The 233501-nt window shown below is 42.2% G+C and overlaps 5 protein-coding genes across 14 annotated transcripts; 2 read left to right on the top strand and 3 right to left on the bottom strand.

The window, feature by feature from the left end:
• Positions 1–17136: 17136 nt before the first annotated feature.
• On the bottom strand, positions 17137–22610 carry CCNG2 (cyclin G2). Its single transcript, XM_042812190.1, has 7 exons — positions 22465–22610; positions 21914–22051; positions 20700–20950; positions 20458–20536; positions 20278–20376; positions 19221–19426; positions 17137–19138 (listed from the first exon to the last, which is right to left on the bottom strand). Exons 1-7 carry the CDS (start codon positions 22573–22575, stop codon positions 19000–19002), a joined length of 1023 nt encoding a protein of 340 aa, XP_042668124.1. The 5' UTR covers positions 22576–22610; the 3' UTR covers positions 17137–18999.
• Positions 22611–22909: 299 nt separating this feature from the next.
• Positions 22910–47902, top strand: LOC122157092 (probable E3 ubiquitin-protein ligase HERC4). Its single transcript, XM_042812475.1, has 25 exons — positions 22910–23014; positions 27353–27437; positions 29586–29765; positions 29999–30131; positions 30778–30854; positions 31390–31611; positions 32667–32758; positions 33284–33414; positions 34142–34287; positions 34634–34710; positions 35024–35121; positions 36035–36094; positions 36515–36617; positions 37135–37315; positions 37647–37804; positions 38924–39019; positions 40113–40211; positions 40289–40414; positions 42954–43091; positions 43184–43350; positions 44171–44237; positions 44454–44527; positions 45466–45649; positions 46005–46104; positions 46815–47902. The coding sequence occupies exons 1-25, from the start codon at positions 22910–22912 to the stop codon at positions 47027–47029; spliced, it is 3114 nt and encodes a 1037-aa protein (XP_042668409.1). The 3' UTR covers positions 47030–47902.
• On the bottom strand, positions 39833–42420 carry PIGY (phosphatidylinositol glycan anchor biosynthesis class Y). Its single transcript, XM_042812195.1, has one exon. It carries the CDS (start codon positions 42368–42370, stop codon positions 42140–42142), a length of 231 nt encoding a protein of 76 aa, XP_042668129.1. The 5' UTR covers positions 42371–42420; the 3' UTR covers positions 39833–42139.
• Positions 47903–50860: 2958 nt separating the features above from the next.
• Positions 50861–93609, top strand: LOC122156912 (probable E3 ubiquitin-protein ligase HERC3). 4 transcript variants are annotated; one of them, XM_042812179.1, is made up of 25 exons: positions 50861–50937; positions 53533–53789; positions 65454–65613; positions 67054–67130; positions 68256–68477; positions 70431–70522; positions 71507–71637; positions 72233–72393; positions 73097–73173; positions 73947–74071; positions 74611–74670; positions 76286–76397; positions 77964–78153; positions 79830–79993; positions 80421–80534; positions 81304–81327; positions 81420–81509; positions 82769–82939; positions 83565–83708; positions 85078–85244; positions 86276–86342; positions 87806–87888; positions 90595–90778; positions 91271–91373; positions 91994–93609. In XM_042812179.1, exons 2-25 carry the CDS (start codon positions 53564–53566, stop codon positions 92200–92202), a joined length of 3153 nt encoding a protein of 1050 aa, XP_042668113.1. In that variant the 5' UTR covers positions 50861–50937; positions 53533–53563; the 3' UTR covers positions 92203–93609. The 4 variants fall into 4 exon arrangements, 3 of the variants coding, with proteins under 3 accessions (XP_042668113.1, XP_042668115.1, XP_042668114.1); XM_042812180.1 differs by lacking the exon at positions 50861–50937 and adding an exon at positions 51579–51685; XM_042812181.1 differs by lacking the exons at positions 83565–83708; positions 85078–85244; positions 86276–86342; ... (2 more) ...; positions 91271–91373; positions 91994–93609 and adding an exon at positions 81636–81809 and having other exon boundaries at positions 82769–82849.
• A 225-nt stretch (positions 93610–93834) lies between these two features.
• Positions 93835–209239, bottom strand: FAM13A (family with sequence similarity 13 member A). 7 transcript variants are annotated; one of them, XM_042812182.1, is made up of 23 exons: positions 209213–209239; positions 207138–207327; positions 203591–203800; positions 196666–196846; positions 191409–191565; positions 165450–165622; positions 140478–140519; positions 131542–131586; positions 129807–129986; positions 126791–126977; positions 123373–123449; positions 122641–122683; positions 117245–117395; positions 110040–110253; positions 109548–109686; positions 108657–108738; positions 108298–108518; positions 106883–106966; positions 103469–103564; positions 101910–101993; positions 97936–98132; positions 97243–97344; positions 93835–96301 (listed from the first exon to the last, which is right to left on the bottom strand). In XM_042812182.1, the coding sequence occupies exons 1-23, from the start codon at positions 209237–209239 to the stop codon at positions 96175–96177; spliced, it is 3009 nt and encodes a 1002-aa protein (XP_042668116.1). In that variant the 3' UTR covers positions 93835–96174. The 7 variants fall into 7 exon arrangements, with proteins under 7 accessions (XP_042668116.1, XP_042668122.1, XP_042668117.1 ...); XM_042812188.1 differs by lacking the exons at positions 191409–191565; positions 196666–196846; positions 203591–203800; positions 207138–207327; positions 209213–209239 and having other exon boundaries at positions 165545–165589; XM_042812183.1 differs by lacking the exons at positions 191409–191565; positions 196666–196846; positions 203591–203800; positions 207138–207327; positions 209213–209239 and having other exon boundaries at positions 117245–117392; positions 165450–165538.
• Between the last annotated feature and the right edge of the window lie 24262 nt (positions 209240–233501).

The following is a 233501-nucleotide window of genomic DNA, read 5'->3' as shown; positions in this document are numbered from 1 at the left end:
CCAGGTCAGAAAAATCCCCTCTCCACACTCCCACTGCCATAGGGCTCAGCACCCTGGGATCAACACTTAAGGCATCAGGAGACAGCATGGCTACTCATAACTGCCCTCAGCTGAAAGGGAGAAACTTGAGGCCAACTTCTGCTTTGGAACCTAATCTCACCAGCTGAGAGAAACGAAACTGCAAGGGTTATCTTGCAACTAAAATAAACCAATGTTCCAATGTTGCTCCAGGTTTGGGGGGTGTAGTTTGGTGGAGTGGAGCCTGCAAGCCTGAAGCAGGAAGACTGCAACATTCTCACCCATGGCCTGGCAGCAGGCAGGGCAGAGATGGGATGCAGAGAAGAGGGCAGCACTCTGGCAGAAGATGCTGAAAAGTGAGAAATAAGATGCAAAAAGCCATGGAAATCATGAAATCTGCTTTGATCTTTCCTCAGCTTTTACCTCAGTTGTTGCTGAGAACTGATAAAACCCAAAACATCTTGCCTGTCACACAGCACAGCCTTCAGTTGGATCCTAATGTTCCTGATGCTGTTTGCATGCATCTTCTTACTCTCATACCCCACCCTTCTGGGGCTGCCTCTGACAAGCAAGAAACCAAGCATCTCCCAGCTGGAAACTTTGGTGCACAAGAAAGGCTGTCCATCCAGAGCCTACAGCCTTCTGCCCCACTAGGTAAACACAAGCGGAAAATAAAAAACAAAACAAAAATCAGGTTTTAACCAACCAAATTGATTTTTGTCACATGTATGCAGTGAGAAGGCTGATCTAAGGAGGAAAACTCCCTGTTTGACCTCAGCCTCCAAAAGAGAGGTATTTTGGCCAACTTTTACTGGTTTTGGACGCAGTAACTGAAAGCAAGCCACAAGTGAATTCCCTACTGGATCTCCAAGATCAGCCTATAAGCCCCACACTGACAGGTGCTTAAAGCTGCCAGATTCTTGCTCCTAACACAGTCTAGCCTGGTCCCACAGGCTGAATGAATATTCAGAAACAGGCTGGCCCATACTCAGTGCACTTCTTTGTCTGGTTTAGTTTCACGGGGAGAAAACAGAGTTCACATTCTCCATGACACTAATCCCACAGGTGCATGCAAATGTATTTATAGACCAGAAAGGAAGATACATTGCTGTTACAGAATGTGAGAAGGCTACTGCATATAAAGGAGTGAATCAGCTTCCTTGAGGAGGCAAATCAACCAGTTGTGAAATCCTTGGCACCAAAACAAAGCATGCTCCTGCTACATGAGGGAAAATTACGCAGCTTGAGGTAATGGACCACTAACTTGGTCAGCGCAGCTAAGCAGCTTTACAGGCTGCTCAAGAAGGAGAGATATATAAGCACCTTCTGGGCTTCTTTGGGTTCATTCCCACCTTAGAAATATTTGCAAATAAAAAAGAATCCAGTCTCTTTTTATGTGGATTTGCCTTGAACTTCTGCAAAACATATTCCATAGGAAATAGAGATGCTTACTCGGAGTCAGTACAGGTGTGCACATAAACATACGTGATACTGCAAAACAAAGATACCAGTAGAGTTGGTACAAAGCTATAAGTTTATTCAGAGACTGTGATAGAAAGCATCAAGTACTGGAAGTGAGACACTTGGCTTTCCTTACATCCTTCACTGCACTACAGACCTGCTGTCCGACTGAAGAAGACCTAAGAGGGCAGTAAGATCCATCACATTTCTCAGATCTGAAAAATGCTCAAAGATGCACTTGTAAAGGTCCAGAGACAAAGGAAAGTGCTGAACATGAGATAGTTTGAAATAACCCTTCAAAATACACCGGGACCTATTCCAGAGATTTTCCAGGGCTCCAAAAAACTTTATTAAGCAAATGGCACTGCTGTTCAGCTACTTAAACCTTTTAATCACTTCTTGTCCAAACATAAAATAAAACCAATTGCTTCAGAAGCTGAGATGGGTGCAGGGATGGAGCAGCAGGGCCAGAGGGAGGTGAGATGCAGGCAGAAAGCGAGTGCACACCCTGACACCTCCTGGTGCCTTCAGGCATAACAGGGCTGCTCACGGTGTGCTGTATGCAGAGGCTGCCAGCTGGGAAGCACACCTTCTTGAAGTAGAAATAGTAACTATAATTACCATGACAAATTAACAATAATTGAATATTAAATCTCACCAGTTTCCTGGGTGAACACTGATGTCTCTAAAAGTCTGATACAACTGGGACCTGAGGAAAACTTACTTTAATCTGTTACAGTAAGTCTTTTACCTTTTTCTACTGCTGAGCGTGCAGCATAATGCACAAGAAACTCCCAACATTGCCTGCATCTGGATTTGTACGAAAGAAGCCTCTTCCTTTTCTTTGTGTGCTAAGGAAGGATGGAGATGAACAGACAGCAGAGAAGAAAAACAGAAACAATGTTCTATAAAAAACCTGGGTTCTTTGACACATAAACTACTTGAACACATCTTTCTCTTTTTGGGGTCTGTTCTCCCCATCCAAACAACAGCATAAAAAGCTAAAATTGGCCTGCGGTAATTTGAAGGACAAGTTTTAAAGGTTCACAGATGAGGCGTACAGTGACCTGATCCAAGCTAAGCCTCCCCAGATTTATTTGATTATGGTCCCGTACTTAAGTACAGTTTCCAACAAAATGAGTTGCTCATAAAACGCACTTCTGGCTTCAAACAATTGAGATTGCTGCTCAAATTGAATTTGGAGTTGTATTTAGGATTCATATTTTGGTTCTACACAGCAAAACAGAACAGGCTGCTGAACAGGGCAATCCCTTCTTGTGCTCACCTGAGGTAAGTAGCCTTCCCCTCTGCCAACACAGACTACAGCACAACAGAGCTATGGCCTTGCTGCAGAAACCAGAAGTAGACAGCCAAGGCAGTAGGACATTAGGGATAGAAAGTGGTTTTCCTTTTCTAGACAGGAGATTTACTTTCCACTGTGTTTGCTGAGGACATTTGACCAGATACTGATAGCACTGGAGGCAGCCTGCTGTGGCCATTTGTCACAGCAGTTTTGGCTGCATGAGAGGTGGAAGTGGTACATGCAGGAGGTGCTTAGAAAGGCATTTCTCCCACATGAAATAATTTGTCCGCACAACACATGCACATAACAAGGGACTTTACTTCTCCCTCTGATCATGGGACAGAGGAAGATGTACAGCTTCAACACCCGCATCACGTACACACAGGACTTAGATTTGCAAGGGCAGAACTAAGCTCTATTAAAAAAAAAGCTCCAGCAAGGTTCTCACTCAGCAGTGACACCACTGGATTAACAAGCAGATCAGTGTTTCCAGTAAATACATGTTTCAAAGTCCTAGTTACTGGTTTATTCCATTGCACCAGTCTTGGGCAGGGATGTAAAGACAGCACACATTGATGTTTCTACTTCACCCTTTCCAATGGCATGTCCAAATTCAGCAGCCCTGAGAAGAGCTGCAGCCAAGCAGGGCTCCCTGCAAGCCTCAGCACCACTAGAGAGCGACAGGCACTCGCGCTGCAGGCAGCAATATAACAGCAGAGTTACAAAAAGAAAAAGACCGAGAAGTGCAACTTTACATGGCCTGGGAGGGACAGAATTGACCCTAACGGAGGCAAAAGGTCATGGTCGTAGCAGGTGGACTGTATGGGTGATGTTTTAATATTATCTTAAGTGCTACAGAAAAGGAAAATAAAAGAGGAAGGAGGGAGGGGAGGTGAGGGGGAGAAGCCCTCTATTTACTTTTTACACTCAGCTCAGAGCTCTTTGCTCAATTCCCAGGCAGGAGCACAGGCAACCCGTGGAACTGGCTTGTCTTGATGTTCTGCTGCAGAGAAGGTTTTTTTGGTTGGGGAGAGGCACAGAGGCATGCTGGAAATCTAGAAATGCCTGTCAGACCCCCACAGAACCTGCAGCAACATATAAGGAACTTCCTCTGAGGGAAGATTGAAGACAACAGCTGCAGTTGTCCCAGCAGATGAAAAGGACCTGTAGACAGAAAAGCTCCCTCTCCTCTATGCTGCCGTAGGGCTGGCTGAAGGTCACAGGATAATAAAACAATCAAGGAGAACAGCCTGCTGTCAACACATAGCCCTAGTAACAGACATAGAGGGGCTGCAGGCAGCACTGCTTTGAGCGCTGAAATCCAGGTTTCCTTTCAAAGCACCCTCCCTCACAGGTATGCCTGGAAACCTTTGCAGGTGTGACTGCTGCAGCACACATCAGTTTGGAAGCAGCCTAAAATATCAGAGTTGTTTCTGAGTTCACCAGAACAAACATTTATGGTATGCACGGCCTGAAACAATATCAGTATAGTTGTGTGCCCTAACTGTAATCGGCAAGATTAAGTAATATATACTGTAAGGACTGCTTCTGCTGACCTATGCTGTGATACTGGATGCAGCAGAAACTTCAGCACTAGAAGTCAGATAGGAAAGCAGAACTGCTGTTTTACCCCAGTCCAGGGAGATTTCTTACCAATATACCTAGAATACTGTTAAAAGCATGAAAAAGCTAGTTCACATCTAACTCCTGTTCTCCTTCTCTCTCTCTCTCCCTTAAATAATCATGAGATGAAATGCGTGACCATGCAGCTGCACACCTGGAAATCAGTTGGAACTTGTTAGTGCCATTGGCAGCCAGTGTGCAGAATATAACAGAAATTCCGCAGTGCCTGAGGCTTCCCACAGGGAACAGCTGGAGAGCCAGGGCAGAGCTTTCATTGCATTTGTGTCTAAACACCAGGAGAGCATACATTTGGGATCTCCAACAGACATGCTTCCCCCAGTACGTTAGATACTGATTTACTAAACAGTACCACAGGCATAAGCCTGCAGTGCAAGACTTCCAGAGACGAAAGATGAAGGAGGCAAAGGCACAGTACCATTACCCTAATGGCTACGTCTGTGAGCCTTATAAGAAACTTCTAAGTTAGCCCAAAGTCCTCTGTTCCCCAACAGTTACCAAGATTTGTCCCTGCATAGTGCAAACAGCAGGCAGTGAGCATGGGTGGAGGAAATGCATTTTCATACACAATGTCTTCAAAAGCCAGAATTTTTTGTACCTTGGAAAAACAAACAAACAAAACCAAGCTACTAGTTAAGCAATGCTTCAGTCTAATGCACAGGAAGCCTTATATGCTTCAGTACTTGTCAAGCCTTTGTACACAACTGAAATGGACTCTCCCAGCTGTTTCGCCTCGTCATTCTAAGGCAGACAATGTTTACCTGCCCTGAGCTCAGCGACTGGGACACGAAGGTCACACCATGCAGTAGGCAACATCACAACGGCATGATTCATTGTAGATCTATGCTGGGCCTCGCCTCACCCCAGGTGTTTTCTGTGCCTGACTTGAATAACACTGGGGAAGAGTGTAAAGGTCATAATGCTCAATACCTTTTAAAGAACTCCTTCCTATATCAGCACCAGGAGTGCATTCAAGTGCACATGTACAACTGAAAGCCAGGTGTAAGCAAGTGGCTCGCTGTTTGCTCTTTCCCTTGGTGTGGTATCAGCTCAAATCATCATCATAAACCACATCAGTAACACTACAGAAGGCAAGTACTATATGCTGTGGAAAAAAAATGCACCCTGTACATACCTCTACCCTAGAAGATATGAGCAGGGACAAACTGAGGCAAAGGCAAAGTCTGGTCACACCCCTGTGTCACACTCCTGAGATCTCAGACAAACAGAAACTGAGGCAGTCATCATTTCCATGCCGTAACAGACAAGGCCACAGCTATCCATCCTACTCGGAGATTTCCATGTCTATTTCCTCACTTTCTGAGGGTTGGAGGTATTTTCCGATTTGCTTGAGCTGGAGGGGTACTCACAGAAACAGCAGCAAACTCATGCCTTCCTGCTCACCTTTTCCTGGCTTAGTCACCAACCTGCCTCACCTCAGCCTAACCTGAGAGCAGAGCCTGCTTCACTATCACAGCTAAGGAAAAACTCTTCTTTGGAGTTGTAACTTCACTCCCCAAAGCAGCAACACAATCATGAAGACCTACATAGTAATAGGCCTCCAGCTAGCACTGGTTTAAGCAAACTGTGTGCTAGCTCGTGCTCTCACACCTACAGCTATGGTGTCAAAAGCCTCTTCCCCATCTTGCAGTGCAGAAACACCATGGAGATTTTCACCTCACAGCATTTCACAGAGCACAACAAACTTCCAACCATCGTTACATGAGCCTGAGTGAGTTTGTTTGTTATTTACAAAATCCCAGCTCCTCATCATTATTTTTGCTACTGAGATATGGTAGCTTTTTCTGAAAGGCTAGCTACCTTGCTGTACTGTAAAGGCAATGGGATTCTCACTGTTCATTGCTGCTTTGAAATGCATGGAAGAAGCTGCAGTTTCTCATAAAACAAAGCCAAGTTAAACATGACTCCCCTTCTTACTCCAGATAGATCTTAGAACCTGCCAAGCTCTCCATGAGAACAGCAATATGTATTCATTACCTGCATTAGCATGTTTGTGAAGTTACTTCAAGCTACAAGTACTTAACATGAAGTAAAAACATTCATCATCTTCAACCAAAACCTCTGCTTTGCACATATCGTTTTTCACCAAGACAGACAAACAGGTTTGAAGACACCATCAAATGCTTCACAAAGGAAAAGCAGGAATCTGGAACAAGAATAATAGAACATGGATTTTGAAGATACAGAACTTCTTTCCTCCTCCAGAACCCAAACATCCTGGGCTCTGGCCTATCTCCCCAAAGCCCAAAAACTGTCCAAGGCAATAAGTCTTTTTCCCCAGCTGTTTAAATAGGTACAGGCCTCTGAAGGTAACACTGAGTGCCCTTCCTGTGCTTTGAGATGATTCACAAGGAAGAGCACTGCTTTCCCCCCCCCCTTCCTGTCCCCAGCTCCCAAGATTTGGTTGGAAGAGTCACAGGTTCTCTGTAATTCCTCCACAGCAAAAATGAAGTTGCAACATGTTTGTCAATCAGTGCTTTCAGCCAATAGCACTCTACCTGAAGCACGAAGGGAGTCTTATTGTAAAGGATGCTGTTTCAAGTCCTGTTCTTAAAATCTTCTAAAATGAAGGTGAAGATGTTTGTGCAATTCCTAGGGGCTTTAAAGCCATAAATCCAGCACTCTTTTGGGGTCAGATATAGATAAACCTAAAGGCTACGCTATCTACATGAGACTATCCAGTTCCTGGCCACTCGCTTCCTGAGGTGTACCACTTTTGCTCCTTCCTACATCCATTCCCTTCTTACTCCTCTACTTTCATTTTTGATCTAAGCTCTGACAAATAAAACACATTATAGCATGCAACTGTCCAGGAAGAACAAGCCAGAAGCAACCCATAACGCTTTTACTATGGATTCAGAACAGATACATTGCCCTCATTGATGCATATTTTTCTTGCCTCAATGTAAATATAGAAAACATATTCTCCTTTTACCAGAAGTGTCTTTTCCATCATTTAGAAAACTGCTAAATTGAGCACTGTTACAGAGGCAGACAATGTCAGCTGCTCTCTCTTCTCTCTGTAGCAAAGCTTTGAGGATGCATCAATCCCTCAAGAAAGGAGTTTAGCACTAAGTTTGCGCTCAAGGACAAAAAAAAATCCTAGGATTAATGGGTTCTCCCCTGCTTTTATTCTGCTTGCACAATTGCAGTGACCCATTTTACAAAGCTTGAGGGTGAATGGACTCTGCAGACTATTTTGCTACTTGTTAGCATTTCAGCACATAGGCAGCCCTGAGCTTGCCTTTTCCTGACCGTGATTAAGAGGATTCAGACTGCAAGGGTTCGCTGTTTATGTTGCTTCATGGCAGGCTATGCAGAACATCCTTACAATAAAATAGAAAGGAATAGACATTAAGTAAGAAAAAATGCCTTTTGTACTGTCTTATTAGTTGTTGAAGCCAATTCACTGAAAAAGTAAATGAAACCACAATATAAAACATAGGACTTTCATGAAATAATTTTCCTTCCTAGCCTCAGGAGACTTCATTTTTCTTAGTACAGATAACATTCGTCCTTACAAAAAGCCTTCAAAAGTCCTTGCTAGGAAAGCCCTACTGTAGGCATGACTGTGTCTGTAGACACTGAATTTATCAGTGGACTTGGATCAGGTAAAATTCATCTGCAGTTCAATACCCCGCAAATGCAGTAACTCCCTTTGAAACAATCCTCTCAAGGGCTACAAGCAAAGGCTTGTTGAGCTGCAGGTGCCCTGCAGGCTGTAATTTGAACACCTCTGTCCTAGATGATTTATCTGGCTGGCAGGCAGGCTCTCCCCCCCCAGCTCTCCCTATTTGCAGGTTATTTTCATTAGAGGAAGCTTCACTTCTGACGATGCTAATGAAGCTGAGCACAAGAAAGCTCTGATTTCCATCAAGTCCTCTGCTCCCTAGAGATTTGGTGAGAAGCTGGCTAAGAAATCATTTCCCTCAACATCTATTATCCTCCTACAATCTCTTCTCTGATGGGCTTCTCTACAGGAAAGCACTTCCCTGCTATTTCCTATCAACTGTAGATAGTAGAACAGAAAAAAAACCCTGCCGTTTCCCTAGTCTTTGTCTTGACTCCATGCACTTCCACCCAGTCTTTCCCAAATTAGTTGCTGTTATTTATGAATTAGAAAGCCCTCCCTCTTCTAAATTTAAACAATGGAATATCTTAATGGTTTCTCCTTGCCCCTTCCTCCTTCCTCCTCCTCGCGCCGCGGCGCCCCCCCCCCCGCCAGCAGGCTATTTTGTAGGCTTGTGACAGATGTTCAGCCTTCCTCCTTTCCCGTGCAAGCACAGGCTCTGCCGCACTCCCAGAGGCTTTGCCTTTCCATCTCTTTGTAGGAGCACTGAAGAAAGTCAGGGAGATGGAAAAATAACTGGAAAAAGACAGCAGATCCTTCACAGGGCTGGATGCAGACACCATGGGCCGTGTGAGACACCATACGTCTCGCTCACTTCCTTTATGGCTAAGAGAACACCAGTATCCCGTAGGGCTACAGCTGTTGCAGCAAAAGTATCTGTTGGCAAAAGCTCATTGCTCTGCAACTACCCCTTGTGTTGGTGAACAAAAAAATTACAAATCCAACCTCTGAGCTTTGGTTTCTGATGAATAAAAACAGGCCAAAATGTGGAAACAGATAAGCATGATGGCAAACCTGACAAGTGCAGGTGTATTGTCATTATCTAACTATCACATAAATAACAAATGTTTTATTTATCTTTCTTTTCTTTTTTTTTTTTTTTTTTTTTTTTTTTTCCCCTGCTTTGTAGGAATCTGTTTTCTGAGAACACCACTTCTAGCTCCACCTATTGCAGGATATTTCCTCTTCTGAAATGAAAATGGGAAGACCAGCTCTGACTCAAAGTACAGATTTGAATTTGAGACTTCCTGAACTTCAGGAATATTCTGCCTTCGTTTTAATTCAGCCCACAGTAAGGTAGGACAGTTTTGCTTGCTTGTTTTCTAAACCTATAGCTAAGATAAGGTCTTATGTCAGCATTTGCAGAAGTCAGGTGTTTGTTAGGTATTCTGTATCTCAGTTATCCCTCCTGGCCACCTTTCAGATGTAAATGGCCTGAACTGGGAGCTTATGAATCTCTCCAGCTCCTTTGGGAAGCATGGGCAGCTGGAGCTGTTCAGCTACTGTGCTCTTGGCGGAGGTGGAAAGATGCTCCTCCTGTTTCACATCCAAATATGCTCTGTAAGTCTCCTCTGCTAGGTACTTTGAGTCGTACTGAAGCACTACTTTTCAGGGAGTTATAACATGCATATGTTGAATTGAAGGGGCAGTCTGCTTCACACAGCCAGTCATGCGATTTCAGCCCTGTCTGTATCAGTGCTGGAGGAGGCCAGTGATGTGCCACCCCTCCAATGGTCACAGGATCCAAAGAAGATGGACTGATAGGGGCAACACTAGCCATGCTCCAGGCTAAAATTATTGTGAATTTGTTACACAAACTGTAACACTTCTCACTACTTAGTAACCACAGTTTTTGGCTCAACTTCTCCAGAAACAATGAATCTTGGTTATCCTTGAATGGTACAGTAACACAAAGATTAGTTGCATCCTTGCACCATTTTGTAGGCACTATGGTGCTACCAGGCTGAGCCTGACACATGCAATACTGAGAGCCCAGGGATGTGCAGCTGCTCTCATACAGAACTCCTTGCCTTGCAAACTACGAAGTTTTGTGTGCAATGCAAGGGGTTTTCCAACCAGACAGGCAAGTGGCTTCACTCGGCTGGGTAAATTTCCATGGTATAAACACGCTTCTCAACAAATAGCCTCTTGAGGTCATGTTTGAAGCACAGGCAAGAAGTACAGAAAAATGTGTACTGCTGTTAGCTACTTGAAAAAGGGCTTTGATCTCCTGTGCTGACAACCGAATGCCTCCAAGAGGCAATACATTTCACAAAGCATTCTATTTGCCTTTCGTATAATGTAAGACACACAGGCCATTACATACAAGTACCAGATACAGAGCATTGTTGCCTGCTAAAGAAAAAATAAAATCCTGTTAACAGCTGAAGAAATAATGTCAGAAGATGTAGTCTCAACACATAGCAGCAACATCAAGCCACAGCCAACACAGACCTAAATGTGCCACACTCCACAGAGTCTGAAGAATTGACTGGAAAGATCTGAAGGAAGCAACAGCATAAAAGCTAGAACCTCAGTAAAAGAGAAAATGATTTATGACCAGAATTAGTGTGGACTTATCTTTGAGGGCTGGAAGTTGTACACAAAATAAGAGTTCAGCACTCTCCTTCCAACATCAAGAAGAAAAAAAGAAAAGGAAAATAATTGAGAGATTTTACAGGTTTTACAAGATAACTCAATGCCATGTAATCAGGAGCTGCTGTTCCTACCTGGACAGCAACCTGCTACTCAGCTGGCGGCAAGAAATGGCACAAAGGACATCCTCAGTTCCCCTCAGGGTATGCCTGCAAAGCTCAGGCCTCTCCAGGGCTGCAGCATGTGTTTGCTGGCTTCCTTCTCACCCCAAGGGCACTTTGAAATACGACATACTAAGATCTTCATCCAGACTGCTGAAGTGTGCACAGAAAGGCCTCACACTCACGTCCTTGATACACTCACACCAGTGGCCTTGCCTCACCTGGTGCTCCCAACATGGCGCCCTGAGCTGCAGCCACAGCCTGCTGTACCTTTAGACCCAGCAACTAAGTGGAGATTGCTTTTAATAGCTGGGTCGAGCAATCAAACGACATGCATCCAGCAGCCTCCTTTGCTACCTATGCCAAAAGGACATAAATGTCCCCTAAAGGAGCTAATGGGATGTAGATGAGTCATCTGCAAGTTTCTGTCTTAGGAAGACACCATCTTTGTTTGGAGAGGCTGATGAGAAGGAAGCAAGTTCATTAGAAAGAGAGAGGTGATATCCCAAGGAACTGTACTCTAAAACAGACATTAAACAGCAATGCTCTGGATGGAAATGGCTGGCCCCACTTCCCTCTTAATGGCACCCAATTCCCAAAACATTTGTGCTTACCTTCTTCTGCATGAGCAGCTGCCACAGCCTAGCTGATCAAATCAGGAACAGGCCTCCTCTACAGCACCATTTTCTCACCACCTCACAGGTCAATTGCCTGCTTTTTCTTTAACTACACATCTAAGAACCTGTGTAACGCCTTGTAACTCTGGCCTGGCAAGTTAAAAATGTATTACGAACTATCCAGAGCTAAATCCCAAAAAGCTATTTGCTGCTATCTGAGGGCAGAAGACAACTGTAGCAGCAGGTTCAAACCCTGTTCAGGCAGCCAAGTGTCAGGTTTAATCTCTCTGAGGTCTTTACGTCCTGGGAATGTTGAACTACCCCTGCAGAACAAAGGAAGCTGGGGACAAGAAAAAAGCACTGGCCCCAGCTCCTGATGTCTTCGGTGGATGAAAGGAGAAGGCCAGCAGTGGAGGGCGCACAAGGACACACTTCCAGGAGCTGTTGGCTAAAACTTTTGGTGTTAAATCAATCCAGAAAAGAAAAGATGAAGGATTATGCTTAACCGTCAGCATTCAGGAGTTAAGTGGTACTGCTAGGAGAAAGCAGAGGAACAGAGGCACTGTCTCAAAGATCAGACACCAGTGGAAATTAAAGTCACTGTTATTTCCCCAGAAGGAATTGATCTGTATTCATGCCAGAAACCTGAGAAGAGTGCTAAGCACTACCACAGAAATTGTTTATTAAACCAGCTAGTAGATGAGAGGATAAGAAACCTCAGAGTATTATAGTCAGCAAAATAAACATTAATTATAGTGAGCTTTTGTGTGTTAGCAGTATTTGAAGGTACCAGGTGAGATCTTTACTATTGATAAGTGCAAATGGTAATTGGATACACTACAGCAACATGCCAACAGTGACAACAAAAAAAGATAATGGGGGAGTATTCTCATTTTGCAGGTGGGGCACCAATAAGCTAAATTCCCTGCTGGGTGGGATTTGCCTTACCAGCTCTTGAGACAAATAATGCTGAACTAATGTGGAAGTGCAGGAGTGAGTCCCTAATTTGGGCTCTAAGGAATACTATATCAGCTATCCAGTGGTAATGGTAGGTTGTGGAGGCAACAGAGGTACACATCCTGACAGAGCAACTACAAATTCCTGCTACTGAGTCATGTTTGATGGCATAACTCAGGTAAGTATCTGTCTTATTTTGCAATGACAGCACAGAGAGTGTGTGGTTTTCCCCAGCTGGTCAGACAGGCAAAAGACAGCAGCGTTATATCTCTTAAAACAATCCAAGCTCAGAAAAGCAAAGGACAGAAGGCAGATGACCTCTGGATGCACTAGACAGTGATTCTCACATGAAAGCACAGCTAAATTGGGAAAATGGCATTCCTAGGAGAGGAGTGTGCTACTTCGCTCTTTTTCACAAACCAAGTTTCCTGCTGATCTGACAACGTGCAAATATCTTGGGCAAGGGGTTGGCAAGTCATCGGCACCTGGCTTCTTATCATCTGCACCACAAACAAAGTGAGGCTACTGGCCATTGCTTTTGTAATCTCGGAATGACAGGATGCCAAGAACAGAGTTCACCTCAAGTCCTTTTGCCCCTTAACGGTTAATATTCGGGCTCTGGGTGAAGAACAGTCCACAGATCCCTGGCTCAAACACTGAATATGAGAAGACAGATGCAGACCACAGCAATGTTTTCCAAAGCTCTTTGGAGACTTGGGTTAACCTTTGAAAATTTGTACCCCCAGCCACATGAAATTCTCAGAGGACAAGCATACAGGCCCTTGTAAAGTAAACAGAGATGTTGCATGTCAGCTGTTGCTTAACTTGAACAGCCCCTCATTAGCTTGGTGCATGTGTAATGCACGCTGGGTGAAGCTCTAGGCGTACACGCAAGGCTGTTGAAGAAACAGTACCCTTGAAACTACAGCACAGGACCTTTCCTGCTACCGTGGGGTATCTGTCCTAACAAAACACTAAAGGATGATGAGGTTGTTACCAATGAACTTCACACCAGTCCTGCTAGGCAAGGCAAAGACAGGATTACACCTAAGCACCCCACTAGGAAGAAGCTGGTGGCCTAATTCCATTTGCACTACGTTTATAAGCTCTGCTTTCTCTTGGATCCTTACACATACTGCTTTTCCACAACAGTTTTGCAGTTCTGTTTTCAGCTTATTTATCCTTAACAACAGATATACAGTAGGGAGCTATTCCTATCTTTGTTCTGCAGAGGAACAAAGGAAGTGAGAGATTCAGTAATGTACAGAAGGTCAAGGAGAAAGCGTGAGACAGAGCGAGGAACTGAGTTTGCCTTTCTAAGTCCAGGATAAGGTTTCTCACCATTCATTTCACTAGGTGGGACTGAAGCCAGCACCAAGCGCTCCGGAAATCCCATCGTGACTGCTTCCTTCATTTGAATATTTTAATAGTGTTTACATCTCCAATGAAGACGTACACACTACAGCAAAAAATAAACCAAAAACAAGACAACCCACCAGCGCCCTTTGAAGCATTTTAATGAAATGCTTCATTAATTCAAAAATTGTTGAGATTGCAAATTGGGAACAGAACATACAGGTCTAGAGGCATGATCACTAATAATTCATGAGCAAAATGTTATGTTTATGCAACATTAAGGATGAGATTTTAATTGCTTATTACTGTAATTGATTTCATTCAGTTGTTATGGCAACTTTCTTCCTTTAGTACATGCACTACACCAGATTGCTAAAGGCATAAGCCATAAAATGAGGCTATGTGACACAACACAGCTGCAATGTGTACTGTAAGACAAACACTGATTATTTACTCATATGATACAGAGTAGATGAAGAATGTAGCTAAGACTGTCTAGCAACTTCTATTCTAATATTATCATCACACACTGATAAATCCATCAGCATTCCATCCATCAGTCCCAGCCAGCATCTTATGTTCTGACCTGCAGCACTAACTATTCTTAGTTTTCACTACTTGGTGTTCTACTTGAGCAATAACAATTCTGCCATTTTATTAAGCTAGTTAGTAACAGCAGCTTTGTCAGTACACGTTAGGCATGTAGTTGTATTTTGATGCTTATCCAGAATAGCTTTTATAAATCAGGAGTTCAGAGCAAAAGCTGGAAACTCGACAGTTGAGACTAAAAGTCAAATCATGCCTTTTGCCATCTAGGAGAAAGCATTAAGTGCAGTTGAACAACACCAACTGGCACAGGCTTTGCTCAGCTCCCGCTGTCACCCAGCGATGGTGAAATTGCTAAACATGCCCCTACTCTCATGCATTGCAAAACAGAGCTTGCTCTGTGGGCCACAAATTGCTGGCTCCTGCAGTACTGGAAGTTAAAATCCTTTCAGTATCTTAAACTCTTCAAATCTTTGCGACTTGTCAGTCTCAGGCACGTCAAACTTCAGGGGAACTGAATACAGCAAGTCAGCTGCAAGTCAGACATTGCTTGAAAATGGAAACAGAAATGTTTTCTTTCTTGAAGGCCCTGTGTAATGTGCACTGAATGGAGAACTGCAGAGGCTGGCTTCTGCTCTTGCCCCTAGCATATTTCACATTTCATCGAACTTCAAAGGCTAACATGTGTCACAGAAATCTAACAGCCATTCATCTAACAGTCCTGCCCCTGTTCAGGACCTGAACATACTGATTGATGCTGCAAATTTTTACTCTTCCAGGTAGCTTGCTGTTCAATTGTGTGGTAAAGAATTTGAGTTTCCTGTTCAAAAGCCCATTATTAATTATTGTGTGACAATTCACTAGAATAGAAGCCGTTCCGCTGCTAATTCCTTGTAGCCCACTTAAAGCCACAGGAGAGCAGGTTTGAAAGGTGAGCGGTGTAATACCATGAGATCCCATCACAAACCAGGGCTGGTCCACAATGATGAGAACTGCCAGCTCTACACTTGATGTAGGTTAGGCAGTAACTATTTCACAAAGGCTCAAAGCTTTGTGAACAGAGGAATGTCCTGGAGCTCATACAGAAACTGCACAGCCAGAAGCAGTCCCATAGCAATGCTTTTCACACAAATATTTCCCTTCAGCCTTCTGCTCACACCCAGACCTGCCCCAGTGATAATGCAGTTAGGAAAACGAGACTGCATTTAAGCCCTTGAGATGGCAAGCGCTCAAAGCTTCACCTAATGCAAGAAAGCCTAAAACAGCATTTGAAAAGTATACATGGCTCTGCTGTTAAAAATAGAGCAACCACCCATTCTTTGAACAAAGCCAGGCAAGCCTCCTTTGAGGGATACACCTCTATCTGACCCAGCAAAATCAAAGCGATGCCCAAATTATCAAGCCACAGAAGTAAGCCTAGCAACATTCTCAAGCAAATCTCTTCTCATGCTGGGGACCAATTCAAAAGCAGTTGTACGGCACACCCCAAGCTGTATTGAACAAACCAATCTCATTAGCTGTTGTTAACCCAAGGCCTGTGGCCTCCCACACTCACAACAGTTCACCTACATGCTGTGTGAATAATCTGCCAGCGCCCAAGCAAGGCGCTTGCTGTACTGAAGCAACCTGAGTGGGATCTCTGAAGTAGGAGCTGAAAATCTTGGCTGCAGCAGCTTTCATGTTCAAAGTTGTCACAGCTGACAGCAAGGAAGCTTCAAGTGATAGAATGAACATTGCCAAGATCCATTACGTAATTGGCTTTTAGTCATACATGTGAGCTAAAGAACATAGAAGGAAATTTCAAAGAGCTCTTTCAGACATCAGGTGTCCATTCCTCTTCTAGCATATGTGGGAAGTGAGAAGCCTCAGTGTGCTCCTATATTTTAAGTAACTATGAAGGCCATGAAGAACCTGAGAACTGCCATTGCTGCTCTCAGTGGATTATGTTAACAATAGCACAAGCCCCGTGCTTCCCACACACATTGCCAATAAGCATCCTATTCTCCTCCAGACCCAACCCCAGAATCCGAAAACTGAACACTCCAGGGTCCTGTGTCTCCCCCCACAAATTTAGAGCTGGAAAACAAGCTGCCCCAGCTCAAGGAACACCTTTGCACAAGAAAGAAAAGGACAAAGAAAAGGGAAGATCTGGATCAAGCTCCAAGGCACACCCTACGGTGATGTTTTGAGAAATCTCAGCCATCTAGATCTTGGGTCACCCGTTCAGTTCTTCCAGCAAGAGCCACTTAGGGCCTCTTATCCATTATTTTGCAGAGGACACCAGAACTACTTACTAAGACAGGCAGAATGAGAGCAAAATTGTTTCAGCTGTTTTTTTTTTTTTTCCTCTCTCTCTCTCTCTCTCTTCCTCCTCTCCAAGTGAAAGACAAGTACTTTTAACTGTAGAAATGCAGACATCAAGACACCAAGCTTCATCCAGAAGACTGGAATAGCTGCAAGCATAAATCCAGCAAAACCCAGAACGCTCATCCTGTAATGAGCCCTAACTCCACCTCTAATGGGAGATCCCCTTTGCCAGGTGCAGAAGTGGACCATTTGCAGAACTTATCCCAGCACCACAGCAGAGCTGAGTGGATAAGCAGAGACACCTCACAGCGGCCTTCAAAACAGACAGCAGCAAAGCTGAGAAAAGGTTCACATCCAGTAGGGAGCTGCACACAAAAGACTCCTTTTTCTTTGCAAAGAACTTATCAAAACTTTTGGAGGATCCAAAAGTTCTGGAGCAGCTTGGATGCCACATAAGTTAAACAGCAAAGAAGAAAGGAAGCAAAATATACTACCAGTACAATCAACTGTAAGTCATGGCACTTAACAAATACAACAATTTATTTTTGTTCTGAAGTGAAACAAGACCCAGTAGGTTTATCACACACAGTCAAGGTACTCTATTTCAGAACGGAGCTCCCAGGTGCAGAAGTAAGAAGTTTGAGTGAACAGTATTTGTATCATACAGAGTACACAATAAATTAATATCTACATGCAACATACCTACAAAAAGTTACATACAAGGTAAAAAAATACAGTATTTTCTGCTCATTTTTTGTTTTAAATTTTTTTTTCCTGTACATTTTTTAAATTTACATTTTTATTTACATTTTTTTTGTAAACTTTTTGTATTTTTATAAAACTGAAATCATGTAACAGTTACAGACTTACGGCACCGCTCATACCCTAAAACAATTCTTACATCTACAAAACAGCCTTTAGATTGCTCCTTCATTTCTACTTTGGCACCACCACACTTCACACCATTATTCTGAGTTAACTCATCCGCTTACTACCTAGCCATATTCTCAGTACAGAGAAATGCAATCACACTTCAGTTTGTGTGCTTCCATAAGTTCAAAAAAGCCCATTACATTAACTACTTCATCAACATCACATTTACTGGATATTACTGCATAATATCAACTTTTCCTGCACTAACTGCTTCACGTAAGCATGCAAACAAGTCTGATTATGACTCAATCAATAACATGAATATACTGAAATAAACTACAAGGGTTAAATATTAAAAGGAACGTAGACATATCAAGAGTAACCGTGTCAATAAATCTAAGCTGATAGTATGGGCTGACTTTTTAACACTAAATACAAACACACGGTGGGTTTCAGCATAAGCTAATTTGTATTAAAGAAAATATGAAAAGCCCTGTCACATACTACCATTTTCAGTAAAAGTTTGTATTGACTAGAATCCTCCACTCCTACCACGCACACTCAGTTCAAAACAGGGATTCCTAAAGTTTATGAAAAACTAAGCCTTAAATAAGAAACATTTGAAGTACACAAGAACCTGCTGAAAAGGAGCACAGCACATGAAGTGTTAAAGCAGTTTCAGTATTCAAAAAGCCCATTTCACTGTGAATCAGCACTTCAGCATGGTACTGTATATGCAATAATTCCACTCAGCCAATGTGATTTAACCACAAAACACTGAAGAGTGGAGGGACCCTCACAGGAGGGCTCTGCACTAATCTCCTGCCCACAGGAGCACCAATACCGATTTTTGATCTTGCCGCTCAAGGTTTTGTCACATCAGACCCTGAAAACCTCCCAAGACAAAGACTACACAGCTCTTCTTAGTCCATCCCATGCTTGACTGCATCTCAATCAAAAATTGCAATGATCTTCTCAGCAACCCTCTCTTACATAGTAGAAGACTGCTGCTCAATCCTACCCACACACCCTCTTGGCCGAGCTGCATGAAGCCCACACTTCCCTCAACTTCTCCTCACAGATCCTGTGCCCCAAATTCCTTGTGCATCCTGGCAGCTCCATGGCAAATGGAAACAGGTGACCAATATCTTGGACTAAAAACTGGACAGGGAAGAAAAAGCCCTACTTCCCTCAATCTTGATCACCTGTTTAAGCAGCCATCAGCTTCCACTGCTGCCATGACACTCTGCTGCTTATGTTAGCTGCTATGCATCAAGGAACATAAGGTACAGGACTGCATTTATCCTCAAAGACAACAAAACTAGACATCAACTTTCTTTTTTTTGCTGAAATGAGACCTGAATTAGAACATAAACCACAAGGCAGGCATTCAAAGCATTGCAGTATCACAGCAACTCTTGCCTTAATACAGTTTACAGAATACCACAACCCCATTTATTATTGCCAAAAGATTAGGGTGCATTAAAAATCTTAACCCACTACAATCAAGACTTAATGCAAAGACTGAGAATTAAGAGTTTGCCACTTTGTTTTAGGCTTGAGTTCAAAGAAGAAGGTGCCTTCCAGATCACTAGGAGGAGAACTGCTAAGGCTTTCTTCTCCACTGCTCATATCTTCACAGGAGTCTTCACTAAAAGAAATAGTAGGAAAGATTAGCATTTCCAGATAATGGGAACACCCCACAATTTAAAAGCCTGGAAAGTACAACCAACCTTTCGCTTTCATTGAAACAGCCACCCTCTGGTATTGTTGGCAACTCAGGAACACTGTAGTAACTGTTCTGTAGATTCTGGGCTGTGCGCCTTGAAACAATCCAAACTAGCTTTTTATGATCAGGCTTGCAACATTCAGGAGAAGAATAGTCTGCCAGGCATTTTGAGACCAGTTCCCTCCAGTAAAGCAGGTCACAATCACTTATCTGAAAAGTGAAGAAACAACCTATTTATATCAAAATACAGCCACTCCACCTTAAGGAAATGATTTCACGAAAGAGATACCCAAATTTCAAAGCTTTGCTGCTTTTAAAGGTGAACTCCTATACACCTCCTAGGAACGCCTCTGAATTAACAGTTGGGCTGTCAGTGGTTGTCAACATTTAAATCATCCCCAAATGAAACATAACTGCTGTTTAACGGAGACCAAAAACATTTTGAGACATCATACAGCAAAACTAACAGAAGACCATGTAAGAGGGTCCTACCTAGAGATGTTTTACTGCCATGTAATAATGTCATCTTTATAAAACACTTTAAGGAACTACTATCCCCCAAGGCACTGGGTTAGTTCAATTTGATTACAACTGTTTTAGACTACGGCCGGTTACAACATGCAGCTAGAAGCATCAAATTCTGTTATTGGGGCAAAAAGAACCAGCCCAGCAGACATTCTGGTCATACAAATGGAATGGAAGCCTCTCTAGAACATGTTAAATCAGCTGCCTGTTAGAACATGTGTAAAACGAGAAGAATTGCTAATCTAATACATTTAACCTAGTTTTCAAACTGTAATCCTTTTACATGTCAGGTAGTTGCCAATGACTACTTGACCTCATTCACTATGAAGCAGCAGTTACTTGTATTTGGCATTCTACCAATGAAACAGTATTAGAAGAGTTTCAGACTTGCTCAGAAGCCTGTTTCATTGCTTGCTTTAGCTGATGCCAAACACTACCTGTTGAAGGCTGCACACTGACAGAGGTGCCTTAAATTTAACACCAAATATTAGCCATACCAGTCCCAACAACTGCAAAATTAACCTCAAAACGTTTACCTTTGAGTGCTTTTGAACACGCAGAAGTATCTCAAACAGCTCAACAGATTTCAAAGATTGAACTTCAAGAGTGAGAAGGCACAAGGCCAAGACAGAAGGCTATAACAACAAAAAAAATGCTGCTCAGCATGCTTTAATTGAAGCCTAAATGGAAGCCAAAGAAAAGCTACTTCTACTTACTTTTGCTTTAGAAAAGACAAGACGACAGTTGCAAGCTTTTAGCTGTGCTTCCAATTTGTCAAGATTCAATACTTCTTTCCTATAAAACACACAAGAGAAGGAGCATTCATATCAACAAGCATTAACATGACAGGAAGTCACAGACAAGGAGCAGCCTCCTCTTCAGTCAACATCATTTTAAGACACAGCTGAAGAGGAAAAAGGCCTTTGCAAACTGAACATCAACATGCAATTCAACTCACCTTTCTGAGGTATGACAGAGTACAATAGTATGGTACAAGTGCAAGAAGGTTAAGGCAGTAGTAGCTTTAAATTCAAAGTGCAACTTTTCTGAAATTATCTTTTCCATCCGTTTCAGGTCGGACACAGTGCATTTACATTGGCTGATTCGGATAATCTCATGAGCAGATGGAATATTGCATTCTTCTTCAACCACTCGGGCAGCCAGTTGAAAACAACAAACTCCAATGCAAGATAAATGCTTTGGTTTCACCTAAAAATAAGAGGAAACACTGAGTACCTCCCACCTACTGTGCTATGCTTATCAAACAGGGAAATAAACAGCTCACCCAGCCTAGGTGAGCAATTTTGAAATATTTGCATTTCAACAGAGATTTAGTTCCTCATCTACACTTGATGGGGTGTTTGAGTCAACTGCGGTCATTACAAGTGTTTCACCACTTCAGTTTCAACAAAACACAGCTGGCACAGCCAATAAAGCAGTATCAATCTGTTACAGGAGAACTGAAGGTAGGTACAACAGCCAAGCACCCTTACCGAAGTTGTTCTTCCTCATTACACTACAAAGAAACTACAGTGAGAACTGTAGTACCTCACTTCTCCAACCGGCAGTGCTCACCTACCTTCTGCTAAAGCCTACACAAATCCGGTCTGAGCTTGTTCTAGGCAGTCCTAGCCCCCTGCAGCTCACTCCTACCCCTGCTATTCTCTGCCGTATAAGAGGATAATGTTTCACACAACCCGGAAGATTGTCAGACCAGAGAACTCCAGGCATTAATTTCACCAGCTTGGTAATTGGCAACTGATTTCTGTTGGAACTGTCTGCCACAAAGCAGCACAAACAAAAAGAACAACCAGAATATGATCTTTTGGCATTAGATCCAGCTCTAAGCTTAAGCTTTGGCACAGTACCTACAAGATTTTAAACCCAAATTGCTTATTTTGTTCTTCATTATCTCCTATTCTCTAGGTCTTCTACATCTACTTATCTTTAAAGATGAGGTGAAGCCACAACAAAGAAATTAATATATCACCACATTTCATGCAACAACTACTGACTTCAAACCTTACACAGAAGCATTTGGTATAACACAATTAAACAAGCACAGTTCTCTCCTAACTCACAACTTTCCCCCCTTTGGCTAATAAGGGAAGTTCAGACAGAACCTCTGTGTTTCCACAAACACTGCAGCAGGTCCTCTAACCCCCAAAATACCTTCATAAGAGCCAGGAATCTGTCCAGGATGTTAACAGCCAAAACAAACGTTTCAGTTGCAAAACCGAAGAAGTTGGTCAGACTCCAGAGATCTTCCACCTTAGCATTCCTTTGTCTCGGGCACAGAGTGTTTTCATTCTACAGCAAGAAAAGTCAAAACGTAATAGCAGTGACAGCGAGGACTACCAAGCCTCCCAGTTAGGTCAAAGGTAAGTTTCTCTTAAAGCCTGCCTGGAAATGCTTCCTATTACTTTCTGTTTTCTTTATTCTGTTAGCAATAAAACCCCACTTAACGCACCCGAGGCTCGGAACAGCCCCGAGGCGCGCGGACACTGCCATGCCCATGGGCACCGATGCAACACGCAGCACACCCACACTGCTGGGCACACACTCCTTCCCAGATGACAGTTCTCACGGCCGTGCCCACACCGACTTAGGAAAGATGCGACCAAACCCAGCTCATACTCCCTCCCCGCCAGTCGAGGAGCGAGATGCTCTGCCTCCAAACCCAGCCCGCGGGCCCGGCACACCGCCGCCCCCCGGCCCCTCACCTCGGCCGCGCACTCGATGAGGCTGAGCCCCCTCTCGCGGGGCTGGAAGCGGTCCTCCAGCTCCAGGTGGAGGTTCAGCTGCCGGAACAGCCGCAGCGCCTCGCTGCCCATCTCCGAGCCGGCCGGGCTGCGAGGGCCTCGGGAGACGCGGACAAAGGGAACCGGGCGCCCGCCCCTCGCCGAGGCGCGATCCCACAGCGCCGGGAAGGCGAACCGCGGGCCCCGGGGGCTCCTCGGCGGCAGGGAGAGGGAGCCCGGTTCCCGTCACCGCACGGACGCGGGTGGGCTCCGCCGCGGGCACCGCATCCAGGCAGGGCGGCCCGCGCCTCCGCCGGCGGCCGGCCCCGCTCGCCGCCCCGCAGCGAGTCACGGCACTGCCCGCGGCACCGACACCATCCCCGGCCCCGCGGAGCTGCCGCCGCCGCCGCCCCGGCCCCGCATCAAAATGGAGGCGGCGCGGCCCCGCCCCCGTGTTTTGTTCTGCCGGCCCGCAGATGGCTACGCGCGGAGCGCTCCCGGCGAGGCCCGGTCGGCGAAGCGCCGCGCGGAGGTAAAATAGTCCTCGCGCGCAGCCGCGCGCCCTAGCGGAACCCCGAAAGGCTTCGGAGACCAGAATCTGCCGTGATCACCCAGCGGCTCGTTCTGTCACCGGAGCCCGGACAGAACAGAGCTCCTTCGGAAAGAGCGCCAGGTCCTAGCGGAGGGATACACCGCAGGGTCGCACCACTCCTTTAAAGGGCCCCGGGACCTCTTGCAGTCTTCTCCGGTTTTAAAAAGTCCGCCCAAACGTTTCCCCATCCTGATTGGCCCGCGCTCCCCGGCAGCTGATTGGCTGGCGGCTCTGCTTCCTCCTCCCCTTCCTAATCCATGGCGTTCTGTTGTTTACCGTCGGCGATTGGTCGCCGAGCGAGGGTGGATCTCTTCTGATTGGTCGGCAGAGCGCTACCTCTGCCCCGCCTACAGCTGCCGGCCTTAGCAACCGTCACGGGGCCGGGCGTGTGCTATGGCCAGCGGCCCTGCAGGGCACGGCGGGCGGCTTGTGGTTGGCGGTTGTGCTGGTGCCTGTCTGCCCCTTAGCTGACGGCTGAGTAGCTCCAGTACCAATTTGGCTGTCTACTAAAACACACGGACTTTCGTAATTGGAGGGGGGAGAGGTCATGCAAAAAATAACAAATAATAATAAAACCACCCCGAAGATCCTTAATTGAAACAATGTACTCACCAACATCGTGTTAGGGATGAATCATAGAATCGTAGAATGGCCTGGATTGAAAAGGACCGCAATGATCATCTAGTTCCAACCCCTGCTATGTGCAGGGTCGCCAATCACCAGACCAGGCAGCCCAGAGCCACATCCACCTGGCTTTGAATGCCTCCAGGGAGGGGGCATCCACAACATCCTTGGGCAACCTGTTCAGTGCATCATATGTAGAACATATTTTATTTATTCTCCAGCATGTCGTGCTTTACAGAATAGCAGCTCCTTCCTGACATTGTTGGGAACTTACAAAGCAGTGAATGAAGAATTACGCGTTCCTTAGCTGCAGGTGCGGTGACATTCATCTAGTTAGGAGCAGTAGTGCTGTCCTTTCAGGAGGAATTCTTGGTTTGTGCTGCCCAGGAAGACTGGTGCAACAGCAACAACAACAGCAACAAAAGAATTAAAACTCGAGGGAAAACCATGCAAAATCTTTAGAGTTCCTAATGTAAGCAAAAACTTCTGGCAAAGGTTTAACTTAAAAGCTGGACATTTTGCAAGACAAATTGTAAACTAAAAGAAAGAATTCTTCCTTATTTGTTGTGATGTAAGCCTACTAAATCCATCAAACGGCATTAGTTCTACCTTAAAATGGTAATATTTTACCTAGCTTTGATAAACTATCTCCCAGTCTGACTTGACAAAGCGTGCCCAGCAATTCATCAAGAATAGCTGTGTTTGGACTCACCAGCTGTATCAGAGATGTCATCTGGGCCTCCTGGTATGAAGGTTTTCAAAATGAAATGAGACTACAAGCCTTCGCAATTAAGGGACATGTGGTAACTGGCACTCCAGACAACACATGGAACTTCCTTACTCAGAGCCCAGGTCATCCAGGTAAGAAGAAAGGGGTCATTTGGAACGATGGTTTTGTCTGAACCACTTAAACAAAGAGCAGCTGGTAATTAACCTAAGTGCCCTACTGCAATCCGTTATACTGGTAAGGAGGGCAGTGACACAAGGAAAGCAGCAGAACTGCTAAATCCAGTCTGCAAAAAATGCTGGAGTTGTGACTGTCTCTCTGAGACCAAGCTGCTGCACTAGGATGAATAGGAACTTAGCCTAATTCCAGGGGAAAAACATGTCCAGTTTAGCCAACATGCATTTTTCTGCAATGACGTGGGAGGCAACTGCTCATGCATGACTTAGTATATTCACCAAGCATAATTCAAGCTCATTTGAGAATATGAGTAAGGCATGGAACACCAAGAGAGCCTGTGTCAAATGAAATTAGCCCTAGCATCCTTCCCTGCCTTGAGAACTGCTTGTTCTTTCTTTTTTAGTTCCTTAAGAGGCATCTTAGGGGAAAAAAAACAAAACAAAACAAAACAAAACAAAAAACCCCTCTGTTTTAATTACATGGAAATATTTGACAGTTTTGTGGTTGCTTTTTTAGCAAAGTGGAGAGAAGTAGGTCCTGTAAGGAAATAAAACACCCTTTAACGAAATAAAATACCCTCAGTGTGTACTTTCTTATACATATATTAGAAAATGTACCTAAAGGCTTTGTCTATGTGTCTCAGAAATATTTTGCAGATTCTGTTGCTTTGAGAAGCAGTGAAATCAGATCCTGGTGATAAAAGCTTTCAAACCTGAAGCCTTTGTATGGGTTCCACTCACCAGGCCCTTTAAAAAGGAACTGCTCCAGAGATAAAATGTCTCACAAGTCTTCTAGAATTTAAAATTTCTTCATCTGACAGCCCCTACAGGACAATGACACTTGATTCTCTAGTAGGAGTAAATGTCCCCATGGTACAGCTCCTGCCCTCAGTACAGAAGGATGCAATTTCACTTTTCACCTTGTGCTAATGGCAGTTGGTCAAGCTCAGAATTCACAAATAAATGAATTTATTCAAATTTATTACATGCTTTCTCAATTAAAGAGTGCAAGCTTGCCAATCAAGACAATATGATGCTGGTGCTAAGGAAAAAAATTGTCTGGCAATATGAGCACATACAGAGACAAGTAAAGACAGTGCATAGATGTCTCAGTGACCCTATTCCAAGTTCAAAACAGCTGTTGAAAGTAGGAAGGGAGGGTGCAGAAAAAAAGAGACCCAACTTATTTGCTCAGGAGAAGGGAGCTATACTTAGCAGAAAATATTTTGAGCAGACAAGATTCAAATACAAACCAATGGAGACAGGATAAATTTAGAACAGACTAAATGCTTTTAGCGATGGTGATTTTGTTTTGCTGCAGCGACATGTGGCAGAACATCTGACAATGCTAATGGCTGGATGAGAGGAACTTTCATAACAAAAGGAAGCTTACCAGAAAGGGAAATGCAAGTTGGTCTACCAAAGAGCACTTATAACAGCATAGCTCTGTTGTTTAGGTGCAATTGCTTTGTTTAACAAAGACAAAGCTCGCATGTTTTTGGATGGGCAGCCTGACACGCTTTTCAGACCCATCCCCACAGTGATCCTGGAATCCTGGAAGCTCGGTTTCTTTATGTGGACGTTTATCTAAACTGCAAGGCCTGGCACACGCAGCTGACTGCAGGGCACCCTCAGCAAATGAGCTTGCATTTATGGGACAGGACAAACGCAAAGAACCCTGTCTGTATCCAGAGCTGGTCATATACAGAACTGCAGTATGTATGTAAAGAAAGCCTTTATCATTTGTGTATATTTTAGGCAGTCCTCTGCACTTAACATTATGAATGCATTCAAGGTATAAAGTTACTATGTATTGATACCACATACTTTGTTTCCTGAAAAAGGGCAACTAACACAATGTACAAGTGCTCCTCTACCAGCACAGCTGTGTTGAAATTCTAGGACAAGAAGAGGGGAATCGGCATACCTTAAATCACAAATCTTCCTAGTATAAACTAGGCCTAAATAATACATAGTACTACAGCTCACAATCAAGGGAAGTGCCTCAGACCTTTGGAGATGGTGAAATGATGACTTGCAGTGCTGAAGACGACTACTTTGCACCCGTTTTCACTGCCTTCATTAACATTTGGCTTCAGAGTAGCTCTGTTTTCGACCTACTAATGCTGCTTTAAGGTTCTCTTCCTTGCCTATATGATCTGCTTTCATTGAAGATAAACTGTCTCGAGAGGGTTTTGTGAGTCCCCTCTGACAACAGAAACTTCAATTCTGACTTCCAAGAGGTTACTAGAAGAGAGGCATCAAAAAGTCTGCGAGGAAAGACATCAATTTTAGAAAAAGTTTGTGTTCCCTCTACAATGGCTGGTATAACTCTTGCAAGACACAAGTGAAAATTGAATTGCTTGTAGCAAGTGCCTAGTGCTAAAATCTTGTTTCAGGAAGAAAATTCAAGTCTTCGGTTGATAATTTGCACTGATAGGAAAGGATTTTGTTCCAGGAATAACTCAGCAGAAAGGCCCATATCAGTTATCTCATGGCTCTGAGCACAGCAGTATATGTTATGCTGGTATGGTATGACAGAAATCGGTCATCCTTCATACTGCAGCACTAGAAAATGGCCAAACAAGGGGAAAGCGACTCAGTGAACCTAATTCTTTCCTATGTTTTTATGAAGATACCTCTATGTGGAGTTGTAAATTTTATGCTGGTATTAAGGGGACAACTGCCAACCTTACAAGCACAGCTGCCAGTGCAACTTACTTCTGTAGTGTTATCTAAACTCATTTCCAGGGCATTGAAAACGGCTCTGGCAAAGAAGAGGAAGGTGGAACCTCAGGCACACATCAGGGCAAACCCTCAGGTAAAGATGAGAAGGGTAAGGCACATGCCAGTGACTTCACCAGTGGCTGCGTAGAGAGTATTTGCAGTTCTGCTGCTCATAGTTGCTCACTGCTGCCCCACCTTGTTCAAATTTCCCTCCTTGTAACAAGGAAAATGGAAGGAACCCAGGAAGACTCCCAGTCTGTGACACATTTGATTGCTTACCCAGTTAGTAAAATTATTATTCATGATCTCTGTGTTGAGTGAGTTTAGGTGCACTTTGTATTAGCCCCACTGCAGCTCCTTTGTGAGCCAGCTCACTCTCACTGATTTCTGTTACAGCTACTGGCAGGAATCTATATTCCATCTGAAAGTCAATTAAAATATTGCTTCCTGTTTTTTTGCTTTTTTTTTTTTTTTTTTTTTTTTTAATAATAATATCAAATGCATACATCAATTTCCTGCAGGCAAACAGCACAGGGAGTATTTGTAACGACAGCTGAAGATGCAGACCTGGTTCTGCTCCTGCTGACATTGCTGTGCAGCAAGGGTAATCTTTTAGGAGCCAATAATTACACCAAATGTCTAAGCAACGTGCTTCAGTGCTTTTATGGCAATAGTTTGCCTTCAGTGCAAGTTAAATTGTCTGAAAGGAAGTATGTTTCAATAACCTTGTGCTTGTCTAAGCATGACCACGTAACTAGCAGTTTGCTTAAAGGTCTCCTAATAACAGTTTGTAACTGGAAGGTGTGTTTTATTCACTATATATCCGTGTCACTTATTTCAAGTGTGTTCTTTTATTTAATTGACAAGATAATTCTAGGCAACGTTGTACTTAAGGCTTCTTAAGGCTTTTAAAAGTGTGGTGTTTTTTTCTTTTTCTTTTTCTTTTTTTTTTTTTTTTAGAAAGGTGGTTGTGTATAATTTCCAAAAGCAGTTTCAAAATCACATGGATTCTGCTTAAATGGAATTTAAATCAGTCATTAAAAGTTAAGCCAAGAAAAAAGAGCAGTCACCTTTCTGACTGCACCACCAGTGAGCTGTTGAATTAAATGACTTTACAGTAGGCACGCTGCTGTAGTCTTTCCAGAGGGTTTCTTAAGCATACCTCCTCATATGCCTTTGGCTAGAATTGAATTGTATGGGACAATGTCTTCTATACTTTGCATAGAGATAGCCATTAGCTGTAAATCACAGAATCGCTGAATGGCCCAAGTTGGAAGGGACCTCAAGAATCATGAATCTCCAATGCCCCTGCCACATGCAGGGCCACCAACCTTCCCATTTAATACCAGAGCAGGCTGCCCAGGGCCCCATCCAAGCTGGCCTTGAACACCTCCAGGGACGGGGCATCCACAACCTGTCTGGGCAGCCTGTTCCAGCACCTCACCACTCTCTCTGTAAAGAATTTCCCCCTGACATCCAACCTAAATCTTCCCTCCTTCAACTTAAAACCATTTCCATTTGTCCTGCTGTTATCTACCGTTTCGAAGAGTTGACTCCCAAATAACAAATCATCTTAATCTGTATTTTTTTCCCTTTATGAGACTACTGCTGCACCTTTATTCACTTCAAGTTCGTTGGTGCATAATATCCTTCTCGTACTTCCCACCAATAATTTGTTTTGAGATTGATTGCTCTGCACTAGCATGAACAGAGATGTACATATTTCCATGCATGGAACCATAAATGTTTTCCAAAACAGCTGCAGGAGCATTTGCAGCATAGCTCTATCCTAAGCTTCTGAATCCAGGCACATTTCACTAACATTCTCTCAATGCTCGCCAGAAGAAGTAATGCAGATGTACAGTCAGTACGTGGCTGTGCTGGACACGTCTAGCTCAAGAGTTCAGTCTGCATGAGCTTGTATTTAGGTTCACGTATCACATGGTTCCATCCAGAGCCTGCTTTGATTGGCATCTGCTCTCCTCCTGCTGTCACTGCAAACCAGAGCAAAGCTCCCATCGCGTTCTGTGTCAGAAAAGTCGGGGTGTAGCAGCCGGGGCTCCAGAGCTGTGACTCTGCAGCCACGTTCATGAGCTCAGTTTAAGAAATCAGAGGCGCGGGAGAAACCAAACGAGGGCCTTTCCCACTCGGCACCCCCGCGGCAGGCGACGGCGGGCAGGGCTACCCGAGCACGGCCAGCTTTCGGTTTCCATTTCCGCAGCGGGGCACGGCCCGCTTTCGGTTTGCGTTTCTCCAGCGTGGCGGGGCGGGACGCAGCGCGGAAGCTGTCTGCAGGGAAGCGAGAGCAGGGCTCCGGCCGATCGGCGTCGCAGGATGCCGGGAGCGCGGCAGCGGCAGCGGCAGGCCAGGCGGCAGCAGAGCGGGCGGCGGAGCGGGGCCCCGCGGAGGCCGCCTGATGCCGGAGATGCGCGGCGGGGTGAGTGAAGGGGCCGGGACGGGGCACGGTGTGCGTGAGGGGTGGTCGCTTTTAGAGCCGGTGGCACGGCAGACAGAGATGGCGAAGTGTCTTCTAGCGGTCGACCGAGGGGTCGGCTGGTGTGCAGCAAAGTGGGATGCTGAAGCCCCAGGGGACGTGAGAAAATACTGCTTAGGAGGGAGCAGAAATGACTAAGGAGCCCCACGATGTGCTCATCTCTGTTTGGTCTGCAGAACCCGAGCAGGTAAAGGGAGAAGAGATGGTGCGGTGTTCAAACTGTGATGAGACGCATGTTCTCATTTACTCCTGTAATGGGAAGCTTAATGAACAGTGGACCACGACTCCAGACAAAACCTCTAAATCAAGGTAAGAAGCTTTCACAGGGCAGTGGTCAGAGAAAACGGCCCACTCTTCCTAAAAGTAATGTTCAAGAAACTTAGGCATAATCCTGATGTAAAGAGGAAACTCTCAGGCTCCTAGAACCCAAAACTTTATATTCATTTTTATTCAGCAAGAATTGCTCTGACTCTGAGATTAATACCAAGATCTGAGCTGACTGAGATGCAGTTGTTACAGGTTCCTCCCAAAACTTAGTAACAATTGGTAGATGTACCAGTCCCACAAATGCCATGCAAATGACACATGGCTTGGGAAAGCGGTGTGTAAAAGACCCAAACCCACCTGAACCTTGCCACTAGTCTATGAGGTTAACCAGCTTGTAAAATTGGCACAGCTGCTGGCTTGTTGGTTGTTCTGCTAACTTGTCCAGGGATAAGCCTGATGCTGTTCAAGCTTCTTCTGGTGCCAACTGTGATCAGATCAGTTTGTGCAGCTGAAGGAGGATGGAGTAGGATGGAGTAGCAGAGTGAATTGACTGAGAGATGACCAATATTTTTCCTACGTAAATACTTCTAAACATGCTAGGACATGGTGAGCAGAATATTTTCTTCTTTTACTTTGTCTGATAGCACAACATCTGTTTTGATTTGGTATGTTTTCCTTATCTTTGTAGGCTGGTGAAAGAACTGGGAAACCACAATATTGTTCAAATAGCCTGTGGAGATCATCATTCCATGGCACTGTCCACAGGTAGCCTCTTTTATGCACTCTTCCTCCAAATGAAAGTTGCATTTGCTTGGCTTGCTCAGAAGGGAATGTTTGAACTACAGCCAGTAGTTAGTGACACCATCCGTGAGCAATTAGCAATAAGCAGGGGACAAATTGTGTTAGCTGTCAGATAGCTTTCCTTCCTAATGCTTAAGGACTTGCAGTTCTCTCTAATTCCTTAGCACTGCCTCTCCTCAAAGGTTTGCTGTGGAGAGGAAATGTGTCCACCTCTCTCTACACTCACCAGATCCGCTCATTTATAAGCCTGAACTCTTCTCTGTTTGGAAACTTATTGAAAGTGTGGGTTCAGAAGTGGTAACAGCCTTTGGTGAATTATACAGGCTGCATGGATCTGTCTTGAATGGTACGGAAGGACACAGAGAGATGTAAATACTGATTGTGGTCTCACCTAGGAGCTAGATCTCTGAAACCAGCACTGATTCTCACTCTCAAAGTACTAAGACTCAAAGAAGGCAATGATATGGTGCTTTTTTTTGTTGTTATTGCATGCATGAAGGAGGTCATCTCTTTACCTGGGGCTTGAATACCCATGGACAGCTTGGAGTGGGGAGCCAAGACCCACTCATCACCAAGCCACAGCTGGTGAAAGGCCTACAGGGCATCCCAATTGCTCAAATTGCTGCTGGAGGAGCTCACAGTGTTATTGTGTCACTCTCTGGAGCTGTGTACTCCTGGGGAAAGAACGATTTTGGACAGCTGGGACTCGGACACACAGAAGGTATGAAGAGAAAGCAGTTTGAGAGCAAAGCAGTGTGAAGATTGATGATTTTTTTCACAGGCACAGAAATGGTTCAGGAATGCTAAGCCTGCTTGGAACAGCAGTGGGCAGCAGAGACTTGGGAAGAAAGTATAGCTGGATAAGTTTTTTCTTTTGAAGCTGCTGCATACAGACCAGGAAATGCATGCAGGGACAAGGCATTTATGCGTTATCTCTGCAGAAAATTTGGCAGCTTCCTGGCAGCACTGATCTCTGCTTTCTGGTGACAGCAACAAGACCCAAGGGAACAGCATGGAGCTGTGTCAGGGAAAGATTAGGTTGGGGATTATGAAAAGGTTCTTCACCAGAGGGTGGTTAGGCTCTGGAACAGACTGCTTGGGGCTGTGGTTGTGTCTCCACGCTGCCAGAGTTCAGGAAGTGATTATGCTTCCAGATATGGGATTTGATTTTTTAGTAGTCCTGCATGGAGCCAGGAGTTGGACACAATGTTCCTTATGGGTCCCTTCCAACTTAGGAGATTCTGTGATTCTATGATCATTTTATATGAACAAGTGAATAGGCTGGGACCATAAAACTATGTGTTTCAGAGATCTCTTTTTAGGCCTATTATATCTCCAGGCAGTCTTGCATGAAAGAAATTTCTATAATTTTCTGTGAATATAAGGTGGGAGAATAATTTGTCTTCAAACATAGAAGGTTACTGCAGAATTGCCTTAGCCAGATAGGACCTGAAATTACTGGAATGTCAGTATGTCCAGCTCCTGGAAAATCAGATATTTTGAAGCCAAGTACCTTTTGATAAACAAATATGAAAGTGCTGCATTTTATTTCAAACTTAGTTAAACTGAATAGAAAAAGTACTATGAACAAGACAGAACATGATGAGAAAGGGTTTGTTGTAGTGTAGGGTAGAAAACAACTCAAAATGAAGTCATAAATACGTGAATTGCTGTAAGATAGCAGTGTAAAATGCTAAAAATGTATTTACTAAATCTTTATTTGTGTGAGACACTTCAGTACACTTTCACTTTAGCTATGCTGTGTTTTCTTTCCAGACAGGGATTGCCCATCATATGTTGAAGCATTAGAGCACTGGAAGGCTGTATTTATCTCATGTGGGGCAGACCACAATGCAGTTCTTTCCAAGGTGAGTCTGAAACTGAAACTCACAGAGAAATTGAAACTCCTGCTTACAGTCAACAAAGTGTGCTAACTATGGTAGTGGGAAAATTGAAAATTGGCCTTTGCTCAGATTCCTGTCACCTGGATGCAAGCTCTCACTGAGATATAATAAATGAGAATCCTGCATTAAAGGGGTACAGTTCAACTCTCTGTACTTTCTGAACATACTTTCTTTTTCCATAACATGCCAGAGACTTAAGAAAATGTGAATAATATCTAATTCGCGAGGGTTTGCTAATAGACGTACGATTCTTAAGCAACAGGGAGTTACTTTGAGGAGTTAAATGTTTTTTTCTTAGAAGTTAAAGGATTTGGACATACATACAATGTAAGATTATGTTTGATGCAAAGTGAACTCCTTTTCTGTTTGAATCATGGATGTTTCTGAGGACAGGCCCGTATAATGTATAATGTATTGCTGGGTCTCACTCTTAATGGTGATCATTTGAATGCCATTAATAATGCAGTTATTTGTTTCTTCACCTACAAGGATGGTTTGGTGTACACCTTTGGAGCAGGAGGGGCTGGCCAGCTGGGTCACAACTCCACCCGGAATGAATTAACACCTCGTGTGGTGGCTGAACTGTGGGGAGCAAGAGTTTCACAGGTTGCCTGTGGAAGGTGGGAAAGTACCTTAATAAAATGCCTTCTAGGTCAGAGCCTCAGATGAGTCATTGAAGAACAGTAGGGAGGGAAATCACCAACATGTTTAAATCCCTGTATTCTAGTAGGTCAGTTCTGTCATTGTCCATTCTTCACTCATGGCCTGCCCTCCTGTCACAACTCAGCCAAAACCAAGAACGGGGAAAAAGTTGGAAAAAAAAACTAGGAGCCCTTGGCTTTTGGTATTTCTAGAAACAAAGGGTGTACTGGTTTCCAAAGGACAGAAGGCTGAGTGAGAAAAGTCACCGTTCACTTCAACAGACATGGGTCCTTAGAAAGAATCAAGGAATAGTGAAAACTATTGTTTCATTCTACCTTTCTGGAACTGAGACATAAAAAGTCTCCAGTTGACTTTCCTGGGTTTTAAGGCTCAGCAACATAGAAGTTTCACTTGGAAAAAAGTGGAAGGAAACTAGCAAGGCCTAGTGGTTTAATTTTGTGTGCAGAGTCAGGGTAAATCACAAACACTAGAGGACAGTATAGGAAATTCGAGTCTGTATTTTTTTACTGCAGAATGTTTATGCAAGGAAGGGTTCTATGACTTCAGTTAAAGAGACTATAGTTGGATGACCCCCCACTTTTAAAGACTAGCTTCAGCTATCCCCTCTGACAATGTGTCTGTAAATTTTATTCTGACTATTTTAGTGATATTAACTTATTGTGACAATATTCTTTTTCTGACCAGGCAGCACACCTTGGTCTACGTCCCATCTTTGGACCAAGTCTATTCGTTTGGTTCTTATCAAGGACAGCTGGAAAGGGAGAGGAAAGCTAATCAGTTGGTACCACTGCCCATCAATTCACCAGAGGATAATGGGAAATTCTGTCAGGGTAATGATGGCTGTAGATGCATATGATCTATATTACTTTCTTCCACATCAGGCAATGGGAAGGTGTTTGCTTTCTTGATTTCTTGTTCACGTTGAAAAACCGATGGCCTCCAGTGGCTTACACTATATCTTATGCTGGCTTAATTGTCCCAGCACAGTCTAGCAGTGTGTAAATTTATTTGCTATTTGATTTATCAGCATGAGTAATGGCCACATAGAATCAATTTTAGACCATCATCTACTGAGTTGTTGTTTTTTTTTTAAATGTGCCACTTCTGTGCACTGACCTCTATGTAGTAATGACTGTCTTCAGATGTTCATATTAAAATTTTTTTACACTTTCACAGAAAACACATCGCAAAACATGACTGAAACTACTACAGAAAGAAAGGAAAATATCATTGATCTTCTCTTTAAGAAAAAGGTATGTGTATATTTGTTTACAGCTTCAGTTTTTGACCACTGTTCACATTCCTGATGGAAGCTTTTGATTTTTCCATACTGCCTTTAGTTCTCCAACTTAAAATATGTCTCTTTGCACTTCTTTGCATGCTTGAGACCAGAAACTGACTTGTATTGCAACTGTAAATTTGTTCAATATTTTTTGCATCTGGATCATGCTGGGTGACCACTAATTTTTTTCATATTTAGGTTGAAATGTTATCATGGTAATTAGCTTTAAAAAAGTTGATCTGCTAGATCTTTAATCTCATTGTATGTTCATGCATTTCATGCAGAATTCCTATCCTTTGAACGGAATTGCCACTCTGAATAGGAAAGAAGTGAATGCATGGATTTCTAATTCCAGTTCACAACATTGGAAGACTATAAAGAAGTAAGTTAGAACCCTTGTGACTTTTTTTTTCCCCAACACATGATTTTTGATAAAAGAAAAAAAATTACTGTTCGTTGAAGACTCCTGGAAACTCATGTTCAATCATTTAGTTGAGACCAGATCTTGTGGCAGAGCGCGTTACTTAGTTTTTGCACTGAGAAAACACATAAGCAACAGCTATTCAACATTTAAAGAATGATTTAAAGAGCATTTAAAAATCTTGACCAGTTCAGGTCTCTCTGTTTCTCTGACCACTTTCAGTATGGTTTGGCCAAGTTGTTCTGCACCGAGAAGAACGAGGGAGACAGAGACTGCTTTCCAGATGTCAACAGCAAGGCCCAACTGCAAATGCTTGATTAAGAAGCTGTTTTAGTCAGATAGAATAGAACTAGGAGTATTGGTAATGAGTAAATGTTACTCCCTACTGAGAATCCAGTTTTCACACAGCAGCTGAATTTCCCATTGGTGCATTGCAGATCCCATCCATGGAGAGATTCCTCCTCTCTTCCACTGCATTGCCTTTCACACTGTGTAACAAATAAAATCATGTCCTCTCCTGACTTGTTTTGATGTTATCACTATCATAACCACCACCTGTGCACAGCATTGGCTGGTACAGAGCACTCAAGGAGGTTCCCTATGACAACTATACATGCTAACATAATAACTGTTCCTGCTTTAAGTATGAAGTCAAGCATGGGAAACACGGTTTTCTGAAGATCACTGACTCCACAAATAAAATGCCTTCTGCAATGCTCTCAATACAGTGCTATTAAGAGAAATTTTACATGGTCAGGTGCAGATAGACTTGCACATATGGTTTTTTGTTCTTTCGGAATTCATGCACTGAAGGTACTGCTTGTGTTGAAAGGACTTGCTTTGTTTTGTTTTTTCTTTTTCTTTTTAATCTCAGGGTTATCGGACTGGTCTTTTCATCTGAGGCTTGCATCAATGGAAGTTTCTTGGATAAAAGGTAGTGTGTGCTGACTAAAATTAAGTTTTTACCCCCTAGTCTTACTAAAACTTGGTACAGAAGCTCTTACTCTAGTAGATTATCCCACAGTGACATTTGACAGATTGTGATAATGCTATTAGGCAATATTTCAGTTCCCAAAGGGTTCATAATAGCTCTTCCCAGCACTGAAGTGTGAGTCACTTGAGGGTGAAATGCAGGAAGTCTCTTATTAACTGAGCATCACTACACAACACAGGAAGGACAAAATATTAATCAGTGAAAATATCTTTGTAGAACAGATGAAGCTGTACTCACTGCAGTTGTGGGGTTAACTTTTCTAAACGTTTTCAAATGTTGGGATGTTTCACTATTCGCTCAGGTATTAAAACAGCTTGTTTGTTTGATTTAATTTTTAATTTATTTTTCCTTTTGCAACAGAGGCAAACATTTCAGAACTTCCAAAGAAATCTCAGGTGTAGACATGACTAAAGTGCTACAGTTTTATAAGAAAATCAGCAAGAATGCAGAAGTATACCAGGAGGTAAGGATTTGATACAAGAATTCTAACTGAGAAACTATGGGTCTGACTGTCCTTTCCCTCAGAAGTTCAGATTTTCCCAGTCTTTTACAAACAAAGCGAAACCAAACAAAACAAAGAAACTTTCAGGAAACTTCATGAAGAGAAGGCACAGTTTGTTTATTGTTCCCGATGAAGCTATATACCAAGGAGATGGGATTGTATGCAGGTCACAGTGCAGGGGACAAGCCCTTTCCCCAAAAAGCTGACAAGCTTCTCTACAAGGGGAATTTATGGGAGAATTATCACAGTCTTTCTTCTCATAGAGCAAATAAAGAATGAATGTGAGCCTCAGAATCAATCCGAAAACTCTGATTTTGAATTTGAATTGAATTTGAAGGTAGTATCCTAGACTTAGCGTGTGATGGAAGACAAGGGAACAAAATCTAGGAATTCCATACCAACCTAAATAATAGATTATTTTGGCATAACTCAACTGCATTTGTAATCTCTTTCTCTCTCTTTTCTTTTTCTTCTGAAGGTTCAAAAGGAGATTAATAATTTACTGCCATCATTGTCTTCTCCTGTTTCACCTGAAAATTTCAGAGTCTACTTGATCTTGCCTTTCCTTCTGCAGCAACAGAATTCCAGCTCTTACAGTACTCTCAAGCTGCTAGCAGAAGCTATCCTGAGGCTCCAGCAGAAGGACCTGCAAACTCTTGGTGGGGTTTGAAGTTGATGGAATTGAATGATTTACATGTTTGGCCACTTGGGGCTGCTGAGCAGGATATAATACTGCAGAAGCAATTTATTCCAGAGTTCAGCCTGGAAGACATGTTTTTGGTAGAAATATAAATATGGGGTCTACTACAGAAAAAGCAGGCACAAAAAACCCCTGTTTCTTGGCTTGAGGCTTACTAACTCTTAGTAGTAGTGTGAAATTAAGCATTTTATTAATTTGATAAGAAGGGAAAATGCAACTTCATCCAGAAATAGTAATTATTTGCATGTTACCTGTGGTGGATATCTTACTAGCTGTTGTTTTATTTACAGAATGCCTGTGGTCAAATCTAGAAATAGACCATTTCAAGAATCTGGTTGTTATATTTAGGAGGGTTTCCCTGAACTCTCTGACTCAACTTTTCTGCAATCATTCTGTGGAATACCCACAAAAAATAGAGACCCTACAAATACTGCAGATTCTTTACCAGGTGAGAAGGTGCTTGGATCCTGAGATATGATGTATCAGTATGATTGGGAATATTTTAATCCTTTTTATTTGTTAAATTTTCTGGGTTTCCTTCTTACAAGGAAACATGGTTCCTTGATATTGCTTCAGGATTCTTTTTAGCTCTGCATCGCATGGCTTTGAAATAACTGAGTTGTCATGCTACCTACATACCCCAAATTTTGCTCTTGAACTGTGCCTGGCTGATTGTCTACAGAAGAGAAGAACTGAAGCCCCAGATGGGGAGGGGACACTTGCAGGAAGGAGTGCATACCTTGATGTGTGCAGGGCTATGGTTGTGCTATTCATCACACAGCACGCCTACTCACTTGTGAGAATCCCTTGTCAGATCTCTCATCTTAGCAACTGCTCACAGCATCAAAATGACAGCCCAGCAGTTTTGCACAGCACCGCAATAGCGTATGATGCTTTTGGAGTCTGCTAGCTGAGAAATTATGTGAGCCAGTAGAATTTGAGCATGTTTAGCTTGTATGAAGAAAGGGAAGACAGAGGACAATAGATGTACTCTTCTCATAAAACATCCTTTTCCCTGCTGAGATTTTCAAAGTTTAGGAAGGAACTCGCAGATAGTAAGAGTTGCTAAATTTTGTTCACTATTCAACTCCCTTTTGGCTGAGAATGCAGATTTGGGCCTCAACGTTTAGACTCTTGCATGTATTTATCCACTGGATAAAATTCAAAAGTGCAGGAGAGTACTGCTTAGTAAGCAGCAACATCATTTACAACCTTTTATGGTCACTCATTTCCAAAATCAGATCTTTGCCAGGCAACAAATATGAAAGCAAATGAGAAATTTCAGACTCTTTTGCAACACGATGGACAAAAAATATCCTTCAGGATGGAGTTCTGTTAAGGGGCCTTTGTTGTAAATGAAAATTGCTTTCCTGTAAGTTTTTACTCTTTGTGTGTGTGACTTGTCATTGTTGAGTGCTGTGCTACTTGTAGTGTTTCTATGCTTCCATTTTTGTGCTGGGTCTCAGAGTTATTTCTGCTGAGATCCCTGTTACTCCTTAATCCTATTCTGGTGCACAGCTCACTAGCTCTGCTGCCAGTCCCATTCATACTGTATCTGTCAATACAGGTGAACTCCAGAGCTGGTTTCAAGCTACAAGACAACCTCTTCTATATACCTGAAATGAAAGAGATTATCCATGATTTTCATGTCATGGGCATATCAGTAAGTATAAAATCTTAGCCGCAGTACAAAATGCTTATTTCACTGTTTTGTTTAATAAATCAGTATAAGCAGAAAGACTCTAGACTTCACCCCAGTAACAGTGCATTTCCCCACTTCTCCAGCTGTTCTAAATAAATCAAGCCATTTATGATCTCAATATTTTAACAGCTACAATAGTGCTTTTCCATTGATGAACCCCTAGTTTTGCGTGCCAGAGTTGTTCCCAGCATGTTCCTGCCTATAGCAGGGGGTTGGAACTAGAAAATCGTAAAGATCCCTTCCAACCTAAACCATTCTATGATTTTATGATTTTATCATCTTAAGAAGATCTATTTGCTTCAAACTGGCAATGAGTACAAAATAGAACCACCAAGCATTATTACTATGCTTCTTGTATACGTCTACATGTTATGCCATTTATTTAACAGAATAATTGTGAGGGCTCTTTAAACTTTCATGGACAAACCCTATAGAACACTTCTATTTACTTGTATCTAAAACAAACCAGTGGTAATAATAAACAAAAAAATCTGTGAAATGGTTCACTTCTCGGTGACAGGAAGGCACGAAAATTAGCTACCAAATGCAACCAGTGTCACAGGAAATACTGTAAGTTAAATGGGACAGTAGAAGTGTTTACTAAAAGTAGACACTAGAAGTCTATCACCTTGCACTAGATTACTCTGTATGCTGATACCTTACTGATATTATTGTGAATAATAAAACCAACAGCTTTTAACAACAACATGTAACTTGAACATCCTGGACATTTTTTCTATGTGTTTCGATTTAACTCAAGTATGGAAGAGGCCATTAAAATAACTTTCTATTTTATTCCCGAGGTACTGTAACACAAATGTCTGCACAGACAGTTCTGCAAAATTTCAGATGTTTCTCTGACAGGGTTTCCCACGCATTGAAATGTTTAGAACCTGCTTTTATAAAGCGTGCCTCTATTGGTATAGCATACAAATACACATCAAAGGCATGTTTCAGAAATGCAGGATGGCAGTTCAGTCTCTCTACATACCCTTAAATCTGATTTTGCAAGAGAAAATCAACAGACCTTTTATTTTCATCTTTGTAATTTCAGCTGACGGTGCTGATTAAATATCCCTGCATTTTTAACATGAAGCACAAGCTGGCGATTCATCTTTTAGAATGCAACAGACTGTCTTCATATTTCAACATTGTAAGTATGGCCTTTTTCTCCTTCTCAATTTAGAACAGAGAAGCACACTTCTAACAAATAGTTATTTTATTCTTCAGCATCCAGTCTTAAACAGCGTATTTCACAAACAGTGGATTTTTCCTGTCAGAAGAGAATGCCTCCTGCATGACATCTGGAATCATTTAAGAAATGCGAACAACAGCCAATTCACACATCTCTTAAACGTAAGACATCAAACGATGTATTTTTTCTTCAGCTCTAAATCTATTACTGCAGCGTTCTGAAGTACTGTAAGAAAGTTCTGCTGGGGATGTAAGTAAATCAGGAGAGCAGTATCATACATTCATATTCCAGGTAGTTAATAAGTATTGTGGGTATAATTTAAATGCAATTGGCAGTTCTATTTACTGTGAAGTTGCTTTGGAATAATGTAATAGGATTGCTCAGGAAACCAGTCAATTGGCAAATTCCAGTACTGTTACTGCTAGATTCACTTTACTAGGCTAATTTGCTGTGCATGAAAAACCTGGTGGACAGATCTTTCTTGCCAGCACTAGAGGCCAGCAAGTGACATGGCCAAAAAAAGCTGGTTCTCTCATGGTGATGCTGCCTGGAGGAAAAGGAAGAATAATGCCCCCAGGAGGGAGGAAAAGCTGATTATAACGCTGCTGTTTCTCTGTGATTTTATTTGTGGTTTCCCCTGTGCAAAGGTTTTGGTAGCCAGCAGGTATTGCAGTGCCAGCCCTTTCCTGCAAAAGTAATTTGTTGGCTGACATGGAATCCGGTCACCTGGTTCCCTGCCCAGAGCTGAGCTGAGCTCAGCCCAGGGACCAGGTGCCTGTGTTCTCAGTCACTGACACGAGGGCTGTTTGGTATTGCGCCTGTGGAGCGAGACATTACCCAATTCTGGTTCTTCCCAAGTGAGCCTTCTTGCCAGCAAGTTGTCAGAGCTTTTCCTTCATATACATCTAGAAGAAGATTCACAAATGGCTTCTAGAGCTACCTTTGCTTTTTTCTTTCTCACTGTGTCAGCTGAAAAAGGTGTCGTTTTTTTTAAAACATAGGCAATAAGGTCTGTGCTCTGTACTATGCACTACATGAACCCCTCTCCATTGATAGCACAAAGAGCCCTGACAGATAACTGTGCTTACCTCGAGTAAGCCCTCCAGTATGTCTTTCATGAATCCCAGCATTATTTGTGCAGCAGCAGCCTGATCAGTGTAATTGCTTTGTTAATTTCTTGCCAGTAGACACTGGCTGAGACCTGCAACGTTTCCAACACAGTACTGCAGTTCTGATTCTTTTCAGCAGTTACAGGACACTGCGTCACTCCATTCTCTAGCGTTGCTGTAAACGGGAACAGGGAAAGCTGAAGTATTCAGCAGAACCTTCTGTTCCTTCTCTACTAAGAAGGAGATAATGTTAAGGAGAAAGATACTTGACACATATCTAGAGTATCCAAACAACATTCTTCCTTCAACTCAAGGCCTGTTATCAAAGATTAAGCTAATTTATTTTACATTCCTCTGACACTAAGACAAATGCATTTCAATACATCAGGCCAAGGCAAACAGTATCAAAGCTTATGAACCAAAGAGAGATTCGTATCACCCCATGTTGCCACTGCTTATTATTTGATGTTATTTCAGTCAGGGTGCAGTTGTCTAGCACAGATGGTTACCCCCTAGTACATTTTCAGTAGCCACTAGAGACGCAGAACTTGAAGAGATACACTAGAAAGAAATAATGTTTGTTATTCCTCCTCCTTCTCTTCCTTTGCATTAATTAAGTAACAGGTTTATTGCAGAGGACTGCATAGAGTTCAGACACCACCAGGCAAATGCTGACAGTCACCAGTGCCACAACAGACGTTTCAGATCAATTGTGAGACCTGGCTAAATTAAACAAACTGCGTTGCTCTAGAGAAGGGGGTTAGCAGAGGCACTGTGCTAATTGTGCCTAAAAAGCTTAATTCCCATCCAAGTCCACAAGTGGAAGAACACATAAACCGGTATCGTGACAGGAAGCAGGAGGCTGTAGAAACACAAGCTGTTGGTGCTGGTGCAGCCCTGAGGGAAGGTTTCATCCACGCTGGCCGAGTAGAACAAGCCCGCTAGGGACAGGAGAGGAACGAGCACGGTCAGCGTGGGCAGGGAGGGGAGCAGGCCGCCTCCTGCCATCGGCGTGTCGCCTCACGGCTGCTCCGAGCCCTCTGCCGGGGGCCGCTTCCGCGTCGTCCGGGCGGCCTCCGGGATCATGTTCGGGATGCCATCGATGACGGGGTACGCGATGCCCAGCTCCTCGTTAATGAGCTCGTTAGTCGATTCTTCGTACCTGGGCAGCCGAGCAAAAAAAAGAAAAACGGAAAAAAAAAAAAAAAAAAAAAAAAAAGACAAGGGAGGCGTCAGTGAGCTGGCTTTACCTTCAGGCCCACCGCTCGCTCGCAGGCCCCGGGCCCTCACCTCAGCGGCCGCTTGGAGAGCGGGCACACCAAGAAGCGCAGCAGCGACGGCTCCAGCGGCTGCCCCGGCCCGGGGCCCTGTTCCTGCTCCTGCCCGCTCGCCCGGCGGCTCCCCGCCGCGCCCCGCAGCGCGGCCACTACGCCGCGCGCGCAGCCGCGTAACATGGCGCCCCCCCGAGCCACCGCTCCGCCTCCGGTGCACGGCGGAGCCGTGCCGGGCTGCGCGCCGCCGCCGCCGCGCTGTGGTTCCGGGGCGGATCGCTACTCGGCCGCTCTCACCATGGCTGTCGCCGTGCTCGCAGGTGCGCTTCAACGGCGAGGAAGGACAAGGAGAAGGGCTGCGCCTGGAGCTCTTCACAGTCGCCGCCAAGGCCCTCTGCGATCCCCAGAGCGGTATCTTCCGCCACTTCCCCTCCAGGCTGGTCTGGTTCCCCAGGCAGGTAAGCTTGCTCGCCTGCGCCTGAGCCGACGTGCTCGAAGAGAGAGAGAGGCGTAACTTCATCTGTTTTTTTTACGTTCCTCTTTTGACAAGGCGTCAAGCCACGATGACACCTTTCTGCTGGCGGGCACTCTGTTGGGAATGGCCATGTATAACCATTGCCAGACTCCCTTACCATTCCCCAGGGTTCTCTTCAAGAAGATGCGCGATGTCGAGCCGACCCTGGAGGACCTGGAGGAGCTGATACCAGCAGTTGGCAGGTATGGAATGTCAGTGTCCTAAGGTGTGAGATTCCTAAGGCAGTTGTTAATTTTATGTGAAGCGGGTCTTCTAGCTAGGTGATTCACACAGCAATCTTGGAAGCAGTACTTTAATATATTAACTAACAGTTTTCACTATGTTGTCAAGGTAGACCTTATGCATAAGCACAGTTTTAACCCATACTGCAGGCATATCAAATCTGCAGGCATGTGCCCACATGCTGGGTTTCCACTGCTGAGAAGTATTTCGGGCAGATATTGCAGAACAAGTTGCTGCTGCTACAACACTGAACTTGTAAGCCCCTGAAGCACAACATTCCACACTAGTGCTATAAACAGCCTGTCACAACCTCTTCCCTGGAGCCCATGACTGTGTCAAAGGGCAAGAGCCCTCAGTAGACTAAAATGTCAGGTTTCCTGCAATGCTTTGAGAGACACTGCACTACAAAACAATTATTCTAGATCATCCCACTGATGGACAATGCAATTCCTTATTAAATGATCTTTGAAAAGAAAAAGCTGTGGTCTCAGCCCATTTGCCACTGGAATTGATCTCTGCATGAAATTCCTGAAGGGCATGGGGATAGTCTTGTTTTGCATCCTTCACTGTCAAGGCATTTCCCTCAGCATAAGAATACAAGTTCAGTTTAGAGCTCTTTATGAAGGCTTGGTGTGAGTACAGATATTCTATCCGCATGTGCATTTAAATACTGCTTGCCAAAGAATGCTTTCCAGCCAGTTTGACTGTAATAAATTATCTTTATGTCCCTTCTCTATTCCCCCCCCCACCACCTTTTTTTTTTTTTTTTTTTCTTGAAAGGAATCTTAAGAATATTTTGAAGGAAGAATCTGAGCATAAGCTTGAAAGCCTACAGATGACCTTCGTGGTAAGACTCCATTGTGTCATTCAGATGCGCCATGCATGTAAAACAGGCAAAAAAGTATCCCATCACAAGTGATATAAAAACTTACCTATAAACTCCAACTAGCAAGGGTATAGAAAGAAAAAGTGCTAGATATAGCTCATATATGCTATCACATACACAGATATATAAATATTTAAATACAGATTTAGTGTCTGATGTTTTTCTTTATTTGTATAGCAAATGGAAGAAGGAGGTTCTGTGGTTGAGCTTAAAAAAAATGGTGCCAACATTCTTGTCACTAAGCATAACAGGTCAGTTTTATTTTTCTCATCCTGTGTCTGTTATGTGTTTATGAAATACCATTTATAGAAAATAGCTATTAGAAAACACTGAGCTTGAACAGTGTTGTTGGTCTCAGTGCAGCAGCAAAAGCCGTGTGCTTTCAGATTGTGCTGTATGTATGCCAGACATTAGCAGTTTGTGCAAGCAGTGGATAAGACAGGGACATCTAGCAATGACTAAGTCATACCAGGCCTAGTAGGGAAATTCATAAACATATAAAGTATCAGTGAACAACATATTCAGGGATATTATAAACAACTTGATGTATCTTTTTAAAGTTCTTTTAACAGCAAAATATTTCTTCTTTAGTTACATATATGAAACATACCTTGTACATAACAGAAGAGGAATTTATCAATGAGGTGTTGCATCACCATTAACCTCAGCACAGAGTACAAAGAACAAGGCTATGGCTTAAGTTCATGTGACTGTTCTCCGTAAAGATTTTGTATTAGCAGTTGTATAATCAATGAATATACAGATATTATAATTAAGAAATATCCAGGAAATACTAGGCTAAGTAAGATTATTGTAACAGGAAGATAATAAATGGAAAATGCTTACTGATGTTGTAGGCTCACAATATTCTCCACAAAGAGTGATCTCCTGGAAAAGATCCTTCCTGGATCTCTTTAAGTGTAGAAAGTCTGCACTTAAATGGGTCTAGGAGAGGTGTAGCCAGGCTCCACCCCTTCTGGTAGCACAGGTGAATTACCTTCACCTGTGTTCCCATGGCTGACTCATTGCTTGCCTCAGGTGGTCAATCAAAGGTTCAGGCCGTGATTCAGCAGTTCCCATACAGCAGTAGAGCAGGTGGTATGGAATAAAGAATAAGAAAGTTCTTTATATTTCTCTTTTTCAAAAATCACCTCTTGTGTTGCTTGTTTGAATCAAAATATCTTTGCAGGAAGGAATTTGTTGACTTGTATGTGAATTACATGTTGAATGAATCAGTACGGAAGCCATTTGAAGACTTTATGCGAGGTTTTTCAAGAGGCTGCCCAGCTGAAAGCTGGAAGATGTTTCTCCCTGATGAGCTCATGATTTTTCTCCTGGGACACACAAATTATGACTGGCATCTGCTAAAGAAGGTATTAGTTACAAGCAGAGTGGCCTTTTGCTGTTATGCACAAGCTGTTTGCTAAGCATAAACTCTTTCTGTCCTGTACTATTATTGGATGCATAAGTCCCAAATACAAAAATAGTAGCTTAGGGGAGTGTTTTTATCATTTGTATCATTGTTCTGATCAACTTCTAAACTACACTAGGTACAAGAGTATAGGGTAATAAAGATCAGTCTTAAAAAAAAGAATGAACGGGCAGATTCCAGGCATGAGGAGGATCTGAACACCTGTGAAGGGATTATGAAATGTATCAGCAACACTGTTGCTGCTTTCAATAAAAACAGAAATAGCAAGGCCAATTTTAATTTTTTGTTTTCAACAGAATGTGAAATACGTGCACTACAAAGAGTCACATCAAACCATCAAGAATTTTTGGTCTGTGTTTCACAAGCTCCCAGAAGAAAAAAAGAAAAAATTTCTTGGTAATATTTTGACATTCTGAACTTTCTTATAGCTCTCCCTCACAAGACAGATTGAGATGCTTGTGTATGAAAATACTGTACTTCCAAACCTCTTTTCAGTGTGCTTCCAGCCCCCTTCCCACATTTTCTAGTGTAAGCCACAGTGAATTGGCACAAAGAATAGCACAGTCACAGTTCTGACCTTTCTCACAGAATCACAGAATCACAAGGTTGCAAATGACCTGCAAGATCATTTAGTCCAACCACCCTCCCATTCCTATTCATTCTCGTCTCCCTTGAGGCTTGCTTAAACACGTCCCACGCTCCTGGACCTTGCAATTAGTTTATTCCTTGCTTTTGTAGAGATCAGTTGTTGGTCAGAGGACTCAACTTTAATGCTGACATGAGCCGTTGAGCTTTCTCAGAGGATCACAGAAGCTAATTCATCCTTTTTAATTGGGGAAGGTCAAACCTTGCTTGGCTTTTCTCATTCACAAAGTCTGTATAAGTAAAAGTAAAAGGTTTATACTTAATATAAATCAGCGAAAGACTATTATATTCAGGTACAAATTCAGTAGTGCCAAATAATTAGCTAATGTAAATAGCTGTATGTTTATACTGACTTTCCTTCATGTTTTTCATCTTTCAATAGCATTTTCATTCTTTCTTTCTTCCTTTTTTGTTTGCTTTAAATTTACTAATTTGCTTCCCTTTCCTCCTCTTTTGTTTAGCTTTTATAACAGGATCTGATCGAATCGTTCCTTTTGGACTAGAGTATTTTGTATTTTCTATTGAAGACCCTCTGTTTGAAGATCCAGATAATTTATATCCTTCTGCCCAGACCTGCAACTGCACTCTCTTTCTCCCCAAGTACAGCAGTAAAGAAATACTTGAGGAAAAATTACTCTCTGCCATAGAGTATAATGAAGGTTTTGGCTTGAGGTAGCTCTTGGTCAGAAGCATGTTAAAGCACAAACAAGAAAAGAAGTGGTTGTCTCACTTGTAGCATTTTTCCTGATTTATTCTGGTGTAGTGATTTCTATTCTGCCTTATTTTTACTGCACTTTATAAAAACAATTGAGTGTGTGTATTCAACTGAGAATGTTTATTGATTATTAAATCCTTGCAAGAAGCAACTTGGTAACCAATTGTATTTACATAGGTGCTTATCCTGCACTTTAGTGGTCTTAGTTGATGAGCTTTCAACAGTAAGGTTTCTGTTATTTGTACATTATCAAACACACAATTAGCATATGCTAAGCAGTAATCAGAGTAACATTTTCATCTGTATTAGTTAAGGATTCTTTTGGAAAACAATCCAACTGTAAGGAACCATATTCCTTCAAACTTTAAATTGAGGAGCAGCCTGTACTTGCCTGAATATGGCCTTTGAGTTATCTGAGAGAAGTTCTAAGATGAGGACTTGATCATTCCTAGAGTTTGCCAGGACAAATCTGTATTTGTAATGGATGTTTTATTAGTCAGTGTGATAATATTTGTTGTGTTGATTTGCATCTTCTAGGGAGTTGGCTGGTAATTAATAAACCAGAATTTTAGCCTGCAGAACGTTCTGACTACAGAATCTTGTGAACATGAGGCTTGTGAGGCTGCTGGAAGCTCACTGCCAAAACTGACACTTAGCAACAGCAGGCAGGATGTAAAGGCGGGAGGTTTATTTTTTTCTGTATGTTTTACTTTATGTAAAATATATGTTGTGATTTTTCAGCAGTCCTCTTGCATTTCTTATAGTCAGTGGACATACATGTGTAACAAAGGCTTTTACTGTGCTAAATTGATTGATTAAATTTCTACACTCGTGGCTGTGTGTTCCTCCATTATGTGACTGCCTATGTGTGACAGCATATCCATTTTCTATCCTTTATATGGGTGAGTCCCTCACAAGGGGAACCAAAGGTTGGTGTAAAAGTGTTTCAGACAGGTGCACTGTATACACTGAACAAGTCAAGGTCTTTTACATTTCTTACGGAAGGATCTTTATATGAATGTAGAAATGTGGAGCGAGAAGATGACAGTTTTCACATCCTCCTCTGCCTAGACTTTGTGTTGTACGTTACACACAATGCCCTGCTCCAGAGCCACTGCACCTTAGTGATGAATAAAGTGTTCTACTCCCATGCTGCAAAAGGTTAGGGTCTGTCACTGTAAGCTTCTCCAGGAACACTCAGGGAACTAGCCTGTTGCCATCTGCCAGACACACTGGTGTGTTTGTAGGTATGGGTATCACAGCAGTGCCCCTAGTTGAAGCTAAGGTTGATAAAACTCACAGTACAAGATCAGGTTGCACCCGAAAATATGTCATTTGAAGACAGGTGAGAAATGTACAGGGAATGCAGAGAAAATAACTTTTTTTTTTTTTTTTAATACTACTTCTCAGGGGACAGTTCAAGGACACTGCTCAGAGCTTTCATGTGACAGCCCCAGCAGCCTTTCCCTCCATACTGTCACAGTCTGTCTCAGAGAAAAACGTGCCTCCAGGCCTCTTTCTGCTTCTCTCAAAGGCCCAGAGGATTGAGCCTAGGTTCAGAAAAAGAAACCAGGAGCTAGGCTTTCTAAAGGGCTTGGCAGCCTCAATCACTTGTCTCACCTCTGTAGCAGAGCTTTTAAAAACGTGAGTGCTGATAGACTGAAAGCCGTGTTTCAAGTGCATCCACAGGGGAGCCTTTGCAGTGAAACAAAGTACAAAGCCTGCTTAATGAAAATAGACTAAACAGCATAGCAGTGATACCCTTTGTCACATATAAGGATATTTGAATTACAGGGATTCCTCCAGGAATATTTTCCCAAGCGTACATGTAAGTAAGGCAAAATACTCTATACCTCAGCAGGCAAAAAATACTACTGCGACATAGTGTGCATCAGTGAGACCAGTAAGGAAGATAAAGGGAGGCTACTTCTTCAAAATGCCTATTGTATATAAAAACAGTAAACCCTTTTTGGCAGCGATTGTTGGGCTCAGTGCTTTATTTCTTTAGGAAAGGAACAGTTTCCTAGGAAAGACTTAGGTGTTTTTCATGAAATTCCAGCTCAGTATAAAGGACTTTGTTGCATATTAAGAAAGTTGCCATATAGCAAGCAGTGTAGAAAAACTGCAGGCTCTCACCTCAGGTGCTAGAGTGCATAGCTGAGTGGGGAAACCGGGTACACAGCAGTGGTGAGAGGAAGAGGGGCACAAGTGGCTCAGAGGATGCCAGCTGTCATCCCAGTGGCACAGAAGGGACGTGTGCTCGTGCCCTGGGCAGCCTCTTCAAAAAGAAGTTTGTGTGGTCTGCTCAAGGTGTCCTTCTTTCCATATTATGTGAAAAGAGTCACCATTCCACCCTAGCTGATGCTACCACACCATGACAGCTGACAGTTGTCACAGCTTAGCCTGCTGCTGCTCTTTAGCAGCCTGCTTCTGCCTGCTTCATTCTGTCTTTCATTTATTCAATTATTTTTAATGCTTTTCTAAGCCTCTGTTATGGCGTGGAAATCCAGAGTGATCTTCTGTCCTCTGCAAGTCCGTAAATGATGTATCCTGTTCAGATTTCGAAACAACCCATCAGAGATTAAATGATAATAGGTTTATTTAGAGCCTGAAGGAATTTCCTTATGATGCAACAGCACATGGGAGATTAAATCCCAGAGTACTTTTCAAGGCTATTTTTAATTTGTCCTCAAATAAGCCCTGCTTTTATTAAAGACTTTCCAAAGGAGTAGAATAGAGCACTCTGTCGTTTTCTGAAATGACTTTGAGCACTGAGCTGCATCTACATTTTCTCAAGCAGTGCTTATTATAAAATATGTGAAGAAATACAAGAAATACAAAGAAATACAGTGGGACTTTTTTAGACTGCTCTTCTGATCCAAACGTCACCTGTAGAGATGTGCAGGAACTCTGCAAAGCAGCAGATGCAGAGCGGATGTGGGGCGACCAGGCTGCACCACACAGAAAAGCCACTTCCATGGCTGGCAGCCAGACCCCACCTTGACTGCTGGCACCGGCATAGGCAGCTATCCCTGGCTGATCCCTTTCAGCAGAAGGCTGCCAGTGACACCTAAAAAAGGGCTCTGGTGGAAAATACCTACCAGAAGAGGGTTGACAGGGCAGCTGAAAGCTGCCAAGTCGTATGCCACCACTGACACCCATGCAGCTCTTGACACTGGGCAGCCGCTTACTTGCTTGGGACAGGAGATAGACAATTGATAAATTAACATGAGGTGTAGATCTGGGCATCTCTGGATATTTTCTGACCTGCTGTCCGGATAAATTCAGCTTCACGTTGAAGGAGCTTCTTTTTCTCAGCAGGATGATCTCAGCCGTTAAGGAAAGGGCGAGCTTCCTTTGACCTCTTGGGGCAGCCATTACCAGCAGTGGAGCATAGGCCTGAGCGCTAGCTGCCCGATTCTGCCTGGAAAACCAGGGACGGTGAAGTCCGTGGCGCTGCCAAACGGAGCCGTCACGAAGGGGCTGCCCGCGGGAGCAGAGGAGCCTCCAGAGGGAGCCGCGCGCAACGAGGCGCGCGGAAGCCCCCAGTTCACTTGGGCGGGTCTGCCGTTTTACACCGTTACCGAGGACGGGCCTTGAGAGCTCTGCACGGACTCCAAACGTGCGCAGTTAGCGGTGGGTTTCAGCAACAGATTCCTCAGCCGACGCGTCCGCACGGCCCGCTCACCAGCCTGCCGTCACGTCGGCACACCGCGCCGCTGCGGCCCTCGCGGTGAGGGAAGGGCCCGGCAACCGCAGGGAGCCGCCCGCCGCCCCGCCCGGCGCCGGCCATTGGCCGCGAGCAGCCATTACTCCCGCGGGCGGCGGTGGGGGGCCGGACTTGATCGTCGCCGCGGCGGCAGCGGCAGGTGAATTGGGGGGCCGGGGGTGATCGGGTGGTATGGATGTTGCGGAGGAGCTCCTTGCGGAGGGCGCGAGCGCGGACTGCCCCAGCGGGCGCCCTGCGTCCCCGCGGGCGCGCCGCGAGGGCTGGGAGGCGGGCGGAGGGGCTGACGGCTGGGGCCGGCTTCCTGCGTGGGGCAGCGAGAAGTGCGCAGCTCCCGGGTGCGATCGTTCCCCGTCGCTCCTCGCGTTCCTCTGCGCTGCTGCGGGCGGCGGGCCGGCCGAAGCAGGAAGGGAAAGGGGCTCGATGGCAGCGAGCGGCGATAAATCCCGGCGCTGTGCGGCCGCGATGGTACAGGAGCGCTGCCGGCTGAGTTGTCTGCCTTGGCCAGAATGGGAAACGTAGCGTGAAGCTTCATTTGAAGCTTTGTGTTCCAGGACGCTGCCCTTCCGCGAGCGTATGGTTTATTGACTTGTGTTTGCGTTTGGAAGGGGAAAAACATCCACACAAGCGTTAAAGCAGTCGTGGTTTTAGAAATGTGCTGTGTCTTTGGAATAACTAAATTAAATACATGGCACATCAGGCCTTTGGAAAACATCTGGGTGTGCCGGTGCGCTCAGATGGAAAGTGGCTGTGTTGGCTTCTGCTCCAGAGTGAAGAGGTGCTCCTTCAAGCCGTGTCTTAGCACGAGGAAAGACCTGCCCCTGGCTCCCCCTGCTCAGTGCAGCAGCTTCTCATGTGGAAAATGAACACAAGCAATTAATTTAATTAAGGTATTTTTAGCATTTTAAATGAAATTAGCAGCTGGAAAGACGACTGGGACCTGTGGGGAGCAGACTGTTCAGAAACTCTTCTAGCGAGGTATCCTAAATTACAATTTAGCCCGTGATGTACGGAGTCACTGTAGTGGTAGAGTGGTACAATCAGCAGCATCCCCTTACAGGGAGTGTGAGCTTCAGGGTGGCTGCTCTTAATTGTGAAGCTGCTTTTATCTTTTGTAAGGTGATAACTCCTCAGGCTCAGAGAGGTGGCAACCTTTTTTGAGGCAGGTTATGAAGTTCTCTATAAATATAGCTATTGTGTCATTTAAAACACAAGCATGTGCATGACTTCAGTGTTACTGCGTCCCTATTCTTGGTGTCAGGAGTAGCCAGTGGTGACTTCCGTTGGGCTGATGTGCCGAGGGCATGTGAGCCCAGCCATTGGCTTACGTTGAGCCCTGCAACCTCCTGCTTTATAAACTGGGGGTGCTTTAGAGCTGCTCAGTGACCGTCCCGAAATGTGGATGACTTGAGGTGTACTTGAAAGGAACAGAGGCTGTTAGAAGTAAATAGGTTACAATGCATGCTTTGGAGCACCTAGTAAGAGACCTTAGCAAGCAGTTTGTGAGAGAAGATGGCATTTTCCAGCTGTAGAGGTTCCATCTTCTGTCTCTCTTGGCTCGGCCCTGCCTTGGTGGAGGTGAGTGCACCTGATGACAGGACGCAGCCACGGGTGAGGGCAGCTGGTAGGAGACGAGCACCCCTTGCTTAGGGCTCAGATTATGGAAGGCTTTATGGCTAATGCAGCTTGAATTAGCACCAGGCTTTGGGAGCTGCATGCGTGTGTTTCCTGTCTGAGTGGGGAAATCTCCTTTTGCTGTGGAATCTGTGGTGATGCCTCAGAGGTTACCTGTGGTGTTAGATCCTGTGCTGACGTAGTGAGTGCTGCAGCAGTAAATTGCCTTAGTTTAAAACTTGCCATGGTGAGTCATGAGGCTTGATGTCTAGGATATTTCTTTTTCTCTGCTCTTTTTTCTTTCTGCTTACAAAATAGGGAAGGGTTATAATCAGTTCCTATTTCAAGCAGAGGAATTCTCCATGTCTTCTTAATGCAACGTGTTTAAAAATGGCCCAAGCATAATGAGGATGGGAGTACAAGGAAGTGTCAATAAACTCTTTCAGATGCTCATTCTGGAATGAGGAAACGAGGGCTGATTGCCTAGCTCTTACATGTTGGAAAGCTGTTGTCATTACTAAGCTTAGACTGTGCAGTGAGATGGTCCTCTTGCCTACTGCTGTTTCTTTTTCCCTTCCTATATTGCTGCATTCTTTGAAATCTGAGTTTCATTGAACACGGCCCAAAAGGCAGCGACATGAGAGCTTTATCTGTTGCTGTCAGAAGCTGTGCTACCACTGTGCTGCTCTGTGTGAACTGCTTTTTATTGGAAAATCTTGCTGTAGCATAGGTGTGTGTGCGTGTGAATATACACATTTAGGTTGGAGGAATGTGTTAAGTTGTTCAAACTGCTTCTTAATCTGAGTTTATCAGAAATGATACAGTCCTGCTGTACTAAGAACAGAACTGCTTGGGTCTGCAGGATGTCAGGGCACTCCCACTGCCCTAGAGATGGAGGTGACCAGTGCTTGAAGGTGCTGACTCAGTAACTAACTGAGCTGTCCTGGCTCCACTTTGTGCAATGGCAGAAATGCCTTCTTGTTGTCAGTCCCCAGGCAAGATAGTTGTACTGGCTAAGCTTTTTTTAATTGTTTGCCCCTCCTGCTCAGATCAGCTCATCTGTGTAGGATTACTTGTTGGGTATTTGCTTCATCCATGCCCTTTTCCCTGTTTCTCTTCCCAGGAGAATACATGACTTGCTGAAAAGAGAGAAAATGTTATGCTGGGGTTATTCATCTTTTGGACAACCTGGGATAGGCAGCAGCCTCCAGGTCATCATTCCCGAACCACAGGTGTATGGATTCATTCACGACAGAAATGTCAAGGAGGTGGCATGCGGAGGAAACCACTCGGTGTTCCTGCTGGAAGATGGGGAAGTGTACACCTGTGGTTTGAACACCAAAGGCCAGCTGGGGCACGAGAGTGAAGGAAGCAAGCCAGGTAAGTGTGTCACTTGTGTGTGCTTTCTAAGTGGCTGAGGCTGGCAGACTGAGAAAGTGATGGAAGCTGCTTTGTGCTGAGTGCCATGCAGTTGGAGCAGCTAACTGAGCTGAAGGTTGTGTCTCACCTGGTGATGCTGGATTGCGTCTGCTGCCTCTGCAAAGCGACAGCTGAGCAGCATGGGTGGGGAGACAAGTCTGCTCACTTTGTGTGGAAAACGTATCAAGAGGCAGAGTGGCCATGGCGTGGACGGTTAGGGTGCCCTATTGTAACGGGGAAGAGAGGGCTATGAGCCCCGAGTGTCTTCTGCTTTCTTTGCAGTTGGGCTGTGTCCTTACACCAAGAGCAAACAGTAGTTTGACGGTGTATTTTTTTTTTTGTAAATCCTGAAGCTGTTCTTATGGACTACTTTTTTTTTTAATGTTGGCCTTGTTATTTGCTTTTTGTTAACTTGTTTTGGCATGTAGCAAAAACAGAGGTATCTCTGTTTCATAATAAAAATCCTCCCGTGAGTAATTAGACTTGAGTAATCTTTACTCCTACTGTTGGCTACCCTCTGTAGGCTTGGTGCTTCTGTAGCCCACCTTGTTATTTTGTGACTAATACAGGAGATGTACTAAATGAAGAGCAATAGTTATTTTATGTACTTGCAGATCTGACGTGACTGATTCCAGTGTCCTTTTTTGGGGTGTCTTTTGTCCTTTTCTTTCAATCCTGAGGAAGTAGATGTTGAATTAGAGGAGACTGCAGGATTAGAGGAGCTGACCTAGACCTTTTGTCTTCTTGCTTTTCCTGCAGTGCAGACAACTAAAGAGATTGGGATGTGACACCAACTCCTAGTTTATCCTACGTGTTCCATTCATTCTGAGAGTTCCTGCAGTGCTGGTTTTTGAGGAGCCTGTGACCATGCATGTGAAAATGTGTGCTTCTCCCTCAGCACAGCGCTGCAGGCTGCATCTGTGCCTAGATGCATCTGCTGCCTAGGGCAGGTGGGGGGGATGTGCTATAAAGGAATAGCTTCCCTTTTTAGCTCCTGGTGAACCGCCACAGCAGCTTCATTAGTAACAACGAACTGGAGGAGGGTCCCATCCCACACATGACTTGTGGGGGTCCGCTTTGGCTTGTGGCATCGGGAACTGATTTTTTTCAGTTCTATGCAAATAGGAACAAGAAGAATGCATATCTCACCTTTCAGTTTTCCCTTCCCTATAAAGAATAAAGTCAGTCTCTGCTTCTGTATAGGAAGATATGCCAAAGATCATGTTTCTTACTCTATTAGTTGCACGGAGAGGTACGTGTGGGACAGAGGGCCCTGAGCTGTTGAAGGTGATGGAAAGTTTCTAGTGTGCCTCTAAGGAAGGGAAATGGGGAGATGTATGGAATGGGAATCTTGCTGCTGCTTTGTTCTGACCTTTGCAGTATGAACCTGAGGCTCTGCCTAGTCAAGGGAGGCAGCTGGAAGTGGGCTTTTGTCTGCTCCCTGTGACACAAGACCAACTGTCCCCTATGGGCAGCCTCTGCAGGGCCCTTTCAGTTGTTTCAGGAGCTCCTCTTAGAGCAGTCTTTTAGCACCTTTTGAGATGGAAGACTTCTTAATTAAAAAGCTGTGTTTATTATCACATTTGCTGAGCTTGAGGATGTAGTGCTGAGATAGAATAGCAACTGGTTAGGTGACTTTTTTTTTTCCTTCTTTTTTTGGTTCCTCTCTACTGCAAGAAACAAATTACTGAAATGAGTGCACTCCACTGAATGAGTCAGTATAGTCTTCTCTTCTGCAAGTGCCCTTTCATCTGCTTTTACTTTTTAAGGGAAGCAGTTTAGAGATTTTCCTGGTTAGGAGTTGACTGTTGTGAGAAACCAGTCTGAGTTAGTATTAATTTCCTGAGCATCATCAAGTGTTAAAGTGCATTAAATTGATTGTGTGGATTCAGATATTGCGGGGTGGCATTGCCTCAGTTGATGTGAAACCTATCTGCTCACAGATGAAGCAGCAACAAATGTTAAGTCAAATTTCAGTAGATCCAGGTCACCTGGATTGCTCTGAACACAGTGACTTTCCAAATGTAAATGCACATGAACTTCAGCATGGGGCTAAAGTGATCAGAAGCATTGATGCTCACTGTGATATGTTTAATAGTAAACTGCGTAGTAACTAATAATTCAGATGTGTGACCTGTTTGTAAAGACTGCCTGTATGGATCTTCCTTTTTTCACCTCTTGCTGGCTGGGAGGAGGCCATGTGAGAGGCCTGGGTTGCTCCAGAGCAGGAGCAGAAGTGGCAGAGTTTGTGTTTGTTGGAACAAACAATGGAAGGGAGTAAGTCCAGCCTCTCCAGATCCCTCTGGATTGGCAGCATTGGTATATTAACCACTCATTCCAATTTTGTATTGTTTTCCTTTCTCTGCGCAAAGTTTGAAACAAGAGCCAGAAAATACCACAAAACAGACTTTTCACAAAAGATATGAGACAGTTCTGTTCCCATCTGGGCACAGAGCTGAGGCTCAGCGTGTATCTAACTTCCAGAAATCAAATACTTTAGACACTTCTGGCTGCTAGCTGAAAACAGATGTTCCTGCAGCAGAGCTCTGAAGAAATGCTTACTCTTAACACCTGACCTGCCTTTTAAGCAGCTGATTGCCTATGTAAGCTCCTGAAGAAGGAATGGAGATATGAGCATCTGTACTTTTCCCAGAATGCCCTTCAAATCTTCCATATAATCATTCTGCATTTCTCCAGCATAACATCACTGCACATTCCTGATCTTTTTTCTGCTCTGTGAACTGCGCACTTCTTTGGGCTTTGACAGTGCCTGACGTGCATGGTACCCTCTGTTAAGTGACTAAACAGCATGTCCTTGATGGAGAAGCACAAAATATTCCATGTTTCCCAAGGTTTGTGGTAATGTGTTGTACTTGAGCATTCCAGTGGGTCACTTGTACAGGCCCCACGTGAGCATCATACTCCTATTCCTTTGAACATCCAAAAGGCCAGTTTATCTTCTGAAGAAAACAAAAAAAGTGAAGTATAGACAGGAATCACAATCTACTTTTGCTCTACACCCAGCAGCAAGCTGAGAGAACAGTTTTTCAGCTAACGCCTTCCATTTTTATTTCTGAAGTACTGTTGCTAAAGCATATGTTTTCAGGGAAAGCTTTCTTCAAAAGCTGTCTGATAAATTTACAAATTGGGGTTAGACTTCATCATGTACTCTCTAAACGTATTTTTTATTATCCCAAAAGATGATGTGTTCAAATGACATTAAGCTGCTGTACTTCTGAAAATTACTAAGCCTAATAATAAATAAAAATGCTTTTGTAAATGTTAAATAGGACTGTTAATTTCCTCCTTTTACCTATCAGCAGACTTCTACTCCACAAGCACTGCCTGAGAAGATTGTAATGTCATTGAAAGCAAGGACAAATGTGGTGTATGGAGTCTGCACTGTGCTGGTGTGACTTTATTCTGTCCCTGTGCAAATCACTGCAGGATGGAATTAAGGCAGGAACTAAGCAAGGAACACACCACGTGCTTTTGAAAATTCCACCCTCCTCAATCAGCCTGGGGCTTCCAAGTGCACTTGGAAGAACTAGCCTCCCTACTAGAAGAAAATACGAAATGCTCCTGTGAAGGCAAAATATGTCCTGCTGTGCAAGACTGCTCCAACAGCATGAAAAGACAGGGGAAATAGCACCTATCCAGTTGCAAAAAGAGGCCTGCAGGATTGAGCACAGCAGGTGGATAAGAGTCAGGTCCTATCTTACCTCCTTTCTACCTCCTAGGGCAGTGGCTGAGCCCCAAGAATAGGCTGTACTGGGTTGTTGAGCCCTCAGTGTGTGTACTGCATGTCTGCATTAGGGCTGCAGGAAGGAGGTGGTGCTGCGTTTCGGGGAAAACTGCAGGGAAGAAATAAACAGGTCTCTCTTCATAGCAGCATTGGGAGATTGGAGTGCTGCTTCCTAAGTGGAGATGCCCATTTTATGTTGGTTCCCTTTTCTTTTGCCTTAATAAGGTTTGCTCAGGAATTGTCACGATTGCAGTAACCTCTGTGTGGGCATTATGAGTTACAGTGAAGGGCTTGTTCTCCCTTCTCCCTGACCTGCTGTCCTTGCTTACTGCCATTGACACTTGCCACTGTTCCTACTTATGTGGAACTCGTTCCTTTGAAATTAATCTGCCCTAGTTTGTCCTTTGCTGTCTTTTCCCCCCATTTTTATTCAGTTAGTCAGCTGTGTATTTACATTCCTTCTCTCTAACCAAATGATCAGCCTTACAAACACCAGTGCTGCTGTTGTCAGTCCCTCTGATGGGACTGCTGCTCCAATTCCTGATATGAATGTAGTAGTAACAGACCCATGCATAGGAACTGAGAAAGGCCAGATGTCCTACGAGTTTCTCATTAGGAATTTTGGTTCTGATTAAAAAAAAGTCCAGATCTGCTCCTTTCCCTCAGTTCATAAGAGGATGACCTCAATATTTGCAGTTGGACTTTTAAAGCCCAGTGTCCATAATGGATTTGGTAAACTGCTGTTGACAGAAGTGATGAGAAGTTGCATGCTGATGTAAATATTAGCTTGCTCCCTATTTCAGAGCTTTTGATCCATAGCAAGACAAAATGGGTTACCATGCACAGGTGAGAACAGCAGGCAAAAGAAGAGGGCAGTTCTACTCTACAGCCTAGACACAGAGCCAGGAGCTCTATATGCAGAAGCATCTCTGCGATGTGCTGCTAGGGACAGGGCAATCAGAGGGATCTGCTCTTGTTCTGTGCAGGTGCAGAGCTGGATTCCTCCCACACCCTTACACGCTGAGACTTGTGCTGTCAGCATGGTAATTCCAGCTGTCCATGTGTTGCATGTGTCATGCACCTAACCCTAGCGAAGGCTCTCTGTCATCACCCATGTGTATTCCTGAAGCTTTTCTCCAGGCCTTCCTCCGAGCCATTTTTTTATTACTGCTGACAAACAGCACCAGAGATGCGTGAATGGAGCCACAGAAGCTGTCTTGATTCCTGCTCTTCCTTACAAGCTGACAGGATTAGATTAACCTCCCTTAAGGTAGTTGGGGAGAGCAGTAAGTTCTCCAGTGAGCCTCCTCGAGAAGAAACAATCTCAGCTCCCTCAGCCACTTCTCACAAGACTTCTGCTTCAGACTGCTCACCAGCTTAATTGCTGTACTCTGGACACATTCCAAAGTCTCAATGTCTTTCTTGTAGTGGCAGCTGAAAACTAAACTCAGCACTAGAGATGTAGCCACACCAGGCAGAGTAAAGAGGGGCGAGCACTTCCCTATTCCTGCTGGCAATACTTTCTGATGCCATTGGCCTCTTGGCCGCCTGGGCACACTGCTGGCTCATGTTCAGCTGGCTGTTGACTAACAACTCCAAGTCTGTTTCCTCTACACTGTCTTCCAGCTACTTTGCCCTGAGCTTATAGCTTTGCATGGGGTTGTTGATAATTGAGGTGCAGGATCTGCCACTTGGTCTTACTGAACTTCATCCCATTGGCCTCAGCCCAGCAAGCCAGCCTGACTAGATCCCTCTGTAGGGTTTTTCTACTCCCAAGCAGATAAGTATTTCTTCCCAAGTCAGTGTCATCTGCAAACTTACTGAGGATGCGCTCAATCAAGTAATCAGTGAGGATATTGGAGAGGACAAGCTCCATTACTGACCCCTGGGAAGCACCACTCATGAGCAGTTGGCCACGTACATCTAACTCTATTCACAATCACTGTCTGGGCTTGCCCTCCAGCCAGATCTTTACTTAGCAAAGAATATATATGTGTAAGCCATGGGCTTCCAGCTTCTCCAGGAGGATACTATGGGAGACAGTTCAAAGGCTTTGCTAGAGTCTAGGCTGTGTCAACAGCCTTTCCCTAACCCACCAGGCACATCACTAGATATTAGAAGAAAATCAGGTTCATCAAGCAGGACCTGTCTTTCATGAAACTGTGCTGGCTAGGCCTGATCTCCGGGTTGTCCTGCACAGAGAGAAGCACTCAGGATGACCATATGCCTACTGTCAAGCTGGGAAGGACACAAGGAATTGGGGGTAGTGTACACTTAACAAATATACAATTAACAGAGTGGTGAGATTAGGCTGGTATTTTACAGGATGTAGAACTAGAAAGAGATAATGAAAAAGAAATGAAACACTCACCTGCGTCCCAGGCTTACAGAAAAACACCAAAAGCAGCAATCTCAAGGAAGAGAACTTTTCCCAGCTGCATTCAGCCCTTAAATGGGATCTAGGAGAGGTTAAGCCAGGCTCCACCTTTTCCGGTCACACAGCTGAATTGCCTTTGCCTGTGCTCTCGTGGCTGACTCAGTCCTTGCCTCAGGTGATCAATCAGTGGTTCAGGCTGTGATTCAGCAGTTCCCATACAGATACAGATCCAAGAGAGCTGAAATCAGTTGGAACTCTTCCAAGCATCAGCTTCTTTCCATTAGGGAAGAAATCCAGATTTTGCCACTGAAGGTATCACCTCAGGGCTCTCCATTGATTTCAGACACTGATTTCACATCTGGTGCTGTCCATGTACATCACAGTACACATATGGCTGAAGGATTCTGCCATGTCCTCTAGCAAAAGCTTGTCTTGCAAGGAGCTGGAACCTATGTGTTGGAAAGGTACCAGCAGTCTGATAAACTTAATAGGGGATTATGATCAGTAATTCACTGCCTGTACCTCCAAACCAGTGCCATGTAATTGAGCGCATTGTGCTTCCAGTTGTGTTAGACACTGAAGATCGTGTAGCATAGCTTTTCAACATCATGGGGACAAAGTATAAGCCCTCTTTTCTAAATTGAGAAGCTACAGTCTGAAGATGGGTTTTTCAAGGGTTTTGCAGTCATTGCCTTGCTTTACTGCAGTTTCCAGTGCTGTCAAGAGCTGTCTTACAAAAATGTGTACCACCTGTTTCCAGCTTTTGCTGGATGGAGCGTGCCTGCAGTCCACAGACAGGCAGGAAAATAGCTCTGGGAACCATGTTTGTCATGATCCAGAAGAGTGCTGTCCTGAAGGAGTTTTGTGTAGATCTGAATTTTTTATCCATTTTTGATAAGATCTGACAGGGCGGAGATCAATGGAAGTCAAAACTTGGTATGTCTGTTTATGCTGACAGAAAATGAACAGAAAAAAGAAGTGAAAATGGGAACTCCTAAATATGAAGAACTGATGAATGATTTCTGGGTGTTGGTGCTATATTATAACAGGTGATGGTTTCAGAAATAAAAGATTGGGTCAGCGCGTACTTCTTGGAACTTGTTTTTCTGAGTTTTATGACATGTTGGAACACCATTGCACATCTCTTGCAATCCTTTCTAGTTGCTCCCAGGGTTTTGTTCTGCTCAGTTTTATACTGAAGTCACAACACCAAGAACGAACTTGACTTGTTGCACCCTTCATCTGAATGCGGTGATGCATCATTTATAAGGAGAGAATAATAATGCTGTGACACTCTGGAAAATAACAAAAATTTATACCAACTACCAAAGCACTTCATGTTTTGAAGAAAGAAAGGGATGGAAGGTCATCAAAAGAGTCTTTTGCCATCTCCCTAAGGTGCTCCAGTTTTTTCAGGTGCAGTAGTGGATATGATGTTTCTGTCTTTCTGACAGAATCATAGCCTGCAGGGATGGGACATCCACAACCTCCTTGGGCAACCTGTTCCAGTGTGTAACCACCTTCTGTGTTAAAAACTTCCTTCTAATATCTAATCTAAACCTCCCCTGTCTCAGTTTAAAACCATTCCTCTTTGTCCTATCACTATCCACCTTCGTAAACAGGCTTTCGCCCTCCTGTTTATATGCTCTTTTCAAGTGCTGGAAGGCCACAATGAGGTCTCCCCAGAGCCTTCTCTTCTCCAAGCTAAACAAGCCCAGTTCTCTCAACCTTTCTTCATAGAAGAGGTGCTCCAGCCCTCTGATCATCTTAGTGGCCCTCCTCTGGACCCATTCCAAGAGCTCCATGCCGTTATTTTGCTGGGTTCCCCAGACCTGGACGCAGTGCTCCAAATGGGGTCGCACAAGAGCTGAGCAGAGGCTCACCTCTATCACCTCCATCTCCCTGCTGACTACCCCTTTATTAATGCAGCCCAGAACACGGTTGGCCTTCTGGGCTGCAAGCACACACTGCTGGCTCACATCCAGCTTCTCATTCACCAGGATCCCCAAGTCCTTTCCTGCAGGACTGCTCTCAAGGATATTGCCCCAACCCAGGTTCAACACCCTGCACTTGGCCTTGTTGAACCTCATTAGGTTTTCATGGGCCTACTTCTCCAGCCTGTCCAGGTCCCTCTGGATGGCTTCCCTTCCTTCCAGTGTATCGACTGCACTGCTCAGGTTGGTGTCATTTGCAAACTCGCTGAGGGTGCACTCGATGCCATCATCTGTGTCATTGATGAAGATGTTGAAGAACACCAGTCCCACCACTGACCCCTGAGGGACACCGCTTGTGACCGGCCTCCACCCTGACACAGAACCACTGATCACAATCCTTTGGCTGCGACCAGCCAGCCGATTCCTAATCCATCGAACAATCTATCCTTCAAATCCATACTTCTCCAATTTGAGGGTGAGGGACCATGTCAGAGGCTTTGCAGAAGTCCAGAAAGATGACATCTGTTGCCCTTCTCCTGTCCATGGGTGCCGTCAGTCCATCATCAGAAAATTAGCTTATTGGTCAGGCATGATCTGCCCATGGTGAAGCTGTGCTGGCTATCTTGGATTACCTCTTTGTATTTTATGTGCCTTAACATAGCTTCTGGAAATAAAAGATATGTATGAAATATATGGTAGAAATAGAAATAGCTTCTATGTATACTTCTAGAAGAACATGCTCCATGATCTTCCCATGAGCAAAGGTGGTGCTCAGCAGCCTGTAGTCCCCCGAGTCTTCCTTTCTCCCTTTCTTGAAAATGGGAGTAATGTTTCCCTTTTTCCAGTCACCAGGGACTTCACCTGACAGCCATGGTGTTTCAAATATGATGGAGAGTGGCTCAGCAGCCGCATCAGCCATCTCTCTCAGAACCCTAGGATGAATATCATCCTGCCCTATGGATCTGTATACATTCAATTGCGTGAGGACGTCTTGGACTTGTTCCACTGTTACAGTGGGACAGAATCCACTCGCCACACCCTCACCTAGAGGTACAGGATGCTGGCAGACATAGGAGGCATGACCACTCCTGAAGACTGAGGCAAAGCACTCTGAGTACCTCAGCTTTTTCCATGTTTGAGGGAGCCAGCTCTCTCACTGAGAGGAGGAGACTGTAGCCACATTTGCTCTTGAGATGTCTTTTGTTTGTGATTGACCTTGACTGGTCCTTGAAGGTGCTGGTTGTTTAGAGCTCATGTTTAAAAATAGGATCCCTAAATTATATATGCAGATGAATACAAAACAGGCCACCACGTGATGCTTATGTGTGAATTGTGGGTGAAAGTTAAGAGATCAAGGCAACAAAGGGAGCCTTGTAGTTGATGTCTACTATAGGCTACCTGATCAAGTGGAGCCTGTTGATGCTGCTATTTTCCAGCTACAGGATGTATCCTGACTGGAGATTCAGATATTGCTGGGGGCCTTCAACCACCCTGACATCTGCTGGGAAAGTAGCACAGTGAGCTGTAGGCAATCCAGGAGACTCCTGGAATGCATCGAGGACAACTTCTTGAGTGAAGTAGTGGACAGCCTGACCAGGAAGGTTGCAATACTGGACCTGCTGCTCACCAGCACAAGTATACTGATTTGTGATATCAGGATTGGAGGCTGCATGGGCTGCAGGGATAACACAGTGAAGTTCACAATCCTGAGGGATATGGGACAAAGAGTAAATTGTAGGAAATCCAACTTCCAGCCTCTTCAGGGAGTTAGTCAACAAAACCTCCTGGTAAACTGTCCTCAAGGACAAGGGAGTGAAGCAGAGCTGGCAGGTCTTTAGGGAGGCTTTGCTTAATTCAGAAGGGCTCTTCATCCGTAGGTGTAGGAAGTCAGGAAAAGAAGGTAATAGACTGGCATATCTGAGCTGGGGCCTACTGGTCAAACTGGAGAGCAAGAAGAAAATACACAGGAATGGAAGCAGGGACAGGTACCCTGGGAAGTGTATAAGGATACTGCTGATCTGTGCAGGGAAAAGGTCAAGAAGGTCAAAGCCCAACTGAAGCTAGACTTCACAAGTGGGGGCAAAGAAGAGCTTCTGCAGGTACATCAACTGGAAGAGGAATGTCCAAGAAGGTGTATTCCCCGTACAGTGAGCAGTACAGGCAGGCTCATAACAACAGACAAGGAGAAGGCTGTCTCAGCAACATTTTTGTCTCAGTCTTTGCTAGCAAATGCTCTTCATACAGCCCTCAAGCAGATGATTGGGATGGTGGGGAGGGAATAGACTCAGGGCCTTCTGAGTGTTGTGGGATCACCGCCTATCAACTGCGCCTCTGGGGCTTTTAATTGAGAGCAAGGAAGTGCATGTTGATGTAGCATTTTGTTTGTGTAGAAAATATATGTTTAAAGAATTGTCCCTTTCTCTCCCATAACATGTTTTAAGGCTTAATTTACTTCCCATTTTCACACTTTCAGACTTAGAAGGCAAATCTTCCTAGGAGTTTCCTAGCCTAGGAATTGTCCCCTTTAAATTGATTTAAGACATATAAGTTGATCTGTGCGCTGAATTGGTGCCAGGTATGTTAATGATACATATCTAGGTGCCCTTGATGTGGGGTGTCATTTCACAGAAAGATAAGTGGAACATCAGTGTAGGACTTTTAATAAAACTAATCATTGCCTTGTAGCGCAGAGTGAATGTTTCTTTGTCTACCCTGAAACATTTTTTCAGGGAAGAAAAATTCCATCTTTCTTCTGTTTGGCTTGTGAAGACTTTTTCCATCAGACGTGTGCTATTTCCAGAGCTTTGCTGAAAGACAAGGCTTTTTCATGCCTGTTTGTAAAAAGTCTGCATAATGAATAAAATTTGATTGTTGATGTAGTAAGATTAGTTGTCAAACCTATTTCAGTTGCTTAAGATGACATAATAATGAAAAGTAAATTGTGGGCAATCTTCCAGAGGAAGATTTTATTTTTCGCTTTTACTCTTCTCTAAGGTCCTCTTGCTTTTTACATTACTTTTTTTTTGTGAGCTTCTTACTGTGATGGAAATAGTAGTAAGTTGATAGGGTTGGGCCTCTTCCAAACTTAGTGCCGGGAGTGTTGTAATATGTTCATCCATAAAGAAGTAAAGCAAGAGAAGACTGGATTGATTAACTTTTTTGGATGACTTGTCTTCATTAGGCGTATGAGGTGTGGAAGGCCAAATGTATTTTACAGGGTTTTTGAACTTCAGAGTCCATCCTGATCCTTACGTCAAGACTGAGTTAGGAAACATCAAATTTGGAAAGTCTGTTTGATTCCAGGTAACTGAGGCTGTGTGCAGACTGTTGTGCTTGAGGACGTGTACCTGCCTTTATCCTACAGTTTACAGGTCAGGGTTTTAGAAGAACTCAGCAGCCACTCATTTTCAGTAAAGTCTTGTGCTTTCCTTGGGTAGGAAGTATTTTATAACTAAATTGGGCATCACTGGGCCTATCTGAATGGCTTTGCTTATGAATTACAGACCTGCCGTCTGCGCGTAGATATGAGACGAGTCCTGTGATGGAAGTGTTTTTGTGTTTTTTCTCAGAACCAATTGGAGCCCTGGCAGGGCAGCACATAGTGCACGTGGCCTGTGGAGAGTCCCACAGTGTGGCACTCAGCGACCAGGGCCAGGTCTTCTCCTGGGGCGCAGGCAGCGATGGACAGCTGGGCCTCACCACTATTGAAGATGCAGTGACAGTACCAAGGTAAACCTTCAAGTGGTTTGGGTTTCCTTACGGCACCCACTTGGAAGTATTGTATCAGGGGTTTTTGACTTTGCAGCCTGCAGTTGGTGGAAGTGTTGCTCTTGCTTAAAGGGCTGGTAATTGGGCGCTTGCCACTTACCAGTACAAGCCTGACGCTCCTTTTCTCTCTCAGCGCTCCTTGAGTACTAGACAAGTTCTGAAGAGGTACAGTTAGGACAGCCCTTCTGATCTTCGGTGCTTGAGGCACAGAGAAGAAAGTTAGAGCAAGTGCGACTTCCTCAATGAAAAATATGACAGTGTTTTCTGCAGGACAGGAGGTACATGAGGGAGAACCCCAAAATCAAAATGCTATGTGGTATGTTTGTATTGCATTGTATCTCTGATATAAGAGACATATTTCAAGGATGGGCAAAAAATATGGGCAGGTGAGCTGGTCCCTCGGCTCTGGAATTCTTGCATTGTTTGTATTGTATCTTTTGCTTATCAGCAATGCTGCTAAAGCAGCCCATTGCAATTCTGAACAGTGAATGTTGTTCAGAAATGTTAGGGAAGTACTCAGTTTTCTTCACTGACTTGCTGAATGCATTTTACCAGTCTCAGAGCAGTAACAGTGTTAAGAATAAGTGCATGTAGATGGTGTTGGGGCCAGTGGCAGAGACTAAGACTCCTCTGTCCAAAGCAGTTCACAGATTATAGACCTCAGCTCACTACCATAATAAAGATAACTGGCCTGTTTGTAGTTAATGCTGTTGTACCATGCTGCGTTAATAACAGATGTGTTCTGTCTCTTATTCTGGCTGCATCTATATATCCAGTGCAGAGCTAGAAGAGGAGGTCTGGGACATGGGTCTAGGGTGGCTGTCATTCGTGGGACAGTATTTAAAGAAAAAGAGTTCCAATTGCTAAAGCATAATTGTTTGATCTGAAGGGCTCTCTGAGAAGAAAACTTGTTACTTGCTGGCAGATCTGATATAAAAGAGAGACTGGCTCAGACGCCAGTGTGATAGTGCCATTTTAAAAATAACATTTTTGTGGAATAACTTGAATCTTGATGTGCTATTCTCTGTGCAAAGCAATGAAGAGGTTGTGGTGCTATAGCTCTTACAAACTTCTGTGCTCCTGACAAATGACATGAAAAATGTCAATCCTGAAAAAGAATATTAAGAGAGATGCTGAGAGACCAGATTTTTTTCACCATTTTCAGATGCCTAGAGTCTTCTTTTTAGCAATAAAAATAGTTGGAGTTGGTAGTCCGATGTCTAAAGCTCTTCAGATGGCAGATTGGCATCTGTGATCAGTGTTACCTCCAAGATTCTGTTCCTCTTCTCAAAATGACAGGTTATATGTCTGTCTAGAACAAATACCCAAATGGAAATGATAATTTCACCTAACACGATACTGTATTTGTTGATGATTATTCTAAAATGTCATCTTCTTTAGGCTGATAAAGAAACTGAACCAACAGACCATACTGCAGATTTCCTGTGGAAACTGGCACTGTCTGGCTTTGGCAGCAGGTACTGTAATGTTCATTATTTATTACTAAGATTTCTGCTCTTGTTTTGCTCCATGTCCAAGATGGCCTATTTCCAGGGACATCCCTATCTCAACTGTTTTCAGGACAAATGGAAGACAGTGAAGTAGATCAGGTACCACATATATTGTAGAAGAGTGTTGCCAATACTGTCAAAAAGGGAAACATTACACACAGGCCACCCACTGCCTCACTGTTGAATGATGGCAAGAACACTTAACAGCTTTCCATCTTGATGGAAAATAATAATGCCTCCTAATTATTTTCATGGAAACTCCAACAGATACAAGGAGCACAATAATACTTTTGATACAGCAAATTTTCAGTCACAAAATGCTATTTTTCAGCATAGTCACCACCATTAGCTATGCATTTTCACAGCAATAAACAAGAGCCTGCATGCCATGCTTGTAAAAGTCTGCACCAGTGGGGTTGACTCACTGTTGCTGTGGATACTGCTGAAATGCACCACTCACCAGCTCACATCACTGTGCTCACATTCACTGTTTGGTGTCCATAAACGTTCAGCAAGTGTTGATGAATGTCAGTGGGTGCCATTTTTTTTGCATGGAAGAATTCAGTTCCTCACATTTGCTTCATCTGCACTTCCATGTCAGGCCCCATTTTGTCAGAGTGCCCCTCTGTTGCCATTTGTTGTGCAGCAACAAAATGTAAGGGAATATGGGCAGGAAGGTTCAGCCTCTCCTTCCCTACCCCCAACATCTACCTCTGACATCGTGGGCCAACGTAATAAAAAAAAGGAGGCATTACTTTTGGAGCAGCCGTTGTAGACAAATGTGAGGAGTTGGTTCTTTTGTGTCAGAATTATCCTTGGCTGTTCCCTTTCTGAATGCAACACGTGGACCACTCTGCACAGCTTAAGTTACAGCACTCTCATATGGTATTTTGCACTTGGTTATGCAGCTGTGTATTTACCTTGTGGCTCCAGACTGGGCTTATATTTTAGCACAAAATGTCTTGCTTGCTTTTTGCATCATGAGATTTGGGTGGGAGAGAAGCCCCCAGCACTACTACTTGTTCAGTTTGACAAACTTGCTTTTCTGTTGACTAGCTTTTATTCACTATCCTCTTTCTTTCTTTGTTTCAGATGGCCAGTTCTTTACGTGGGGGCAGAACAGCTATGGTCAGTTGGGCTTGGGGAAAGAGTGTCCCTCCCAAGCAAGTCCACAGCGTGTCAAGTCTCTTGACGGGATCCCTTTGGCCCAGGTTGCTGCAGGTGGAGCCCACAGTTTTGCCCTGTCTCTCTCAGGAGCTGTGTTTGGCTGGGGAAAGAACAGCTCAGGACAGCTGGGACTAAGTGATGAACGAGGTATTAAAATTGTACTCCTAGGTGGAAGAAGGTTGGGTTTCTTTGGCTGAGTGCCACTTTTCTTTCCACATTGGCAGTCTGTTTTTACTGAGCAGATGTGTAGACCTCGGTAGCTCCTTTGGAGGGAGCGAGCAGAGAAACAGTCTTTGGTGGACTTTACAGGATTTTCATTCTTAGGAAACACATTTTTCCCCTGTGTTTGCTAGTGAGAATGAATGAAAATCCAAGAAAAAAAAAAAGAGAAAAAAAGTATTTCAGATCTGAATGTCGAGATGCAGGCACCCAAGGAAATGCTTTGATTCTTTTCTTCTTCCCTCAAAAACACTTTGTCCATACTTTGTTTGAAGTTGGTGTGAAAAAGGGTCTCCAAGTGGAGCGGGAGACTGAACCCATCCCCTGGTTTGCTTGCATAGTTTTGACTGGTGAGCATCTGTATGCTACAGAATGATGGCGACATAAATTGTCTCATTCTTGTAAAATATGTATTGTTTATTGATGGCACATTCTTTCAGACACACAGGGCCAGTGGTATGTTGGGTTTTTTTGCATGGTGAAGTTCAGTGAAACCCATTCATCAACAGACTTGGAGACTGGTTCATAAAAGCTAAAAAAAGGGAGTGGATATGACACTACAACCAGTCTGAAAAGCCCAAATTCCCCCAGCTTGTTGTTAATATATTTGTTACTACTTGCAAAAGTAAATGAAAGATTTTCTTTGAGTTTCGTGTCATTCTCTTCATCTTTTTTTGCGTAGTTTCTGAGTAGCTTCAGATATATAAGCAAGTTATTGTCTATAGATAGACATGATGTACAGCATGCATGGACAATTTATTTATTTTTATATATATTTATTTATTTAATTTATTTATATAGGGGTGTATATGCTTATAAATGTTTAGATTGTGTAGGAGCTTATAAACACTGTGTTGCAAGAGAAAAGCATTACTTCATGTTTTGTCTATGTATAATGGAATGATGCAATTTGACAACTCACTCTACCTACTGAAACATATATTTAAAGCAATTACTCAATAACAGCCTGTAGTTTAGCACAGGATGCTCAGACGTATTAAACATCATTTCACCTTGCTTTGCACTTTTATGAGTATAAAACATAGTTGTAAGACTTGTAACATATTTTGCTCCCTCTCAAAAATGCTCCAGGTCTGTTCTCTTGTGCTGTGTTTCAGCTAGAGTGTTGACCTAGCGTAAGACCATTTGTGTTCTCTCCTTGCAGATTGGCAGATAGATGCTTCTGATCTCAACACAGCACTGTTAGAAATGCTGCATTCTATATATGAGAAGGTTTATTTTGACATGGGGCTATCTTAAATAAAAACAAAAGGGGCATCTGCTTGTGGAACAGTGTTGGCCAGAGATGATACTCTGCTAACACTCAGTAAGTGATGCTGTCATAAATACTTGGCATTTGTGGTGAGTGAGTCATGATAAGACAGAATTCCACTCAGTGAACATGAACAGCAAAAATTAAGAGCGTGAAAAATAGGCATTTAAATACACGTTGGGATTTAGCTGTCATGTGTGCTGCTCCCACGTCAGGATTGTTTTGTATGGGAAAAAGGTTTAAAAATGGTGTTGGAAACAAATGTTAGCAGTCATCATCAGCAAAGGGTTGAAATGGAACATGAGGCTGAGGATGGGTGTAGCTCGGCTACACTAGTCGTTAGTGCCACGCTGCAAGTGCAGGTGGAGTTTGTATGAGAGTTTGTGTCCTCGCTTTATCCCACTTTTCTTGAACCAGAGCAAATCTGTTAAAAACGGAAGGGAAAGCAACAGCGGAGTAATTAAGGATCTGCTTTTTTTTCCAGCGTTTGTTAAAACTTTCATGGTGACCCAAGTTGTGGAATATGTCTAAAAATCAGACTGCCAGTGGTTTTCTCAGGCACTTAGGACTGTATTTATGAAACAGTTCCTTTGTTTTGTTCCACGCAGACCGAGAATCCCCTTGCCATGTGAAGCTATTGCGGTCTCAGAAGGTTGTTTATATCAGCTGTGGAGAGGAACACACAGCAGTTCTAACAAAGGTAAAGAAGTTCCAAAAGCTGGGAACCTTTGCTGCTGTCTTGCCTGAAGGTTTCACATTATTTTCCTAGGAAATGATGGAAAAGAATAAACTGAAGTTCCTTATTTTATCTGACTCCTGGAAAAGAGACAAAGTGGAAAATAGTCTAATAATCTATTCTGAGATTCACTGCCAACATGAACCAGTGCTGTTTTTAAAATGAAGATGTTAGTAATCCGTGACAGCCTGAGTAAAACTCAGGTGAATCTCTTAAAGAAATGAGCTTTGTATCACCCAAAGGGGTGATAACATAATGGTGTGTTGGAAGACAGAGTTACCGTGCCTCGGAATAAAAGGCAAGTCAGAAAAGGCTATCAAACAGAGAGTTGCCAGTCACTCACAGCATTTACAAGAGGCTTTCGATTCCAAATCTACTGCTGTTTCCAAGGAGTGTGTAGTTTAGTAGACAGAGAATAGGACTAGCATTGGGAAGATCAGTGTTTAGTTCTTGCCTCATCCCAGCCACTTGTAGGTGTGCTGCTTCCTGGGTTGGTGCCTTAATTTTCTCTGTTGTACTGAAACTGAGTCTGAAAGAGCTGATCTTGAGGTTCCTGTGGGAAAGCTACTGTACAACACCAGAGTGTGATTCTCATTCAAGGAAAAAGGTCACAGTCTATTTGAACAGCAGCTGATGGAGGTGGATGTATAGTATAGTGGAAATGGGTGCTGTTGAGCCACATTTAAACCTACCGAGATTCAGGCTCATCTAGTAATGGTGGGGAGAAGCTTGTCTTCTGTAGGTATACCTGGAGATAATTTTGACACTGATGAATGGCAAGGTAGATGTTTGGTGGCTGCATTAGCAGAACACAAGTTTATTTTCTGAATCCTTTGGAATCCCCAGCAATCTCTGCTTAAGCTTGAGCTCGTAGTGAAGCTGGAGTCAAAGAGATGCTGCTGGGATATGGGTCCTAAATGGAGAATATGCTGTTTGGTTTGCTAACAGAGTGGAGGGGTGTTCACGTTCGGTGCAGGTTCCTGTGGGCAGCTGGGACATGATTCCATGAATGATGAAGTGAACCCCCGAAGAGTTCTTGAGCTGATGGGCAGTGAAGTATCCCAGATTGCTTGTGGCAGGTGAGTACTGTGTGCAGTCAAAAATTTTCCTTCAGTGGAGGTTAATGCTGACACTGAGTCTTGTAAATAGAAGGAATAGTCTTGCTTTTGCATCGTGTGTGTCAAAATTAAGTTAATGTTAATTTTATTTCCTTGGAAAATTTTAAGTCCTTCTATTGGAGATTGGTTTTTAATTGAGGCTGTTTCTTGCGCCCCAGGCATGCAACATCTTTCTGTTTTAATGGTCAAGACAGACTCTGGGGCTGCAGCCCCTTTTGGTCACAAGATTCTAGCCTATTTCAGGAGGAGAGAAGTTAGTAACATAAGTGTTATGTTCTTGCCTTTTACACATGCAGGCTTAGCAAATGACTAAGCTAATTCAGTCTGTTATCCTGACATGAGCCCGCTAGTGCAGGCTGCTCTTAGTCACTTCCACCTGAAAAAACTTCCATCCTATAAAGTGGTGCCATCAAGTGGCGAAAGCTGAGCACTGGTGCTTTGCGCCAGCTTCTGGCCTGGGGGAAGTGAGAATTAATTTTAGGTCTTTTTTTTTTCTTTTTTTTTTTTCTTTTAATTATTAAACATGGCCCAAACTTTGTACCCATCTCTGTTACAGACATCACACTTTAGCCTTTGTGCCTTCTTCAGGAATGATCTATGCATTTGGCTGTGGAACAAGAGGCCAGCTCGGAACTGGGCACACTTGCAATGTTAAGTGTCCCTCTCCGGTGAAGGGTCACTGGGCAGCTCACAATGGGCAACTCTCAGGGAAACCTGGTATGTATTATGAGTGATTTGAAGTGGCAGATGGGCATAAGTCACTTCATCTCACCCATGTTGATCTAAAACCACCTTGACATTACACTGTAAGTGTACTGAGTGACCTCTGCTCTCTGTTAATCTGTGTGCCCTGTCTTATCATGGCAGAGCTCAACACTTGGTGATCTTGAGCACTGTTTTAATACTGATTTATGAGGGCTTTGGTTTCTCACCTATATAGCAACCTCACTGCTATTTAGAAATTACAGATTTCCCCTACTGCCAGCTCCTGTGTCCTCAAACAAAGAATCACAGAATCACAGAATTGTAGGGGTTGGAAGGGACCTCCAGAGATCATTGTGTCCAACCCCCCTGCCAAAGCAGGTTCCCTACAGCAGGTTGCACAGGTAGGCATCCAGGCGAGACTTGAACATCTCCAGAGAGAGAGACTCCACAACCTCCCTGGGCAGCCTGTTCCAACACTCCGTCACATCACCATAAAGAAGTTCTTGTGCACATTTGTGCAGAACTTCCTATGCTGCAGTGTCTGGCTGTTTCAAGTGCTCAAGTGTTTCAGTACCTTCTCATTTCAGCCTTGCCCTCAAGGAGCCAGGTGTTCCTTGTAGTGTAAAGCACGAGACAGTGGAGGTGCAAATGTGGGGGGGAAAGGCAAAGAAGGATTAATCAGCCTCTAATGCAACTGCATTTCTTTCCTCAACAGATGCCTGTAAATATCACATTGTTAAACATATCTTCTCTGGAGGAGACCAAACATTTGTGCTTTGTTCCAAATATGAGGTAAACCAAATCAAGTATCTTCTCGTATTTTCTCAAATCTGTTTTCGTGCCCCAGCCCTCAGATCACACCTTTGCATTTTGTTTTGTTTTGTTTTTACTAATCTCCTGAGAATGAGGTGGTGTTTTGGAGTCCATTCTACCTGACGAACCTTATCAAGGACAACACTTATTTACAACAGTACGGGGATTTACAACTTTTTTAGGTGTCTTCCTTTTGAGTCATGTCAAAGAGTGATTGGGAAGACACTGATATCAGTTTTTTCATCAGGGAAGGGAGGTACTTCCTTGGCACATGGGAAGTAATGGACTGCTTTACTCCTGAGAGAGAGAGATTCACATGATGAGAGTGTAAGGAAGTGGAATACACATTGGGATGGGATATTATCAGATCAGCTGGATAGTAAGCAGTTTTTCTGCTTCTATCATCTTATTTTTTTTCAGTAAGCATTTGACATACACATTTGAGGAATAGATGTAGCTGTAGAATAAATCTACTAAGCCTTTGTTTATATGCAACGGAATTTGAAATTATACTTTCTTTTGCTTTTGACTTTTCCTCTTTTCTAAAATGTATTTGGTGATGGTCTTGGCTTTTTCCATTCCTTTCCATGCCTTTCCTTTTGGACTTATTAGTAATGGAGCAGATTCCTAATCAAACCTGTTCAGAGACCATACCCAGAAAGCTTTCAGTTGTGTATAAAAAACAGAAATTTTTAATAAGAAGGAGTTGTTGTACAAGCCTTGTCTTTGCTGAAATCTGTATCTTCTCACAGAATTCCTTGCCTGCTGATGATTTCCGGACCATAAATGAAACACGTTACACCTGTTTAATAAATGATGAAACTATAGATGTCTGGAGGCAAAAGCTTTTAGAAAAGAAAAGTTCTAATTCTGTCAAGTAGGTATTGTGGCACTGGACAAGCCTTTTGTTGGAAGTTTTATTTAAATAACTTTGTTGGCTTCCGTGCCATGTTTTCACTTGAAATTCAGCAGCCCTTTCAAGTGTGTGTTTCTTGACAATATCCAAGGGGAGAACAAGTGCCAGTCACAAGGATACCAGGTTAGAGCTTCCTAGCAAAACCAGAGGAATTTAAGGCTGCCTCACAATATTGCAAATAGTGGGTGGGAAATTGATTATGAAGTTGTTCTTCATTATGTTCTTAGAGTTCATGAAAAACAGCAAGAAGACTGTTTAAATTCTTCCCCGCCTGCTGTGAGAAGTGAAGACTAGGTGGAGAGGAGACATTGCTAACATCCCTCTTTTCAAAGAGGAGTGTGACATGATACTGAGCGAGCCCCTTAACCTCTGCCTTTGAGTAGTGGGGTGTTCTTGGCATTGTTTCCCATAGAATGAAGGAAAGATGTCTGAAGAAATTTGCTTGGACATTTGTTTATACCTTCTCTCCCTGTTTTCTTTTGTCTTCTTGCTGCAAACAGTAACGTTGTTCAGATACTGTCCTCGGCTGCCTGCTGGAATGGAAGCTTCTTGGAGAAGAAGTAAGTGAAAAACAGAGTCAAGAACTGTAGCTTTCCCTTGAGGCAGACTGGAATCTCTTTTTGTCACTCGCCTGTTGCAATGGGCTTTAATTGTTCTGATCAAACAGGAGATTGGGCAAAGAGTGCCTACTAAAGAGGTAGGTGGTCAGAGTTGGGTCTAAGAAAGTGCATGGTGAGTAAGTGGCATGCTTGTTATTTTTCCTTATGAAATGAATATGAACTTTAAAAGAGGAATAGTAATATGGTATTAAAGGAGATTATTAATGCCAGATATTGGAGTAGTCTTACACCCAGCTGAGCTAGCTGGGGAAAGCTACTGATTGTGGAATTGTACATCAGCACAGGCTGCTCTTGAAAAATACGTGCAGGCCAGCATGGAAGCACTTTCCTTTTAGGGGACATCAGCTGTGGGAAATTTTGTGCTTTTGCTTGCGAAGGCAGGAGTTTCAAATGGGTGTAACTAACAATAGGTGGTGACAAGGATGTAATATGCATAGCTGAGTCAAAGGCTGCGGGTTGGGGAGGACTGTGTTGTCTGTGTCTGTAAATGCTGGGGAGGTAACAGCATGAGATGAGGTGGAGGAGGAATTTTTATGGTGATGTGATGAGTAAATGACCTGTAACTAGGTGAAGATGACTTAGGTACTCTGAATAATCTTCTGAGTAATCTTTTCCAAGAGCAGCTCAAAAAAGAAAACAAGCTACTCATTATTCTTGCATTTTTTCAGCTGGTACAATGGCTTCTTCTGTAGTGTTGCAAGAAGGCAACATGTGACTGTAGAAGAAGAGTTGTGTCATTTTGGATTAAATTGTAAGGTCTCCAATTTGAGTATTTGAGTCACTGCAAATAGTGTCGGGGCTCCTTGGAAAGGAGTAGAGTGTGTGATTTGTTCACCTCAGTGCAGTTCTCTTTCCACCTTAATGATGCCTTGACTAGTGCAGACATTACCTGTACAGATCTGTGGCCAAATGAATGATCAATTTGATGCCTTCAGTGCCCAAATGCCATTTAGTTTGCAGTACAGCTCTGTGGCACACAGGGCTGAGTAGAGAAGCAGCATTTCTGTGTCTGTATGACTGGGCGTGCTGCAGTACTACTACTGAAGCTGCTTGTACAGCAGTGTGACTCTGAGGAGCTATTTCCAGCCTGGTGCTCATGTTGTTATGGAGATAACTACTCTGGCAGTCTATGATTAACTTCTCATTGCAGCTGCACCAGCAACCTGACAAATGCATCCCATGTTTGATAGGTACTGTTTCCTTCACAGCGTGTCTGATGAAAACACATTCCTAGGGATAAATAGTGTCGTACACAAGGTCAGTGGAATTGTAGCAGTTATCTTTTTATTTTTACTGGCATCTGTGAAGTTATATCGAAGTGTTTGATAAGCTTTGTCTGTAAGAATCCTAAATCTGAACAAGGCCCAGAGGAGTTCTGAAGGGGGAATTGTGCATCTTGTCCTTAGCAAGAAGATGTGAAAATCTGCTTTGCTTCTAGTCTGATTAATTCCTTGGGGGTCAATCCTCCATCACTTGCTGTCAGATAAAGCCAATACGCAGGTAATGTTTTCTCTTCCTTGAATTTACTTCTGCCATCTCTTTTTTTTTTTTGTAGAATTGACGAACATTTTAAGACCAGTCCAAAGATCCCAGGGATTGATTTGAACTCCACTAGAGTTCTGTTTGAGAAGCTGATGAACTCACAACATTCAATTCTCCTAGACCAGGTATTATACTTCATGGGTTTTTGGATGTTCCTAGGGGGAATTAAAAGCTTTGTCCCTCTGTAACATGCAGGAAACAGCACAGTTTTGGGGGAACATTTGTGTGTCAAATCTACAGGCTGCATTCATCATGGTATCAGTGAATCCATCTCCACCAACCCGGATGGATTTTGTTCTCAAAATCTGCCTCAAGAACTTGTTTTTAAAAAGTTTTGTTTCGTGGCATCTAATTAATGGTTGAAATGACTCCTGAAATCAAGTCTGTGTGTGTTATGCTTGTATGTAATGACTATGTTCTCACTTCTGGTGAGTCAGCAGCTGAGTACTTTCAGGTTGTTCATTCTAACTCGGAACATTTTTCTTGTGAATGCAGAGATGTGTGAGAAAATAGTGTGTGTTCTCCATATTTTAAGCCCTAATTTTTACAGTTTTTTTCTTGTTTGTTTTTGCTCTGGGTATGATCTTCGGCTTTTCTCAAGTCTGCTGACAGCCAAGTTAGGACTTAGCAATAATAGGTTCAGTGGCTCCTGAACTATGTCACTGTCTTCAGTGAACTTAGTGGGACCTTCAAGATCAGAGAGTAACAGTGGTTCTTACCTAATGGAGTCTTTTCTGATGAAATAATGAAGTTACACTTGCTAGCTGAGCTAGTAAGTCGCAGCAAGTATTATGCTATGAATTTGCTGCTAAAATCCATCCCAATTGCTCTTTTAATGCTGCTATTTCCTCAGGAGGAAATTGGGAAAGGCCTCATTATAAGGGTTCTGGCCTGAAACAGATATTTTACTGTGTGCCAAAAATTAGTAGGGGTGAAAAGCTTAAAGTAGCTTAAGAAACTTAAAGTAACATTTTAGAACTGAGTATGTAAGATGTCTCTTCAGTTCATCCAATCTGCTGTACTCCATAGCTTTTCAGAATTTCTTAATTTCACTTTTGCTGTTTGTTCACTGGTCATATCTAATCATTGTTTTCAACCTCCCTGACTCCCCCTCAGCAGAAATAACTCAATGTGTTGAGTAGCCCTGTGGACTCTGGACTCTGCAGTCCTTGTTTTAGGCACAGTGGGATCTTTGTACACCGACCTGTGGTACATTGAATTCTGTGTATTATAGGCATCAGAAAGGAACACTGATAGGAAGGTGCTGTGTGACATTTTGTCAGACTTGAACTGCAGCAGGTGAAATTTTACATCTTACCTGTCTGCTTCAGACAGAATTATTTCTGGAGAGCTTTATCTGTAAGGTTTGGTGACCGTTTTGCTGTGCTTTTATGCACATAAACAACTATTTCAGCAGTGCTGAATGATAAATTAATTGACTGGGCTTCCAAAGAAGGGATGTGACCTTCAGCAAGAGGGGTTAACAAACCTAGACGCCCCTGGAAAAACCTACCCAAACATCTGTGCATCTGGAATAAATGAGTTTAGCTGTGTCCTGTGGAGTGCTTCAAGGGATCGGAAGCAAAAGCTAAGTCTGCTTATGCTCTTTGTGCTCTGTTTACACATCATTTGCGTTGTAGGAGCTCCATCATCCAAGGCAAGTTGCCTCATTTTGTCTTTTTTCCTTATAGATACTGAAGAGCTTTGAAAGCTTTTTGATTCCTCAGTTGTCCAGCTCACCACCAGATGTTGAGGCAATGAGGATCTATCTGATTCTCCCTGAATTCCCACCCTTCCAAGATTCAAAGTATTATATCACATTAACACTTCCTCTGGCAATGGCTATTCTGCGCTTGGACACCAATCCTAGCAAAGTTCTTGGTAAGAGGCCACCATTTCAGATGTGTTTTGCTCTCACCATCCAGTGAGGATACAAATTACTGTCTTTTGATTTTTCAGTCACACTTCTATGTTGATTTAATTTTGGAGGTTTTGTTAACCGTGGCTGCAGTGATAACAACAATTGAGTATGAACTTGTGGTATGGTGTCAGGAAGCAGCTTCCTCTAAAAAGCAGCTAGAAGCCAAAAGCACACAAGGAATCCTCCTCCCAGAAACCTGTGCTTTCATGTAAAATAATTTTAAACATAACGTTTGAATTCTAAACATCAGATACATTGGAATGAATACTCTGCCATAAAGGTAAAAATATGGGAAGCTGGATAGTTACAGTAATATAAAACCTATAATTTTACAGTGCTGTGGATAATAAATGAGGAAGCAGATTCAAGTTAAGCATTGTTTTAAGATAGGGGTAAAATATTTCGAAGAACACTTACTAAGAAAGTTATTCTAATTTACCTTATCTAATTTACCTGCATTCAGAGACTCAATTCCAGAGAAATTTTCAAGCCTCTGTGTGAACACAGAGTTTTCATGTCATGAAGATTAAGTGAAATTGCTCTCTTAAATTTAATCAGATGTGTCCCCATCCAAATATATTTTCTGTGTAAGGTAAATGAATGAAAACACTGCTAGCATAAAGTTAATTTAGCCCATGTGAAGTGCAGAAAAACCTGTTGTTTGGTCTGTGGTCAACCGAAACACAACAGCTCACGTCCTGCATCTGAATTATATGTCTGCTAACGTTATTTCATAATCAACACAATGCTGAGAAGATAAGCTGCTCAAAATTGCTGCTCATGTTTGCAAAGATACTAGCTCTTTGCTATTCTGTTCTGTTTCTTAAGATTATCTTATACTAATGGTCAGGTGTATAAAATGCTGTGTAATATATTCAGGCCTCCAGAAGCATTGCTCTGGTGAATTTTTTTTGAGGTTTAGTGGTTTATTATTGTATTTATTTATTTTATTCAAAGAGGATGTGAAAGCAGATTTCCTCCTCCGCTTAGAGTTCCTTGTCCACTGCGATTGCTAGCGTAAAGAAGTGAAAAAGATTCTCTTTCTGTGGCACACATTTGTTGTGCTGACACTTCAGAGGGTAAGCCAGTGCTTGTTTCTAACAGTAGATGTGATGTACTTTGCAGGTGGATTGGTTCCCTGATAGGCAGGGTCTGTTTGGAGGAAAGTTAGCGAGAAGTAATTCAGCTTATTAAAATAGAGGGTTGTTTAGTGCAGCTGTGCCAAGAGGCACCCTCTACCTCTTGCTATAAAAGTAGGTGGTACTGATGGAAAACTGACCAGAGAACTACTTTCTTATCACGGTAAAGGGACAGTGACTTGTCTGCAAGATCCCACCATCTTGAACATAAGATACTTCAAGTAACTGGAAAATCTTGAGGTCAAGCTTGTGCATTGATCATGGCTTGGGGCTGGATGGTGAGTGATATGGTTGATAATGGAAGGGTCAAAATTAGAAAGCTGTTCAGCTTCTGGTGTCTGCCCATTCCTCTGCTTGCTTTTCTAATCCAACAGTCAGGAAGGAACTATGGAAGTTCTTGATGTGTTCCTCTATTTTCAGCTTTAGCTCCCCTCTTTTCACTGTCATGTAAGGAGCATCCAGATCCAGATTTATTTTGATGTTCCTCTTCTTTTCAGATAACTGGTGGTCTCAAGTGTGTCCAAGATATTTCCTCAGGCTAGTGGATCTCTATAAAGGTGCAGTGGTTTACCTCCTCAGTGGAAGAAAGACATTGTTGATCCCAGTCTTGTTCAGTAGCTACATTACAGCTGCGCTCAGGCTTTTGGAGAAACTCCACAAGGTAAGCCTGGGTGTGTGTGTTGGCTCAAGATGATTCGGTCTTGTCTGCTCTTTGCCAGTTGTGGAGCAGCGCTGGTGTGTTCGCTGTCTCTTTGTTCATTGAAACTCCACAACAGTGAGGATATGACTGGTTATTCTGAATTCAGTGTACTGGAAGGTTGCTCAGTTGTGACTCAAACGCTGGGAAAAATTGACCGTAAATGTTGGTGCTGTGATACAAATGCCCTGCTACACTTCTGCTCCCACTGTATTTGTGCTCTTTCATCTGCGTGATGAGAAAGAAGAGCTAAAATAAAAAGAAGCTTCTCAATTTTCTAGAGCCTGTTTGTTGCAACCTGCTGTATTTGATTTTGTGAAAGCACAACTGCCTGTTGTAAGAAAAATGCTGAGTGCATCCGTATTTAAAAAACACTCTGCTTTTTCCCTAGGTAAATCAGAAAGTTAAACATATAGAATATGATAAGTTTTATATCCCTGAGATTTCCAGCTTGGTGGATATTCAAGAGGACTACCTCATGTGGTTCTTACATCAGGCTGGAATGGTAAGAGCTTTCACATGTACTCTGTCAATATCTGTGTCTCTCATGAAAAAGATCTATGTTTTCAATATCCTCTTATTAGAGGGCGTAATGTATTCACTGGAGGAGCAGTGAGATTATTTAATTATAACAAGGAAAGAAATCCCTGATGTGAGAAAACAAACAAATAAATCCATCCAGAGATGCTGCAAGAGTAGAAAGGGACTGCAGCAAATATTAGTGTAGGTGTTTGTATGTACCTTCTAAATGTTGTGAGCGCTGTGTTCCCTCTCTCTCACCTTCCATCCTATACATAGTGCAGCTGTGTGCTTGCTTTTATTGAGCAGAACAATAAAATAGTGACCTAGTTTGATGCAACAGTAACAGTTTAAAATGTATCTAAGGCTAATTAGAAGAGTAATTTGCGTTGCAAGACTGGTCTTACATTGTTGTGTTGTGGCCTTACATTCTCTTCTGTTTCATGTATTCTCTGCCTTGAGGGTTGCTTTTTTTGGTTTGTTTTTCTTCATAAGATAAGTTTCACATCTCTCAGGCTAATGGACTTCTGTGCCAGTTAGTCCTCTCAGTAATGTTTGGTATGAGAGTTTTGAATTAGAAGTGTTTGTTTCCTTGAGAAGGAAATTCCCATGCTTTTCTTCAGGAGGAAGAGATTGGCTTGTGAGAGAAAAATTCCCTTTGGGTCACCTTTGAACTAGTCCATCCTAAGAAAAGCATGACACAATCTACAGAGAAAAAAATTTTCATTTCTTCTTTTTTTTTTTCTCCTTCACAGAAAGTAAGACCATCTATCATGCAGGTAAGAAAATTGTTTTTATGACTCTTTATTTGAAAAAAGTGCTTGTAGAAGCTGTAAGTGGGTACAGATTTGTTTGTCTGTTTGACTTACAGGATGCTGTGACTCTCTGTTCTTATCCTTTCATCTTTGATGCTCAGGCTAAGACCAAGATGTTACAGACAGATGCAGAACTGCAGATGCAGGTAATCATTCTCTCTTCCCCTTTTCCTGCCCTATTGCTTTTTTCCTGTCTTTTGCATTGGTGCCTGCGAGGAAAGGAGTTCATTGGGAGTTACTTTGTACCTCATTTTATTGTTTTCATGGTACAGGAGAGCAGAACAGTTGGAGAAGCTGTTTGCCCAGGGCAGACAAAGTGCTTAGTTTTTTTGAACTCCGGGAAGTTTGGTAACATCAGAATTGCCAGTTGTGCAAATAGTGGAAGTCTAAACTATATAGAGAAGGAAGCCTAACGTATTTATGAGAGTCCAAGCATATGAATTAAGGTGAGTTCTCTCTTACAGGAGCCGGAAGGCTGGAAGAATAGAATGGCTTTCAGGTTCAGTGGGCACCTTTTTGCATCTTCTGCCTAGCAGAGGAATGGTGGTTGTCGGAACTTGAGAGTTAAAATCTGACTTCTGGTTCTATATGTAAGCTTGGCCTGCACTCACTGAGCAGCAGGAGTCAGCTTCTGATGCTCTCATTTTGCTGCTTTCTTCTGTGTATTTTCAACTCCCCAAACTGTCAGCAGCACACTGCTGTGAGGAGGGGATCTGCTTTGTCTTGGCAGAACAGCAGGCTGGCAACAGTTGTATTGTCCTGAGAGACAGAATCTTTATGAAGACAACCACTTAGAAACCAAAAAACAGTACTTCTGTGAGTGCTGGAATGGAAGTTTGCTTTCCAATGGATTTCTGTCTCAAGGTCATTTGAGTTTTTAAGTGAATTTACTGCATGAATTTGTTGCTTACGACAGACGAAGAGCAAGAATGAATACTCTGTGGGTAGTCAAACCTTTGACTGGACTTTGTGTCTTAACTGACACCAGAAAATCTGTATAAATGAGAGCTTTCAATTGTATGCAGTGAATTCCTTGGTATATTTTTATCTTGTGTGTTAGTAACACAGTTTTGCTTTGCAGACTGTATGATACCTTATCAAAATTGTGTTCACACTATTTCATGACTCAGTAGAAGCTTAATGAAAGTCTTTTTCTTCCACCTGCCTGTCACTAATGTCAGAAGGTGTTCAGGAATTTAATATCTCTTCTTAATGTCTCTTTCTTAAATTTGTGAATTGTTGATCTCAAAAGGTGTGGGTGTGGAAAATGAGGGTATGAGCAGGCACACATGCACACAGACTTGTACAGTGGTCACACAATCCTCATACCCTGGAAGGAAGAAAGGAACATCAGGCATATATCTGTTTTCCTTCCAGCTGTTTCTCACGCCTTTCTTGTTTACAGGTGGCAATAAATGGTGCAAATTTGCAAAATGTCTTTATGCTTCTCACCCTGGAGCCTCTGCTGGCCAGAAGCCCTTTCCTGGTTCTTCATGTTCGCAGGAGTAATTTAGTGGGTGATGCTCTAAGAGAGCTGAGTATCCATTCAGACATTGATTTGAAAAAGCCTCTTAAGGTGAGTTTTCCTTAAACCTTCTCATGCAGCTGACATTTCCGTAGCCTTTCTGCCCTTTGCATTACCACTTCAGCAATGTCCTGCCATAGCAGTAAAAGGCAGGGATACATGTCTTCAGTGGGGGAGCTGGATCTTTCTCCTCTCTGACTCTGGGAGTCTTTTGGCAGTAATCAGTTCACAGGAAGCCAGTTAGAGGGTTTGCTCTCTTTTCCTGGTGACTCATCTAGGTGAGGGGCAGGAGGGAAGTAATGTCTGTGATATGATGTGTTGTCTGTTTTGCCATTCTGTGGGAGCAGGGCACTTACAATAAAGTGTCTTTTATCTCTGAGCGGTTGCTGCAAGGTTCAGTAACTGCTGTCACGCTGCTTCTGTTGCTGAGGAGGCAGGTGATTATGATTAGATTGCTAACAGGAGAAACATAAGAAGTTAAAGTTTATATGATTATCAGATTTGCCACTCTGTGCTCCGTGTCCTTCCCTGCAAGCCGAGTGCTTGAAATTGGCTCCAGGACTGTAGTGAGGTGGGGCATGTCAGGCAAGTTGCTCTGCATGGCTTTCAGTCGGAAGGGTGTCTGATTCATTCTGTCTCAGCTCTGCACCCTTGTTACTGACCTTCTTTTTTGCAGGTCATCTTTGATGGTGAGGAAGCTGTTGATGCTGGAGGGGTGACAAAGGAATTTTTCCTCCTGTTGCTGAAAGAACTCCTCAACCCCATCTATGGCATGTTCACTTACTACCCAGAGTCAAACCTGCTGTGGTTTTCAGACACGGTGAGCCCTTGTCCTCTGTGCACACAGGTTGAAATAATGTACTGCTTCAAATGATAATGAAGCTAGTGGCAAACGATGGGAAAGAAATGATTTTCCTCCTTTTTTCCATCCACATAATGTGAGCTTTATTTTCAGCCCATGTAAATTAGTATAGGCCCATTGCCTTTGATTATGCCTGTTAAGGAATTGGCTCTTTATTCATATCCTACAATAAAGCTTGTATTAAGTATCAGATGACAGTTAATAGAATTCTCAAATAGCATGAATGTGATAATCATGTGCTGTTTTATACAACCAGAGGTTTAGGTCATACCGGCATTAAAATTCAGTACTTCCGTTGCTGTTCACGTAATTGCAATCAATCCACTTGTTCATGCATCACTGTCACCTTCAGGTTTGAAGCTTTGTAATGGTCTGCGTGAGGAAACTCTTAAAAAGTAACAGTGCTGTAGTGAGCACTGGTTGGTTTGGGAAAGATAGGAAGTTCTCAACCTCTCAGATAGCTGGAGGTGATTGTTTGTATTCTTTTTCTTCACCTTCCTAGTTATGTCATGAGTTGGAAAGTGATGTTATCAGTGTTATCAGTGAGGTACACTTGCCGTGGTGGGGGGTTCTTTTAATGGATTAATTACGTTGTTGAAGGAAGGAAATGACATGGTGCCTTTTGTAACTTGTGACAGTATTACAGAGCAATTACTCTTCGCGTTAAAGCTGTAAAAATAACAAATCTTTTGACACTTAAGAGTAATGACAACGTGATCACTGAAAATATCTGAATCACGTATTTACAACGTTTAGCAAATCCAGGCAATGAGCCTGGACTGACCTAGCAGCGTGACAGTAAATACATGAAGGAATGAAACCCTGTGCACCAACAGCTGCCTGTGTTTGCCTGGGTGGCACTGTGGTTATGCATAAGCCTTTTAATAGAAGCTAGAGTGAGCGACAGGGAGAGAAGTGCTAACAGACTTTCTTGGAGTACATAGGTGGCAAACAGTGAAGCTTTGTTAATGGCTGGACGTGGCTCTGGGCAGCTTGGCCTGGTGGCTGGCAACCCTGCATATAGCAGGGGGGTTGAAACTGGATGATCGTCGTGGTCCTTTTCAACCCAGGCCATTCTATGATTCTCTGATAACGTCTAAACGTAGAGGTTTACAGAAGTAATAGGACTCTGTTTCTGAAGCTTCATTCTGTGCCACACTCCGGCAAGGCTCGGATCGAGGAATTCACAACCAGACTGGGACCAGACACTCTGTTTTTGTCCCAGTTGAGATAGCAGGGGCTGTCTTCTTCATGCATGGGGTAAGAGTGCAATGCATCGTGCCAGAAACATTGCATCTCATCAGGATTTCTCTGTGTGGTTTTGAAGTGTTTTGTAGAACACAACTGGTTTCACTTGATTGGCATCATATGCGGTCTTGCAATATACAACTTCACAGTGGTAGACCTTCACTTTCCCTTGGCTCTGTACAAAAAGCTCTTGAATGTGAAGCCATGCCTAGAGGATTTGAAGGAGCTGTCCCCTACAGAAGGAAGGTACGAAAAACTAAATTTGCAGCCTGTCTGGGAAGGGAAACCATCCATCTGAGATTGAGAAATGGTACAAACTGCTCAGCACATCATCTCCTGGTCCTTCTGAGTGACTAATTATTTTTGGGGCGCTGTGAGACCAGCAGACTGCTGTGGTGAATGTCATATAAGCCTTCTCTCCCCTGGGCTGTCAGATCTGCTTGGGTAATAACCTCTGTAGCCACCTTGCTAGCCCCTGAAACTCAATATCAGCACAGCCAAAGCAGTGCTGCTCTGTAGCCCAGTTACATGCGTGATCCCAGATCCTAGCCTCAGCTTTTTTCCTCAAGCCAGGCTTGGGCTTGGCCCTGAACCAACATAACTCTGACCTGCTCCCATGAGCAGATCCCCAAGAAAGGGGGCTGAACTGGGTGAAGAAATGGCTTTTTCTAAAATCTTCGTTTAATCTTTTCTACCTAATTGCATGAGGATATTGGTTTTCTTTGACAGGTTAATGTCCCACTGCTGTGCGACTGCTGTCTCCTGTCTCTGGAGTCACTGTCTGGTTTACCAGCACAGAGCTGCAGTTGTATTTTACTAGAATTAAGTAAAATGTCAGAAGACAGCAAAAGGACTTGAATGATAGGAGAAGAATATCTACTGTATAATGGAGATAAAGATTCAATTTTCCACTACCCTGTTTTCTTCCTATCCCTCAGACCTTCTTTATGTCTAGGCATAAATATCTTACAGCCCTTGAAAACTAGAAATGTAGCTCTGTGTGAGGCCAGGATGACTACAGAGTATCCATGTACTGGGTAGGCATGGACCACGTGGATACTTTGTGTGGACTAGAGCCTGTCTTGTTTCTAGCGAAGCATCTTCTCCCTTGAAGCGTATTTCTTACTTTTTCAGGTGACACAGAGGTCCTCTTTCTTGCAATCATATTGCCCAGCTGTATGATGCTTTTTATTTTTGCCAATTTTCTTTTTCTTTTTAAATGCATGGCTTTTTTAATATGTTTTTCTTTCTTACTTCTTTCCCCCACTCACATATAGGAGTCTTCAGCAGCTTTTAGATTATCCTGGGGAAGATATAGAGGAGACGTTCTGCTTGAACTTTACAGTAAGATGTATTTAACATACAAATGCTGTGATTGTTTCAGTATGGTTGAAGCCCATTCATGTGTACTGTGTGTTTGTTCTAAAATATGCCTGTAGCAAATACCCTGTGTTAATGTTAAGACGTTAAAATGCTTTGTTGTCAACTCTTGTTGTGTGTATGGCAATGAAAACTAAGCTAGTAAGCAGGTTAAATAGAGTGGTTTCCAGAGTAGCTGTGTTGTCACTGTGGCATGTGACATAATGCCAGTGGCTGACTTCTCACACAGCAGAGTAAGAATTAGATTCCTAAATCCTCCTTGAAAATGGAGGCTTTGGGATCATTGGGCCAGTGCTTGAAATGCTAACACAGTTTGCAGTTTTCCTTGCTGTCATAATCATATTTTTATATGTAAAATTTATATTGATTGCGTTTGGTTAGGCTGCTTAGAAACAAATATTTTCTAGGGCAATGAGGTAGTCAGCTTTCCTGTGCTTCTAGAGTAATATTTTTTTCTTTTCTAGCTAGTAACCTAGAGACAATAATTCCTATTACACAGTGGAGGTTCCCTAGAATTAAGAGTTAGATCTTCATGTACATTAAGATATCAGGTAGGACTTTCCTCATATGCAAACATATCAATACTCGTGAAGAAATACAGCATCACTGTTCTCCAGTGGTGTTTTCCCGTGCTGCCCTCAGGCAGGTTAAGGGCTTCCAAGTTTCAGTGCCTTTGAAGTCCTGTTGCTCTAACAGACTGAGTGGTAGATTGATCTTGAGCATGATACAGACTCTTGGCTGTCTGTTCAGGTCCAGCCTGGGGCAATAACAAGGTAGCAGGAAGCCCTGCTACACACTGTCAAGCTGGGAGAGTGCTGTCTATTTCTTGTTCCCTAAATGAGAACACAAAGTTTCTTAAATCAAGCTTGTCTCTTGCCTGAGTCAGACCTGAGTCTGCCTTTAACTCAAGCAGGTCAGAGCTGCAACTCAGGATGAAGTAATGCAGCCCTAATTGTGATAATTTTGCATGTCCCAGGTATGTTTGTACTGGTGCCACTGTAGGCCAAACAAGAGAAGCAGTTTGTCCGTGGCCATGTTGTCTTGCAGTGAGAGCAAATGAATTAATCAACTGTTCTTCCATTGTTATGATAATAATAGTAATAGTAATAAAAAGCAATTCTGTTCATTGCCAAAGCATGTGGCCTTATTTAAGTATCCTTTTTATAGTTCGTAGTCTCTTGTTGACCTAAAGAAAAACCTTTTTCCATTCTGAACTTGCTTTTAGGCTTAACATCAGTTCTGCAGCAAATGTAAATGGTAGAAAGTGGTGACATTAACAGGATGGAAAAAGTGCTCAGCATATACGCACTTCTCTGTCCCACCCTTCAAATGCCACTCGTCAGCTGTGAAAGAGAACCCTGTATCTTTCTGCAGGCACATGGCCTGAGAAGTACTTGTAGTGAAATTAATTTTGGTATTTTATATAGATCTGCAGGGAGAGCTATGGTGTGACAGAGCACAAGAACCTGATTGAAGACGGTGACAAAATTCAGGTGCAGAAGGACAATAGGTAAGTGGGGTAATATGTGGGGAGGGGCTCACACTTGTGATGAAGTCAGATGCACTGCCACAGAAAATTTGGCTGAGATGAAAGGTAGGGGAGAATTAGAAGTCACTGAGAAGTCATTTGTGAACAGATTGTAAGACCAGCTGTTGAGAAAGTTACTGGGTGCTTGTGACATTTACATACAGAGTGAGGTTTGCATCTACCAGTGTCTGAGAAATGTCCCACAGCTTTTTGGATGGGTATCTTCTCTATGAAAGACATTAATGAAGAGCCCTGTCACAGCTTTCTCATGCAAATAGCAATCACAACACGATTTTGGCCCTTGAAGGTTAATCCCCATGAGTGGTACGGACAGGAGCTGTACCTGAAAGAAGTAAAAGGGAGACTGGCAAACTTGTTTGTATTGTTAATTCTGGAGCAGGAAACATTCCCTCATGTATGCCTGACAGAGGACCACCATCCCTGATCAGAGCTATAAGGCCCAGCTGTATGTAAACAAATTGCTTTGCATTTGGCTGAAACCTTGAGAGTTACTGCAAGTACTGTTACCATTTACCCCTCCTCGATTTTTTTTCCAGCTGCTAAAGTATTTTCTTCTTTCCAATCCTGTAATTGGATTTCTACAGATGCCTTGATTACTTGAAACAGCATTCAAATTCTTTCTCTGCTGGCAAAACAGTGTGATCCAGTCTTCAGTCAGCAGGATGGTTGGGGGTTTGTGCAAGGACTGCTGAAGACCTTACTGGCAATTCTGGAGATGAAGTCATCTCCTATTAATCTGATTATTTAAAATGGTTCTGATTGTGTCTAGAACCATGGCTGTAAAAGCTTTGTCTGTATTAACTTTTTAGCTACTTTACTGCAGTTTTACTGCTAGGTAGCTGTCTCCATATGAAACTCAGGTAGAGATGGAGCAGTGTAGATGCGTCTCCCTGTAAAGGGAAGATGGGCAGCAAGATGAGTATGGGTGAGTTTCAGACAATGAAGATGGAAATGCCAGTGCTGGTCTTTAGTTTATGTAGGCATGTACATTCAGAAGCATAATAGCATTTTTATTGCTGTGTGCTGCACTGGCCTGGGGGAAGGATCAGTGGTTTTAGCTCAGAGCAAATGTTTGGGAAGAACATTCAGGTTAACTCCTTCAGCTGTGTAGTGAGGAAGGACAAGAAGAGGAGCAAATCCTTAGAAAGAAAGGCAGGTCTGTGGCTGCACCACCTTAATGCATTCCACAATGCAGCTGCTTTGTCATGGCCAGAGTTTTGAACTCAAGCTAACCTCTAAATCCAAGTCTAGACATGGCTGTCAATTCATCCACCTTACTGCTTAATGACTTCCTCTGTTGCTATGTTTAGAGGTCAGGGACCAAATTGCTGCCCTGCTGGCCTCAGAAGCGTGCTGTGTTGATGCCTTTGGATGTTGCCCTTCTCTTTGAGCAAGGTTCACCGGTAACTGAAGGGTCCTTAGGATTGCTTTGACTGAACAGTACTGAGTAGGAAATGCTTGCTTTTTCCACTTCTCTTTTGAAGTTCATATTGGATATCACAGCATAAAATGTTTTGGTAAATGGCTTGTGACTGTAACTGCCGGAGTGGTATTAAGCAACAGTGAAGTGTTTAATCAGCCTGGGTTTCCCTAATGCTCAGGTGACCATCGGCAAGATGACAGCAAAACAAATGCACTGGAAAATAAATCCCCCTTTGCTGTATAATTTATTTTTCCAAGTCTTCATATTTGACAGTCTGCTTCCTTGTTTTCTTTTTTGAATTTCTTACCCATCTTGTGCTGCTTTTACATAGCGTATGCACTGAGAATTCCTCCATCAGAAGGTCACAGTGCTTCTTCCAGCTGTGGTCTTCTTTGCAACAGTTGAGACACTGGGCTCTGCTTGGTTCCTTGGTCTGCATCTGAGTGGGAGCAGTTCTTAAAAGCCAGGCAGAAACAGCTGCTCCACCCATAGAGACTAGTTTCATGTTCCAGTTTGTCGTCAGATTATATCATCAGGAAATATTTCAGGTCATTGCAACAGTAGAATTCTAGGGTTGCACTCAGATCCTGGTGCTTCAGAATGAGAAAAGAGAAGATGAAGGCTCCTAAGTTCCTAACAAAATCCGAAGACAGTTTGGCCATGGCCTGCCACAAGCTTTTTGCCAGTAACTGCAGAATATTGTTTTTATTTCAGTGCTGTTACTGGGAACCTTTGAAGCAAAACAGTGCTGTCATTCTGAGGGAAGTCATTCTCTTTACTGCCTATTCCAGAGGCACAAATTCTACTTTTATTTAACCAGAGTGTGAAGGCTGAATAAGAAATTCCTAGGTTTATTTTCTTGTTCTGTAGTAAGAGAAGTAATTTGAGGAGGAAGTTAATGGGCCATGTAGTTTCAGATTGAGACTTTTCAGAACAGGATTTCCTCAGTCTGGACTCAGTGGGGACTGGGTTTGGAGCAGCTGCCTCTGCAGAATCACAGCATGCCTGGCCAGGCTCCCAGTTCTGGAAGTGGCAGCCTCTCTCAGAGGTTAGGCAGACACTTGGTGCTACCTGCTGCCTTAATTCTTTGTCCATGTTGCAATGATTGAGCTTGGTGGTGGTGGGACAAACTTACTGAACACAAATTTTTATAAGACACATTACAGGCAAAAACAGGAAAACACACAGTGCTGCTGCTCAGACATTTATGTGAAAATGCTTTTCTCTGTCTCTCAACGTCCTAGGGAAAAATTTGTTGAAGCCTATGTAAATTACATCTTCAATTGCTCCATCCACGAGTGGTACACAGCTTTCTCCACTGGCTTCCTGAAAGTGTGTGGTGGGAAAGTCCTGGAGCTCTTCCAGCCCACAGAGCTCAGGGCCATGATAGTTGGAAACAGCAACTACAACTGGGAGGAACTGGAGGAGGTAAAGCTTCCCTTCTCATTGCTTTTGTCTTTTTAACAAGCACCAGGAAGGTGAGCACAGAGGGACATGGGGTGTGGTGAGCCACAGTGTCCTTTTTTGTGTACCTTGTTCGTCTTGCCGTCATTCACATGAGATGTCTTATTGCCCTGTTACTAAATACAGCTCAGGGAGGAAATTAGGGACGAGAAAGAAAAGAGGAGAAGGACTTCAGTCTGGTTTTTATCAGTGTGACGGCTAAGACTGTAGGAAAGAGACAAAACTTAGAGTAAAACTCGCTCCAGTACACAAGGGCAAGAAAACCCACCAAAAACACTGACAGAGGGTCCAGAAATTGTTGCTCTCCTTCTTCCTCGTGGTACTTCCACTGCTCCATTTCTTAACTGCAAAATAGCAATCCCATGTCAGACAAGAGAAGAGATCAGGGCTGGTTTCTGCTTAGATATTGCTTTCTATTGCTGGATGCAGCGATCTAACTTTTTGCTTTCCTATTAGAGTGCTGTCTATAAGGGAGACTACACTGCGACGCACCCAACCGTGAGAATGTTTTGGGAAACCTTTCATGCATTTCCCTTGGAAAAGAAGAAGAAATTTCTCCGTGAGTATTTTGCAGTGGTGCAGGCTGTCTGCTGAAAGAAAATAATTGGGTGGGAGCGTGCAGAGCTCCAGGGTTGTGGCGCACTGCATTAACAGAGAGTGACCCGGCATGCATGGTTAGCTCCTCAGTTACGTGTTCATCAGATAATCTGCTTTGTCCCCGTTTCCCCCTCCAACCTGAAAACCACTGTGTGGTTGAAGTGTTCACAGGGCCATGTGTGCAGTGGAAGTACACCATCCATCTATTATGTTGCTAGGTGGCAGATCATGGCAGCCCCCAGTGCCTATTTGTAACCTGATTGCTTCTTCTGTAGCATTGCAACACTCATATTAGGGACAAATGGGGCAATTTGGGGGTGATAACCCAAAGAAGCTGACATGTAATGAGTAGGAAAATGAGACCACCGTTGATGTGAGAAGGTGTTGTTTATCACCTCTCCTGATGGCTGTCTCCATGTGGGAGGGGAGTTGTGTGCTGAGAGGAAATGCCCTCGAGAAATGCCTTGAGAAGTGCACCTGTATGTTTTGCTTCAAGCAAAGGACTAAACGACCTCCAGAGGTCTTCTCCAGCCTCAAAGTGAGGTGCTTGCTCTGACCAGCTTGCCTTCTCTCTGCTTGCAGTGTTTCTGACGGGCAGTGACCGCATCCCCATCTATGGCATGTCGAGCCTCCGCATTGTCATCCAGTCCACCGCCAACGGGGAGCAGTACCTGCCTGTGGCACACACCTGCTACAACCTCCTGGACCTGCCCAAGTACAGCAGCAAGGAGATCCTCAGTGCCCGGCTGGTGCAAGCCATTGATCACTACGAGGGCTTCAGCTTAGCTTGACTGGTGTGGGAGAGGCACAGACACTTGGGTACATGGTGGGCTTGGGTTTATTTTTGTATGTGAAAGGATCGCAGCATTTTTGGGGGAAAAATAATAAGAATAGATTTGGAGAATGCAGTCTCAACCTAATGCTGCCAGTATTTTGTGAGGCTTTAGCAGGCAGGGACTATTGCTTTGAATTTTCTGATCTGCTGAACACAATCAGTTCAGTGAGCTTTTCTGTTGTTTCCCCTCCAGATTCACAGCAGTGCCCTACCAGCAACTCCCTCTAGTTTGCTTTTATCGCCCTTCACATACGCGTTGATTCCTTGTTTTAGATCAGTTTATGTACTTGGTGTTCCTTGCACGTAGGCTACGGTGGTAATTCAGGATGAAATAATCATCACCTTTTAAAAAAGCTGTGATTCCCCACACCCTTTTTTTCCTTCCTTTTTTAAATGCAAGCTGGTTCTTGCTTACGTGGAGTGAATGTATCCCCTCTGCTCTTTGGTCCTTGGCAGATGGTACTGGGCTGAGGTGTCACTTGTTATCCCCAGGTCAGTTATGGTACGTGCTCTGTCTTTTTGCACCAGTTATCTCATGGAGGATGTGTTGGTTGCAGGGTTGGCTTGTTATTCCTCTTCTGTGTCAAACTTTGTTCCCAAACAATGTCTTCTTAAAGGATCATCGAATTCCTTTATGTTAAGGCTTGTGGATGGACAAACCGTACTGTTAACAACAGGTTTCTTGGACTGTGCCTCTCTTGTGTTGTTCTTCTGTCCCCATGTTAGGCAGGGGGGCAGAGCCAAGTCCAGTGTTTCCATTCTATCAGATGTGTTCTTCATTACAAGGAGAGTTGGCAGTGATTATCACTGCTGCTTTTCTCCAGAGGAGTTCTGCGTGCCTGAGGATGTGTGCAGGCTCCCCAGTGTCATCAGGCCAGAGGAAAAGAAAGAAGCATCAGATTCCTGTTGGTGTAGTATCTCTCTGATTAGAGGCTGGTGTTATTACTGCAGCTTATGGTTGGAGTGGAGCCTGTGGCATCTGTTTTGTTTGGCGTGTGCTGGGGGGAAGGCTAAAGGACAATCTGTTATGAATTGCAGTGGTAATGTGCAGTAACTGTACAATAAAAGATGAGCGGGCAAAAGCGTGAACTGTATCCTGTATGGTTGGAGAGCCCCCATCCCATTAATGCTGAGTAAATGACTACCCCACTTTTAAGGTATTGGTGTAAATCTCATTTGAAGCCTGAGGTTTTGCAATTGAGTTGTTCTTAGGACATATTCTTTATGCACCACGTTCGATATCTAGTATTGAACTTTGCACCTTGTAACAAAAGGTTATAGGTTTTTTCTTGGCAAAGGGAGGAGTGGAGCGCTGGTAATGTAATGCAGCATTGAAGAAAAATAAAGCAGCATATGAAATGTTGATAATGGGTGTTTTTTTCAGAGGGAGGGAGGGAAGGAAGGAAAGGAGTGAGGAAGGAAGGAACTCCTGCAGATGTACATCTGGAAGTCCAAAGCTAGCCTAGGATTTTGTCATCTCCTTCTTCTCCATGTCAGTCTTACTTACTTTCTTAACAACAGTGCAGGTGGTGGTTCTGGTTTTTGCCACAGGGAAAACAGCATTTTAGAAATAGAGAGGAGGCAGCCAAGTGTGTCTTTTTTTCTTTTTTAATTTACAGTTTTACTTAACGGATTCTGTTACGTTTAGCTTTCAAAGTTCAAAAATATAAACTCTCTAAAGTGCATAACTGTACTTACATTTCATATAAACTATCTGAAATTCTAGCAGTATGCCATGTAAACAGCAGTAACTAAGCATCAGAAAATGCTACAATCTCATCAGTTCATACAATGCAATGGACTGTTCCCTACGTATCATTTATCAAGATTTGTCAGGGGCAAAACTCAGCAAACATCATTTATTGGTACACAGTGCAAACAGGCTTTTAAAAATAATCAGAGAAATCATACTCCTGGGAAGTGTTGGCCCACTACAACATGAATGAGGAGGAAAAGGGGCAGGAACTACACCAAGCTTCCCTTCCTGCCAGTCATCTTCAAATGCAGTTTCTAAGCCCAGCTGTAACACTCAGCGCATCAGATCTGCAGAGGCAGAGCCCCACACCTCATGATGGACACTCAGTGCCTCTTAGAAGTCACACCCCAGTTCATCATACAAACCCTTGCAAACAGGGAATTCAGCCTTCACTACTTTTCTATAGGAGCGGGCAGTTCTGCTGTCAGTAGAAAACAGCCCCAGGCTCTCCCTAACAGAAGCACATCAGCCTCTTATGAGGCACACTGCCAATGCAGAGCCCTGGGGAAGGGGGAGGAACGCCGCCTCCCGAGTAGCTGCGGGGTGCCAAAGAGACCTGCCCTCAGCACCAGCTTTGGCAAGAATGAGCACAGACGGCACAGCACGTGGAAGGGGGCGAGTTTACCAACTGCTCCTCTTTATGGGCCCTCCTGCCTGCAGGGAGAAGGGAAGAGAGGAGCTCTTCTGTGGGCCCTGCTCCTGTGTGAAGCCTGGCTGCGATGAGGTGCACGGCACCCATCGTCAGCTCGTCGGCTCCTGCACGCAGCTCCCCAGGGAACTGAGATAAAAGACAGCATCACCTTGTGATACCAGAGCCAAGCCCCATTAACAAGAGCGTCTTGCCCCAGGTCCAGGGGAAGGGCTGTGGGGCAGTGACTGCCTGCATGCACCCCTGAGTGCACAGGGCTGCAGAACTGTCAGCTGCTCGCTGTGATTCTGAACTTGCTGCCTTCACTCCTTCAGGCAGTGATTGTCCGATGCAAGAACTGGAATCCAGTGGCCCAGGACTCTTATTTCAGATCTGATAATGTTTAACTACTCAACCCTGCACCTGAGACACGTGCAGCACGTGGCTCCAGGCTTTCACATCCCTTCAGTATCCTCTGCCCCAGCGTACAAACTACACCCAACAAAGCCACAGGGAAGAAAAGAACATCCTCTGTTGCCACAAAGCATCACTGCTTCAGCACACGTTGTCTGGTGGCACACATAAATAAAACTGAGGCTAATGGGTGTGCATGACATCCATGTGGACATTCACCCTAGGCTCTTATACCCATTATCAGAAATGTAAGGGCTGATGTGGTGGGTCCTCCAGATGCTTGACAGCTGACACTTAGCTGAGCAGCTACCAAACTCCCAAGGCATTCTAACTTAAAGCTGATAAAACCTCTTCCCAATTGCCCAAGCATCATAATCTCACAGCATTCACCTTCCAAGGGGAACAAGTAGGCACGAGCCTTGCTGCACATCTCCTCTGCTTCGCTATTCCAAACAGATGTAGGTATTTTCTTAATTGAATTGGCAGTCAAAAAAGAAAAGCAGTAAGAAAACCCAACTGAATCCTGTGCAAAACTGTAACTCAAACCAGTTCTGGGCTATGACCAGGATACACTTCCAACATTTTATAAAGCAATGGAAGTCTCTGAACTCCAAACAGTCTGGTCAAAAGTCTGAGCAAATCTTTACTGTAACTACAAGAGAACAATCTCGGTGATGCCTGACCTGTGCCGTCACATGAGATCGGGTCAGGTCTGGTAAAATAAAGTGGAAGCTATTTGATGATTTAATCACTATTCATGCTACTTTGCCTCTTGCTATGATATCCTGAAGAAAAGAAAAAGCATAGTTGGCTTTTATATTCTAAATATTACATGATCTGTAAGCAAATCAAAACAGAAGGAACCCTTCAGTGCAGTCACTGAGGACAGCATCATGTCTCCTACACTGGCAAACCATTTTGGGCATCAGGCCTGGAGAAAGAATGGACAACAGCAAGTGGAGAGAGTGATGGAAAGCCACCCTTTCTCCCTGTCCTGCCTCTGGTAATGGCCCTTCAGTTCCCAGGGAGCTGCTCAGCCCTCCCAGCCAGGCTCTCGATGCATCCACTTCATGCACTTGTCCGCTTGGCGCTCTCTCTTCTTAGTGTATTGGCAAAACCACTCTCCTCCTTTACATCATCTTTGAGCTAATATCTCTTTTACTGATCAGGACCTCCAGCAGCCTCAGCTTGGCCTTAATCTGCTTGTATTCATTGTATTCTTCAGCCATAGGAGTGCGGTCTTCTTTCTGCACATTCCTAGTAAGAGTAAAAGGAGCCATGAAGATTTCTCTACCAGCAGATCTTCCTTCAGTAGCCTTCCTCTATCCTCAGGCTACAGATAACAAAACACCTCCCTTCTTCTATTACCCAGCAGGGATAAAGCCAAATAACTTTTATACTTAGCGAGAAAAAGGGCAAGCAAATGATCTAATGAAGCAGACAGTACATATTGAGGCTTAACAGAATCCCATGCTTCCAAATGCAGAAACTTATTTGAAGCTCCTGCTTTGCTGAAATTGTCATCCTCTGCATGACAGTTGGAAAAAAAAAAAAACCAACACCCAGCCAACCAAAAGAAACCCCAACAAACCCATCAAAACAAGAAGAACCATTTCCTTCAAAAGAAATAAGATACTCAATTTCAGCTTAAGTGAGATTCAAGTCTTCTATGATTTTACGAAAACATTTAAAGTTTATGGTAGTGGCAAGAAGCTAATTTCAGGAGAATAAAAATATTTAAAGCACTCTATCAGCTCAAACATGAGGAGCTTTTTCTGATTCTTACATACCCAGCTATACTCCAGCAAAAGTACTTGTTAAGCTCATGTCTGAATACTTCACGGACATGCAAGATCAGGACAGAGAAGCAGACAATGTCACTGGGGAGAAAGACCAATTCTTCTATCCCTAAGGAAATATTCCACCATTCTTACTAATTTTGCTAGATGCAACTGGATTTTCTGTACTTACACTGCTTTTCAAAGTTATCTAAGGGGTTGTAGGCCCTAAAGATGTTTGGGAAAAAGAAAAAAGGCCATTCATTTTAATGGGCAACTGTATCTAACGTGAGTAAATATATCATGATGACAACAAAATAAACAGTAGTGAATTCAGGTAACTTTCCATAATTGGAGGCCTTTGTAGATGCCAAATTGATTAAGAACAGCTGAAAGACAGAGGAATAGCTGAGAAATTACCTCCCATTTTGTCGGAAAAAATTATCTTCAAAGTCTCTCAGTTTTTTTCTGATCCGCTTTTTCTCTTCCCTGACTTCTTGCAGCTGCTCTAACAGTTCAGGCCTGTTGTGTTTAAATACAGACACGATTATATTTATGAACACAATTATAAATGGAAACATACAGTAAATGTGCAAATTTGGTGTCGTGTGGATGCCAAGTAACTGAGCTGCTCCATAAGCGGCCCTGGGAATCTGGTGTTAATTGCAGTAAAAAGGTCTCTGAATTTACTTCAAGAAAAAGACAGCACGTAGGCTTAAGTCAAGTGTGCATGTCTCAATTCATCACTAACTTCAGTGAAAATTACTTGCTGAAGGTAGATCTGGTTTTGGTGACTTCTATGGGATTGAGGTTTGACAGCCATGCATTAGGGCTACCATCTAAGCGTGTATGCATCTAGGTGCTTAAAACTAGAAAAAGGAGTTCAGCTTGATGTCTCCAAAAATAGGAATGCCTTGTGGAGCACAGGGGTTGTTTAAACGATAAAAGCTCAGCAACGATAGTAGCTGAAGTAGAGGTACTATTTAGCCCAAGATTCCAACGATTATAGAAGTCAGACATCACTATGAGGAAAGGGTGGTTTTCTCCCAAACCCTTCCATGTAGGGATCTATTTCATTTCAAAATGAAGTGCAAAACAATTTGGACAACATACATGGATGCTTCATGGAGATTTGAAAGCCCCATATCCTGGTTGCTCCTTGGTGGTATCTTATCATCCACTGGGGAAACAAAGCCGTCGGCATCATCTTCTAGTTGATCCAAGAAGCTACGCACGTTGAAATCTGTTTTCATAGTGATTGTGAAGTCTGGTTTCACATTGCTGTCCTCCTCAGAGCCCTCCTCTTCCTCCTACAGAGAGAGAAAAAACACCCCCATCACACAGTAAGTTGCTTCCCTTCTCAGAAGCAAGCATCTCCTTTCACTGCATGCACTGGGAACAGATATGAAAATAAGTGAATAAGCAGAGCAAGCAGGCACTTGAGTTGCTAAGCAGTACAGTACACCAGGATATCACCAGGAAGACACGCTATGCCCAGAGCATATCAGAGAAATTAACTCAGATTGGTTAAGGAGACCCAAGGCAGCAAAGAAGAGTAGGAAAAAAATCTAGCTTTCTCAGCAACCTGTTGCTTTAATTCTTATATTCTGATACAGATAAAACCAATTTCACTTGTAATGCATGCTGTCTAGAGCACACCTGCCATCCTTTGCTTGTCTATACAAATACACCAGGCAGCACACACACCATCTCTCATAAGATACACCTCAATAGCTCTCTCTAAAGGCAGAGTTCAAGACCTCAGATGCTCTTTCAGTGCTACCAATGAGCTCAGAGGGATCTTTTTAAAGCCAAGTACTAGATATCATTGACTGTAAAGGCCTGCTGTTGCCAACAGGGTCCCAAACCTCAGCTCCATACCATATAGCTGTAGCACACTGAAAATTGGAGTGGAAACACTTGGTCCAGTACCATTTCCCCGAAGTATGCAGATATATCAGTCGTGTTCAATTTTTTTTCCTATAACTTACAGGCACAACTTTCGGAAGTCTCTGCTGCACTTTGTGTTTGCTAATTCATAGAATTCTCAAATGTAGGCTTTGCCACGTGATACCATCCAGAAATCACTTATATTTTCAGGAAACAGGACCCAGTTTTCTCTCACTTGCAGAGACCTTTCTAGAAGGCAGTTTTCAACCTTAATATAAGGCATGAGGTTGGAATAAGGTAATAAATCATAGAATCGTAGAATGGTTTGGGTTGGAAAGGACCTGTAAGACCAGCTAGTTCCAAACCCCTGCTATAGGCAGGGGCACCTCCCACAGACCAGATTGCTCGCAGCCCCATCCAGCCTGGCCTTGAACGCTTCCAGAGAGGAGGCATCCACAACCTCACTGGACAACCTGTTCCACTGTCTCACCATCCTCACAGTGAACAATTTCTTCCTCAATCTAGTCTAAATCTACCAGTTTAAACCCATTTCCTCGTCCTGTTGCTACTTGCCCTGTAGATTTCCTTCTTGTTCCTCTGTGTGTCCCTGCCTAGATTTAACTCTGTCTGGGTTTTAGCTTTCCCAACCTAGATCCCTACTTGGACAACTTCTCTGTAGCCATCCCTGGTAACCTGTTCCTGATTCCACTCCCTACAGACTTTCTTTTTGAGCTTAAGTAAGTCCAGGAGCTCCCTGTTGATTCACAGAAGCCGTGAGGAGTTCCATGAGAACTGCAGCAGTAAGAGCAGTCAAATGCTGTCCAAAAAAAAACACAACAGGCAAAAGAGTGAAAGGAGACCATTGCTCACTGCCATTTTCAGGACCCCAGGCATGCTGTTCTGTCCAGCTAGGTAGTAGCAGCTGGGCCTGAAGCAGGAGAATGTCATTCCTGCTGGCGTGTGGTGAAAGATTTGCTAACAATCAAATCAATAGAAACTGTATTATTTTATTCTATGGGAATCCCTTTGGCACTGAAGGAGAAGACCCTTTGCCCTTTTCTAAGAGATTAAGTTGCTTCTTGGCTCCAGTTCTGGAGGAAAAGGAAAAGGACAGTTTCATAAACAGTGCAAGAAATTATTCCCAAAGAGAGAAGCAAAGTATCCATGTAACTTGGATCTGCATATCTGGTAGCAGTCACTTCCCCAAGGACACCCATAAGCCCGTGCCAGCCAACAAGGGCCAGCACAGCAGGCTGGCTCGCTTGCCTTGCTCCAGGGCACACAGCCCACAGCTCAGCAGTGAGCCTCCTGCCAAAGAAAGCCCACGGGAGGAAAAGACAGAGCAGAAATTCATGCCACAAACCTACATCTGGCCACTACAAGACCTCTTAAAGCATTTTGCTGTTTAAAATGAAGGAGCAATAAAAAAAAATAAAATCTGAGCAAGAACCATTGCTTAGAAAGCGTCTCGTATAGAAATCTTATTCTAAATCCACACTGCCCTTTACATTCTAACCAAAATTATCTTCATTGACTAGATCCATTTGGCTTGCGTCTGTGAGGTTCTTTAGGCAATTGTGAGACATTTAGTTTCCAGAGCTACAAACATAAAATCTCCAGAGTAACCCAATGTCAGTACTCCCAGCATGCAAGGATTCCAGTGGTTCTCTAAACACAGAAACATTCAAGATATTCTGTCCAAACATACACAGAGTTGCACCTCATGCCATTGCTTAACCTCTTATCCAGCTCTCCCAAATGCTTTAAGAAACACACCAGGAAAACAACAGAATCAGGTGCTCATCAAGAGCAGCAGTGCTCTGTCTATAATGGATCCATACAGGGGGAAAATTCTTGATTTTCTTTTTTTTTTTTGGCAATTTCCTCTGTTTAATTCTGAGTGTACTTCAGTGAAAAGCTGCTGCATGCAGCATCACAGATCCCCCATAAGTGTTAATTGGCATTTCACCATTAATAGGCTTAATGAGAGCAACACCACAGCTCTCCACATTTGTGCTCTCTGTGGGAAACCAGTGAGATGCTGCCCTGATGCAGTACTTGCCTCACTAGTCACCAGAGATCACCACACTTGACAGCTGTAAGCTTTGAATCCAGCTGCACACACAGTTGAAAGACAGAGGACACAGAAATGCCCCAATCAATCAAATAAACCAATCCAGATTGCTGCTGCAGATTTGAGTGAGCTCCACGTTTGTTAATCAGCCTCTAATCAGCAGTTCCACATGCTTCAGTTTGCAGTCTGGTTTTAATGAATACATGCCTTAAACAGTTGACTGATACAGAAGCTACTGTCGCTGCTTTATCACAGAATCATCTTGGATGTCCACGTTTGCAGTATCGATATCAAACACTACCTATGTTTGGATAACCCAAGTCTGCTGAAGCACTTTTATTTCCTGCTACACTGCAACAGTAACAAATGCAAGCCAGGGCCCAGCTCCACGCTGCCTGTCCCGGCTGACAGCTGGACATCCCTTGTCAGAGGAAGAAGGACCAATATTGTAGCAGACTTCACCACCACGAACTATCACACCACAGTGAAATAAGAAAGCATCACAACAATCCCATCATCCAAATCTGACAGCATTAACAAACGTGACTGAGTCGTTCCTACTTCAATCCTCGTGTGACTTGGTTAGAAACGCTGCCTACAAGGTGGTGAAAGAGAGCCCTGGATAAAATAAGTCTGTCAATAGGAGAAGATATAGATGCTGTACGTGCCTGGTTGGCTCCGTGTGTGTGTTAGTTTTGTGAGATCTCATTCCAGCCATGGTGTTGTGTGCAAGTCACAGAGCGTTGGAGTGAGAGAAACTATTGCAAAATAAGTTAGTGTTATTAAAGAGGAAGGAGAAAGCAAGGGGAAAAAAAAAATCACCAAGCCAAAGTGCAAAGAACAATTGTGAGGTTTTTAGCAAAATAAAATATATTATGTGCAAGGGAGGGAGAAGGAGAAGGGAAAGAACACAAAGCCAATGAAACATTGTAGTCTTATCTACAACAAGGGAAGAATTTGATCAGAACTGGACAGGCTTAAAGCAGCTACTGATTTTTCAGGAAGACACACTGCAAAAAAATCAACACTGATGGAAAAAAAATAAATCAATCATTCTCTTTCATTGGTATAAGGGGAAAATTGATGCAAACTGAGCAATTAGTTAGCAGCTGGAGGTCTTCACCTTTATCTCCTTGAAGAAGGAAGCAGTTTCGCCCTCGATAATTGGTTGCAGCAAAGGGCTTCTCCGCTTGCTGGAGGGGGAACCCTGTGACAGGTGTTAACAAGTACGTTACATTATGAAACCCTTTCTCTTCCGCCACCTGCTCTCAGCTCATTCTCACTCACTCATTCGCTCAGCTCACTGCCAGACCATCAGGAGAAATCCATTTCTTAAAGAACAAAATCCACCTGGCAAACCCTTTGCATCTTGGACTGTTTTCCCTCAAGATGTTGCTTAGTAAGGGACATCACTGCTAAACACTCAAGAAAAAAGCTTGGATGCTGGAATACTAGCTGGGCAGGAACTACAAAGAAAATAACCCCCCAACCTGAGGCCCTTACACACACAAAAACACAACACACACTTGGTTTGCTCTCCAGAGCTACGATGTAAGCCTCGCTAGACTCTCCAGCCCTGCTTTCCAGGAGGCTGACTTTCCAATCAAGTCCTTCAGAATGGGCTTCCAAATGTATTCTGCCTCTGTGTGCATCTCTCACTGCTCATTTTAAGGGACTGGGCAAAGCCAGTCTCATCTCCCTTGTGCTAGCCAGTGTGCAATTTCAGTTTCGTGTCTAAACACGACCTGAGCTTTTTTTCCTGAGCTTCATCTTAAACTGCCAACACAAAGATGAAGGCTTTGTTCCATCTGAGAGCCAGCACTATCTTTACTGCTTGCATTTTGGGGAGTACTTTGCATATTCGAAGAGGAACAGCTTTGGTTTTAAATGCAGGACCACCTGCCACCACAGGTGCAGAAAAAAATCACGTCAGTGTGATTGACTGCACAGAAGTAACACTCTGCCAGTCCGTTCAGTTCAGCCAGCAGTCTACAAAAAAGCAGCCAGGACATCAGCAAAAACAGTAAGAGATCGTACATGACAGGGTAAAAAAGGAACCAAGATGAAACAATTCTCTTTCTTTAGACAGGCTATGTAGATTCTTGGTATACACTTAGGTTGAAAAATTCTTTAAAAATGGCCTACAGTGTACAAGCTGTCCAGAATTTGAGATACCATGTTTGCTCCCTAAAGGAGTGCATTGGATTCCATGCTGGTGTCAATATTTCCTTGCCAAAGCACCACCTGGATTGAGAGAGCATCCACTACTTGCAGGATCTCTTCAAAATCAGCATAGTGTCCCTTTCTCTCAGCCAAAGACACTAGTGACACACAAGTCTGTGTGACAACATACAGCCCTGCATAACCAAACAACATGAAGACCTACAGTTCTGAATAGACCAGTAAGGAAAGGGAAGTGATGCTGTAGCCAAACATAAGATGATGAAATAACAGCAGCAGCCCAATGGAAAGGTGAGAAACAACAAAAGGTGAGATGTGTCTCATGGCTCATGAGTGGGCACTGGAGACCCCTGACCAGCATTATCTGACTGCAGTACAATGTCACCTACCCGCTCATTCGCTTGGTCTTTGAGATGTAAGGGAGGAATTGGCCTCATCGATTGTGCTGTATACCTCAGCTCTAACCCTAAGCAAGACCTCCTAGTAGAAAGTTCTACTCACAATGATAGGGATGGTGTTGGCTCTGGAGAGGATCTGCTTGACCAAGCGATACCTGTCATACAATGGCTTCATCACCTGCCGTTCATTTTTGGTAACCTGTAAAGGAAAAAGAAATGAGAACCATGAGGCGTGCAGCAGATGCTCCATTCTACAAGGTCCGTGCTTGTGATTGCTGTTAGCAAGAGGATTTAAGGGAGTTTCATAGTGATGGCATGCTAACAGCACTAGCACAGAAACCGGAAATGGAGAAGTACTCATGCTCCCTCCTCAGTTTGAGTGCTGCATACCGCTAGTGCTTCTTTCTGGTTTTCATTCAAATCCACTCTCAGCAGAAAACCTCAGCAGTACTGACAGTGCAGAACAGAAGGCTTTACAGACAACAGCTAGCGTGGGAAAGCAAAGGTCCAGCTAAGCAGTAGCTGTAAAGAAATTGAGGTTTTACTTCTTGAATATACATCAATTCTTTAACAAAAAAAATAACTGTAGGGTTAGAAAAAAAACAACCAAAATATTCACTGCAACTCACCTGATCATCATCTTCCTTTTTATTCAGCACTATCTGACCACATCCTATGACTGTCCTTCCATCACACTTTTTGTTTAACTTTTGATTGTAAAGCTCTTACAAGAGGAAAGGTTTAACTGACCCAGATGCCATTAGTACACACCAAAGCTTTTCACTGCTGTTAATCACCAGTTGATGTAAAAATCAACAGTAGTATGAATCCTGATGAGCTTTGTACAGTCTCCCTTTCTACAGCAAATAGCAGAGTAAAGGGAATGCAGCTTGGAATGAGGAGAAGACTTCAAAATGAACCGTCTTTCATTTTGTCTGCAGCTAACTTTCAATGGAGTAAGCTTTTTAAAGCTTTCACATCATCCCTCCAGAGCAGGAGAGATGCTGTCTGGCAGAATTGGAGCTGTAGGTATTGCCAGGAGTGCACTGGCTAGCTAACTGCCTCCAGCTTTTGACATTTCTCTGCAATCCATCAAGCATAAAAATGGAAAATTGGAGAAATTCTACAGGACTTGTATTACTCCTAGTTTTACCAGATTAGCTGTTAGTAGAACAGGAGGCACAGCACTACTGTTGCCTCAGCCAGTACCTGTTACTTAAAAAACAGCCCAGAACAACAACAACAAAAATATGCTGGTGGCTGAGAAACAAACCTTCACTTCATGTCATTTCAAAGTAGGTAAATATATCTGTTCTGTACAGGAAAATAAACATAAGCCTTGGAATGGACAGAAATTCCTAAGGCACGTTTATGAATAAGAAAATATAAATGACATGCTTCTGAGTCTGAACATCACTACGGAGGAAGAACACAAAGAATTAATTTAAGCAAGGAAGTTCAGCGCAAGGGGCCTGAGCCAGCCCTGCAGAAGCGCACCAGAACATTTAACCAGAAAGCAAACTGAACGAAAACGTTCTGCAAATGGGCAAACTGTCTCCCTAGTTAAATGTAACACCAGCAAAACCTGAGTATATTTTTGGAAAACATCAAAATGCAAAAAAAGCTGTCAGAACAACAGATCCTTTGACATAACTCTGGAGCACACTCTGTGTGGCAAGCAGCAGCAGCAGCCAAGGAAGAGATCATTGCCTTCATTGTTTGAGCAGCTCAAGAATTTCTGCAGAAATGAATTTTTTGGCTTAACTAAAGCAGTTCAGTTCTACCTCTGCAGGTTTGCCTGTCACTGGTGCAGAAAGACCCAGCTGCACTAAATCTGAACTCCATTGTTTTTCTTGTTTAGTTAAATATCTTAAACAAAAAAAAAAAAAGCAATACAAAAAACAACCACCCAACTTGGCTGAACTACACCCCATTCTCCTTAAGCTCTCAGTACTTTTCCACTGCTGCAGTGCCAAAAGCTGGAAGAGCAAAAGCTGATCAACTGCCGTCCTCCTTGTTACGTGGCTCCATGTTGCTTAGTACAGACTGCTTATTTAAAAGCAAATTAAAAAGTAGCTCTATAAATAAAGCATCAAAAAGTGCTGGGAGGAAGATATGCTGACATGACAGCCTTTTAAAACAGATTTAAAGTGAGTTTTTAAACATATTTAAGTGAGCTTACTTTAACAAGATGACACCTGATGACATCATTGATACATCATTGTGATACCAATGTGATACATCATTGTGATACCAAAAGCAGACTCCAACTTTGACTCTGCTGGAGAAGGTTAAGTGGATGTGCTGGCCTTTTGCTATTTTATAATATTGTAAAATTTCATGTCCTCTCGTACAACCAAGCTGTTTTCACCTACTGGTATATGTGCCTATACAATATTAGTACTTCATAGCATCATAGAGGTATCCCAGATTAGAAGATTAGATCCTAAAGGATCATGGAATGAAGGGAAGTATTTAAATTAGCAACACTTCAAAATAAAACAAGCAAACTAAGAAAACTAACAGGGAAAAGAGAAAGTAATTCAGAAGCAAATAGTAGGTAGGAATCAGGACACAGCACAGCAGAAAAAAGACACATTTATCATCTGCACTCATCAAGCACTCTTTGTATACAGTAATTAACTTGCTTCTCTGAAGCCACTGGTCAAGGGATTAGCACCACGCTGAAACTGAACTACATTACCTCCACAGCTGGTAGCAAAAATTAGAATAAAGTGAAAGAGGAGGAAGGGTTTGTACAAAGCCAAAGTACTTGGTGGCCTGGAACCCGCCATATTTCTGTCATGGCAGGAATCAACAGGACACTATTTAATTCTCTGTCTTCACAAATATTTTTCCTTTGCTATATTCAAACGTACAAGAAATCTCATGCCCGTCTCTTCCTCGAGGAAACAAACGTCTGCTTAGGGGAATGAAAAGCAACTTGTCATGGCATTCAGGAGACAAACTGTTTTGTGAATCCTCTGGCGCAAAGGGATTGTGTAGTTATGAAGACAAAGGTGCCTCCTCGCAAATAGTGTGGTACTCAAAGAAAGATGCAGCTCCTCTGAGAAGGTGCACTGCAGCACTGCTTGCACACCTGTCTTCCAATTAGTCATTACTAATAGCAAACTGAAAATTTTTGTCAGGATGAGGGTCTGTGCACAGCTATTCCAGTGCATACAGTATCCCTGGTAAAGCTGGTGAATCAGCTGGGCCACAAAATGAATGCCTGTGGATCCTGGCAAGTGTGATGCCAACATAATGCACACTGAACTTCATTCAGGCTGTAAGCTCAGTCCTACAGGTATCTGCCATGTCCAGCAGTGTGTGCAGGCACCACCTTACCAAGAGTAATGTGGCAGTGGTAACGAAGGATCAGGGTGGTAATTAAAGGACACGTGTGGTTAGAACAGCAAGAAGTCCTATAGACTGCGGCGCTGAAGGAGCACTAGGGCAGTCATTTACAACAGACAAAGACACATGAAGTTGTATTTTGAAGAAACGCTGTACATACCGGTCTGCCATGAATGCTTTCATAATACAGCAAGGCTTTCTGAAGAGCCACTTTCTCAGCTGCTATCTGATCTCTGGTCATGTCCTATAAAAAGTAGCACAGAGAGAAGAGAAAGAAAAAACATCAGAATTCAAGACACAGACAATACTAAGTTACGGCCTAATTGAAGTCATTATCATTTTGTCATTAATGTTTTGAAGACTCATCTCTGCCTTCTAGTTCTCCTTTCCCAGCTATATTGCTGGAAAGACTTACCACAGGAGCCCTATATACAACACAGGCAAATTCAAACTAAGTAACATTTGTATGTGAAAATGTTGTAGGTACATAAGGGGGATTTATATTTTCTGTGTGCTTTGAACAAACAATGTCAATTTATATTTTGTGTGCTTTGAACAATGTCAGATAACTTCTAGTGATGGTGGCTGTTCTTCACTTAGAAAGATTTGAGTCATAAGTCCAGCAACAAAATGCACGCTCTTCCTTGTCTTCCAAACCTGAGACAACCTACAGTACCTGTTGCAAAGCTTGCCATTTTTGCCTTGACTGCTACAGACACACTTAACAGAAATGAAGTGCAGTCAGACTGTTTCTTTCTGCCAAATTCTGCTATAAAGTGAAAAGCTCTGGCTGACAAGCTGAGGGGACTAAGCCAAAAAAAAAAAAAAAAAAAAAAAAAGGCAGACAATTGGAAGACACTTGCCTCAGTTTTCCAAAGCTCCTCCACAAACATGACACCGAGACTTCTCTCTCTATTGTTGCACCAAATACTATCAGAGACCTTTAAAAGGTCAGGCTGTTTATTCTTGCTACTTTCAGAAAACAGCCAAACACTTCTGCAAATCTAATAAACAAAGATACTGCTGTCTGCTCCTCTTTCACAGAGTACTGCACAATTCACACGTCAGCAGACTCAAGGACTTCATTTACAAGGCTACCCAAAACTCAGGAACTAGAACATCAGACACAAAGACCTCTCCGCTGATAACCCTCAGAGATTACAGGAACTAGCTGAGCTCAGTGTGACACTCAGAAGAGCAGTGATAAAATGCCCTGAGACAAGAGCATTCAGCTGTGGAATGATCTAGAAGAAAATCAATGACCTAATCTTAAGAATCACTGGAAGACTCAGAATGTGCCAAAAGCTGTTGGGCATAACAGTTCAGAACTGCTACATGAAATCTATGAGAATCAGAAAAAGAACACAGTGCTATTCAGTAGAAACAGAGTGTGGGGAAAAAAAAATACAGATACTGAAAGCAGAGGGAAAGAAGCTAAAGCAAGTAAGCCTGCAGTAGAGGCTGAAGACGTTTTGACAAAATGCAAAAGATCAGAAGGCTTTCACAACTGACAGTGCAGCTATAAGTTACATGCTTGTACTTAAAAGGCCTAAATCTGATCTGCATATATTGTACCTTTATATCCTCTGGTCGGTTTGTCTCCGTTCGTTTTTCCTGAAGCTTCTTCTGGATAGAATCAAGGGTCACTTCCACAGCAGGCTTGGCAGATTTATCTGATAGGTCTTGTTTCTTGTCATCCTCCTTTTCAAGCTGAGAACCAAAGCTCTTTGGGAGCGTGTTGCTTCGCTGACGCACCACAGGGCCCAGGTCTTCTTCCGATATCTTCAGTTTAGACTCTAAGCAGCGACATTTAGGGAAGAGGAATAATTTCTCTTTTTTAAAATGTGACGGTGACAGGACCACTGTCTAGCATCACATTTGAAAAAGGTTAAGTCTAGGTGCCCCCAGAAAGTACATCAACACTGACTGCTCACCTTTAAGCTGCTTTCGGAATTTGGCCAAATCATTTGTCCATTTGAGCACCTCAGGGTTAGCTGCTTTGTCACTGTGGGAAGGCTGGGAGGAAAGAACAGTCATGCTGAATCTGTGTTAAATCAACAGGAGAGACCCACCGAAACAAGCCCGTATAACAAAATGGGGGCTAAACAGGATTGGGACACAGCACAGAGCGCAGGTACAGGCTAGTGACTGGTGCCTGCATACCTGTGACCTATCCAGCTCAGAACTTGCTTTGATTGTCCTACCTATCACAACATTGTCTCTTAGCACACTGCAAGACTCACGCAAGACTCTTTCAGTACCATCTTTCATGGTTTAGATCACCAACTGAGATGCACACATATGAAGCTTTAGTTCCTTAAAAAGCTTTCTGTCCCTCGGAAGAGCATCTCAAGAATAAACAGAATACAGAACACTGAGACTGCTCAGCAGCACTTGACTATGGCTCCTTGCTGAGGAGCAAAGAAGGCTGCTCTTCTCTACTATGCAGTGATCTGGTGTCCTGCAATTACCATCATGCAAATGAGATGCACAAGTGTTCCTCCTACAAAGTAAACTTTAATAAATAAACAAATGCAAAACATAACATAGCTATTCCTGCACCCTTGCTGTATAAAGCAGTGATCAAAATTCCATGAGTTTGTGAGACTCTCTTGTACTGTACTGGTGGTACAAAAAATTCCAGGAAAGGTAATTTGTTTGATATGGATGCACTGTCATTTTTGGAGCAGCATTACGTTTTCCTTTACTTTACATTGTTTAAATACTTCCAAGCTCTCCGTGTATGTTTGATAGATTCCCCCAATGCCCCCTCCCTTTCTAGCTACCTTACACCTCTCCCTACAAATGCCTGAGTAGAGACTCACCCTGTATTTCCTCTCCTCCTCGAATTTGTCCTCAAATTTCCTGATTTTTTTCTTCAGTCCCTGAATTCTCCGGGTAAGCTGTGCAGGGGTAAGGTCTTCTCTGTCATCTTCGTAAGATCCCAAAGAAGAACTCCGCCTCCTACCAAGAGCAGAGATTGCACAAAGAGTTTATCCAAACAGCTGCAGTACATCTTCTCGCTCAAAAGGATGCTTAAACTTGGCGTAAATAAAGGCAAATCCCACGGAAGTGAGAAAGTTATGTTGGTTACTCTCTAATGACAGACAGAACAAGAGGTTGCTGTTAGATATTAATAGAAAAACCTTGAAATGATCAGTTACCTAGAACTTTTCTTACAGCACCCGCTTTCTGACAGAAAAAATAGAAGCTCAACACAATATAGCTATATGGCTTGTGTGATCCAAAGAGATGCTGCTTGATGCGACTGTGCAATGCAGCCAGATCAGAGTCACCACAGAGAAATCACAACTCACCTCATAAATGAATGAGAATTGGGAGGGGAAGGAGGCACTTCTGTATCATCCAGGTACTGCTGGCTCTGTCCATAGGCATAGAAGCGAGGAGACAGCATAGGATCGCTGTCCTCATCCAGGAGCTGGCGAATTAAACGGCCAGCCTGTGGGGAAAGGCGGGCCTCTTCTGAGTCTAAGCCATCTCTCTGCCATGAAGAAAGTGCAGGGATGGGCTCTAGGAACAGCAAGACAAAGATTGATTTTATCACTTTTGTTTTACAAGTACCAGTGACTCCAGACAACATTTCTTGTGTCATATCATGACCCCATTGTCCTAAAGGATTGCTTGTTGTCAGTATCAGATATTCTCTGGGTCATTATTTACACCTGCCAGTGTGCAAAGTAGTGCAAAACATTGCCTGGTCACAGTGGATGCTCTATACAAGCATAAATAATCTGCTGGGTACAACACAAAGCTGTATCCATAATCTGGCTGGAATTACCATGGACTGACACCAAGAGAAGGTATCACCAGCCACTACCTTTGAGGAAATAACTCCAGGATAGGACAAAATTATTGGCACCTGACAGGATAAAGGAGGCAAGCTGACTACAGGAAGAAGCTCCTCAGTTTTAGGTCATACAAATGCTGCAAATGAGCAGCACCGTGATTGTCCTCCTGTTCCCCAACACAACTCGGCCACACACGGATCAAAATTCAAAGACTAGAAGGAAGCATATGTTTTTCTAGCCTGCAAGGAAAGACTGTCTCACTGCACTACTACCAGTTCTATAGGCATCCAGCCATCATATGGGCTGATTTTTCCTCTTTTCTCTCATATGTAAACCTGCTGCATGGCAGAAGAGTGAGGAAATATTTAATGCATAGCTGGAAGTGAAAGCAATGCCATACAGGGAGATGGTGGGGTGGGAGAGAAATGGAAGCCCAATTTAGTGTTGCTGCTCCGCATACTGGAGCCCACAGAAAACAATCGCCTCAATCTTGTGACAGCTCCCTCCAGATGCCATAAGGAGTCGAATATTTTCTGTTCAGATAGTTTACTAAGCTGATTTGCATGCTCCTACTTAGCACCATGGGATTAAACAGTTTAAGAGCCAGGCCTTGAACTTATAAACCTAACAAATAGTTCTAGAGTCAAGTAACAAAACAAAAACCCTATAGAAAGCTCCCAGACCAGTCTCAGAGCTAGGGACTCAGTATTCCCTGTGCCTAGCATGTCTGCTCTTGTTTCACAAAGGGAAGAGGCTTTTGAAACTAGTAATTTTTTGAACTAAAAGCAGTATTTCCTTCTGCTGAACAAGGTTAAGACTTTCATAGCTTACAATGGATTTTGTGAGGATTCCCTTACAGAATCCTGTGCTGCTCTCCCCCAAGTACAGCTCAGGCAGCACAAGATCATGCACAGCTCAGGAATGACCAGCCCGGAGGAATTCTGCTGCAACAGAGGTGTCCCTCCTCCTTTCCCCTTCTTCTTTATACAAGAATTTAAATCGTATGCCTCTGCTTAGAGATTGGTGCTGCATGCAAACTGAGAAGTTATCCTGAAAGGGATGGCTGGAGGTGTTTGCACCTCTCAAGTGTTGTGATAAGTGAAGCACATTCTTGGCACATTCAAGTGCTCACAGGGGCTGCATTAATGAGGTGTGCAAAACTCAGATGGACATAGGTTGCATTGCCATGGATTGGAGAGCTCCTGCAGCCTGTATCTCCCCTAAGTAATTTTTGGAACGTGAGCTTTTTCTAAGCTGCATTCACCTTGATGGTACCTAATAACTGAAAGAATTTTCTCAAGGTACCTGATATGAACAAAGAGGAAACTAAGGCAAATCATTCAGCCAAGCAGAGATACTTTGGCCTTTGACCCTTTCCTGAGTCTCATAATTTCAGGTCCTCACATGATCACTTGCAGCAAATTAATGTCTGGTAACTAGAAAGGAAAAAATCTGATACATCTGACTAGCAGAAATGAGGTAAGTGATGCATGCAATTCTTCCAGACATTTTTCATTTCCAGTTTTTGGAATACATTCACAGAAAAACAGAATTTGCTCTTGGAAATCATTAAATCACATCCTCATGGGATTTACACAGATGGAATAAACTTAGGAGAAGTCGAAAGTATATTTAACAGTTAGCAAATAAAGCTTCTACTACACCAGCTAAAAAAACCCCATTACAAAGCATGCATGATGCATGTGATTTTGTCCTAAGGTGAGTATATGTTGTGCCCAAAAGTTGAATCCAAAAGGAAAAAACATATAAAAGGAAAAAAATATCCTAAAAGGAAAGGTCAAATTTGAGACTTGACACAAGAAATGCTTGCTATAGAAAATCAGCTGGTTTTAATTCTCACTCCTAAGATGGAAAGAGTCCATGGGCAAGTTGTTTCCCTTGCTGATTACATGTGTTTAGAAGAAAAGCCTCATCTGGACACAGAATGAGTAACGGTGCTTTCCTCCTCCCCCCGCCCCCCCCCTCCCCCCCCCCCCCCCAACATACAATAAAAGAACATATAAATACTAAAACGAAGGGACATAAACAAAAGGAACAAAGCAAATAATAAAGGAACATATTTAGTTATTTAGAATTACGGATCTTATCTACATCAGACCATGAACTGGATCAGAGTTACAGACTGGCTGTCCTGTTCTCTACATGGATCGGGTGCCAGAAACTTGGAGTGCACAAACAAATAGTAACCCACTCAGGGTAAGAAGCTTCCTTTTCTGATAGTGAACAATCAACCCATGCTCAACAGAAGCTATAGCCTCTTTTGTTATTTATTTACAAAAGATACATATATGAAAGTTTTAAGCCCTTTCCAAAGACTGCTAAATTCCTGGACTTAACAGTTCAGGTTTGAAATATTTATTAGTTTTAATACTGTGGCTATTTCTGCTAAGTGAATAAAAGTCTCAGTAAAAAATGTTAATTTTTTGCCTTTTCTTTGTCACTGACTTGACTGAGCAGCTACCTGTACTCTTTTGTCTTGAACAGATGTCTCACTCTGAGAAAGCCTCTGTATTCCTTCTGTGTAATTCTTTTGTTCATAACAAAAGCCTTTTGTGGAAAAAAAATAAATAGCTTTGGGAATATTTAACCAGAATGGCTGTGCCAGTGTAGAAAAAAGGTGAGCAAATTTTCTATTTCCTGGTCAGACTCTCATGTTTCTTCCAGGTTTTTTTTCTTGCCTTTTCCAAGTTGTCACTTCACAGAAGTGAAATACACTGATATGGAGCCTGCAGACCCTCAGCAGTGATGCACTCCTCTCCAATCTCACCACCAGCTAATCTTTTAACAAAGCTGTCAGCCATCTGCCAGGTGTTGCTCTGCAAAACCCTGTAGGCATTCATACGCCTGTTGCCGCATCAATCTGCCACACAAAGGACTGGTCTTATTAATAAACCTGTATCAAGCAAGAAGAAAAATGAATTTTATAAAATTCAGTAGGGGTTATTATCAGCTCGATGCTATCCTGCTGTCTGACTTTTTATTTCTTCTTTAATTGCACTGCTTTTCATTTGTGACAGGATCACTGGGGGCTGCAGGGCCAGCAGAGGGGTACTGCCATGTGCATCTGCCCAGAGGTACAGCCAGCAAAAGGCCATCGAGGGCTTGTGTTCTCTCTGTAGCCATACAGCTGACGTATACTGCTTCAGCACACACGTGACAGCCCCAGGAGGCTAAAATCTTCACTGCTGTGAACTGAAGTAGGTCTCGAGGGATTAAAAAGCCTAAACTAATTACAACACCTGAGGTCCTAGCACTAAATTCTCCCTTAGAAGACCCCAGAAAGACATCTCATAATGGAATGAATAAAGCAATTCAAAACCTCAAAACATTCACTTGGTCAGTATTTTACATCCTTAAACACCACTGGCATATTCCTCCTAAATAAATCAAAAAGAATGGCCCAAGCAAAGAGCTACCTTAATTTGTCTGTGAGATGAAACATTTACCAGCTATCCAGTCAATTTTGCAATTTGCAAATAGTGTTGCACCATAATAAATGCTGTTTTGTTTTTTTTTTAATACTGCTGCTATAAAATCAAATCTGTAAACAATGCAATTATTCATTTCTACATATGGTGATAAAAACACAGAATGTTTCACCACCGTTTGATTTATGTCTGTTGCACACAAATACACTGATTTAAGGCTAGTGTCAAAAACAATTCTAGAATGTTGTTTCTTTGCTGTATGCTTTTTTCCTTCTCATTACCCTGCTTTTTTTCATGGGAAAGTATCAATTAAATCCTCCTGAAAACTATTTGGAGATCAGCTTCACCCTCAGGGTCTTAGTGCTACAATACTTGGGTTCTCAAAATTGAGGAGAATGCTTATTCATTTTAAACTTCCTCTTTTACCCCTGTTTTTTTTTTAAGCTTAAAAGAAAAATGACTGCTGATTGTTTCCTAAGAGCTTGTTACTGCAAACTTTGCTTCAAATTTCATTTACAGAACTCTTTTTTAAAACCTCAGTAATGAGGTGACATAGGCAGCAATCACACGTGTCAGATCAACTTACTGAACTATCTGCTCAGCTCCAAGCTGATGACAGGGCCAGCCACTATTAGGAGAGCAACTTACTTCCAGATTTTTCCTTGAGGGCAGGATAACAAATCCTGTGCTTGAATTAGCAACATTTGGTAAGAATTCTGCACAATAGCACTGGATTCTGAGAGAACACTGTGTCCTTCCCACTCATGGCATTCAATTCCAACACAATCCACAGCAAGAGGAACATATCCCATAGAAGTATATCTAATCTCTCCTCTTGTGTACAAGTCTGAATGCACAGCAAATCTTCAAAATAATCAGGTAAAAATTATTTCTAGAATAACTCTGCCAGTTCACACTGCAGCTATTGCAGTGCAGTGCCCCTGAATTAGTGTTGTTTATGACAGCGTTGGTCTTAACATGATAGGAAATCTGCCTGAGTGAAGAATAAGAGCTAGTCAGCAGACAGGGATGCCTTATGTAATTTTGTGCCCGTTCTGCAAGGCTCTTCTTCAGCCTGTGTGCAGAGGCAGTGACAGCTGCAGCTGATGGTGCCTCCCCCTCAGCACGCAGATGCTCTGCCAGCAGCCTGCTTACACCATACCCTGCACCTCCTGTAGTAGCTCTTGCAAAGGAACTCACTCCAAAGGTACAGCAAATAACTGGTCATTACCATAGCTGAAGACAAGGGCCTTTCCCTTTCCACTGGGGAAGGGCCAGAGGTGCAGTAAGGACACAGATGAGATGTATAAAGCCCTGAGTGATGCATGCTGGCAGGGAAGAGACAGTACTTGGCCTGTTGGAGCTGTGCATGAGTGGCACAACCCTGCCTTGCATACCCTCACTAACAGTCTCTGCCATCAGAAGTAGAAATCCCAAAGTAGATGTTAGCATCGAGCCCTTTCTGGCTTTAGAAAGCTTGATTTCACATCCACAGATACAGAATCTTCCCTGTCTCCTTGCTCAGATGCAGAGGCCACCATTTTGCTGCATTCGAACCCAAACTAACCAAATGGTGATTCTGGTAAGCAAGTGTTCTAAGAGATCACATCTCTCTCACTCTAGAGCCCATTTGTTTGCAGCTACCTACCTCTTCCTCTTGTGAAAAACGTCTGAACAAAATGGAGGAAGAATCTGAAAGAAGCACTCTCAAATGCAGTCACAGGCGCTCATAAATCCTGTTTTGTATTTGCAGTGCAAGAAAGCTGGGATCCAAACACAAGCACACACCTACAGTGAGGGATTTGTACCAAGGTGCAACGTAATTCACACCATGGGAAAACCTCTGTCAGACAGAAGTGAGCTGTGTTCTGCCCTTCACACGCTCATATGACTCCCATTCGTAACACTGCTTGCCACAGGCGTGCACTGAGAAGAAAAAAAGAGTCTTTATTTCCGAAGGTTCACATGATGGCTGCAGCCACACATCACCTCTGGGAACACAGATGTGATCACCCGGCCCGAGGCCCTGAGGGACTGTGCTGATTGGCACCTCACCAACACCAGGGCAGCCAAGGCCCCGCGGGAGCCCTTCTGCACCACTTTGATCAGCCGCGCCGCACGCCTGGTGATATCACCCAGGGAATCCCCGCTAATAAGCCAGCGGAGAAACTCTCTTCTGTCCATGGTGACCGGCTGCGTGGTTGCATCAAAGGCAGCCAGGGCTTGTGGCTTTTCTTTACTTATGCTCAAGGTGTCTTAACTAGACAGAAAGGCAAAGTACATCAACTCACGTACACTGTGGAGATAGGACCAGAGAACTTAACTAACTTTTCAGTGCTCCTTTCTAGATTAATAAACTACAGTTACACATCTTTCCCCTCTTGCTTTGACTGTTACAATACAACGCTTGCATCTTCCCATTTCTTCCCTGTCAAAACCTCTCTCTCACTTCTGAAGCATAAACGAGCAGGACAATTCCTGCTTGTAGAAAGGAGAGAGACACAGTAAGTGAGAAGGCCCCAGAAATGCTGGACTACTTCAGTTTCCCTCTATTTCAAATGAAATGGAAGTTCACAATGCTCAAACTCTGCACGACAGATTTCATTCTCTAACCTAAGTCAGTGAAAAAGACAAGTAAGCATACATTCTGGAGAAGAGTGTTAATAAACTATATTAAAGTAATTTAAACCACCAGCAATTTTACATTGCCCTTTGAGCCTGTGATCATAACTTTTTCACAGCATACATTCAAAAGATATTGTTTATAAGAATAACCAAGGTACAAGGTACTAGATAGACAGCCATTTTTCCCCCCCAGCTGTCCTTTCCAGATCTGAATCTTTACTTCCAAATAACAACAGAAGTAAAAGAATAGAAAGAAAGAAGACTTTTCCTCCCTGACTGTGAAATATTCAGTTTCTTTGAAGAAAGCACTATTACTTAGAGCTCCAGCTTAGCAGTCAAGCAACCAGCCATCAAGAAATAAGTTATCCTAAAGCACACAGGGACTTACAGTACCAAATAGTGCATGAACATAACCTCAAGAATAAAACAACGTATTTTCTTTCTCAAAGGGACAAGTGGAACTAATAACCATTTAGAATTACACTTCCAATTTCTCCAAACTTTCAGTTCCATATTCAGGACAAAATTGCTTTCCTGTTGTTTTTGGCAAGGGAACTTCAGCACAAAAAGACATACCCAGCCCACTGAGGTTTCCTTCTCTCTTTTAACTCGTTTGGACAGCCATGAAACAAATCCTACCTTCCCAGTTGTTGTCATCACACAGCGCTGTCAAATCCAGCCGAGGCACTTCTGACACAAAGCTGTTTTCCTGATCATCAGCATCTTGATTTCTTTGCAGCTTGTTTTCAGGAATGCTTGGGTGTTCTTGAATCTTCATACTTGAAGGCTGCTATATTCCCACAGAAATGAGGGGAAAAAAAAAAAATTCGAGATGAAGAGGCAGGAATAAAACCCTGCAGTCACAGCAGCAGTAAGCTCACGCTTTTAAATTAAAAAGTCAAAATAAAAAGAACCTGACATTTCCAGTTCCAAATTCAAAGCCTTTTGCAGTGGCCCCTACGTACCAATCACTGACACTGATAAAAACATCTATTTGCCTCCCTTGAATCTTCCCTTCTTCAGGAAGCCACAGCAAGTTCCTGACGCTGCCTGCCCTGACAACCCAATGCAGCTGAAAAAGCTTCTGCTTGACTGATTGGGGTGAAAAGGGAGGGAGGACCGCAGGGAGGAAGGGAGAGGAAGAGGAAGCTGCAAAGAGTTCCTACAGGAGTGTTGCTCCTTGGAACGGCAACAAAAATGCTGTTGCAAGGCTGAGGCAATACGTGGTCTCCTAAAAATCAGGCACTGGTAGCAGCTGCAGACAGCAAGCAGTGCAGGCTACGTACACAAGTGCTCTCATGCAGGCTGTGCTGGCTCAAATCAATTAGTGCCAGCTAAGCTGTGCAGGCTGCACATTCCCCGATTTCCTGTGGTTGTTTTCTAGCTGGGCGTGGGGAGAGCAGAACTATTTATGGAGGAGCTCTGGGTATTAAAGCAGTGTTGCGCAAATCCAAACGGCAGTGGGGTTTGGCATCTCAGCTGGAAAGCAGTGCGGACTCTGGGAACGAGCCAAAACATTCGCACAAACATCCAATGACTTAAGAAAATAACAACAACAAAAAATAATGGCAGAATGCTGTCAAGTAAATGGTTCATAATTTAATGCTACCTAGAGGTAACTGCTGTTTGCCTCACCACTACTCATCCTGACACACCACACACAGCGTGTGCTTTTGTGGAGAAATCTCAGCCAGGTACACTGTGCGTGTGCTGCAACAGGGCTTCGTGACACAGGCAGTTTGACCACAATAAAATAAACAAGCTGTAATGGCTCACAGAGGGCCGTGGGGAACAGGAAGAGTAAAGCATGTGCACAAACACGTAGTGGGACACGTCCAAACTCGGGAGACACAGAGCCATGCGAATGCACAGTGTTACACTCGAAGTGTTTGGTCTTGGTAAGAACAGCTGAGCATTGCTCTCTCAAATACTGTCTAGCAGGTAAGCAACATACAGACCTTTTCCCCACAGGTATTTTGATAATCTATTTACAATCTGCTTCAGCTAATGTGTGAAGACAATGTGTCTGAAAAAACTAACTTCTACATTTGGACTTCTTTTTCTTGTAAATTCTGAAGCATGGCCAAACTGTACCAAATCAATATTTTTAGTGGACATCAGTAAGGCACATTTCAGGTATTTTTCACGGCCATAAAACTTGCATGTCGTTTTTTACTTTTCCTCTTAGCTGAGAAAAACATGTAATCTTTACATAGAGAAGGAAAAATACCTGCCCAATTCACACATTGCACAAAGAATGTTTTTATTTGGATCCAGTCCCATCTACCTGGATGATGAACATCCTAGTATTAGTAAACACTGTTCTGTGCTGTATTTGTATAAGGTTTGTATTTCCTTTTCATTTCAATAAATCACCTTTTAAAAACATTATAACAAAAGGAAACACCAAATGACAGTTTGCCAAGGCACTAATAACTCGTACAGATTGACGCTAAATCTGATTACAAATGTGGTTATTGTGAAAGCTGCACATGGAAAAATGCTAATTCACCACTCAACAACTTTTAAGCTGCTTCTAGGTTGGGAGGACTTAAATAGTTCTTTAAGGTCCAGTAAAATGTTATTTCCTTTTCCTGCCAGAATTGAGATAGTCAGTGTACATTATAAACAGAAAGACTGGCAAGTGGCCAGAAACAGGCAGTATTTTGCACTTGCTAGAGAACAAACTGTACCAGTTTATAAACTGCATTTCAATTGCCAGCACAGATCTTTAAGGCCAAAAGAAATCAAGTGATAAGCTTCAAATTGATGCCATTAAGAACAGCATGTAACAAGTGTGAAGAGCTTACCTACATTTTAACTATTTCAAAAGGGAGCAGCCTGAAAACATTGTGTCATTACCATCACTGATACTGATTACAGAACTAAACATCTTTCTACAAAGAGTGTATAATCTCCTGACTTATCACGACCCTGAAAAGATGTTTGTAGCAGACAAAAGGACACTCTCCCAGATGTGTAAACATCTCCACTACAGATATTAGGAAGGTTATATGCACGTTTTCCTTCTAAAGTCAATTCACTTGTCAGAAACGTTTTCAATCAGGCCTGTGCTGTGCCTGCAGCCAGTCACTGGCCTTTCTGTGCTCACTTGCTCAGTGATGTAGCCTCTAATACAATGAATAAATCATTAGGTGTTACGAAAAACAATGTTGGTATAAACCCAGGAGACACAAGAAGGCAGATGTTTAACCTTCTTTGAATTAAAACTCACAAATTGGTAGGTAATTCAGTATCCTCATCGCTTACTTTCTTATTTGATTTCCTGATACCTCCAGTTCCCAACCTTCGGGACAAAAACCAAGGCAGAACTGCCTTGCTTTAGGAAAAGATATGCCACTGTTTCTCATAAATCAAAGGGGAAGCAACTTCATGATCTCAGAAGCAGTTGGCAGCCACGCTGCATTGCACATATTACATAAATGACTAAAAAAATTTTTAAACTAGGCACTTGACTATGCTTTTTAGAATCTGCTTTGCAGTCACTAATAACTACAGATGTAAATAACCTGGGGATAAGTCTGCAGCTTTCTCTGCTCCAAAGGAGATTCAGCATAAAGAGTGGCTCCAGCAGCAAGAAATAAATGGAAACAGATCTCTGAATTCAGATCAGGAGGAAGCTGTGTTCTGTTCAGTCGCATGTGGATTCAAATGAATTTTATACAAAAGATATACTTCCCCTACATCTGATCATCCATTGCAACCACCAGCGTGAAGCATTCTTAAGCATCTCCTGATAATATAACTGAATGCAAAAATTCAATCACGCTGCCAGCTCAATCCTGAGTCATGTCATTTCTCCCCTATACTGGTTGCAGAGCTGGGTCAATCTTGAAAGTTAAGAACTTTGCTACATCAACAAAGAAAAGAATGACCTACCCTCAAGTATTTTCTGAAAATAAGTGCAATTTAACTCTCCACATTGTGGACTCTTGTCTACAGAAGAGCCTGGTAATGAAAGTGGATTATGTGGCCGAAGTTATCAGATGGAAAACTTCTGCAGTTCTCTTCTTGCTTTGCCACCAGACAAAGTACAAGTTTTTCTGGTTTCCAGACTTAGTACACTACCTGAATGTCATCCACAAGTTGACAAATATTTTTGTGTTACTGCATTCGAAGTATAGGCAACATTGTGGCAAACAGTGTTTCTTAGAGTGAGGGTCTCAGGCTGCATGCAGACTTTTACTGAGTAAGTGATACTCAGTTCTGTTCAGAACAACTTCCCTCAACAAAATTTGGGTATTAGAAACTACTTATTTTCATCCTGGAACCTAGCCACTCCAAGGGCAGATAACGAATGCTACAAAACCACTGAAAACTCATTCAAGACCTATGTTTCAAGGTATTTTTACTGCCTTAGGTCTGCATAAACAATAGCTAGAAGCAATTCCAAATACCTCTCGTAACATTTTCAGATCAAGTGGGAAGAAATTAACAACGTCCCTTCCTCATTCTGAATATTTCCTACAAAAGGTATGTTTTTAAGCTACCCTAAAGCAACAGGCTTTTACAGGAAAAGGAATGTAAAACTACTCTGCAGGAATGTAACATTTTCTTGACCTTGTAATTCCTATATAATGCCATCTCCTATGAGATTTATGAGTTATGAGGGTTATGGCTACATCTCCTCCCACAGTTAGCACTGAATTTTAAAACTCTTCTTAATGAGTTAATTTTAAGATCACAATTTCACATTCAAACAGATCTCCTCTCCAAACTAATTTAAAAGTTGAATGGAAGCACTCTGTGGCATGGCAGCAACAGCACCTTTTCCACATGCAATAAGAATTTGGAGGTGTTGCAGAGTTTGTATTCCGGGAAACACAACAGCTCACGAGTCAGAGCTGCCAGGAATTAGTGCTGCCATGTGCAGGAAACCTGGGGATTAATGCCTCTCTGGGAGCAAAGCAGAAGATCTGGCTAAGCCTAATAAAAGCAACGATCAAAGCAAGTGCTGAGCACCCTCTTGTAGAGGAGCAGCTACTCCATTGCTGGTCAGAGCCCAACAATAGTCTCTTGTGTCTTCTCTGCTAGAGAGAAAGAATGGAGGAAGGGAGGAAAGAAGAAAAAAGATTACCCCCTGCAGCAACAAACAAACAAAAAAAACAACAGTCAAAACAAACAAACATAACAAAATACCAACAACTCAAAACAAAACCTGAGAATGCTGGTTTAAAAATACTCACAGCCCTCCACTAAATCCATCTGGCCAGAGATGCCAGATGCTGTCTACAGCTGTTAGAGTTCTCCTCTAAAATGGGTGCACAATTGAGGCAGAGATGCCTCAGGTAACTTCCCCCACTGTTTTAGATGTCTAGAGGTATATCAGGCAAAGATAAACTGGTGGCTTCAAAGGTGCTCACCTAAGACAACTTAAGTCTTCTCTTTAATGAGAAGTTAGGATGGAAAACCACCAAGCAGATACAGGAGTGTTGAACAGAAATGGAAAATTTGGCAAAAAGTTGTTGACATAAATGCCGAATTCCCTTTTACTCCCCTCCTGACATTCATTTCAACCACCAGCCCTCAAAGAGAAGCAGGAGTCAAACCAGGTTTGTCGGAAAAATGAACAGGGACACCTGCGTTCCCAGGTAACCAGCCACACTGGAGAAATCACAAATAAAAGACCAAAATTATTTTAGATAAATCAAGAGACACAAATTAATCTTGCTACCCTGGGAGATAAGCAGTTATACACTCTATTTGCAATGACTGCAAAGGAACTCGGTATCACTCAAACCACAGTGCTCGACTTCATGCTTCTTGTTTTGGCAAGGAAGGATTGAAGGGACTGAAGCAGATGCTTTTGGGATCATCAATAGTTGAGAGAGAGTCCTTAATTACGTAAGTAAAAAAGGACAGGGGTGGGAAAGAAAAAGCAAATGCTAACTCCATTTCTCTGGGAGAAAAACATTTCACTGGGAATACAGAACATGCCTAACTACTTGTTTCTACTCAATAAAAAGCCCATTTAGAGCACACAAAACTGAAACGAGGAAAGAAAAATTACCAACCTGAGAATGCCTGAAAAAACCCTCACCGCTTTCACTTTCTTTGCTACAAAACAAAACAAAAACAATCAACATATTACAAACACAAAACCGCACTTACAATAAAAACAACCATGACTCCTGGATACTCAAGTTTTCAGATACTTCAGATACTCCATGTTTGCTGATGCATTTCAGTAAATGAAGGGATGCAGGCTTACAGCACTTCAAAATGCTAAGCTATCTGTTTTGCTTCTTCTCAGGAGCTATTTGTACCTTTACAAACAAATACACCTCTCCCAACAAGCTTACTTGTAGAAGGAAATATTGTACTAGGAGAGCAAAGTGCAGCTATTATACAGCTTTCATAGGAGAGTGGAGCACAAAGAAAGGGGCTGATTCCCAAACCAAAGGCCAGGTAAGAAGGCATCTGTTGCTGTGCAGTCCCCTGTGAAGAGCATGCAGGCTCAGATGCCTACAGCTCAACTTCTTTTCAAGTCTGCACCATCAGCATTTTCTGTGCTGCTTCTTCTAGACTGGGAGACTTGCTGACATCCAGAGTAGGACAGAGCCCACATGCTGTGAGCAGTGCCTCCATACAATTCCACTCTGAAGCTAACATGGTAACAGGTAACACTGCTCTGCAGCATAACTAAATGTAACCCTCATATTCTGCCTCTGAGTACTACAATCACAAGGAAAATAAAGCGTACATATATTTAATCAGTTAAAAATGAAAGAAAGAAAGAAAATCACCTTTCTTCAGATAAAACTTCCATGTCATCAGGTCCTGTTCTGTCTATAGGCCTGGATGAGCTAAAGCTTTCCATACTCTGCAATACAGTAAACGTTAAAGCAATGAAATACATGAGGGAAATAGATTCAAACCCCAGGCCATTAATGAAATGCAGAATTATCCAACAGGACTGCTAGAAACAAGACAGCAATCAGAATACCTGTTGTACACGTGTAATAAAACAACCTACAGTAGAAACAACTACTCGCTGCTTCTTTTTTCTCTTTCATTAATTGACCTCAAAATGCCTGACAGAATAACACTGAATGATATCCTACAGTTCCTATTTTACAAACTGATACACAAAGCAAGAGAGCAATTCTGGGATATGTAAAAGTCCTGCCAGAGCAGGTACCAAAATCCAGAGCATCTTCCCAGCAGCATTCATTATGCTCATCTTAGAAAAGATTCCTTCTTACACAAACCCTTCCATAGTCTCTTCTCAAGTCATTAGGTAAGTAAGTACACAGACACTTCTGTCTGCACAGAGGTAACGTTAAGCTGTGCTAATATGAATGCAAGGCAAGAAATCCAACTGATTACAACAACATGTGCTGAAACTGTCTTGGTAACAATTAGCAATATTAGTGCTGATGTTTTCTGAGGGCCTGAGAAAGTACTGTGATGACAAGCTGGACTCTGATATACAAAGGACTTATGCTGTTGGTTTCACTCTTCCACAAATCTTAACAGTGAAACATGCTGTCGGCTTGGAAAAGGTTTTCTGTTCTATTTTGATATTTCAAAGTTGCTGAAGAATGGGGACACAGAACTGTCAATCTGGAAATATGAATTGAATTAAATACTGCACATCGAGGCAGCAGTAACTCTGTGGCTCACTGATGGTGAAATTCACAGGAAAAATCAAACCCTTAACCTGAATTGATCATAATAATTTTTTTTTTTTTTTAAATAAAGCCGTGTCAGACACACTAAGTTTGTATGTAATAATTCTGTTTTACTTTCTGTTGACTGTGACTCAGTCATAGAGCACCTACCAAAAAAAAGTAAGCAGAAGTGAAGGTACTGAGTTCTTCCATATTGGAAATATGCTTCAAAACTGCCTCAACCCTAAAGCTAGAGAGCATTCTTGCAAAAAGCCTAAAGAAATAAAACAGTACACACAACACCAGAGGTACATACTGAAAACACAGTGTTGCCACTTTGGGCATGTGACCAGGTTTTGTACTCTGGTATTCGGACAAATCTGCCTTAAAGAAGAGGAAGGAAATGAGTGGAGTGTGGTTGTTGGGGCACCCACAGCCTCCTCTCACCCGCTGCACCTCCAGCCCTGTAGAGTTAAATGGCTCAGTCATTCTAGCCTTGCTTAATAAGATTCTCCAACTCCTACTGGAACCTGGCTACTGTGACTCAAGTGTAGTTACAAGCTTTTAATACTCCTTTGCTTGGAACCAATGGAACCAACCATTTTTCCACTGCTGACTTGTACTTTTGAGTCAGATTCACTTAGACAGCTAAGAGTTGAGAGCTTCCACACACTGTCCTACATATTCTTTCAGGCTTTGTTGCTACAGAAGGACGATTAAAAAAGGTGGGGAAGAAACAACAACATCACAATCTTGTTTTCATGGGAAGGCCCTATTAGCAAAAGCAGGTTATGTCCTGTTATACCTATATAGAAGCTAATTCAACCTACTGAAAACCTATTTTAAGGGTAAAGATATAGCCAAAAAAAAGCAAAGGTACCACACGTTGCATCCTGCTGGCAGTCTCAAATATGTGAGTATTAAATAAGCGCATTCATGAAAGCTTAAAGAGCAGCCTGTGCTTTTATTTCATAAAGAGTAACATCATATTCTCTGCAGGCTGTTTCATAACAACGCTCTTCTTTCACAGTTCCACTGTGGCAATTCTGGCAGAGCAAACAAGGACCATACTGACAGAATAATCACCTTAACCAAAGTGCTCTTTGTGCATGGTCAGTTTGTTGTAAATTGCTTTCAGCCTTTGTCCCTTCAAAATTCAAAAACAGGGCAGGGCAAAGTCCAGTAGAGACAGGTAAGTTTGAGGACATTTCCTTCAAGAACTTCTAAAGACTTCAGGAATGTTCTTCAGGTCCTCAGTTTACACTCTTAACCGAAACTTTTGATGGACTTTCTTTCCCCAAATACTGAATCAAATTGTTATTTACACTGAAGCTGCTGTGCACTGTGTAGGTACATAGTAGAAGCACAGAAAGAAGTACAAGCACTTGATGTTCGCCTGCCTTCAAGCCCATAGCTACAATCAAATACCCAAAGCGAGAAGCACATGCTCTTTCACCAAACATCACATTACAGGTTACTGATACTGACTGTTAATCTAAGTACAGTCTACAGTTCTTGGCATCTCACCTTCTTTTCACCAAAAAGAGAAGCCAAATCTGCCTCTCCTTAGGATCTCTGCACAGAGGGTAGAGCATAAGACCACGGCAATTTCACAACTTAAACGAGTCACAACACAATATCACATTAAGAAGGAACTCAGAGCAGACTAAAACTTAAAATGAAATGCTCTGTAGTTCAGAATTCTAATCTCTTCACACAGCTTTCGCTGTTATTAGCAGCTGCATGATCCAGGCACCAGGATGCAGAGTGCATGTACTGTAAGCAGAACCCATACTCAAAAGCAAAATACAGTTTCTCAATTGCTGACACCATAATCAATGTCTGGTTGGCTGAGAGAGAAGGAGACATCAGTTTTCTTCTACAGCATGTATAATTTGACAAACTCTCTCCTGTGAGGTCACACAAAAATATGCTGCATAAATATCACAGTATTCCGGATTTTTAGAGCACTATATATGTGCCCACTATACCTTCCCAGTGAAGTCTGGCTAGAAAAATAATCTTTGGGACCAACACACTTCAAAAGCGTTTTGCAAACTGCAAATGTAACATGATATACAGACTGTAGGGAAAAGGAATAACATGCATTTTATCATCTTATCGAAAAGACATTTGAGATCTGTGGTTTCATAACTTATAACAGGAACATAAAAATAAACTCAACCTTAAAACATGATCCTGTATCTGAAGTTCCATTCACCTCGTAAGAGTTTTGAAAGACTGGGAAAAAGAAATTATATCCTTTTTCTGTAATACTTTGCTAAATGCAGAAGACATAAGAAAAAAGTCCTGGAAAGAGAAAATGACTACAGAGAAGTAAGAGGATCATAAAGGAAAAATAGCTTCTTGATTCCTCTTTACAAAGATTACAAGTGCAGAGATAAGTATTCCCCATAATCAAGAAGAGACACTTATGCATGTATTAAGTAAGTGGCTACCAGAGGGAACCAGATGTGCACTGAAATTAAAAAAAAAAAATCTTTTTCCCACCCTAATACTAGGTGTCAAATAGTGCAGCATGCCAGCTTACCACAGGACTATCCTGGTTGTCATTAAGCTCTGAAAGTTTGGTGCTGGATTTCTGCCGTTTTGGTTTATTCCTTTCATTAAGATATCCAGAGCTGTTGTCTTGTAACTTTTCTACTTCTTGGGTAGTTAGAATACAGTCTTCAAGATTGCTGAAACCAGATGGAATGTTCTCCTTGTTGATGACTTCCCTAAAACAAAAAATGACATTAAAACAATGTTAAAAATGCTCTCCCGCTACATTTATGATAGCAATACAGAAATGTATTATGCTGACTGGTGCAGTTCCGGCAACATCTTCTACGCCCTATGAAACCAGTATCTCTGGTTTTTCCTACTGCAGCAAACAACATACACTGTGAAATGCTAAATCCTACTGAGGAGTGAAAGCCAGGTGTATACAGTCCTGGTGAGAAAGCTGTCAGGGCCAACACTTGATTCACTTCCGACTAAAGCCAACGCAGAGAATCCCACTGACTTCAGATGGAAGCTAGTCTAACTCCTAGTTGTCTGTTGTACTTTTATAGAGAATATGCAGCATATTTTCCTGTAAGACGCATGCTTTTAATATAGAAAACTGATTCACAGTTGTGGCACAGGGAGCTCCTTTGGTCCATGACACCATATAATCGTCCCTCTTACTCATCTTCTCAAATGCAAGAACTAGGCAGTGGTGCTTCAGTCAAATGATTGATTCCTATTTGGAAATTACACAAAATAAAAAAGGGAAAGCATCTCTGCAATAGCAACACAACTAGGACATAGGACTGTTCTGCTGCGCTGGAAAGCGATAGGGCAACTACGTAGAAACCATCATGTGACAAGATAGCTGGGGCTCTCTGTGCTTGCCTGGTTTGTGTATGTTTTTCATGGGCTTGGCATACAGCTTAACTTTCCCTGCACAACTGTCGCGCTGGGTCCTACAGCATGCAGACTTTTCTTCACAATCTGTTAGTGGTCTTCTACTTCATGCAATACTGAGCAGGCACACACATAACAGATAAACTGCAGTATGGAAACAGAAGAAAAACAACGCATCCCATTCTTCACTAAGACTATCCTGCTCAGGCTAAAGAATAGCTGCTTACACTTGACATAAAAGCTTACATGTTTGCTAACTACTTTATGTGCAGCTGCTTTATACAGTGCTGTGCAACTCCAAAGCTTGCTTTCACAGACAACAGCAGAATTTCTCTTGACTTGCAGTAGAGTAATAAGAAAATGGTTACTCTGCGGTATTTGGACAGTGCCAGCATGACAAAGTACTCAGAATAAAAACCAAACAACAAAGTTCCAGTGATTTTCTAGATCTCAAATCTCTAGGGTTGGTTACTGGAAGAGAGATGCAAAGAGATTATAGGATTAAAGCTTCTCAGATAGTCCATTTGCCTCTCTGAAAGTTTTTACAATGTCCTGAGTAGATTTATTACGTATACACAGCCTGCAGAAATCACAGTCTGCAAAGCCTGGGTCTGCATGTATGTATTTTTGTGATGAATGCTCTTCCTAGCTGTATTAATTCTGCAGTTCCATCTTGTGACATTACAAATCCTCTTGTGACCTATCACAAGGCAAGAAGATGAAGTCACTGACAACCAAAGGGGTGGGGGTGGGGGGTTAGAAGTAGTTTTGAAAGGATTTCTGAATTTTGATAATCCACCCCCAGAAGTGTCAGCACTCAGACCTACAGGAACCAGGGAAAATGATTTGAAACCAAGCCAACATTCAAAACTTCCAATGTGTTAAATTCTTGGCTTGGGCTTTAAGGACTGAACGTGAACAACTGCGTCAAGATAGGCTTGAGTGCCCTAGGCAGCTCTGTAATGCTCTGTAACACAATGCTGAAAAAAACCCTGCAGTACTATATGCTTCCATACACGTACACTAGCCAGTCTCTGACCTACTTACCTGTGAAGCCTGACAGCAGGGCTACTAAACAAGAAAAACTACTGCAGAGCTGCTGCCAGCTACTTAGGTGACTTGCAAGTGCTCATTTCCCAGTCCATCTTCACAGCATATTTTCATTCACTATGGAAATGCCTTTTTTATTTTGTGACTACGGACTTTTGAAAAACAAAAAACAAAACACTGACACATACTGGGAAATAACACAGCTGCAGTATTCACCTGAGGTACTAAAGGTTATGGTTCTATGCAAAAGTTGCTTGGTAAAGAAAGGTGCAGATCCAACAGGATTTGGAGAATTCAGCATCCTAGAAAAACAACAGCCTAGATCTGTATTTCAGAATCTAACTTGAAATCCTAGCAATCCAATACTACAGCCAAAAATACACAGCCCTTAAAAAATTAGCACAATGTTTAAAGTTAGATGTATCTGTAAGCACTAATTAGATTATGTGCTTGCAAAATCTCCAGTTACAATTCCTCAAAGATACCTATGCCTTGGACATGTGCTTTTTAAGGCTGTGGTAGTTTATATCACATTTGTACCACCCACTATGTGCCACAACTACAGCAGGATAAAATGAAAAAACTGTATTATTTTTACTCTTTGGTAGACATTTTATGAAAATTTTCACTAAATAACATTTAACGTAATGGTGGATAAAAATTCTTAGGTTCTGATCATTCAAAAGGATCATTTCTACTTTCAGATGAACTCCTAGGGCTCTTTAATAGACCTGAACATAAGCTGTGCCTACACATACAGAAGGAGAATGGTTTTTACTGGCTCTAGGGCCAACTGCTCGGGTATTTCCACTAAAACAGTAAATACAGCAATGAAACATTTCAAAATACTTCAATTAAGAACTCAACTACACTGCTATAGCTGTCTTCTTATCATGCTCTGGCCATTCAATTATCTCTCATAAACTCCACATTTCTCAGCTCTCACTGATGTAACAAAGCTCTGCACAGGCACTGCAGGCTGTACTTTCAACAGAGGGCAAAGACCAATGCATTTCTTAACAGAACCACCAAGCAGCGCCTGTTTGAGGACGTAACTAAGGTACACTTAATCACATATACTTTCCAAAACGAAGAAATCAGGATCGTACATGTCTCTGTTTCTCCGGGCTTCCTCCTGCTCTTTGTGCTGTCGCCTCCTCTGCCTGGCAGACACATTAGAAGAGGCTGAAGATGTTCCCGATTCAGAGTCCTCTGAACTCTGGCCGCCTGAGCCATGAACATCAAAGAGATGCTGCTCCACGGCTGAGCGGATTGTCTTCTCTAAATACCTGTCAAGCCGAAAAATAAGGTCAATTGAGCTCAAATAGTTTCTGGAGCTCCTTCTCTGCAACAGTACATAAAGGATGAGTATCACAGGGTTATGTTTTATTACGATGGCAAGGCAGTATAAAATGCACTAAGGCCCATGACGTCTGCAAAAAGCTAAGCCAAAATCTTCAGATACCTTGATGCTCAGGTCCTTCAGTGAAGCTGAGCTTCTCCAGTTCATTTTGCCCTTGAAAATTTCTAGGGTTCCCTGAGCCTTCTGTAAAATAGCTGCTTTACTGCAACCATCAACAACTTTTGCCCTCCACTTTAACATTTCTTGCTCTGACAAGATCTTTTTTGCCACCCAAACACGATGACACTGGTCAAGTCCGTGGTGCAATCAGAGCTCGGTAAGTCAACAAGTCTGCAAGGTGATTCAATGTTATCTCACAGGGGGGATGAAAACATGCTAACAGTACCTCACCGTACACTCCACTCAGTGACTGAATACCGACCTGGCTCTGAGCTCTTGCTGTTTTTGCATTGTTCTCATACCATGAATGCACACATCCGCAGCTGCTCTCAAAGTATTCTGGTGTGAGATTGCTATCATGCCCCCTGGCACTCTCTTAGTGAGCTAAGCTCTAAGAGAGCTTCCACACAAGCCACAGCAGGGGAGCCTCTGCAGTTCCATCAATTACAATTGTCAGGCCGCCCAAACTTTCAACACAACCAAATCTACTTCATTTTGGCACTCACATTTCCTTATAATATTTCCTTCCTTCCTTAATCAGAGGAAGTTTTTATGGGCAAAATCTAAATAAGACGCTTTTTACTTTTTAAACATTATTAGGAAACACATTTCAGTGTCTCCTTGCTCCACCCATGTTTCTTGCAATGCTTTAAGAAGTCTGCTAAAGAAAAAGTTTTTCAAACATGCCTGACCTAATTCCCTACCTAACTTCAAGTGCTTTTTCCGTAACTAAAAATATTATTTACAAGATATGCTGGTTAATTTTCAACCTGGTAGCTGTAAGCATGTGAACCTGCACCTGGGCTGACTTCTACAGAGAATTTACAAAAGCTGTTGCTAAGCTGCTATAGATTTAAATCTACTGAGACTGCATTTCCTGAAAAAGTCAAAAGATCTTAGCAATTGCTAAAAAATCTTATGGTTCAACTGGATGAGCACATCTGTATTTCATGTATTGACAAGAATCAGCCCTGCAATCCCACCAACCTCTGGCAGGGGTGCCAACTCATCAGCTCTGCTGCTCTCACTGGCACTGGAGTTAGTTCAGAGATCAAGTCCTGCCCTTTGCTGAGACAGGACAGGGTGCAAACAAGAGCACGAGGACAACATGAATAGCTTCTCTATACGTGCAGAATCTGCTTAAACAAACTTATCATTGCAGATTCTAAAGTTTGGGAAACAATGTCCTTTTTGTTTGTGCAAGAGCAACCCTTAGAGAGAAATCAAAGAATAGCCAGCAATACTTAAAAAACTTCAAATATACAAAAAAAAAAAAAAAAAAAAAAAAAAAAAAGCTACAAAATAGTAAAAGAGACACTTACTCTCCTGTAGCAGGAATGTTACTACTGACTTGTGATACGTGGGTGCTGTGTAAAATAAAAAGAGGAGAAAGTTACATCTACTAAGTGCAACAATGTCTTAAAACATTTGTTCTCCGCAGCACTAAGAAAAGATTTAGAGATAGCATGCACATGCCACAGGTCTTCCCCTTTGGGACTTTTTGCTCCCACAGAGACGTGGCACACTGTGACAATGCCAATATCCTCAAGAACTCATGTGCCCATCATTCCAAGATCTAATGGAAAGTATTTCAGCTTCAACACATTGCAGAACCTTTGCTTTCTCACGAACTTTCTGTGGCAGCAGGTTGTTTTAACCTCATCACAAAAGTTCTTGCTTTTTGAGGCTGACTTGAAAATGTATGACAGCAAACCGAATATTGAAGGACTTATAACTATTAATTGAGGAGAAAAGAAAAATAGCCTTTTCACTTCAAAATACTTCTGCAGCTCTTCTATGTTCATGTATTTAAAAATACAATGCACACTTCCTTCTTTTCCTTTTCCCTTCCAGGCCATGCCCAGGCTCAGAAGAGCTGACACAATTCCAGGTGTCACTGCTTGCTGCTGAACAAGCTGACGTGCCACCTCGCACAGCTGCCACTGCTATCCTCCCTCTGCACAGGGCCAGACTCAGCTTAGCCACGTCCTATCCCGCCTGCTGCTCCAGTGCTGACTCAGCTCTACAGATAAGGCGGCACGTGACCCCCGTGACCATTCATCACCTCTGTGATCTACGTTAAGTCAGACACGTTACAGGCCCAGAGGGTTCATTAGAGTTTCTCCCTGTATCAGCAGTATTAGCAGTGTGACTGGCTGATAAATTCCAGAAAAGAGTGGACAGGTTATAAGACAAAGTGCTTTCTGCCAAAGCAGCCGTTCACTGCTTTCAGCCTCCAAGAGTTTCTCACAGACTGTTTCAGTGCAGAAGAACCAGTAACAGCCAACTTCCCTTCGCTAACCAAAGGCTTCCTTTCTGCTTCCCTTGAGTACAAACCCACAACCCCCAGCTGCAAACCAGACACACGTGCTTCTGCTCTCCTCCGCTGAGCCACTGCCTTCACCTCGGTTTGGTGAACCAGCATACCCTGACCACACACATTCCCTCCAGGCCCTGCTCACTCTGTGCAGACACAGCTCCCTGGAGCTGTGGCACAGCATGAAAGCAGTCACGTATTTCCCAGTGGATTCCACACTGCCTACACAACACCCGAGTAGCTGTGTTATTTGAATGAGTTCATGAATGGGACACTCACAAACAGGTATTAAATTGCTGCACTTATTTTTCAGACACGCAACTTACATATAGAAAAGACTTGCAAGATCCTTCTTATATGCAACATCTTGACTACTATTACATGGCTTTGCAATTTGAAGTTCACATCTCAAGCATCCGCCTTGCTTTCCTAGTTACACAAACCACTTGGCCTCTTCCGAGCCTGAAACTGTGTCTTAAGATAGGGCTTTCCAGAGATCTTAAGATCCATCAGAGAGATCGATTAATAAGTAAGCTGCCAGCCTGGTAGGCTAAACCACATTATAATATGAAATTCATCTTATGGCTACAGCTCCTACCTGTGGGTAAGTTAATACTGTATCAACTTTCTATAATGTTTACAAGCAATCCATACTGAGTGCAGTATCCTTCATATCACACTTTCTTTCTCTGTTTTCCTGTCAGGAAGATGGTAAAGAGAAGGGGAGATAGGATTGTTTGGATTCTAGTCTTTTGAAAACATTCCTAAGACGTGGGTATAGCAATTCATCAGACAAGGCATAAAACATCCAGAAACAGCTTTTCCTTCTACTTCTAACAGGTTTGAAAATGCAAGGCCCCGTTTCACGTAAACCTAATAAACTGCTAGGCACTGTATGTGAGTGAGAGTTCATGCTGTTATCCCCATGTGCAATGTTCAAGGCCAACCAACAGTCACTATCAGCAAACCACTCACATCAGCACTGAAAACACGCGGGACCTTCTTAACACAAAAAGCAGTAATAAGAATCAAGCGATAAAGCTGCAAAAAAATACCTGAACAAAATGTCACAAATGTTTGTAATTCCTAAATACCTTCTCAGTTTACTGTGTGCTTTACCAACACCAATTCAGTTTCGAGTACAGTAAGCTTACTAATTCATAATGACACATATCTGCATAACAATTACTTTGTGGTATTTAGAAGAACCCTATTCAAACTATATTCTGTCAGAGAGCCAATAATACAGCAATTTTCAAACTATCAATAAATACAGAGGAAGTACATACAGAGTTGCAGACCAGCTTAGTGAATGACAGCAAGTGAAGCTATCACACTCTCCTTTTATTCAACTTCTCTTAAAGGTGCTTCCTTATTTACTGAATGTGACTTTGTTCTTAGACCCATGATATTTTAAGCTCTCTTATTATCTATCTCTCTCTCTCCAATATGTAGATCTTAAATCAGAGTTTTTCCAGATGGTTGAAATTCCACAATTCATAGCTCTCCTTGTTTCATTTTGAAGTTTAATTAAAATACACTGCTAAATTGGTTTACTTACTCTGCACCAAACATTTTTTATAGCAAGGACTTCCACTTAGAATACATAAATATATAGAGAGGAAAGAGTTATCCAAAGGCTTTCAGATTCTTGTCTGCCTGCTGATGGAGGTGGATGTGCTTGAGTGTGTTGGCATGCACAGGGATAGGCATGGCTCTCCATAGGTTTCACAGCTCAGAGGAGCCACCAGGCATGTGGGATGCATCCTGAAGCATTTTCCAAACTTCCTGGGTGGCTAAAGTTAGCCCATCATTAGGTTTATGCTTCACAGAGCAGGCTAAGCAAGCCACATCCAGAAGAGCCCTTTTGGCACGCCCTATTGTGCTGGGAGCTGCCTCAGATGGGCTGCTTTGTTCATCAAATCATCTGTACAGTGGGAAATCATGTTGTGCTTTGGTTAATTATTTTCTCCTCTTGTCAGCTCCACTTCACTGATAGATACGGCCAATTATCTCCACAGCAAGATTGTATTTATTATGTTATGCACCTGTTGTACAACATACTGTGACTTACATATAAAAAGTAGTGACTTTTGATATAAATGATATTCTGCCTGTAGAAGAAAGCAGCAGAAAGTTTTCCAGTGCTGGGGATTTTTATTTTCAGAGGGCCAGCCAAAAAACCTGCATCAGTGCAGATGTTTTAAATGCTATAAACTCCTGAAGTGTATTCTTGCTACCCTCATGCTTTTCCTTTCAGGAAGTCTGACCTTTGGCACTTCTCAGTGTTATCTAGCCTGTTTACTGAAGTCTTTTGCTACTCTCACACACTCAGGTGCTCCCTCTGGATCACGTCTTGCTTCACACGCAAGGTAAATCCTTACTTTATGGCCTCTCCTTCCATTCCATTTCAACCTCAAGTATGTGAAAGGTTGTATTTTCTGCCAGCTTTAGGCTGATATTAAATCTCTGCCACTCCAGCTAGTAACTGTAGACTTAGAGATATGCACTGGAGAATGATGTTATGCAATAACCACACTCTGCTTGGTCTGTATTGGGCATCTTGTTACAGCAAACAAATAATTGAATTGGATACCAAAACTCCTCTCCTGTTTTTCCACTCGAGGCCCTACTGAGCAAAACCTATCAGCATTCATATATTAAGAGAGCGCAGTATGAATCAACCAGAACAAACTGACTTACTGGCACAGTACTTTCCCAGATGGGGTTTTCACTTATGGAGTGAATAAATTAATTGCTGGACATACTGAACTGCCTAAATCATAAGCCGTACTTGCAATCTGAAACAAAGGCCACTCGCTGCTGACATTTATTTATGATCCATGTGCTTTTTTCGGAAAGTGAAAATATTTCTGGTTTTGCTTTCAAAAAGCCAAGCATAACAACAAGAAATCCTTATAACAGCCATGAAAAAGATAACATTCTGCCTTTCCAGCAAAGCAGACAATATTTATTTAAGTTCCTTTAAATATTTTATATTTAAATAACTAAAAATTTCTTCAGAAACTTCTGGAGACCTCTGTAATATAGAATTCTAGCACATGACCCTTTTTTTTCCCACTGTTACTGCTGTTACTGTTGTCTAAGAATGTTTCACTTTCCACGAGTGCTGCATACTGTGAGATGTAATATTTCTGATCCACATGGGATCTATCTTAAGGCAACCATTTCATCTGACACACATTCCCCAAAGAGAAGGATTGTGTTGGCATTTAAGTGTGAAAATAATGAGATGAAAAATAAAGACATGTGCTCTTAATTATTGAGAAGACCCATCAAACAGAAAACATGCTTTCAGTGTTTCTATCTTCACACTTTTCCAAGCTCAGATCCAATAATCTTCCCTTTAAATGTGGTACATTATATTTTTATTACTTACTTCCTTACTAAGCAGGAAAATAACTGCCTTGTTTTCTTCAGCATTCAGCTGCTTTCGTGCACACTAGTACTGTATTTCAGGTTGGGTGCACACTGACACCTACTGTTTGAAACAGAGACAGCACTGAAAGGTATTCACGCATGCTCCCCAACCCACCTCTACAAATCTAGACAGCTGTGTCTGTGCACGATCCTCTCCACACAATATAATGTTCCTCTGGGGGCCATCCACAGCCTCCATACTAGGTTTCTGATTCGAAGTGGAACAGATCACCTTCTTCCACTGAACGTATAGGGTGCTTAGTGAGATAGTCCTCCTGACTCATGGTATCAAATCAGGACTCCCAGCTTCCTACAGCTCCACCAACTGACAGGGCATGGTCTGAGATCCACACAGTAGCTGGACAATGAGAACAAGAGCACCTAGCAGCCTACTATCTATTTTCAGCCAACAGCTGTATGATGAAGGACAATAGCACGCATCCCATAACATAACAATTTGTAAAAGAGCCCAACACTGCTGTTGACTTTAGGAACTCTTACTGCATGTCTCACCAACAAGGAAGTGTTCAATAAGAAGCCAAGCACTCTTCTGATGTAGATAACAGCAAATCCAATAGAACACCATACCCAATATATTAGGAATGCTTGACATGTATTATGTAAAATAAGTTGCCTTATATAACAACTGTTAAAAGGGTAAACAGCTGCATGAAATACTTCCAACAGGATATTAGTACTTACAGACAAAAGAAGTGCTATAACAGGTGAAACTGCCCAGCATCTTGCCCTGAACTCAAGGGTATCTAATGCAATTTTGACCTTGCTTGTGATGACAGCTCTCATCCCAATTTTGGTTTAACACTCTGCATATCAACAAGGAAGCTCCCACACTTGAAAGCTTTTAACTTTTTCCCCTTAATATGACTCTGCCTTACTTCAGGATGTACTCACTAGGAAACTGCTCTGAAAGCATCTATATGACTCATGTCAAATACAAAGCAGATATTCCAACACAAAGCATGTCTGTAGATTGCCTGTCTTTTAAAAACTCATTACACATGTTGAGCACAAGTGTGCTTACAGCCTTTGCCAGATGCTGTTTAATTACATGAAACTGCATATGGTTTCTCAGTACAATTACTCACATTCCCATTCATACAATGGAATTAAAAAATCCATAGCACTCCATATAACTATCTCAACTCCCTTTTCCACAAGGTTTAATTACAAAAGCTTTTGGAACATAAAATGCCCTTCAGGCATGACTCCCTAGAACAATCAGCCATCCAGCAAGGTTTTCCTCTTCTTTCAACAGTGCAGAAATCTCCTTGCCTAGTACTAAATATAGTTGAGTAAACAGTCTTACCAGGGAATACTGAAAAGGAAAGGACAGCCCTGCTCACCAGCAACTGAATGGATTCAAATCACAGAACTCCATCTCAAAACTGATCCAACTGATCTTACCCTCCAAACGTATAACAAGAGACAGATTCAACTACAACATTTCTAATAATGGACCTCAATTTATTCACCGAGTTATTTTTTTTTATCACAGCCAGTTTTGCTATTTAACAAATCTACCTTTCCCTTTGCCTAAAATCCAGATTAAATATATGCACTCTAGTTCATTTCTTATGGTACATAAGTCTTCCCTGCTCTTTGCTCCATTTTGTAACAGGCTTGCTTACTTCCTTAAATATCTTCACAAACCTCAAGTCTTTAGAATACATATTAGTGAAATTTTATGAAGCCTCATCTCGGCCTTGTACAAGGACATCCCTACTTCTCCATGCACGACTCCATTCTTTTACACCAGTGGCTAAAGAAGAAAAAAAGATATCCACACTACGATTTCCACGAGCGATCTCCTCCTCACAAAATACATACCGGTCTCTTTCTTTCCTTATTGATCTTTAAGGTCTTATATAAAGGCCCATTTCTCTGTAAGGCATAATACAAAAAAACTTGCTGAAATTAGAGAGATTATGTATAATCTTTTTCTTCCTCCCTCTGAAGTCTTCAGAAAAATAATTTCACAGTACTTATATCACCTCTCTCGTTAAACTTGCATCAGGTTTTGCCTCATTTATCACCTTTGTACCTTTCATGATTGCTTATTTCCCTATAGAGCAACAGTGATAATTAGTTCAATTCTTGGTCATGACTATGTCTGAAGAGAAAACTCACAACACCAGAAGACCAATTCAGAATCTTAAGTCAGGGAAATTTTTAAAACTCATGTACTGGTGGCATTCTGACCATTCTGACTTGGAGATAAGTGAAGTACTGGTGTTACACATAAAAACAACATCAAGGGAATCTCCATTGCTAGCTGACATGACACAATACTACACTGTACAGGATCAAGTCTCCAGTTTAGTCCTGGCAAAACCCATCGATCAGGAGACAGAATCGTCCTTGAGTCTGGCAAAAGCCAAGCACTCTGCGCTGTTTGCAATATAAAGAGCTCTTGTTCCCATTTGATTAACTTGTTGCAAAATTACCTCTACAAAAACTACTGTATGAACAGGCTAGGGGCCTAACTCTCTCTACACACTCATGATTCACTTGAAGGATTACTTAACAGTATTTCAGACTTTGTAAGTATGACTGGCAGCAATAAAAACATTTGATCATCAGACAGATAAAGCAGACATTCAGAGAGGTCATTTAGCAACTAACATTCAAAACTGCAAAGAAAAAATGCATCACGCATTCAAATTCTCCATTGTTGAAGTACCATAAATGGCCCAGACAGCGCTAGCTCTCCTGCCAAATTAACTACGCTTGGCAACTGACCTCAACAGCACACATTTCTAAAGTGTTTACAACCAAGACCTACAAGCTGTTAGCTTTATTTACAAGCAATTGTGTCTCAGCAGTGCTACAAAAGATGCAAGCTTGCCCTAAAGCCTCATGTTGCAAGGTGACATGCTGCTCCTTCCCTGATCTTGCTTCACGTTCCAGCTGTACATTCTAGACTTTTCCCTTCCTATTTGCATGACACGTTTTCACAGAAAGCCATCCCCCTACTCCAACAGACACAACTACATTTAATTCCCCATCCTAACATGTCTACACTTCAATTTAGAATTTCCGAACCTGCTCCCTCTCTCTCAGAAATTTCCTGATTTGATATCAGCTTCTTCAACTCCAATCTTTGCTCCTCATATCCCGAGCAAACTCAACAAGGCCAGCTAAAGAGATTTTTTCCTGAATCATTTTTCCATGATCTAGGAAAAAGCTTGGAAGGACAGTTGTATGAAGTAAGCCAGACAGAAATGTAATGAAAGCCTACAGTTACCTGAATAGCATATCAAGCAAGGAAAAAATTACTATTATTAACAGAAAGACAGAATGAAGATTTGAAGATTTAACTTGGGCAAAACTGCTGTCAAGATGATCTGCACTGAATTATCTCCTGGAGATAAAGGCAGAATCTTTTTCGACATTTTGGAGCTTTTGAAACACAGATTAGACAATATCTGCACAAATACACTGCAGTGAATGTTGGTACATCACCAGGAAGGCAGACAAGACCATGAAACTGGGCTAATCTATAAACAGCTCACTGATGCACAGTTCTGTAGTTTTAAAGTAAATCTGCATGTTACAACTACACATGAAATGCACATTTTCTATGGTTTATACTAGAAAAAATCTCTCAGAATCCAGTCTCCAATGATAAAGAAGAATATATGCAAGACAACTAACAAGAGATCACTGTAAGAATTCCAAATCTCACTGCTCTCAGAAAAAGCACCACAGGGATTTCTTTTTATTTGTCTCAGCTCCACAGAGATCAAAGAAACCAATTACAATATCTGGCCCTTCTTCCTCTGCATCCCTTCACTGTTAATTGCCCTGGCTCCTGGACTTTCACTAAGTATAAATGAAAGCACTGGAATTGAGTCTGCTACTGAAGTAAGCAGTGCAAACTTTCACTGATGTCAACAGAATTAGGCCACTTTTACAGGCAGTGACTCTGCCCTGCAGTTGGCAAAACAAGAAACTCTATTTGTTCAAATGCAGCCAGACTGCATTTCCTCCAGGCAGGCAGAACTGTGGACTGAGGCAGTCCCATCTTTTCCATGCTGGCTGGGCTGCATCAGAGGAACAGTTGCTGTATGGGCTGCTGACTCACCATCTGGTTCCTGGCTTCTTTCTGAACAGCACATGATGTCAGTTCTCAAAGCTCGTGGCATGAATCTCTCCTGTGCCCACAGACTGAAAGCTTGTTGTAAATACAACTATATTATAAAATGAAGAAAACAGGATGCCAAAGCCCATCTTCTAATTAAGCATTTACAAGACTGGTGCTGAAACTTGAATCTCGTCTTTAAATATAAAGTCTACACAAATTTTTTGACGCTCTGAAGACTCATTCATCCCTCTAGCTGAGCAATGATTATCAACTTAATAATCGATCTTCAGTTTGATTACAGCCTGCTCAGACTGTCTGGCATCACTCCCCACGGTTAATCGTAATAACAAGTCAATCCCACCCAGAGAAATAAATTAAAACAATTGAGTAAATACCTCACATAGAAGGGTGACATAGGCCGCTCATCCTCCTGGGAGCTAAAAACAAACAAATAAAATGTTTATGTAAGAACGCAGCTCTCGTATTTGCAGCTCACTTACAGCAAGACATTCACTCTGAAAAAGTGATAATAAAAGTGAAACAGCACATCAGTTGCAGAGGTAACATTTACGTCTACTTGGTCCTGTAGCTGTACCCACGGAAGACTGCTTTAAGTTAAATTCTTTAAATCCTTTAAATTTCTCAGCATTCACAAATGTATAACAGACCCACTGCTAGACGGTCAGGAGTCACTCCAGCTCTGTAGGCATGCAGGGACTATTCCCATAGCAACAATAAACCATTTCTGCCAGCAGAACCACCCGAACCTTTTGCTATCTGCTGTTCCAGAATTAAACAACCTGCCTGCTGAAGTAAAATTAAGGAAAAAAAGCACAAAAAAAACAAATGACATATTGAGAGATCAAAGAAAAAGCTATGTCTGTATGCATACAGCTAAGAACTTCCTGGTTTCCTTTTCCCTGTTGAAAACTGATTTGATGATGCTGAAACGTGGCTTAGCTGAAGATGTGTGAAACAACTGAAAGGCTGGTCTGACTGTAGCAAGGCAAGTCTGCATCAAATTCAACACAACTCAAGAGAAATGTGTGTTCCTTGTGGACCTGAGGAAGCACCTCTTGGCTTGAGATCAAGAGCTGCTACTGGCTGATTTGGAGCTCCTCCGACAAAAAAAAGTGTTTCAGTGGCCAACTGATCCATCCGAAGGGACTACTTTATGCATGGCCCATCCAGCCTGCAGATAAGTAACTCTCTAACCCAGCTCACTAGGCAGCTGCATATGCTTGTGCTAGCACAAGGATAAGGACGAGGTGCTGGTGTGATAAAGCTTCAAGGTGGAGTGGACTGATGATCATTTGCGGCAACGTTAGACTTTCCACTTTAAGAAAGGGTTCAAATATAAACTTTCCCAAACAAATGGTCAGACTTGCAGGCATTTAGCTCTTGTATCTCATTCAATTAGAAATCTTGCTTTCCTCCAAGCACACAGGAAATGCCACTGAGGTCGATTCGTCCCCAAAGGCCTTTTAATTGGGTCTGCTGAAGAGCAGAGTAAGCTTGGGAGAAAGCAAAAAAATGGGAAGCTATACAAATTAAACAAAAGCAGAAAGGATAACATTTCACAGGCACTGGGAATCATGCATTCCCCTACTGGTTTCCCACTGTTTCAGAAGCCTGAGACTACACCAGTGCCCAGCAATTTACCACGGGTAGTCAGCCATTTATATTGACTGAAGTCTAGGGATTTTCACTGCTTCTCAGTTTATTCAGAGGATGAAAGAATATTCAAGAATGCTCTGGGTGAGATGAACTCAGCTTTGCACTCAAGTCACTTGGGTGCACTGACTGTCCCGAAACTCTGACCAACTTCAAGAGATCTGAAGAAAATCAAACCTGAATATTTGTTGAGAACATGGCCTGAGTCCATTAGTCTCTCAACTTTCAAAGCATTTTATTTATCAGTCTAGAAAAGCTTCTGTAAGCACAGAATAAAAGCCAAAGGAACATCACCACGGGTTTTGTAGCTAGGAGATGAAATGCTCACACACACATTTTGTAGCTTCCACTGAGTCAGGAGGAAGCTGTCTAAGCAAGATGAGCTGAAACTGGCCTAGAGCCAGGTAAGCACTGTGCTCTCACAGTCAATATAGCCAGAGGCAGATTTCACCGTGGCTCATTTCAAATCCAGCCAATGTTATAACAGATTCACAAATATGAATGCTAAATCTCTCCCAGGAGAAGGGAGGTGGCGGGATCAGAAAGGCAGACAGACAGAAAAGTGCGAGCAAGCCAGTACAACAGAGAACTCACAGGGGTTTCTACTGTGTTGCTTGACTCCCCACTATAGCATGGATTTGTACATACACAGCTAGAGACATCTACAGAAAAGACACTCCCATTCACTGTGATAGAATGTCACACTGGCAGACCGCTGGAGGCCTCCAGAAAAGCCTCGCAGGTAACACAGAATGCCACAAAGTGGAAGGAAGAGAAGCAGCTTCCAAGGTCAGCTCAGTCTCTCTAAGCTTGCAAGGCCTCTCTAACACAACACGGACTGAGAGGTTTTCAGCAGCTCTCTGAGACCACCAAAAGCATGGCCGCTGCTGAAGGCCATGCTACAGCTTCCACAAGTCTGTCTTAAGCTACCTGAGCAAGCTACAGCTGGCTGCTACTGAGAAACGATGATGGTCAGACAGGCTGAAAGCTGCTGCAACCAGGGAGGTAGCACAGTGGCCTGCCTAAAATAAAAGCTAAGGAATGCCCGGAGCATCTTTGTGAGAAATTGTTATGAGTTCGAGACTGCTGTGGAGAAGGGAAGAGAACATGTAAATACACCACAGGGCTGCCTTCCAGAAGATGACATGGACACAGATAGGAGCCTCTTCCAGAGCCAGGCTCTCTCCCTTGATGGCTTGCACTCTCTCAACTTGTATGCATAAGCTGATCTCTTAATTTAGCAAAAAAAGAACATAAAAAGCATTTTTTTTGAAAGCTACTTTCAACTCACAAAGTTGCTGGGAAGTGTTTTGCTAAACTTATGGCGATGGCTGTCCTTGTGATCTGAATGCATGCAAGTCCCACTGGTGCCCGTACAACATGAAAAATAAGGCATATCTGGAGAAAAGTCTACAGAGCCATCAGGATTTTTACCTATCCATACAACTCCCAACGACCACAGAAATCGCTGTTTCATGTCAAAACCGCCTTTACCAACAGAAACACAACCTTTACCAACAAAAACCCTTCCACATCTCCTGGTTTGTAATTAACGTGCAGGTCACAGAAGCACAATGATGCTGAAAAAGCCCAAACAACTTCCTTATAGTCATACTCTGAACTAGTTGCGTAACAGATCAGATGTGGCAGTAGCATTCAGCAGGGACTCAGAAACCTCTTGCCCTTCCTTCCTCTTCCACAACTGGAAGAATGATCACTGTTCCACAAGTTTAGTTATTTTGGAGCCAAACAAAAATCATTATCCATGCATACAAAGCAACTGAGGAACAATAAATATCTTATGAACATTAGCCGAGGGTTGGGAGAGAAACTGACAGGGGGAGAGAAACTGTAGTGCTTTACAGTTTTATACACGCAGCAGATATGTAGCTGCATCCAGGATGAAATCAGCAACATACAGATTTTTGAGAAAAACAAAGAAAATATTGACTTGAAAAGACCTTTCACATCCGAGCAAAGCAGGTTATCCATTTCCTCCACCTCAATCACCCTAAGCAAAGCATCCTTCCCTAACTTCATATTCCTTAGGCAACTCCTCTATGCAAGCTGGAAGATTAGAGCTGTGAAAATTATGAACAGATTTTAACCAGCTATTCCACAATCAGAATCCCTCCAATTAGATGTTAGATCAGTAGGCCCTACTCAATCACAGCCTGCACAAGGATTCTATTTCGATTAATGTACTTTATGAAGTAATTAAGTGTTAATGTTGTAAGATAATACATAGATGTACTTATGTTATACACACAAGCACAGCTAAGTTCAGAGAAAAAAATGAATAAATGTGTGTGAAAGGTTTTAAATCTGTGTATATCTAATCACATGGTTTGTGATATAAGAGACAAGCAAGCAAACAAGAATGTACAAGATATGAATCATAAATGATCATCTGTTGATATTATGCAATAAACAGGCCTAGAAATTGGTTTAAAATCTTCCTCGCAGGATTCTTACTCATCATCACTCACGCAGTGCTGATTAAAATAAACCAACAATGAAACAACTGCTCGCTCATTTTTAATGCACCTTTTACTAAAGGGGATTTATTAGCATACTACTACGTAGGCCTTTCCAACATTTACTGTGTCCTTTCAAGAAAAAATGCCAAGTCATTAAATTATACTCTGCATTCACCTGCACGTTACTTAGGCTGTGTAATTCACCTTTGGTTACCTTTGCAGAAAGAAATACTTAATATCTGACCTGGTAAAACCAAGTCAGTTGTCCACAGTAAGGAGGATGCAAGTCATTTCAGAAGTGCACCTCCTATACGATCTGAATATCTACCTTGTCTGGTGAAGAACTGATACATTTGACAAGCAGGTTTATAGAAGTTACTTGTTTTAAAAACATGTGTTTTATGGTCAGAAGTCACTGAGTACATTTGAGAAAGGATAAAATAATTTGAAAAGAAATATGTCAGCTACTTTATCAACTACTAGCACTAAGTTGGCCAGGCAGGTGAATGCCAAATATAGCTGTCGCCTTCTTCTCAGACATAAATACAGCTCCTCTAAGTGAAGGGATTAAACCAAAATGCATTGCTCTTTCATGCAGTATGTGGGAGATCAATTTCTCACACTCCCATGGATACCTAAAAGCCCTCCTTTCTTGCTAAAAAAAAAAAAAAAAAAAAAAAAAAAAAATATTAAAAAAAAAAAATCAATCCTACTACATTGAAGAAGAAAATAGAATTTACTTTCTTTCAGAGTTTATTTTACTGCTAATGGAGTAATACTGTTATGTTTGTGATCCCCAGTGAGCTAACAGAAAAGTTTGTCAGACTGGAAAGAATGCCAGTATCATCCTTCAGTTTGCTTAGCTCATCTTAGGCTTTTAAGGCCTGTGTATTTGACAGCATTTATGCAAGGCATCTTTTCTGTCTCTAAAGTAGGAAATGGGAAAGCTTTGGTGAAGCCTAACAGCTAAACGAGTGGACTTCCTCCCCTCCCCTCTCCACCCCCATCACCCCATCACTCATGCAGCTTCACAAATACAGATTTTAGAGAGGGCTTTATTGACTTTTTATAAACAACTAGATTGTTGAATGTTCCCCCCCACTCCTTCAAGGTTTTAATAGCTCTATTTTACTTGCTACTAATTCTCAGCAGTTCTTTCATCCTCGTTTCCTGGCACTACACTACTCTTACTGTAAAGCAAACACCGCTTTCCTACCCTGCATTTCTTTTCAAAAGTTACATGGGACATATAGTTAAATTAAAAAGACATAAACTTTTACAGTCCTGAAAATGTACTTTGACTCAAATGTCAACATTTTGCACCAAAGATGAAGGACCAAGACACTGGCAGGGTCATGCTGCTCAGCCAAGGTCATGTTTTCCTACAGCCCCACCATAGGCTCTATTTGTTCTGTCCTCAAAAGTTAGATAAAGGAATGGTTCTTTCTACTGCACTACAACAATTCTGGACTTCAAAAGAAGTTAATTACTTTGTAGTGAGAGTACTTTTCTCAGGCAATTTGATTGCTGCTTCTAATTTTAAGGTAATCAACCAAAAGGCCATTGAAAATTCAGTGATGTTAAATTACTAACCATCTCAGAAGACAGCGCAGCTTCTGAAAGGAGGAGAAGGAAGGCTTAACTTGGGTCACTTACTACAACTCAAAACTTTTTGCCCTCTTCTTACCACTCAAAACCACCATGCCACCTGGCATCAAAATGCCATTTTTGCAATTGTGAGGGATTTTAACAGTATTATGTATTTACTGATTTTGATATTTACCATTAACAACACTAAAAACAACTTCAAGGACCTCCCAATTTTGAGGTCACAGAAGTATATTCTGCTGAACACCTCCGCTTATTCATGCAGTCTTGAACATTTCTCTTTCTCCCCCAAGTTACTTTTCCATAAAAGTTATTTCAAGCTAGTGACAAATCCAGGATTGAATGTGTCATGAACATTTACTGCGTACATTTTTCATTAGAGTGACTTATGCATAGTTTGTGCTTTACAACAGTGGGTAAAAGGTAATGTTTCTGCACACAGGAAATAGAAGGGAATATAAGCTACTTGCTGCATATGCCTCAGCACTTGCTTTATGTCACGCAAACGAAGAATAAGATCATTTCTAATGAGCGAACAACCATAAATTTAATCAAATATGATAACACTGCAGTGACACGACAGTCATCATTAAAAGCAGCACTCACCATCAATTGTTGAGCAATGCCACCCTATCACAGAAGGTGAGGGAGGAGAAATGCAGTATACAGTAACCATGGGATAGCACTAAGAAATGTGTATAGCCATTTCCCTGTGACAGCCATTGCCATGCAAACATTTTCATTTTCTCTGAAGACTAACTGTTACGGTCAAAAATATAACGTATCATTTTTGGTATTTATCTCCAGTCTTCCAGCAGTTACATTTATATCCAACCATGCTTAAGTTAAGGTCATGCTGAAGTACCATCTTAAACTTAAGTTACTCAAATGCCAAATGTCAAAATATAGGCTTATAGTTTTGGCTTATTTATTCTTAATTCACACGCTCTGCAAAATACCTTAAAATATTGCCTAAATATTGATCTTCAAAGGATCGTTCTACCTTCCCCTCAGCAGTTTATTCATCAGGCTTCTCAACCAAGTTGAGAGGCCACAGCAAGATCACAGTACAGCAACGTGACTGCAGAGCAGTGGAAAACGACCTCTTAGCCTTGCAAAAAGCATGAGCTTCCATGTCGTGTTTTATCTGGCATTCGACATGCCAGTATTATGAAGACAAGCTGAGGTGAACATGAAAGAGCACTCACAGATCTGAGGAGTATGTTCTACTTATTCTGTTTGCCACAGCTAACACGCGGTACAGCCATACGCGTTGGCAATACACTATACTATCCACAGGTATAACTGAGCAGTCTGTATGTGAGGGGAGAACGAAGTTGAGGCACACAGCCTGAACCTAAAAAGAATGGACTGAAGACATGTGACACACTATCTCACTCTGAAGCAACACCAGGGAAGTACAGGCCATCCCAGAGCAAGATGAAATGGGCAGAACTTGTTGCTCATAAATGCCACTGCAAGCAAGAGGCTGATTTTAAATTTATATTAACATATCTGAATCCAAGGCAATGCCTGACAGTGTAATTTTGTATAATTATTTTCTACTCACTATCCTCCTGGATTGCAAATATGTTTATCTTTTATAAAATGACGTCAATGTTAAACAGCTTGCTTTTATTGTTTTACTTCTTAAACTAGTTGGGGCTTATTATGAAAGACAGGGCAGCGTCTTTTCTTCTTCTTGTGGTTTGGCAACAGTCCTCAATAGGATAAAACTAGAAAATGGGTCAGAAAGAGGCAGAAGGTGCGCATCAGCCAAAGCCTCACCTTTTCTCAGAATTTAAGTGTAAAAATGCATAATGCATGCATACCTGCTGCATTATAATGCTTAAGAACTGTTACTGGGTAACCAGTGATTTCTGTTTCAACAATATTTGCAAAAAGCTCTCAGGCCTCAAATAAAGTTATCCAGCAGCCCATTTTTTTCAGCAAATGTTTGCATTTTCTTGCTTAATTGAGTGGGCACCATAGAAGCAAACACCAAAAAAATTTCCACGTCCGTTTTCCTTTTTCAGCCAGATGCCCCTCCACCACCCATCTGGCAGTGCCAGGAAAACCCACAGGCTTCTACACACAGCGAAGTCAGTGCTGAGAAAAGACAGAACCCAACTGATTAAAGGTCAGCCTGGAAAGCCAAAAATTTATGCAGCATTTTGTCAAAGGCTATGGCTACTATCTTCATTCAGGAAGAAGAGAACAATCGGACTGAATTTCTCTTAATTATACCACCAGAAAACCAAGCAAACACACCTGACAAGTTCCCTCCACTCTCAGCAGGGGATATCCCAGAACATACTTCAACGGTGTTTGTAAAACGCTCCAAGTATGTTGGAAAGAAAGTGATAACAAAGTCCAAAGGCTCAGACTTATTTACAATACAGCTTTATATGCAGACTTATTCCCTAACCTGTTTGAAAGAATACAGCCTCCACTACAAAATGAAAGAAAGTGCAGCAGAACAGAGATGTGTTCTCAGGCTAAAATATTCTGTATTTGTGAAAGAGCCCAAGGAAACAAAGCACTTTGGTGAATTCCACAACCCCAACACTGGCTGCAAACGAGGCAGCCCATGCAGACAACTGCTGTTGTACAAACGAGAAGCAGACCAGGCACATTCCCTACTTCTATCAGATGCAAAATACAAAAACGTTTGCAATGGCTTCATTTTTCCTAGCCATCAATTTGAGCAAAGTGCAAAGCAAGAGAACCACTGGACACAAGCAAGGCCTGAGCATGTACCTGGATTCTTATCTCATACAGAAACTGACAGATGCAACTTTTAAAGGCAGCCACAGGTTTCAGCTTCACACGGCTTTTGTTAAACCTGCAACACACTGAGCTAGAGTAAACGAACTCAAATACACATTAACAGTGTTACTAATGCTCTAACTAGGAATCCAGGTTATTAAACAGAGCTAGCTGCCATTCAGAAAACACAATAATCTATTAGTAAAAAAAGAGACAATTGCTTGTGGAGAGGTTATTGGAAAATCAGGAACTCAGAGTGCAATTTAAGGTGCCTTTTACAGTGCTTAGGCAACACAGTACCTATTTAAGGAAAGCGTTCAATACATTTGGCCTTCTGCCTTTTCCTGTGCAATACAACACAAGCCTGAAGCCCTATTGTCACTCCCTCGCAGCTGGCTACACTGTCCCTTCATGTGCCATTCCACAGACATCTATATAAAGAATAAAATGACACAGTATAGTGCATATGTCTCTATACAAGCACACGATGTGACATTCAGGTAGACGGACTCACAGCTTACAGACAACGTGGTAGATCTGCTTAGGAGCCAAGCAGTGGGCACTGTGCACAGCCAGCTGTCAGTGCAGCAGCAGCTCTACCTGTCTCAAAGAACCATACAGACTGCCAAGGATCTGCCTTCCTGAAGCAGAGAAAAAGCCCCAGAGCAAGAGCCTCCTCAACAGCAAAAAAATGCACTCAACAAGGAGGAGACAATGTTCTAAGAGAAAGAATGGGGAAATGTGCAACCTGCAGAATACTGCTGGAAAGGGATTCCAGCAGCCTGTGCTTCACCTCAAAAAAAATAAAATAAAATAAATAAATGAATAAAAATTAGCTGTCGGAAGTACAGTGTACATACACTAATATACTATATTAGTATACTACACTGCACATACACTATTTCTTTTTAGCTGCAAAATCATGATAACTCTGAACCATTATTAGGTTTTAATGGGAGTCAACACAAATATTCAGTTTTGAAGCAGCATGCACTTCTAATTGATCAAGGGTTAACTCTGGCAACAACAAACCCCAAAGTGTTTAATTAAGGCTGTCTTGGGAAACTTATCTCCCCCTGGACTGAATACACGCATTTGGGAGCACGGTAACAAACACTTGTTCTGCCTCTGTGTACAGTAGCCAAAATAGTTAAAAGTATGACGTGAGCTGGCCCTGCAAATAGGCACGATGGGCTATGACTGCTTCTTTAAGACATTTAAACTGTACTTCTGTTTCCCTGTAGTCATCAACAGGGAACGAACTCTGCAACAGCATTCCCGCACAACAGACTTTCCCCACATCCATCTTCAGAGGACACCAAGATAACAACAGATTGGGCAGCAATTCCAGCTGTTATTTTACGAGTAAACAGCAACTTCACGGCTCTGCCGAAGCGGTACGGCCGTGGTGCTGAAAAGGCGTGCCGAAGCACTTACGGACCGCTTTGCAAGCTGCGGAAAGATCGGCGTTCGCCCGGCAACAGGGAGGCGTGCGTGACGCTGAGAATGAAAAGATGCATCGCAATCCACGCAGGGTCTCGCTGAAGCCCGGCAAACGCTGCCCCGGCCCTGGGGCGGCTCCGGGCGCTGCCGTGCCAGCACCTCTCCGCAGCCATCCGTTCCCGCCCGGCACACGCACAGCGCAGCTCCGCGCTCACAGCTGGTGCTGAAGGAAGGCGTGTCCCAGCGCCGGGGAAACAAAACAGCCTTCTTCCAAAAACCGAACCTCTCTGCCGTGTTTTCGAGGCGTGGACAGACCGCGCGCTACGTGTGCGACAACCCCAAGGGTTCGCGCCCCGGAGCTCCGCCGGGCCAGACCGCCCAACCCCGCGCAGCCCCACGGGGAGAGCCGCAAGCACGGGGCGAGCCGCGGGCACGCCGAGCCTCCCACACCCGCAGCCCCTCGTCGTTACGCACTCCCCCCGGCGCCTCCCTCACACAGCCACTCATTCGGCACGGCCGGCTCCCCCCGCAGCCGGCCGGACACGTACCTCTGCAGGGGCATGACTTCGCAGGCCATGCTGGCCATGGGGCTGCTCCACTGCCGCTCTGCCGGCCGCGCCCGCCCGCAGCGCCTGGCCGCGGGGAGCCGGCGGCTCGGCCCGGCCCCGGGGAGGGGCGAGGGGCCGCCGGCCGCGGGTTGGCGCTCCCGAGGCCCGCCCCGCTGCGGAGGGGCCCGGCCCGGCCCCCGCTCGCCGCCTGGCCTGCCCATAGGTGGCACAGCGCCGGAGGAGGCGAGGCGAGGCCCGCGTGAAGGACCGGGGCCTGGAAACGCCGCTGCATTGCGGCGTGGGTGGGAGAGCTGCCGGCGGGACGGGCCTCACCCCAGCCCTACATGCTCGTAGGAACGCGTGCCGGGGGGTCAAGCTCCGGGTGGCTGCGTACCCCAGTGCGGGATAAGTTGCTTGATCTCACGATACGAACGTTACAACAGTTTGGGTTATTCCTACTCTCCCACTGCCCAAAGCAGCAATTGTCTCTTTGAGCTGCTCCGCCGGCACACGCTCCTTCGCTGTATGAGAATGCTTCCTTTACCATTTGAAATTAAATGGTAGCATTGTAGAAGCAGAACTTACATTATTGATGTTCCCTGCGGGAGTGCCTCAAGAACTACTGTCTCTTAAGGATCAGTGGCTGCTGACCAAATACTGCTCTGAGTCAATGAATCAAACCATTTTGCGTGGTAGAAATTAGTGGAACACTCCGCAATGGTGTGCCACATTCCAGCTCCTCGGTGATGTAGCAGCCTTGGAAAACACACAGCAAAAAATCTGCAAGGTCTTGCACTTCAATGTTTGATGGATTCTAAAGGGGCACACCCAATGTTTTATGTTTTACCTTTGAACCTCCTCTACCCAAAAAAATCCAAGGAATCACCTTCAACTTGCTCTAGCATCAAACAAACACTTCTGCTGCTGAACAATGTTACTTTTTAGTATCAGTATTGGGGAGAATCCCAAACTGATGAGGAGGGACAAGAGAATGGAGCCTTTCACCATTTTAGGTGGTAAAAATCCAGTGGTTAATCCCCATACCAACCAGACACACCAATTTTCTAAAATTCAAGTCCATATTAAAAACCACACCCACCTCCAATGCCAGACCATGGAGGACTGGCACTGGTTTGGGGGAAAGCTGTGACAAGAGCTTAGTACCTGGACATTTATGATTTCCATACAGATGTAGGTCATGAGAACGATGCGAGAGCCACAGCAGCTTTCCAGAGAAACTGCAGGCATTCTCAGATTAACAGAAGGACATTTTGCAGGGATGTCTAACAGATCTTGTCCTTTCTCAGCAGGAGGCAGGAGCGTTCTGTATCTTCAATGGAAAAGCAGCAGGTAGCTGCAGCCTCAGAAAGCAGGGCACGGAGTAGAAACATGGAGGTCAATTGAGAAGTGGCTCTGCTTCAGTATGCTGAACTGTTTAATATTTGCTTCTGTCAGCAGGTTCACTGGGAGAAGTGCATTAGTAATGCTTCTGCCCACTGCCTCAGCACAAGCCTGTTCTGCTGCAGCACAGTCATGCCAAGCACAGCAAAGGGCCCCTTTTTTTTCTGGAAAGTCAGCAATGCTGATAAAGCACTCTGCCATCAGAGATCTGGCCTGCTCTTATCTGTGTCAATTAAATGAATATCTTCATGACTTCCTGTTAAATTAAATGTGCTGTAAGCGTGCTTAAACAACTAAAATCACGCAAGAAAGATTCTGCTCCGATAGACAAAAGTGCTTCAGTATAAAACAAAAGCACCTTGTACTGTTTCACAGTTTGATGATAAATCAAATCACTCCCTTCCTGGCCAGCCTTTTTTTATACACTCACAGTTTACAGAAGTTTATTACACTTCTGTAAACTGAATGTTACCATGAGAATGCTAATTTAAAAAAAAAACAAAAACATTTAATGAAGGACCCAGGGAGTAGAGAAGGAAGCAGGTTCTCTGGAGCAGCTTGCTGAGCAAATTCAAGTGGGATAACTCTAATAGCTGCTGTGCTCTCAGTTTATTTCCTAGCTATTTTTTTCACCTTCCATGTAACTTGCTTGTATAAATGAACTTAAAAATGACATCCACAACAAAAAATTCACTAGCAAAAAGAGGCATTATAATAACCAGAAATATTAATTTATGAATTAGCATCAGTGACAGTCAGTTGCTGGCACTGTGCTACGACAAACCAGATGCCTTGGGAAAACACTGACATTGTTCAGTGCACCCTATGCCATCAACACTGTCAAATCAACTTCCCATTCCTGTTCTCTTCTTTTGAGGTCCCCTTGATGGGCTTCCTGTTTTATCCTCTTTTTCCTTAATTGCACCTTCAGTATGGATGAAAACATCATGACAAAGTAGTATCGTAGCACAACGTTCCCTGCACACCCTCAGGCATGCAATTTCAATACCCACTAAAAACAAGGAGACCAAAAAATGAAAAATGCATCTGACAGACTTTTGGTAGCACTGCTGGTTTCCCAGGAGTGGAGAGCTCCTCTTTCTGGAGGAGCTACAAGTATAAAAGGTTCTCAGTATCAAAGGGATGAAACGTTAAGAAGTATTTTGGGGCACAAAGGCCAACCACTCGTGACATCAGTGCTACCTGCACCTCAAACAGCAGGAAGAAGCCTACAAGTGCTCATCACCTTGCATCAGTTCCCTCTGAATCTGTCACCGTGCTGAAACAGCACAGAATTCCTTACTACTTCACCTGTGCCATTCATGTGTACAGACCACAAGCAATGTATTTGTGGCACACAGTAAGCAGATAAAAGCTGTCAGAACACTGCGATCTTATCTCCAAACAATTCCATTTCCTTCTGCAGATGTTTTTATGCCAAAGCTAACTTGCCACTGGACATAGGTAAAGATTAATACCCTTCCCCCTGCCCTCTTGCGTAATTCAAACAGGATTCTCACATATGAAACCTGGGATTATGCAACATTTTGTTTGGGATTTGATTGTACTCATTAAATTTACTTTCCCATGTCAAAGACGGAAAACAAAACTTCTTCTGCAAGTTGTATGCAATTCTTATATCCCTACTGCTTGCTCAGAAAGCAAAAATTGTTGGCAGCTACAATTCACTGCAGTGGCTGTTTATGGTACCACCAAATAAACATATGGAGAATACAGCCACATACCCTTCTCCATCCCCACTGGAGGCTTTTAAACCTGGACTCATCCCAACTGTGTATCATCAGATGCTTAGAATGGAAAGAAGCCACCATTCCCATGCAGTTCTCACCCTACAGAAAATCATGCTCCAGAAAATAAAGTAAGCATAGTAGGTGACAAAATGGTCGCAGGACAGGCACAGCATCCTCTCAATGGACTCCACATTCCCTAATGTGCTTTGACTATTTCAGGAAAACAGATAACAAATGGTAATAAACATGATTAGACCTTCCCAAAATGCCAACACATGTCACTACACTTCAGCACCTGGGCAAGGCACCATCTGGATTCACACTAGTTGATTTGAAGATTTATTACCGAGATTCAAGAAAGAAAAAAAGTATATACTGGCTGGAACTAAAGATGAATAATCACCTTTCTCTTCTGTCATCAGTGAATGAACACACTTTTGGAAGGGAAGTGTCCAATCAATCATCATTATAGAAATGCTTTCTCTTCTTTCTTTCTTTTCCATACACTGCTGCACAACGAGTAACTTTCTCAGCATATAAAGCAGAGAATTTGTGACCAACAAAGTAGCAGCAGACTGGAAATATACCTGATTTAGTTAATGGATTTTATGGAGCTGTGGCTGTGTCTGCCTTCTGAAAAGCAGTTATCCCTTGGCTCACTTCACTGTCATGCACAAATTAAATATTATGAAAAAAAAAAAAAAATCTTGCCTGGTCTGATAAAATCATCAATTATTTAAGGTGCAGGAGATCTGCTCAATGCCAATGTATTCCTCCAGTACTTACTAAGGTACATTAATAATTTCCCCCTTGCAGAAACATAAAATGCAAAGCAAAAAAGCGAAGATATAAGCACATCTTAAACAGGCTAAAAATTAAAGAACATACTTTTCAAAATACCACTAATGCCACCATTTACACACCCAAGGTTGTGTCGATACAAGCATTTTTCTCTTAAAAATATCTGTGCGTACAAACAACAGGCATTACAAATGCAAAATCCTCTGGAAAACTTCCTGTAGACCAAAAGATTTGTGTGCAGATATGGAATAAGCAAGACACAAGTAAATAAAAACCATATTTGGAAACCGTAGCTTTTCATGTCCAAACAAAGCAGACAGATGATTAAATAGACCCTATCCAAAAAAGCACAGATGGGAAAAAGAGCAGGAATGGGAAGAAAGAACAACTAATCTGTCAAAAATAAAATTCAGTGAATAGGCAACCGGCAACCCTCTGAAAGTGAGTGAGTACTAACTGAATTTTCAAGGCTAGTATCCAGCCCTATCTTGCCTACTAATTGTATCAATGAACAGAAATAAAACACAAAATGATACTGGTGGTTCTGTCTGCGTGCTGTGTGCAAACTTCAATACAATGATATAGGCGTGAAATTTGGGATTAGGAATGCTCAGCATTATCAGGGGGATACAACGTCATGCTAGAGCAGCATTTCCACACAAGCTCTCAGTGAATATTTTGCTGAAGAAATTAATATCATTCATGTGTACATCAACATGGATGGCCACATGGAAAGGCTGCTTTCTTTATCTGTTTGTTATTCGTGTGGCTGCTAATGAAGGCTCCGTTCAGTTCAGGAATTCCCATTCGCAAGCAAGTTGTGAAAACCAGAAGAGTGCTCAGAGACAACCCAGAAAGGGAATGCAAAAACAAACGCCCACACATTTAGTGCTTTTCAATTAAACAGACTATGTATGCAGGCAGGAAATGTTAATATTTGAACTACCACTCAAAAGTTGAATGAGATCCATTGGCTGGAAATCAAGGATAGACAAATTATGACTAGAAACGAGACATTTTTAAACAGTGAGGACGACTAACTACTGACACAAATTATCAAACACAATGGCAAGTTCTCTACCAAGAGGAATTTTAGAACGAAGAATGGACAAAAAAGGGCTAAAACAAATGTTATATTGCAACCACAGCAACTAAATTGAGGTGGCAATCAAATTAGAATGAGCTGTGGTTCTCTCACCTGCAGAAATTATGTTGGAATTCTATTTTGTTTTCTTTTGACCCTAAAACTGTATAAATGAGCAGATTCTGCCGCCATTCATTCTCTTCAAATGAGACACGTGCTGTTAATTATGAGAACATTCTGGCACATTTTAATGTATAATCAGTCGATTTTGTGGTTTATCTGGATTCTTCCTTGGGCTTTTTAGTCAGTTAAGACAGAGTAAAAGAGCTCAATATCAGCAACAGACTGCAGACAGTTATTTAGACATCACTTATAGGGGATGAGAAAATAATGGGGTTATAGCAGACTCTATTGTCTGCTGTCAAACTAGTGGGAATCACTTTAGTTTTTCATCTCACTAAATTTTTACACATAATATGGGATTCTATGGGTATAATTAATGAGGAAGGGTGATCGTTTGGTCCTTTGTTACAGAAGTATTCCTTTAAATAGTCCAAATTATCCATTTCAAAAATCTCTTAAAAAATCCATAATTTCTACTGAAAGTATTAAATAATGAGCATAGAACACATCTCTGCTCAGCATTCTGCGCTGAACTACTGTAGTAAGGAAATGAACAGGAAAAAAAAGCAGAGTCAATGTACATACTTTTCACAGTCTCAAATGCATTCTATCATAACATTATCTAATTGAGCAAGTCGTTATGAAAACTGCTTTCAACTCCAAGGAGGAAAGGACCAGTCTCTCAAGGATGGCATCTCCATGCCTATACTAAGACTGCTCAAACTTGCTGGAAAAGGAGGAAAGTAAAAGAAGCTTCTCAGAGTTCCTCACCTGAGCCAAGAGATAAGCACATCAGCACATTTCCCACAGAACGGGACATCCCGAGCTCCCAGGAGCCCTGGGTTAGCTGCTGTGGCAGCTCTCTACTAAGCAGCAATGTCCTTTGTAAGCACTGCCACACCCACTGCCAGCCGCTTGGACTTGTTCTAAAGACTCTCTCCCCATGGGATAGCCCAGAAATTATTTTTTGGCTTCCGTCCTGGAGAAGGGGGAGGACGGGGAGCAGGTTCCTAAAGGGTTTTCAGTGAAAGCATCACGTAATGACTGGCTGTGCCAGCTAATGTGCTGTGGGAACAGGGTAAAGTGTGCTGTACAGCAGGTCAGTAGAGCCTTCCCTTGCACCTGTTAGTTTAAGTGCCAAAGCATGGAAAAGCAAGTAAACAAGCAGAAGTCTGATCTTCTATTGCATTATTTTAATGTAGGCTTTTTCCAAATCTCAGCTAATCTAATGTGTTGGGTCTTCCGAGGTATATTCAGGGTCCAGATAGCTTGCAATCGTATCTTTATTGGGGAACAAACCCCCTTTGCTATTCAAATGGGATGCTGGTTTCTTGTCAGATCATTAACACGAATTCAAGACCAAGAAGCAGCTGAGATGATGTTGGAAAGAAGGGGAGAGGCTGATGGGTTTGCAGAATGGTATGGTACTTCAAACTGCTGAGGCTGAATAAAGCACAGGAGCAGTGCTCACAATTCATGTTTGGTCAACGTGGCTTTTCACTTGACTGAAAGATAAACAACCTTCCCTGTTGGCAAGGAAGGCAGTCTGGCAGAGTTACCCTCCAAAAAACCTTCTGGAAATAACTCCTCTTCTTGGACCCGTGACATAACAGAAAGGTATCCCAGCTTTGCAAGAGTGTCCCAAGAGCCCTTCTGACACACAAGACAGGTGATAGGAAGTGATGTCTGGGCTGAGACTTGGCAAAAGAGACTGACTGGTATGGAGTGAGCTAGGTGAGAATAACATGATCTCTGTCTAGAGCTAGAAGACACATCTGCCATGAAAGCAAGAGAGATCCTGGCTAGAGGACAATTCTGACCAGGTCTATCACAGCCTGACTCCATTTTGCCTGGACAGCAGCTCTCTCAGGCCTGTCCTGTGTTTCTTTTCTGTATTCAGGTACATGTATATCAAGAGGCATGAAATATTGTTTGTGTGCAGCCTGATACAACGATGCTGGGCTCAAGCGACCTTACCAGCAGCAAAGTACATGAGATGTACCCCTCATATGCATCACCAGCTTTGCAACTAACCACTCCATATGTGCCCAAGCTGTGCAAACATGCTCCTATTCTGCTGCAGGCCAGTCTGCATAATGTTAGGAGTGGATAATGAACAGAATAAAAACGTTCAGTGTAAGTCCTTATTTAGGTATCAGAAACATCCAGAACAACATGAGAAAGGCTATAAGCTTGCAAATGTTGAACCCACCTGCACAGAGCTGGAGAAGAAGAAATCTACATTGTTCAACTCAAACACATAAATCAAGTGGAATGCTAGCAGGAGCTTAGAGGATGCTTCCCTTACTTCGTATGATGCTCACTAGCCCTGTCAGAATGATGAGCACTTGATTCAAATTTTTATTTTATCTTTATTTTTTTCCAATTTAATGCTTTCTGGATTTTTTTTTTTTTTTTTAAGGAAGCATCTATAATTGATATAGCAACATAGGAGCATTGCTCCCAACAGAGTAATTGTTTCATTGCAGTTAGGTGAGTCCTAACCCTAATGCACGACAATAAAAATGTTACCTTTATGAGCTACTAATCCCTCCCCGTGTGACTCAAAACTTCTCCATTCTGCGAGCTTGGAGACTGTGAAAGGAAGTGAGGAATCACTGGTTGAGTCTCTTGCCTCCAGCAGTCTTGACAAAGTAGAAATTGTCAGTACGTGACAGCCCTTGTAATTTCTTTGTAATCACCTAGTGGCTTCTCTTTGGAGTTATCCCTAGTGGAACTGAATTGCTTCCTGCACACACAGAATGCCAGAGAATACTTTAGTGCAAAAACAGAACTACCTTCACACTCCATCTGCAGCACTTTCAAACCAGGAGAAAGGCAAGGAGCCAATGAGAGAAAGTGCAATCTGCAGATAAGCAGTTATTCAGAAATCCCATTCCTCATAGCAGAAAAAAAAAAAAAAGGAAATCTGACCACGAAAGAGAAGAATTTTACAACACCAAACCTGCAAGCAAGATGACAAGGGCACTGAATGACATCACTACCTTGCCACCTCCAGTTTTTTCTTACTAGACAGACAGCAGACCAATTTGATTAAAAATGCGTGTGTAATGGCAAGTCACTGCTGAACTCCACCAGCCTACAGGGCAACGTGCTGAACAAAGTGTCCACATGCATGATTATTTGAGCTGAATTGGGAAATTGCAACAGCAAGCAAGCCAGGTTGAGAACTTGCTGACCTCTGTATGCTGATCTTCCTGCAGCCTGCCTGCAGGAAGTAGGCCAAGGTCCCCAGTGGGAAGCAGAACAGGAAGGAGCACCTCAAAGCTTCAGGTGACTGAAAACTGCTTGCTTTGCAAAGCTACCGGAAACGAGGCACGCTGTGATGACCTTCCTTAGCCAAACAATGCACCGGGCACACTAGGAGACAGGCTGAAGAAGCTATAGCAAAGGGAACTGCTCACTCACTGCACTACAAGTATGTAAAGCCACAGTGCAGAGGTTCCACCTTTTCCCTAGGTACTAGTAAAAGAGATAGTGACAGGTGTTTTGGTTTTGAAACACAAATACAGAAGACAAAACAATTTCCAAAGCAGGCTTACATTCCTTGTTATCCATGGTGTGTTTTTCCATAAGAGGTCACTGATCTTCTTGTTTGAAGAGGACCTCCAAATTGCCAACCCCTTCTGTACTGCAAGAACCATTAACAGGTACCAGCCTCATGAACTGAAGGGACTTCCTTATCACCACAAAAGCAGATAAGAAAGAACTGAACAAGATGACAAAATAAATAATCCTTCTGGCTGCTAGGGCAACACCTGAGATATGTGAAGGGAGGCATTTTTTTTTTTTTACTCAGGGAGAATTCAGGTTATTCCTCAATAACTGAACTTACAGTAGTCCCTTTCTGGTTTCTAAGGCTGCTGAATGCTGTCCCAGGAAATGGGAAAAGCTAATACACTTTGCTTATCAACTGAAAGAAGTTTTTTTCCCTATATGTTTTATGGCATTTAAGAGCTGCTTTTTATACGTATCAGTGGTCAGGACCTTTGGCTTATGATTCTTGCTGCTTCCAAAATGAACTTCTACTTCTGTAGCAAGGTCAGGGGATCAGATGCAAGATGTTCTCCATCCCACAAACCATTATTTGTCACCAGATAAATCTCGTATACAGAGGCAGAAATAAAATGACATAAATAGGAAGATACCTAATGGGTAAAGCCTAATCTAAATCAGTAACCTGTGCAGGGTGCAAATACTTGAAAAAGTAAACTGAAATCCACCCAGGTGACTTGCATGGGAAAAAAATCGACATAATTACATGTTCCTGTGTCTGTCATTACATGGACAGCAGAGAAGAACTGAGGAAGAGCTGACACCACACCCTGACTCACCACTCACAGTCACCTACCTTGGAGAGAAACATAAATCACACGTCTTTGTGGCTGTGTTTTTAGAAAACTGAAAGCTTTTCTTAACAACTCATTATGTAATACAGTTCCTAGTGCCAGCATCTCACAATGCAAGAAAGAATGGAATTGATTGCACAGGAGGGTGGAGACAAACGTACTTTTAAAGTTAAATGAGTCACCTTGGAAAAACTAACTCAACACAACCTAAGGAGAGAAAGGGACAAACAGCACTAAGACCTTACAGTGAAAAAGTCCCCAGTGAGGGGCCAGAGCAGGGTGCACCAGAGACTGCTGCTAAGCCATCTAGAAGGTAACCGCTCTCACCACTTCCCCACCAAACTCACTCTAGACTTTCGTTGCTTTCCTGAGCAGTTTTCTCGAAGAATCTGGGTCTTTCAGAAGGCAGTCCTGTGTGTCTGTTGGCTGCAATCCTGTATGTATGTAAACCTGGCAGCAAGGCTCCCGAGTGATAAGGCAAATTATTACTTTGGATAGGGACTGAATGTACTGCCATGACAGGCTGCAAAAACCCCAAGCCTAAACAAAAATAGTCGGCTAAACAAACACCAGCCCCCCTGCTTGATTTTTTCTGGCAACAACAGGAACCCAAGTTCTTATCACATGCCAGAGAATAATGGTACGTTTTGGCTTGCCTTGGTTTTAAACCGCAGCTGCTAAAAGGAAAGCCAGCAAACAGGGAAAGTGTTTATAGTAAGCACAAACTTCTCAGTGTACAAATACATGTGTTTTCATACCTCAGCTAATTAACAGCTAGAACATGCAGTCTCATAAAGAAGAGGGCACAGCAAGTGTACACAAACCCACCCTTAATTTTAAGGAGGACAACACAGCATGGGATCAATGCATTTGCAGAACACAGGCCAGATATAAGCATCTTTGTGAACAAAAGGTTGATGTAAACATATGTCTCAAAGAATCCACACATGCTAGTAAGCCAACAAAGGTTATCTGTGCTGGCAAATCTCGTTGCAGCTGTGTCTGCAGTTGCAAACAGGAATTTATGATCTTTGGCACATAAAGAGAAGGCTAGAAGGTACTGGAGAAGGCAGATTGTTTACTGAATGGTTGCAGTGGTTGTTCTAGTGCTTCAGCTCCCACAATCTGCACAGTGTTTTTCACAAAGTTTGTCCGCCATACACACACTGATTTCACAGCACCCGGTGATTACCAGCAAGGTAAGGTATGTGGTAGCACTCCTTAGATCAATTATTACACCTAGGGAGCATGCACAGGGCCCAACAACGTGACAAACAGCAGGGTACCCTCCCACAGATAAATCCTCCTTGAAAACAGTACCAGGCCTGCTCCATTCCGTGCAAGAACGCCAGTATGTAGCAAAGCCCATTTTAGCACCCCTTCTGTGGCAAAAATATTAGGGCAATGAAGACAAAAGTCTGTAGACAGCAAGCGCCTGTCACTTCTGAGCCAGCACTGGGAAAGCCATTTCATCTTGCCATCAGCAATCTCTTGCCTTGCACTTGGTCTGCAGGAAGCCTCCTGCCTAAAAGCTTTCACTATTCTTTGCTGTTAAATGAATTGTAGCATGAAAGGCTAAGAGCGCTGTTTGTAAGAGGCCCTCCTACCTTTGTATTCACTTAAATCTTAATGTATCCTGAAATAAAATACATTTGAACTTCTTACTCAAAGTACTGAAGTTTTAGCACCTCTAGGCACACAGAATCATAAAATCATCATAGAATGACTTGGGTTGGAAGGGACTTCAAGGATCATCAAGCTCCAACCCTCCTGCCACACGCAGGGCCACCAACCTCCCCATTTAATACTAGACCAGGCTGCCCAGGACCCCATACAACCTGGCTTTTAACACCTCCAGGGATGGAGCACCCACAACCTCTCTGGGCAGCCTGTTCCAGTACGTTACCACTGTCTTGGTGAAGAACTACCCCCTCATTATCGAACTTAAATCTTCCCTCCTTTAACTTAAAACCATTTCTCTTTGTCCTGCCATTATCTACCCTTGTAAAAAGTTGACTCCCCTCCTGTTCATAGGCTCCCTTTAGGTACTGAAAGGCTGCAATGAGGTCAGCCCACAGCCTTCTCTCCTCCAGGCTGAACAAGACCAGCTCCCTCAGCCTGTCTTCATAGGAGAGCTGATCCAGCCCTTCAATCATCTTAGCAGCTCTCCTCTGGACCCTCTCTAACAGCACCTTGTCTTTGTGGTACTGGGGGCCCCAGATCTGGACACAGTACTCCAGCTGGGGCCTCATGAGGATAGAGTAGAGAGAGACAATCACCTCCCTGTCCCTGCTGGCCACCCCTCTTCTGATGGAGCCCATGATATCATTTGCTTTCCTAGCTGGAAGAGCACACTGCTGGCTCATGTTAAGCTTCTCGTCCCCCAGGACTCCTAGGTCCTTCTCTGCAGGGCTGCTCTCAAGGATTGCTCCTCCCAGTCTGTCTCTCCTATCCCTTCTTTTTTTTCTTCACTTAATCTTCTGGGATTTCCTCTAAGACTGTCTCCAAGTTTTTGCTACTACATAATTAGCCGTTTCCGTTTCGCACACAGCTATAATAATGTAATTCTCAAGAGATCACATGCATCATGTTTTAGTGGGGGTTATGGGTACATACAATTACTCTACCTATTCTGCTCAAAAAGCAAACAAACTCAAAACAAAAAAACAACATACCAATTTTATAATATTATTTTCTTAAGATCAAGTAATAAGCAGGAGACAGATCTTACGATTTAGAACACATCTTGACTGCAACTGATATTTCTCATATTTCAAATGACAACAGCATTATCAAAAATTTCTGCAGTGAGGAATATCATGCCTGTAAAGAGGCATAATGCATCTCTTTCAACATTAATACAAAGATAAGCCATTCTAGAAGATATAGTTGCAACTGTAGCTGCTACTTACTATACAGAACACCTTTCTAAGGTCAGCTGTATAAAACACATGCAGAGAGACATTATAAATAGTATTAATCATTACTAAACAACTCGAACTCTCATTTTCTCCCGGTATACCTATTCCCTAACATCAAATGAAAGTGACTGAAAATGACAGACCTGTTACAGTTATTGCTGGGGAGGGCCTTATAGGCCTGTGTGTGGTTGGTTCCTTACTTTTAGCAGGCTCACGGGTGTAAAGGTAGAGTTCTGCATCTACTGTTCTGTTGTAACCCTTCATCCCCTTCTAACCCACCCATATCATGGTATCTGAGCTCAGAACAGGAACAAACCACAAGCATTTTCACGAAACAGCAAAAGATTATCATTGCCAAGAACAACCTTTATTCTTTTCTAACAAAGATCGTACGATAATTGAGCAGATACAGTCATTTCACTAAAACGTATCTGATAATTACATATAATTACACAATGATAACATTTATTTAAGAACTGCTAGTACCTTGTGACAGAACCCCCCCAAGACTAGCAGTATGTTTGCAAAGCACTGTATAGTTTAGATCAGATGTCAGAGTCCTTCTGCTGAAAAGGTGAAAACTAATGTAGCTTTGCACTGAAACATAACTAGATAATATCATACAGTAGCTTAGATTTCACAGGAGAGGCACAAGACTGCCAAAAGCACATTTAAAACCACTCCTCGTGTATTATTGCATTACATTCGCTCCAGGGAATCAAGGTTTTGGATGCACAAACATCTTGCCCCCCCCAGTTCTGTTAGAGACCTCTCTCCACTCTTCCTCATAGGAGTGGAGTGATTAAGGGCCTCCTCCTCTGCAGCTTGTCCTATTCCATAACTTACTGTCCTAGACTTAGATAACAGTCTAGATAACAATAGATAACAGCAAGCACTACCTATTTCAGCAGTAGCAGCAGATCACTGAGAGAAAAGTACTAGAAGCTAACAGCAGTGCAGATGCAAACTCAACCCAGTTAGATAAACACACAACCGTGATACGGGATGGGGATGCCACACTGTCCTTGAACAACATGGGATTACAAGACAATTACTTTTTACAGCTTATTGATCTCCCAGGTAGAATTAGAGATCCAGATATCTTTCATTCTGAGGACCGAGCACAGAAACCGTCAGCTTTTGCCTACTTAAAAGACATTCCATTTGGTAGTTGATGTCCCGTGCCAGTATCAGTCCAACTATCCCCAACTTCAGCAGTACACTTATAAGGAGGAATATCTGACAGGAAAGTATGAATTCTTACAATGAACCACCTCCTTTGGCAAACATTCAACTGAAAGAATCTCACTTTTTTGAGACACTTCAAGAAGTCATCAATACTTTCCTAAACATGAGACTCAGCAGTCTTTTGTTTCACCTCTCCAGTGCTTCATTTCCCTTTACACCTCACAATACACAGTGGAGTGCTGAGAATTGCACACCATCTCCTGCTTACTTAGTGAAGCCACTCAGTTACGTGTCTGGCAGCACTGTCACTGCTTTGTGTTCTGCTCTGGTATGGAGAGACACCGCAGTGTCATGTTTCATGACACATACATAACTCTACTTCCCACATTAGGCCAACCTCATATTTCAGCAGCATACAGCAATTTCCCACAGTAACATGAATCCTTGATGTTCTACACTAGACACAAGAGGAAAGGGAACTAAATACTCAATTCATTACCCCGAGAACAATGAAAAGATACTGGTTAATCTGATGTTCAGAAAAGAATTCTACAAGAAATCTAATTGTCAGTCACTGTTCACCTCATTGCCAAAATGTCATCAATCAAAACTGATCACGATGTGTTACACGGACTTTGAAAGACATTTTTAGACAGAATAGATGCTCTATAGACACACTTCTATTTTCTGTCCTGTCTGAACAACTCCAGTACATCTAGAACACCATTCTTGTTAGCAAGATAAGCCCCTCTAAAACCCCTTCCCTTCTTGGATTGAGAACGGGAACAAATTTAGCTTTCTGCTAAGACTTAAACCAGGCAGATCAAACACATTTAAGTGTTGATAGAAGACATCTATGTTTTGGTTGGATCTTGTGCCATTCTAGTATCTGACTGGATCTTCAGTGCCATTTCTAGTATCTGACTTTAGCATGTCCTACCCTCCTTCACTAATCAGGTCACCTGCATACGAATGTAAATTTATATTGGAAAGGCAAAAAAGCATACACCCAGCTTTGTTAGACACCTGGTGGAATGCGTACTTCCACAGAGACACACGTATTATTTTGCCTTACACCACACCATGCTGACTTTGTGTGCATCAATGGAAAAAAGCGTGTTCAAAACTCTCAGACTGGAGGTGCAGCTACAGAATAAGGAAACAAATACAAAGCCAAAAAAAAAAAAAAAAAAAAATAGCACTAACCTGAAGAAAAACGCACCACTGTTAACAAAGGAGATTTCATCTGTTAAATCCATCTCCCTCAAACATGAACTACCGTCTGTTAATCGGAGGCTGACCTGAGGTGTTCCAACTGACAAGCCTGGTTGCGGCACTAGGTGTGTTCGACTGGATCCTTCCCTTGTGGACTTTTTCACCTACAGAAGCAAAGAAAGAGAAAATTGAAACAGAGCAGCCTCTGTAGATAAGCTCTAACAGGAAGATAATCCCTACTGGTGTGCAAACAGCAAATAAGACAAGTTACAAACCAATGATATTAAATGCACATAAATCAAAAGTTCTGCTTGTTTAAAGACTATCTAAAGAAAAATAAATACATGCCTTTGAAAGAATAAGAGTAAAGGTGAAATAAAGTAAAGAAAGGCAAGTAAAGTTGTTTCCTGTATCACAGAATATGAACTAGAAATACTCTCATTGTATCTTCATCACTTGACACCAACTAGATAAACAGAAGGTAAAAGAATCTTAAGACGTCTTCCCATTTTAAAAAGGAAGTTGATACTAATACTTTAGAGGAGAATTTCTGAAGATGTGGACTTCATATGTTGATGATCTTCGTGGATGCTGCCAGAACATGGCAGTTATAGCTGGGCTTCCTACATTTCAGATGAAGTTCCCAAGCATTGGGCCAGAGCTCTTCCCTCCAGTGGAAGTGTGCAAAACCAGAGAGCAGATGGTGCTGCATTTTCCAGTATCAGCAGCAGAAAGAGGGCATGTAGGGGAGGAGAACAAATTCAGCAATCTGCCCCTAATACACTGTTCCAGCTTTTGGCACTCTGTGGTTTTGGGCTTTCTTTATTGGAAGTTGAGCCTGGTTTACTGTGTTTAACAGTCAACATTGGACAGATCCTTTGTGATTATGTCCAAATTTCCCCAGGTCCACTTACATCTTCAGCCTATGCAGGATCCTCATCTGGGAGTTTCACATCTTAATACATTGATTAATAATGAAAAAAACAAACAAAAAACCACAAACTACTTTATTTCAAATAGAATTGAAGTGCTGCGGAAAGATTATCTGTTTCTATGAGAATTTGAAAACACTACTCCAAACCCACATTCTTCATATGATTTTTGACTTAAAAAAAACCAACCCTATCACTACTCCAGTAGTAGTCTAATCATTTTATATACTTTTTCACTTCACAGAAGTCATACTGATGCCTTTGATCCATTATGCTGCTTTTCTCTACACATTTTCATTTTGGCTAAATCCTTTTTGAAAAGAGGTTTCCAGAACTGAATTTTATATATAGATAAATCACAGATTTATTTATTTTATTGCAATGCATCTTTTTTTCCTTTCATTACTATTGACTGAGCTTTGTGAAGTTTCCATAGCATCAAGTGCTCTTTTCTGAAAAAAATAATCAAACTGGGGCTCATCAGTATGTACATCGATATAATTTTTGGGTTTTAAGACAGCAGTTAGCATCTAGTGATGGAAATTCACTCATTTTTTCATCTAACATGGGGCTCCTTAAAAGCCCTCCATAAGTTCCTGTAGCCAGCTCTAAATTTCCCCTGCTTTGAATAATTTTCTGTTATCAGCATATTCAGCCACTTCTTTGCTCACTGTTAGAAAGGTTGAAAAGTAGAAATTCCATCAAATATCCTCGAGAAACTTCACAGACAATCCCTCTCTGCTGAGAGACCGTTTATTTTTATTGCTTTCTAATTATTAATCTGTAAGACTTTCCCTCCAACAGCATGAGAACTCTGCTTCTTTAAATGCTTTTGACAATCTTATCAAAACCTTTGGAAAGATAGCATTATACAGGCTGCACTTAAACACATGCTTACTGCTTTCTATGCGACAATTCTTTTTTCCCCTCTGAACAAGTAAGGCTGGTGCCTTCTGATACCTATAATTACCCATTTGTGTACTAATTTTTTTGCAATTTCTACAAATCTGGATAGTAATCAAGTCTTTTTGGAACATTCTTGAACCCTTTGCGTTACAACCTTACCATAAGATCTTTTTTTTAGAAATCTGTTTTCTGTCAATAATCTACCACCCTGTTGCCTGTATTGGTCACTGGCTGATGACACCACAAGAAGTGGATGCACAGCTTGCAGATACCAGGCTGTGACTCTCAACTGCAAGCAAAAGGGATGCCGTGGTTTAAGAGTGGGAGACAATGTCATGGAGCAAAGGAGGCAAACTGAGGCTACCAAACTGGTCATGCTGACCATGGGCCAGCAGTGTGCCATAATAAAGCAATCCATGATCAGCAAGATGGAGAGCTGCTGAAAAGCAGAGGGTCCTAAGACAGGGCACAAGAGAAACCACACTGTGCCCCTGGCTATGAGCAAGCAGAGCAGAGAAAGAACTAATCCTGCACTACCCTTTTTGTACCACTGCAGTAAATATGTGGATGTAAGCAAAAGAGACAACTTCTACAACATATCATATGTGACAGCTCTGACTGAAGACTGGAAGGCAGCAGAAAGCCAGCCACTCCCCCATGAGCATATCATATATGCATACTGATTTCAGCAACACAGTTAAGAATGCTAAATGATTTTGCTACCAGGTGTTGTATTTATACCCAGCAACAAGTGCTAGGAAACTGGTAACATCTACCAAACAGCATGAATCAACTTCCCTCCCTGCAAACTCTTCATTTCTTTTGAACTATGCACTGATTTACTCACACTGGGGAATTCCACAAAGACATAAAACTACTTACTATTCCAAAATAGTAAGTAAGCTCTGAAAAAAAAAGTTTTGGTAGAGTCTTCAATTCTGCTCACCTTCCAGCAGAAAAGACAATTTGGATACAAGCACTTCCTCAAGAAGACACATCAATCACATACAAGATCTGCAGGAAAATTCTGCTTGAAAGATTAGATTCAAATTTAAGACCAGCACTGTGTTTCTAGGGCACACCAAAATTAATAAGAAGTGGAAGGAAACACTATTTCTGTTCTCCATTCCAGATGACCTATAAGCTAGTATTTTGCAAGTCTTGGCTTACAAAATTATAGCACTGTAGTTACGTGCCTAGCAATATATCCTACAGGTAATCATAGAATCACAGAATGGCCTGGGTTGATAAGGACCTTAAAGATCATCTAGTTTCAACCCCCCGCTATGTGCAGTCTTGCTAATCACTAGACCAGGCTGCCCAGAGCCACATCCTGCCAGTCCTTGAATGCCTCAAGGGATGGGGCTTCCACAACGTCTCTGAGCAGCCTGTTCCAGTGCATCACCACACTCTGAGTGAAAGTGATACTTCACATCTGAACTACAGTTACATATGCTTCCCTTCTGTGCAAAATTGTTTTCAGTTGCATCAATATAAAAATTCATGCAGAAGAAATAATTGAACAGAGTTATTCAGCCTATGTATTAAAAGTTAAATAAATAAATAAAATTAAATAATATCTGTAAGTTATGTTTTGAATGCTTATTAACAACAAGAAATAAGAATGTTCACTACCTCATGCTTATTTTTGGTGAGACTGTGAAAAAGCTGTCTACATAGCTACAGTGATGATGGAGCTTCATCGTCACTGTGTGTGCCATGAAGATGAAGACTTGTTCATTGTCAAAGACTTCTGTAATCTGAGTTCCTAACAAAACAGATTAAAGAACTACACACAGAAGTAACCTAAACTGGCTTTCTGGATGCCAGAGCTCTCGAGAAAATATTTTGTTAGATTTGTGTGCACGCACGCTGTGGCATAAGCAGATGCTTCATGCACTGAAGTTTCAGAAGATAATACCTTACAAACTGAGAACAGTATCATGCAGAACAACACTCTAAACTATTAATGATAAAAATAATACTGGATTGTAGTTGTAATATCGGTTGTTAGACACCAGAAAAAAAGATCAGTACTGCATAAAGGATCTCGTACTTTTCTGCAACACACTCTTTTCATGATCAGCCTGAGGTGCAACATCACGGGCTGAGTGATGCTGAAGATAACCAAGGAAAACCTCCTCTCAACAACTACTACAAAACACTTATAAGTATGTAACAAGTTCAAGAATTAGTTTTCTTTTTCCTGTTTGTTTGTTCTAAATACTATGTAAATATTTGAAATACTATGTAAAAACCTGTTAGATTTTGAAACAGAATATTACAAAATGTACAAGCCTCTGTAGGAGATTCATAATCACCTGTGCCCATTCAGTGATCAAGAAAATTCAAAAGAGATAAAGGTTGTGTGTGGAAGGACCCCACTGCTGCCCAGGTAAGGGCTATCCTTAACTACAAGGCAGTTGTTTTCATGTTTTCAGCTTCTGTTCTTAAAATATAAACAAAACAAAACCAAACAAAACAAAAAAAAAGAGCCACTGCTTATTCTTTCAGATATCAGCTTCTGCAGCAGTTGTTTTGCCTCCCTCAGGATGACTTCTGGAAAATGTCATGCTTCTACTTATAGCTCACAGCCCTTCACTTTCGATTTATGATGCTTTTAGTTGTTCGGATTTTTTTTCCTTCTTCAGATTTAATACCATATAATCAAACAAATATTAATCTGACTGCATTGTTTATCTGCCTGATCATGAGTATGAAATCTCATCAGCCTTAATGAACTGGCCAGTGGGGCAGAGTGCACCCTCAGCAAGCTTGCAGGTGACACAAATCTGGAAGGAGCGGGTGGTAAGCCAAGGGGTGATGCTACCACCCAGAGGGACCTGACAAGCTGGAGAGGTGCGTTGACAGGAGTCCAATGGAGTTCAACACAGAAAAGTACCAAGCCCTACTCTGGGTGCCTCTGCTTCAGCAGGGATTGGACAAGATGAACCCCCAGGGTCCCTTCCTACCTCAGTCTGTAATTTTGTAACCTCACCTATGACATTTGCATCTATCCAGCAAATCAACAGATCATATGAATTACTGCATAACGTGCTGAGGCATGCTTCAAAGGAGCATTCTGTTCCAGACAAAATATAACTGGGCTAGTTTGTGAAGGAGAAACCAGTAAATCTTTGAAAATACATAACAAGCTTCACCTCCCAATTCATAGTCTTAGACTTGGGAGCAAAAAGCAAATCATCTGATACTTGTCTCCCGAAATCTTTTAAACTGGGGAAGTTCAGCCTCAAACTCAATATGGCAGAGATGAGATTCAGCCTGAGCCTCAACCAAGTTGGTTGAGTCAACAGCCCTGGACATATGCTGAAGTCTGCTACTTTGTCATTTAAAATATGCCTTCGTTCTCAGCTATATGTAAGTAAACATGAGGTGCTATTCGTGATCAAAGGGATCATCTAAATAAAGGGCAATCAAAATACCAGAGAGCAGATAACTACATGGAGCTGTGTTACACCACACACCCCGCAGTGGCTTTTAACATTTGCTGTCTCAGACAGTTCAGATGCAATGAGCTGCACTTGTAGTTCTAATGGAGACCAATCAGTTTCATGACCAGTACAAACATTCGTCACAGTGGATATTAAAGAAAAGGCAATAAAATCTCTCCCCTACAAGCTTAAACTGACCAGTCCAGGTGGCATCATCTCACATACACCACTAAGTTTTTTCTTGACTTATGGATGCATCATCAAGCTTTGAGGTGTCAGAAATTACTGGGTTCAAAGATAAGTGTACCACATATTCTAGAGCTCCGATGTGGCACGATGACTCTATTATTCGCCAGTTCCTGAAGGACAGGGATTGCTCCACAATCTCCACACTGGAGAGTTCTAAGTACTTGCACCAAAGATGGAGTGAAGATACACCTCCTTAGCACAGGTGGTCCTGCTCTGAGTACTTCACTCACCTTCTCAAGGAGGAAAAAGAAAAGCTTCAACTCTTCCAATTCATACCTACTTAGATAAATACTTAGGAAGTGTATACATAGACCCTTTGGAAGAAGCTAGTTGTGAGTTTGTATTTAAAATTCAGAATTTAAAGGATGATGAAGATACTCCCATAAAGTTATCATAAAAACAGCCACCACCAAAATGAAAAACCAGGAGGTATTTAAAATATATACACCACATTCCTTTATTAACTCTGCAGGTTTTTTTCTTTTTTTTTGTTTTTCTGGTCAAAAGAAAAAATATCAGTCAAAAAGCTCACTTAACGAACAACTGGCACTCTTAAAATCAGAGAGTTTTCCACCAAAGCATGCGAGTCCCTTTCATCCTATGAAGGGCCCTATCAGTCTAGAGCCCTTTGAGCTCACACAATGTGTTTATCAATCAACACAACTGTTCTGCTGAATAGAAAAAGGCACATTACTTTGCAAAAAGCCAGGCATGGCTAAGTGATACAGAGACATTTAGAGTGCTGTTTTCTTTTTCACTCTAGTGTAAACCTGGTTGCTTTTCCACAGCTAGCTATCAGCACATCCCTTACATTTTTATCTTTTGTCACTAACTGCTTCGTGAGCAAATGAGAAAGGGAGACCGTTATCCAGATCTAAGTCTCGTTTGACAACTAACTCCTACGGAACCTGATTTAGCCAATTCTGTCAAGTCAAATAATCAGGGAATGAGTCACCCGCTGAAGTTACCCAGGCATCATATTTGGCCACTGATAGCTCTTGAAACAAATTTATCCTATTTAAAACATCAACCATTTCAATGGGACTTCTCATCACGCACGCACAGCTGTAAGCTCTCTGCCAGGGTTACATAACTGTATCTACAGAGACAATGAATTATATCAGGCCTTGCCCGGAGATAAACAATATTGCTGAAGGCTTTTGTCAGCCTAAATTGTCCCAAACAACAAGGTGCTGTCTCTTCTGAGACAGCAAAGCTCTTCAAGTCATTAAGCAAATATTCAAGTAATCTGCCCTTTTGTGGTTCTCCAAAGCTTCACAGCCTATGAGCTCTGGCATGACAGCTTCATTAAACACTATTTCTGGAGATAAGCAAAACCCACCTAGACACTTTCCTGTGTAACCTACTCTAGGGAAATTGCTTTAGAAGAGGTGTGGAACTGGATGATCTCCAGAGGTCCCCTTCAATGCATATGATTTCATAATCGTGTGTGTGATTGTAAAAAGAGACAGCTGAGATGAATTTGCACGAATGAACCTCTTGCAGCTCAGAGGACCGTACATCTACCAGGTGCACAGGGCTTCCAGAGGCAGGGATAATTCTGCAGTGACATTTTCCAGTTACATTCCCCTTACGCTTTCTATAATATACTCTCGCTTTCTATTCCTATCCACTAAATGAGGGCCTGATTCATCATGCCACTGATGATGGCACAGAATTTCTGTGTATGAGTGCCCCTTGCTGTCTGACTAATGTGTGCTACACTAGCAGGGACTAAGATGTCAGAGAGGCTGCAAAACATCATAATCTAAACATACCTGAACCACAGTGACATTCTTTTCCGTAATGGTCGAACTCAAGTCCTTAAGCCTGGAAGGAACTTAAAGCAAGCAAACTGTCATCTTTAGTAAGACTGCTGTATATGTTAAAAATTGGCTTGCGCTCAAACACTTGCTGAACCATGAATTCAATTCAGAATGCAATAACTTGTTAAAAAGTAATAAAAACTGTTGATTGGTCACTTCACCTGACATCTATGATATTGAATTTAAAACTATGTATTCATAATACAGTTGACGAGTTCCTCTGAAAGATAACATGCTTTATCATCCTGAATTACTGACTTTGGGAGACAAAGACAATAGCTCTGTAGTTCTTGCCAGCTTTAGCACAGATAGCAGAAGCAGAAACACATACATGCAAAATCTAGTCACCAATTCTCTGCCATACCCAGATTCAAGTCTTGAATTCTTGACTAACTGCCACACTGAAATCATAAAGTCACAATCAATGCAGTCATCCTTACAATCTGTGCAGCTGCCACTGCCAAATTTGGATTTCTCTTAATCTACTTGTATTTTTAGGTATTAGATCACTAAAACACCTCCTCTGTACTCCGCCCCACTCGGATAACAAAGTTTTAAATTTGACGTGATGTGTGAAGCTTTAAAGTTCAACCAAATTTTGATGATTTATTTGAATTTCTCCATCTTACTCTTAATAACGATAAGACCTTTTGTAATCCAAGAGCTAAGCATAATTTTCCTTTACACCATAATGCCACAGCTTCCATATCTGACAAGAGCTTCTGCACACAGTAGAACTGCTTAAATACTTAAAAGCCAACACACATAAATTGCACAATTCTCAGAAAGCCTATGAAATTCAGGCACAATTATGTTGATTTCTGGCTCCAGAATTAATGAACACGTGAATCCCCAAAATTTTGTCTCAGTAAACTTTCTCAAAGTTTAAGTCTTGTCTCTTTTATAGACCCATTAAAGCAAGGGAAAATCAGATTGAATGTGAATAACTTCTGTCAAAACAATTTTATTATTTGTAACTGCCGTACAGAATTTTGTCTGTCTTCAATTAAGTATTAAATTATAGCAGCAAATTAATTACCAACAGTATTGCAAATAAGCAATTCATAATAAATTTACTATCTCTAACTGAACCTGATCCATAGAGCAGCAGGTACTTCCTTTATTTAATAGGTTAGATTCTGGGGAGATTTTTCATAGAGACGGTAGTGGTTTTCCTCAATTACTTCTCTACCAAAACAATTTCTTCAAAGCCTAAGAAACTTTATCAGTATAAAAGTCTGAAGAAAAAGCAATCTGCACAATATGGTTGATTCTGGTCAAAAGCCACATGAAAGCACTTCAAAAGATTGGTCCTGTGGTTTAACAGACCTGTTTAAACCATGACATCTCAGTGAATGTACTTGAGCTTGCTACTCACTTTGTAACAGTAGGTGAGAATGGATCCACATAATGGAATCAGTTGCAGCTTTGCTCATCTCCACACTTGTCTGGGGGTAATGAGGCATCCCAGATTCAGCAAATTTTGGATACATTACTGAAATTCCTGTATTAAATTTAAGGCAACACCAAGCAAGACTGCTGCAGTGCCTGTCCCATGGTCTGCATACTGTTACCCTGGCCTCCTGCTGTGTTCACTGGAAAAATCTTTCATCAAATTTATCTTCTCAGACTCACTTCTCAAACAGAATCAAACTATCCTACTTAATGAATCCCCTAAAATCGTAAAGCAAAGTAAGGGAGAACTCCTATCCATATGTTCACTATATCTTAATTTCCCAAGATTTATTCTGGTTACCTGTGTTTCCATACTTACTTATTTAGGCAGTTACCATCCTAGTTTGAACAGCATATGACTAACAAGACCAGATCATTGACAAGTGTACACTCTCCATCAGAGTTCAGTACCAAGCCTATTTTTTTTTCCCTCTTTAGCTCTACTCTGTAAATGATATCACCAAATTTACCAAATCATTTCACTATCAGTGAAATAGGCCTTTTATTCTAACTACAGTGCTGTATGATTTGGAGAAAAAAAAAAATCCTACAGAAAATGCTTTGATAGCAAATTGACCACTGATTACAAACTGGGACAACACCCACAACACTGATATTTTAGTCTGCACAGCTAACAGTTCCAAATACCAGTCCTCTCGAGTAAGTGCTCTGTGAAAAATAACTGACGCTGGTGCTCAAGTCTAGATGAACAGTAGAAACATATAATGTATAATGCTAACAAATGTATAAGTCTGGCTTTACATACTCTTGAAAGGCATTGACAAACTCATTTTTTAATTCCAGGAATGTCAGATTCCCTTATCCCAACTGCTGTATCTACACGTTCGGGCAATGCATCAAGATGGTTATGCTTCTATGCTTGGGACCCCATATGTGCACACATGAACAACATCCAGTACAAAGCAGAGACAAATCAGCATCATGAGTATAAACAGTGAATGGACTATAAGCACTATTTACCTTTTTTTCCTTTGCATTTCTGTTTCATATACTGAGACTGAAAAGGTAGATTTACCATTGCTCGGCCACAGAAGTAAATGAACATTTCTTGGAGTCTTTGCTCCACACTGGTGGTTACTCTTCAACCTCAGTATTTTTAAGCAGCATCAAGCACAATAGAGACTGCGGCTGATGAAAGACCACACACTCTGTCACTGCAAATTACCAAGTGAAGCTTTACTGATGAGTCCCCGTGTTGCCTTCATACAGCAGACATCTCATACCGACAACAAATTCTGTCACAGGCTTGGTCAAATTCAACTGGACTCTATGAGAGCCAAGAATTGGCTTAATTCTCTTCTAGGTGTGCTTACATGGGGACAACAGGACAGGCTAGCCATTTCCACTGAAGTGTTAGTCTGCATCATTTCTACCTACCCATACCTCTTAGCCATAGTCAAGCGTATCTCTACAGCAGCACTGAGTACGACCACCTGAGAAACTAAGCCTCAGTTGCTACACTGAATGTAGAATCAAGGCCTCCCAACAGAGAGCAAGCATTCTCTAAGAATTCATTACCAAATCAGGTATTCTCACCTGACCACAGAGACAATGGTTCCTCTGGTGGGTAACTTCTACCTTCCATTCATTTGGTTTCTGTGGAGTGTATTTGCATGAATAGAAACAGACTAAGAAGCATAAATATGGCCAGGTGATGACAGCCAGAGGAGAGATGCAGGAACGAACTTAAAAGGCTATGGATAATGATTTCTGTTTTCAGCTTCTCACGGAGCAGACTATCTGCTGATGTCTGTATCCAGTTGTCCATTCAGAACAATAGTGATAGCAACAAAAATTATGGTAAATTATTGTAGTTTCAGAAGACATAATTTGATATTTCAATATACTCTGCCTCCAGTAAAGAATTTTTTTTAAAGAAATCTGCAAATATCAGCTGTGATGTTAAAAAGTAAATGTTAATACGATCATCAAAAGCCAGGGAACTGAGGTAAGTCAGCACAGAGGCCATCACATTCCTCCATCCTTCCTAACTGTTTAAGATGTAAACACATATGTGTTTGCCAAAGGATTTCTACATTAGAAAAGTGTGAAGCTGTGCCAAAATTCAAAGCTGTTCTATTGAAGTCCATGTAAGTAGGTTGGAAAGACTCAAACAGTCGAGAAACCTGTCTTTCTCCATGTATGGTACTCCTCCTGTTCACAGTTTGACAACGAATTACACAGTAGTGAAAGAATTTCCTGCCTAAAAGACAGTGTTGGCACCATCCTGGACTGCACTATATCCCCTGGAGTGCAGATAGATCCTTCAAGGAAATCAAGTTGGTTTTATACCCGTATTTCTCCTGGCTCACAATATCATATGGCCAACTCTTCAGCAAAAGAACCTGAAGAAATTAAAAGAAAAAAAAAAAAACAAAACCAAGAAAACAACCTTCAAAGGTTTAAGTCAGCTACTCAGCCTTCAGGCACTTCTGCTTCCCAGTAACAAAGAACATTGTTTACAAACTCTGGATAAAAAAAGCAGGTTCAGGCCTTAGGGATTTTGAATAGCGGGAGAGTAGCACTTCCAAGCACATCTACCACTACAGGTGCCTGAGGTCAGCTAGCGCATTTTTTATGTCCTACTGTACCAACACTGGAAAATACAGTTAAGCTGAGACTCTACTAGAAATTCCACTAGAACACGTAACAATCCACACGAAAAGGGATACCCAACTTTCTGTTCTTGGAGCATTCACCTCTAAACTAAAAAAAATAATTGGAAAACACATTCTATACTTTAACAAGACCTTCGAGATGATCTCATAGGCCTTTGCCATCGCCCATTTTCACTGCATTCTATCTTTATTATAAGCATATATTAATTTTAAGTACCAGTCATTGCAGACAAATGACTCAAATAAGTGAGTCATGCAGGTGTGTTAGATCAGATTTTGCTGCCACTGTTGTTAGTAAGAGTTAGAAATCAACATTCCAGCAGACACTGTAGGATCAGGCTTGCCACCAATTGAATTCTGTTCAGATGAGCATGCAGTACTCACTGATTGCCGGAATCGGGCAATACAATAATTGCCTCCATTACGTTGAATGGAGATGAAAAATGATAACAAGCACGTGTGAGGTAGAAGCAGAAAATCTTTTGAAAGCCCACTATTAATTGATTCATCATGGAACAGCACATGTAGAGAGATGCACTTCAGTATAAAAATGTGTTTTGTTTACACAAAATAATGCTTCCAAGGGAACAAGAGAGTTATGTGCTAAAAACACAACATGCAGCACTAGCCAGGAACCTGTTAAATATTAACCTCTGCAAGTCTGCTTGCTATTGGCAAGAGATCACAGTTTTACTGTGGAGGGTGCACACAAGTATAGTTTTGAAATTCTCCAGAAAAGACAGTAGCTACAATTTGCTCAAGTACTTGCAATCTCCTCATCCCCTCCCCGCCGTCCTCCAATCCATGCTAGCTTTCACAAGGCAGTAATTTGCACAGGATTATACAGTGATTCCTATGAACTGGTTACTTCCTCTGGTTTTGATTTTGCAGCATATATATATATATAATATATATATATATATAACATATATATAATATATATATATATATTATATTATATAATGTAAATATATATTTACATTATATATTTATATTAAATATATTTTTATATATATTTACATTAAATAAGGAAAATATATATTTATATATATTATAAATATATAAAAATATTTACATATTATATAAATATATATATATATATATTTACATTAAATAAGAAAAAAAACACCAGAAGGCAGCATGTCTAACTCCTGTTCTCAAGCTGCTTAGATTCTTAGGCTAGTTCAAAAACTCAAAACAACCAAAGCAAAACCAGAGCCTCAAACATGAGCCAAGATGAGAATCTACTGTTTTCAATACTGGCAGTCTGTTTGATGTTACCCTTCAAAATCCAGAAAGCAGAAAGAACATGAGTCCGTTTCTAGTATTATGACACACTCCAGAAACTAAATCTATTTCAGAATATATTTCACTTTTTAAGCATCTTGTGAACTTACAGATCAAAAAACATTAAATAATTTCAGATATCTTTGAATGTAGTTACACTGACTCCTAACCCTAGTAGCAGAGATCAAATAGTTGTACATCTTCAGAAATCTGACCCTGGCTCTCCAAGAACTCTCTCTGGTATTGGGATTCAAATAATAAACGTAAGGCATAATTTTCAAATGTGAATGTTTAGTAAGACAGCTGCATTCCATCCACATGAAGAACTACAAGTATCAAATTTTAGTCTAAGTCACATTTCCGAAACTTAAACAGCAGATGCCTGTCTGTTTTCTGATGAAAAAAAAAATTATGCAATTACACCAACTTCTGTACTTGCATGGAAAACCACTTGTCTTATGTATATATACACATTTCTGTGTAACTGAATTTCTGAAGCTTTAGAATTCTCTGAGATTTCTATTCATTCAATTTTGGTGTCGCTTGAGAAATTTTGGGAAACTATGGAATGAAATCTGTTGTGCTTTAAAGCCTGATTTCATTTAAAGGCAGTGATACACCTACTATCCAGCTGAGATAAATCAACAGGGAGCAATAAAACAACTAGTGAGCATCCCACATATAAGAACCACTTGAGCAACACTCTTGTGAACCATTACAGACCTCCACAGAATGCCAAAAGGAGTAATGATTGTTGGTAACTGCATCCTTTCCATTCCTGTAAGACAAGGGGGAACGGTTTTAAACTGAGACAGGGTAGGTTTAGGTTAGATATTAGAAGGAAGTTTTTCCATTCAGAGAGTGGTGATGCACTGGAACAGGTTGCCCAAAGAGGTTGTGGATGCCCCATCCCCAGAGGCTTTCAGGGACAGGCAGAACGTGGCTCTGGGCAGCCTGGTCTGGTAGTTGGTGACTCTGCACATAGCAGGGGGGTTGAATCTTTTCAACCCAGGCCATTCTAGGGTTCTATGATTACAAATGATTCTATATTAAAAAATAATAATAATAATTTCTGCTACAGCATGCTGGATATAAAACAAGTCAAAGTCTCTGTTGTTTTGCTCAACTGTGTGTGCTCAACAATTAGCGTAACCCAACTGTTCACATCTGAAAAATAACCCAAGTCCTACTCACTGCCAATAGCTGTCAGTAACCATCTCTCCATCCACTGTAGTGTAAAAGACAATAATACCAAAGGAAATGAAGTAACAGAGTCTCTCCAAAATTCATTCAAACTACAGCAGCTGCTCATCACGGCATCAAGTCCCACCAGTACTACCGAGGGAAAACTTCTACAATCAAGAATACTTGTGTCAAATGAAATAGTCAACATCTGTACAGGACAGATGTTTTGAGCTAAACTCTTCTGATGATTTCTCAGTAAGAACAAAGAAAGTCATGGAGAAAGCTAGAAATTATTCACTTACCTTCCTAATTTTGAAATGCACTATTTACCAGCAAATGGTTCTGTTGTCAACACAAAGCAAAGATTCTAGCCAGCTTCTTCAACTGCTAGCAAATTTAGAGACTTTCAGATGTCCCCAAACTTAGACTGCAATAATAGATTCCACTGGTCCATTCTAGACCATCAGCTGTTATTTCCCAAGAGACGTGTTACTGTCACACCAAGACTCCTAAATACTTCATATTGCTCATACAGCTCAACAAACCTATGAACTCTCTTGGGCGTGTCTGAGATTGTCTTTCAGCTCTGGGTTAATGCAACAGTGGATCCTGAGCCACAAATATGATTCTTAGGTAATATTGCTACAAATGCTAATAATTGTCACAAAACACTGTAGAACACAGCTGGCTTGTACATTCCCAAAACCCGAAAAAAACTTTCTTTGTTCAAATCCTAGTCCAGCATTTTATACCTAGAGCACTCGCCCAAGGAACACACCCTCTTCTTTAGTAATTCTAACTTGCTAGTGAAGAAATTTTTCTTCCTTGGGCATATTCTTAGCAAGTCATACGAACTGTAGGTTTCAGAACGAGAGAGTCCACCTCAATAAAAGCTTTAAGCCAATTAACTACAGAGACCTCAATGATTAGAAAGGATTAGAAGATCCCCAGAATAATCCTTTAATGTCAAGAAGCGCTGACACTAATAAAGACAGGTGGTTAAATACTCCAGCTCCTAGCTTCCTCCCACATGGATGACAAAACACAATAGGTCAAGGGTATTCGTAAAGGAGAGACTGAATCATGGACAGGGCATCAGATACTTGACAATGTCTCTTACTCAGCCACTGCTGCTGCACTTACTGCTCTTTATGTTTATTTCTTGGACAGGTAGACAGTTGGAATCAAGTATCAGTTAGATATTTATTTTCAATTTCAGAGTTAAATTAATTCTAGGTAGACTACTAACATCAGTAGAAAGGACTGAAAGATCCAGGCACAAAAAACTTCAATATCTGCATAATGAGTAGACTGATCTAGTAAAAACCTTTGACAAAATGATGCCACTTAAATGAAACAAACAAAAAAATACTTGCAACAATAGTTCAGCTTTGTTTATACATTATAACTTTTCTTAAGCAGACTAAGCTTTCATCCACATCTTCATTCCTTTCATCCACTTCTGTTAGTAAGTTTTCAGCCTCAGTCAAGCGCAGTCTCAAGGAAATCAAACTGTTCAGTGAAGGGTATTCACAATCAGTTGTAAACTACACTGTACAACAAGAGCATAAATGCTTCTCATTACAACTAGCTCAGGAAAACAAAAAGAGTAAGAACAACGATCATACAGTGTGCTCTGTTTTAATGATATAGATGAATTGATGGAATCTCTTGTACATTATAGAATCACTTATTGATCACCTGATATTTCAAGATATTTTTGTCACACTATCATCATTACTGCTGTTTTTTCACCCTTTCCCCCCTCTTCTTTTTTGGCCTCGTAAACCACATATTCAGAAAGGGCTGTTGGACTTACAGTTCAAGCTTCAAAGGCTGCTAGAAAGTATTTGTTAAAACTAGCTGTTAAAACCTAAGAGAAGACCTTAAAACAAACTCCATACTTCATTAATGTATAGCATTTTGTTAAGCAAGGTATAAACTACTAGGTTTGTTTGTTTTTTGTTGTTGTTGTTTTTCATTTTTAACAGAAACAAGGAGTCAGGTTCTTTTCTGGTATTAAGAATACATGCAGCTTCCTGAGCTTTGCTAAAATGTTATCCAATTTACTGCATAAGAGTATTTGGCCCTGTGCCCCAAAATAGAAAAGCTATTACATGATTGTTTGCTGACTGACTCTATGCAGGGGTTTTGACAGAAAAAAAACATTGCAGTGATTAAGGCTGCGAATGTCAGTACTAATGCTCCATTAAAAAAAGAAAACAGGTCACGGTAGCTTGTAGAGTTTCTGATGCAGTTTTACAAAATTACAGGCAACTGAGAGTAGACAGACTGCTCCTTCAAACAAACAAACCCACCAAGAGGCGGCCTTCAAATGACACTAGTAAAAAATATGTTTACAGCAAACAAAAGAAGTCAGTTCTTCACATGACAGGGAACAATTTATGGAACTCTTTGCCAGATGACTGTGGAACAGAAGTGTTTGCATATGCATAGAGAGCTACAGGACAACCACTTTGGACATTTCTAAATACACAAATCATGTCAAGACCAGGAAAGCCCCTGAAAATACTAAGGAATTGGTTGGGTAACTGAAGGACACACTAGCTATGCCTTACCTGTTCTTCCTCCTGTCTGAACATCTGCTTATGGCTGCAGTGGGCGGCAGGAAACTAGGCTAGACAGACCCCATGTCTGTGCCAGTGCAGCCATCCTTACCTAGGATGAGCAACCATTAAGAGGATTACAGAGTGAATTCAATGCTGCAAATGATTGCAGAAATTATGCATTAACTGATTGCACTGGGATAGCCGGCAGCAGCTGATTCTTGGCTGGGTCAGCAGCTAGGCACCACACAAAACAGCAGGAGGGAACATTCAGTTACCCTCAGCAGCGCCCCACAAAACAATGTTACGTGGCTTTTGCTTCAGTAGGTGCTACCAAGGTCTCACCTGTGACTTTTTCCTAGGCTACAACAAAAGTGTGCAACAGTGACAACAAGTAGTTCTGAAAGAATGAATTTCAAAGTTCCCGGTCCTCCTTTCATCTGGCATTGGTGCAAGGAATGTTAGCCAAACCAATACACAAAGCTATTCTGGGGTGTGGCAGCTCGGATGCGACAAGCAGCAGTGCTGCCAGGGGTGTCAACACAAAGGTAAAAGAAATACAGCAACCGTAGAGCTGCTCTTTCTCCTAGTCACAAATCAAGAGTACATGGAATCTCTTTCAACCAAAACAGCTCCTGATTGGTTAAGACTCCATACATATCAGAAAGTACCAAATAATGTGTATTTTCAAAACTAAAATTGTGGTGCCAATGGCATGAGGATCTTCAAAGGAAATCTTCTAATTTCTGTGACCAAAGATAGTTTAATGAATGCTAACTGGACGGAATGACTAATTTTTGTTCAACTATCAGTACACAGAGTCATCGTTGAGTAGCACAGATATCTTCAGGAAAAATACAGACAAGAACATAACATGAAAATTATTTAATAATGTATCCTTCTGCTATGCTTTAAGTATCCATTCTACTCTGTAAGCAGAACGTAATGAAAACACCCTTGCTAGAAGGAGAAACGATGTTATCAATGTTGTTAAACGTTCTTATATCTAAGGATAAAATCGCAGAATCACCAAGGTTGGAAAAGACCTAAAAGATCATCCAGTCCAAAAAAAGATGAACATAACAACAGATGATATATCTAGTACTATATGCCCAACTTGGTTGCTAATGACATTTAGGAAGAAGAGTACAGCTGATTCATATCTGCTGTTCTACTGTGCTGCCTTTTACACTATACTTTAATAACCACACTTCAGCAGAGCTGTTTCAGACAGAAGTAATAAAAAGCAAAATCTCACTCTTTGCAAAAAATGCATCACTGCTTCTCAACAGGAAACTAATACCCCATTCAGTTCCCTTTCATTTCCTTTTGTTCTCCCAAGATTATATACATGACCTATTACCTGAGACCATCTCTCTTAATAAACTGCTAAAGGTTACTCTGATGTGCTTCAGTACAACCTTAACCTACTACGATTATTGCCATAAAACATGTACAAAGGTCTTGGTATGAAAGCAGCAGACACAAAGAGATCCATTATTTCTAGAGCAGACTGCAGTATGAAAAAGGAAATGACAAACATAGCAATAACCCTATGATGTACCTCAATATTGGCAACTGCATCTGCGGAATATCATGCTATTTCCTAGAAGAAAAAGAAAAATGTGTCTCCTGCAGTCCAGGAGGACTGTTTACTAAAGGCTGCGAATAGTTACACTGATAATGGTGAGATCAAATATAATCCCAGAATCTGTAAAAAGGCTACAAAGACTTGAGAGAGCAAAAACATTTATCTTTCACGCCAATCTTCACAATTTGGAAGTGCTTGTCATACACTAGCTGCCAGAGTTAAGGGGCCGTGTAACAGGTTACTGCCCACAGCTCAGCTCTTTGTGGCTGAAGTATCCATAAGGAACATGCAGAAGAATTTAAGGTTAAAAAGAAAGAAACAAACCAAATATTTACAAAGTGACAGAGCAACACTGCTCTCTGGCTGAATGCACCCAGTGCATGTTCAGAAACAACAGAGCAAAGATCACTTCCTGGGGAACATTCTGTTCTTCCAAGCAATTTTGAAAGCTGGAGCCCGATTTACCTATTTTGCTATAGTATTATTCATAAACAGAAAGAAGCGTGACCTAAAAGAAAAACATGACGTAGCTAAGGGAGAAAACCAGGCTTTCCAGGTTTGCAACTCGTGTTATACTTCCTTTAACTCACTGTTAGGAAAGCTAAGTTTCAGACCTAAAAATCATAAAGAAAAAAAGCTTTTTCACACACAGAATTCTGTAATGTTATTTTTAAAATGAATATCTGATGTTGCAGTAAATTACAGTGTCCAGTGTGTCACTATATCACTCTACCACTGCAAGATTTCCAATAGTGCAGAAGATAGGCCACTTAATACTTAAATAGCGATATTTATTGTTGGCAATCTGCAACACTGCAATCTGCTGGATGGATCAAATTGTCAAGAGCTTATCTATTCAGACACTTAAAGAGCATCTGTTCCCTTATATCCCTTGCACCACAGTCTCCTGTTGCTTTCACACTGCCCTGAGCCCAACTTATAAAACAAAGTTTTGAGGCTCCAAAAACCCTGCAAAGCAATGGACGCTACAGTTGCACCTGGTGTACCAACAAGATTCTCCTGGACAAACTGCATTCTTCCTATGATTCAAAGGAGGACTTGTAAAGAATGCACAAGACTTGCAATGAAGTCAGTGAGCGTTCTGCCACTCTGTTATAACGGGAAAAATAACTAATTCAGTGCTGAGTCCTCAAATTCCCACCTTGACAGTACTGCAGATTAAAATACTAGCAGATACCAGTATGAATTAAATCCTCATAGGCTGGAAATATGCTCCATCATTTGGGAACAATTCTGATTGCCTACAATATGTCATCATTACAAAGGCAGCACTGGCACTGCTGATTTTTACAGTGGTGATAACGCTCATTATTTTCTGTAAACTTTTTAACTGAAAAGTTAATTAACGAGAAGCCAAATATTGGGGAATTGGAATGGGAGGAACTGAGAAACTTTTTCTTAGTAGGAAAATACTCATCCTTCCAGCAAACAACTTTTATTTCCTCTTTGGGCACAGCAAGGATGCACAGAAACAGCCAGCTAGAATAGTGGCTTACATGCTTATTTTTACTGTACCACGTTTCTTGGTACTTACTTCGATGCTTCCCCTTCCCCAGACCTGGGGCCCCCAGCACAAGAAGGTCATGGAGATCATGGAATGGGTCCACTAAGAGGGCCACTAAGATGATCAGAGGGCTGGAACACCTCTTCTATGAAGAAAGGTTGAGAGAACTGGGCTTGTTTAGCTTGGAGAAGAGAAGGCTCTGGGGAGACCTCATTGTGGCCTTCCAGCACTCGAAGGGAGCACATAAACAGGAGGGGGAAAGCCTGTTTACGAGGGTGGATAGTGATAGGACAAGGAGGAACGGTTTTAAACTGAGACAGGGGAGGTTTAGGTTAAATATTAGGAGGTATTTTTTCCACACAGAAGGTGGTGACCCACCAGAACAGGTTGCCCAGTGAAGTTGTGGATGCCCCATCCCTGGAGGCATTCAAAGCCAGGCTGGATGTGGCTCCAGGCTGGTGGTTGGCAACCTTCATAGCATGGGGGTGAAACTAGATGATCATTGCGGTCCTTTTCAACCCAGGCCATTCTATGATTCTATGACGTGGTACTGACTGAGAGGGACTGTTCTCAAATGCTAAACTGTGATGTCATTCCCTGCCTACCCCTAAATAAACACACAATGAATGAAAAACATTTCAAGTAAAATAGAGATGTGAACACACATAAGGATTTCATTTTTTCTACAGTTTGGTTACTTGGCATTGTCAAGGTGCAATGTTATCAGTGCTGAGCATATGTTCAAACAAAAAGTTATCAGAGAGTAAAAGCAAAGTTCCTAAGCACCTTTACTTCAAAGTTCACCATCTGTGTTTGAAGAAGTTCTAGTATACAAGAAATAAGGGCAGCAGGGTAGAAAGAGAAATACATTGTATGCATCTGTTCCTTTTAAATATGCAAGAGCTTAGCAACTACATTAAAAATTAAGCAAGGAATTGTTTGATAGTCATCTGATTTTTTCACTTGCTTTCCTGAGCTACAGCCTAAAAATAACAGTTCACTTCTCTTGAGATTCCACAATCTGCTACGGGTGAAAGGTTTACAGGCTTATAAACTTTCCCCTACAAATCTCACATAACTCATTTCCTGTCAACTCACATGTTAAAAAGTCATTCAGGCTGAACCACTATATAGCCTTACTATAGGCATGCCCATCTGCTCGCTGGTGGACAACTGTGAAGCAAATAGTAGCTGAAGAAATACTACACAGTAAAGCAATGATGGATTTCCACTGGTGATCTTTATCCCCATATACTTTCCACCCATCTTTCTCCTGCGTGAACCCACACTGCCACTTGGATGAACTCTGGCCCACGCAAGAGAGAACTGGCACGACTCGCCCTAAAAAGGGAAATACTGAATGAAACACTGATGTGTGCTGAGACCTTCAGGAATGATTTCAAAGGATATCAGTGTCTTCTGAATGGAAGGAACTAATCCAGTATTGAAAGCAAGCCATTAATGTGAGGCTAAAATGGTCCCAGGCATGAAAGCAGCATAAAGGAAACTATCTAGACCCTGCAGGCTCAGCCAGGGCAGTGTAACACTGATTAGAAACAGGTGCCTTTTTTCATGACATAAACAAGAGATCACTCAGTCTGCTGCGTGTATAACCATAGCAGCAGAACACTGAGGTGGCAGAAAAGGGAGTCTGCTGTGAGTAGAAGGCAGCCCTGGATTTATATGGAATTATAAATTTAATTTCATAAATGGACTTATTTGCATTCCTTTCCCAAATAGGTAATCAAGCCGGGAGCAGCATTACATTCTCATCACATTGGTTTTTGTTTCCCACTGCAAACAATTATGTGCTGTCAGCTGACTGCTTCTTAAAATTACAAGGTATTCTATCAAGAAGGCATTAGAGGGAAAGGTTAAAAAGAAAAAAAAAAAAGAAGAAGAATGCAACCCCATAACACCGAATGACAATATAAGAGGTTGTGTGTTTTATTCTAAGGCAATTCTGACCCAAACGGTACTACATCGTACTTGGGACCAGTCAAAGTCATAATTCCAGAAATCTCTCAAGAGTTTTTTAATACTCAGCCTGTCCAGAATCCCCTGGACACTTAATTAAAAATAATCCTTCTCACCACTTATCTTTGATCATTAACAAGTGAAAGTAACAGTGCTACTCTTAAGCCTCATTCCATTGCAGCAGTAAGAGTCCAACACTGTCTAGGTACACAATACAGGACTATATTGGTTGCAGTTTGAACAGAACTTAAAATTATTTGGAAATTCAAGGTCATAGTGCAAAATTATTATTTGTATTGTTGCTGCAGGCAGATCAATCAATTTAAGCAATTTTTTTCAAGCAGATGACAAAGTCAGTCATACTGCAACTCAGAACTAATTTTTCATTATTTAAGTTACTGCTCAGCTCAGTGCCACAAAAACCAATCAGGACCGTAACTGATCACAGTAGGAATTCTGCTTTGAAGCAAATCATAAATGTTTTATCATGATACACTAAAACTTACAACGTGATAAGTCCACAGCAGTCCAGATATATTAACAAAATAAATAGATCACACCTGGCTCTGCCCAATAAAAAAATATTTATGATCCTTCAAAGTCAGAAAAAACACAACAGTGAGCAGATAAGTAATCAGAACATTCAACCCACTTCTCCACCTGTTTCTAATTAGTAGATCCTGTCAATCAACAGCCTAAGAATCTTCCAGACCTTCACTGGGTCTCGAAATTAAACTGAAGCTTAGAAGGTACTCTTTAAAGATAGATAGCTACAAATGAAACCTGCTACGTTAAATATATACACACATACACACACACCAGGAACCTCATAGTTCAATTTCCCAGGGAAACAGGATCTGTTCCACAATGCATGTCATTTTGTGAAAGTGGTACTCGTTTTGTTTTTAAACACAGGTTTCCAAAGAAAAGCTGCCCAGCATTTCTGACTATAATATTACCATATGCCTGAACAACAAGTGAGAGGAGGTTTTACAGTCCTGAGAACAAAGCAGGGGCTGGAAGGCAACTTGCAGAAATTTCTTGCTCCCTTACGTTTTGAACTATCCAGTGAGAAAGCAAGCAAAGAAATCTCTTTAACTGGCACCATTTGTCTTTCCCAGTGACTGAGCAATCTTTGAAACTGGTGCGATTGTAGCACACTGTGGATTTCCCCTACTGTGCTGCCATGACCAGCACAGTAAACAAGAGGTAATGCTCCACTTAAGTGCTGCTTTTCCTTCCCAAGACACTCCTCAAAGTATGAGGTTTTTGTGACTTTATCTGCATGATGCACAGGTTCTTGGTTACATTTTAGAAGAGATGTACTTCATTGAAAACTCCACTGACTTCATTGCAAAGTGTGGGAAAATCTTACGATACGTAGATCATGAGGTGTCAAGGGACATGCCAGTTCAGGAAGGTGGTAAACACCACTGGGTAAGAGTGGAAATACATACCCACCCTGGGATGGGATGCAATGAGTTTAGGTATTTGTACCATTGTGATTTAGGGCTGATGATAGCTTTAAAAAAATACATGGTAATAAGGGGATGATATGATGACAACAGAGAATTCAAGGAGAAATAACAATCTCACACTGCTTTTAGACACTAACTGAAAGTAAGTTCCCAGTTTGCAGCACCATAGAGTCTGCAGCCATAAAAAAAAAAAAAGAGGTTAGCAAAAGCAGGGCTACTACTGTAATTCAATACACTGGAAAGGCATACCAGAGAGTTCAGAAAAGTGGATTTTGTGAAGTTTATAATCTCTCCTTTTTTTTTTTTTTTTTTTTTTTTTTCCTTTTTTTTAAAGCCACTGTTATTGGGTTTGAAGATTAAAAGCAGCATTCCAGAGAACAGGAGGCAGCAATGTTTGCCAATGAAAAGTCTCATTAAACTCTAGCCCCCTATTACATATGAAGGTCACCATACCACAAGCACCATACTAACCTAAGCAAATAGCTATCTTCACATTTAAGAAAATAAAGAATATGATCACAAATAAATACGGACTGTGGATAAACACCAGTATGCATGTGCAGGGACTGGAGATGTGCTTCTGATTGCCAGCCTTTCCCCTGGAGTGGGAAAAAAAAATGGGTCAACGGGATTTGAGTACAGGAAGAAGAATGGGAAAGGTCTGTGAAAATTAAGGACAAAAATGTAAGTGTGAGAAAGAGAGAAAGGAGAGAGAGTACAGGCACAGTCATGGGAAAAGTAGCAGTGCAGCGACTCAAGATGAAACACTGGCAATACAGCAAGTGATCTAGGGGTGGGAGGGTGACAAATATCCTTACTGGACCAGAAGGGAGGAAACAAGTTCCCCACTCTCCTGCAGCTCACAATATTAAAGCTGAAAAAGACACTTAAGTAAATGCAGCTGAGCTTGGTAATGAGTCCTCATTTTCTTCCCTCTCCTTGCTGTCTGCCCCTCTATTCCATCGTAGCTCATGCTTCAGTGTGAAACCCACAAAAATCAATAAGGCCTCAGTTTATGGAAGTGTTTTCCTGAGCAGCCTACGTTTTTCATTCCTTCCAACAGGAACAGCTTTAACTACTTGAAGATATGAATTCATCAATGGCTTCTTAAGAGCAGTAACTTTCCTTATAAATTACCTGCTGTTTTTAGACAGTGACCCAAGTCACATCAATAACTTTGTGAAGTATTTGTTCTTTTATGACATGGATCAGCTGGCTCCTACTACACAGAACAGATCGTGCATTACCAAGCTGGCAATCACTTTTCTCTACTGAATCTCATTTATTGCCACTTGGTTTTCTCCTTCAGTCCACTATTTCTAATTCATTATACAAATTGGCAAGGCTGAGGGATATCTGCTAGGATACAAGAAAAGAAACATTTAGGAACGGTATAAAACATTCTTTCAAGGAGCCATCTGACACATCTCAACAAGCACTTTGCTATGTAAAATTAGACGTTTGTATTTCTTGTGTTTGAGTATTTGTCTTGGTTAAGCTAGAAAACTCATCCAAATTACACAGACAAGGAACACAGTGAAATTACTATAGCAGACTGCCAGCAGGATTTGGAAACCATCAGCAAGACCTAAAAACACAAGCACAATGCAAGCCCTTGTTTTTAGGAATGGTTCATTCCACTCATCTCTCTTCTAAAGCAAAGAGCTGGGCAACATTTTTCATCCCATTTGAGTAACTTTATCTTTCAGACTATTCTGTAGGAGAAATTCTGGTTGTCACCATACCCTTTTATGGCTACTGTGGGAAATCACCAAGGTCTTTGTGCATTTTCAATCAATTGTAAGCCCTCAGAAGTGAAAGACTACCTTGACTTTTGCAACTGACTTGAAGGAGATGGAAAAGGGCCTGAAAAGCCCTCCTACTGGGCTTCTTGAAGTACTCTGGCTTTTTAAATGAATTCCTTTTTAACCTAGTTTTGTTTCTTAAGTTACCATCAGCAGCTAAACTTTCTTATGCTACAGACCACTTCCATTACCCAGAAGTCACTATATATTCAGTAAAAAACATGATGGAGGGCACTGCAACAGTCATCAGCCATTTTATCTCCTTCCATAAAAGGATTTTACATGAATGCTAGTAACAGCTAAAAGACTAACAGGTTTACTCTTTCTTCATTGGTTCATCATGAGAAAACAATGAATTCTCCTGGTGGCAGCTAGTATGACTTGCACAGATTGCTCTGTAATTGTGATTCAGTAGACTATCTTAGAACATACAGTAAAGACACTGAAGATTCCAGCTGAGTTCACTCAACTGGCTGGAAGGCATGAGGAGAGGCTGAAGACATTTGGATTGTCCAGTCTGAAGAACACAAGGCTGAGAGGTGACCTCATTGCTCTGTGCAATGTCCTAAGGGAAGCAAAGGGAGGTGCCAGGCTCTTCTCCCTGAGAACTGACGAAGGGACACAAGGGAATGGCACAAAGCTGCATCAGAGGAGATTCAGACTGCACACTATGAAAAGTTTCATTATTGTGAGGGTGGTCAAACACTGGAACAGGCTTCCTAGTGAGCTGGTTGATGTCATCTGGCTGTCAGCATTCAGATACCGTTCAGCCCTTCATAAGATGCTTAATTTTTGGTAAACTCTGAAGTAGTCAGGCTGTTGGGTTAGATGATCTTTAAAGGACCCTCGCAATTGAACCACTCTATTCTAAAGCTCTTAAATAGAAACAACTTTCCAATTAGTAATAAAAATTGGCCTATTAGGATCAATGTGTAATACTGCATACCAATTATTAACACAGAACACCACCATGACAGTGTTTACCTACCACTTACCTAACAGATCTCTGAAACGAAGCAGGAATGAGCCTGCGCTACTGATTTGCTGTAAGAAAGTACAGTATTAGAGATACTCACTTTAATCAGAATAATTCTTGCTAGCTCTTCACATGCTGGCTTTTCTTCCTCCTTCAAACCTTCCAGTTCAAACAAGGTATTGTAATTCTCAAGCATTTTAGTCATTATTTTGTTGCAGATCTCTTGCTCTTTTATACCTTCAAATCCAGAGGGCACACTAAAATTGGACAGAATTTGAAGCAGAATGTTAGATACTCAAAAGGGAAATGCTTTTGCACAGCATCTGTGTAATGCTTCAGTTATGGATACAGGTTGGATAGCAGGCAGAGGAAATTTTCTCTGGTAGAAAAGAAACATATCCATAGTGGTAACAACTACTATGGTTTGTTTGCAGTTTTTCTGAGCAATATTAACCTCTCTATCTGTTCGCCTGCATAACCTAACAGAGAAGTTAGGCTAGTCTTTAGAGAGTGTATAGCTGGAAAGACTGTCGCATTGAAAAAGGGATAATTGGAAATGAATGGAAAAACTTACTTGTGTCCTGAGCTCACAACTAACATGCCAAGGAGAAAGATCTCCAGAGAGAGATCCCTCCTTACTGGCAGTCCCCTTAAATGGGGTCTAGGAGAGGTGCAGCCAGGCTCCACCAGAAGGTCATACAGCTGAATTGCCTTCACCTGTGCTCCCGTGGCTGACTCAGTGCTTGCCTCAGGTGATCAATCAGAGGTTCAGGCCATGATTCAATAGTTCCCATACATAGTCAAACAATCTACTCCACATTGTCTAGGCAGAGATCTAATTGAGACAACTTCCAAGTAAGATACCACCAGTTTTATTAAAATTTGGTTCCAAGAGTGAGGTACAAACAGTATGAGGCATTTAAATTCTCTGAACTGTTAACGGGAAGGGTCAGATTCCTTGGGGAAGTGATCTGTGATGACCTCAAAGGTATATGATGTCAGAAAAATAAGAAAATCCACATGCTGAGTAGAACACTGTTAGGCAAAGTCTCTGTAGCTTAAGATGACTCCATAAGGTATACTGCATTTCTTCACCTAACTTCTGAGGTGTTTCAAAAATGTTCCTGAGAAGTGTTTCTGTATGGAGCTATTGGAGCTCAAACACCATTCGGTTTTGCACAGAGGGCTAAGGTTGGCAGAAAGCGGGGGCAGAAGCTTTAAATGACCCACTGCTTCATATGACTGGATGTGCTGCTCTGTATGAGACTCAGGAGGACAAGATGCAAGAAACTGTGAATTTTGTTTCCAGAGCTGTCTCGACACAAAAACTGTAGCAGCAATACATATGTGAGAGTGAGAAGAAGCGGGAAGGAGGACTTGAACAGAAACTTTACCAAGGCCACAATTTGACAAAGTGCAAAAATATTACTGCTGTTTTTCCTGTAAAATTGTTCCTCCACTTAAAATGTGAGTGTATGCTTTCTTAATTCTGCATCAAGATCTGAAGAAAGACCATTTTCAACCCAAGCCAGTAAGGACTCAGGTAGATGCATAAAGCTCTTCCCTGCAATCTCCTCCTTGTGAAGTCTTTTGTAGGAGAAAAGATAGAAATACTCCAGTGTTATAAGTCCTTGTAACAGAAATCCTTGAAGCCCTTGCTCTGCCATCAAAGCAGAGTATTATAAGTACTATATTCCCACCATTCAAAGGAACAACACTGGGGGGATGCAATGCAAGCAGTGCATTTAAGTTGCATTACTTTGGAGGGAACATTCACTCTGATGTTCAGAAAAGAAGTATCTCCAAAGCACAACTGCTCTGCAGCATTTTCTTTCTGCCACAGTTCCAGAAGTTGTATTCCATGACCTTCTTCCTCGCTGACCAGAGCGAGTGAATCTGGAGGATAAGCGGGCAGACAAAATGCTTAACTCTGCAGGGGAGCACTGAGAGGAAAACCCCTCATCACTAATGATACTTTGCCTTTTGCAGCCCAAATCAGCAAACCTCCCAGGCCCTTACACGATCATCCAACTGCTACACAGCAAACAGCAGCATTTGAATCAGACACACGCATTTGCCAGCCCCTTTTGAGGAGCTGAGCAAACCTTCACATCACACTTCTATTGGAATGAAATACCATTATGCCAGTGAAAGTCTGAATCACAGAGGCAACAAACACACATCATTCTTTGAGAGAGAGCTGAAAAGAACAGCAAATAAAAAGGTGCAAAAAATTTCCTGTTTATTCCATAATTGATGGCCTCGTATCTCTTACACAAATCCCAGTCAAAGGACAGGAATACGGCCTTCCTGACACCCTGACCCAACAGAGGAGATAGAAGGAGAGAGTACTCAGCTCATCCTGCACTTCCTCTTCAACACTAACTGTGGGAGCAAAACAGAGACACATACCAGGCCATACTGTACAGCCATATCCTTAGTATGTGAAATCTGGATCAGCATCTTCCTCCAAGAGCAGCCACAGTGCAAGCATTAATCCTCCATACAGATTAGGCCAATAACAGAAAAGCCAATAATTAGTGTTCCTCCACGCTTGCTGTCTCTCAAGGTCAATACTTCTGTTGCTTCCATCAGCAATAAATCTGAACAAATCCAAGTTGGGAGAAAACACTGCACTAAATCTCAAATCATCGCATTTTCCTTTCTTGAGCTGTCTGACCTCGTCCTTTATCTTTTCCCATATTTTACATCACACTTCACTACAAGGATTGCAAATAGCCATTTTCTCCATTCTTCTATTCATAAATACAGAAAAGATAACCTTTCATTAGAAGAACGTAAGTTTGATTTATCAAACAGCAAATCAGGAAGCAAGAGAAAAGCTGGCTAAGACTGAAAGATTGGGAATTTAGAAAAAATACTGAGAAGTCGATGGAGAAGAAATGAATGAGATGAAGGGAATTGAAATAAAGTCTGTTTGGAAAGTTGCCCAACTGTGAGGTTTATACAACTGTAAAAAAAAAGGTTCAGTTACTGAGTTGGAAATAATACACCTAAATAGCTAAAATGTCACTAAGAACATCCTGTAGAAGGCAAGATGGACTTTATCCTCTCTGACTCTAAGCATTTACTAAACAGAAATTGATTTTGGACGTGTGAATTGACAGAAAAATCTCAAATCTTCCTACCTCAGCAGTGCAATTGCTGACAATCATTGGCTGCTAAGCCTTATACCCTCATTCCAGCAAAACACTCCATGCTCTGCTCTAAACAAATGAAGCCAAGTTCAAGTTTGGTTCAATCACCTCATACTCAATTTCTTCAGCTAATCTCTCGAGGAGCTGCCTGTAGTCAATGCTAAGACAGCCCCTGCAAAGGCAAGATTTCAGAAAGACTTGCTCTGAACTGCATTCTGAAGATCTCTCTCCAGATGTGCAGCTAACCAGCAGGCTAAGCCCAACGCTGAAAGTTGGGTGCTACAAATCCTTTCCCCCTCTTGGCAAATCTTTGCTGATTTGGCCACAGTATCATCAATTTAAGAATGCATTCATTAACACAGGAGAAAAGGGCATTTCAACAGTTGCTCACAAATGTGTCTGGACCACAATGCTGAACTGCCTAGAAAAGATCAAGATCTGATAAAACACGCAGCTGAATTACCAGATGGTGGAGCTTAAACAAAATTCTACATCCGGCATTCTGAAATATTTGGATCTTGTAAAAGTACATTACTCATCTGTTATGTGTCAAGTCTTGCCTCTTCTGCTGCACATGCATTCTGATGCATCACAACTGCAGGGCTGGCTGCATTCGTATACATCCACAAGAGACCTTGTGTCTTCAATCTTATGTGAACTCTGCCTTTCCCAGTCTTCTGAAATGGAATGATGTGATTCTTTGCCTTTCACACCCAGGCCTATACCTTACAGAAACTGCTGAGCCTTTTCTATGCAATCTTATGAGCAGAGATAAGTTGAGGCAACAACTATACAGCTTTTATTAAGTATGATTTAATCTTAAGAAAGCCAATTGCATTTCCGAACTGCAGGGCTCTGCATTCTACGCCAAAAAGCACGCAGAGCTAATTTTCAAAACTTTCCTCAACCAAGTGATGAGTAACCTAACAGCTATTCAAATAGCTACTTGGGAGTTCAAATCACAGAGATTTAGCCACTAGAATCAGGAACAAGCAAATTAAATGAGATTAATCTAAGCCCACTAATACATCTAGATGGAAACTCCCTAACTTTAAAACTCTACCATGTGTAAATAAGCCTGCTCATACAAATGCCATCTTTAAAAGCTTACTTTTTTATTCTCAAAAATCTCTAGTGCTATTTCCACTAACTCTTCTACTTGTATGCCTGTACACACTGCTGTCTTCGAGTTTTCTTTCTTTTGGAGGGGAAGACCTTTTTTCTTTTCCTCCCACAATATGCTTTATGGCTTTATATTAAGACAGCAAATGCTTTCATGCTCATATCTTGACACAGTCATCATCATCTGTGAGAAAGATGAGGTGGCAGTATAGTCAAAAGGACAACCTTTGGTTTCAGTCTCATCTTTGCAGTCTCCCTCCCCACTCAATAGAAAAATCTGTGCTCCTTTAAGAAGAGAGCAAGCAGCATCTACGTAGAACTGGCTCAGTACATCACTAGCAACACACCTTCTGTTTTCTCTCTCTTTAAAGAAGCCTGTTTCTGGAGGCTACAATCTTACTTGAGTGCATTCTCACATCTGGAAATAGTTCTTCCTGATACTGCTTCCAACCCCATCAGCACACACAGTGCATCATCTTCAGAAGCAGCAAGAAACTGAGCCCTTTGAACGAAATGAGTAGAACTAGTGAATCCAGTAAAAAGTCTCAAAAGGCCAAGGGTTCCCCACAACCTCTAGACCAGTTTCAAAATAAACTAGAATGATAAAGAGCCCTCTCTTTATCTCTGGTGTTGAAAACAGCCACAAGTTCACAAATCAGCAGAGCTAGAAAGCAAACAGCACCTGAGTGCTGCATCCAAGACCTTTCTTGCCTATAAGCACCTTCCTCAAATCCTTCTGCAGAGAAGCATCCATATTATTCAATGGCAAAGGAAGAAAGCTGTAAGAACAGAAGTCTCCTTGCCCCTAAACAATCTGGAGGCCAGCCATTGTATACACCTTAACTGCTGCCAACAAAGCAAAGGAAAACTTGCTAACTGTTGTACAAGATTTGCAGGAGGAGATGAGAGAACAACTCAATTCCCTGTCAGCTCAAATATTAGCTTAAGTACCAAAAATACCAGAAAGCTGAAGACATTCCCTCTGTTTGATCATTCTGCTGTTAGGGTTCTCAGCTATATTTTCCATTATCTGCCTCATAACTTTGTATCAATATAAAGGGAAAAAACCCAACTTACTGAAAGCAATTTGGTCCAAATACAGTGGCAAGATTGCAAATGTTCATCCTGTTCTCCACATGATGTTCAGCAACTTTTATCAGGAACTGGCACAGATACTTCAACAGGCAGTAATGAGCATCAGGCAGTTCTTTAAGGAGTTCTCTCAAGTTTCTTTCCTTCTGCACATCATTTCTACCATCTAGAAGACACAAGAGGAGAAAAAACATACACAGATGTGCATATATGTATTTATCCTACATATCATTAGGGAAGTAAATGATTTTCTGTATGTATGTACTTGTCACTACACACAGTTTACACTCCAGGATTTCATCTGCTATATCCTTTTCTGCAGCAGCTAAAATATTAGCTCTTTCAGAGAAGGCAAATATGCATGAAGAAAACATGCAAAAATTTGTCTACTTAAGTATTTCTTTCAAAAATATTTTGAGATATATGTAAAAAATTGTCATGATTTCATTACTGTGAATCAGCTGGTAACAGCAGGAAATCTGATTCATTAATTTCAATTCTGCAGCAAAATTTTAGGATGGCTCCAGAAGGCTTTACTACATTGAACAACAATAAGGAATTTAATTGCATTTGTGTTTGCACCAATCAAAGTGAACTGGACAGTCCCTGACTTGATTACCAACTACCTTCCTTTTCATTAAGCTTAAAGAAAGACAATATACAACTAATTTTCATCTAGAACACTGAAATTTACCTTGTAACATATTTCTGTTTAGGTAACAAAGCAACCAGCACACAGCATATTTTTTTCCCTGTATAAGGAATGCCAAAGCCATCACATAGAAAGAAACATATCTACCACCATCAATCTATCACTTAATTATGTAATGCCCTTGAGAACTAATTGCCTCTCTAAACCTCACACTGGGGCTTTAGACTGACAGGTACTTTTCCATTTACTGAAGGATTTTCCATTCCTCCAAAACTGGAAAGATGCTAATAATCTCCACAGGTCTGCACTCTGACTACACAGAAAGCTGGAGGCCTCATGATATCAGCTGTATTTAGGGAGTTTGATGTCCTTGTTCATTAAACACGATATATTAAGTGGTGTGGATTAACACCAGAGATGCTTATTGCTAGGCACAGCCAAACCTTTGCTCCCTCCTCATTACTGTATCTATTACTGATACTATTAGTATCAGGTGCATTTTGCTTTCACTTCTGTTCTTCTAAGAACAGAGATGCAAATCAGGCCATAAGATCTTCAGGAATTACCCTAATTGAAAGTCACAGAACCACTGAGCAACACACAGAACACTGAGGACACAGAAAAAATCCATTTACGAAGCTGTGAAATTCTTTGTCCTGCTGAAAGCAGAACAAGAAAATACAGCTCTCTAAAAATTATCCTCCCCCCCCCCCCCCCCCCCCCAGTCTCCAGTGAAAAGTGGAGGGAACGAAGTCAAATCTTCCCCCTAAAGCAATTCAAAAATCATTTGTTAACTGTCCTGTTGCTGAGACTTATTTCACAGAGTTCAGCTCTATTTCAAAAAGTTTTTAATTAAGCTGATGATTGTGATGAATTCAAAAAGCAATGTGTATACATATAGTATTCTGTGCACTTTGCTCATTTTTTGGGGGACAAATGAATCTAAGTTGTCCATAACCACAATACTTCAAATAAAACAGATCTTCAACTTATTAGAGAGCAAGAATTTTCATGAGCCATGGCAGCCAATTGCCTGGAGCTCCCTTTCTTCTTCTGTCCACCTGCTAGACAATTTTTCAGCTTCAAAATTAATCACTAAGGTTTACTCAACTGGTACTGACTATCAAAGTAACATTAGAGCACCAGAGCTGTTTATACTATTAACCAGACAAGCATCAAGTGTGCCAAAGCCCTGAGCTGATGTACTTGCCTAATTTTGTGAGGTACAAGATGTCCTGAGGAAGTCAAGACTGTATCAAGAGCTGTCTTACTCATTAAGTAAGATGACAGAGGGTGGCACGAAGCTGACTATGTACTTTGGTCTCCGCAGCATCTTGAGATGAGACAAATGTGTTTGCCAGTAATCAAAACGGCACAGTGCCAGACTTTCAAAGGCAATTCAAGAACCTATATTTAAATAATACGCATTAAATCATAGATATATAATTAAATCATATTAAAAATACCCTCAGCCATCAACACACTTGCTATTGTCAAGCACAGAACTTTGCCTGGTATGTGGATCTTTTGCTGGGTACTCAATACTGTGGGACAGCAGTCCAAGAGGCAACCGAAAAAAAAAAATGCAATCTCTTAAAAATGTTAATTAACTGGAAACAGGAGCCTCAACAGTGTAGGAGGCAAAGATAAATTTGCAGGGGTGTTTTCAGACTCATTTAATTTCATCATACACCCACAGATCACAAGAAGAGGGACATATTTTCCAGTGGTCCATCCTATTTCTGTACATATTGAGTTTCTTTGACATGCTATAGACACCATCCAGTTCCTCAATCAATCCATCTGCATGATGCTCCTTCACCCTACAGAGCACACTGTCTGAACATCACATAAAGGTACAGATGTCAGCAGACAGGTGTGTGTAATTGCTCTGTGCATGACTCAGATGGTCTGACCTCAAAAAATTCCAGCCTAGCACTGACACAGTATCAGCATGGTGCCATGCTACAGCTAATTACCTCTGTTGTGATGCAAGGAAGAGAGTCTGAGCTCGGTGTCACGCTACCATGTCTGCATAGCTTTCAGCTGCCTTACATATTACCATCCAGGAGGGCAGACAGAAAAGCTTGCATCTGTTTCTAGCTGTCAACGTTCCCCTGGAAGTCAATCTTGGGCACACAGGCAGCATGCTGGCAAAGCACACTGCTAGCTAAGCCAGGTTGTTGGAGGAATCAAAGCCTTTATTTTCTTCCTCCACAGCCTACAGAAAGTAGGACTGGATCCTCTGACAGAGCCTCAGACAAGGCTCTGTGACAGATGGAAAAATATCACATTTGTTGTCATCGATAGCAGAACTGCAGAAAGTTCTCATCATAAAAATGTTGTCATTACAATCCAACCTGAGAGCACTTGCTCACAATTGCTAAAGCGCTTCACGGAGCTGCATTTGTCCTCCATCGCTACACATCGGGGACAGCTGCCCCACGATTTCTTCTGCAGCTCTGCTGAGAGCTGTCATTGTATGAGAAAGCTGGTTCTAAGACATTTCACTGCACAACAACTTCTGCATGTAGAGAACACAAGATATCACTAGCATTTCCAAACTTGAGAAACAGTGTCAAAATAACAATAAAAGCCAAAGGAAAAGGTTAAGAATATGCTGTTACAGCCTGGAGAACCACAGACAACCAGGGAATCTGATTTGCTCATCAGAGGGCCAGCTCTCATTTATTCATTTTTATACCCACTGCTCAGGTTCAAGCTTGACCTCTAAAATCCCCTAACACAGCCTTTATTTTGGGTTCTGCCTGCTCACGTAGCTCCAATAGCTCCCGGCTACCAAGCATTTCAGAAACCAACCTATTGATTCAGGAAAGAGCTCCTCCTTCCCTCCCACCCTTCTCCTTGAAACCTGCAGAGCACGGGCACTACAGAGACCCTCGTCAGCCACAGCAACCTGTGAGGGAGGGGTATGTGAGACAGAACTCACATCTAGCTGCTGCATACTGTAAAATACAAGCTATCTCAAATGGAGCAACACTGAGAGCCCAGAGTAATGAAACAGCATCCAACTTAATTAGACTGAGTGCCAAAGGTAGCTACAAGCCTCCATTTTGCTCCTTGCTAGAGAAAGGAATGCACCAAAAAACAAACCAACAAAAATCACATAAAGGAAAAGCTTTCTGCAAGCCAAAAAGGAAAAGTACAACAGCAACCTGTCTCACTAAAAGCAAGTGACCTGTGAAAGGGGATAAGAGCTGAGCATACAGAGCTGGTTCTGGTATGTAGAAATGTCTTAGGAGTCACTGACTGTGTTGTAAAAGATAAGGAATGAAAAATCAGAAGGAATAAACAAGCTCAAATAGGGATTGCTGTGTGGGAGCAACTGAGTACTTCCAATGGAGATGCATGAAAGAAATACCTTTCAGTCACCCACGGCTGTCACAGGTTTGCAAGCCCATTTTGCTTGGGCAAGCACAGCCCTGCTCTCTAGCAAAGTCGCAGCCTCTTTGTGATGGATGTTTTTTACCCCAGGACCCCCTGCAAGGAGCAGCATTCATATTTGTCAGGCATGCTGGAGGGGCACTCAATACTGAGATGACTATCAGCATGTCCCTGGCCTGCACATACTACACACATCTCTCATTAACACCATTTGTAGATCAAGGCCCTTCTCAACACCCCATCGCTGCCCTTCTCCAAAGACAGAAAGAGAACACGAGGACACACCAGACTGCCTTTAAGAAACACTACGTGATGGCTTGTGGAACTGCACAGTCTTGGAGTTACTCTGAATATTTATATAGACAGTAATGTGTCAGATCCGTGGGCAGCACGCGGGGCTCACTTCATGCTGTGTTGCACAGGCTTCTGCTAGCATGCCAAATCAGCTGTGTGGACTTCCAGAATGACCCATGGATCAGGTTTCTCTTTTTTGATAAAGTGCAGATCATTTATTCCCTGGCTTGCTAATAAGGACACTACACTCTGCATTAAAAAGGATCACAGCTTCAGGCAAGATTTGTAATTTTCACTCCAGCTATTTTTAACTGGAGGAAACACTCCCTAACAATTTTTATAGGAAAAAAAAGTAATTGTGTATTATTCTCAGGCCAAGCTTTTAGCTAGCTTGAAAGACGCTGATATGAATCCCTGAAAATATTTTAAAAGAATTCTAACATAATTACAAAAAAAACATTTCCCACACAAACTTCAACATGAGGAAGGACAGAGGCTGCAAGAGAGCTTGTAACTGCTTTCATTGTCACCATACATTTAAGTGGCTCCAGATTCCAAGTTATTTTTTAATAACCTTTGGGCTCAGAAACACCTTGACCCACTTGATTCATCGTTCAGAAAAACAACACTAAGGCAGGCTCGCTGCTGGTACCATTTTGCAACAAATACCTTTGCACATACTTTGATAAGTGAATAGATAATTCTTCCAATCCTGCATGGCTGGTTGATCATTTAACGGTAAACACAGGTTGACCTCCCACTGAAGCTAATCTGAACCCCACCAAAGTCATCAGTACCTTTCAGAGCAACTCAATTTAAGCTGTATTTTCTAGGGCATGAAAACAAAACCAAACAACTCGTTTTTCCTCAGACTTTTCCAAAGACTTCCCTTTTGTCATAACAGCTCTTTTTTTTTTTTTTTTAAAATAAAACTTCTGTTTCCTAATCAAATTTATAGTGGGACTATAAGCAGGGACTGCTGTGCAGTACATGTCAACTTAACTGTGAAGATGCATTACAGCTGGATGACTTTGAGAGAGCTGAGTAACTTCTATTTGAAACAACAAAACTTGGTCTGCTACGTAAGGATATGCATCTGTCATTTCCAAAGAAAGCACTGGGGAGATTTTGCATTTCCTGTGGGAAGCAAGAATGGATGAAACTTTCCACTGTCAGCACAGTTCACAAAGTTCATTGATAGTTTCTGGTGCAATACAGCAACACGTCCTCCGTGCGGGACAGGGAAGTAGTAGCAGGAACACATAACTTTCCACTCACACTGATTTAAGAGAAAGAACATAATGAAATATATTTCATGAGTCAAATATGGTTAAATCCAAAAGACACTGCTATGCCAAAAAAAAAGGGACTTTCTTAAGCAACAGCACCTTCCTACCCAATACTTCCTGAACCCTTCCTTGGGTCCCAGACAACTTTACTAACTGTTATTTTACAGAGAAAGTTCCAGCCCCCACAGCCCACGTATGACCTGATTATAGCTTTAATGACTGCGCTCAGGAAAGACAGAAAGTTCTCCAGTGCACCCTCAATAGTCTGTACAGTCCCAAACAATAAAGGAAGGAAAGACATGGTTGTGTCCTTCCTGCTCCAGGCAACAGCTAAGCTTCATTTCTACTGCAAGCAAGAAAAGTGGGAGAGAGACCCAAGGACAACAGTGTGAAATCTTTGTGCTGTCTTCCACTGAAGACATTTGTCAGCACATTCTTCCTCCACACACATCATATTGATCTGCTTTACAGTAAAGAGCATTTCTCCAGCAATACGTACCCACGCACTTCGCAGCTTCTCAGGAAGAGAGCGAGAGGCATCAACTGCCTGCCGCAAAAGAACTTCCACTGACCCAGATGGTCCAGGAACAGACCGCCTAGTCTGCATAGCAGCAGTCTGGACTGCCCAATACAGATAGATTAGTTCAACGAATCATCAGACAGACAGTTGTGCAAGTTACAACTTCCTAAAGCAGTTTATCCTCTTGAAGGGAAAAAAAATAAAAATAACAAAAATCTTCCAGGTTGTATGACATGAGCAGGATTAAAGGGTAAAGTCCGTTCTAATTGCAAACTGGCTTGTGTTTGATGGGCAATTACATCACTTGGTGAGAAGTGGAAATTTAGACAGCATATGCTTTAGGACCCGATGGATATTAAGTATGAATAGCAGATGAAGTTGTTAAAACTTTTCAGAGCCCAGTAGAAAGAGTGAAATTGCCAATAACCTCTCTAGCTGAGCAGAAGCAAACCTGTGTCCTAGAGAGACTGTCGCAGTTATTGTCTCCAAGCTTCTTCCGACCAACCAACTAATCACTTCAGCTCCTATTTAGCAGATAGAACCAGATTAGAAAAGCATAAATAGTTCAGATTTCACCAAACACGGAAGATGACAAGACTCAAAATTTCTATCAGAACGCACCAGCTGAAGTCAAAGGAACTGCGGAACAAAGTATGTAAGTTAAGAAAAAGAGCACTACTTACGCTGCCTGTATAAAATTCTCCAGAAGAAAAGCACACAGAAAGATGGAGACTTTTACCTCTCACTTACCTTGGTAAAGCTGAATGAGCTTGGATTGTAAGGCAGAGGTGATAATCCCATCTGGCAGCTCTCTCAGAAACAATTTCAAAAGACTGGCTGCTGAGTACACATCGCCATCTTTAACTAGTTCCACCTCTTCTCCACGTTCATATTGCAGACGCAGCTCTTCCACTGTTTTCATGCTCCCATTTACCCTGAAAAGGCCTTCCTGGGTCATACCTGTAATTATATGTTACACATGAGATTAATCTGAACTAAGACACCCCAGTGATATGATGAAACAGACATTCAAGTGTGAATAATACTATAGCATTAATACAAAGGACAATCAATACAATAAGGATTGAAAAGATACTACTTTCCCCTAGAAACCCTGCTAGTCAAGTACTTGGGTTCAGATAATTAAGACCAATGACCAGATCTTGAGGCTTGGGATACTCTATGAAAATCCACAGAACCCAGTGGCATCGCTGTAACCTATAGGATATGAAGGCTGTTCCAACAGTAATGCCTCCTATTTTACACTGTTGGCCCACAGTGTCAAGAGGCAGGTGATGGTGGAAGAGGCAGCAGAGGTTGAACCTTCCCACCAATTTCCCCATTACATTTTGTTGCTGTGTGACAGCTGGCAGCAGAGGGGCAGTCTGACAGAATGGTGTCTGACATGGAAGCTCATATGAAGCGAAAGTGCATAACTGAATTCCTCCATGCAGAAAAAATGGCGCCCATTGAGATTTATTAATGCTTTTTGAACATCTACGAAGCCCAAACAGTGGATGTGAGCACAGTGAGGCAGTGGGTGGTGTGCTTCAGCAGTGGCCACGGCGACAGTGGGTCAGCTCTGCTGGTGCAGATTTTTTACTTGTGTAGCAGGCAGGCTCTTGTTAATTGCTGGTGAAAATGCATAGCTATTGGTGGTGACTCCATTGAGAAATGGCGTTTCATGGTTGAGAATTTGCTCTATCAAACAGTATTATTGTGCTCTTTGCATCTGTTGTAGTTTCCAAGGAAATATACAGAAGGCATTACGTTTAGAGTGACTTACGTACCTCATACCAAGCAGAAACCAATTGAGATGGCTGAATTTTGCATCACTACACTGGCGCTGAAAAGGAACCAGACTCGACCAAACAGCTGTGTTATTTCAACTTTGCAAGTAGCCCATTAGCTTTAATGACTGTGCCAAGGCGTGACACTACTCACGCAAGTATTTCCAGCTTTGCTCTTTAGGGTAGCCTTACTGACCATCGTGAAGCAAAAACAGCTGAATACTTGCTGCTTGCAGCAGTAACTCTGTAATAATTACTGCAAATTCACTTTAGAATAAAATCTCTGAGAGCAAGTGTGTATTTCTAATTGCATGAAGCCTAAAGATTTCACAACGAAAAATAAAAGTATCCATCACTTCAGGCCAGACAACCCACACCCAGTGAAGGTTTCCACAGAGGAAGCCAGATGAATCATACTGTATCACTTTCTAGGCAGATGCTGAGATTCAAACAAGGAAAACAAGTGCCTAAAGCTGAACTGAGGAAAAATTCATTTTTCACTAAAACACTTTCATCATAAAACAGAAAGTGTTTTCTGCTTTTCTCTGATCCTGTGTGCATAGGCCTGCTTATTCTTCTTTAGAAGCAGAACACTAAGAGGACCAAAATATACGATGTATGGTTTTTATTAGTTCAGAAATAGTCATTACTAAGCAGGAGTCTGACAGAAATTTCCAGTCCAAAAAGTCAATATTGATGCAGCAGAGTTTATAGAAAGAAGTAATCTCTTTAATTGGACCACGAAACAAATGATCTAGTAAGAAAAAAATGGAAACCCTTAAATACTGAAGCATTTTACTCAACTAATGTAAGACACTGCTTACAGACCCTGTATTCCTGCAGCTACAAGAAAACACATATAAAATGCTATACTGCCATCTGGGGGGCGACAGAAAACACCACATCTCAGTCACTCATTCCTGCAGCACAGAGCGAACAAACAGAGCAGAGCAGCCATGCAGATAAAACTTCCTATGGAAACAAAGAGAGGCTAGAACCCACTGGGAACAGTAATGAGATATTTCCAAATTCAGCATAGGAAAACTTGGCTTCACCTACAAATTTGAAAATTAGTAGTTTACCACAAACTCAGTCGAAGGATGCAGCCACCCAAAAGTTGGCTCAGTTTTTTCAAATGGCTAACATCAGTCACCCATGAACATGGAAGCTCTGGCCTGACTTTTAAAAGCCCTATAATGTCTCTTACTGCATCTGTGCAGAACAGGAGGCAACGCTGAACAAATTGCAAACAGAACACTGCTCCTCCAAATAGTTTGAGTTCATATGTAGGGCTCTGTTAAAAACATTATCGGGGTTAACTTCCCCATTAGTTCACAAAACAAACCGTAGGCATGCAGAGGGCACTCCTTTCAAAATATTCCCAAGTAAGAGGGCATCTCTGACATCTTTCTCAAGAAAAAGAGAGTGGATTATATGTTTACCAAGGCTGGATAATCACCTTGGCATTTAGAAGCCCAGCTAATTTTGCAGCAGATAGAAGATCTGGCTTGTTTTGTTCATATTTGGAAAATGCTTGAGTGGGATGCAATCTTTTTATGGAACACAGAGTACAGCCCACAGCTTGCAATCAAGAGGGTTTGTCAACTTCAGGTTTTGATTACAGCTAAGTGATTGAAGGTATTTTCCCCTCCCTGCTCTTTCACTGTTCTAGCAGATCACTTTAAAGCAAGTTGAAGTAGATCAAGCACGGTACTGCTATGGAATAAAGGTACAATTACGTTTCAAGCTTTCATTTAATCTAAGATACCTTTCAAGCTGTGTTTGCATCTAACAGCTTCTGTGAGTCCATCAAGATAAAAACACAGCATCTTAAGACGCTGTAATGGGATTATCATTGCTGAGCAGCTAAAACAGAGAACTGATGGTAAAAACTGATGTAGCTTCTTACAAGATGAAGTTAACTCCACAAAATCTTTTCCAATGCTGAATACCTGCACAAGATACATCTGTGCACCAATGCTACTCTAGTTTTCTGCAAAGAGATTAATTTCCTTAAGAGACTAACATTTCATTAAATGAACGCAAAGAAAAGCTGAGAATTGGATACCTATCTCCCTGAGGAGATAAATAATAACTGAAATCTAACTGAAAATCTGTGAGAACATGTATTTAACAATGTACTTTCATGGGTGTGTACATGCACATGAATATAATTATAGATACTTACGTCTTCTCACTACCACAAGTGAGAGAAGTCACCTGTTTTGCAACTAGAAAGTTACACTAAGGTTCAAAATGAAATACATTCAGTTGATAAAACCGAACAGCTTATCAATGAGCACGTCCTACTCCATAATGCTGTAGTTTATAAACCTTCTATTAAATAGCATACTGAGCAGAAGGAAGAAAAGAAGCAACAGTAATGTTCTCTGCACGTGGTTAGCACCAACACCTCATTCACCCTCTGTATCACGAAAAAGCTTCTCCCTTTGGAGATCTTCACAGTAAAACACGTTACTATGCAAAAGTGATTTCCTTCAGCTTACCATGCTGGGTCAGGTACTCAACTATATTCCACACAACTATTGGAATGCCATTCTTGCTCAGTCCCTGCTGCTCGAGCTCCAGAAGACTCACACCAAACACCTTTGGACGAGTTGCATCCTTCTGCTTATTCAGTGGAAGTGAGGCTAACTTTTTCATGTCCTCCTTCAATCTCACAGCTGACTTGCTTTGCTTAAAGAGACACAGGAAGAAGAAGCATTAATCACATTTGCTACAAAATGTTGCACAGTTGCAACATGACGGTATCCATCAAAACTGGAGTTTTTGTTCTTACTTTCTTTTAACTGCCAGGAAAAATCCCTGTAAGTGGGAAACAACAACAACAACCAAACTACTAAAGAAAAAACAAGAGTAAGTAAAGGAACAGAAGTCTGTAGCTAAGATAAGGGAGAAAGACGCACTTACATGGAAGTATGTTACTAAAATAACAAGAAACTGGGACTCACAAGAGACTGCTTTTGTAACTCACATAGTTCATGTAGGTTACAAAAGCAATAGGACAAACACACACATAAAAAATCCTAGAATACTACAATCAGTTTGGGATGTCTCCAGGACACCTGCTAGTCTCTGAGCACACTCAGGTTCACTGTATCTTTCTTCCAAATGGCATTTCCTAAAGATTAGTTTTGGCCACTGTCAGGTGAGATGAACCCTGATGGAAGATTTTATGACACATTTAGTATCTGATAAGTCTAAAATCTAATTAGAGAGATTTCAAGGTTAGAAAAGAACTAGGTAATCCAATCACACATAATATTAGGGGAAAATGTCAGATCACAATAAAGCCTTAATTTCATACATCCCACAGTTTCTTCTGAAGGCATGACATACATCTGGAAGACATTCTCACAAGTTTTGAGTTGCAGTGGCAGAGAGAACATGAGAACACATCCAGTAAGTCCTGAGGGAATAACATAATTCAGGAGTACTTTCGCAACACAGAAATCTAAATATGATACAGTGCCATGGTTTGCAAAGACTGCCCAAGAGCAGCAGCACAGCCCACCACATTTACAACCTCTCTATACATCCAAGCATCATTTTGCTAATGCAGACAAGCAGAAATCCTCATGCCTATGGAATCACACTGCTGGAACCGTAGGTCACTGATATCATGGAGTTCATGAGTCTCTTTAAGAAGGCTACCACGAGCCTGACACTTAAAATCAATTTAATCCTACCGTGTTTTATTAATGAACAGGTAGTAGAAGCCTTACTGAAATGCACAGCATTCTCTGTAGGTATCTCAAAGAACTGCTCAGACTCTGGTCTTGGCACTTCATCACACAAAGGCACGCTGCTTCTTTGAAAAACAAGTGCTTGAGAACTATGAATATGCGGAGCCACACACTTACGTTGGGTAATGAAACCCAATGTCTGCATCAGGGCTGCCTTTGAGCCCGCCTGTCCTACAGCTCTAACACAAACGGGCAGCTCACTGCTTTCTGTCTGCTGCGTCTTTCCCACCGAACACGGACACTTGGAGCAGAAGTGTCTTCTGAGGCCCCAGGTACCTAGCTGATCTTTGTGAAAGGTGTTACTAGCATAAAAGTCATGAATACAGGTCATTATTTACCAAGCAGCTATACAATAAATAAACAAACCCGTGAGCGCCTCGTTAATCCTCACAGCAAGCAGCACGTGCGCGACTGAACTGAAAGCTGAACGACTTGTTACAACATCGCTTTTCACCCATCTCTTTACAAAATAGATGAGTCCACGGAAGATGAAACGGACAACGCACGATTTTCACTTCCAAAGTTTGAGTTAACTGCACGACACAGCGGCGGGAGGGCTGCCCTGCAAGGCAGGAACGCGCACATAGGCCTCGAGTGTGGGCTATACAAATGTAACAATAACAACAAAAAAAGCCCGGAGCGGCCTTTATCCATCTTCGCTTTCCTTAAACACCGCCTCGGAGCGACGCGAGAGCCGAGCGCTGGGGACGAGGCGCTGCAGGCAGGGCCCAGGCCGCCCTCTCCCTTCCCCTCCCCAGACGGACCCGCCGCCGCTTCCCGCCTTCCCCAGCCCGGCCGCTCTCCGCCCTACTCACGCGGATGGCCAGCGCCCCGGCCCCCATGCTGGCCGCCAGCCGGGCCGGCTCCCGCCGCCCAGCCCTGCCCAGCCCTCCGCGCCCGCCTCCTCTGCGCCGCACCCCCGCAAAAAGGGGTGGAAAAACCCCACGGTGCCTGAGCCTGCCGGCAGTCACGTCACACACATGTGCGGAGCCCGCATGCCAGCAGCAGAAAGAACTCATTCCCCTGGCATCCCGCTCCTTCCCACCTCAGCTGGAAGCGCGGTTGGGGCCAGAAGTTTAAAGTACGCTTCAAAATAGCGCTGTGGAGTTGTGGTATTTCCAACGTTTGACCCTTATTGTCAAAGAAGAGCACGTAGGTGCGTGCTTATTTCTGTCTCCTTTCAGACGCAAGCATTACCATCTGAGGAGGAAGCCTGCCTGTCAGAACTTGATGTGTGCAGGACAAAAGGACATCTGTCCAGCTAGAGAAAAGGGCAGACGAACATCTTCCTGGAGGAAAGATGGGAAGAGACTGAGCCGTGCATCAGATGGAAAATGTTACCTGCAGATCTGAATTTTCATTTATAATCCATTTCCACTAGGTATTGTGATGAGAATTTCCTTCATAATCTGGTTCTCTTTTCCTGTCTAAGTGCAGCTAAACAAGTCTAACCCAAAATGATTACTTTCCAACTTTGTACAGTTAGACTTTGGCCTCAGCGTTTTCTTAGTTTCCTTTTAAGTACACTGTGGGACTCAGAGTTGATGTAACATCCTCCTCTATCCCCCTCCGTATTGTAAGCCACTAACATGCTTTTCACATAAATCACACAGAGCTGTCTTCTTAGTCCTAATCACAGCTCCACAGTGAAACCCAATTACATGCTTCAAACTGTAATCTGGACAGTGAATGATGAGAAACTGATAATCTCTGGAGACTTTTGGGATGAAGAGTTCAGATGTGAATCCATACTGAATAGCATTAAGGCTTTTATAAATGCATTTTCAGAAACAGCATGTAGATTCTCATCCTTTGTAACAGAGAACCAGAAAACAAGCAGCAGCAGCAGAGCTGCTGTTTTTTTCCAACACAGCTGAAGCAAACTGTTTACTGAAGTTGGGAAAGTCACCCTTCTGTTCAGTCACTCAGAACACCCGGGGATGTACGTATTTTCTCCAAGTTAATAAAAAAACCTCTGAATAAAGAAACATCTTAAGAGTGCTGAAATGCTTCTTCCTACAAAAGAATGGAAAATAGTAAAACTTCCTCACTGCCTTTATCTCATCCTAATTTTTCCTAATCAGCACCACACAAGGCTGGTTTTCCCCTGTGAATGGCAGACTAAGATTGAGCTGAACTTTTCCTCATCCTCAGCCTAGAAGTGAGTGGATTTCCTTCTGCTACCACCAAATCACAGCATCAGTCATCTACATAAGCAGAAACAAGAAGTTCCACAGGATAATTTTGTGTTTTTGCTGTTAGAGAAAACACTGCTTTTTGCCTCGGTGTTTCTTTTGTAGCTCTGGGGAATTCTGTGCTGCATGGGCAAATACTTATGAAACTTGTCATAAATACATCAGTTGAGAACAAATACCTTGTGAAAGACAGATGAGAAGCCTATGAGATCCGTAAGTTGAGACTCATTAGCTTTTATGACATGCCATGCCTACCCACTTTTAGTCACACAGTTGTTTCCTATAGTTGGCTTTTTAAAGTACTTACATTTTAAGTGGGCCGGCAGAATACTTCATCTAGCCGAGATATACGCCCACATTAGATACTCTCTAATTCCACATAATATCTAAAAGCTAATGTTAAGGCAAGGACAGGCTAATAAAATCAAGCAGTGAGTCAAGCAAAGAAAAAAGGTCTTTTTTCTTTTTCTCTTACATTTGTTTATAAATAAGACATTTGACCTCAGCTGTTGAAACAGCATTCCTAGAGGGAAGGAACAGCTAGGGTTCTGTTAGAAGTTCTAAGGAACTTCACACCACTTCTGTGAATAATCCCATTATCTCTGCAATGCAATATGTTTCTTTAACCTGTTACTCGTCATTTCCACTGTGACGTCAGAATTCAGCACTTATTTCACAACAGCTCACAAAACAAGCAGGCTGCTATGAAACAGACGTCTGCTGCCATCTCTGAAATCCTTGAGCATAACTCTGTTCTCTCCCACGTAGCCTGCTGTCAGATACTTGTGACCTTCCTGGCCACATAAGAGAAGGCTAATCCAACTAAATGTGCTTTGGACTTCAGCATGTGGTCTGAGATCTGCCCCTTCCACTCCAGTTCATGCAAAACTCCTTCTCAGATACTCAAAGGCAATAGAGGTGTAACTGTGATGGTCTAGCCAAGGCTGTGCATAGAGGTGTAGAACATAATGGGGGCACACCATGCAATTCAATTGAGATACCTCTTCAAATTCCTAAAGCATTACTGGAATGGTCTGGCTCAATAAACTTCCAAGCATAACTAAGTGAAGACAAATAGCTATCACATAGCTGAGTACAAAATTAATGCATACTTAAGAAACGGGCTTACAAGCCTACTTAGTCAATGAGATGGGGACAGTCATACTAATTATAAGATTATTAAAAATATTATGAGGCTTCTTCGGGCTTACCTAATTACAAAATTAAGCACGGTAGTGCAGAACTACCTGGCATCTGAGGATTTGTTCATCTAAGTAGTTTTGCTACACAAAGAAAACAACATCATTGCAGAACAGTGTCATAAATGAGGCTACTTCCCAGGGAAAGGTGGAGTTGGAGAACAGCAGCAGTTGTGCTGCTGCTACCATACTCACCCTGTGCTCCTAAGGCATTAACGACCTAACAGCGTCATGCCCCTCCCCAAACTGAAACTGTATCACAACAACTCACTTTTGCCCAGGCAAATCATTGGCCTCTTTGAAGTCATACTAAAATCAAAGTGGTTGCTAAATGTCTGTGGGAGACCAAAAGCGTGAAGCATATTACACAATTCCTGTCCAAATGCAGTGCTGCCCAGCAGCCTAACTGCTCCTCAGCTTTTTACTCTTAAGCAATAGCCACGAGGGAAAAAAAAACAAAATCACTCAGGCGGGACCCCAAGCTAAAACCTGCCAGAGCACATGTGGGCAGCCTATCATAGAATCATTGAATGGTTTAATTGGAAGGGACTTTAAAGATAATCTAGTTCCAACCCTCCTGCTATGGGCAGGGACACCCACCTCCCACTAGACCGAGTTCCTCAAAGTCCCAAGCTTTGATCGCCTCGAAGGAGGGGGTATCCACAGCCTTACTGGGCAACCAGTGTCTCACCATCCTCACAGTAAAGAATTTATTCTTTAAAGAACATCTAGTCTGATTCTACCGACTTTCAGTCTGAAACCATTTCCCCTTGTTCTTTAACTATGTGCCCTTATAAAAAGTCCCTCCACAGCTTTTCTATGTCCTGAGGTCCATGCTGGGTTCACTTGCCATCCTGAGGGATAGCAGAAGGTCAGATGCTGAACTGGCCCATGATTCTGTTCATTGCCCCCTTTCTCCTCCAGCTACTCATCTCATGGCAATGTATTGCATAGGCCTGTGTTAAAAACAAACACCGACAGGGGCTGACGATGCTGCCATTGCTTGGGCAGGGCTTGTGGGCCATCAGGGCCCTGCGGCCTGTTTGCCCACGTGCTGTCTGGGCTGCCAGTGCTGTGGTACAGAAGAAAAAGACTCTACCAGCAGCCAAGGAAAATGCTGTTTTCCTTCTAATGTGATCAGCGTTCTGTCTGTCTTTGCTGTTTTAACTACAGCAACTGCTCTTTAAAGACAACAGGGAAAAATGCATACACTGGAATTGGGAATTGAAAGAAGGATCTCCCTTGGGTGTTGCTCTTGTGAACAAATTAAATACCTTAATTATCTAAAACTAATTTTTTATTGTTCTTCATTTCTTGCTTTTGTAAATATATTTCTACCTTGTGCTTTTGTGTGAAAATCTGAAACTTGCTGACTTTCTCTTCATAGAAAATTACCAAATAAATTCAAATACCATTACCTCTGTGTATGGAGAGATTCCTTTCCCTACAAGAATGAGCATCCATAGTTCTTGCCTTCTCAGTTCCCACATATTTTATTGCTGTTATTTGGAGTGTGCATACTGCCAAGATATATTCATTCATAAGTAATAACTAGTAGTCTTCTCTTCACTGTAAGTCCATTATGTTGTCTAAATTGAGAAACACAAAAATCCACTGGGTAATACACAGTGAGCAGAAAATGAAGAATGGGATATTTGAGAGCTCTTTCTCTGAAAGATAGGGCAGGGCTCTGTTTTGTGTCTCTTTTCCAACGTAAATCCCACAAAAATGACAGGATTAATTTTGTATGTCTTCACAAGACCTTGCCCATTTGAGGCAGGGGAGGATGTGTGGAAAAGGAGAAAATCCAATATTGAAGTTCTAATTGTAAAGCAGAAAAACCTGGAAGCTTTCACCTTGAAGCATGATTTAAAGCTTAGTCAAGCCTGAATAATGTTGTTCTGCAGGTCAACAGTTTCTTGTTATCTATGTTATTCCACTTTATTTGTACAAAATTTCCTTTAAGGTTAATATTTGTTGGAGGCAGACATTACTACATGTGACTTATCTGAATGCAAAATACAGTGAATAATGGATAGCTCATCAGGTAAATGGTTCTATAAAAGAAAACACAGACCCAGTCATTGGTGATAAATATAAATGAGATTTGTAAATATTTTTTCTTGACTTCAGGTAAACTATGAAGAATGCTGAATATAGATATTTTGATATAGTATTTGTTTTGGGGAAGATTTTGTTAAGGTTTATGACTTCTGACATTTGAAGGGTTTTTTCCTTCAAGGGAAAAGAGGGAGTGCCAAATGATTCTGTGGTGCCAAATCTCCTTCCATGTTAAACCACAACACTCTCTCTCTTCCCTCTTTCCTTCTGCCCCAGATAACAATAAACATGACTTTATCAAAAGTGATTTATCTCAGTAGAGCTCTCGCTGCTATTAGTACATCCTGGGGCTGACCTGTGAGTAATTAATTCATTAACAAAGGTATCAGTGGTCGGTGATGGGGGGATGTATCACCACTTAATATGGATGATACAAGATGGAATTGTATCAATCTGTTGTATAAGTGGTGATAAGACCTACGAAAATGCTGGACAAATGGAAAATACGGAAATGCCTGCATTTAGCTCAGAACGAATGGGAGAATTTGTAACAGTGATGTACATAAAATAAGTGTGTATGTATAATATTTTCTACTGAAAGCTTTCAGGGGCTGCTCATAACCATATAATGAAATGTAGCTTATTACTTATTTCAGCCAAGCTGGCAACAGCATTCAGGTAATCATCAGATCTGCAGGGTGACTGCAGATGGACAGTTGTATTTTAGCCTGGATTTCTTCCGTTGCCTGCGTGGGACAGAACACTTGTGACTCTTTAAATAGAAAACAAGCAATAAAGCAGCTCTAATAAGTTCAGAATTGCTTTCTGTTATTGTAAGGAGGATACTAATCTCAGAAACAGAAAATCACATATGTGTTTTTAGAGAGAGGATTATTTCTCGCTATTGCTGCAGTGGCTTATAATTTGACAACAAACTGAAATGAGATCAGATGTTTTATGGTCAACTACATTGTGGAGATGTTTTAATTCCAACATAGATAACAAATGGATTTGTTTTAGATACAGTCATCCCTAAATAATAGCAAAGCAGGCTACCACTTATTATTTATGAAAAATATAACCTGGCAGTATGCACACTCCAAATGACAGCAATAAAATATGTGGGACCTGAGAAGGCAAGAACTATGGACACTCATTCTTGTAGGGAAAGGAACCTCTCCATACACAGAAGCAATGGTATTTGAATTTGTTGGGTAATTTACTATCTGCAGAGAACTGAAAGCATTTTTCCACTCATTTTAAACATATACTTCATTAATGAAAAAGAGAAATGAAATAGCAAAAAAACTCCATGAGCTAGTTGATGCAGTTCTAAGCAACCTCCTGCTTCGTTTGTTGTGAAGTAACAAAACCATATGAAAAGACGGATCTTTGTGTCCTCTTACAAGCCACAAACTAAAATATACACAAAACAATTTAGTTGTGAGCTGCTGGAAATGACAGAATGTTTGCAGGGCTTCACTAATTGTTCAGAACTTGATCTTTGCTCAAAGCTCTGGGTGAATAACACCAGCATGCATCACATGCACCAGCCCCAAGCATGTGACAGGGTCGCTGGTCTGTGTGATCTCTACAATGCAGCTCATCAGTTGATCACAGGAGTTTATTTGCTTTGATGGTACTTGAATCACATCAGAAACCTGCTCCTTCCTCTTGACCTTCTGCAGCTGAAGCACTCCAGGGGAAGTAACCACAATAACTAGATTTTCACTAAAGAGCCATACATGTCTCAGCTATGCCGCCTCCATGGAAAGAATAAGTGCAGATGCAAAAGAAGGATATATACAGGTGCTTTTCCAAAAACTTTCAGAAATAGTATCCCTTAATCCAATTAATGTAGAAAAATATTCTTAGTTAGGCAAAAGAACCGTGATCTGTTTTTGGTCAACAAAAATGGCGATAATACTGACATCTGTTCTGATCTCCCTGAAAAAAAAAAAAGAGAGAACATCAAGCTGGATATACCCAACTACATAAATAGAGCTGTTCATTCACAAAAGTAGGTGTTCCAGAACTCAGCTGTACACACTGTAGTTCCTTAGTATCCTCAGTAATATTACAGCAGGGGAAATTTCTAGGCATTCTGTCTGTCCTCTTTAGCTGAGCTACCAGGCAACATGAGCAAATCCAGCTCTAACAGGAGCCTAAGTGTTTCAGCATTCCTGTCAAGGCAATTTTTTCATGCTTTCCATTTCCAACCACAGCCTACTGAGCATGCCTACACCTACGCAATGACAGGGAAGGAATTTTCAGATCACAGGAGCTCCATAAAAACAAAAGCCTTGAAGAAACAATGCCAAATTCACTATTTTTTCTTCATTTATCTTCACCCTGGTGATTTGTCCATTTTCTGGACAAGGCAAAGTTGACATTCTATGAGGAAGAACAAGACAATCAGAAGGAAGTTAGATGAGAGCGCACTGGAAATTTTAAACTCCACTGTTCTGTAGAACTCTTACCCCTCAGAAGAAGTGTGGCCAGCAGGTCAGGGAGGTGATCCTGTCACTCTGCTCTGTGCTGGTGAGACCTCAGCTGGGGTACTGCATGAAGATGTGGAGTCCTCAGTACAAGAGAGACAGGACATGTAGGAGTGCATCCAGAGGAGGACCACAGAAATGATCCAAGGGATGGAACACCTCCCACAAGGTCAGGCTGAGAGAGCTGGGGCTGTTCAGCTTGGAGAATAGAAGGGTCCAAGGTGATCTGATAGCAGCCTTTCAATACGTAAAGGGGAGCTGCAGGAAAGAAGGAAACAGACTCTTATGCAACGTCTGTTGCAGGAGAACAAAAGGAAATGGTTTCAAGCTTAAAAAAGGTAGATTTAGGCTATATAGAAGATAAAAACCTTTTACAGTGAGGGCGGTGACACAGGTGCAACAGGTTGCTCAGAGGTGTGGAAGTTGCCCTGACCCTGTAGACTTTCAAGCCCAGGCTGGACCAGAGGCTGGGCTCGCTGATCTACCTGTGGATGTCCCTGTTCATTGTAGGGGAGTTGGATGAGGTGAGTTTTTAAAGGTCCCTTACAATTCTCGATGATCCTATGATTCTACTCAGTGCTTCCGCTTATGGGACATGCTCCAGGCTCTTGATAATCTTTGTGGTCCTCCACTGGGGTCCTTCTAGGAGTCCCCTGTCTTTTTTGAACCGGCGAGCCCAGAGCTGGACGCAGTAGCCTAACTAACGTCTGGGACTAAGCTCGTGATTACACCTCCATCTAGTGGCAACAGTTACTGGCTGCAAAAGTGGCACTTGATGCCTGTAGCGACCCTGATTTGACAGCCAACCAGCAGGATGCATAAGGCACGTCCTCTTGGTTCGATAACCTTTGTCGTGTAATTTCTAATCTCACACCTGTTCTCATGCTATAACAAAGAAAGGCAGCTCAACGAAAATCTTGTCCTGGTCAAAAATTGGCAGGGTCCCAACATCTCAGCAAAACTGCATTCCAAGGAATTTGTTGTGAGTCACTCCATGCAGCGAGGGCAAGGAGCCCTGGTTTGAAGGGCTTGAGACTTCATGCCAATACGGGTGTGAATTGGGAAATGTGCTACATCTCAGCTGCCACATAGCAAAGAGGTAGCTACCGTTAGGCAGGAGTGCAGGTAATCAGAGCTCTTGAATATGGGCTGGATTTGGTGAAAAGGTTTGGTCTGCTTGCTATTTATAGAGCAGCAGTTGCTCCAAGCAGCTGCCAGAAAACAGCCTAAGACTTTTCAGGATTCCCCAGAGAAATTAAGAGTGGAAGGGAAATAAAAATGAGAGGGCAACAGTATTTTTTTTTTCTATCATATTTTCATGTTAGAACTACCCCTTAACAAAACATAGAAATGAAATATCTCCAATATTTCACACTGAAAATGTTCATTTTTCATTGACCAGCTACATGCAGACAACCAAGTTGATTGTTTGGTCTGGACATGTCATTCTTTGTGTGCATGCATCACCTCACTGCCCTTTCTCAGGCAAATTCAGCAGCTCTGTCCTGACTGCTGCATGCCCAGGAGATGGTTGGTAGCAAAAGCAACACAGGGAGGCAAGGCTCACCACCCAGAGCAACCAAGATCTCCTGCTCTTCAGCAGCTTTCTATTTTTCATCAGCCATGTGCACTACAAATGTAAAACCCCCTGCTATGCCTTCAAGGAAGCTACTCCACAGCACCCCTGGAGACTTACCTGAATTGCTGACCCACCTAGACCTTAACTGCTCCTCAAAAATCTATCTATTTGATTTTGACTGGAGTGGTAAAATCAAGAAATGCAATTAGTCTGAAGACAGATTATGTGATAGGGATGCCTAGCAGTAGGACGTGGCCCTGGGGAGCTAGCAGATTTCTTTCTGTACTCCATCCAAGGGGAGGTTCGACCGTGAAAGACGCATGACACAGCAACGCAGGTCACAGTGATTTACAGGAAACTACTTTCCAAATTGACAGTTTTTAAATTTGGGATTTTCCCTTTTCCAGCAAAATAGGAATTATCCATGGGAAGCAGACAAGTCCCACGAATCTGCTTTTATAGTCAAGAACCTCATTATCCCATTGAAAAGTAGCTCATTTGAAAATTTAAAGAATTCCTTGCCCTGGACTGTGCTTGGACTTGAGCAAACCTCTCGAGCAATGGCCTTCTATCCTACTTGTCTGTCCACTCATCTTGCAAATCACTGAGAACTCTGTACATTTTGTGCACCTGGAATAAAAATTTTCTTCTTTTTGCATCCCGACAGGTCTTTCATATTTCTGCCATCTACAAGCACCTTTGGAAATGTATTTCAACAAGTTTGAGTCAGCATGTTTGCAGTATGTTCAAATTCATTGCAAAATGATTCTCAAAGCCCCAGAGGATGGATGAATTTAAGGTGATCAAAAATGCACATAAGATGTCTACAGCAACTGGATAAAAATTAATCCTGAAAAAGCTGAAACATACTGAAATGAGACAAATGGCTTCAAACAGAGAACCTTTTCCTAAAATTCTCTAATGCACAGGAGGGGCACTAGAGTCCATTCCGTTGAGCTGCTGACCAGAAACAGCTGTTAGGGCTTCTGCACAGGAGGCTGTGTGCAGTCCTTTCAGCCTGCCAGTGGTAGTGGGGAGTCTGCAGGGTAGTCCCTAGGTCTTGCTGGAGATAAGTCTCTCTTCTGAGAAGGTATACAGTCTCTGCAGGCAGGTAGGTACAGTGGTGTGCCTGGCAGGGAATCATGTGGGCTAGGAAGATCGAGAGGCTGGAAATGAGGGGGCCTGTGTCTGTAGCTTCTTGGGTTTGGAGGAGGCAGCAGAGGGCCAGGAGGCAGATCTTTCATTCCTAAGTGTGAGCCAGGGAAGCAATCTCTTGCAGCTGGTGGTGGCAAGGGAGCACCACAAACTAGAGGCACAGGAAGAGGTTAAGTCCCATGGAAAGGAGCTCGTGATAGTCCACAGTGAATAGGCAGTGGAGGTCCCGTCACTGGAATGGTCATAACAGGTGTGCCTGTGAAAGAAGGGGGGCCTTTGGGACTAACGTTGACCACCTTATCCTTTGCTGTGGAAGGGAGAAGGTTCTCAGCTCACTACTGATCAGAGATGCTCACAGTAAGCTCAAGATCAGGAACAGACATGCACCCAGGAAGCTCTGGTGGCTTCTGTGGAGCAGAAGGACCATCTACCACTACCAAATTCACCTGCTGAGCCTTCTAACTGAAGAGCAGAAAGAGGACGACTGACCCATATTCAGCTGCTGTTCAGTGGAACCCTGCACGGCTTTGAAGACTGAAGTAGAGGTTGGAACAGTTGCTACAGGATTCTTCATGCCTAGGAGTTTCTGTGGGAAGCAGCAGAGACAACAGCTCTCTTTCAATGCATCCCTGCTTATCAGATCCTGGATGAACAAAAAAAGACATGTGCAGATCTAACTCAGATGTGATTGATTGCTCTGATTTATCCTCATGTTATTATTATTATTATTATTTTCCCACAGCCTCTTTTCCTGCTGTAGCTGCCAGCTGATTTAGTGCCGGCTCAGAGAGGATGTAAGGTCATTTTTATTGTAACTCTCCCACACAGGGCCTAATGATTTGGAGTCACAGCACTCTTGCCTATAAAAGGGAACATAAAGCAGTGGGAATCATTGCCACTTGCTGTGCTTGTCCTCAGCAGAGACAAAAAAGTCTCCACGTTGATAATCCTGTTTACATTTCACAATCTATAGGGATACTGAGGGACATACATGCAACAAACAAGGTCAGTGGAAACAGCGTAGCTTGGATGTCAATGAAACACAAGAGTCTCCTTAATGTACTGCAATTAAAAAGCCTACTTTTAAAAAATTACTCATATCCACCACAAGAAGAAAGGAGCACAGTCTCCACTGGATGGTAGAAGTATCAATGGATTCTGCAGTACCTTCTAGCAAAGATGCTGTTTCTCTGCTCCCTCTGTATGCTTCATTTGAAGCTGAGAGGGAAACCAGCGTGAAGATAGCTTACTCTGTGAAAACCCAAAGCAAGGGACACAGCTGGCTCATTGCCAACAGACTGAAGACATTTTCACCTGTCCAAAAGCAAAAAGAAGGGGCCTTGGGGATACCAGGCTGATCCTTGCTATCAGCTGCTTTTTACAGAGGTTGACAGTAGACAGTAACACACCATTGCATGGGTCAGAACACTGAAAGCAAATTTTCTCCTGAAAAGGGAAGCAGATCTGCATCAGCCACCTCAGATCCAAAGAAGGAAAAGTCCCCTTTTCAAGTCTCCCTGATAAACAGGCAGCCAAATTAAAGGCATGAGGCCTGACTGGTACCAGAATAATTACAATTAAACTCATCCGTGATTAATGTCCTGGTAATATAAAGGTAGAGGGTCTAGAGAAAGGCACTGTGCTGAAAAATATGAATGCTGATGAGGACAAAAGGGAGTCAAAATGCCAGGAAATAGGTGAGGTGGGATCTTACCAAGCCCAGGAATTATTCAGTGGTAAAGCTGTCTCCTGTTGCCTGCAGTGAATGCCATAGTGCTCAAGCAGTGATTAGCAATACTGAAATACTACTTCATGAGTTCCTACCAGTGTTTCAGCTACAATGACACCTCCCAGGTAACAGTGACAGACAAGAGGTAATAGCCTTGAGCTGCACCAGAGGATGTTCAGGTTTGTTATTAAGAAAACTAACTTCTTAGAAAGAGCAGTAATACATTGGACAGGCCGACAGGGAGGTGGTATTCAAGAAGCATGTAGATGTACTGAGGGAGATAGTTCAGTGGTTAAAGGGTTGATGGTTAAACTTGATGATCTTGGTGGTCTTTTCCAACCTTAATGATTCTGTGATTCATAGGTTAGCCAAGTAACTGACTAGTACAAGCAGGACCATTAACCTCCCCAGAGACTAAAGTGCTCATTTGTAGCATCGCTTCTGCCACATCAAGCTGTTACCACAATTAAGCAAATAGAAACATTCCCACAGAAGCATCTCAGTTATCAAGTCAGCTTCATAATTAACATCCAGATATGACCCTGAGTGTCTTGTAAGTACTTGGATTTTTTCTCCTGTCTGATGTTAGCTACAAAGCTACTTAATCTTCAGATACAGACAGAATTTGCATGCTCTTCATTTTTTTTTTTTAAAGTTAAGTCTTACTTTTCTGTTTTTCTTTTCTGTTGAACAGATCTTTAAATTGCTGTCATTTACTGCCATTCTCATGGCATAAATATGTACAACATCCCCAAACCCTGCAGCAAGAGAATATAATTTAATCTGCATAGCTAAATACTCAGCAGCGAGGAGGAGCTATAATGAGATCTATCTGTTAAAAGCCTTAACTTGACACTAAAGCTGGACGCATCATTTTAGAGCTCTCATTACATGATCATAAATTGCTTTTCACCAGAGAACCACCGAGTTATCTACCACTTGAGGAGATTTCATTTTTGTTGCAAAGTGTCTGACTATGAGCATTACATCAGACTGACTTATTTGCCGCACAAGATTCAGATGGAGGAGTGTGGAGGACAACATCTTTGTTTGTCTGAACCTGGCCCTCACCACTCACTGCAGCTAAACTTGGTTTCTACTGGAGTCTGGAGAGGACTTGTAGCCCTAGGTACATCAGCTTTATACAGCTGTCTGAGGAAGGGGAAAGAGATATTTTTAAAGCCCTCTTGCAAGAAGAGACACATGCACTTGCCTCTCCAAAGAGACCAAACAATCTCTCCAGAAATCTGGGTCCTTATGCATAGAATGAAGTAAACAATGTCACAGAATTTCCTGTGTCAGAGGGGATCCACAAGGACAATAAAGTCCAATACCTGGCTCCACACAGGACCACCACAATTTGAGCTCCATGTTTGAGAGCATTGTCCAAACACTCCTTGAACTCCAGCAACTTGGGGCCCTGACTAAAGTCTGATCTTATTACCCTGTGCCAGTGCTCGGCCCCCCTCTGGTGAAGAGTCATTCCCAAACACCCAACCTGACCCTCCCTGATGCAGCTCCTGGCCTTTCCCTCAGATTCTATCATTGGCACCAGAGATCACTGCTGTTCCTCTGCTCCTCTTGTGAGGAGCTGCGGCCACCAGCAGCCTCAGCCTCCTCTGCTCTGGGCTGAACAAACTCAGGGCCCACAGCCACTCTTAATACACCTTGCCCTCCAGGTCCTTCACCATCTTTGCAGCCTTCCTTTGGATGCTCTGCAATAATTTCATGTCTTTCATGTATTGTGATGCCTAAAACAGCACACGAGTGTCCTTGGCTCTTCTGTGCTGGAAATACCTGCTTTTTCCCCCCGGTTCTCCTCATTCCCATGTTGATACCAGTCTCTTCTGCTTATTTTTCCTGGCCTATGATTATTTTCTCCTTCATTTCCTCAAGTCAGAGCAGTGGCTCTGTGAACACTGATAGCGGCATGAGTAATTGAATTCCTCTTTAAAAAAAAAAAACAACAAAAAAACACAAAAGAAAACAGAATCTTTGCATGTTACTGTTCCTGTCCTGGAACAGTATAAAAACAGGCAAAGCAAAGGAACAAAAGAGTTTATTCCTTTTGACAAGAGACTAAATTTGAAGTGAATAATAAGACAGTTGCTTCCCATGATGAAAACCAGGGGTGGCTCTGGGGCCAGAGCACGCAGGAATCTTGATAGCACTCACTCTGGGGTAAAGCTCCCTCTTGCTGGACTAAAGAAGGGATTATGATCCTGCTGAGCAAAGAGGTCCAAAGCCTCATGGTCTTCTGAGGAGGCAAAGAAATCAAGGTTGAATCATACTCTCATCAACGTATTTGCCAGGAATTGAGATCTTGTCATCCCCTGGTACTCAGGCAGCTCTTTGGGCTCTATGTTGTTTTCTCACTTCTAAACATGTATGGCTAATAACACCTGCAATGCTGCTCTCTAATCATTATTTTAGTTTGTGCAGGGCATATCCATGTGTCTTCAACTGTATTCCCTTACCTGGCTTAGTTAGTCTCTGAACAAAGGTTCAGGAGCATCTACAGCTTGTATCTTGGATAGAGGATAGAATTTACATTGTGACTACCTAGCAGAAAGGCAGATGTAAAAGGTTCGTGGCAAGAAGGTGATGCTGGTTTTGATAAAGCCAGCCCAGGAGGAACTCCTGAGTCAAGAGCACCCTTGCCAACCCCCCTGCAGACCTAGAACTTCTGGGGTTCCTCTCACCACAACACCATACACAGAGATTTGGAAAAAGACTGTAAGGCATTGGCCTTCAAGCTGAGGATGAGGGAGAAGGTATGGTTGTTAGACATGCTCCTTTGCTTACTTCCTGAGTGGGTTTTTAACTCTCTTCCTATTATGATCAGGCCTAGAATGCAGTTATGACATTAATATGAGTAAAACATACCCAAAATATTATTCTGATTTCATTAGAGCTTTCCATAACTCTCCAGCCTATTATCTCCCAGAAAAATTTAATCAAAATTGCAAACTCACTCTGATTGGGCTTAAAGACTGGCAAGGGCAAGCAGAGAAGAACAGGCCAAGTGCTGAAGGAAATAATATTCCTGGTGTTTATTGCCAGTTTGGATGGTATGCTTTGATAAAAGTAATATGAATGGAGGGCCATGGCAACTTGAAAATAAGGTTACAAAACTATGGCAGAGATTTGCTGTCTGGCTCCCACCAGGCTACCTTCATCACCTACGCAGGTGGATGCAGCAGCTCCAGCACTGCAGCTGCCAGCAGGAGAGGAGCTTAGTGAGCCTTGTTGGCTGCCTTCTTCTCGTTTCTCTCCTCATCTCTGCTGTTATAATGCAGAGCTTGCATCTTACTGTCTTCATGACAGTAGATGGTGCTATTAAGAGCACTATTAATACATATATAAATAATAGCAAGCATACTGAGATGGACTATATTAAATAGTTTACGTTTTCCATGTATTCCTCATGCCAGGGAATATCAGGGCACTCGTATATATTCTAAAATAGCATTTTTGTGTCAGGTCGTGTTTAATGTTAGTGTAGCCACTTTTCTGTGTCCCTACAGATCTGCTCCAGAGAGAAAACAGAGAAAGACAGTAGGCTGATGCTGTGTAGCAAAGAGCCTTGTTACATCAAGTCTTACTGAGATTTCAAGGATAATTGCAGTAAGCAGGGTGCAAACAGCTGGATCAAAATCTGGCAGGGCTAATCTAAGTGAAACTAATTTCTTAGTTTTCACAAGAGTTCTCAGCAACTCGAGATTAAGCCATCATCTCTGTAATCACTTGGGAAGTGCTGTTCTCAAAAGCCAGCAGTGATTACTTTATTGGCACATGGCAGTCGCTCTGCTGCTTTTTAGCAAAGAGACTTGTAGTCTTGGTCTGGTTACAACAATTGGCTATTATTACACCCAAAGTAGCAGATTAGGCAAGAACCTTTGGTCCCAGTGAGGCAGAGGCTATGATAAGGAGTTTTTGCTGGGAACAATTTACAAAGGCAAGCCTCCTCCCAACCCAACCCCAAGAAGTGAAATGATATCAGCACTATCAAAGTTGAAAACAGTCATTTCTGATTCCCAGAGCAGTCATATTTACAGGAACCAGATAAGCTTCTTTCCTACCCTGTACAAAGTTGTCATTACAATCAGGATCTGTGTGTTCTAGCTAATGAAGGTTTGGGCCAAGATATACACAGAAATTGTCCCCAAGGGCCCTGAAACAGGCATGCAAAGCATGAAGGCACTCAGCAACATGCTTTGTACTGACAGGCTTAGAGAAAGACATGGGAGGCTCCATAAAACAAAACCTCCTTTTTCTCCAGCTAAAAATGTCCAAAAAAGCAACACTTATCTGAGGGAAAGAGTTGCTCAGAGCTGAAATAAGTTTGTGTATTTTAAGTCTTCTGTCTTCTAACTTCAGTTCTTCAGACTTCATACAGCCCTTTTCCAAAAACATTCAAAACCAGACACATTCAGCTTTGTCAGCAGCGTAACAAGCAAAAGATGACTAGTTTGGTCCAACGCCCAGTTCTTAAAACCACCACTCTCAGCTATTCCTTCATTTTCTATCATTTTCCTTTGCTAGCAGCAAATCTAGCTAGCAAAATCTTAAAAAAATAAATAACCCAAACACTTAGGTCTTTAAACTCATCTTTGAATGCATACAATTTTGTACTCTGTACATGTCTGAGAAGATTTAAATAGCAGCAGATTGTGTTGCAAGCATTTTCATAGTGATGGAAATTAAAGACCTATTTCTCCAACCTTTTACATACATGCTTAACTTTGGATGATGTTACTTTGGATTAATGTTACTGACAACAAGGGTATAATTCATACGCTTTGCTGTGGTAATGCCCAAGAACCGTACAGACAATACAACAATATCCATAGAATTACAGAATCACAGGACATCCTGAGTTGGAAAAGGTCCAAAATCCGATTTGCATTTTAAGCCAGGTTTTATTTAAGAGGATATTTGTATTTGTGAACACTGTCCTCACTGCTTAGTTCAAAAAGAGATGTGAAGATTGGAGACAACTCCCATTATTCTTTCCCCTCTGAATTCCCAGCGATAGAAACAAACCTGAGCACAGAAAGGGCTAGGCTGAGCCCCAGCCAAATCATAACACTTGTAAATTAACTTGCTTATCAAGAGCTTTATAGCCTAGTCCTACCAACATCGTGGATCAAAAGCTGAATGACAGATGAATATGACTAGACAGAGGCTGGGTTTTATGCAATAGACATTAGTGGAGTCAGTCCAGAAAGGTAAAGTCTGTTTTCTAAAGCTAAATATCATGATTAAGCAGCCTGAACACTTCAACCTTCCAGGTTCTAAATGAACATAGTGCCACCACAGCTAATGGTAGGAAATCAACTAAACTTCTGCACAGTGCAGAAATCGTTTCGAAAGGTTCTTACTTCAGTTTCAGCTACTTGTTTCTACAGAAAGATGAGCAGGAACTGGATTTGTTGCATTAAATAAAGGAGAAGTTAGAGAAATATCACAGAGTATGTATGTCATCCAACTGCAAAACATGAGACGTCACTTGACTGCATTGGAAATATCCAGGGACACTGCTGCTACAACATTTTGCCTCCTCCTGATCCTGGGTTTCTGGATCACTTAGCAAAATTGTAGAGGCACAAAAGTTAGAGAACAGAGATAAATAGTTCCTATACATTATCATGGAGATGCAATATTTTTCTGGTCATAGTTCAGCTATTTGGTGCGGACAGTACTGCCACAAAGCAATTCAATGGAAAAATAATATAGGAATAATTTTACATATCCACTGGACACCCTTTTTACTTAGCCACCAAGCTGATCTCTACATAGGTACTGAATCTCTTCCTATTAGAGGTCTTTGGTTAAGATTTTTTGCTCATGAGTACCTGTGCATCAAACCATAAATCACAGTAGTTTGTATGTTTTCCACAGCCAAGCCAAGGTGCAAAATACCAGATCTGGATAACACTGACCTGACAGAACTGCTGTCAGGTATCATAGTCATCCAAAAAACAAGCAATACAAATGGAGGGAGAAAAACCTTGAAAACTTTGTCGAGATTTTGAATTAATTGCTTCAAAATTTTAAATGCAAATGTTTGAAAATGAGAAATGAATGTGTTTACACAGCCCACTGGAGCCAGTGCCTTCGTGGCAGCACAAATAGGAAGAGGTGAAGTAAAGCACTTAGAATATGCATGAAAACAGTGACAGCATTTAATGAAGTGAAAAAAGTTGCTCCAAAACACTGCTGAAAGAGCACAGCTCATATTCTCAGGGAGGGATATAAAACTTCAGCACCAGGAGGGTACACTTCTAGAAGATGTTAGCAGGTTGTAGATCTTGTTTCCATAACTCATTTGTCTGGCTAGAATTAGGAGTTTTTAAACATTCACTAAATATTCATACATTTCTGGATAGGCTGGCTGGAAGTTTTTGTGTTCAGTAGATGAATCATGCCTCTTCTTCCAGTAAAAGAAGAACACTTTCCATCGTCTTGCTTCACGTAAGAGATCCTACTGCAAAAATGTACAGCCCAGTTCAAATCAAAGTAATAAGATTCATAAAAACATTGCTGAATACAGTGCCACCGCATGACCTTCAAATTCTAAGGTGATGACGATGCCTTTAAAATCGTCTTTTGATGCTAACATACTAGCAAGCAGCTAACACCATTTCAGAAGTACTAATTGATTAATCAATACCCAGATTTCTTTGATTTCTACATCTTTTATATTCTTTTTGGAAAATAACCTCTTAAGAACAGTGTTTCTGGAAAATAAAACAGTTTTGATGAGATCAGCAAAACAGGGGTTTCAATGAGAGCACCACACAAACACATGCTCACTGTCCTGCGCACAGTTTGGTGCATCTCTTTGGATCAACAGATTACAGAGCACACCTCAGCATTAGGGCCAGGTTTGGTTTTACAGTCCTTCTTAGAGCCAGATGTGGAAATTGATGGGAAGACTTAGGAAAAGCTAAAGGATGCTTCCTCATTTAAATGATGTGTAGAAGTGCTTCTGCACAGGAAGGCAAGGAGGGAAGTAAGGATGACGCTAGGGTTAACCCATAGACTTATTGCATCCAGCTCAAGCAGCATATTCCACAAGTTCTGGGTTGGCTGGGATTTTACCATTCCTGCAGTCATGGTCCTTGAATCCATTTGGGATTCCAATCACCCACTGCTGTTAATGTTCAGCATAGTGGAGTGCATAAACCCACTGATAACGCCTACCAAAGAGAAGGAGCCCTCCCAGCACAGCTGGAAGTGCAATGTGCTTACCTACAGCTGCATGCTATGCCAGCTGAAATATTAACCAAACATGCATGCGTAGAAACAGGATTTAAAGATCACTTGTTGGAAATCAGCAAGGCGCCAAACATTCTGTCTAGTGTTGTTAGAAACCCACTGTATTGTAGCTACGAGATGCGGCCTGCGGCTTCCTGGCAGAGACTGAAGCATGCATGCCTTAACCACAACTGCAATCAGGTCTACTGTATTTCCCCAAACAGAGAGGAAGGAACAGAACTGCATGCCACTGTCACAAGGCTGCAGTAATAGTTTAAGGCCCTGCATATTGCAGAGTTGAGAGGCAAAACCCCCTGACTGTGGGTCTGCCTGAGATGGTTTTGAAGATCATACCCGGTTGTTCAAACAGCTGCAGCAAACAGGCAACCCCATCAATTGATCCTGAGTGGGAACAAGATGACGTGCAGCTAAGTAATTTTTAGAAGAGATCCTTCATTGAGGACACAGTCATCTGGTTTGTCCCTGTAGTGAGCACCAACAGCCCCATCAGCTCCTTACAAATGCTCTCTCTGTGTTCAGGTACCCAAAGAGACAGAGCTATTTTATGCTGAGTGCTGTGTGGTCTCTGTAGGGGTTTTCCCTACCCTTCCTCGTCTGCATTCAAGGTTTGCAATGAGATAGAAAAGCAAGTTGAAACCATACAGGGCCAGAAGGTAAAAAAATAGTCACTAAGATGGGCTCCATTGACTCTGAACACTGAAGGTATGTGAAGGTTCCAGTAAGATTAATTTCAGAATGTAACGCATAGTATCTTCACCAAGGCATGGTGCCACTATCTACAGGACTGCAGCTGTGCAATTCAGATTCAGGTTGTAGATGCACAGTGCATGGAGTTACTCAGAATCAGTTCATCAGGCACTCTACAATGAGTGATGGCTTTGCTGCAGTCGATAGTGCAGGGTTCATTCACAGCAGCTGATCATCTGGCCCTTGGGGGTTCATGCTGACACAAATCTTCAGTCAGCAGAACACCAACATGAGAAGCTACAAATGCATTTGTGGACAGCCCATCAATAAGAACATGAAGAGAGGTGATATTTTTTCATGCATGTTTAACAGCTATGCTGTTGTTAATTTCAAAAGCAACAGCAGCCAGTCCGTACTATGCCTCTTCAGCGCAAGCTACATAAACCAGAGTCCCTGTCCCTGTATGCAGAAGCAATGCAGTGCAGGAGGAGCAAGATGTCTATTATTATTCTCAGTATGCTTCACTCTCATTAAATTTCAGGGGAGTCATCTGAATCAACTGCAATGCTTGGAGCGCTAGTGATCGCAGTGCAGGGGCTGGCTGAACTAAAAGCCAGATAGGATGCTGGGGAATAGGTAACTGCAGAAAACAGAGCCTCTTTGGCATTCAGAAGGAAATTAAAACACTTCATTTAGTTTCCTGGTAATAATCTCTCCACTGAGCAATTTTGCTCTGTGCTTGTGACAGAGATCCTCTGGGTGTTCCCACAGTTCAGGAATTTCTTTATTCTGACCATCACTCATTGATGGGAATCAGGAGTGATAAGGCTTCCAGAGAGCAGCCTTGCTGAGAAGTTAAAGCCATTCTGTGACCTGTCTATAAATCACACAGGAGAAGACAGCTAGAACATGACACCCCACCTGGCTGGGGCAGGAGAAAGCTGGGGCGAGTGCTTTGTTCACCCTTATAAGAGGCCATACTGTAATGTGTCCCTACACAACACCATCAAAGAGAGAGAGATTCCACAGGCAAGCTTGTGTCATACCAATTAGTAATGCTACTGCAAATTTGGCTGGAAGATACTAACTCCTGGACAGATTTACAGACAGGCAGCGACTTACAAACTGTTACAGAATGCAGCATCATTTAATACTTTCAATTAACAGAGGTTCCCTGCTTATCTTGGCAAACAGATGAAAGAGCTGCCTCCTCCATTTATTAGGGACCAGGCCTGCAGCACTTTCCTTCCAGCTGAGTGAGTGCTGAATGAGCTCAGCTTCTAGGAGTAATTGTTTTCTGCAAGGCTATGTCCCTTGACACATAGAAAACACAAGTATTTTGCAGGCTCTATCACCAGAAAGAAACATGTTGGTCACCCACAGAGATGCCTACCTCATATGTGTCAGAGAAACCTGTTAGCTAATTTCTGCATCCAGCTGACAAGGCCAGAGTTTGCCTGCAACACTCCCAGGTGATTCACTTGGACTGCATTTCCAGACACTGACAGTATTTGATATTTGCCAGCCAGCATCGCCTCACTCTGGTTCTCTGGATCACACTGCATCCATGCCACAAGCTGATCAACGGTCAAGAGGCTGTAAGAACACTATAACCATATACAAACACTTCACATGGTGAAGACAACAGGGTTAAAATGCTTGGGATCAGTAGAGAAGGTGGAAGATGTCATGCAGTGTGACTGCAGTGCAACTTCTGCTTCTGGCTCAGCATGAGCATCACAGAGAGAAACACTCCCTTAGACACAAAGTAACAGAGGGTGCAGATATTTCCTAAGTGACACAGAAGGAAGGTCTCTGAATGTTGCAGAGGCTTAAGGAGCATTTCAGGGACTCTAAGGCCAGAATTTAGAAGCCCAGTATGACAAGTTGAAACCTACACACTCAGCAGTGCCACCAGATTCCTTGTTGTCCACTGGCTTTGGGATAGCCTGTAATAAAAAAGGTGTCTTAGTACATAAGAACTGAAATTACCTCCGCAGTTGCCAAATTAGCCGTTTTGCTGTCAGTTTAAGTGACATCCTTAGGAAAGGCCACGGTCGGAGACTGACCACTCCCTTGCTAGAACAGCAGGAAAAGGGAGCTCTTCTGGGGGTTTGGATGTTACCACAGTGAGACACAAACCTACATTTGCCCAACTTACTGCAAGCAGCTGTATTCAAGCACTGTATCGCTACAAGCTAAGTCATGCTTGGCTGATCCTTTCCTCTGGTATTCAGTGGTTTCCTTACGATAAAGGGATCCACTTGCAAAATTCATCACAAAAGCCATCTTGGGAGAAAGGGGGAGTTCAGCCATTCAGTATGCCAGCAACAAGCCATGGCAGCAGGTATTCAAGTGATTGAAAGCACATTTACAAGCTTGTACTGATCTGCCACTTGTAACACACATTGCATATTATGTGCCACTTCTGATTCCCTTGGGCTCTAAGTACACTTTAGTCAGTCATTTTGCAGAAATGGTTTGATCAAGAAGAAGGTGAACTTGGTAATCATGTGCTGCATGGCTGTGTAGGCATAAAGTGGGGAACTCTCCCCACAGGAGACCACTAGCTTTCAGTGCAAGAGTTCTGCCGCTACCAGCTGTTTCCTCTCAGTTTCCATTAAGATTTGACAGCTCACTGAAAGTTAGGAAGGAGAAAAAGATTTGCTTGGGAAAAAAAAAAAAAAGCAACTCACTCTTAGAAAGTCTCCTATGCTATGCTATAGCCAACAGTAGGGGAGGACCAAGCTCTGCACGTGGTTATTAGAAATAGCTTTTTGGGCATTTAAAGTTGATTCTTCAATGCGATATTGATTTGCACTGCAATATGTGATTTGGAACTGCTTGCAGATTTAAAGCACGTAGCTGAATCAGTTACTGTGAAAGCACAATTTCAAGTTAACCCATGCAGCTTGAAGAGAAACACCTGACCTCCCCCAAACAAAAACAGAGACTGCTAGGCCAGATTCACCACATCAGGTCCCTCATGACAAAGGTACATGGTCCATAAGCAAGAAAGAACATTGTGATACCACAGTTAGCACTGCCTGCTAGAGCTGTTATGGTGTTTGTGTGGAGCGCATTAGTGTGACACTAAAATATACATGTGCTCAATATGCCTCAGGCAGCATTTTGTCCCCAGTAAACAACTCAGACAAAGCAAAGACGACAGCTATGAGACAGAGAATTCACGAGTTCAGCTCCATTTAAAAGATATCTTACTTAAGAAAGATGGCAATCCCATATAGCATGCGAAGAATGTCCAAATTACCAAAGCATGTTTCATTCCTTTAGTAACACATACAAAAAGTCTGCTGATGATATCCACTATATGTGTAATTGCTTTTGCTTTGCATTTCTCTAATACTCTGGGATGTTACCCACTCAATAGATATCTACTATTTTTATCTATCAAAACAGAGTCAACACAGTTTTTCCCCACTAAAAATCAATGCAGGCTTACAGTAAGCCATCTACCAAGAACTTCATATTATTTTTCTGCATGTCTTCACAAGAGTAAGAGAGAAAAGCAACAAGTTTCTCCTTGCTCTAAAGGACTTCGTGCGTTCTTCTGATAATCCCAGTAATGCCTCTTTGCTCTCCCTGAGCTCCCCTGGCTAGTGGGGGCACAGGAATATGCTGCAGCTTTGGCTCCTTTTATCCTTTCCTATGGCTCTAGCCCTACTCATTCTTGCTCCACAAAGCAAGAGCCACAAACCAAGCCCAGCATCTCAAATAACTCAATTTTCTTAAAGAATCAAGGCCTCCCCCATAAACTTCACTTCTTCCCTACTATACATCAAAAATACAAGGACTTCCAGGTAGGGCAACATCCTATCTACCTCTGGGACCTTCCTTTCCCACCAGTCTCTACAAGATCCCCACCCTTCAGGATCCACAGTCCTTTCATCCAACCTTATATACAGATGCTACACAGGCGAGACCCAATGTCTCACTTGGCACAGATTTCTTTAAACAGTTTTCTCCTACCATCACAGAACACCTTTCCATCTCTCCTGTGAGGGGCCCTTTCCCACTCTTACACCCACACCTTCCTGCAGCTCCCTACATCAACATCAACCTTCTCTAGGCTCCCACTTTCCCACTGAATACAATCACTGTCCAAATCCGTCCTTTAGATGAGTGTTCCTTTTATCCAGATGAAAACAAACAAACACCCCACTTACCTCTTCCTCCATTTACATGTTTCACTACATGCACTTCTGTCCTCTTACTGGCATAGCCTTTTGTCTTAAAGCACAGCAGCCTTAAATACAGCTTCAGAAAGACAACCCCCCCACCACCACACTAGTTGCAGGAACACAAGCCAGCCACAGCTGTGTCCATTTATCACAGGATCAGTTCACAATGTTTCTTGCATTAGCCTTAATTACATGGCAGAAAACCTTTCTTAATTCACCAGGTGAAGCCTTGAACTGTTGACTTTTCTCCCCTTCCCTGCAAAGCCTTTGCTACCTCCTCAGCTTCATGTATAGCACCAGCACACCTGGGCTTTGGGGAGGTGGGAGCCTTCTTTCTCGCTGTTCTCCCTGGGGAGATCCAACTTGACACAACTGCTGGTTAGAAAACAGTTTTATAGAAAACCTTCTCAGAGATCATTTTGTCTAAGTGGGGATGCTCCTGTTAATGAGCTGTTGCTCATTTTCATCTCTGCGTTACAGTACTTTGGAAAGCATGTCAATAACTTGATTTTTGA

Source organism: Centrocercus urophasianus, unplaced genomic scaffold (genome assembly GCF_019232065.1).
Source record: "Centrocercus urophasianus isolate 14NV4802_14NV808 unplaced genomic scaffold, USGS_Curo_1.0 seq_13, whole genome shotgun sequence".
NCBI lineage: Eukaryota > Metazoa > Chordata > Aves > Galliformes > Phasianidae > Centrocercus > Centrocercus urophasianus.
The sequence above is the reverse complement of the archived record's forward strand: the minus strand, read 5'-3'. Positions and strand labels throughout refer to the sequence as shown.

Bases quoted from the DNA above. Each gene is read 5' to 3' on its own strand.
- CCNG2 (XM_042812190.1), bottom strand. From the start codon at position 22,575: ATGGGCAGCGAGGCGCTGCGGCTGTTCCGGCAGCTGAACCTCCACCTG. The intron at 20,951-21,913 runs GTATTTTGGGGG...TCTTATTTTTAG, and splicing joins GATTCCTGGCTCTTATGAAG to GTGAAACCAAAGCATTTATC. The intron at 20,537-20,699 runs GTGAGTTGAATT...TGTGTTTTATAG, and splicing joins CTCTGTCATACCTCAGAAAG to GAAAGAAGTATTGAATCTTG.
- LOC122157092 (XM_042812475.1), top strand. From the start codon at position 22,910: ATGGAGGCGGCGCGGCCCCGCCCCCGTGTTTTGTTCTGCCGGCCCGCA. The intron at 23,015-27,352 runs GTAAAATAGTCC...ACTCATTTCCAG, and splicing joins CGGCGAAGCGCCGCGCGGAG to GGCATTGAAAACGGCTCTGG. The intron at 40,212-40,288 runs GTAAGTATGGCC...TTTATTCTTCAG, and splicing joins TGTCTTCATATTTCAACATT to CATCCAGTCTTAAACAGCGT.
- PIGY (XM_042812195.1), bottom strand. From the start codon at position 42,370: ATGGCAGGAGGCGGCCTGCTCCCCTCCCTGCCCACGCTGACCGTGCTC.
- LOC122156912 (XM_042812179.1), top strand. From the start codon at position 53,564: ATGTTATGCTGGGGTTATTCATCTTTTGGACAACCTGGGATAGGCAGC. The intron at 53,790-65,453 runs GTAAGTGTGTCA...GTTTTTTCTCAG, and splicing joins GAGTGAAGGAAGCAAGCCAG to AACCAATTGGAGCCCTGGCA. The intron at 81,510-82,768 runs GTAATCATTCTC...TCTTGTTTACAG, and splicing joins ATGCAGAACTGCAGATGCAG to GTGGCAATAAATGGTGCAAA.
- FAM13A (XM_042812182.1), bottom strand. From the start codon at position 209,239: ATGGGGGCCGGGGCGCTGGCCATCCGC. The intron at 203,801-207,137 runs GTAAGCTGAAGG...ATATAATTACAG, and splicing joins TGAGTACCTGACCCAGCATG to GTATGACCCAGGAAGGCCTT. The intron at 131,587-140,477 runs GTATTTACTCAA...TATTTTACACAG, and splicing joins ATGTCACCCTTCTATGTGAG to CACCCACGTATCACAAGTCA.